The 288,358-nt window shown below is 43.4% G+C and overlaps 1 protein-coding gene across 1 annotated transcript; it reads right to left on the bottom strand.

Moving 5' to 3' along the window:
* Positions 1-70,047: 70,047 nt before the first annotated feature.
* On the bottom strand, positions 70,048-234,174 carry SPRED1 (sprouty related EVH1 domain containing 1). Its single transcript, XM_060261095.1, has 6 exons — positions 233,360-234,174; positions 126,410-126,584; positions 109,245-109,413; positions 108,439-108,488; positions 84,835-84,993; positions 70,048-72,573 (listed from the first exon to the last, which is right to left on the bottom strand). Exons 1-6 carry the CDS (start codon positions 233,389-233,391, stop codon positions 71,914-71,916), a joined length of 1,245 nt encoding a protein of 414 aa, XP_060117078.1. The 5' UTR covers positions 233,392-234,174; the 3' UTR covers positions 70,048-71,913.
* Positions 234,175-288,358: the final 54,184 nt, after the last annotated feature.

Genomic DNA, 288,358 nt, shown 5'->3' with positions numbered 1-288,358 from the left:
TTGAAGTAACAACGACAACAGGTGAGGGTAATGAAGGCCCCTGTGCCCCCTCCATTCAATGGTAACCCACTGGCTGAGTCCCAGCTGAGAGCCAACTGAAGTTCTCTGAGCCTGATGAGCAGCTCAAAGCACATAACAGTGTCCACAGATGAGAACACGGCTCCTCTGGCCAGGAACAACAGCATCTAAAAGGAAAAACAGTTAAACTAGCAACAAGAACCACAAACTCCAAGCTAACCCCCCCCCCATGAAGATAGGGACTGAGCAGGGGGCGAACACAGGCTTTATAAGCTGCTGAATGCCAACGGCCCAGATGCTGAATGACCGAGAAAGGACAGCCATTGACATGACAAAACAAAATTCCCTCCCTAGGACCACGTACTGCCGAATAGGCAGCCAGAGTAGAAACTGGACACAACTCCAGCTCAGAACATGCGCCCAGCTCCAAAATGGTTCCCTTGTGACGCTGGTCAGTCTTGGAGCGTCGAACGGTGATGACCGCCTTACTCTCAACTAACCACAGATCCTGTAGTAACAAAGCACTACCAGAAACATCATTTCTGGAGCGTGCCACTAGCTCACTGACTCTAAGGGCCCCAAAGAAGGCAACCAAGGAAGTGGCATGAAACAGTGTGGACTCAAAATAGGATGCACACACTGTGCCCCAAACCCCCTTCAAGCCCCTAAGAATCAAAGGGGAAATAGGGTTCAGACAATGCGATACCCTACCTCTGACCTAAAGTGCTCAAATTGCTACACGACACGTTCATAAGGCTTCCTGGTGCTGGGCACAATGGCTAGGCCTATCACTCTGCTGGCCTCGGCTCTCCAATCACCCATAGCTCCTGGGGCATTTGTGCTGGTTCTCGATTGGCTTCTGGGGCCAGCTGATGAAACCTCTCCATCTATTTACAAGAGAGAGCGTCAGCCACCCTGGGAACATGCTTGGCTAAAAACAGTATGTTAAGTCGCAGGCAATGCAGAGTGAAGGCCCGCACTAATTTCATAACCCTTTGTGACTTGGATTTAAGGGAATTAATGACATGTACCACAGCCATGTTATCACACCAAAAATGAATAGTGTGATTGGCCATATAATTCCCCCACAGCCAAACAGCTACCAGGATGGGAAAGAACTCAAGAAATGTAAGATCTCTGTTCACTCCCACCTGGCCCAACAAATCTGGCCACACATCCGTGCACCAATGTCCGCGGAAATAGACCCCAAAACCTAAGGAACAGGCAGCATCAGACATGACCTGAAGCTCTGCTTCAAGCTTCATGTATTCCCTCCAAAAGGAAATCCCATTGAAGGACTCCAAAAACTCTTGCCATATCAATAGGTCTGCCCTCATGCTGCTTGTAACCCATGTTCTATGCTGTGGAAGTCATAGACCAGCCATCGCATTACAAAGCCTGCGCAAGAAGGCGTCTCCAGGAGCCACAACTTTGCAAGCAAAGTTGAGATGCCCTATGAGCTGTTGAAGCTCAATTAAAGTAACCTTCCGCTTAAGAAGGAATGAATCAACCCTCTACCTCAAATTCTGTGACTTTCTCAACAGGTATTCTGGACAATTGTGCCAGAGTGTCCTGCTCGATCCCCCAAAAAGTAAGTCTTGTGGCTGGACCCTCCGATTTTTCCTGTGCCAGTGGAAAACCCAGCTCCACCGCCAGCTCAAGAAAGCCAGACATTAACTTTGCACAGTGCCCAGTCCCTTCAGCACCCACAAAGAGGTAGTCGTCCAAATAATGAACCACTTCCTGTAAACCCACTTTCTCACAAACAGCCCATTCAAGGAATGTGCTGAAGCTCAAAAGCTGCACATGAGACAGAGCAACCCATAGGCAGAGCTCTATCCATGTAGAATTGCCCCTCAAAGGAAAAACCCAGGAGCTCAAAGTCAGCCAGATGGACAGGGAGAAGGCGAAAGACAGACAATATCACATTTAGCCATCTCCGCCCCCTTACCACAGCATCATACAACACTAACGGCCTGATCAAAGCTGGTGTACCTAATAGAGCATAAATGCTCAGGAATGCCATCATTTACTGATGCACCCCTGGGATAGGAGAGATGGTGAATCAAAGGAAATTCACCAGCCGCCTTCTTTGGAACCACTCTCGAGGGGGAAACCCGAAGGTTAGGCATTGGAGGAGTAGAAAACGGGCCCAAAATCCTACCCTCCGCCAACTCTTTGGCAATCTTATCCCTAACTACTTGCTCCATACCCTTAACAGAACTAAGGTTCCCCGACTGAAATGCAACCTGGGGACCCTGAAAAGGAATCCTAAAACCAAACATAAAACCCTTTAATAGATAAACCCTATCAACACGGTGCGGATATTGGGCAAGCCACCGCTCAAGAGGTCCCACCTTTATTGGACTGGGCCCCTTTTCCAGCTTGGTAATTGCCTCCAAAACCCTGCTTCTTTTGGCCCTTACGTGGCCAGGCTCTGGAGCAGCTGCTAAAGGAGTGAGAGCCACCACACAAGGGGCATTCCTGCTTGTACTGGCAAGCCTTCCTGCTACACACTCCTTGGGAGCCAAACTCCAAACTCCAAGCAAAGCAAGCGGGGTTGAACTGCCTGCCCTGCAGAACTGTGGAAAGAAGAGGAAGAAGTCACAGATGCCCTGGCCACCAAATGACTGCTATCAGAGCAGTCGCCCAAATTTGGTTGAGCAGGGGACATGACTTGGAGCCAAAGCTGCTGGTGGATATGATCCCAATGAAGGGAAGGGTATAGAGCAGCCCTCATCCTGAACTACTGGTTATATTGAAGCCAGGCAGGCCCATTAAACATCGTATACCCCTTATAAATAATATCCATATACTGTATAAGTGAAGCACCCCTCCAAGTCTGAGCCCGTGCTATCACCCCAGCATATATGAAAAACCCAGGCAGCCTATTGGCCCAAGTCCTGTCAACTTTCCGTTTCTTCAATTTTTCTTTCTCCTTATCATGCAAATCCTCTTTGTCTTTCTTCTCCAGCTCCCAGAACAGGAGGGAGAAGACATCCACATATTCCCCTTTTAGAATCTTATCTTTTGTTGCTGGCAGCAAATGGTTTCCTAAAGGCAGTGCTAAGTCCCCGAAAGGTAAGGCGGTGAAAGGGACAATCCCATAAGAAGCACTCAAAGGGGAAGGAAAGCTCCATCCCCCCATCATGGAACCCGACATGCCTTGCTGTCCAACTATTGGCCACGGCCCATAGGGGCCAAACTGCCCAGATGGCCAAGCCCAAGCTTGCTGTGCACTCGTGAAAAGGGGTGGAGGAGATACCTTGAGCCCCTGTAGCAATGCCGGGAACAGCTGGAGCAGCAGGGCGCCATGGACCCCACGGCCAAGCCTGCCCAGTGTATGACTGTGGTGTGCCTCCGGTCTTACCCATAGATCCAATCGGTACCAGCGCCAATCCTGCTCCAGAATCCACAGGAAATGGAGCTAAACCCCCTTGTGTGCCACCAGAACTGCCAGCTCCTCCCGCGATGTTTCCAGCAGGCCTGCCCTCGAGAATAGACAACCTGGTTAAAATACCTGCTTGAAATGCAGCCTTAGAATTTTCCCCCAAGCCTAAGTCTAAACCCTGTGAGGGAGGAATTCCGGAAGCCTCCTCCAGAGCCCTAAGCCTTTGCAAAATAGCATTTACCACCTCATCACCCTCCTCATCCGAAGATGATAAAGGGGGAGCTGGCCTCTTAGGCGGAGCCTTAGAAGCCTTAGGTGTGGGGTGTTTTCCCTTGGACTTCCCTGTCCCTTTTTTCCCAGGCATTTTAACAATACTGGCTTGCGCAACTAAGAGCAAAAAACTGCCAAAAATTCCACTAAAATAGCCGCTCTTGCACAGCACCTAAAATGGCTGCTGCCTTCTTCAGCAAAAAAGCCCCTAGGGACAATAGCAAAGCTGCAGCCAAAATGGCCCCTACTCCACAGCTCCCAAAATGGCTGCCCTCTGATTCAAAAAGACAGCCACAAAGGGGACATAAAAATGGCTGCTGCAACACTATAGCTAAATTACCCCCCCCCTCCAAAAAAAAGTTTTTTGTTAGCGACCTTTCACATCACCCATTACGTGATCCAATACCAACAAGGGGAAAAGTGGCTTCCACAATACTGCCCCCACACCCAACCCCCTGAGGAGTTTGTACTCCACGCTAGCAAAAAGCCTAATTCAAGAAACACCTTTTTAAAAAGGGGGGGGGAGAAAGGGAGGGAGGGTTAAACCGGCCATATAATGGAGATACGCCAATCCAATCCATGTCCTCACGTTCACCAGAGACCTAACAGCAGCCCCTATCCTCAGCAACACACTGCAAGTAAAATCAAGCTCACAGGCTTTATCAGCGACCTTTTTCATTTTCATTTTATTTGATTTATATCCTGCCCTACCTCACCGAGGCGGGCTCAGGGTGGCTTACAACACAGAAGTTCTAACAATAGAATTTAAGAATTAAAATACATAATTAAAACAACTAAAATATCAATCGATCAATGTCAGTGTGCTATCTTACAATCTTCCTTCAGAATATTTCGATGCCGGTCAGTTATAAGCCAACCGGAAGAGGACTGTCTTACAGGCCCTGAGGAACTGTCCAAAGTCCCGCAGGGCCCTGACCTCTTCCGGTAACTGGTTCCACCAGCAAGGGGCTGAGATTGAGAAGGCCCTATCCCTAGTTGACTTCAGCCGGGCCTCCTTTGGCCCGGGGATTACAAGCAGATTTCGAGAGCCGGATCGCAGCACTCTCTGGGGAGCATATGGGAAGAGACGGTCCCTAAGGTAGGCAGGTCCTAGGCCATATAGGGCTTTAAAGGTAATAACCAGCACCTTGTACCAAACTCGGTATATTATTGGCAGCCAGTGCAGTCCCCGGAGCCCCGGCTGAATGTGCTCCTGTCTAGGGAGCTCTAATAACAGCTGAGCGGCGGCGTTCTGCACTAGCTGCAACTTCCGGGTTTGGCACAGGGGCAGCCCCATGTAGAGGGCATTACAGTAATCCAACCTTGAGATGACCATTGCATGGATCACTGTTGCCAGATCGTCCTGCTCCAGGAAAGAAGCCAACTGCCTTGCCTGCCTAAGATGAAAGAATGCGGACTTTGCAGTGGCTGCTATTTGGGCCTCCATAGTTAAGGCAGTCCCCAATAGTACCCCCAAGCTCTTGACCCTGTGCGCCACTGTCAGTGTCACACCGTCAAAAACTGGGAGGGGAATTTCCCTTCCCGGACCACGGCGACCCAAGCAAAGGACCTCCGTCTTCGCTGGATTTAGTTTCAACCTACTCAGCCTGAGCCATCTAGCCACAGCTAGTAATGTTAGGTCCAGGTTTTCTGGGACACAGTCAGGCCGGCCATCCATGAGTAGATAGAGCTGGATGTCATCAGCATACTGGTGACAACCCAGCTCATACCTCCCAGCAATCTGGCCAAGGGGGCACATGTAGATATTAAACGACATCGGGGAAAGAACTGCCCCCCGAGGCACCCTGCAATCAAGCGTGTGCCTCCGGGATAATTCACCCCCAATCGCCACCCCTTGTCCCCGACCATCAAGGAAAGAGGAGAGCCATTGTAGGGCCAACCCCTGAATCCCCGCGTCGGCGAGACGGCAAGTCAGCAGTCGATGGTCGACCGTATCGAATGCTGCCGATAGGTCTAACAACATCAGTACTGCCAAGCCGCCTCGATCCAGATGCCACTGGAGATCATCCATCAGAGCGACCAGCACTGTCTCCATCCCATGACCCAGGCGAAAGCCGGACTGATGGGGATCGAGAACGGAAGCATCCTCCAGAAAACTCTGCAACTGCAACGCCACTGCCCTCTGAATGAGTTTACCCAAAAAGGGTAAATTCAAGACCGGCCGATAGTGTGCCAATTCGGCCGGGTCTAATGTTGATTTTTTCAGTAGAGGGCGGATCACCACCTCTTTAAGAGGTGCTGGAAAATGCCCTTCCATCAGGTATCTATGTATGCTATCCCGCACAGGATATCTAAGCTCCCTCTGGCATGTTTTAATAAGCCAGGAGGGGCAGGGGTCCAGATTACAAGTTGTAGGGCATGCAGACAAAAGGATCCTGTCAACTTCCTCCAGGCTGAGAGCATTGAAACCATCCAGAACACACTCCGAAGACAGGCATGGAGCCTCAGGTTCACATACTGTCTCCAATATGGTGGGGAAGTTGCGGCGGAGTGACGGAGGGGTTGGCGATCTGGCTGGTGTAGCGACCGCCTAACGCACCAGCTGGCGCCTTACTGTCCCTGCTGGAGGCCGCAGCAAGCTGGGCATTGGAACATCCAAGGCTTCTGATCCTGGGTGACTTCAATGTCCATGCCACAAATATAATTGTTCAATTTAGCTAATTCGTAAGCCAATAATCTTATTTAAATAACCAGCAATTATCATTCTACGATCCAAACGTAAAAAAATTGGTGATTAAAATCAGCTAGAGTTGAAGGGATTAAAAGGGGGTGTAAACAACTTAGTAAAGTGCTGCTATTTTTTTTTTAAGTGTCGGTGTCTATAAGGTTCTTATTCCTATTCCTTTGTGTGCCAATGTCCGTAAAGTGCAGAAGTTCTTATACTTGGGGCAGTAGCCGTAAAGTGCAGAGTTTTTTGTTCCAGGAGCATGATCATATCCAGGGGTGCAATATCTTCCGGCCTCCCCACACCGCTCGCCACTGGGTTTTTCGGCCAGACCTGATCTCCACTGAAAAGCCTGAATGCCAGGAAGCCAAAGGAAACTGACATGAAGCAGGAGCGAGCTAAAAGCGCTCCTGCCCTGCCTTATCAGCAACTCGATCAGCCCCCGATCTTTCTTAAAACATCCGAAAGCCGGAAGAAAAGGGGAACAGACAAGACCACAGCCAGCAAGCAAAAATGCTCCTGCCCAGCCACCTAATCTTCGCTTAAGGAACGCCTAAAAAAACAACTGAAACTGATAAGATCTAAGCAGGAGCAAGCTAAAAGCTCTCCTGCCTAGACCGATTGCCAGACAGAGACTGGCACAAGCAGGGAGGGCACTGCTGCTGCTGAAGCCAGCCCCGCCCCCAAGCACAAGCTCATTGGGCTGTCAATCTTCCTTTCTTCCCCCAAGGGTGGCAAATGTGTCCCTCTGTCCTTACAGCGAGGCTGCAGGTGGTTGGGACGAATAACCTTCAAATTTTATAATTTTTTACAGAGATAACTGTTGTGTGAGTCATTTTCAACACAGGGACATGCTCACTTCTTTCCATGCTGAGGTTAGAAAAGAAAATATGAAAGTGTACAACAGAATCCTAAACTATGTAGCATTCTTCTCAACCTGATGACTACAATGAATTTAGAAACGTTTAATTCTGTTTAGGATTGTTCTGCATGGTATGTTAGAGAACATTGTCTCTGCAGGCAGTGGTATGTTAGAGTACATTGTCTCTGCAGGCTGCTTTTCAATGTCTCTGTTGTTCGATTGTGTGGCAGATTAAGATGTTACAGGAAACTGTCAAAAGGTTAGATCAAAAGGTTAATGGGTAGGTATCTCCTCACTATTCTGCTTGTTTGGTGTAGAAGAAGAAGAAGAAGAAGATATTGGATTTATATCCCGCCCTCCATTCCAAGAGTCTCAGAGCGGCTCACAATCTCCTTTACCTTCCTCCCCCGCAACAGACACCCTGTGAGGTGGGTGGGGCTTGAGAGGGCTCTCACAGCAGCTGCCCTTTCAAGGACAACCTCTGCCAGAGCTATGGCTGACCCAAGGCCATGCTAGCAGGTGCAAGTGGAGGAGTGGGGAATCAAACCCGGTTCTCCCAGATAAGAGTCCGCACACTTAACCACTACACCAAACTGGCTCTGTAGCGGTTAAGCGTACAGACTCCATTTTGGGAGAACCAAGTTTGATTCCCCCCTCCCATATGTGTGCGTATATGTATGTATGTATATGTGTGTGTATGTATATATATACACACACACATATATTGGCCACTGTGTGACACAGAGTGTTGGACTGGATGGGCCATTGACCTGATCCAACATGGCTTCTCTTATGTTCTCCACAACACCTGCTGAGTGACCTTGGGTCAGTCACAGTTTTTGAAAGAGTTGCTCTTTTAAGAGCAGTTCTCAAAAAAACTCTTTCAGCCTCACCTACTTCACAGGGTATCTGTTGTGGGGAGAGGAAAGGAAAGGAGATTGTAAGCCACTCTGAGTGAATCCAGTCTCCTCCTCCTCCTTTCAGGTGGGTAGCTGTGTTGGTCTGAAGCAGCAGAACAAAGTTTGTGTCCAGAGGCATCTTTAAGACCAACAAAATTTTATTCCAAGTATAACCCACTGGACTCAAACTTTGTTATCCTGCTTTGTGTTTACAACCTCTAGAATGTAGGTCTGGGCAACAGAAGGTGGTCTTTCCACATGACAAAGTAATTGCTTAAGTGGATGGAGTATTTCTCATCCTCTTTATTCCACATTTTACAAGACTTTGAAAATACATTTTATTTGTTGCTGTGAAAGTTGATTAAAAATGACTATTTAATCTGAAAAAACATCTAGGGAAAATATGGAGTCAGCTCAATATAGGATTAGCACTAAAGACTGATGGCATGTTTCTGTCTATAGAAAAAAAAAATGGTCAGGTGCCACTGGGCTCCAACTTTGTTCTACTACTTCAGAGCAACAGAGCTACCCACCTGAATTTATGTTAAATGTTTAGTAGGAAATCAGTAGCCACTGGAGGGCGTCATAGCTTTAGTACCAAAGGAAAGAAAGGGAACTATGTCAGGCACTTTAATTTTTTTTATTAATGTAACAGAGGTTTTTAAATTATTTCTGTGGACTGATTTAAATTCAATGCAATAGCAAAAAGATGTTTTGGAAAACACACTGTATTTTATCAGTGGTTTAAATGTATTTAAATTTAATCTGCTGTTAAACCAGGTTAGATGAACAGAGAGGCTTTCACTATATGTAACAGGGAGAAACCTCTGCCATCCTAAACTCTGATGCCAATGTATCTTTGAGTCATGCCAGTGTGGGGCTTAGTTTCTATTTTGGCAGTTTGAAGACTGGCTTTAGGACCACATGTTTTTAGATGTTTTAAACACAATGGTTTGCAGCAAGGCTTTAATTCACTGAAGTTAATTTTTGACCCTCTTGACTTTAAAAGAAGTCAGTATTATTATGTTTTATTTTGTAAACTGCCTCAGGCAGGTTCCCTGGAAAGACAGCATAGAAATTTCCCAAACAAATAAATGTGAAAGGTTTTTTGCTTTGAAGAACATTTTCCTATAATATTCAGAGTACCAGACTTTAAATGAGGTCATGAAGAATCCTGGTAAAAGAAAGGTTCAGAGGACTTACTTTGAAACCCTTTTTAAAAGAAACTTTGACTTATTTTTAATGGCATTATAATAACTGAATGTATGATATGCAATATTGGAAGTGGGCTGCCAACTGGCCTGGAGAAAAATATTATGTCTCTTTAATAAAGAGTCACAGTGCAAAGTTAAGCAGAGTTACACTCTTCTAAGTACATTGAAATTAATGGATTTAGAATGGTGTATCTCTGGTTACAGTTGCTCTGTTAATTTGTGGGAAGCTGAAGCTTTTCTTTATCATATTACCTAGTAAAAGGGACAGAACATTTTCCTCCAGGTTGGCAACCCTAACCACAAGGTCATTCAGGTAAAAATTAATAGGTAACAACATCGTTGTATAGCATTCATATATACACTTGGAAGTGCCATTTTTTTGTGTTTATGCATATTTTTACAGTAGGTTTCCATGGCTGAAATCCTAAGAACACTTTCCTAGGAGTAAACCACATTGCATAAAGTGGGACTTCAGAGCAGGCCTGTTCAGGATTGGTCTCTGTGTGAATGTATTTTTTTTTACATTGGGACTTACTTCTGAATAAGCATGGATAGGTTGGGGCTCTCCTCTTGTATTAAAATTAATAGAATCTAAAATACTTCTCATTGGCTGAATTATGCTTTTAAAGACCACTATCTCAGGCCACTGAATTTACCTTTTTTCACCCCTAACTACTTGTGGGAAAAACAAGTAACACTGCTACAGTAATGCTGAAACACTAGCCTCCTCTGTAGTTCTCATCCTGGGAGGAAAGCTGTTCTTACTCCCTCCAAACCTATATTTCTCATTTGTTTTTTAAAAATAAATGGTCCATATGGCATGAATCATTTCAGTGAAGCATCCAGCAGATCACAATACGATTTACATCTACAGAGAGAGAGAGAGAGAGAGAGTTTTAGATATTATATATAGAGTTTTTCTTTACACTCAAACATTAGTGCAAATGTTGTGTAGAAAAGTACACCTAGCGGCTGATTCTTCTTAAGGGTTAACTATGTGCTCATGCGTCATGGAACTTAAGACACATTTTTGTTTGTTTAAAAAAATGTTGGGAGGATATAGTTTTGAGTGATTCTAGTTCTTCCCCTAGCCTTAAATGTATAAGCTAGGCTACTTCACCAAACTCTTTCAAACAAGGTTGCTCCTTTCCAGGGGTGGAATCCTAGCAGGAGCTCCTTTGCATATTAGGCCACACACCCTTAATGTGGCCAATCCTCCAAGCTTACAAAAAAGAGCCTTGTAAGCTCTTGGAAGATTGGCTACATTAGGGGATGTGGCCTAATATGCAAAGGAGCTCCAGCTAGAATTCCACCTCTGCTTCTTTCCCCGAAAAAGACATGTTCATTGTTCAAGTATGTGTACTTTTAATCCACTGTCTGTCACTGACAAACTACAACATTTTCTGACTGATAACATGTACATAATCTCTACAAATTAGGTTTCCCAGTCCCCAGTTCCCAGCTCTACAAGTCCCACCCCCACAGCCCCCACTTATCTCTAGATCTCCTGCAGGTTTAGAAACCTGCAAACAGGTCCCCTTTCAAAATGCCTGTGTGTGTGTGTGTGCCTTTAAAGTTGAGCAGGAAGCAGGAAGTACTTCATGGGGAAGGGTCAATGGCAGAAGCTCTTCAAAGCACAGCCCCACCACTTGTTTTGCTTTCATTTTAGAGCAAGTAAATGGTGGGTATGAGTTTGTGTGTGTGTGTGAGAGAGAGAGCAGCGTAGCTAGGGCTGCCAATCCCCAGGTGGGGGCAGGGGATCCCCCGGTTTAGAGCCCCCCCCCTTCAGGGTCATCAGAAAGTGGAGGGAGGGGAGGGAAATGTCTGCTGGGAACTCTTATTATTCCGTTTGGAGTATTATTCCCATAGGAAATAATGAATTGATCCGCGGGTATCTGGGGCTCGGGGGGGGGGGGCTGTGTTTTGAGGTAGAGGCACCAAATTTTCAGTATAGCATCCAGTGCCTCTCCCCAAAATACTCCCAAGTTTCAAAAAGATTTGACCAGGGGTCCAAATAAAGGTGCCCCTATCCTTCATTATTTCCTATGGAAGGAAGGAATTTTAAAAGGTGTGCTGTCCCTTTAAATGTGATCGCCAGAACTCCCTTGTGTCAAGCTCGACTGATTCTGATCAATAACTGATGGGTTCCTGGCCTGCCACAAGCAGGCCTGGATAAGACCCCAGTGAACCAAATGCTGCTAGTTTATTATCCTTTCCTGGCCCCTCTTTGTTTTATGACTGTTAATTACTGAGAGCAAAGCAATCGGCACCTTCCCATGAATCCTCTTGCGGGAGGAAGCGCCATCTGGGTGATACAAGGCCAATGCCTGATAATGCCCTGGGAATGTATGTAGTTTTGATACTTATGTGTGAATTCTCCCCTGCTTCCCCTCCCCGTAGGAACCCCTTTGAAGTGTATCTTAAAACGTATGTATCAATGTATTGGTTTCATTCTTCTCAAACCAAGGCTTGAGCCAAAGTAACAGTCTATCAATAAACGTAGTCTTTGTAGCAACTTCGACTCATCATTGAATTCGTCTGCTTGACACCTTGGAGTTCAATTATGTTTGTCACACCCTTGCTCCTGGCTCCACCCCCAAAGTCTCCTGGCTTCACCCCCAAAGTCCCCAGATATTTCTTGAATTGGACTTGGCAATCCTACTACAAATCCTAGCTGGGGAACTGGGGCCATTGTCAGCTGGTCTGGTAGCATCCCTGCTCCCCCTTTTTTAATTTGGCAGGGCAACATAGAGAGATGAAGGTTTTCAAATATTGAAATGTGGCCTCCAGAGTGGTGGGGAAAGAGGAATGATGCTCAGCCATAAGGCCTCTGCTATACTATTTGTTTACATTTGTAATATACTTAATTGAAGCTCAGATTCAAAGCTTCAAGCAAGAGAAGAAATCTGTGAACAATTACTAACAAATGCATTTGTTATAATTAATATTACAGAAAGATAAACAAGTAATTCATAAACAATTACATCAAGATTCAATAAATATGAAAAGTATTTCTTCACAATTGCGTCAGAGCTATAAATTGATTAGAACAGAAAAAAAGTGCTAGAAAGAATGCAAAAGTCCTTTTTCAGCATATTCCAAATGGAGTAGACGTTCTAAACAGCCCTCTACATGGATAGCAGCATATTCTACATGTTTCAATGTGATGACATCTTCATCCAGGAGGGAAAGGTTTGAACAGTCAATAGGCTCTCAAATATTTTTCTTTACAGGGTATCTAGCACAATGTCTTGTAAGTGGAGAAAAATCTCTCCAAGAGAAGAGGCTCCATTTGTATTATATGGAACACCAGTATAAATATATCCTGTTTAGCTATGAATATCTTCTGAAGAGTTTTCAAATTGTGACTTGGGAAGTGCTTGCTTGCTATTTAATCAAACATTCAGTCTGATCACACCAAGTCAACTTGCTGGCATAACAGATGGAAACTTCTAAAAAATTTATTCTGCTATGCTGTGCACTTTGCAGCAAATTATAAAGTATGCTGATGAGTCAAGCCTCACTGGAAAGGAGATTCCTAATATCACTGCCTTACTGTCAAGAAGACACAAGTATTTCCCCAGTGAAATCTCCTTTAATTTCTATCTGTGATACTAAAGTGTTCTACCTTCAAGGAATCATTTCCATATCAGTTTGACTACCAAGAAACATAAGAACATAAGAAAAGCCATGTTGGATCAGGCCAATGGCCTATCCAGTCCAACACTCTGTGTCACACAGTGGCCAAAAAAATTATATTTATACACACACACACACACACACACACTGTGGCTAATAGCCACTGATGGACCTCTGTTCCATATTTTTATCTAACCCCCTCTTGAAGCTGTCTATGCTTGTAGCCACCACCACCACCTCCTGTGGCAGCAAATTCCACATGTTAATCACCCTTTGGGTGAAGAAGTACTTCCTTTTATCCATTCTAACCCAACTGCTCAGCAATTTCATGGAATGCCTACGAGTTCTTGTATTGTGAGAAAGGGAGAAAAGTACTTCTTTCTCTACTTTCTCCATCCCATGCATTATCTTGTGGGTTAAACAATTTTATTTGGTAATATATGGTAATCATATCCAATACTAATAAAATATTAATAAACACTTACTACCTTCCCCATACATTACACTTTCCCCACTTCCCCTACCCCCAAATCTTGACTTCCACCGGTGCCAATTACCTAAAATTCTAATATCAAAAGGTATCTTTAACTTTAAAAGAATCTTAATTAAAAAAAGAAATATAAATATATACTTTGCTGAGAAATAAACAAACACTTTTCTTATACTATATAAAGTCCCACCCAGTTATTATAGTTCATCTTCTTTCTTCTCCTAAAAATCTAGGTGGTATTCTCAAAAATCTACCAATGTCCTTTTACTTTCCATTCTTTTTCTATATATCTTCTGAATTTATCCCAATCCCTTTTAAATCCCTCTAAATCAAAGTCTTTCAAGATTCTTGTAAGTTTATCCATTTCACTCCATGACATGACTTTTACAATCCAATCCCATTTTTCTTTTATTTTATCTTGCTTCCATAACTGCGCATATAATGTCCTAGCAGCTGAAAGCAAGTACCAAATTACAGTTCTATCTTCTTTTGGAAATTTCTCCATTTGTAATCCCAATAGGAAAGTCTCTGGAGTTCTCTTAAATTCATATCCCAAAGTTTTAGAGATTTCTTGTTGGATCATTTGCCACATATGGTAGAAAGAACCTTCATGCTTTTTTGCATTTCCAACATCTATCTGGCATCTTATTGTTCATTTTTGCTAACTTTTTAGGAGTCATATACCACCTATACATCATTTTATAACAGTTTTCTTTAATATGATAACATGTCGAAATTTTCATATTCTTCCACAAGTACTCCCATGTTTCCATCTGTATTTCTTTATTAACATTAATTGCCCATTTTATCATTTGAGATTTTACTACTTCATCTTCAGTAGACAATTTCAGTAATAGTTTATATAATTTTGAAATCAACTTTTCATTATCTCCAAGCAGAACATTTTCTAATTCAGTTTGCACTTTCCTTATTCCTTCATTTTTAATATCGTTTTCCATCAAGCTCTTTATTTGTTGCATTTGGAACCAGTCATACTTATTATTCAATTCTTCGGTTGTTTTCAACTCTATCTTGCCACCCTGTATTTTTAATAATTGATTATATGACAACCATCTTGCTTCCCCCATCTCCACCGATATTTTAATTACTTCTGCTGGCACTATCCACAACGGTTTCCTTTCATCTCCATAATTTCTGTATTTCATCCACGTATTCAACAAATTACTTCTTATATAGTGATGAGAGAAAAAAACATCATTTTTTTCCCATAATACATATAAGCGTGCCAACCAAATTTATTTCCATGACCTTCCAATGCTAAAAGTTTTCTATTCAACAAAGTCACCCATTCTTTTATCCATACTAAACATACTGCTTCGTGGTATAGCTTTAAATTTGGTAGCTGAAATCCTCCTCTTTCTTTTGCATCTGTTAAAACTTTCATTTTAATTCTTGGTTTCTTTCCTGCCCATACAAACTCTGAAATTTTTCTTTGCCATTTGTTGAATTGTTTACTGTTTTTCACTATCGGAATAGTTTGGAACAAATACATGATTCTTGGTAAGATATTCATTTTTATTGCAGCTGTTCTTCCAAGCAATGACAAGTTAAGTTTATTCCATTTTACCATATCTTCATTCATTTTATGCCACAGCTTTTCATAATTATTTTTGTATAGATCAATATTTTTCATTGCAATCTCAACACCCAGATTCTTTACTTTAGCGGTAACTTTGCATCCTGTCAACTCCTGCAGTTCTTTTTGTTTATTCCCTTGCATAATTTGTCTTTTGGGAAGAAATCCTGCTTGTTCCTCCTTAATAAAGTTCATCAAGTATTGTTTAAGTCATCGTTCTAAGATTCTTGTATATATTTTATAGTCATTATTTAACAATGAGATTGGTCTGTAGTTTTTTACATTCGTGACATCTCTATCCTCTTTTGGAATCAGCGAAATTACTGCTTCCTTCCATGTATTTGGTATTTTCCCGTGCAGTCGTATAATATTCATCAGTTTTTGAAGCTTTGGTGTTAACTTCTCTTTAAGGGTTTTAAATTTTTTTGCTGTATATCCATCTGGACCAGGTGCTTTTCCCATTTTCATTGAATTAATTGCCGCTTCAATTTCTATTTTTTCTATTGGTTCATTCAAAACTTTTTTCCATATTTTCTGTTAAGGAAGCTATTTTGGATATATTTCCATCTTCTCTTTGTTTATCTTAAAGCCTTTAAACAATTTGGCATAATATTTAAAAAATTCTCTTTTGATTCCACAATCTCTTTACCACCAACTATTTTGTTAATAATTTTGTTTTCTCTCTTTTTTTTCATTTGCCTAACCAAATATTTTCCAGGTTTATTTGCCCCTTCAAAAGATTTCTGCTGCAATCTTTTCAGATTCCAGTCCAATTCTTTATTTAACAAATGCCTCATTTGTGTTTGAAGTATTTCCCTCATAATTTTCTTTTTCCCAGGTCTCTTCCTCAGTTCCCCCTCTTTCTTCTTTATTTCATTCTGAATGTCCAACAATAGTTTTTCCTTTACTCTTTTATCTTTATCTTTATTGTTTATCCCTCTCATTACTGCTTTATATGTATCCCAAACCGTTTGAAATTCAATAACCTCCTTATCATTTATTTGGAAGAAAGCTTTAGTTTCTTTCTCTAGAGATGCCACTATTTCTTTATTTTGTAGTAAATCTTCATTTAACCTCCATCTTCTCACCTTTTTGGTTGATTTAGTTGACCACAATAATGGATTATGATCTGCTCCTACTTTAGGTAAGATCTCTATTTTCTTTGTAATAAGACCTAAGTCTTTTGTACCCCACAGCCTGTCAATTCTTGAAAAGGTATTATGTCTTGCTGAAAAAAAGGTATAGTCCCGCACTTCAGGGTTGAACTTCCTCCATATATCTTCCAGATTTTCTTGTTTAACTAGTTCAAAAAAAAGGACTTTGGCAATTTCCCTTCTTTATTATTCTCCCCCCCCCCCCAGATCTATCCAATGCATTCTTAATTGTTCCATTAAAGTCCCCCATTATCATAATTTGTTCATATGTCACATTATCCAATTGTTGTATAATGTCTTTTAAAAAATTATCTTTTGCTCCATTTGGTGCGTACAGTCTCAATAGCAACATTTCCCCCCCCCCATTTACTGTTATTTCCACCGCTACATATCTCTCATCATTGTCATTAAAAATCAATTTTGGGTTCAATTCTTGTTTGATATAAAAAATCACTCCTCTTTTCTTCTGCTCAGCCAGTGAAAAAAATCCAAGCCCCAATTGTTTATTCCATAAAAATTTATAATACTTTTGTTTAATGTGTACTTCTTGAAAACAAATTATATTACAATTTTGCTTTTTAATCCAATGAAACGTTGCCTTTCTTTTTTGTGGTGAATTTAGTCCATTTACATTCCAAGATAACAATCTGTGATCCATCATGGTTCAAATTCTTTATGTTCTTCATAAAAACTATGCAGTTCTTGTGCATTTGTGATTGTGATCCTTTTCCCTTGAAGTTCAAAATTCAAACCTTCTGGTAGTATCCACCTATACCTTATTTTATTGTCTCGTAATTTTGCTGTCAGTTTCTTGTATTTCCTTCTGTCAGTTAACACTTGTCTTGGCAGCTCCTTCATGATTCTTACTCTGCTGCCTTCAACTGTCTCTGTTTTCTTAAAATTTTTATTCATGATCTTTCCCACCATTTCTTTTGTCATGAATTTTATAACCACATCTCTTGGTTAATTATTCTTTTTGGCATAGAATGAATTAACTCTGTACATATAGTTATACATATTTCTAGTACCTTCTAGATCTTCCTCCAGGAATTCCACAATAATTTTCATTATATATTCCTTTAAGTCAGTTTGTTCATCTTCAGGTACTCCTCTCAGACAAATCTGAGTTTCCATCAGTTTGCAGTCATATATTACCACTTTTTCTTGTATTTTCTTCAAGGTGGAATCATGTGCTTTCACTCTCCCCTCCACTTCTTGCACTTTCTTAGATGTTACCACAGTTTCATTTCTGAGATCCTCTATATCTTTTTTCAAATCTTCAATATCCTTTCTAATTTCCTTTTTGGAGGCAGTTATTAGCTCTTTCATCCCTTTCATCATCCTTGCTTCCATTGCATCCAGTTGCGCCTGCATCTTCTCCAGTGAAGTAGCCCTAGTACGTATTGGCTTATGGTCTGATATGTAAAAATGCTAAAAAAATTGGCCTCACCAAATTAAAATCCAACTATAGGGTTATAAAGAATAAATTTTGCTTTTTTCAATAAGCCTAAAATCTCTGGAGGCTTCCAAAGTAATTTTAACAATAATGTCCAATAGTATTTACCTTACAATGTTCAAATTCACCAGTTCCACCAGTTTTTGATGTCTCAAGTTTTTTTAAATAACTTTTAAATTTTTGACCTTCTTGTAATGGCCGCTGAAGTTTTTCTATGATTTCTCAGTCCTAGAGTAGGCTTGCTGACTCCCAGTTTTCCCTTATTCACTGAGTACTTCCAGCTTTACTTGCCACCGAATCCTGTTCTCGCTGGTAGAAAGATCTCATGATGCTTGTAACGTACTTCCTGCTTTTCTTGCCACCAACTCCCGAGCTTTCTAAGGACCCTTTGATGAAGAACTTTATCAAAAGCTTTCTGGAAGTCAAGGTAAACAACATCTATTGGGTTTCCTTTGTCCACATGTTTTTTACCCCCTGAAAGAACTGTAATAGGTTAGTGAGGCAAGATCTTCCCTTACAGAACCCATGCTGAGTCTTCCTCAATAACCCATGTTCATCAATGTGCCTACTCATTCTGTCCTTGATAGTGGTTTCTACCAACTTTCCCGGTATTGAAGTCAGACTGACTGGCCTGTAATTTCCCGGATCTCCTCTGGAACCCTTTTTTAAAGATGGGGGTGACATTTGCTATCTTCCAGTCCTCAGGAACAGAGGCAGATTTCAATGAAAGATTACAGATTTTGTCAGAAGATCCACAAGTTCAATTTTGAGTTATTTCAGAACTCTTGGATGTATGCCATCTGGACCTGGTGACTTATTAGTTTTTAGTTCGTCTATCAGTTGTAGGACCTCCTCTCTTGTCACCTCAATCTGACTCAGGTCTTTCAACACCCCTTCCAAAATTAGTGGTTCTGGAGCGGGCAAACACTTCTCGTCTTCCACAGTGAAGACGGAGGCAAAAAATGCATTCAGCTTCTCAGCCATTTCCCTATCCTCCTTCAGTAATCCTTTTACCCCTTGGTCATCCAAGGGCCCCACTGCCTCCATGGCTGGTTTCCTGCTTCTAATATATTTGCAGAATTTTTTTATTGTTGGTCTTTATGTTTTTTGCAATATGCTCCTCATAGTCCCTTTTTGCCTGCCTGATCACAGTCTTGCATTTGATTTGCCACAGCCTGTGTTCCCTTTTATTAATCTCACTTGGACTAGCTTTCCACCGCTTAAAGGAATCCTTCTTACCTTTCACAGCTTCCATTACTTTGTTTGTTAACCATGCAGGCCTTTTCTTATACCTGTTTGTGCCTTTCCTAACTTGTGGTATATATTTTATCTGAGCTTCTAGGATTGTAGTTTTAAATAGCCTCCAAGCTTCCCCAAGGGTTTTGACTGTATTTACCTTTCCTTTCAGTTTCCTCTTCACATGCCTTCTCATCTCAGAGAATTTACCCCTTTTAAAGTTAAACCTGGTTGTGCTGGTCTTTTGGGTTGTGCTGGTCTCCATTTACCTAGACATCTGCCACAGAACCTCATGTGCATTTCAGAAGATTTTAGAGATGAAGATATATTCTCTAAGGAACATATTTGACTAGCGTGGACAACTGGCGAAACCTGTTCAGCTTCACCATTGCACTGCTCAAACCAACAGACTGGACTTGAACATGCACCATAGGCCCCTGAGGCTACATTTTATAGGAGAAACTTGGTTCTGGTGGGTGAAGTTACTCATTAAGGAAATTGGTCCACTGATATTGGTCTTGTTTTACTGGAACCTAAAATAAGCCTCCAAGAATCAACAGGATTCACTGGAACACAGTTTGAAATCACTGATAAATAAAAAATATAAACATCTCTCTGCTCTAAGATCACATTTATGGAAATGTAGTTACACTTAAGCAAACTTCAGGTAACAACACTGGGAAATACTTATTTTAGTGCTAGTTCACACTTGACGTTTTGCTTTCCCTGGAGGCAACACAAGCCAGATGTTGTCCTCAGATGGACTGATGGAATATGGGAACTGGGAGAGCGGGGATAAAGTCAACAGCAATTTTTCAAGATTTTTTTTTCTGGCCACCATGGTAACAGGAATTGCTGCTGGCTGTACCTACGACTGCCTGGTCTCTGTATTTATAAAACGTTTATAGGCCACCTTTCAATCTAAAAAAAGATCTCTAAGGTGGTTTATGTAAAAACAAGATATAAAATAATATATTTTTAAAAACACAGACAAAGTGATGGGTACAAGAGCTAACAAATAATAAAGCAGCAGAAAAAATAAAATAAAAATGCACACAAATCCTACCAACCCTGTCAACTCAAAAACCCTATAGTTCTGAAAGTGCAGAGCAAAGAGCCCATTTGAGGTCCCTTTCATTTAGCCATCTGCACACAGGCCTCAGAAAGGATATTGCATGAACCAGCCCTTAGTGAAGGTGGAGGAAAGGGACTGTGACGCCTCTCACTTACTGAAAATCTAACTCTTCATGGTGACTGTTGTGTTACTCAGTGTGTAACATTACAGTTTCTAATGCACCTGCCCAATGAGTATGGTATTACTCACTGAGCTTCTGACTAGCTGGAGATCCAGAAAAAGATACTTAATTAAGGCTTTTAAAGCTTACAGGATGCAAACATTATGTAAGCAGATATCTTTGAGAAAACCGTGAGCAGCCCTTTGCTTATGGTCAAAATGCAGGGTGAATTACAATCAGGAATGCAATATTAAATGATAGATTGACCCCATTAATTGATTATACTGTAGATAAATGAAAATATATGTGGATAAATGAAAAAATAGAACCCAACTCATGAAAGAACACTCTGTTAAATGGCTTGTTGTTGAGGGACCATAGACTGGAAGGACTTCTGCTCTGGTTTTTGCCACTGGCCTGCAGTCCAAAGGCCAGTAGACTAATGCCAGGAGCTGCAATGTCCCCCAGAAAAAGATTCCTTCTGCCCTTTGCTCTACATTCTGGAGTTTGTTTCGAACAGGCATGCCCTGACTGTCCTCCAGCACCACATTGACTGGTTTCCCAGGCAATGCAAAACCTTGGAATTTTGTACCCCTAGTTTCCCCACCTCTCAGCCTGACTACTGGGAGGCAGCACCTCCTTCTAGAACAGCAGTGTATCCAAGGAAGGCCAGTCTGGCCCCAGGCAATGGCCAGAGGAAGAATAGATGCAGGGAGCTTGCATCCCCAGCTCCCTGCCCAAAAGACCCTTATCTGCACACAACTGCATGTAGCAGAGGAGAAAGGAGTTCTGCCTCAAATAGCAGCCACAGGTCCAAGGATGATGGGCAGGGTTTTTGTTTTGTTTTGTTGCAGGGGGTGGATGGTATTGTATTAAATCCATCATTGTTTGTAAGCTTCCTTGAGGATAATTTGGTTGAAAGGCATGGGATAAATAATAAACCCAGGACTGCTTCCAAGCCAGGTTTTTTTTATTTCCATGTCTCCTCTTGGAGTTTTTAGTGCAGCTAAAAAGTGAGTACCATGATGCGTCTTCCAGCACTCCTCCCACCAGGAGATGGAAGATCATCCAGATTCCCCTGCAATATCCTGGAGTTTCAGGCTACACACTCCTGTTTCCTGGTTGGAGTGCTCCAGGCAGCAGCACCGCAACTCTTTTCACTTCCTTTTTAGAAGCGTCTGCCAGAGGTAACAGAGCATGAAAAACAGTCCTTTGCTCTGCCAGAAAGCCTGAGAGTTTTGCTAATATTGTATGATCATTTTTATTAATTTGTGAGGATATTTATTGCATTGTTTATTGAAGGTCCTTGATGTCTGATCACATTTTCTAAAATTTTGCAATTTGCCTTGAGCCTGAGTAAGACGGCAGACCATCAATGAAGTGAATATATAAAATAAAATATTTCTTGTAGAGAAAGTGGCTCAACCTTATTGCTGGGCCTCTGGGGCAACCCCCTGTTCATTATTTGGGCTAATAGTAGTCATATAGCATTTCATCATATAAAGCAGTTCACATACATCACCTCAATAATATCCAGGCCTCATTTTGGGCAGGAGCTCACAGGAGCAGAGCTTCAGAACCTCTAAATTTTATTGTGCTCTTTCTTTCTTACCAACACCCTCCCCCAAAATAATTGCTTCTGGGTTCCATTGTTTGAACCCCCTGTGAGAATTTTGCTGAACTCTAAGATTTGACAAACTTTCTAATATTTCCCCCTACAAAAAATAGAAAAATAACCAAAACATATAAAATAGATGAAAATCTTCATCATGCTACTGTGGTCACATAGGAGAAAGTAATTTTAAAAGTATGATGGGAGTAAGATTTATGACAATTATAATTCAAGAAGCATTTAAGGTAGATGCTGAGCTGATATAATTTAGTACATCTTCCGGTGATGTCAGGGATGTGTGGCATATGTAAATGAGTTGTGCTAATGAGCTCCAACACCTCTTTTTCTATGAAATGACCCCTGATAACATCTACAATGGTGCTGTATTTATTAATTTACAAAATGTATACCCCACTTTTCTGTCTTCATCAGGGTCACCAATGTGGCTAACAGATTAAAAATATGCATAATAAAAACACATCTTAAAAACTATGAAAACTAAACAAAAACAAATAATTAAACAGTTATAAAAACTAAAATGAATATATAAAAACAACAGTTAAAACACAGGGTAGGAAGGAGGGATCTCTGAGGTAATGCCAGATGAAGCAAAAAAAAAAAAGTCTTCACTCACTAGCAGAAGACAGCAACAGAAAGGGGGGCATGTGAGTCTCTCTGGGGAGAGAGTACCAGAGTTTGAGTGCCATAACCAAGAAGGCCATCTCCCAAGTTGCCATCTACATAATCTTAGCAAGCAGGAGTACCTGAAGTCACTATGGTAATGTTACTGATGTCAAGGAATTGAGGATGAGAGATAGGGCTAGAAATGAGATGTGAACTGGGACTTTATATATGACAGTGACTACATCAAACCAGCTCCCAACAGACTACTGTCAACACACAGCAACATCTGTTCTTTGGGCTTTTTGTTTTGTTGATTCCAAAATGAACACAAAACAGTTGCATTCCATTTCCTTTGATGGAAGATGGGACAGGAAGAAAAAATGAGTCACGTTCTGGAACCAAAGTAGGATCCATAAATTCTAACTCTTGGCCCTAGAAGGTTTCTAGGGGGTCTCTGGGATAGTCTCTTGCAAAAAAAAAAAAAATCCTGATAAAATATAGAAAATGCAGTCAGATCTAGATGTCAATTGTAACAAAGATCCTCCAGAAGAAATGCCAAATACACCACCTGGTCTCTTCATGGACCACTTTGTTCCAGTTTCCATGATGGATGTTTGCAAGATGCTGGGATCTGTGAAGACCACTACTTGGGTCCCAGATCCTTGCTCAACCTGGCTACTAAAATCACATAAAGACCGTATTAATGAGTTCTTAAATCAATCACTAACTTAGGGCATTCTCCTGTGGCTTCTCAAAAACAAGTTTTCACTTACCTGTAAGCTGTTGACTAGTCCAGGGGTGGCCAACGGTAGCTCTCCAGATGTTTTTTGCTTACAACTTCCATCAGCCCCAGTCAGCATGGCCAATGGCTGTTGTAGCATGCTTGCTTATCTAGTTGCTATAGTAATGGACCAGTTTGGCCTTGGAGGTGAGAAGCTTTGGGAGATGTCTTGTGCCTTGTAGTGTCAACGTCCATGGGAACCATTGGACCTAGGGAGTAAGGATACTATGAGCCCATGTTTTTTGATAGTACCTCTGCCTATTGAGTAATTCCTGGCAATGGCTCTCTAGCAGAAAGTTATCTCTTGTATCTGACTTTAATAAATCCTTACCATATTCATATTCATATGAGCAATGATTTGTGGGGTCAATAACTGGCAGAACCTTACAGCAAGCTGACTTACTGCAGGAGGTGAGTGTGACTGGTCAGCAAAATATTGACTGAAGCATTGTCTTCCCCACTTCTGCAATCTACATCCATGGAGTAGAATTTGATGAACGTTTAAGCGTCAGCCATGTTCCCACTTTGTGGATGTCTTCCAGCAACATATTGGAGAGAAAGGCTGTCAATGAGGCTTGGGTCAGTGTAGTGTGTCATGGCACATTTGTCTTCTCCACCTGGAAAGTGTTTGAGCCAAAGAGCAAAGCCCTTCTAACATCAAGAGTATGTAGAGTAGGGGTGTAAAACATATGGCCCATAGGCCACATCCAGCCCATGCAGTGCTCCAATGAGATCCACAAGCAATTGGCTGTCTGCTGCTTCCTATTTCCTGTTCTGCCTTCCTGTTTCCAGCATCAGAGCTGGAACAAAGTGGTCCATGAAGAGACCAGGTGGTGTATTTGGCTCCTCTGGGGAGGTAGGGGGAAGCAAAGAACCAGAGCCAGAGAGAGAGAGAGCTTTAAAGAAGACCAACAACGTTTAATTCCAAGTACTAGGAATAAGGCCCGTTGTGGAGAAAAATAAAATGGACTGTAAAAAGAGTCTCTGGGAGAGTGCCCCCCACCCTTGCTGTCTTCCCATCCACCCACCTAAGTCAAGGCATTCACTCCACCTTGGTTTCTTCCCACCCATCATCTTCCCACCCCCACCCCCCCATCCTAATACCCCCTCCAACCACCTCTTCCTCTCAACTACCTTTGCACCCTTGGCACATCACTACCCCTCCCCCTCAGCCATGACATTCAGTCTTCCACACCCTTGCTGTCTTCCCACACACCCACAACCCTTGGCATTCACTCACTCCGCATCCTGCTTTACATTTACATTGTAACAATATAGCTACCTCCAGCCTTCTTTTGGAAATTGTTCCTGAATGGTTTTGTTTCAGCAGCTTCTTTAGAAACTTCAGAAGTGACTGTATTACATTGTAAATCTTATCTATGGAGTTGTTTGGGATGGTTCCTTCTGTTTGTTACTGCTAATGTTCCATGTATGTTATGACTTGCTTAATCTATAGCTAACAAGAGAATTGCGTATATAAATGCCTGAAGTGTTTGAGTTTGATATAGATTTCTTGGTACAATTTTTTCCTACATGGAGGCTTTGCCTGGTTTTTCATTCACCTGGAGATTGGCAACAATGGTTCCCCTGGAGGAAATTGTCAGTTTGGAGCCTGTGGCATTGTACCTGTCTGAGGTCCCACTCCTCCTCAAACTCTACCCTCTCCAGGCTCTAGCCCTCAAATCTCCAGGAATTTCCCAGCCTGGAGTTGCAACTCCTTCTCAGCCAACCATTCGGGGGCAAGGCTGAGGGGAGGAGGGAGTGACAGGAAAGACAGGAAAGGTGGGACAGCCATGCCCTCTGAGGAAATGCTCCCAGTGGTGGCTGGCCTTGTTGCTTAATTATATTATAGCCATGGAGATTGACAAGGGTCACGAAAGGACATTGAAGCTCAGGGATAAATGAATGGAACTTCTGCTGTATTTGTACGCTGGAAGCTAAACCATCTGTTTTACTTTGAATTGCAAAGTGCACATTTGTTATCATTTTGAGGACAGTCACTGTGATATTGATGCCCCCTATCTGTGCAGCACTAGACAGGCAATGTACACAGGAGGGGTTATTGGGTTCCTTGTCAGCCTGCAATGCTTGGCAGATGGACTGAGGTTGGCTCGATTGGTTTCAGATTGGGTAGGACTGCCATATGAATTCTTTTGGAAAAGAAGATATCCATATAAGGTGTTATAAAAAGTCTCTAGGCAGACATGATGTCCTATCTACATATAATAATGGTAGGAAGATTTCTGTTCAGCGCATGTAAAATCTGCAGCCAAATATATAATGTTAGCATCATCTGTTTACAACGTGCATTTAAAAATCATTTCACCAGGTAACTTGATAATATAGTCTGTGCTTGATACCAACCTAACATGCTCTTCACTCTCTTTTTCTCAAATATACACACATTTTTACACGCACAAAGTCACATACACATAATAGAGGTGTGACTCACATATACATCATGTGGTGTGTGGGTGTGGAAGAGGAATTAATTTGATGGCTCTCTCTGCCAGATGATTCATTGATGTTACTTCTTCAATAAACTCGGCATTCATCCATAGCCCAGGCTGCGAGGAAGAGGGAAGAACTGAGATAGAAGATGAAATGGTACAGAGCATTTTTAGAAAATGTATTTAGCTCAAGTTAACCCAAGTCAAAAAAACATTTTGCTTTCCCTCCTATCTTCTCTTTCAGTTATTAATGCCAAAATGTGGGTGGTTCTTTAAACAATGAAATCATGTGGTATCACCTAGCAACTTCAGGTTCATAAATAGCAAAAAACAAACAAAAAAAAAACAAAAAAAACCCCTTTCTTGATCAAAGGGAGGGATTTGGGAGTTTGGGAAGAGAGATCTCAGTCTTAGCTCATTTTACATGTGTGAGATTAATTCTAAAATCTAACATCTTCACTTCAAAAGGTAAGAAGGTGAAATATGAAAGAAAATTAACATCTAGCACCCTGGTTGTTGTTGTTTTTTTAAATCTATAGTTCAGGGGTGGCCAACGGTAGCTCTCCAGATGTTTTTTGCCTACAACGCCTATCAGCCCCAGCAGGCCATGCTGGCTGGGGCTGATGGGAGTTGTAGGCAAAAAACATCTGGAGAGCTACTGTTGGCCATCCCTGCTATAGTTACATTTCTAACATCTTCATATTCCATATAGATCTTTTTTTTAAAAAAAAACCCCTAAATATTATCCATGAATAATTTTTGCATCTTTTTTGCATTTTGTAAATATAAAGGTCATTCTAGGGGGAGAAACCCAGGTTTTTTTTTCATAAGGTGCTTTTTGGGATTGCAGTTGTCCTGTTAATACTGTCAATCTGTTTGTGTAGGAGTGTTTCTACTTCAGGGACATGCAGATTGTGAGATACAGTCAGTGTTTCAATTCTTTAGAAGATAGACATTGGGGGGGGGGGACCCTCAGCTTTCCTGTCTTGCCACTTTTAAAAAAGCTCCTCAGAGCCCTCTGTTTTTTGGGGGAAAGTGGTAGTGGGGAGGGGTGAGGCAAGGAAAATTGTACCAATATTGGCAAGGCTTTAAAAAATGCACAGGTTCTAATATGCACCATGTAGTGCAGTCCTTTAAAACCTTTGCACCAAACCTGCTTCCCAACCACATGGTGTCCAAAGACACTTTTGTCTGTGCTCTTTCCATAAGTATTATATCAAATCAGGTTTGGGAAATATTGCAGCAAAGTGGAGGAAAACACAGTCAAGAAAAATAGAGGAGGATGTCATGTGTGGGTGCTTCTGAAAATAGTGTTGCAGTAAGGAAGCCAAGGCAGAGAGAAACATCCTTGTGGGAAAAGCCTAAGGTGACAGCAAAGGTTTGGTAAAACACAGGAAGTGGATGATTAGGGGATGACATTGTATGGATGCATAACACCCCCCCTGCCTCCAGCCTTGCACCAGTCTAGATACCAGACCAGAGGGAAACTTCTATGTGGAAGCAGTGATAGTTATCATTTGCTATATTTACCCCGGGTCTATAACTGCCTTTTTGAAATGGGGTTACTGGAACTGTGCAGAATATTCTGAATGTGTGTGTGCAATAAAGACATTATGATGCTCATCATTTTATTTTCAATTTAATGACCCCGGAGACCTTTTGTAGACGATGGAATGCAATTCTTCACCAGGGGCTCTTCAAAGCAGAAAAGGAATCCCACTGGGACTGATCATCTGCCAAAGTAAACCCCCTCAAAATTCTTCAAGCATGTCTTGGACAGTTCCCTTTCTGGAAAGTGTAGGCAGCAGGCGTTGGAATCGCCTTTTATGCCCTTTTGGAAGAACCGGGTCAGCTCTCCATTTTTCCAACCCCGGAAGTCCTCATCATCATTTTATTTTCAATCCATTTCCTAACAATTCCTATCATAGAATTTACCTTTTCTACCATTGGTGCACATTGGGTTGAAGTTTTCATTCTGCTGTCTACCACAAGCTCAAGTTTCCTTCCCGGTTACTCACTGCCAGTCAGACCCATCAGTATATTGTGAAGCTGGGATTTTTTGACCTTGCCTTCTAAACCTGCCTGCAGAGGCATCAGCAGTTGCTACTGAAGGCTCAAGATACCCATATAAGGTGGCCAGAAAATGTTTCCATATTCATGTTTTAATTATAACAAAAATATCTCTGTGCCTTACTTTTGCAGATTGATAATACTGGAGAAATTACATTACAACTTTGTATAATGTTTGTGTAGTAGTTTAAGTTTCCTTGGAATCCCTCTTTAAAGGACAAAATCTCATATGACCTTCTTTCTTTGCTTTCCCAATTGTGTACATTAATGAGCTCTGTCAGCTAAACTACATTTGTTCTACAAGAAAGTCTTCCAAGGAAATAAATATAAATGAAGAAATGTATTAGTGCTAAAACAGCAGTATTCTGATGTTGGTTTTCATTGCCTCCAGTTCTGGTATTCCAAGAAGGTCTCCTTTCCAAGTACTAGTATTGTGTTCAGTTTTTGGCACCACAATTTAAGAAGGACATAGACAAGCTGGAATGCATAAAGAGGAAGGCAACAAAGATGGTGAGGGGTCTGGAGCTCAAATCCTATGTGGAAAAGCTGAAGGAGATAGGTATGTTTAGCGTGGAGAGGAGACAACTGATATGATCACCATCTTCAGGTACTTGAAAGGATGTCAGGATAGTGTGGAATTGTTTTCTGTTGCTCTAGAAGGGTGGACCAGAACCAGTGGGTTGAAATTAAATCAGAAGAGTTTTCGACTAAACATTAGGAAGAACTTCCTGACAGAATTGTTCCCCAGTAGAACAGGCTTCCTTGGGAAGTGGTGGCTCTTCTTTGGCGGTTTTTAAACAGAGGCTAGATGGCTGTTTGATAGCAATGCTGATTTTGTGATGCTGAGCAATGTCTGATAGTTGTCTGATAGCAATGCAGATTCCTGCATTGTGCAGGGGGTTGGACTAGATGTCTCTAGAGATCCCTTCCAATTCTATCATTCTAGCCAGAGTTGACCCTGCTTAGCTTCTGAGATCTGACGAGATTGGGCTTGCCTGGGCTATCTAGGTCAAGGCTTGGTTCTCATTGCATTTTGAGCATCCCCATAACAGATGCGGGTAGCTTCAAGGGAAAATCTCTACAGGAACCCTGAAGCTTCAACAGCTTCCTGGCAGGCAGAAATTCAATAATAACCATTTTTTCCCCGGCAAGAAAATCTGAAGACGTATTTGAGCAAAATTATGGGAACTTTGCACAACTGATTCCTCTCTTGTGATGCTCTATCAATTTTATCTGCCAACAGGAGCAGCATCCTTGTGGTAAGTAAATACTTCATAAGGTGAAACAGGACCATCATGAAGTGAGTTTGTCTGCCTTTCCCAGCTTATTGATGTGGCCTGCAAGAGAGGAAACTTGCTAAATGACGACTGACTTCCAGATTATAAACAGGATGGGTACTACTGAAAGAGAGCATGGGCCGTCAGGAGACAGACTTGCCGTGGCATGCTAATTCCCATAAATAATATAATGCTTAGACTAATTCTTTATTTTCTGGTCAGGAACTATTGTCCACAACAAATTCCTTCTTTTTAAAAAAAGATCTTTCATTCTGAGCTTTCAAATAAGTTTAGTCAGAAGAGCAGTCTGGTCATTTTTCTCTGATACAACCTTCTGCCAACATGTTAGCAATCGGGGGAATGAATATGATTATAAGCACAGGGTCTTCATTAGTTATAACTAATGTTTATTAATCAAAACAACTCTCCCCCAAAGAATAGACAAACCATTCATTTATGGTTATGGGCAAGGGGGATAGGTTTCAAAAAAGGGTAGAAGTCTGACAATATTGTGCAACTTGAGAATTTTCCTCTCTGCCAAACTAAATGGACCTCCAGGGGCTGCATTCTTGTTGGATTCCAACAGGCTTTTGATCATAGTAACTGACATTTCCTTTTGGAACATTAAGAATGAACTACATTCCCCCCCCCCCTTTTTTTTGGATGATGCACTGTGATGCAGCATGTGCTAAAATAAATTCTCAATGGGTATGAATCAAGTGGCTTTTTATTTAGCGAGAAATATGCATCAGAATTTCCTCCTAACCTTTACTGTTTCCTGGAACCAAAAACTGCAATTAATTCTTTTGCTTCAGATAGAACACCCACATGTTCCCATCCAGAGACGATGCCTGCATAAACGGAAGTTTGCTTCTGAATCTGGGTGACCAAGTTCATACTTGGGTGTTGTTGGGAAAATCAAAAGGCCATCAGCCACATGTGAGAAGGATCTTTCTGCTGGATTGTTGTATGAGTGAAGTGTGTGTAGGATTGCCAGATTCCAAGACAACAGGAAGCTAATATAGACTACTGTAATGCATTATATATAGAATTGTCTTTCCAAGTCCTTCAGAAACTTCAGCTGGTCTAAAATAACATGGGACTCACCACAGAGAGCATATTTCTCCTGTACACATTGATCTGAGCACCTGAGCAAAGTTTTAATGATAGGACATTTTGGAGGTCATTGATTCATAGATTCACCATAAGTCTGAAATGATTATATGGCACATAAAATAGGCATGCACTTAACTGTAACTGTTGTTCATTGCCATCTTCAACAACAACAACAATTTTTATTTGTATCCCGCCCTCCCCGCCGGAGCAGGCTCAGGGCGGCTAACAGCATTATTTCATACATTGGTCATACAATATCAATAAAACTACATTGACAGTTTAATTAAAATTCTAATTAAAAATTTAAAATTAATAAAATTAATAAAATATACTGGTGCTATGATTACGTTTACGTTTATGATGGCGAGTTCTTTAGCAGTTTCCCTCTTAATCAGTGAAGGCCAACCGGAAGAGGGTAGGCTTGCAGGCCCTGCGGAACTGTTCAAGGTCCCGCAGGGCCCGCATTTCCTCTGGAAGTTGGTTCCATAGGCGTGGTGCTCGGTTGCGGGTGCTTTGCAACTTCACCTCTTTCAGCCCGGGAATGTTCAGCAGGTTTTTCCCAGCTGACCTCAGTGCTCTCTGGGGTTCATACGGGGAGAGATGGTCCCTAAGGTAGGCAGGTCCTCGACCAGTTCAGACATAAATTGGGGACTGTGCTTATATAGGCTGGCCACTGATGTTTCCAGCTTAAAAGTCTATAAGTGGGTGGTTCGTCTCTGTACCAACTGAGCATTTGTGGGTTTTCCTGCCAAAACCATCACATGACCAGGATGGACCGCCCCCCCCCCCCCAGTCCCTCAGTTCCACCAAAGCTGCCGTGAGCATAGAAAAAAACCAATGTAAATAAGCATAAAGAGAGCTCACAGTGGGGCAGAAGGAAGGGAATGTGTGTCTGCACTGAAGATGTCAATAAACAACAGTTACAGGTAAGTGCAACGCTGTTTTCATTGTCCATTTGCAAGTAGTTCCATATTGGGCCTACTCTCGTGATTTACCTGTGGAGGCAGAGTGAGGACTACTTCACCAACACTGGCATCTCTCTTTTCTTGCAGGTCAGTGGCATAGTGGTGGATGAACATATCCTCAGAAGCCCTGGTAGCTGCTTTGGACAAGTTCAGCAAGGGGACATGGCAATGGAAGGCAGTGGAAAAACCCTGCGATCTGGTGGAATGAACCCAAATACTATCCTGGCAGGGAACATTAGCCCCTTTATAACAGAGACAGATAACAGAGAGGACCCATTGCGAAAGACACTGGGAAGAGGCTGCCTGACCCTTTCTGCCTGACCCCAGTAGTAAATAAAAAGCCTATTTGTATAGAGCTATCCATCTAATTGAGCAACATAGGTTTAAAATGTTTATGCTTACAATGACCCAAAGTCAGAAATGTTAGAATTGTTAGGAATGAAAATGTAATTATATGTAGGCCAGACCAAAACAAAAGTATATAAGTAATTTGTACATAACAAAGCAAGATCTGTTCAACAACTTTATAGATAGAAAAATATTATTAGTTACAACTTATTAAACAATACTGATGATTATAAATGGTTTTTCTCTGATTTTATGCTTTTGTCAATCAAAATATGACTGCTTATGTATAAATGAAACTCTGTGGTATTTCTTTCTTATCTTACCTTTTTAAATGTTTGTATACATGGAGAGTCAGCTTGCAAAGCAGAGAGTTCACTAACGCATCATATAGAGGTCACAAAGAACAAGAAGCCAAAGGCTCAAATGGAGGTTCATAAAGTGCTTCAGTACCAAAAATAAGGCCCATTGTGGAACCCCCGGGTGTGGGAGGGAACATATTAGAAAGCTCTTTCTAAAAAAAAACAATTTGCTGGAAAAAACTGATTGGGCCTGAATGTCCTCGTAAAAGGCAGAAATTGCTGCCAAATGTACCTTGACAAGACACAGTAAGACCTGACTAGGCTAAGGAAAACAAATAGTCAAAAATAGGTTCCAAAGCACACATAAAGAAACAGTCAGCTTTATTAAATATCCAGGTTTCAAAACAATTCCATTTGTGAAAACAAGAAAGTCTGGTTGAGGGTTTACAAGCCTGCAATAAAACCTGAATAAAAGATTCAGAAAAGGGGTATTTCAAAGTTCTAATTTCCATGCCATCAAACGAAGGCTAGGTATTGTGATGCAGCCAGGACTCCAATACCAAGAGGTCCAGCTCTGGAGGAAGGTGTATGAACCTGCCCCATGACTGTCTCAGTAGCTCTGGAAACCACATTTGTCTGGGCCACTAAGTGGTGACTATTGCGTTGGTATGGTCTGATTTCATCTTCCCCAGAATCCTGCAGAGTAGAGGGATGGGAGGGAAGGTGTAAAACAGAGATGAATTGGAAAGCATCTCCCAGTGAATTTGGCTGTTGACCTTCCCAGGAACAGAAATCGTGGGCCTTCGTGGAAACCATTGTGGCAAAGAGGTCTATAGAGGGCACATCAAGAGGCAGAAGATTGGGTGAAGATATTTGTCCAGAAGGGGCCCATCATAAGTGTCTAGAAAACACTTGCTCAGTGCATCTGCTTAGGTGTTTTCTGCATCTGCTATATGATGATCACAGAGGTCCACCTGATAATGATTGGCAATATCCCACAAGTCCAATGCTTCTCAGCAGAGCTTCAGTAAATCAGTACATCCCTACTTGTTCATGTAAAACATTGTAGATGAATTGCCTGTCTGTGTCATAACCCAATTTCCTTTCACTATATCTGAAGAGGCAGTTAGGGCCAATTTAACTGCATGGAGTTCAAGCAGATTAAAATGCCACAACTTTTGAGAAGGAGACCATAGGCCTTGAACCTCAAAACTTGCCTAAGAAGTCAAAGTGACGGCCCTCATGGTCATTGGGGAAAGGGTGCTGAATGGGGCAACAGGCAGTTTGCATGCCCTCAATGATTACAGAAGAGGGTATCAGATGGATAAGTGTGAAGTAGCATCAGGCTTTACACAGTACAAATGTTCCAGTTTCCTTGGAGTGGCTTGCATGAAGTTGGGTTATTCCAAATGAGAATAGTAAGTTCATCTAAGCCTTCTAAAATTGGGAAGGTAATGGTTATTGGTGAATCCACATAGAGACATACCAGAATTTTGTCTTTAGGATTAGAATCTGAAACAGCCACATTAAGCTCCAGGATTCCTGCCATTCTAATCAACTGCTCACTGTAAAGCCTAGAGTCCTCACTGGGTGCCCACAGTATCCTCAGGAGATGGTTCAGACAGAGTGGAACCCAGGACCATACTAGGACCTGATGTCAGTTATGTAGATGTGTGCTGACTCATGCTGGATGGGCCGGGAGTTGTGAGGGAAAGGGCTCATTCCCATACAGCAGCCTTTAAATGAGAAGCCCTGGCTGCTCAAGCCTTGGAGGTCAACTTTTGACATATGAACATTATGGCTCTCACCTAGAAAGATGAGGCAGAATTTATGTTGCTTGTGAATGGTTCCTCATCTTCTTGGAGAGGAGAGACAAGTGGAGTGCCTCAAGGTTCTGTCCTGGAACCTGTTTTGTTCAAGATCTTTATAAATGATTTAGATGAAGGAATAGAGGGAATGCTTATTAAATTTGCAGAAGATACCAAATTGGGAGGGGTTGCAAATACAGTAGAAGACAGAAACAGGATACAGAATGATCTTGACAGACTGGAAAACTGGAGTAAAACCAATAAAATGAATTTTAACAGGGATAAATATAAAGTTCTGCATTTAGGTAGGAAAAATCCAATGCATGGCTATAGGATAGGGGAGACTTGTCTTAGTAGTAGTATGTGTGAAAAAGATCTAGGGGTCTTTGTGGGCCATATGCTGAACATGAGTCAACAGTGTGATGTGGTGGCTAAAAAGGCAAATGGAATTTTGGCTGTATCAACAGAAGTATAGTATCCAGATCACATGAAGTGATGGTATCGCTTTACTCTGCTCCGGTAAGATCCTACCTAGCTTAAAAAACCTCCAAGGAAGGATCCTCAGTTTTGGGCACCACATTTTAAGAAGGATATAGACAAGCTGGAACGGGTGCAGAGGAGGGTGGTGAAGATGGTGAGGGGTCTGGAGTCCGTCCTATGAGGAAAGGTTGAAGGAGCTGGGGATATTTAGCCTGGAGAGGAGGTGGCTGAGAGATGATATGATCACCATCTTCAAGTACGTGAAGGGCTGTCATCTAGAGGATGGTGTGGAATTGTTTTCTGTGACCCCAGAAGGTAGGTCCAGAACCAGTGGGTTGAAATTAAATCAAAAGAGTTTCCGGCTCAACATTAGGAAGAACTTCCTGTCCGTTAGAGTGATTCCTCAGTGGAACAGGCTTCCTTGGGAGGTGGTGGGCTCTCCTTCCTTGGAGGTTTTTAAACAGAGGCTAGATGGTCATCTGACAACAATGAAGATCCTGTGAATTTAGGGGGAGGTATTTGTGAGTTTCCTGCATAGTGCAGGGGGTTGGACTAGATGACCCTGGAGGTCCCTTTCAACTCTATGATTCTGATTTTATGCTAGACTCTGTGGGTTATCTTGAGCCCACGATGGGTACATATTTTGAACAGGGCTTTAGAAGTCATTTTAAAGAAGTTTAGCACTCTTTTAAGTCAAAATGGTCAGAAAAAACCAAGATGAAGAAACCTTTTGTGATGAACCAAGCTGGAGTACGACCAGTCTCACAGTGGCAAAAAAGAAACTGAGGGAATGGGGGTGGTCCATCCCAGTCATGTGACAGTTTTGGTGGGAAAACCCACACATTCTCTGTTGGTACAGGGATGAGCTGTCCAGTTGTAGATTTTTAAACTGTAAAAATTCAGTCCCTGTGGCTGGCCTGTGCAAGCGCAGTCCCCAATGCGGGGTTGCACTTGAAGACAGACTATGAACACACACACTTCCTCAAATGCATAAGACTGGAATTAACCTTTAAATCCCTAATAGGTTTGATATCCAGATATCTACAGGACTGCTGTTCAGTTGAGAGTCCCTTCTTCACATGCCCCTTTGGAAATGAAGGCACTGGATCCACAGGCTTAGATCCTATGCAGCACGAGCAGAGTCATGCAAGAGGAAGGCCAGTTCTCTACTTCCTTCTTCCCACTGCAGCCTTTTGAGCCTCCTTGAAACTGTGCTTCTGAGGGTCAGTGGACCACAGGGAATAGTGTGTGGGCAAAGAGAGTGGCTGCAGTTTAAAAGAAATAATCAAAACAATTTCCATGCTAACTACCCCATGTCATTGGCATGTGTGGACATCACATCACATGATAAACATTGTTTGTTAATGGAAAAGACAGACATCACTATGGAGAGACAATTTTTTAAATACCTCCTAAGACAGGTGCAACATCTAAAGCTTGAATCATATACATAAGTGCATGGTAGCTAATTCGAAGATCAGGATTCCACACTCTATTAATAACTTCTGGAATCATGAGACACATCAGTCCATCAGATGATGTGGTTTCATTCATATGAAAGAACTAAATGTGCATACAGTTTTTGAGTGCTTGCTTCTCATGGAAATGATCTGCCTTCTCTATCTTCCTACAGAAAACCCTGTCTACTAAGCCAAATGTGGATAACTGATGTCTCAGTAGCTGCTCATTGCTGGGGAAGAGACACCGGGTTATTAAAACAGAAATCCAGTGGCACCTTAAAGACTAACAAAATATATATATGTACCACAGCTGAAGCCAAGGATTTCAATGCCAGTTCTGCAGCTGAGCATTTTAGAACCTACCAGTCTAACAGCACAATCCTATGATTGTCTAATTAGAAGTATGTTCCAGTATGTTAAATAAGGCTTACTTCCAGGTTACAGGGAATAGGGCTGCAAATGAATGCCACCACATTTAAGTTCTCATTTTACCTTACAAGGCAGAAGAATTTCCCCATTTGCAACTATTTACTAGAATTTACTAGAAATGAAAGGCGGGAAGTTATACTTCACAGCTGTTACTTGAATGATTTGGGACATACAGTTTTGGGCACTGCAGATCACAGAAGCTGCTGTAGCAGACACAGATTATCTGTGGTTGAAAGAGTGCCCTCAGATGGTCACTGCACTGTTGCACTCTGAAAATACACCAGCCATATTTCCACGCCCGCCTTCATGAAAGCATACTTGTATCTTTCAATGAAAACACACCTGAACTTTCTTAAGATTTGAACAATTATCCAGGCAGTGAAAATAAGCTTGGTGACTATGTATACTTTATCCCCTTACAAAACAGCAACTGGACACATGGTTTATTACTTAGGACTGCCAAAAATCTGATGTGGGGGGGGGGATGTCTTGTACCTTGCCTTGAAAACCTCACCAGGGATCACTATACATCATCAGCAACTGGATACCCCTGACTCAATCCAGCATATATTGCTTGATTGTCCTTTATACCATAACCTCCGTAAAGATTTATTTGGCAAGCTTTCTTTTTCTCCAGATTTGTCTATTCTGCCACCCTGTTATTATTTATTGAGTGATACTGAGGGGGTGGTTAGTGAGGCTGTGGCAAAATTTCTGGCTGACATCCTTAAATTTAATTCTGACCATGTTTGAATGCATCTGTAAGCTCGGTTTTATTTTGATTTTATCTCCAATGTTTAAATTTTTATATTCTGTGTATTTTTATCTGAATCTATTATGCCATTAAAGGTTTGGTATGGGGTAACTGGATGGCAAAAAAGAGAGGGTGGAGGTTTCTGTTAAAGGAACAGGGCATTTTTTCCCTCCAGCTTGTTGGCAACCTTACCATCTCTAACAAAGAAAGTGAAACAGAAGTGCATTCTTCTTGAAAGGGATAAAATAGGTCACCTAATGGGCACTTTGCTTGATCAACTTTTCTGAAATATATTTATGCAGCACAAAGAACATGGTGTTTTTCAGGGTTAACACAGAACATCTCCTCCCTCCCCCTCCACACGTCTACAGGAATGCTCAAGCCAGAGAAGAGAAAGAAACAGCATGATCGCTGGGTGCAAAGTAATGAGAAGGGAGCTTCCACACATGCACTGGGGCTTCAGAGAAGCCTCTCCTCCTTAAAGGTAAGGGACTCTGTGTGTGTGTGTGTGTGTGCATGTGTGCAAAGTGTCATCAAGTTGCAGCTGACTTATGGTGACCCCACCCAGGAGCTTTCAAGGAAAGTGAGAAGCAGAGGTGGTCTGCCATTGCCTTCCTCTGCAGAGTCTTCCTTGGTGGTCTCCCATCCAAGTATCAATCCTGCTTAGCTTCTGAAATCTGACAAGATTTGGCTATACCATGCTGCTTTCTCTCCCATGGAAGGTTTAGAGGGGTATCCAATACAGCACTAGGAGCTGGAGCCAGAAGATGAAATTGCCAGTCCTGGCATGCAAACAGAAGTGCTTGTATGTACCTCAGGCAACACACAGCGGCCAGCCCTTGAGACAAAAGCATTTTATCCATTCTTCTTAGTGCACTATAGTTTGCATTGTATTGAAATAGCATGCCCATGGAGGAGCCCTGTTTGGCCATCTGTGCATTTCAGCATTTAGTTGTTGCTCTCACTGCTGCTTTCCAGAAACAAGGTTTGTGGGCCCCCCTCAATGTCTCTTTTAGTTAAACGTCCCTGGCTCAAGTTTTGAATGGCCCAAATTTTATGCACACACAATGTCTTTCTTGGTGGGAGCCACATGTGGCTCTTTCACACATATTGTGTGACTCTTGAAGCCCCCACTGCTCTATTGGGTGGCATTTATCTCTTTAAATTACTTCTCCAAACTAAGCCAGCTCGCAGCTTGGAGAATGCATTTTAAGTTAATGTTGTTTTCCTTCCACCTCTCCCTGCCTCCCTTCCTCTCAAACATCTGACGTTCCTGTCTTATGTCTCTCAAACATCTGATGTTTCTGTCTTGCAGCTCTCAAACATCTGACATTTATTTTATATGGCTATATATATATATAAGCAGAAGATCCCAGGTTCAATCCCCAGCATCGCCAACTAAAAAGGGTCCAGGCTAATAGGCGTGAAAAACCTTAGCTTGAGACCCTGGAGAGCCACTGCCAGTCTGAGTAGAAAATACTGACTTTCAGTTCTGATTCAGTATAAGGCAGCTTCATATGTTCATATATATAGGCGGCGGGGGGAGAGAATGCCTATGGCAGGGGTGTCAAACTCATTTGTTATGAGGGCTGGATCTGACATAAATGACACCTTGTTGGGCTGGGGTTATGTGTGTCATAAAATGTTATACGAGCTAGCAGAGATATAAACTTTATAAAGGATACAGACAAACACAAAGATTTTATTTTTATTAAAATAAAACATGCTTAAAACGTTAGCACTCAAAGGGGCTTTCTTTGTATCTCTCCCATGCGGCTGGAGAAGTGGGCAAAGGAAGCTCTGACTCTTTCCTTTCTTCCCCAGGGGACCAGGAGGTGGAGGAGCCTCAGTCAATAAAAGGAAGAGAAGCTGGGATCAGTAGCTCTGCTGTGCGATTGAGAGAGCTTGGCAAAGCAAGCTATTCCTCCCCCCTTCCTCCCCAAGTGAGGAGCCCCAGCCAATGGAGAAAACAGAGGCTTTGCTCTGTAGCTCCTATGCAATTCAGCAAGCCAGGCAAAGCAAGCTGTGATTCAGAAGGAAGCAAGAGAGGGGGAGAAGGAAGCAGATGACTGCCAGTTGCTCGCGGGCCTGATAGAAGCCCTTCCAGGGGCCTAATTTGGCCCCCAGGCCACATGTTTGACACCCCTGGCCTATGGCATAGTCCTCTATCTGTGGTGTGGGGACTGTGGGCTCCAGCAAATAGGTGAAACATCAAGGACATTAGTATATCACATCACACCTTGTGAGGGATGCATACACAGAGGCTGTATATCATGGCAGGAAAAATACTAGAAGCTCAAAACTGAGACAAAAATAATTTCCATCAGGACTGAGAAAAAATTAAGTCAAAAAACTAGGACTCCATAATCACGAATAGGCAATTAAATTTTTTTAAAAGGACATCAAATTTGTTCTAGCTACCTGAATAGTTGTTCATGCCTGCGTTATTACAGCAAACATCACACCGAGGTTATGTATTTGGTTTCACGTTATGGCTGTTTCCAAGGAGGCTGTTTTGGGTGTACAGATTTTACAAAGACATTATTTTCAGCTGGAACAAGGCTCAGACATGGTTTTACCTCTATCCATTCCCAAATTACATACCAACCTACATGCCATATAAATACAGTGCATATTTACTGGCATTCTACAAATAGCTATGCATAGACACCTACGATGCTCACCCACAGGGCTGGCCATTCTGGGTATGGATAATATCATAGCTAACTGTCTGTTTTTCTGCTCCTGGAATGGGAAGTGTCGTCTCAAATCTTGCAAATGGAATGGGAGACTTCAAAAATAATCAAGAGTTTTGGACAGACCTCCAGTTTATCTCAACAATGTTAACATAAAATGAGATTTTAGATAATAATTTTTTCCCTGCTTTAGGGAATTTACACTGTTTAATGGCAATTGTCCTAGCACAAGCCATAGAGAAAAAAGCCTTTGGGGATAATTTTCCAGTCTAGAGATTTTGACATGTGATGAGCATGTCAGTTTCCTTGAAAATGGCACCCAGAATGCATTTCTTCATCAACTACATGCTTTGGAATTAAACAGGAGTCCCACAGCATCTTAAAGACTCATAGAATTTATTCCATCATAAGCATTTATGAATCAGTGCTCACTTTATCAGATACATGATATTATTTATACTCAAAACTAAGTGCAAAAGATAGTCAGGAATTCAGAAATGCTGCAGAGAGAGACTACAATGAAATGACTGGCCTCTCTTTGTATCACCTCCCCACTCCCAGCCTTCTGTTGCTTGTAACTTTCCATAGAAATAACTGCTATGGATGTACACTTCATGCATCTGATGAAGTGAGCTATGACTCATGACAACTTATGATGGAACACATGTTGTTATTTTATATTACTACTGGACTTCTGTTTAGCTTTTCTGGAACAGACTAACACATCTACCCCTCTGGAATTCTTAGTACATGCTCCAAAGAATTACAATAGTTTCTAAACTGCATACTGCACACACACACACAGAGAGAGAACACAAGCATGCAGTGTTTTCACAAGTAGTAGAAGAGTTGATTTTTAAACCCCACTTTTCACTACCTGAAGGAGTCTCAGAGCAGCTTACAATCACCGCTTCCTCTCTCCACAACAGTCATCCTGTGAGGTAGGTGGGGTTGAGACAGTTCTGAGAGAGCTGTGACTGACCCAAGGTCACCCAGCTGGCTTCAAGTGGAGGAGTGAGGAATCAAATTCAGTTCTCCAGATTAAAATTTGCCACTCTTAACCACTACACCACACTGGCTCTTAGTATTCAGATACAGGGTAAATCCTGGGGAAAAGCCGACAGAAAATGAAATGTCTCTGGTCTGAGATGACTCATCTCTAAGAGATGAAGGGGTAGCTGTTACTGTTCTAGAGGGAAGTGCATTAGGACTGGCCACTGAAAGGCTGACAAACAATACTGACAGCCTAACATGGTCTAGAGGCCACAAGAGGAAGGTTGCAGGTCTAACCAGTTTGGGAAATTATAGGAGTTTATAAGCCCCATCTGGGTAATTGTAGGTGTTTATATGCAAATGCTAGAAGTGTCTGAGGTAAAATGGGGGAGCTGGAATATTTAGAGTCACAGGAGAACATAGACATTGTGGGAGTTTCAGAAACTTGATGGGATGAGGATAATCAGTGGGATACAGTGATTCCTGTATATATTGGAAGCATAGGGAGGGAAGGTCAGAGGTGGAGTGGCTCTGTATGTCAGAGAGGGTATACAATCCAGTAAAACTGAGAACTGAAGATAAATAGATTTACTTACAGAAATGCTATGGGTGGAAATAGTGGGTTCCAAAGAATGCTTAACTCTGGGAGTTTGTTATTGCCTACCAGATCAAAAGTTGGAGAATGATTTGAAGACTGCAAAAGAATTAAGGAAAGCAGCTGGATGAAATAACTGTGTCGTAACAGAATAAAGTTGGAGTCCAGTAGCACCTTTACACCTTACAGCAAGCGCCAGGATCGCTCCCTCCGCCCTCCGAACCCAGCGCTTGCTTTAAGCATCAGAGCCGAAGCCAGGCAGACAGGCATGGAGGAAGCACGCTTCCCCCTCCACAGCCGGCGCTTGCGAAGCGCTGGGTTTGCGGAGGGGGCAGCGTGGAGTGATCCCAGCACTTGCTGGAAGAAGCTGGAGCCAGGCAGGCAGGCGCGGGGAAAGCGCCGAGATCAGAGGTGGAGGCAATGGAACGCCCCCCCCCCCCGGAGGAAGGTACCTTCGCTCCATAAGACGCACACACTTCCCCCCCACTTTTTTTTGGGGGGGAAGTGCGTCTTATGGTCCGAAAAATACGGTATGTAAGTAGGGAGTTGCCCCCAAGGGCCAGCACAACCACATTTAACTTTAGAAGGAATAACTTCTATCATGTGAGGGGGCTTATGAAGAAGAAACTGAAAGGAAAGGTAAGGAAGGTCATAAGAACATAAGAGAAGCCATGTTGGTTCAGACCAACGGCCCATCCAGTCCAACACTCTGTGTCACACAGTGGCAAAAAATTTTATATATACACACACTGTGGCTAATAGCCACTGATTGACCTCTGCTCCATATTTTTATCTAAACCCCTCTTGAAGGTGGCTATACTTGTGGCCGCCACCACCTCCTGTGGCAGTGAATTCCACATGTTAATCACCCTTTGGGTGAAGAAGTACTTCCTTTTATCTGCTGCTCAGCAATTTCATCGAATGCCCACGAGTTCTTGTATTGAGAGAAAGGGAGAAAAGTACTTCTTTCTCTACTTTCTCCATCCCATGCATTATCTTGTAAACCTCTATCATGTCACCCCGCAGTCGACGTTTCTCCAAGCTAGAGAGCCCCAAGCGTTTTAACCTTTCTTCATAGGGAAAGTGCTCCATCCCTTTAATCATTCTAGTTGCCCTTTTCTGGACTTTCTCCAATGCTATAATATCCTTTTCGAGGTGCGGCGACCAAAACTGCACACAGTACTCCAAATGAGACCGCACCATTGATTTATACAGGGGCATTATGATACTGGCTGATTTGTTTTCAATTCCCTTCCTAATAATTCCCAGCATGGCGTTGGCCTTTTTTATTGCAAACGCACACTGTCTTGACATTTTCAGTGAGTTATCTACCACGACCCCAAGATCTCTCTCTTGGTCAGTCTCTGCCAGTTCACACCCCATCAACTTGTATTTGTAGCTGGGATTCTTGGCCCCAATGTGCATTACTTTGCACTTGGCCACATTGAACTGCATCTGCCACGTTGACGCCCACTCACAGCCCACTCACGCCTCAACAGATCCCTTTGGAGTTCCTCACAATCCTCTCTGGTTCTCACCACCCTGAACAATTTAGTGTCATCTGCAAACTTGGCCACTTCACTGCTCACTCCCAACTCTAAATCATTTATGAACAAGTTAAAGAGCATGGGACCCAGTACCGAGCCCTGCGGTACCCCACTGCTTACCGTCCTCCACTGCGAAGACTGCGCATTTATACTCACTCTCTGCTTCCTATTACTCACCAGTTTTTGATCCACAAGAGGACCTGTCCTTTTACTCCATGACTCTCAAGCTTTCTAAGGAGCCTTTGATGAGGAACTTTATCAAAAGCTTTCTGGAAGTCAAGGTAAACAACATCTATCGGGTCTCCTTTGTCCACATGTTTGTTCACCCCCTCAAAGAAATGTAACAGGTTAGTGAGGCAAGATCTTCCCTTGCAGAAGCCATGCTGAGTCTTCCTCAATAACCCATGTCCATCAATGTGCCTACTCATTCTGTCCTTGATAATGGTTTCTACCAACTTTCCCGGTATTGAAGTCAGGCTGACTGGCCTGTAATTTCCCGGATCTCCTCTGGAATCCTTTTTAAAGATGGGGGTGAAATTTGCTATCTTCAAGTCCTCAGGAACAGAGGCAGATTTCAATGAAAGATTACAGATTTTTGTTAGAAGATCCACAAGTTCAACTTTGAGTTATTTCAGAACTCTCAGATGTATGCCATCCGGACCTAGTGACTTATTAGTTTTTAATTTGTCTATCAGTTGTAGGACCTCCTCTTTTGACACCTCAATCTGACTCAGGTCTTTCAACACCCCTTCCAAAATTAGTGGTTCTGGGGCGGGCAAAAAGTTCTCATCTTCCACAGTGAAGACGGAGGCAAAAAATTCATTTAGCTTCTCATCCATTTCCCTATTCTCCTTCAGTAATCCTTTTACCCCATGGTCATCCAAGGGCCCCACTGCCTCCCTGGCTGGTTTTCTACTTCTAATATATTTGAAGAAATTTTTATTGTTGGTCTTTATGTTTTTTGCAATATGCTCCTCATAGTCCCTTTTTGCCTGCCTGATCACAGTCTTGCATTTGATTTGCCACAGCCTGTGTTCCCTTTTACTAATCTCACTTGGACTGGTTTTCCACCGCTTAAAGGAGTCCTTCTTACCTATTACAGCTTCCATTACTTTGTTTGTTAACCATGCAGGCCTTTTCTTATGCCTGTTTGTGCCTTTCCTAACTTGTGGTATGTATTTTATCTGAGCTTCTAGGATTATAGTTTTAAATAGTGTCCAAGCTTCCCCAAGGGTTTTGACCGTATGTACCTTTCCTTTCAGTTTCCTTCTCAAATGCCTCCTCATCTCAGTGTATTTACCCCTTTTAAAGTTAAACGTGGTTGTGGCGGTCTTTTTGGACAACTCCCTATTTATACAAACGGTGACATCAATAACATTATGGTCACTGCTCCCAAGCGGTGCAATCACTTTTACATCTCTCAGCAAGTCTTGGGCATTACTTAGGACCAAATCCAGGATCACCCCACCCCTGGTAGGTTCTGAGACCATCTGCTCCATAGCACAATCATTGAGAGCATCAAGAAACTCAATCTCTTTCTCTCAACCAGAAAACATATTGACCCAATCAATCTGCGGGTAGTTAAAATCACCTATTACGACACAGTTTTTACATTTAGCTGCTATCTTTAAGCCTTCCATCATATTATAATCGTCCTCTCTCTTTAGATTTGGTGGGCGATAACAAACTCCCATAGTTAAATTTCCTTTTGGGCCCTCTATTTCAACCCAAAGCATTTCTAGAAGGGAATCTAATTCTCTGACCTCAGTCTTACTGGACCGTATACCCTCTCTGACATACAGAGCCACCCCACCTCCAACCCTTCCCTCCCTATCCTTCTGATATAACTTATATCCATGAATCACCGTGTCCCACTGATTCTCCTCATTCCACCAAGTTTCTGAAATTCCCACAATGTCTATGCTTTCTCCCAACACTAAACATTCCAACTCACCAATTTTACTTTGAACACTTCTTGCATTTGCATACAAACATCTATAATTTCCCATGCAACTAGGCTCGCCACCTTCCTCCTGCCGCCTCGAGACTCTGGCAGACAGTCCATACTGTTTGTCACCATCTCAGTGGACAACTCTGGTCCATTACCCGGTAGAAAAATAGCAGCCAACCCTTCATCTCTTTGAGACGAGTCCTCCCGAACCAGAGACATTTCATCTCCTGTCGGCTTTCCCCCAAGATTTAGTTTAAAAACTGCTCTGCCACTTTTTTGATTTTAAGCGCCAGCAGCCTGGTTCCATATGGGGACAAGTGGAGACCGTCTCTTTTGTACAGCTCCCGCTTGTTCCAGAAAGCATCCCAGTGCCTAACAAACTTAAACCCTTCCTCCTTACACCATCGTCTCATCCACACATTGAGACTTCTAATTTGTGCCTTTCTCTCCTGCCCTGCATGTGGAACAGGTAACACTTCTGAGAAGGCTACCTTGGAGGTCCTGGCCTTAAGTCTCCCGCCTAGCAGCCTAAATTTTTCCTCCAGGACCTCAAGACTGCATTTCCCCACATCGTTGGTGCCAACATGCACCACAGGCTCCTCCCCAGCACTGTCTATCATCCTATCTACTACACGTGTAATGTCCGCTACCTTCGCACCAGGCAGGCAAGTCACCATACGGTCAGTACGCGGTTTCGCCACTCAGCTGTCTACTTGCCTAAGGATCAAATCACCAACTACCAACCCCCCCCTCTCCCCCTGCTCAGGGATGGTTCCTTGGCGCGAAAGGATTCCCGCTCACCAACCGAAGAAGAGGTCCGTTCTGAGGGCGCATTCCCCTTATCCTCAGCACGGTGCCCTGTTCCCTCTCGGCCCTCACGCTCTCTGGCAGCAACGGGGCTGCTATGTTCATAGCGGGGCTCATCTAATATGCCTCCGAGAGCCTTCCCCAAGTGCCTAACTGACCGTCTCTGCTTCTCCAGGGCAGTCACCTCGTCCTCAAGGGTACAAACTCGTTCCCTGAGGACCAGGAGCTCCTTGCATCGAGCATACACCCAAGACTTCTCTCCTTTGGGCAGATAGTCATACATGTGACACTCAGTGCAAAACACTGGAAAGCCCCCAACCCCCTGCTGGCATTCTATCTTCATGATATATATATATATATATATATATATATATATATATATATATATATATATATATATATATATATATATATATATATATATATATATATATATATAAATATACAGTCCTCTTTAAATGCTGTTTGTTTAAGTGGCTCCCCTTCTGGAGGGTCAACTTACCTTACCTTACCTTACCTTATTGGGAGAACAAGGAAATCAGGGATCTGGGTTCCTGCTCCTTAGGGAGCCCCCAGGCGAAGAGCCACAGGCTCGCGCCTTTGGCAAGGTGCAGCTTAAAATGCAAAGAGGGTGGAGCAGAGGCACTCCTTAGCAATCAGCAGCAATCACTCTCAATCTCTTTCTCCTTTAGCCCACTCAACCAAACAAAGACCAAACAAACAGCAGTTCCCCAGCTATCACAACTCAGAATTTTAGGCAGCCCCACAAACCTCAGAATGAAGTCCTTCAAAACTCAGAAATTCTCAGCAATTTCTCCAGCTGTCTCAGCTATCAGAGCTGCTCTGCTCCTCTCAGACCTCTGTGAGATGTGCTCAGCCTTTGGCAAGGCACAGCTTAAAATGCAAAGAGGGTGGAGCAGAGGCACTCCTCAGCAATCAGCAGCAATCACTCTCAATCTCTTTCTCCTTTAGCCCACTCAACCAAACAAAGAGCAAACAAAGACCAAACAAACAGCAGTTCCCCAGCTATCACAACTCAGAATTGTAGGCAGCCCCACAAACCTCAGAATGAAGTCCTTCAAAACTCAGAAATTCTCAGCAATTTCTCCAGCTGTCTCAGCTATCAAATCAAATCAAATCAAATTTTATTCTTATATCCCGCCCTCCCCCACCAGAAGGCGGGCTCAGGGCGGCTCACAGACATGTTTTTTAAGAAGGGTCGGCGCTTGTTTCCCGCCTTTCGCCGCCGATAGGAGCCTCAAAGCGGGTCACAACCACCTCCCCCTCCTCTCCCCACAACAAGCACCCTGTGAGGTAGGTGGGGCTGAGAGAACGTGACTGGCCCGTGGTCACCCAGCAGGTTTCGTGGAGTAGGACACGGGGATTCGAACCCAGTTGATCACGCCAGATCCGAAACCGCCGCTTTTCCCCACTACGCCACGCCAGCTCTATCAGAGCTGCTCTGCTCCTCTCAGACCTCTGTGAGGGTCGAATCCCTCTGGAAACCTTGGAGACTATTTAAAACTATAATACTGTAAGCTCAGATACAATGTATACCACAGGTTAGGAAAGGCACATATAGGTACAGAAAAAGGTCTGCAGGTTAACAACAAAATAATGGAATCATTAAAAGGTAAGAAAGATTCCTTTCAGCGGTGGAAGGCTAGTCCAAGTGAGGCTTTGGTAAATAAAATGTAAGTCAGTGATCTGACAAGCAAAAAGGAACAATAAGGAACATATTGCAAAAAAAAAAAACCCATAAAGCCCAACAAGAAAAAATTCTTCAAATATATTAGAAGCAGAAAACCAACAAAGGAGGCAGTGGGGCCCTTGGATGATTATGGGTAAAAGGATTACTAAAGAATGATATGGAAATGGCAGAGAAGCTGAATGCAATTTTTGCCTCTCTTCCCTGTGGAAGGTAGGAACTGCTTGCCCTCTCCAGAACCACTGATTTGAGGAAAGATGTTGAAAGATCTGAGTTAGTTTGGGGTGATGAGAGAGGAGGTCCTACAACTGATGGACAAATTAAAAACTGACAAATCATCAGGCCCAGGTGGCATACATCCAGGAGTTCCAAAGGAAATGTGAACTTGTGGATCTCCTGGCAAAAATATGCCTAATCACTAAAATTGCCTCTGTTCCCAAAGACTGGAATGTAGCTAAGGTAACCCCCATTTTAAAAAAAGGTTCCAAAGGAGATCCAGGACATTACAGTCTGGTCAGTCTCAGTGGCGCAGAGTGTTAAAGCTGCAGTACTGCAGTCCTAAGCTCTGCTCATGACCTGAGTTTGATCCCTGGCGGTAGCCGGGTTTTCAGGTAGCCGGCCCGAGGTTGAGTCAGCCTTCCATCCTTCTGAGGTTGGTAAAATGAGTACCCAGCTTGCTGGGGAGAAAGTGTAGATGACTGGGGAAAGCAATGGCAAACCACCCCATAAAAAGTTTGCTGTGAAAACGCTGTGAAAGCGTCAACCCAGAGTCAGAAACAACTGGTGCTTGCACAGTGGACCTTTCCTTTCCCAGTCTAACATTCATAGAATTAGAAGACACATTGATGAACAGAAGCTATTAAGGAAAGATCAGCATGGATTCTGTAAGGGAAGATCTTGGCTCTCTAACCTTTTAGAGTTCTTTGAGGGAGTGAACAAACATGTGGACAAGGGTGACCCAATAGATGTTTTTTACCTAGGCTTCCAGACAACTTTTGCTAAAGTTCCTCATCAAAGGCTCCTAAGAAAACTCAGCAGTTATGGGATAAGAGGACAAACCCTCTTGTGGATTAAAAACTGGTTAATTAACAGGAAACAGAGTGAGTATAAATGAACTGTTTTCACAATGGAGGGTGATAAGCAATGGGGTACCACAGGGCTCACTACTAGGTCCAGTGCTTTTTAACTAGTTTATTAATGATTTAGAGGTGGGACTATGCAGTGAAGTGGCTAAGTTTGCAGATGATACTAAGTTGTTCAGGGCAGTGAGAACTAGGGAGGACTGTGAGGAATTCCAGAAGGATCTATTGAGGCTGGGCAACTGGGCATCAACATGGCAAATGAGGTTCAATGTGGACAAGTAATACACTTTGGAGCCAAAGATCCTAACTATAAATGTAAGCTGATGGAGTCCAAACTGACAGTAGAAGAAGAAGAAGATATTGGATTTATATCCCGCCCTCCACTCCGAAGAGTCTCAGAGCGGCTCACAATCTCCTTTACCTTCCTCCCCCACAACAGACACCCTGCGAGGTGGGTGGGGCTGGAGAGGGCTCTCACAGCAGCTGCCCTTTCAAGGACAACCTCTGCCAGAGCTATGGCTGACCCAAGGCCATTTCAGCAGGTGCAAGTGGAGGAGTGGGGAATCAAACCCGGTTCTCCCAGATAAGAGTCCGCACACTTAACCACTACACCAAACTGACCAGGAGAGAGTCATGGTAGATAACTCAAAGAATATGTAGTGTACGACTATATGAAAAAAGGCAATGCTATGCTGGGGATCACTAGCCGCCCTGAGCCTGCTTCGGCGGGGGAGGGCGGGATACAAATAAAATTTTACATTACATTAGGAAGGGGATGAAAATAAATCAACCAGTATCTTAATGAAAAAAGGTAACGGTAGTTCCCTGTGCAAGCAACAGTCGTTTCTGACTCTGGGGTGACGTCACATCATGACGTTTTCATGGCAGACTTTTTACGGGGTGGTTTGCCATTGCCTTCCCCAGTCATCTACACTTCCCCCCCCCAGCAAGCTGAGTACTCATTTTACTGACCTCGGAAAGATGGAATGCTGAGTCAACCTTGAGTCAGCTACCTGAACCCAGCTTCCACCAGGATTGAACTCAGGTTGTAAGCAGAGAGCTTGGACTGCAGTACTGCAGCTTAATGCCCCTGTATAAAACAATGGTGTGGCCTTGTTTGAAATACTGTGTACAGTGCTAGTCACTGAACCTCAAAAAGGATATTATAGCATTGGAAAAGTTGCAGAAAAGGGCAACTAATTAATTACGGGGATGGAACATCTTCCCTATGAAGAAAGGTTAAAGAGGTTAGGGATCTTTAGCTTGGAGAAACAATGACTGAGGGGTGACATGATAGAGGCTTACAAAAGTATGCATGTGATAATGAAGGTAATGAAGTAATTTTCTTCCTTTCTCATAATACAAGAATTTGTAGGCACTCAATGAAATTAACCAGCACTAGATTTAGAACAGATAAAAGGAAGTACTTCTCCACCCAAAGAGTAATTAGCACATGGCATAGGAGGTCATGGCAGCTACAAGCATAGACAGCTTCAAGTGGGGATAAACATATGAAGCTGAGGTCCATCAGTGGCTATTAGTCACAAGGTATAGATGGGGCAGTGATGATGCTCCATATTCTTGGTGCTAGGGAGCAACAATGGGAGGGCTTCAGAAGTGGATCTCCTGATGGTACCTGGGTTTTGGCCACTGTGTAACACAGAGTGTTGGACTGCATGGGCCATTGGCCTGATCCAACATGGCTTCTATTGTGTTCTTAGGATTCACTCCTGTCAGAGTAATCCCCTGGCTCAAAAACATAATGCTTGAGTAAATCCATCATGACATTGCCTCAAGCATCTCCACTGGAGATGTATTGGCAAGCCTTCAGACTGGGACTCATCCAGGATTCAGCAGGGGTTGAAGCCTGGGGCTCATTTTGAATTCCAGGACTTAGGCCTGTCCTATATGTGATGTTATTAAAAAGAGCAGTGGCTCTAAACACATGCTAAATACTCACCACTGAGTAAGCTCTGCCAGAATTTGAGAACTGGGGGAGGTTGGCTTTCCATACATGCCTGAGACAGACATCCCCCATTCAAGCCACCTTTTTTGGCAAGCCTTCAAGCATGGGTAGGTAAAGAATGCAAGAGGTTGATTCTGTTTAATTTCTAAGAAAAGATTGTGCAACATTCAGGTTGTGTTGAATTTTTTTTTAATAATCACTTTATAACTGAGCTTGCATATACACACACAATTCATGGTTTCAATAAAAATGTTTGGTGCCAATGCCATAGCAGTTTCCATAATGCTGAAGCTGCTGCCTCCACTTTTGGGTATTTTAATAAATGACTTCTGTATCGAAGGGTTGCCAACTCTGGTTTGGGAAATCCCTGGAAACTTGTGGGGAATTACCTGGGGAAAGACAAGTTTGAGGAGAGGGAGAGGACTGAGTGGGACTGTACTGTCACAGAACCCATCCTCTGAGTTGCCATTTCCTCCAAGGAGGTTTTATCTCTGTAGTCGGGAAGTCAGTTGTAATTCTGGGAGAAGTTCAGGCCCACCTTGAGGTTGGTAACTGTATGGGCACGATTGATTATATTGATCTGCATTTCACTGCCATGAGGCAGCAAACTACTTCCACAAACTACATTTTGTAGTTCTGTTGGTTACTCATTTTCCTAGTAATCCATCAACTTGGCTTCCAGCTTAGTCATTTTAGTGAATACTAATTCATGCATATCATGTAGATCCAGCCATTTTGCTGAATCTTGTGTTGCATTTCAGGTGCTGTGCTTAAGTCCTAAACAGGGTCATTTTGTAGAAAAACAGGTGGCAGAGCTCATTAGCATATGCCACCCCCCCAGTCAAAAGCAACCTGATGCAAGAAAGGAGAGCCCTGGGCGAATAAAACCTGCTTGGGCTGGCTAGAGATCCAGCCAGCCCAAGCAGGCCTGGCTCTCCTGGGCTTCCTCTCCCCCCCAGTCAAAAGGCCAGCAAGCCACCCGCTGCCCAAAATCGCATAAGAAGTGAAGAAACGGTGGTGCGGGCTTCTCCAGGGGCTAATGATGGCTGCTGGGGGAGTGGCAAAGTTTCCGGTGGCTGGCTGCCTGCCTGCTCTCCTAATCTAGGGATTGTTATGCAGCTGCACCTACTATTCAATTGACAAGGTAGGTGAGGAGGAAGAAGGGGAACCCTCAGAAAGGTTCAAGCTGCGCTCCTGTGAGCTCTTGCTGAATCTGAGGCCTGCCTAAACCTGTATCATTTGTATCTGTGAAGGAAAATAAAAGCAAAAATGAGGGAAGGCATTTCCACAGCACTTTGCAACCATAATATTCAGGAACCCATTTCACTTGTGCTTTGTTAAACTGGCTGCTGGAGACCAAGAGAACAAAAGGAAAGTAGATCAATAAGAGTAGCCAATAGCCCATCTAGCATCCTTTCTCCATAAATGGACAGTAATGTGTTAGTATGTAAAATAAATCAGTAAACACAGACAACTTTAAATGTTTTAATGTTCAAATGTTTGTTGCCTTGCGGACCCTATTTGGGGTGAAGGGTAGCATAAAAATGTTTTCAATAAATAAATGCTATGGGGAAGCCCATAGAGGAAATGCCATTTCCTGTTGACTGCCCTCCATGCTAGCATGTGACAACCAGAGGCATTTTGCAATCGTGAAAGTTTTACTCTTTAAGGGAACTGCAGGATGGGAGCTACAATACAGGCCACAGACTAGGTCCCAGAATAAACTGCAGAGCAAGCAAATTTATGCATTGGAGAGCTTACAATTTACTGCAGAGTACCTGCCTTCCATTATTACCCATAAGAATGCTGGCAAAACAGACATTGCAGCTACTTAGTTTTGTCAACATGTCTATCAAACCAGACATGGAGCCTTTTTGTAATCCCTAACTCATGCTCTGTTCATATGAGATTGTAAAATTCTAGTCCAGGGGAAGCTAAACTTGCTTAATGTAAGAGCCGCATAGAATAAACACTAGATGTCTGAGAGCCACAAGATGTGAATGTCAGATGTCTGAGAGCTGCAAGACAGGAAGGAAGAGAGGACAGCAAATAGATAAGAACATAAGAACATAAGAGAAGCCATGTTGGATCAGGCCAACGGCCCATTCAGTCCAACATTCTGTGTCACACAGTGGCAAAAATTTTTATATATACACACACTGTGGCTAATAGCCACTGATGGACCTGTGCTCCATATTTTTATCTAAACCCCTCTTGAAGGTGGCTATACTTGTGGCCGCCACCACCTCGTGTGGCAGTGAATTCCACATGTTAATCACCCTTTGGGTGAAGAAGTACTTCCTTTTATCCGTTTTAACCTGTCTGCTCAGCAATTTCATCGAATGCCCATGAGTTCTTGTATTGTGAGAAAGGGAGAAAAGTACTTCTTTCTCTACTTTCTCCATCCCATGCATTATCTTGTAAACCTCTATCATGTCACCCAGCAGTCGACGTTTCTCCAAGCTAAAGAGCCCCAAGCGTTTCAACCTTTCTTCATAGGGAAAGTGCTCCAGCCCTTTAATCATTCTAGTTGCCCTTTTCTGGACTTTCTCCAATGCTATAATATCCTTTTCGAGGTGCGGCGACCAGAACTGCACACAGTACGCCAAATGAGACCGCACCATCGATTTATACAGGGGCATTATGATACTGGCTGATTTGTTTTCAATTCCCTTCCTAATAATTCCCAGCATGGCGTTGGCCTTTTTTATTGCAAACGCACACTGTCTTGACATTTTCAGTGAGTTATCTACCACGACCCCAAGATCTCTCTCTCAATCAGTCTCTGTCAGTTCACACCCCATCAACTTGTATTTGTAGCTGGGATTCTTGGCCCCAATGTGCATTACTTTGCACTTGGCCACATTGAACCGCATCTGCCACGTTGACGCCCACTCACCCAGCCTCAACAGATCCCTTTGGAGTTCCTCACAATCCTCTCTGGTTCTCACCACCCTGAACAATTTAGTGTCATCCGCAAACTTGGCCACTTCACTGCTCACTCCCAACTCTAAATCATTTATGAACAAGTTAAAGAGCATGGGACTCAGTACTGAGCCCTGCGGCACCCCACTGCTTACCGTCCTCCACTGCGAAGACTGCCCATTTATACTCACTCTGTTTCCTATTACTTAGCCAGTTTTTGATCCACAAGAGGACCTGTCCTTTTAGATGGGGCAGGAGAGGTAGAAAGAAAGCAACTTTAACTTTAAATGCAGTCTCCAAGCTGCAAGCTGGCTTGGCTTGGACAAGTGATTTAAAGAGACAAATGCCTTCTCCAAGCTGGCCAATGGGGCAATGGGGGCTTCAAGAGCCACACAATATGTATGAAAGAGCTAAATGTGGCTCCCAAGCCACAGTTTGGCCACCCCTGTTCTAGTCCTTTTCTGGTGTATTGTCCCTTTCAGACATAGTGGTGATCGATCATGCATATTGGGATAGTCACATGTAGAGTGTTCACCCACTATGTACAGTGGAAAGTAATGCCTGAAAATCCCCACTGGATTAATGCTGATATATCACTTATAGGGTTGTCAGGTCTGGGGACTTTGGGGGTGGAGCAAAGGAGTGACAAGCACGACTGAACTCCAAAGGAAGTTCTGGCCATCACACTTACAGGGACTGCATGCCTTTTAAATGCCTTCCCTCCATTTGGAAACAATGAAGGATAAGGGCACTTTCCTTTGGGGCTCAGAATCAGACCCCCTGGGCCAATCTTTTTGAAACTTGGTGAGTATTTTGAAGAGAGGCATAGGGTGCTGAAAATTTGGTGCCTCTACCTCAAAAAACAGATACCCATTATACCCTAAGGGAATCAGTCAGACATTCCCTCCCCCTCCCCCACTTTCTGATAATCCTGAAGCAGGGGGAGGCCTCCAAACTGGGGGATCCCCTGCTCCCACCTGGGGATTGGCAACCCTAGTAGAGCTTGTCATCCAATTCCCCCTAAATGGTGTTGACACAGATTGCTAGTTTCAAAGCAGCAGGTAGGTTTCATTTGCAGGCCTGAAGTTTCTCTAAAATAGCCAGTCCTGCAGGAGAAGGAAAGGAGAAGAATAAAGCTTGCTGCTTTAAGAACAGTCTTGGAATAATTGACAACACATGGTTGTGGAATCATTGTGGAAAGGGAAGACTGGGCCCAGCACAGCAGATGAGTCATCTCATCTCACAGCCTTAGGCAGGACATTTCTGCAGCTGGCGCTGGAACTGGAATCTCAACATTTTGCATTCTCATACATTTCCCAGTATCCGCAGGGCAAAACCTATCGCTAATGCAGTTAATTGATCTGAAAAGCTAAAAGTACACAAGAGTAGAGATCGATACTCCCCCCCTTAAAAAACAAACAAAAAGCATGCACAAAACACTAAAGAGAAGCATACCCAGAGCTGTTTTCAAAGCTCAGCAGTTCAAAGCTTAAAATACATTTTAAAGCATGAATTTACTGAGGGCCTGGCATTTAATTGTCAACACAGGACTAGACACTATTAATTTTGGAGACTTTTTCAGTATGTACTTTATAATCTTTGCACATTCATGCTCACAAGACAGTAAAGGGCAGTGTTCCCTCTATGCTGAGTTAGTGTGAGCTGGCTCACAGTTTTTTAGCCTCCAATCCACACATTTTTGGCTTAGTTCAGGAAGGATGCCCCTAGAGTGAACTAATTTATGTAGCAGCCAGATTGCTTCCTCACAAGTCTCCACAGCTTAAAGGGAGCATGGGTCAAGGGACACCAAAGCTTGTGCTAGAATTTTTTGAGGGCCATCCAAGCTCATAGCCAGGATTTTTCATTTGGTGGGGCCCAACGCCAGGATTCTTGTTTAGTGGGGAACATTTTTTTTGTGTGTGTGGGTCCTAAATATTACGCTTAAGTGTGTAATTCAGTTCTGTTGCTTCAGAACAACATTTATTTGAACTAGCTTCTAAGGTCTGACACAGCAAGGCAGGTTGAATGTGGCTGCCTTTTAGTGAACAGTAACATCATTAACATGTTAAAAATTTGGAAACATAGAAACTATGGGCAGGGTAGAATGCTCACACAGTAGTAAGACCTACAGAATGTCTTGGATCTAAAATTAAAGTTAAAACCAACACTTCCATTAGTAAATGAATAAATGCCCCACTTCCCTGTCATTCTCAATCTTAAAACACATTGAGAGAAAACTGAGGGGGGGAGGGGGAAGTAAAACAAAACAGAAAACAACAACAAAACAGAATAAAACACGAGTTGAATGAGGAAGAAAAGTAACAGTCGTGGCTATACCAGTCACACTAACATTACAATTTGCATTAAACAACCCCTTTGCTCAGGGCCATAGCCAGAACATTTTTGATGGAGGGGCCCTACAGAGGGAGGGGGGGGTTATTTATTTATTATTTATTACTTTATAAATTTATTATTTTTTATTTCTATCCTGCCCTCTCCACAAGCGGACCCAGGGCAGCTAACAATCAACCAAAACATAATTTAAGGTTACAATTCCAAAACAGTAAAATTAACAATTAAAATACATTTCATGGTGCTACTCAAAATTTCAGTATAGGCGGGATCATAACTTTCTTTCTTCTGACAGTGATCCTATGGTGATCATAATTCCTCATAAGTGATGTTGCTCAGCAGTGTAGTGTGGCAGTCCTCTCCCATTTAGGCATTAAAGGCCTGTCGATAATACAATTTTACAGGCCCTGTGGAATTGGGAAAGATCCCACAGGGCCCTTATGGCCTCTGGGAGGGTGTTCCATATCATTGGTGCTGCCACTGAGGCCCTAGCCCATGTAGAGCATAGTCTGTTATCTATCCTTTGGTCCAGGGATAGATAACAGACCATATAGGGCTTTAAAGATCAATACCAGCACCTTGAAACAGACTCAGAATGCAATAGGTAGCCAGTGCAGCTCTTTCAACACCAATTGAATGTGCTCCCATCGTGGAAGTCCTATTAGCAACCGTTCTGCAGTGTTCTGCACTAGCTGTAGTTTCCAAGTCAGGGTCAAGGGCAGCCCCATGTAGAGAGCATTACAGTGGTCTATTCTTGAGGTGACCGTAGCATGGATCACCATTGCTAAGTTGTCATGTTCCAGAAAAGGGGCCACTGCCACACCTGCTGGAGATGAAAAAAGACGGATTTGGTAGTGGCTGCTATCTGGGCTTCCATAGTCAAACAGGACTCCAGGAGCACTCCCACTCTCTTGACCTTAGGGGTCGGTATCAGTGGCACCCTGTCAAGAGCTGGCAAAGGGATCTCTCTTTCTGGGCCATGGTGACTCAGATAGAGAACCTCTGTCTTCATTGGATTCAACTTCAGTCGACTCAGTCTGAGCCAAGATGCCACGGATTATAGTGCCAGGTCCAGGTTGTCTGAGGTGCAGTTGAACTGGCCACCCATTGATAGATAGAGCTGGGTGTAATCTGCATATTGATGGCATCCCAGCCCATTGTTGTTGTTCAGTCGCAGTCGAGTCTGACTCTTTGCAACCCCATGGACAAAGTCACGCCAGGCCATCCTGTCTACCCCCATCCTCCAAAATCTGCTCAAATTCGTGTTTGTTACATCAGTAATGCTGTCCCACCATCTCATCTTTTGCCATTCACTTCTTCTTTTGCCTTCTGTCTTTCCCAGCATCAGGATCTTCTCCAGTGAGTGCTCCCTTCTCTATTTTAAAAAGTTTTATTGATTTAAACTACAAAAAAGAGGCATTGCAGAGGATACATAAAAAGAGGGAAAAAGAGGGAAAAGGGACCTTTACAGAGTGGGAAAAACAGAAACAGAAACCAGTACAAATATATCAATTATAATTCCACCTCCCAATAAATGCTCAAATCTTTCTACCTACAAGTATAAAAATCTCCTTAAATATTACCTTCCTTTCTTCTTTTACTAGAATAAAAAAAAGAATAATTATTTTAATAAACTAATGAAGCAATGTAAATCTAAACAGTTCTTCTTAAACACAAATTAAATATAACCAATTAATAAAAAATATTTTTTCTTTCAAGACTGACTCAACGTCAAATTTATCTAATTTAACTTACGCCTATAATAAACACAAATTACAGTTGTTGATTTAGCAAAATCCTTATTAAAAGAAGCACATGAAAATCATTTCTTTGTTCATAGCAAATTACATGAGATACATCAAATACAACTGAATGCTTTGTCTATCTCCGTCTAAAACATTTCTCCTGCTAACATATTAAAAGCAGGTCTGCCAAATTACCAAGTCTACCAAATTCTACAGCAGTTCTGCTATCTGCCTTTTCACCCTTGATCCTATTCTTACCTCATTAGAAGCAGTCTCACTAAATAGGCAAACTGTCAATTCATCTACTATATAAAGAATTATGTTAACTACACTCATTAATATCACTTCTTCAAGGTCTCTCTTATTCTTTTAAAGTTTAATATCTGTTCATTATTAATGGTTACATGTTTGCTTATTCACCAGGGGGGGGGGGGGGGAAGAACCCAGATTCCAGAGCCCTTCTTCCCAAGGATTAAAAACTTTTAAGTTCCTTTGATTTCTGCACCCAAATTGTATCCGAGGCAGCCCATTTATCCACAGTTTATCTTTTGGTATCACCTTTAACTTCTTAGTCAGAGTTCCTTGTTCTGCCATTCACCAAAGCAGAAGCAAAAAATCCAAAATCCTTTTTCCGGATGGCCTTCCAAATCCAAATTTGTTGATTGAAGTGCAGCTTTTCTCTTCTCAACATGGCCTGCCCCCTCAACCACAAGGGGAAGAATTCATTGCCATTTTTCCTTCTCCACTTGATTTTACTGTAGTTTAACTTCCAGGGTAGTTTTGAAAGTGCGTCAGAAGAAACCATCTTATTTTTTCTTTGTTTGTTTTGCATAGTAACAGTTTCCCCTTCTACTTTCACTGCCATCAATTCACTCTCTTTAGTACTGGACTTTTGTAGATTTACCATTTCATTAGCTGTCGGATCTTCTTCCTTCAAATCATTAGCTGTCAGCATAAAATAATCTCTAAGAAGCTGCGTAAATGAGATAAAATCTTCCTTCAAAGATCTGAGATTTGCACAAATATCTTTTCCATGTGCCATTTCATTAAACAGTTCCATATCAAAACGCAGTCTTTTAAATCAGATTATATATTCAAAACTCAGTCTCTTAGGTCAGCTTGTACTTTCGCTTCTCTCCTGTTAGTCCTCGTTCTGCAACAGTTTCAACTGAAGTTTTAGAAGGCATTCTTTCAGTTACAGTCAGGTAATAGAGACAGAGCTCTTTTCTGTATATCTCCTTTGTGTTCAGATCGTATTGCAAATTCTTGATAATCTCTTTGATATATATCCAATTAAAGTCCGGGTCAATTTTAATAATTATATTCAATCCAGTTTAAATAGTTAAGACTGCTCATAGCGTTTTGAGGCCTTTTGAGCTGATCTTTGAGCTAGTCTTTTGTCGTTATGCAGAGTGACCCATCAAGGGGTAGAGTTAGAAAAAACGCCAACTTGTTAAGTAGAGTTGTTGCTTTAGAAGTGAAAAAATGTTGCTTTAAAGATGTACCGGAGAAAGTGAAAGCATAAAAGCAGTTGGGAGTTCTTCTTTTTCTGCTGATATGCAGCTTTCATGGCTGCGGAGCTTCAGGACACACGACAAGCACAGAGGGCAGTTGCTGCTGACCCTCCCCCCGTGAAGTTCCCATGCTGAAGAAAAAGCCCTCCAGGCTTTTCCTATGGGGGCATCACTTCTATGACACCCCTCCAACGGCCAGACTCAGAGTTGCCGCAGGGAGAAGATCTGCAGGCAACTCTGAAGCCAAGATGACAGATCTCAGAAGTCCCCAGGACAGCGTGAGGGCTCATTTGGTGGCCAAAGTATTTGAGCTTCAGCTTCAGCATCTGACCTTCCAGGGAACAGTCTGGGTTGATTTCCCTTAGGACTGACTGACTGGATCTTTTGCAGTCCAACGGACTCTCAAGATTCTTCTCCAGCACCACATCTCAAAAGCATCTATTCTTCTGCACTCAGCCTTCCTTATGGTCCAGCTCTCACAGCCATACATTACTACTGGGAATACCATCGCTTTGACTATTTGGACTTTTGTTGGCAGGGTGATGTCTCTACTTTTTATTATACTGCCCAGGTTCGCCATAGCTGTCCTCCCACGGAGCAAGCATCTTTTAATTTCATGGCTACAGTCACCATCTGCAGTGATCTTGGATCCCAGAAATGTGAAGTCTGTCCTTACTTCCAGGTCTTCCCCTTCTATTTGCCACGGTGTGATGGGGCCGGATGCCATGATCTTAGTTTTTTTGATATTGAGTTTCAAGCCTACCTTTGTGCTCTCCGCTTTCACCCTCAACAAGAGGTTCTTTAGGTCCTCCTCACTTTCTGCCATTAGAGTGGTATCATCTGCATATCTGAGGTTGTTGATGTTTTTCCTGGCAATCTTAATTCCGGCTTCTGCTTCATCCAGGCCAGCATTCTGCATGATGTCCTCTACATATAAATTAAATAAGCAGGGTGACAATATACATCCTTGTCGAACTCCTTTTCCTATTCTAAACCAATCAGTTGTTCAGCCCATATCTCCTGACAATCTGTTCAAGGGGGCGCATATAGATGTTTATTTTATTTATTATTTATCTATTTGCATTTGTATCCTGCCCACCCTGTGAACAGGCTCATGGTGGCTAACAGCATATTAACATCATAAAATACAATAATCTATTATAAAACAATATAAAACACTAAGCAATTATTAAAACCATAATATATAAAATTAACTTCCTTGGTGCTATATCTGCTGATATGTAATGTATAAGATCTCGCTCAATTCCGCAGGGCCTGTAAGACAGTCCTCTTCCGGCTGGCTTACAACTAACCGGCACTTGAAACTTGAAACTGAGTGTAGTTTTTATAATGATTGCTGTATGTTTTTAATGTTTTAACTATGTAAATTGTGTGAAATGTTTAAACTTTTAACTATGTAAACTGTGTGAAATGTTTAAATTTTTATATTCCTATGTTAGATTTTATATTCTGTAAGCCGCCCTGAGCCACCTGGTGGGAAGGGCAGGATACAAATTACAAATAAACTAAACTAAAAAAAAAGATAAATAGATAGATGGGCGGTGTCCCATAGTAGTTTGTGGTTTCTTGTTGTTTCTAGATATGTTGATGGCTTAGGTCGATGTCTCACAAAAGTGCAATGGTAGTAATATAAATATACCCAGCTTCTAGGTGGTTGGCAGCACTCTCCCCTTAGTTCTTAAAAGCATGTTGAAACAATGTTATTTTACAGGTCTTATGGAACTGGATGAGATCTTGTTAGGCCCTGATGTCATTTGGGAGGTTATTCCATAATGTTGGTGCTGCCACCAAGAAGGCCCTGGCCTTGGTTGAACTTTGTTTAACCTTTTTTGGCCCTGGAATTGACAAAAGATTTAGGGCCCCTGAATGCAGTGCTCTCTGGCGTATATGCAGGGAAAGGCAGTCCCACAGGTAGGCAGGTCCCAAGCCATACAGGGCTTTAAAGGTTGAATTGGATCCGGTATGTTACAGGCAGCCGGTGTAGCATTTTCAGCACAGGTTGAGTGTGCTCAGGTATAGACAGCCCCATTAACAACCTGGCTACAGCATTCTGCACCAGCTGCAGCTTCCGGATCTGAGACAAGGGCAGCCTCATGTAGAGGGTGTTACAGTAGTCAGTTCTTGAGGTGACCATTGCATGGATCACTGTCACTAAGTCATGGCGCTTGAGGAAGAGGGCCAGCTGCCTTACCTGCCGAAGATGGAAAAAGGCAGATTTGACAGCGGCTGTTATCTTGGCCTCCATAGATAAGGAGGGTTCCAGTAGCACTCCCAGGCTTTTGATCTTTGGTGCCGGTACTAATGGTGCCCCATCAAAAGCTGGCAAAGGGATCTCCCTTCCCAGGCTACAACGACTCAGGTAAAGGACCTCCATCTTCGTTGGATTTAACTTCAATCAACTCAGCCTGAGCCACTGTGCCATGGCTTGTAATGCCAGGTCCAGACTTTCCAGGGCAGAGCCAGCCTGACCACCCATCAATAGATAGAGCTGGGTGTCATCTGCATATTGATGACATCCCAGCCCATGCCTCTGGACAATCAGGGTAAGCGGGTGCATATAGATGTTAAACAACATCGTGGAAAGCACCGCCCCTTGAGGCATACCACATATAAGTGGGTGTCTCTGGGACAATGTCTCCCCAATTGCCATCCCTGGGTGTCTCTGGGACAATGTCTCCCCAATTGCCTTGGAGAAAAGAAGTAAGCCTTTGCAGTAGACAGTAGCTGATGGTCAACCATATCAAATATGGCTGACAGATCTAATAATAACAGCACTGCTGAGCTGCCCCAATTCAGATGTCATAAGAGGTTATCAATGAGGGTGACCAGAATGGTCTCCATCCCGTGACCTGGTTGAAAGCCGGATTGGAACGGATCCAGTGAAGAAGTGTCATCCAGGAATCCTTGTAGCTGAGTCACCACTGCCCGCTGTATAACTTTACCCAAAAAGGGTCGGTTCAACACCGGCCAATAGTTTGCCAATACAGCCAGGTCTGCAGATGGTTTTTTCAAGAGGGGACAAACCACAGCCTCTTTAAGAGGTGTGGGAAAGATCCCTTCTTAAAAGGATCTGTTGACAATGTTCTGTAGCGGTTCACATAGCATTGTCTGGCTAGCTTTTACAAACTAAGACAAGCACGGATCCAACCCACAGTTGGTAGGGCACACAATAAAAAGGATCCTGTCAACTTCCTCCAGGCTGAGTGGAGTGAAGGAATCCAAAAATGGACCAGAAGACGTGCTCGGTGCCTGGAGTTCACTCACGGTATTGAATGTGGTGGGGAGGTCATGTTGGAGTGATGAGACCTTATCGGCGAAAAAGCTTGAAAAAGCCTCACAACTGATTTCCAATTCCCTAACATTTGGTTTACCTTATGGTAAGGTTGTTAGTGACCAAGTTATACTAAATAATTGTGCTGGGCACAAGGTCGCAGACGCAATCTGGGCTCCAAAGTAAGCCTTCTTTGTGGCTTGGACTGCCACCTCATAGGTCTCAATAAATGACCTATAAGATGTTCTAGTTGCTTCGTCATGAGTATGTCACCACTGTCTCTCTAGTCGTCTTAATTGCCATTTCATCAATTGCAACTCTGGGATATACCATGGTGCAGATCTAAGAGGACGTCCGGAAGCAATCTTGTCAATGGCTGTGGAAAGTCGGTTATGCCAGATCTCTTTACGCTCATCCAATGAGTCACCAGAGGGCCAGGGATCCTGCAAAGCCATCTGAAACCACATAGGGTCCATCTGGCTTCGTGGGCAAGCCAAAACTTGCTCACCACCTAAACAGGGTAGAGGTGAGACATCCACACAGGCCTTCGGGGCATAGTGGTCAGACCATGGTACTGCATCAGCAGAAATCTGATCCACTGTAACTCCCATCTCAAAGATCAAATCTAGCATGTGCCCGACCTGGTGTGTGGGAGTTGTTACATATTGGGAGAGTCCTAGTGTTGCCATGGAAGACATCACCTGAGTGTCCTCGGCACAGAGCAGCCTGGCTCCTCCCGCCCCCCCCCTTGCTATGGGCCTGCCTTTGCTATTAAATTCTTTCCCTCCCCCAGCTGTTCTTATCTTCCTTTCCTTGGCAATTGAGATAAAGGATGAAAGTAAATGAGACAGGGGAACAGAACCTAATTGAGAGTAAGATAAACAAAGTCTGACTGAAGTTGCACCTTTAAGACCAAAAGTGAAGTCCACTTAGCCCATTTCCACTCAATTGCACCTAAAAAAGGGCTGGGGAGAAAGGGAGGTGGATTTTTATCCCAGAGAAAAGGTGAAGAAAAAGAGATCAAGCAGCTGAGTGCAATAAATCACGTCTCTCCCATGCGTCTTTTGCAAGCTCATCAGGAAATGACAAGAAAGGCTGGGTTGCAATTTACACAGGGCAGACCCTGTGGACTCCCTCCCCCCCTTTTTTTATACTCTGAGGAATCACCCTAGAAAGCATGTTTGATAGCTGAAAAGTGCATTAGCTGTTAAACCCTGAACCAGGGATCCCTCCACTAGCTGTTAAACCAGGAAACCCTTCACTAGCTGTTAAACCCTGAACCAGGGATCTCCAGCTGCCTGTCCCTGGAGGCGATGACTGGCACCTCAGCAGCTGATTGAAGGGGCCATAGAGGGGGAACAGTGGTTTGATTGGAGAGGTCTGAAAACCTCTGGAAACTGTCTAGCCATCCACTGGATCAGGCCATTGCTGGGAATGAACTTGAGACTTTCATTGGTAAAACAAAACCCTGACCATCTCAGTCAATGGTAATTTTGATACTTTCTCTGGAAGTTTTAATATTCCACTTTTGATATGGAAACAGACTCTGATTTTCTCTCAGAAATGTCGGTGGGCCTACACTTCTTGCCTAGAACTACATCCCCATCATGATGAGAGTCAATTTGGTGTAGTGGTTAAGTGCACAAACTCTAATCTGGGAGACCTGGGTTTTATTCTGCATTCCTCCACAAGCAGCTGCTGGAGTGACATTGGGTCAGCCACAGTCCTCACAGAACTGTTCCCTCAAGAGCAGTTCTCTCAGCCCCACCTCACAGGGGGGTCAACTGTGGGGAGAGGAAAGGAAAGGAGATTGCAAACTGCTCCGAGACTCCGAGTGAAGGGTGGGGTATAAAAAAAGCCAATCTCTTCTTCTTTCTCTTATGCTGGACCCTAACTGCTGGAGTGACCTTGGGTCAGTCATAACTTTGTCAGAGGCTGTTCTGGAAAGAGCAGTTTCTGTCAGAGCTCTCAGCTCCACCTACCTCACAGGATGTCTGTTGTGGGGAGAGGAGACTGTGAGCCGCTTTGAAGCTCTGAATGAAGGGTGGGGGTATAAATCCAATCTCCTCTCTCTCTTTTCTCTTCATTGTAAGCTAATCACAATCTTCTTTATTTCTATCCTTAGCTCTAGCATTGTCTACCATCAACAAGACATGATGCTTCCCCCCACCAATCACTGAAGGATACCTTTCACTTAGCACTTTCAAAGACCAGCCCTATGCATTTTCATGGGACTTACTTCCAAGATGGAAGACTTTGAAGGAACACTAGTTAATATGTGCTTCTGTTTAAAATCAAGAATGCTTTCTTACTGGTGCTGTGGGCATGCTGTCAAGCCGAGAGCAGGAGGTTTGATGATATTTCAGCTGTGTCCCCCTCCCCCCGCCGCTATTTAGACAGAACGTTTGTTTTGCTGTGGTAGACTGAACAGCCCTCTGAGATGCATTCCACTTTGCTAGACACCACTCTGCAAGAGGAGATGGCCTAGAAGCTCAGAGGATGGTTTAGTATCCAACAGTGCAATCCCAAACAGAGTTACACACTTCTAGGTCTACTGAAGTCAGTAGACTTAGAAAAGTGTAACTCTGCCTAAGATTGCATGAGCTAAGTTTTGAATTCAGTTGAGAATAGATTGCCAAGTGTAATGTGAGGAAAAAATGAATTTAGATTTGCAATTGATGTTATAGTTCTATCATTCCTTTTTGGGAAGTGTGGTCACTTTTAGCAGCAAGTTTTGGCTTCTTTCCTTTTTGCTGTATTTTTGGAAATTAGGAAATCTAGTCTGCAGCAAATATATATTTGTTTGTGTAGCTATCTGCCATGGTAGTTTAGCCTTTCTAGTTTCACTTGTGCCCTTAATCCCTTTTCTGAGAGTCACATTTCAACCTATAGTTTTCAGTCTTTTTGTGTATGTGTGTTTAAATCCACTATTTTCCTTAGTTCAGTTCAGATATACTGAATACACTTCTGAAATGGCATATGCTAAAGTTATCTCTTTTTGCTGGAATATCCTTTTGTTCATTTAAGTATTAACAGAAAACTGAAAACCTGACTGTCATTGCTGACAAACCATGGTTTCAGTGACTTTGGTAAGATTGCTTTAGTTCAAACCCATGCCAGTCTGAGACAAAGAGGAATCTTTTCAAGTGCTCCTGCCCTGTATTTCTCATATTCCTTCCCCACTTCCTATTTTTATACTATGACTCATATGCAGAAAAAAACTCCCATCCACTCTCAGTTCCTGTTCCTCTTTTAAATATTTTTAAAGCTTCTTGGTTTTAACAATGACAATTACCTAACAATTCCCTGTGATTATTTAGAATCTGATACATCTGAACATTAGTTCCTCTTGTTGAATGTGAACATTTTTTTTCCTGATCAGAAAGAATGGGGAGGAGGTCATTAAAGATGAAATTTACAGTGGTTAATGGTCCAGTTTTCTTTCCTGCTGGCCATTATATGCATATGAATAATCAGAAAGGAGACTGCTGAAGAATGTGGCTATCAATTAAATGGAAATATCACTATTTGGTTAAGAAGTATTCAATAAGAAGAGGGAAAAATGAACTCTTGTCTCCTTTGTCCAAGACACATGCTGTGGGAGTAAAGTTTTTCAGAGGTGCCTCCATCAGAAATGCTGGTGATTAACATAATGTGCAGCAACACTTTTCTCTCTCTGATAATAATGCAAATGGCAGCCAGAGGCTGCAAACGAACCACACAGAGGTGGCTGAGACACTAGCAGGAACATGGTTGCACTTCTACATCAGGGTAATATTAATCCAGTCCAGCATTGTTTCCAATAGCAGCCAGCTGTCTATGGATGCTTGTAAGGAAATCAGGAAAGTAAGACCTGTCCACTAGGTATTCTAGTAATCTGGCACTTTAGAGTCACACTACCTCTGAACAGGGAGGTTCCGTTTAGATATAGCAAATTCCATGCTAATTGAACCAAGTCTCCAGCATAGAAATCTTACACAATCTCCCTGGTCTCTTTGATCCTTAAACTGAAGAAGGGAAAAGGATTTCAGTATACAAGTATGGAATTTCAGTATACAAGTATGGAATTTCTGACATTCAGACAGCAATGTTACTAGCTGCACTAATATGAGCAAAACCCAACATCTCACTCAGGGCCACTTCGTATTTTATATTTAATACATTTTGCTTGGTTTCCTCAGCAACACACTCAGAAACAGCAATCTGGGGAAACTCCCATCCTCCCCATTGTTGTGCAAATTGCAAAGAAAAGCAGCCACTACAAGGGATGTGCCGTTCTTGACTATTGAGATGAGCTCATTTTGCACTTTAGCATCTATATCAGAATACAACATGTATATTGAGAAGCTGCCAAAGATGTAGTCGCTATGCATGTGTCCAAGAACGTGGGAGGGCACCAGTGGAGAAACTTTGTCCAGTAAAGGTCTACAGTCCATCTTTTGATGATCTCTAATGAGATGATTGTGCTTCTGGCATTATTCCAATTGTGGAAATAAAGAGTATGAGAGATACATGAATTCTGAATCCACAATTAAGGATATAGTAGTTTTTTTGCCAGATGGATCCCTCCTCATGCTTTGACTATCACAAGCATAAGCCCTCTGGGCACTGAGGGTGCATTTGCAGTGTTATATTACTAGAACAAGCACTTGTTGCTAGAAGATGGAGAAGTAGGATTTCAACAGCTCAGATCTGACTGAGGATTTGTATGTATGGAAAAGGAAGCAGGGTCACTGTTTTCCTACTACTACTTCAGCTGCAACAGAAAAGGAGAGGTGAAGTAGTTGTGATTTGCTGGTGGAAATTCCTTCCATCTGCAAGAAAATGCTGGTGGATTCAAGGCAAGTTAATACTGCTTCTGCTTTCCAAATACCTCTTCCAAATTTCCAAAATCAACAGTGTGCACCCCTGAAGTATGGGTAGGGTTACCACAATAAATGTAACTCTACAAGATTTTTTCAGTGATGGCTCAGAGGTTACATGCCTTCCCTCTTAGCAGCCTAAAGACAGTTTCATTCCAGATAAATTTTTGGGGATTAACAGAGTATTGACAGGTCTAGACTTTGAAGTGGGTTGCTCCCCTCCCCCATTTCTGTTGATGGGTGGCTTGTTGCTTTAACAGGTTTATTACTGTTGTTACGTAGATACATACAAATATTGTAATTCTGATGTAACCAATTTTGGTTGATTATACATCATTTTAAATAAACAATTTACACAGTTCTAAAATGACAGAACGTTCCTCATCCTATTAACATTTGAAAAAAAAAGTAGGAAATCATGACAAGGTATACTTTAATTTCATGATAGTTTTAATCAGGTAATTGCAGGAAAACATTGAAACTTAAAACTTTTTATGATATTATCCAGTATGACAACTTACAAGGGTATGATAACAGTTAAACTTGTATGCATATTTACATTATGTACTCAAGGTAACCAGCTATATTCTTATAACATAAAAGAAATACATCTATTTTATGGAATTAAAACTAAAACCTACATCATTTAGTAGAAAGATATAGCATTTAAGATTTTAATGGAAATAATATACAAGTGAGGCACTTTTTGAGGTCAATAGGGCAGAAAGCAAATGGCACAAAGCAAAAAAGAGGCAGTGTTCACAAACAAAAGAGAAAAAAACCCCCTATGTACAGGTTATACTGCGACGCCCAATAAAGCTTTTCCACTATGTGTATTTGAGTTCTCAAAGCTAACCACAACTATTGCAATTAAAAAGCTTTCAGGGGAAGAAAAATGCCATTGAATGTTACTTAATCAGTGCACCAAAAAGCATATGGAAGTTTTAACCACGAGGCTGCTGACCATAATAGTACTAAATAGACTAGCGAACTTTCTTGCTTTATTCTTCTCCCAGAAAAGCATATGCACTACTGGGATATTCCATAAAGTCCTAGGATATTGAAAGTGTAATGCAAACTGTGCATTATTTACATAGGAGTTTAAGATTCTCCTCCACTGTACACAATATTACCCAAAGAAGAGACTGTAGGAAGAAAAACAGGAATGTCACATTCCAGTGTGCAAAGCATGTTATGTGCATTTTGTAATAGCTTAGCTTGGATGATAGAACAGGAGTGAAGCCTGTGGAGAACATAGGCTCTGCACTCAGAACAGCAGTTCTCAAACTTTTTGAACTTTTAAATTCACTTTATTTTCCTAGATCCCACAAGAATCTGTATACAGTATTGGGATATTAATCCAAAGCTGCATTTTGAAATACAACAGGATCGGTCTGAACTTTTTAAAATCCATGCACAAGGAACCACTTTAAGAACAGAACAGCAGCTATGTCTGAGACTCTTTCTAAATCATTTTGCTGTGATGAGGCAGTGAGGGTGCAGATCACTGAAGGGCACCTCAGGCCGTGGAAGGGGGGAGAAAAGGTGCAATCTGCCTCCAGGTGCTCCCCATACCTAAGAAATCCCACCAAACAGTTTGAGAATTACTATTCTAGATATTTCTGAATAAAATGGATGCATGCTTATTTTTGTCACAAAAAATGCAGAAGTCTTAGAAAGCTAACTTTGTTCAAGGCGGGGAATCTGATACACTTCAAGTATTAGCCATGGCCACTTTTTGTATTTTTTTAAAAGGCAAAGTACATCAGAAAGACAAAGAGAGCTTTTTTTTCAACTTCTAATTATATTGATTTTAGACTGAAGTGTTCTGATTTCAGCAATTAATTCTAAATACTTCTCATGTTATAGTCTTGCACTTCCAACACAACTACTTTTAACTTAATGGTATATGGACAAAACAAATGTAAATGACAAAGGATTTCTATCCCACTCCTGTTCTGAAGCTACATTTTTAATCTAAAACCAGAAAGAAACTTGTTGGCTATACACTAGACAAACATACATTTTAGAATGCAATTAATTCTTAAGTTACATGAAAGAAGTAATTATTTCTAAATCATGTTTGTCCAGTAGGTGGTATCCAAGTGTTTTAGCTGTTTCACCTCACATCAAACACCCCCCCCCCCTCCCCAGTAATAGCAGCTTTCACCAGACTGGGAAGCAAACATCCTCTTTTTATCTTTATGCCTCCCATTACTATATCCCTTGAAAGAAATCTGAATTTACATGCCGAGCAGTAAACCTTGGTCTGCTGAACTTCCTTCTTTCCTTTCTAAAAGAGGATGAAAGACAAAATATGCACAAAGACTACAGTCCCATTTAGAGACAAACACATGAACCCCCAATGAAATCAATGAGGTTAAGCACACAGCTCTGCCCAACGTCAGGAATAGGAATCAGTGGAGTGAGGAATGAAGATCCAGTAATTGGCTCCAGGGATGAAAGACAACAGGTTGATGGTACAACTAATATTTTGTATGCAGAAAGCCCTAGGCTCAACCTCTGGGATCTCTATAAAAAAAGAATCTCATGATAGTGCTTGGAGAACCACTGCTAGTCAAATACTGGCTGAACTGGCAGCTTTATCCAATAGAACATATCTTATTTGATGTGATTTGCCCACACAAGGTCAAACTGGATGGTAGTACATCCATGGTGATGTGGTACTATTTTACAGCTAGATTTTGAACATGGTGTGTGTGGGGATGAGGAGGGAGACAGCCCCTTACCCTCCATAGTTTGCAGCAGAATTGGACCCCTGCTGTGATCTGAAAGGTTAAAAATGACAGACTAGGGGATGCAGTATTGTCTATTTTGGCCCTTATTTAAGAAGTTCCCCTGAAAGCAGAGATTAAACCAGCAATCTTGGCCTATATCACACAACCCGTGTGATTAGATACTAAACCAATGCATTTTTTTTCAAATTATGTATATCAATCTGTATCTTTTGTTTTAACAAATCAGGAATAATATTTTCACAAATAAAGTATAGTAAATATTTAGCAGCAAAGTGGTTAAAATACAGACTGAAAATATTAATGCACATATTCAGTAAAATATTAAAGCATAAAATATTTCATATGAAATACACTACAGAAACCATGAGTAGCACTATGCTGGTTAGTGCTTGTAGGAAACTGTTAGACTTGCCTCTTTCCAAAGTACATACACACACACAGACATACATAGGTACATACATACACTTAGTATAATTCTACAGGACTTTTCTGTACAGCCAGCAATTTCTTTTCTGGGGTTGATATCATGCTTATTCTGAATTAAGAATAAAACATTTTAATAACTGTTATTGACAAGATACAATTCTTACACTACCAACAAATGGAAGTTATTTCCCTCTGTTTTTTTAAAAAAGTTAACAGTCTGTCTAGGTAGCCAAGTTTAGCTGAATATATGAAGCATGAAAATCAAGTGGGGTAGCAGCTTTCAGATATATAAAATGTAAAAAGAAACTGCTTAAGACTGCTGCTACAAGTGTCATAATTGCTGATTTAGGTTATAATCCATTCAGGTTTTTTAAAGTACAAAACTAGAAAGAAGCTCTTAACTTCTATAGTTATCAATATATTTGTCTTCTTTTCAATGTGAAATAATACTTCAAGGTGATCTATGTACACAATTTTGTCAGTTCAAGCTGTCATATAAATATAAATGCTTTTCTTTAAAAAAGTATTTTACAGATAGTGTTATATACAGCTGTTCAGTGTTTGATCTGGGCTTGAGAAAAGGAAGTATAGGTGAAATTCTATGAGCCAACATATTCAGAAGGAAAAAACCAGTACACACATAACTTTTCTAAAAATGCATAGAAATAAAAGGTAGTGTGAGATTAACTATATAATAGTTTTCATAACAAGAACATATTAAGGGCATTTTCTTATCCCCCCCCCCCCATTACCTTCTAGAATGAATGACTGCTTCACTGCTTTAGAGTTTTATTAATTAAAAACTTTATGTTCAACTATGCTGCTATACCATTTGACAGATGACATTTAAGAATTCCCCAAGATGGCAAAACATAGCCAACAGTTAAGTTAAAAAGTTAAACATACAATATTGATATGCTATAACAATTTAGCCACAACGTAAAACCCCTTTCATTCACAAGATATGCACTCAGTTTTCCCTTCAGTATGTCCTGCAGAATATTTTTTGCTAGGCAAAACCTAATGAGACTAAGATTAATGAAAATACTTTTGCTGCCATTATAGTTGGATGAAAAAAATGGCAGCACGTTTATCAGAATATCAAATATGATCTCTATAATTACCATGTGATTTTTTTTTCCTTCCCAAAATATTTGTCACCAGCCGTAGAAGAAAATTTGCTGGTTTAAAAGGGGAAGAATCCTTTTGCCATTACACAGAAGCATTCATATATATAAAAATAAAATGTTATGTTCTCATAACAGCATTAGACAATTATACCTGTGCTTAACAAAACGTTGGTCACTCAAGACTATATTAATTAATTTTTCAAGGCTTTCTGAATACCAGAATGTATAGAGAAAACTCAATACAAGGATGTAGTTGAAGGGGAAACAAGACTGAAAAAACTGATTTGTCTATCTTGAATAGAAATGTTTCTAACTTAAGTAGTTAAAATATTGAGGAATACTATAATGGAATGTGACTAGAAATACAGCCCATAACTGCTTTGCAATTGGAAAGGGGAAAAAAGGATTTAATAATTCGTACCATATATTTAGTTAAATATAAACATTTGTTATTTGTACATAAAGTTGCTTCAAAAACTATTTATAAGCAATTTAGTTGCACTTAAAATCAATTTTTAGTTTCTTGCAGTCACCATATTAACTTTCCTTAGTTTTAAATCAGCTGTCACTAGTGCAGGTTTAGTTGAACTTTCTGTCAAATAGATTATTTCAAAAAGCCCCACCCCAATCATCTAAACCACAAAATGTACACATTGCAGAAGTTGATCCCTTTAGTACTGACTGCAGTTCATACTTAGTTCAGCTACCAATCATAAGAAAAAGGTGTTCTTTTTGCAAGAACTCCCTCACATCTTGGACCATGCACTTAAAATCAAACCATCAGGCATGGCCAACATTCTTAAGTTGCAACAAGTTCTGCTGCTTCTTCCACAGCAGACCCCTCATCCATGATAGGTTTTCCCTTCTGCTTGTCACATGCTTCCATGAGTTAGACATATCCTGAAAATAAAGACTGGTCAGCCCAATATGGCTTCAGGCTGGTTCATCCCGCAGCTTTATGCTTTCCTCCACAACATCCACAGACCTCGCCACAGTGGTGGCATGCTCTCAGGGGGAGATAGCAGCACATACATGGTGCAATGAATGACAAGGCGACAAGGGCAAGCCATCGTAAGCAGAACTTGTCGTCACTCGTGTCACATGAACAAGGGTCAGAGAAATCCCCTTCAGAGTCTGACATGCAGTGATAGAGCATGCTCTCGGCACAAAGCATGCAACTAACTTGGTATATGCATCTCTTAATGGGATCTGGAGCATCCTGACATTTGCCTCGACCATTTTCTTCATGATTAAACCTTTCCTGGCAGTATACGCAGCGGGAACGCTCACCATCCTCTTTCCTCCTTTTTGATTTTTTTAATTTGAAAGAAGAAGGTTGAGTTTTAAGTACCACAGAACTCTTAGAGTCTTTGAGTGAATTCAACTTAGTCCCATCCCCAGATGGGTACAAATAGTCTGATTTTTTATGGTCTGTTTTAGGGCACTGCAGTGAGGAGTCTGCATCCTCCCTGTCCAAATCATTTTTCCACATGTCAGGGTGCCTATAGTCTGCATAGCGGCGTATTAAAATATCACGAGGGTTTATTCGAACAATTTCCTCTTCATCTTGAAAACTGACATTCCTGATTGGCTTCAGGGGCACCTGAAAAGGGAAGAAGAAATAGAGACACTTTGCATTGTGTGAAGGAGCAACAGAAATCTCTACACAAGTTGATGATGGTTTAGTACTTCATTACAATCAACCTATCAAACAGCAGCACTTCACTCTTTTATTACTGACAAAGTTGTTTTACAAAATGTATTGATATCTGTTAACAAACAGCTCGCACCAAGGTATTTGCAATGCTGACAAGTCCCTGCCTGAGACTCACAGTTTAAATCAGACAAGACACGGTTCAGCCCTTCCCAGCCAAGCCGGCATCGCCGGCGTTCAGGCTGGGGGCCGTCTTTGCCCCCGCGGAAGAAGGGAGCATCGGACTGATAGCCTCGGCACATCCGGGGCTAGGTCTGGGCATGGCGTCAGGGCTATATAAGCCCTGGCCCCGCCCGGACCTCGTGCTGTCTTCTTGGCTCTCTGCCCGCCCACCCTCCCTTGGCAGTACAGGTTTCAACCGGTCGCCTTGTTGGGGGCCAGGTAGGAATTTTTTCATCTTCACATAATTGGCCCATGTGGAGTTGTTTTTCGCCTACCTTGTACTGCCTTATAGCTTCAGGTTAATTATGTAGTTTGTAAGTTGGTCGCTGGCTGGGGATGTTTTGGCCACAGTGTTTGCAGGGGAGCACCTATGGCCTAGCACCGTTGGTGCGTGTGGTCTGTATGAACCGCAGATGGGCTACACAGCTCAGTGCGGGGAATGCAGATCACGGTGAGCCTCACCTGGGCAGATCTTTCCATGGGGGATCGATGCTAGCCCAGGTGGAGAAGGGCTGGGGGCCTGGCCGCTCAGTTACAACCCGAATACAGCGGGTTTGTGCTGGGGGCAGGGTTGCTCGCCCTTTGGACAAGGCGGGGTCCGTGGGTGACCCCAGGGGCTTGTCTGGTTAGGTCTTATCCCTGCCGAGTTTATAGGTTAATTGAGTTTAATAAAGCGGCCCAATTTAAACCCAATATCTTGTGTCTGTCTCTTCTTTCGACTGTGGGGGCAAATGCAAATCATGAGGATTAGAATGGAAAGTCAAATGGAAATAAAATGAAAAGCCCTGAATCTGAAGGAGAAAATATATCAGCTAAAGAAAGAACAGAAAATTAAACATTCTGAGTTTTTTAAAAATTACACAATCAGCAATATAAGTATTGTCTCCTCCCATACTTCCCACCCCAATTCACTTCTGGGCTTTGGTGTGTTTTATGTTTTTTTTTAAAATGGCTTTACTTTGTTTTATATTAATAATTTATGATAATTTTATTTGTAAGGTGCCTTGAGCAGGATTCTCCTAAATGAAATAGATTATAAAATAAATAAGTATTGGATAGGTGGGAATTCTAATAACTGAGTGGTACAAGCAGAAAAAGGATTCACAAGGCAGTCTTTGTACAAACAGAAGATACAATGGGAGTCTCCATTTTTTGATTTGCCGTTTGAGCCACAGCCTGTTTTGGGGGGGGGAGGGTACTGTGCTTTAGCAGTTTTGTTCTTACTTGACCGGGGAACTGCTGCTTTGTCCCATGGCATTTACGCTATGGGCAGGGCCAGCACATGGGTGTAGGCCAGGTAGGCGGCCGCTTGGGGCACCACCTGGCCGCAGGGGTGGAGGGCGGAGGCAGATGCCCCCTCCCCATCCCCACTGATGGAGTGGCTGGGAAGCAGCCACCCGCATGTTTCTTGCTCCGTTCCGAACCTAAGGTGACATCATTGGGCCACGCGCGCAAAGTGCACGCAAGAAGAAACCCGGGGGTGGGGGAACAAGCCTTAGCCTAGGGGCGCCAAAACCCCTAGCGCCAGGCCTGGCTATGCGGTCCTGCAAGGGTCTGTCTTGTCTCCCATTAATCTACATGAAAGGAGATTTGGAGTAAAGTGGCTCCAACATGAGGATGGCACTTAGCTCTATTTCTCCTTAATAGCTGAGTAAGGTGGTTACTCAAATACTTTGTCCACCAAATGCGAAGGGAGCACTCCCTGGAGAAGATCCTGATGTTGGGAAAGACAGAAGGCAAAAGAAGAAAGGGACTGCAAAAGATGAGATTGCTGGACAGCATTACTGATGTAACTAGCACAAATTTGAGTAGACTTCGGACGATGGTGGAAGACAGGAGGGCCTGGTGTGAACTGGTCCATGGGGTCACAAAGAGTCGGACTTGACTGTGCAACTAAAGAACAACAAGGTGGTTTTGCAAAAGTTCTCAACAAATGCCTGAAGATGATAATGGATGAAAGCCACTAAACTGAATCTTAATCCAAATGAGGCTGAGGCGCTGCTGGTCAATGACAATGTTGTGTGAGAACTGAAGTTACTCTGTCCTGGAGGGGGCTGCAATGCCCCTGAAGGAACAAGATTTAAAGCTTCAGGATACTTCAGGATACATCTCTTCTGTACCATGTAGCATCTTTTATCATCTGTGGCTGATATGTCAGCTATGGCCACCTCTCACAAAAGTGTGACTGCATCCATAATAAATTTTACTGTAATGCGCTTGTATGTGGGACTGGTTTTGAAAACAGTCTGGAAACTTCAGTTTGTTCAAAATGTAGGAGCGATGCTATAGTCAGGATGGAAGACAGCAATCGTATCACCACAGTGCTAAAAATATCTATACTGGCTGCCCATTTGTTTCTGGGGCACAATCAGAATGTTTGTTCTTATCTTTTAAATCCTAAATGGCTTGGGGACAGGATGTTCTTTTCAGGATACTCAAAAGACGGTCTCCTTTTACATTATTCAGGACAATGTAAGATCTATACCACAAGCTCTCTGTGCTCTTGCCTTTGGAGATGAAGCGAGTGGCAACTAGAGACATGGCTTTTTCAGTAGTTGCACCTCACTTATGGAATGTCCTTCCCTCTTGAGGCTTGCCTAACACCCACTTGGCTTTTCTTTTAGGTGCCAGGCCAAAATATATCTGTCCACCCAGACTTTTGTCCACCCAGGGACTGATCTTTTAAGCACTATTTTAAAGTCTGGAAATGTGTTATTTTAAGCTTTCAGTGGCCTGTTTTTTGGTTTATGCTTTTAATGCTGGATTTTAATTAATATCTTTTACTGTTTTTTATTTTTTTTAAACTTTGGGCAGGGTTTCTGGAGAGGAGGAATACATCACTTTCTTAATAAATAAACAATAAACATTTAAATATATATATATATATATATATATATATATATATATATATATATATATATATATATATATATATATATATATATATGTGGAGCAGGAAATCAGCCAGAGAAGCATTGCTAAAGGAAGATGGGGAGACGGCAGAAAAGCTCAATGGCTTTTTTTGCTTCTGTGTTCACTGTGGGAAATGCTGGGCATGCACCCATGCCACAACTCCTATTTTCAGGAAGGGAGTCTGAAGAACTGAGGGAAATTGAGGTGATTAGAGATGAAGTTTTAGACCTACTGGGGAAATTAAAAACTGGTAAGTCTCCAGGTCCTGATGGCATAAGGAACTCAGATGTTAGAGAGTTGATCTACTTAACCTGTATATGTAACCTATAATTAAATCCAGCTGCTGTACCAGAAGACTGGAGAGTAGCAAATGTGACACCAGGGATCCAGAGCGGGACCAGGAAACTACAGGCCAATTCAGCATAACATCTGACCCAAGCAAATTAGTAGAAACGATAGTGAAAGATAGAAGGACAAACCTGCTGAGGGAAAATTGGAATGGCTTCTGCAAAGGGAAGTCCTGCCTCACCAACCTTTTGGAGTTGCTTGAGAAAGTGAATAAGCATGTAGACAATGGTGATGTGGTAGACATTATATATTTGGACTTTCAAAATGCTTTTTACAAGGTACCTCATCAAAGACTCCTGGGTAAACTTGGCAGTGATGGGATAAGAGGACAGGTTCTCTTATTCATTAAAAACCAGTAAAATGGCAGGAACAAAGAGTAGGAATAAATGGACAGTTCTCCAATGGAGGGAAGTAGTGGGGTGTCATAAGGATTAGTATTGGGGCTAGTACTATTTAATTTATTTATAAATGATCTGGAACTAGGGGAGAGTAATGTAGTGACTAAGTTTGCATATGATACATGGTGAAAATCAAGGCTGACTCTGACGAGTTCCAAGAAGAACTCCACAAACTGACTGAGGGAGTGTAAAAAGGTAAAGGTAGTCCCTTAGGCAAGCACCAGTCATTTCCGACTCTGGGGTGACATCGCATCATGATGTTTTCATGGCAGACTTTTTACAGGGTGGTTTGCCATTGCCTTCCCCAGACATCTACACTCCCCCCCCCCAGCAGGCTGGGTACTCATTTTACCGACCTTGGAAGAATGGAAGGCTGAGTCAACCTTGAGCTGGCTAACTGAACCCAGCTTCTGCTGGGATCGAACTCAGGTCGTGAACAGAGCTTTGGACTGCAGTACTGCAGCTTACCACTTTGCGCCACAAAACTAAATGTGACTGAGTGGGTGACAGTGTTGCAAATGAAGTTCAATGTTGTTAAGTGTAAGAGGATGCACACTAGAACAAAAAAGAATTCCCAACTTCAAGTATAGGTTAATGGGACCTGAAGTTGCTGAGACACACAGAGGAAAAGATCTTGGGGTCATAGTGGATAGCTCAATGAAAGTGTCAACACAATGTGCTGCAGTGGTAAAAAAGGGCAAACTCTATGTTAGGGATTATTAGGAAAAGGGTTGAAAATAAAATGACTAATATTGTAATGCCCTTGTATAGATCTATGGTACAGCTTCATTTGGAATACTGAGTTCAGTTCTGGTCACTGTATCTCCAGAAGGACATTGCAGAGCTGGAAAAAGCACAGTGTGGAGCAAGGTGAGCAGGAGGTTGGAGTGCCTTCTCTATGAGGAAAAACTGAAGAGTCTGCAACTTTTCAGTTTAGAAAAGAGACAACTATGGGGAGACATGATAGAGGTTTATAAAATTTTTTATTTATTTATTTATTTAAGATTTGTATCCCGCCCTTCCCACAAGTGGCTCAGGGCGGCTTCCAATAGTAGATCCAACAAAATTACAATAGTTAAACATATAAAGGGATCCGTATTTAAAACAGATAAAACAGATAAAACAGATAAAACCTTAATTATTAATGCACATTAATAAATATGCATGGGGTGGAGAGAAATATAATTAATAAAATTATGCATGGGGTGGAGAGAAATTTTTCTACCTGTCCCAAAACTCTATAACATGAGGGCATCCAGTGAAGCTGATGTGCAGTAGGTTCAGAATGGACAAAAGGAAACAGAAGAAAAGGAAGGAGGAGAAAAAAGAGGAGGAGATTGGATTTATAATTAAAACCACATAAATTTATACCAATAAATTAGTTAAAATTCATGAAATTCAGATAGCGCTCTATAGATTTTCTGAGTTCCTGGACTTCCTGGACTACCAGGGCATCCTGCGGGGGTGGGAGGAGAAGAGAACTTACAAAGTGTCTGGGGGCAGGAGAAAGAGATGCCAGCCAAATAATAAACCACAATTCTCAGGATGCAGCCCAATCTTAATAAGGTTAACAGCAACAATTTGGATATGCACACATAATAGGAATATTGAGAGCATAAATGATTTCTTGTTTTTGATTTACTATGTCTGCTTTAACATCTCAAGTGGGGTTCATAAAATGGAAAAAAAATCAGTGAGCTCTGGAAGCCACTTCCAAGTATGCAGATCTCAGATATAGACAAGAGTCCCTTTAAATTATACAAAAACAGGGAAGGAAAATAGAGTCAGTGTGCTTCTAAAATCCCTACAAATAACCAGACTGCCATTGTAAATGTGAGCTTAAACTCACACTGCAGGCTATCCTCCCTGACAGCTACAATCCTCCTCCTAACTTGTGCTCTCTATACTGCCACCTGCTGAAGTGACAATGGATAGTGCTTCTGCAGTGCTGGCGCCCTCACCTGCAGAATGCCCCTCCCACTTTCCTGGCACCTCTTTTAGGCACCATGCCACAACATTTTTTAACTTCTATTTTTAACTAAGATAACTTTATTTTTTTTTACAATTGGCTTCTAAGCTTCAGAAATGTCTTATGATGATTGTTATACGCTGCTGAATGTTTTCTGCTATTTTTATGCACTGCCCACATTTTTTAATAGTTTGTTAATTTTAATCATTTTTATGTGGTTTTATGATTTTTTTAAAATCAAATTTTGGCTTTGAGAGCCACCTAAAGCAAATCTCTGGAGAGGTGGCACATACATTTTCTAAATAAAAAACAAAGATAGAATATTTCAAAAAGATGCATAAACAAAAGCTACTTCTATAAGTCAGGCCTGAATTATTTCAGTATGCTTTATAAAAGAGCAATACTGTCACTGAAATACCTGATGAACAAATTCATTTGCACTGAACTTGGTGGGATGGAACTCATAGCCAATTACCAAAGAAGGTGTTCAGTTCACTGGCAACTAAATGTAAATCCACAAAACCAAGGCAGAAACAATTTTTCCATAGCCTTCTAAAGCATTAGCTGGTGATGACAGAAACATCTTTCACTACTAATGAAAATAAGTTCGCTATAAAGTTTTAGTTTATGAGCAAAGATTAAAAAGCAAGCAATCCTTTCCCATCCCTGCCAAGGGCAAAAACAAGACACTCCATTATAAGGCAGAGCAAACTTCTGCTGTAATGTTTGAGATTCATGATGACTTACTTGGCTCTAAGTAATAAAAGCTGTAATCGGGTCACCTTTGTCAATTACCAAAATTATATAAACTGCAGGAGCACATTAAATAGGGAAATTATGAAATATTTAAGAAGGATGAAGATATTGGATTTATATCCCGCCCTCCACTCCGAAGAGTCTCAGAGCGGCTCACAATCTCCTTTACCTTTCTCCCCCACAACAGACACCCTGTGAGGTGGGTGGGGCTTGAGAGGGCTCTCACAGCAGCTGCCCTTTCAAGGACAACCTCTGCCAGAGCTATGGCTGACCCAAGGCCATGCCAGCAGGTGCAAGTGGAGGAGTGGGGAATCAAACCCGGTTCTCCCAGATAAGAGTCCGTACACTTAACCACTACACCAAACTGACTCTCTTTTAAGTAAGAAGACACTGTCAAATAAAACAGCTATATAAACCTAAAGTTTTTGTAATAAAATGCTCTGAAATTTGGTGTAACTTGGTTTAATCCAAAGTTTTTCAATCCAGGAAAGAAGAATGCTGGGAAAGAGAGCTACAACTCTCCATAATTAAACCTGGGATGTGTTATTGTCTTTTCCTGTCCATGAGTGTACACTGGGGGTGGCAAAAGGTATGCACAGTCTATTGTTCCATCATGTGGTATATGTACATATGAAAATGGTAGCAGACATGGCAGTGGAAAATGCCATCAAGTTGCAGCTGACTTACGATAACCCCATAGTTTTCAAGGCAAGAGACTAACAGAGGTGGTTTGCTATTGCCTGCCACTGTGTAACAACCCTGAACTTCCTTCAAGCAATAACCAGAGCTGACTCTGCTTAGCTTCTGAGATCTGATGAGATCAGGTTATCCTGGGCTATTAAGGTCAGTGAAGTAGTACACAAGTGGTTTACGTGCCTAAATTTATATACCAGTGTACACTAGGTATTTCCCTACATCACAGGTGAGCTACCTCAGGATAACCAGGAGGACTGTGTACCACTTAAAAGCACATCAGCGATCCTCCAGATTTATGACAGTATACAGTACATTTAAAATTCTAAAATATTTTGAATTTTAGGGAAGGGCAACTCACTGCTTACATGCCTGTTCCCCAAACATGCAAAATACAATCCACCTATTATATACACACAGAGAGAGATTTGCATTTACTTTAATTTATATTTTAGCTGCTTTTGGGCGCAAGCACACTGTTCAGTGTTGTTTCCCGTAAAATCCAATGATATAAAATCACGAGCCCACTGGTTTTGGCTTGGCTTATTAGCCAAGTGTAATTTGTGGTTATTTATTTATCTATCTAGCCATCTAGCTAGGGAGAATGCTCTGTGATGAGCAGAAGACCCCAAAAAGGAGAGGTATGCTGCCGGCACTGCAATATATTTTGAGTTATCCAGTGCCAAAATTTGGCACTTCACTAATCACCATTCAATGTCAAATACTCTCTGTTTGATGATGGCTTTTGCCTGACCTAGTCCTGTATTGAGGAGAGACTGTGGGGAGAAACCTAAGGTCATCAGCTTGTGACGAACCACAGTTAACCAAGAAGGTCAAAAGCAATCTGAAGGATTAAGGATGATAGCCCTTGGAGACAATAATTTAATTTGCGCCAAAAATTAATAGAGGAGAGGCTTACCCTGGCCTCTATTTTGATCAGGTAGGCTTCCCAATCCCCAGGTCCCAGCGGGGGTTCCCCATTTTGACAGGCTTCTTCCCGCCCCCAGCCAGCTGGCCAGTGGGGGAAGCCCCGTCCCCACAGTCATCCTGTAGATTTAGAGCTCCTGCAGGTTTAGAAACCTGCAAACAGTTTTTTTAAAATGTGTGCCTTGAAGGCTGAGCAGGGAGCAGATTTAGAGCTCCTGCAGGTTTAGAAACCTGCAAACAGTTTTTTTAAAATGTGTGCCTTGAAGGCTGAGCAGGGAGCAGGAAGCAGGAAACAGGAAGGGCTTCATGGGAAAGGATCAGTAACAGTTTCCTCAGAGAACGGCCCCTCCCTTTCTTTTGCTTTCGTTTTCAGAGCGAGTAAAGTTCTGCAGGAACAAGACCCAGTAAATATTTGTGTGTGTGAGAGAGGGAGGGGGCAGGGGATTCCCTGGTTTGGAGGGGAGGGAAATGTATACTGGGCACTCTATTATTCCCTATGAAGAATGATTCCCATAGGGAATAATGGGGAATTGATCAGCGGGTGTTGGGGGCTCTGGGGGGGGCTACTTTTTGAGGTAGAGGCACCAAATTTTTAGTATAGCATCTAGTGCCTCTCCCCAAAATACCCCCCAAGATTCAAAATGATTGGACCAGGGGGTCCAATTCTATGAGCCCCAAAATATGGTGCCCCTATCCTTCATTTTTTCCTATTGAAGAAAGGCATTGGAAAAGGTGTGCTGCCCTTTAAATGTGATGGCCAGAACTCCCTTGGAGTTCAATTATGCTTGTCACATCCTTGTTCCTGGCTCCACCCCCCAAAGTCCCCAGATATTTCTTGAATTGGACTAGGCAACCCTATGATCAGGTCATATTCCAAATGCAAACTTGCATTGGATACACCTCTAGGGAGACAAAGAATCCCCCTTATAAACTTTGATTGAACTCTTTTCAAAGGCTCCTGTGGCAGTTATTCAGTAGCAGCTATTATACTGCTATGCCCACCACACCATGTCAGAATTAAAAATGTGCCCACAGTCTCAGAAAGGTGGGGGAACCTGACCTAGAAAACAGTAGAACAGCGGTCACCAAGAACACCATAATGTACACCGAGTGGGATAAAAGAGACACTAACTGTTTTGGAATAATCTTCTTGAATGGCCTGAAACACTTTCTTTCTTGGCTCATTACAAATGTATTGGCTTAACTTTTACTTCAAGCAGGATTGACGAGTAATTCACCTTGCATATTTGGAAAATGCTATCCACTTTAAGCATTTTTTTTCTTTATCACCTTCTCCATTACTCTCTTGCTAATAAAATTTCAAGGTAAAAAACCCTTCAAGGTTGAAATGCAAGATATCTTAGTAATAATTATATAAAATGATATTAATCCATGTTGTAGGAGGGGAAATAGCTGTAAATTTGGGAATGTCAGATACCAGATTAAGCACAGCTGTCAGATCTAACACAGTTAATTGTCTCCTCAAAATTAAGTCTTTAAAATAAAAGATATATCAAAAATATGCAGTGGCAAAGGGGAAATGAATGTATTCTTCTATGGTAAAGCACAAAAAAAGCATATGAGTTATTTATTCATCTGCTATCTTTGCTCCCCTATAACACCTGGATTTCCCACAGTTGCCTAACTAATGTACATATGGCTTCCAGTCACAAATCAGAAGGCGGCTGTCCAAAGCATGTGTTTTTGCTAACTCAGTTCCAGAAAGTACTACTGCAATAACAGAGTCAAAATTCTTACATATTTAGTGAAAGAAAGACACACAACAGCTTTGCACATTCAACTAAGAGCCTGCCTTCTGAGCAGCAAAAACGTTACTTTATGTAGAGTGATCAGATGCTAAACTGTATACTTCTGACTTTCTTTATAAATTTAATCCCCTCTGCTAAGAAATAGTTAATGATGAGAGCCACAGTTTTGCTGAACTGCATTATGGGGACCAGTTTGAAACTGCCCATACAAGCACTGGTATACTAATTATTTTGGAGCCCAGAGAATGCATTGTTCAATTGGCATATAACCATGAACAATCCTGTGTGATCAGCTGAGAGCTACTGAAGTAAGTCAGAGCACCACTGCAAAATGGTATGCAGCTGCTGAACTATGCAAATCCGAGCTATGCTTGGGATTTGTTAAGATTTGGTTGTCTGAGTTGACACATGGGTGAAAAAGTGACACCACGTCACATGCAATAATGTGGACCTGGTTTCATTTTGGTGAAGTGTATCAGTGAAATTCTGTATTCATAATCCAACACATTTGATCAAATATTTCATAATGATTTGGACAGTACACATCAATAACGTGTTTAATTCAATGTGTATTTTCATAAGATCGTTATTAAACAGCCAGAAGAACAGTTCCTGGGGGGTTCCCTGAAATACATTAAAGGGTCTCAACACAAGCTACTAAAAAAAAGACTAAAAAAACTGAAGCCAAATATTTGTAGAATAGATGACATTGCTAGATTAAATATACTATTATATATGGTCTATGTAGCACAAACACACACAGAGACAAACATATATGAATCCCCACTTCTTTTGTACTGCCAAAGCAATTATGCACTGCCCATATTCAATATTCTTCAACCACAGTATTGGCATAGACTAGCCAGTATCATCTGTAAAGTAACCTACGCCAGTTTTTAATGCACAACGGAAATCTGGTTTGCTCCCAGCTGCTGGTATAATAATTACTGTCCTATGGTTGCTAAGAGATATTCTGACTTTTTTCCAAGACTATTAAAACATTTCTGTGTGCACAAGCAAATTTATTTATTTATCAGAATTATATCCCGCCCTCCCTCAACAGGCTCAGGGCGGCTAACAACAGTTTAAAAACATTAGCAGTTTACGAACATATTAAAATTAGATCTATAAAAACATTTCCATATATATATCAGTGAGCTCTCTGCTCCCACAAGTCCACTGCTCATGCCAAAGAACTCAGAAGAGTTTCTCACACTGCTTCTAAATACATAACATCTGCCATCTCAGATAGCATGAGATATCCTTTCCCAAGTCTGGTGTGAGAGCAGAGTTTTTTCATGTTGTGTTAAGAATCACAAAAGCAGCCCCATGGTGCAGAGTGGTAAAGCTGCAGTACTGCAGTCCTAAGCTCTGCTCATGGCCCGAGTTCGATCCTGGTGGAAGCTGGGTTCAGGTAGCCGGCTCCAGGTTGACTCAGCCTTCCATCTTTCCGAGGTCAGTAAAATGAGTACCCAGCTTGCTGGAGGGGGGGGGGGGAAGTGAAGATGACTGGGGAAGGCTATGGCAAACGACCTCATAAAACGTCTGCCATGAAAACATCATGATATAACGTCACCTTTTTTTAAGCATCACAAACACATTTATGAAGGTTCCATAAAATACTGCTTGATTGTCAAATACTGACTTAGAAGCCGTTGGCAGAGCTGCTGTGAAGTCTTGGTATATTTATAAATATTCTAACTTCTCAGGAGGAAAACTGAGCATAACTGCTATGAAGTGAAGGATTGTTTGGCTGGTAAAAACTCATACAATGTTTAACCCAAGAAGAAATAGGCTGAACATAGAGTCAGAGGTTTTGGGTTGTTTAATACTGGTAATTATAAATGGGAAGTAAGAGGGTATGTGGAAAAGGAATCCTAGGAAGAGGGACACCAAAGCTGACAAATGGCTTTAACTTCCTGGGGGAATGGTAAGCAGGAAAGGATAATGAAAAGAGAGGTAGTGAGTTCAATTAGGTGCAAGCCAGTTAAAAAAGCTAAGCGAGGACAAATTCATGCAGGACTTGTTCACAAGAGAATCATAATATTAGAGTAGAGGAAAAGGAGATGGGGATTTGGGAAGCAGGGAAATACAAGGTAAGAAGGTCAATGAGATTTTTATATATTGAAACAAGAAGTCAATTTTCTATCAAATAGATTTCTTACTTTGGAACACACAGTAAAAGATCTGCTTTTGAAGTTGGAAGATTTATTACCTGGTTTTGCTGGCTGTGGAAGTAGGATGTTCTTGAGTTCAAATCTTCAAAGGTTGAGGGTCTTATACATGAACTTTTGTAAGGATCATTGCTTGCTACAGGTTCATGCTGAAAAAGATGATCTTTCAACAGCAAACTAGATGTGTTTTCTGGAATTGCCTGGAAACAATAAGAAATATTTTTCTTTTTGCTATACTTCTGATGGATTCCTATTTAAAGACACGTATTAAAATCAAAATAACACACATGGTAAAAATATTTAAGTACAGACAAATGTCACAGAATATTTATTATAACAACGATGTAGCATCAAAAATAGAGTTTTTGGTTGATACATAAAGGCTTTAGGACAGCAGTTTTAAAGAAATCTACTTAACATATAGATCAGGGGTGGCCAAACTTGCTTAACATAAGAGTCACAGAGAATAAATGTCAGATGTTTGAGAGCCACAAGACATGAACATCAGATGTTTGAGAGCCGCAAGAATGGAAGGAAAGAAGATGAGAGAGGTGGAAAGAAAACAACTTTAACTTTAAAATACATTTTCCAAGCCAATTGACAGGGCAGTGGGGACATCAAGAGCCACATAATATGTGTAAAAGAGCCACATGTGGCTCCCAAGCTGCAGTTTGGTCACCCCTGATATAGATCATAAAGATACAAATATATCCTAGTTGAGAATCAACACTGACATCAAGCTAGCTCTATAATTTCCATGATTATACGGTGTGGATATGACCACACAAAATCTGTCTTTTCCTAGTTGGCTATTTATACACCTAGGGAGCAGTGATGTGCAGAGGATTGCATATGATCCCATTTTCAAAAGTAACAAGCGACAAACCAGTACTAAAACAATCTTAAAATTGGTCACCAATCTTACAATCTTGACCACCAACCAACAGTAGCAACTGCTCCCGGCAGATCCCTAAAATAGTGTAACTGCACATGAGCAGGGCAATTACAATTCAATTTTAGTTTCTTCAATGACCAGCACAAATAAAAAAGTTAAGTTAAAATGACTTATGAAGTATTCAAATGTCAGTGAAGATGACAATATAAACCATTTAAAATAACATTTTGCCTCAATACATAAAATATCTGCGAATTTTACAAGCAGCTGAAAAGAACCTTGCCTATGAACCTGCTGACACCTATCAGAAACTTCCCAGTATGCTCAGAATCAGAAAGATAGGAAAGACCTAGAAGTCTACAAAGTAGGGGGATAATAAACTTAACACGTATCTCCCAGTAAAATCAACATGAGAGCAGAACATGTCCAACAGTTTCAACAGTACCAGAGTCACAAGGACAGACCTTCTCAGGCATGGGGATCTTTCTGTATCCCCCCTCCAAAACCGTGGAGGGGAGTACATGCCATCTAGCTAGGGAGAATGCTCTGTGATGAGCAGAAGACCCAAAAAATGAGAGGTATGCTGCCGGCACTGGAATATATCTTGAGTTATCCAGTGCCAAAATTTGGTACTTCAATAAGATTTCATCACCGTTCAGTGTCAAACACTCTCTGTTTGATGATGGCTTTTGCCTGATCTAGTCCTGTGTTGAGGAGAGACTGTGGGGAGAAAAGACAGGTTGCTTACCTGTAAATGTAGATCTTCGAGTGGTCATCTGAGCATTCACACCCATGGGGATAGAGCACCTGCGCCGATCCCCGAATTGGTATCTGAAAAGCCCGGGATTTTTCCGCGCTCGGCGCCAATGGGCATGCGCAGGCGTCCCAGTATACATGCCCACCGGCGCCAGCGCGGGGATCCCGCCAGTTCCTTCCTGACCACGGGAAGCCCCACTGGAGGGAGACCGTCAGCAGTGGGGAAGGAGGACGGGTAGTGTGAATGCACAGATGTCCACTCGAAGATCTACAGTTACAGGTAAGCAACCTGTCTATCTTCTTCATGGTTTCTGTGCTTCACACCCATGGGAGACTAGCAAGCAAGACATACCTGGAGGCAGGAAGACGGTCAACCGGAAGAAACAGCTTTCAACACTGCAGTTCCCAACCGAGTCCTCTGCTGAGCATGCATGTCCAGCGCATAGTGCTTCATGAAGGCATGCGGAGAAGACCAGGTGGCAGCCTTGCAGACATCAGAAAGGGACATGCCTCTCAGGAACGCCACCAACGTGGCCATCGCTCTTGTGGAGTGTCCACGAACAGGCCCAGGTAACGGCTTCTTCGCCAACAAATAACAGAGTTTAATAGTCTCAGTGAGCCATTTTGAGAGCCTCTGAGAGGAAATCCTGGAACCTGTCTTGGGAGCAGCATACGAAACAAAAAGCTGCTTGTCCTTACGAAAAACCTTTGAACGTTTCAAATAAAACAGCAAAGCATGCTTAACGTCCAGAGCATGCAACCTACGTTCCTCATCCGAGGAAGGGTTAGGGTAAAAAGTGGGCAACCAAACTTCTAAATTGAGGTGGAACTCAGAGACCAAACTAATGTCCGGAGCCAGGGAAACCCCAGCCTCTCGAAAAACAAGATAAGGATAATCACACCGCATCACTGTGAGCTCCCCAACACAACATGCTGATGTGATGGCAACCAAAAATCCAGTCTTCCATGACAAGAGCTGCAAAGAGCACGTGGCCATCGGCTCGAAGGGGCGACGAGTTAGTTTGTTCAGCACTAAAGTCAAGTCCCACAACTGTGGTGGCGAACTTGATGGTGGGTGCAGCCTAAACAACCCCTTCAAAAAAATTTTGGACTGAGGGTGTGTGAAAACGGAGTACCCCTCCACCGGATCATGGAAGGCAGATATTGCCGCCAATTAACTTTGACGGAGAAGAAAACCAGGCCCGCATCCACTAGGGCCAACAAAAAATCAAAAATTGCCGACAACCCCACCCTGCTAGGTGAGACTGACAGGTCAACCAAAAACTTAGTAAATCTCCGCCACTTCCTGTCATAGGAAGCGCAGGTGGACGGTTTCCTGCTATTCATAGGGACCTGCTAGACCCTGTCAGAGAACCCTACTGGTCAATGAACCACGCTGTCAGCTTCAGATGGGGCACGTTGTGATGGAATACATGCCCGCCCTGAGCTGACAGGAGGTCCGGTTCTGCCAGGAAAAGGGAGAAGACCCCCCTCGACAGTTGGAGCAGGATCGAGAACCAGTTCTGGCGAGGCCACCAGGGAGTCACCAGGATGCAGCATGGTCTCTCCCTTGCTATTTTGTTGACCACCTTCGTCAACAACGGCAGAGGCGGGAACATGTAGATGAGCCGACCCTCCCAAGGAAGCAGGAGCCCGTCTCCCAGAGAGGCTGGATCAGCTCCCCCTCTGGAATAGAACATGGGGCATTTCTTGTTCTTGGCCGTGGCGAAGACATCCAGCTGCAGGTACCCCCAAAGCTGGAATACAGGCTTCAGAAAATGCCACTGCAGTTCCCACTCATGTGGGGAAGCCCCACCCCTGCTGAGGGAGTCTGCTTGAATGTTGAGGACCCCCGGAAGATGTGCCGCCTTCACGAAGATGTCCTACTGGAGACACTCCAACCAGAGATCCATCACCAGTGCGCAGAGCCGACAAGACACTGTCCCTCCCTGCCTGTTGATGTAGCACAGGGCAGTGGTATTGTCCGTAAGCAGCGCTACAGTCTTCCCCGCCACTAAGGGATGGAAAGAGCGTAGTGCAAAGTGAACCGCCAGCAGTTCCAGGTAGTTTATGTGGAACTGAGTCAGTTTTGGCGGCCACTGGCCCCCCACACACAGGCCTTCCATGTGGGCCCCCCAGCCCCACAAGGAAGCATCTGTGGTGATAGTCACAGTAGGAGTTGGCAGATGGAAGGGAGCTCCCTGGCAGATGTTGTTCCCACCACTGTAGCGTCTGAAGAGTCCCGGATGGGATGGTGAACCTCTTTCGAGGTGAGTCTCTGAGTGGACGAAACTGGCGAAGAAACCACAACTGTAGGCCTCTCATTCTCAGTTTTGCGAAAAGTAGCACGCTTGTCATCACCGCCATCAGCCCCAGCATCCACTGAAGCTGCTGTGCTGTGCCCCACTTTCGCCTCTGAAGCAGTTGTACCAGACCGACAATGTCCTTTGCCCTCTGCGAAGGCAGGTATGCACGATACTGGTTTGTATCCAGCAAAGCCCCTATGAACTGCACTGTCCTTGACGGAGTAAGGTGAGATTTCTCCAAATTGACCTGCAACCCCAAGGTGTCAAGAAGATGTAGAGTGATGGCAATGTGCGTTGACAAACTTTCCCTTGACTTCGCCACAAGGAGCCAGTCGTCGATGTATGGAAAGACGACAACTCCCTGGAGATGGAGATGGGCAGCCGCAACGCTCATCATCTTCGTAAACACCCGAGGTGCAGTGGACAGGCCGAACGGAAGGGCTTTGAACTGGAAGAGCTGGGAACCCACTGCAAACCTGAGGAAACGCCTGAACACCGGATGGATGCTGACATGGAAATAGGCATCTTTGAGATCCAGGGTCGCCATCCAGCCCCCTTGGTTGATGAGGGGCAGGATTGTTTGCAGCGTGGACATTCTGAACTTCTGGTACAGAATGAATTTGTTCAGATTCCGAAGATCCATAATTGGTCCCTCTTGGGGACCAGGAAGTAGCGAGAGTAAAAACCTCCTGTCCTGGCCTCCATCGGAACTCTCTCTATGGCTTGTTTCTGTAGGAGGTTGTTCACCTCCACCAGCAGAGGTGGGGAAGAGGGAGTGGTGATCACCACGGATTGGTTCGGAATCTGCGCAAACTCTACTTTGCAGCCCTCTTGTATAACAGACAAGGCCCACCTGTCTGAAGAGATCAACTCCCAGGCAGGTAGGAAAGGGTGGAGGCGGATAGATGTTGTAGTAGGGGTGATGACGCGTGCCATGAGAAAGTCAAAGGCCTTGCTTTTGAGGGCAAGCACCCTTGGATTTGCCGGTGGTCTGAGAACTGCAGCAGTTCCTGTTGTTGCCTGGGTGCGATGGTCTGTCAGGCTGAGTGGAACGAGGTCACCATTGTTGTTCAGGCAAAATTTTTTGGAAAGGCTTCTTGGCCCACGGTTTGTGCCACTGCTTCTCCTTAGGAGCCCTGGAGGTGGCCTGCACACCCAGGTTCCTAGAGGTCTTCAGGCTCTTGTCTATCTCCTGCAGTGCATTGTCTGTGGTGGTGCTAAACAGGCCATCCCCCTCAAAGGGCAAGTCCTCGACAAAAGCCCTAGTGTCCTGCTGCAGGGCTGTTGATTGTAGCCAGGAGTGCCGACGAATGCACACAGCGGACATGATTGCCTTTGCCGACACGTCCACCATGTGCTTTGCTGCAGCCAATTGCTGCTTGGTCACAGCAAAGCCTTCTTTCTGCAGCTTCCTGGCAGCAGCCTTTTTGTCCTCGCTCAGGGAAGAGAGGAGAGGGGTGAGTTGTTCCCATACGGAGAACTGGTATCTAGCCATGCAAGCCGCATAGTTAGATACCTTTACTCCTAGGGCCCCTGCAGAGTAAACCTTTCTTCCCATATTGTCCAACTTCTTTCCCTCCTTGTCGGGTGGGGATGAGTGGACCTTTCGTGCCTTGGAGGAAGAAGAGACGACCACTGAGTTCAGTTTCGGATGGGTGAAAAGGAACTCAGCCCCCGTCTCCTGGACCCTGTACATATGGTCCAGCCTTCTGGATGACACTGGAGTCGAAGATGGTTTCTTCCAGGGCTCCTTCACTGCCTGCAGAATCACTTTGGTGACCGGCAAAGCGGTTGCTGTGGATGTGTCCCTTTGCATAATGTCAAAGACATTATCATCCACGACGGGTTGTGGTTGCGTCACAGGCAGGGAGAGGGAGGTTGCCATCCTCTTCACTAGGTCGCCATAGGACTTCAGATCCTCCGATGGCGAAATCAGGAGATCTTCGGTTGTCTGGGACCTTGGTGAAGGCTCCAAAGCACCTTCCTGGGTGTTGGCACGCTCTCAGAGTCTGATGAAGAAGACTCCCGGTGCTCAGAAAGGATCAGCATCGATTCCCAGATCGGTGAGTGGATCGACGTCGATTGTCACCGACGAGTCTCAGCCGCTGATGTAGTGCGCCTCTCCGGAGGGATCGATGCCGATGGTCTTCGGGAATGGTGTGACAGCCTTGACATGCAGGACGCCTCGGACTGTTGATCCCATTCCGCAAATCCCTCAGTGGATACCACTGATAAGGAGGGTACAGATATGGATAGGAGGGCGGCCATTGATGCTGCTCCCACGATGGTAGTGGTGGGAAACGGCGTGGTGCCATGGAGGGCTCTAGCTCCCATCTGCCTCTGGATTCCATCGGGGGAGACGGATCCATCGGCGCCGAAGCCTTCACTTCTGAGATCGACCTGCTCCTACTGCGACGCCGCGACCCAGATGACGAGGATCGCTGGGTGAGGTCGATCTCCTGCTCGGACATCGAGAGACGGTGTTGTTGAGTACTGCCTCTCAATGCCAGGATCTTCCTCGGCGGGGCAATCGGTGCCGAAACGTTGCGTGATGGCGATGGAGTGCGAGGCCTCTTTCGCTTCTCCTTGGCCTTCTTCGGGGCGGATGCTCGGGTCCCCGAGTCATCCCGACGCTTCTTAGTGGGCGTTTCCACTGATCCGTCATGGGATCATTTTGTGGAGGAGCCTCGCTCGATCGGCATTTCGGTCATGACCGGGGTCGGGGTGTCTGCCATGGTCGATGCCGACGTGCCCGATGCCGATTTTTGAGGGCGGAGTGCCGATTCGGTTAGAGCCGCCAAAATCCGCACCGCCCGGTTCTTCTTCATTTGCTTGGAGAAGCAGAGGCAATGTGGGCAGGACTCCACACGGTGCGCTTCACCCAAGCAGAGAAGACACAGAGAATGGCTGTCTGGGGGGGAAACTTCTTCCCACAGGAACGGCAGCGTTTGAAAAAACCCCAGCGAATTTCCATAGACTCCAGTCGCTAAAAACCTGCTTAGAGTCTTCTGAGGGGAAAAAAACTTTGGGGGAAAACAAATGGGGGGGGAGGCCCCAGAGGGCAGTCCGACACACACACACACAAACTTTTTTTTTAATATCTAACTAACTAACTATGCTAAGAAAAACAACAAACGGGCTATTTACAATGATAAAGGCAAACAACCAATATCTCACCGACCGGGGACACGAAAGGCAAACCTCTCCGCCCAGTGGTCAGAAAGGAACTGGCGGGATCCCTGCGCTGGCGCTGGTGAGCATGAGTACTGGGACGCCTGCGCATGCCCATTGGCGCCGAGCATGGGAAAATCCCGGGCTTTTCAGATACCGATTCGGGGATCGGCGCAGGCGCTCTATCCTTATGGGTGTGAAGCACAGAGACCACGAAGAAGATCCTAAGGTCATCAGCTTGTGATGAACCAATTAACCAAGAAGGTCAAAAGCAATCCCGAAGAATTAAGGATGATAGACCTTGGGGACAATAATTTAATTTGCGCCAAAAATTAATAGAGGAGAGGCTTACCCTGGCCTCTATTTTGATCAGGTCATATTCCAAATGCAAGCTTGCATTGGATACACCTCTAGGGTGACAAAGAATCCCCCTTATAAACTTTGATTGAACTCTTTTCAAAGGCTCCTATGGCAGTTATTCAGTAGCAGCTATTATACTGCTATGCCCACCACACCATGTCAGAATTAAAAATGTGCCCACAGTCTCAGAAAGGTGGGGAACCCTGACCTAGAAAACAGTAGAACAGCGGTCACCAAGAACACCATAATGTACACCGAGTGGGATAAAAGAGACACTAGCTGTTTTGGAATAATCTTCTTGAATGGCCTGAAACACTTTCTTTCTTGGCTCATTACAAATGTATTGGCTTAACTTTTACTTCAAGCAGGATTGACGAGTAATTTACCTTGCATATTTGGAAAATGCTATCCACTTTAAGCATTTTTTTCTTTATCACTTTCTCCATTACTCTCTTGCTAATAAAATTTCAAGGTAAAAAACCCTTCAAGGTTGAAATGCAAGATATCTTAGTAATAATTATATAAAATGATGTTAATCCATGTTGTAGGAGGGGAAATAGCTGTAAATTTGGGAATGTCAGATACCAGATTAAGCACAGCTGTCAGATCTAACACAGTTAATTGTCTCCTCAAAATTAAGTCTTTAAAATAAAAGAGATATCAAAAATATGCAGTGGCAAAGGGGAAATGAATGTATTCTTCTATGGTAGAGCACAAAAAAAGCATATGAGTTATTTATTCATCTGCTATCTTTGCTCCCCTATAACACCTGGATTTCCCACAGTTGCCTAACTAATGTACATATGGCTTCCAGTCACAAATCAGAAGGCGGCTGTCCAAAGCATGTGTTTTTGCTAACTCAGTTCCAGAAAGTACTACTGCAATAACAGAGTCAAAATTCTTACATATTTAGTGAAAGAAAGACACACAACAGCTTTGCACATTCAACTAAGAGCCTGCCTTCTGAGCAGCAAAAACGTTACTTTATGTAGAGTGATCAGATGCTAAACTGTATACTTCTGACTTTCTTTATAAATTTAATCCCCTCTGCTAAGAAATAGTTAATGATGAGAGCCACAGTTTTGCTGAACTGCATTATGGGGACCAGTTTGAAACTGCCCATACAAGCACTGGTATACTAATTATTTTGGAGCCCAGAGAATGCATTGTTCAATTGGCATATAACCATGAACAATCCTGTGTGTTCAGCTGAGAGCTACTGAAGTAAGTCAGAGCACCACTGCAAAATGGTATGCAGCTGCTGAACTATGCAAATCCGAGCTATGCTTGGGATTTGTTAAGATTTGGTTGTCTGAGTTGACACATGGGTGAAAAAGTGACACCACGTCACATGCAATAATGTGGACCTGGTTTCATTTTGGTGAAGTGTATCAGTGAAATTCTGTATTCATAATCCAACACATTTGATCAAATATTTCATAATGATTTGGACAGCACACATCAATAACATGTTTAATTCAATGTGTATTTTCATAAGATCGTTATTAAACAGCCTGAAGAACAGTTCCTTGGGGGGGGGGGACCCTGAAATACATTAAAGGGTCTCAACACAAGCTACTAAAAAAAAGACTAAAAAAACTGAAGCCAAATATTTGTAGAATAGATGACATTGCTAGATTAAATATACACAGACACACACAGAGACAAACATATATGAATCCCCACTTCTTTTGTACTGCCAAAGCAATTATGCACTGCCCACATTCAATATCCTTCAACCACAGTACTGGCATAGACTAGCCAGTATCATCTGTAAAGTAACCTACGCCAGTTTTTAATGCACAACGGAAATCTGGTTTGCTCCCAGCTGCTGGTATAATAATTACTGTCCTATGGTTGCTAAGAGATATTCTGACTTTTTTCCAAGACTATTAAAACATTTCTGTGTGCACAAGCAAAAGGATGCTGGGTAAAAGCAATAAAATGACTCCAGCTGTAGCAGTCCAGAACTCAAAGCCAGATGACAGCTGTAGAGAAAATGAAAACCAGACCAAGATTCTCTCTTCTTCAAAAGCTCTTCTCACTTTTCCCAGTTTTACCAGGATGAGGCTGGCGGGAGTCTGCCGTATGAATCTGCAAGCATTGTTAAAACCATCTTCTCTCGTTAAGTTTGTGATCTGACGGAAGGGTAAGGAGACTGCTCTCTCATGTCACACAGGACCCTACATATTTTTCTGCCCTTTTGCTTGTTAGTATCTTTCACTAGTTTGTTTTTTTCTTCCGCTCAATTTATGCATAAAGACTCCAAAACAATCTTTTTGTTTTAGTGATTTTTGCAGAACAGAGCAATTACTTTCAAATCTGACAGCTGTTTCCCACAATTAGTAGTACACTTTCTGCCCTACATCCCAAATGCCTTTAGAGGCAGTCCAGAATCTACAGAGTATTTTCCAGCCATTTAAGGCAGAACAACATTAATGAATGCAAACAGCTAAAACAAAACAAGCAAAGAGTACCTTCTTAAGGCGGGGGTGGGGGGGAGACAAGGGGCTGCAACCCTGCAGCTGGTTTACCCCCTATGAATTTAATTCAACCAGACTTCTTACAAACTTGGATGACTTCATCCTCATGCAAAATTTATCTCTTAACCTGAACAGGAGTGACAGAGTACTGTCTTCAGACTAAAGATCAGAATCTACTCACAATAAAATATTTGCACAGACATTTTTATACCGATAAAGTATTTATATGGTGCTTTTAGACTATTGTGGCATGATATTTTTACAGGTCAGTTTATGAGTAAACCATCTCCCATCTAGGATTTAATGCTGGATAGGAAGACTTTGCATTACAAAGGTCTTGGTGGGTGAAAAAGGCAAGGCAGTTGTCTTTCCTTTGCCTGGTACAGCATCAACCTTGACTTGATGGGCAGACAGGGCATGACAGACCCCTTCCTTTTCCCTCCCTCAGAGGCAAAAACTTCCCTCTGTCTTTCTTTTCCCCACTGTGACTCAACTGCCCATGTAATATGTCGTCTTCTTTAGCTAAGAAGTCTGGCTGTCCCACTCTTTTGATAATTACAAAACTTTATTTGTCATAGAGGGGAAAGGTCAGGTGAATTCAGGGATTGAAATTTTCTGAGGTAAAACCAGTCTTTGCACAGACCTAGTTTTTACGTACAGGCTAATGAGAATTTCTCAGAAGGATGGTACACCCTTTTATCTTTCATAAAATATAACTCAAATGCTTTCCCTTGAAACACTAGTTTTTGACTGACTCTCTAGGTCTCTACAGGCAGTTTTTATTCATACCTGGCCAGTGCTCTTTATTCACACCAGACCAGTGCTATTTCCCCTGTTCAACTGGGTGAGGAATTTTCTTTTCTCCCTAGAAAATCTTTCCCTTTCCCTTAATCTGAATGGGAGTCTTTGCTACTTCCCAAACCTCTTAGCCACTTTACCCCAGTTCTCCAGTCTGTGCCAAACTGCTCTCAGCTAAGGCTGAAATCAGACTCGGTTAGTCAAGACAGAATTCTGACTCTCTCCAGTCAAGGCACAAAATCTGACAGACTCTCCTCAGCATCTAGGTCTCTCAAGACGTGTCTGCTCAGCTGATTCTGCCCAATCAGATTGTTCAGAGCAGCCTGTCACTCAAGGCTCTCTGGCTCTACAGATTTAACCCTTCACATGCCTTTACTCTGTTTATACAGTACTTTGGGGCTTTTTTAAAAATGCAGTTTGTCACACAGGGATTTTCATGGTCCCCAACTTTTACTATGATTTTATAAATGCCATTGTGGACATAGGTTAATAATACCAGTTTTACATTTTCCGTGTTGCTTTGGGCAAGAGGTATAGTGATAGTGACAGTACGTATCATGATAGTGATGCCATTAACATTGTATCCTGCAGTTTTTGCTCTGTGATGGGCTTGATTTTCATTATCAAGATGAGTTTCTTGAACAAGAGCTAAATCTATTTTATTGGCCATTGGCCAGATCTGAGACAAGTCCTTGCTTATACCTTCAATATTCATTTGGCAGATTTGGATGTAGTGTCCTATATAGAAAGATCAAAAACAGAGAGCTGCCTATCCATAAAGACATGGCTGACACGGGCCTATTCAGACTAAGATCCCTATACCCAGCAATAAGATCTGCACAAATCCCGCAATCACAAAATTTCATTCTAGGGAATGAATGATTATGAACATGGATGCAATCAGTTCCACCTTATATCCATAACCTGATAAACACCCAACCAGAGGCTCATGAGATTTCACTTGCCACATAAACTATGGAAGACAGTTAACAGAATATGAACAGGCTTTGGCAGTTGTGCAGACCTGTTGTTTAAATGGGGCAAAATACCAGCCCACTAAACTCTTTTTCATGTCACAGGAATGTGAGCATCGTCCTTTCCAAGGAGATGTGATAAAACTCTTTGAACTCTCCCCAGCTGAGATGGAGTGTATTGAAAATCTAGACATTACAATTTAGGGGTATTGTCCAATTAGTCTGTATGCCTATTGTATCAACTTGGTTGCATATTTTATATTATTATATACTTCCTGTTCGTTCGAGAGCTACTGTTTGCTGATGATGCTGCACTCGTCTCCCACTCGGTATCAGCTCTGCAGCATATGATGTTCTGCTTTGCAGAGGCTGCCAAGCTATTCGGCCTAGAAGTTAGTCTGAAGAAGACAGAAGTTCTCCACCAGCCTGCACCCCAGGAAGATTATCACCCTTCCTGCATCACTGTGGTTGAATCAGTACCGAAGACAGTCCAGCAGTTCAGCTACCTGGGGTGCATCATCTCCTCAGATGCCAAGATCGACAAGGAGATTGACAACAGGCTGGCAAAGGCAAATCGTGCATTTGGCCGACTGCACAAAAGAGTGTGGAGCAACAAGCATCTGAAAAAAGGCACAAAGATCAATGTTTACAAAGCGGTTGTGATGACAACCCTCATCTACGGCTCCGAATCGTGGGTTTTATACCGTCATCACCTGCGACTCCTTGAGCGCTTTCATCAGCGCTGCCTTCGCACCATCCTCAACATCCACTGGAGTGACTTTGTGACCAACACTGAAGTCCTCAAGAGGGCGGAGGTTACAAGCATTGAAGCACTGCTGTTGAAGACGCAGCTGCGCTGGGCAGGGCATATTTCTAGGATGGAAAACCACCGCCTTCCCAAGATTGCTCTGTATGGCGAACTTTCCACCGGCCATCGAAATAGAGGGGCACCAAAGAAGAGGTACAAGGACTCCTTGAAGAAATCCCTTGGCACCTGTCACATCAACCATCACCAGTGGTCTGACCTCGCGTCAGATCGCAAAGCATGGAGGCACACCATCCACCAGGCTGTCTCTTCCTTTGAGAACGCACGCATAGCTGGTCTTGAGGACAAAAGGAGATTGAGGAAGAATCGCACTGCTACAGCACCAACCCCAAATCAGACTTTTCCCTGCAGCCACTGTGGCCGGATCTGCCTGTCCCGCATTGGTCTTGTCAGCCACCAGCGAGCCTGCAGCAGACGTGGACTACTGCACCCTTCTTAAATCTTCGTTCGCGAAGTCAAGCTGAGATTGAGACTTCCTGTGTATAACTCTGCCATATGATAACTAAATCCCATGGTCCACTGGGAATCTGTAGCACTCACCAATGACTGCAGCCTAGATCCATGGCATTTATACTCTGGGGTCCCACAAGGATCTGTCTTATCCCCCATATGGGTTTTTTTTTTAAAAAAACCCAACGTGCATATGAAACTACCAGAAGGGATCATCAGGATACTTGGACAAAGGCACTGCTTATAAACAGATGACACCAAGCTCTAGTTCTCCCTAACAGTTGAGTGGGTTGGGTCAGATCTGTGGAAATTCTCAATAAATGCCTTGAGAAGGTTATGGGATGGATATGGGGCAATGAACTGAAGCTCATTCCAGACAAGACTAAACAGTATCCTGGAATGGGTTAGTAACAGTAGAATTGGGAGGGAGGGCAACATTCCCTAAAGGTACATATCCTGGCATCCCAAATTCTCTCTCCCACAACACACTGCTAGATCACAGGAAAAGAGAGGCTAAAATCATGAACTATATTGCTCACCCAGTCCCAAATCTCATCAATCAACACTATAGAGGGATTATATCAATGAGGTTCAGGACTTAAGTGAACAAGAAGCAATTTATCTCATCTTGGAATTCGGCAGTGTCACCACATAATTTGTACATTGTTGAGAGAATTTTCAGTCTTTTATGCCTCTGTGTATCACTCTGTTCTGGCATGACAAAGCAGCAAAGAGGCGCCATCTACCTTGGAATGTACTGTTATAGAGCATAAATCCGTCTTAACAGTGCCCATCTCTTCTGTCCTAAAACTATGAAATAAAAGGTATGACTCAATTTTATGAATAAAAACTAGACACTTGTGGGAATTGCATCATTCTTATCCTTCAATTCCAGGTACTGACTATTCGCTACAAAGCCTTTCATGGCCTAGGGACCCTTAAGTCTAAAGGACTGCCTTCTCTCAATATGCCTCACTGTGACAGCTGTGCTCATCTAAACCATCCACAAATGGTTAAGATCAGCAGCTTCCTATACCCAAACATTCTGTGTTTTGGGAGCAGTCTTCCAGTTTGCAGAATCTGAGGAGGTCAGGAAGACTCCCATACTTCTTTCATTTCACAGAATGTATAAAATGTGTAAAAGGGAATTCTTAAGGTGGGCCTTTTTAACAAGGTAATACAGCTGTACTAAAATGGTTTGCTAATTTCTGTAAGCTATTTAGAATATTTCTAGGTCTCCTCTTCAGAGTACTGCTTCAGGAAGTTTACAATTAATAATTTGTATTTCTTATATGTCCTGTCTTATACTGTTGTTATTGCACTGTTTTATATTTTGACATGAATTATTGGTATCAAACATGGGCAAGAAAAGAATCAGGGATTTCAAACACAGACTATAATTTGTAAACACTGTTATGAAAACGCTGCCAAACTGCCTTGACTTTATTATCGGATAAAGAGATTAAAAGCTCCTAATTAATCCTCCTACTTTTAGTAGAAAAAAAAATACTTGATCAGTTTGGTTAAGCTACATCTTTAAAAGTGCTTTCTGCACAAAGTCCTAAAGACAGAATTGCCTTTGCTCAGAGAATTGACATACTTTTTACAAATCACCAAACTTTTGTGTTTTTAATGGCACAAACTTTGTAGTGGCAAAAACAGGTCTTACAGATCTTTCCACAATTAAGTCAGCACAAGTAGCACCTCTGTGGTTTCTGGTGTGCTTCAGGTGTTACATAAAAAACAGGAGGTTTTTAGAAAATGATCAGTCAGTATTGGGGGAGGGGGGCAAGTCTTCAGCTATAGTGGAAGACCTCAGTTTGCTCCCCCCCACACACCCTGCCATCATTCAACAAGCCAGCAGGGAGAAATGGGTGTGTAATTCTTTGGTGTTGCGCCGATGCTCTATGATTCACCCCAAACTCTACGATTTAACCAGTTTTGTGACAGCAGTGAAACCGCACATTGGAGTAATGCTAAAAATCTTGTCTCTGATCCCCAAATTCTTCCAAGTTTCCAGCAATGGCTGGCAACCCTAGTGAAGATGCAGGTAAGGATAAGATGATGAAACAAAATAGTCATTCTGTGGTGACATACCTCTTTAGCTGGAATCATGCGGGTATATTCTACTTTACAATTACTTTACCACTGAAAGTAAAAAAAAAGGACCTTCTGTGCAATGCCTTTCCTGATGGTACAACAGAAGAGTCCTGCAAGTGGAGTCTAATTTTTAAAATGATAAATTACTGTAAACATTTATTTTCTGCCAGGCTTCTTGGGACTTTTGATCACACTGAGGCTCAATGGAGGCAGCCATACCAAAATAAAATACACGTCAGAAGCTTATCTCAACATGGTCCTGAAATCAGTAGCATTTTTGCTCTCAACATTTCCAGGTAAACGTCTTTGAATTTCATACCTCTAATACATGAAAATCTTACTCTGATTTTCAGTCCAACCCAATATGTAGCCATTAGCTTTAATTTTATTTATGTAACATATTTAAACCCTGCTTTATCTAATCAGATTCAACAAAACTGCAAAATGACCCTTGGCACTTACTGTGAGGGGTCCTTCTCCTAGGAGGACAGGAGGACATCTTAGGGGTGTTTCCCACCGTCCAATCAGGGAGGCAGGAATAAAAAAATCTTCCTCTTCCTGTGGCTGTGGAAACCACCCCTCTCTTAGTTCGGGTGACTCCGAGCAGCAGTACGAAGATAATTGCATCTAGGAAACAAAACTTCTAACATAAAAAACTAACAGTCTGTCGGTGACTACAGCGTCAAGCCTGGTAAACCAACAAGAAAAGGCAAACCCTAAAAAACAGAAACGAAGAACAAGCCAACAGGCAACAGACAGTAGTATGAGAAGACTTCGGTTGAAGGTTGGTAGACGAGATAGAGAAATAAGTTGCCCAAGGTAGGGCGATAGACGGGAGGGCAAGATGTCCCCCTGTCCTCCTAGGAGAAGGACCCCTCACGGTAAGTGCCAAGGATCGTTCTCCCTAGGAGGCGGAGGACATCTTGGGTGCTCCCAGAGCAGTAAGTTATTTAGGGTGGGGTCGCGCTACTCAGGCAGAACATGCTGTAGGACTTGTCTACCAAAGGCCACATCTGCTGATGCGTATGAATTCAGTTTGTAGTGCCGAATGAAGGTGGAGACTGATGACCACGTAGCTGCCTTGTACACCTCCTCGACAGAGGCGTTCTTGTTGAAGGCTGCATTAGTGGCTGCACTTCTGGTCGAGTGTGCCGTGATCCCTGGTGGAACCTTGAGATGTAGTGCCTTGTACGCCTCTGTTATACACTGCTTGATGACATAACAAATGGCAGACTTGGACATCTTCTGACACATTCTGGGTGCTGTCACGATGATGAACATGGAATCTGACTTACGCAGAGGTTCTGTTCTAATCAGGTAGATTTTGATCGCCCTGTGCATGTCCAGGGTATGCCACGTGCGTTCCTTAGGATGCTTGGGATCTGGGCAAAAGGATGGCAAGTTGATTTCTTGACTTTGGTGGAACCTAGATGATACCTTAGGCTGGAAGATAGGGTCTGGATAGAGAACAACTTTGTCCTTGTGGAACACGCATAGCTCCTTCTTAGCCGACAGGGCTCCGATTTCGGAGACCCTTCTGGCTGATGTTATTGCCACCAGGAATATCGTCTTCATGCGCATCATCTTTAAGGGCACGGCCACGAGTGGCTCGAAAGGCAGACCTGTTAAAGCTGAAAGCACCAGGTTCAGCCTCCAAGTCGGAAAATGATGAGTTTGTGGTGGAGAACTCAAGGAAGCCCCTCTAAGAAACCGATGGATGTGCGGGTGTGACGACAGATTTACGCCGTCCACCTGTTGAAGTACTGAAGACAGTGCTGCGACCTGACGTCTGAGGGTAGCTGGCTTCAGGCTGGACTGAAGACCGTCCTGAAGAAATTGAAGAACCCTGGGGACTGTAGGACGTAATGGATCCACACTCTTCCTCCGGCACCACCTGTGGAAGGCTTTCCAAGACATGTTATAGATCCATGTGGTGGATTCTTTTCTGGACGCTAGGATAGTACTAGCCACCTCGCTAGTATACCCTAGGTCTAGCAGTGATCTCCTCTCAACCTCCACGCCGTCAATCTCAGCCATGCTGGATGAGGGTGCCACACCGGCCCCTGCAACAGCATGTCTGGCCAGGTTGGTAGACAAAGTGGTTCCTCCACAGACATCTGTTGGATTGATGAGAACCAGGGACGTCGAGGCCACCAGGGTGCAACCAGGATGATCTCGGCCCCCAGCATCCTGATCTTTCTGAGTAATCTCGGGATGACCGGAATTGGAGGAAAGGCATACAGAAGGTCTTGCGGCCACGGAGATGTTAGTGCGTCTGTGGCCTCCGCCTGACTGTGGTAGTACCTTGTGAAGAATCGAGGGAGTTGGTGGTTTTGATGAGATGTGAATAGGTCCAACGCTGGTGTTCCAAAATGATCCACTATCTTCAGAAACAGAGACCTGTTGAGAGACCACTCTCCCGCCTGGATGTTCTCCCGACTAAGCCAATCCGCCTTGACATTGCACGCCCCCTTGATATGTTCCGCTCTTATTGACTTCAGGTGATGCTCTGCCCATTCGAACAGCTTCCCGGCCTCCCTGTGGAGGGAGCTGGACCTGGACCCCCCTTGATTGTTTAGGTAGGCTTTTGCTGCTATGTTGTCCGTTCGTACCAGGACATGTTGCCCCGATACTTGGTCCTGGAAGTGAACCAGAGCTAGACGAATTGCTCGAAGCTCCAAGAGGTTGATCGGGAGGTTCGACTCCTTGGTCGTCCACTGACCCTGCGTGGGAATCTCGTTGAGGGTTGCCCCCCCCAACCCGAGAGGCTGGCATCCAAAAACAGCTGCAACTCTCCCTCCGCAAAGAAGATTCTTCCCTGATGCAGGTTGTCGGTCTTGGTCCACCACATAAGACTCTCCTTTACCACCATGGGCAACGTCAGTGATATGGAGCATCTCTCCATGATTTGGAGTTGATAGGGACGTAGGAACATCTGCAATTGCCTGGTGTGATGACGACCCCACTGTAACGCTTCGAGGTTTGAAATCAGAAGGCCCATGAGTCTTGCCAGCGTCTGAAGCGTCGACCCCTGAATCACCTGTTGTACTAGCGTCACAGTCTTTAAAATCTTGTCTTCTGGGAGAAAGATGGATCTCAAGTTCGTGTCGATTATCATGCCCAGGTGCTCCAGTCTCTGAGTCGGTTGCAGGTGACTCTTGGCAAGATTGATTATGAAGCCGTGTTGTTGGAGACAGCTGACCGTACTCTGAACGTCCTGCTCTGCATTCCTCCTCGACTATGATCTTATCAATAGGTCGTCGAGATACGGGTGAACGTGTATACCCCTCTGCCTGAGGTGAGTTTTTACGGAAATTCTGCTTGGATTGACCCCAGGATGGTTTTCTAAACTCTTGCTTTGGCTTGGAGACGCTGGTGGAGGCCTGAAAGGAATTAGAACCAAACCCTCATCTGTCTGGACGTCTCAGAAACTTGGGCATGGCCTTCTTCTCGTCCCGCGTCTCCACTAGGATCTTTTCCAGGGTGTCCCCAAACAGCTTCTCTCCTTGAAAAGGGTAGCCTGAAATGATCGACTTTAAATGGATGTCAGCCAGCCAGGCCCTAAGCCATAGACCCCTTCTTGCTACAGTGTTGGATGCCATCGCTCTGGCGGAGAAGGTAAGAGCATCCAGGGAAGCGTCCGCCGAGAATTCGGCCGCCTGCAGGAGTCTGCTGGTGCCCTCCAGGATCCTTTTATCTGCATCCGGTAAAAGTTGTGTTAGACGCCTTATCCACACTATCGCTGCCCTAGAGGCTATAGAGTTAGTGGCAGCGGCCTTGATGGCAAGGGCCGTAGCTTCATGGCTCCTCTTCAAGGCCAGGTCAATCTTTCTGTCCCAGTTGTCCCGGACCGACCCTTGGCCGTCTTCCGCTAGCAATCCATGGGCCTGCAAAGCTGCCACCGGTGCATCCACAAAGGGTACCTGAAGCATGTCATTAGCAAAGGCGGGAAGCTCATACAACTTTTTAATGGAGTTGGGAACCTGTCTGTTGGCACTTGGTTTAGCCCATTCTGATCTTGGCTGGCGCTCGAAGAATTCTGGGAAAAGAAAAGCCCTGTCAGAGGATCTGTACCTTGGGAAGAACTCTGAGTTTTCCTTGGGTTTATTCTTGGGGTTAGTCAAGGGATTGGAAGCCTCCTGTTCCTCAGGAGACACTTGGAGGTCCAGGGCAGCCAGTACCTTGGACAGGAGAGGTTGAAACTCTTCTGCCTTGAAGAAACGTGAGGAGGGTTCTGGCACAGACGTAACCTCTATCTCCTCATCCGATAGGAATTCGCCCTCCTCCCGTTCTCCTTCATCTGACTCCTCCGACTGATCCCCATACTGAGATCTCTCACCTTCCAGGAAATCACTGACTAAATAGCCCTTTGTGGCCCTAGGGTAGTGGCCCTGATCCCTAGGTCTCTTGGGTAATGGTGACCTGGAGGAGGAGCAGGGGCTAGAGGGCCTTGGTCTTTTATGGGTGGCTGCTTTAACTGCAGCACCCACAGTCTGTCTTATTGAATCCAAAAATTCAGCAAATAAACAAGATCCCATTATGGGTACGTTACCCAAGCCCGCCGGGGGGCTGGCAGGTCTGTGCAGCTTCCTGCTGTGGTTGAACTTCGTAGGAATCGAAGTCTCCCGCCTGGAGGTTGGCATCCACGAGTCCCCGCCTCTGGAAGCTGCCAGGCTGCTGGTCGCTGTCTTTTTGTGCCTTTTTGCGCTTTTCAAAATGGCCGTTGGGGCCGGGACAGCGCTCTGAGGAGAAAGCCATCTCCGCTGCCAAAGACAACCAGCACCGCCTGCGCTCATTCCTCGGCGTTCTGCCCCTACAGGGCACGTTGCCAGCAGCCGAGGCAAGCCCCGTGGTCATGCCGGCTCCGGAAGGCGGCCTTTCGGCTCCGCGCGGCGCACTGGGGGCCGAGTCGTCCTTTAGGAAGGCGTCCTTCACTCTGCGCGCCATCTAGCTGCTCTTCACGCCACAGCTTGTAAACACAGCCCGGGACCGCCGGCGCGCCGCTCCTCTTCGGTGTAGAGGGAAACAGAGGAGGAGGGAAGAATTAGAAAGGAAATTGGAGCAGCAGAGAGGTTAGAAGGGATTAGGATTCAAGCTGAGGGAAAGGACAGCTAAGGTAAAAGGAAAGAGGGAATTTTTTTTTCTTTTTGTTATAGAAAGCAAACAGAGGGATAGGAACCTATCCCAAGCTCTCCCTGTCGAGGCAGGAAAGGAACTGAGAGAGGGGTGGTTCCCACAGCCACAGGAAGAGGAAGATTTTTTGATACCTGCCTCCCTGTTTGGACGGTGGGAAACACCCCTAAGATGTCCTCCGCCTCCTAGGGAGAAGCTGCAAAGACACAAACATAAGTGTCCATCAACAAGTTAAAACTAACACACAGTTAAAAGAGAAAACAGTTTAGCCTCTATCAAATGCTCTCTTGAACTGTCTTAAACATGCTTTCCTGAGAAAGGCAAATGAAGACACCTGCCACACCCACTCTGGTAAGCCATCCCAAAGGAATGGACTTACCACAAAGAAATCTTTGTCAGCTGCCAAACAGTCTATCCTAGCTGTAGGTACCACCAGGAGAAGGCTGACGAGCGGGGGAGTGGCTTTGACCAATATCTGGTCAGGAGCCTTTGCCTAATGCTCTCCCAGTTGGCTCCAAAGTTATATCTTTTTTTATCCCTTTAAACTATATTTTTGAACTTTTGAAAGATGCCTCCGAAAGGGGTGAAAAAGATCAAGCAGTAGAAAAAAAGCTTTCAGCCTTTAACTAATTTCTTGGAACTGCCTTCCACCTCCCACGCAAGGTTGGAGAGATATGAGGAACCAGCTGCAGAAAGTCCTCTCACGGTGAATTTATTGTCTCAGGCAATGTCTAAGTTAAGACAAGAAATATGAGAGGACGTAACTTCTATGCTTCAACCAATGTGTCAGCGTCTGGATGAATTAGAGAATTCTTGTAAACAAGCAACCCAGACAGCACAAGAAGCGTTAAAAAAAGCTCAAGAGACAACATCAGATGCATGGACGAGGGAATGGGTTTTAACAGTGGACTTTCGTAGTCGGGAGCTGTGCCTAAAATTTAGAGGTTTTAAATCTGATGTGGAAGCTGAAATGGACTTAGATATATTCATGGCAAATTGGCTTGCTGAAGTAACCCACCTGGAGGTCGAAGTTCTTCCACTCATTCAAAAAGCATATCTTATTGGCAAGGTATGTGAAGACAATTTGTCTTATACCAGAGATATTGTGGTGCAGTTTAAGGATTATCGAATGAGGCAAAGAGTCTTTGCAGAGTCTAGGGAGAGAGGAGGCTTGGACTACCAGGGGTTAAATATTCAGGTCTTTCCGGATCTCCCTCCTGAATTTTTAAGAATCAGAAGAGACTTTAAGGACACAACTGCCAAATTGTGGGACTTAAAAATTAAATATAAATGGTTACAATCAGGCAAACTATGTGTCCAAAAAGGCTCCACTTCATTTACAGCATATGACGCAGCCTCGGGTGAGATATTACTATCCAAGTTAACTCCCTCCTCTCCTACATCAAGAGTTAATAAGAGAAAGGAATGCTCTCCTCTCGTCCCTTCAAGGACAACCCGTGCTTGTACTGAGGAAGTTCATGTCAATCTGGAAGAAAATATGGACTCTATTTAAAAGAAATTGAAGCAACAAGAAAAGGGAAAAGCTGAAGAAACTTATAATTTATATTTATTGATTTTTCTTTTAGAATTAAGGGCTGGGTGGGGACAGCTGGTGAGAGCACGTGGGTAATATCCCTCCTTGTTTAATTCAGTCCAGGTGAAGAAGAAAGAGTTTCTCCAGGGACTGAGATATATAGTTAGAATTTATTCTTTATGGATTTTTTTTTTAAGTAGAAGGAATAATCAAGATATAGAAGAAGGAAAATAAGAAGTTATATTGAATGCTTGTGGTACTAAATTTTAAAAATCTGTTAGGGAAATTAGCATTGTTAAGCTAATTATTCCTCTGCTATAAAAAAATAGAATATATATATATATATATATATATATATATATATATATATATATATATATATAGTGGTGTGGAATGGTAACACATGAGATATCTTTAAGTTGTGTTGTTTTTGATTTGTTATTATGGTACACCTACCTGTTGGAACAGGTAGTAATTGTAATGAGTCTATAATAAAATTTGAGTTGTGAAAAAAAAGGCTGACGAGCACAACTGAGGCACAACAGTGTCCCAGGAAATATGAGAACCCTAGCCCATGACATTTTTATCCTCTCTAGAGTCTTATTCAACTAATCGCCATACTGATACATACCACTGCATCTTTGATAAATGCTTGACAGAGGCCTGTCCTTCATCTAAAATATGTCAGCTGCCATTACGCAGAGTCAATCACAATTCACATATCACATGCTGACACCCTTTTACCCACAAGCAGTTTATCTTTCTGGATCTCGTGGTCCTTCTTCTAATTTCATTTGGCAATGGTGAAGGAATCTGTACATGCTCAAGGGCACTATACCTCTCAAGTCTTTCCCAAATTTCAAGGGTCTGGCTTTGAAAGCAGGTTCTGGAGTTAAGTCCCAACTGAATTGTTCCCTCAAGGACTAGAAAGTACCCATTTATAGTTATGTTAGTTAGACCTACAATGTGGTACAGAAATTAGAGTGTCAAAATACGATTTGGAAGACCCAGGTTCGAATCTCCACTCTGCCATTGAAGCTTGCTGGGTGACCATGGGCCAATCACACTTACTCAGCCTAGCCTGCCTCACAGGGTTGTTGTGAGGACAAAATGGAGGAGTGGAGAAAAATATAAACTGCATTGGGTCCCCACTGGAGAGAAAAGCAGTATAAATGAAGTAAGTAAATAAGTAGATAAACCTAGCACTGGAGCATTCTGTTTTCCAAACATCATTCTATAAGCACATCTGTTGTTTGTACATTACTGTGCTGGATTCAAAGGTGCCCTCCATCAACACAAGGGGAATACCTTTTTGCATTGGAAGAAGGCATCACCATTAACAGAATGGATTCAGCACCTTGTCTACAGAAGCCCCTCCCTTAACCCGTTACATTTATAGAGGTATCTGTCTAGAGATACTTAAGTTACTGCTTATACCTCACATGTGCTGGGACTCAGCCTTGATGTTGAAAAACAAGTTCCAGGATGAAATGAAACTCTGCATTCAGCTCATATTCATAGTATTTGTGTGTGAGAGAGATACTAGAAATCTACTACAATGAATTCTGGGAATGAACTGAAGACAAGTTTCCTTTTATCACTCAATCCCCATGACATTCATGCTAAAGTTCATTAGTACAGCTAGGAAAAACAGCAAAAATTTCACCCTTAAAATAGACAAGTTAATAGCTCTGAGAATCAAGCAAGTACACAGAAGTCATCTCATACAAACTTGTATCACAAAGCAAACCTACCCACTTATTAGATTCCAAAAGGTTTGCAGCTCAAAAATGCAAATATTCAGAATTCCTATCATGTCTTTCAATGTAATTAATGCAATGGAAGTCTAAAGCACTTACTGGAAAACCATCTGCAGGCACTTCGATTTCATCATGTGATGTCAGACAACCTGAGATGAGAATGAGGCAAAAATAAAATCTAGTAACTGTCAGGAGTTTCAGGACTGATTACAGTATCCTAATAATAATAATTAATGTTCCACAGTTGTGCTTAACAGGATCTTAACTGTAAGTACTTATAGATGATGAACAAACCCTAACAATGTCCTATTAGTATAATACTACCATCTTCATTGTAATTTGATAGTGTCTTTTTAATGATATTCTAATACTATATTCATACTGTGCTATAATATGGATTTTTCATTTTAGCTGCTTATGTTGACCCAATTTTAAAAAGACAAATATAGATAAATCTAGAGTCTTTCATCTGAATATTCTCCATCAGAACTCTGATACTTTCCATCAGACCTCTGGTGTAACCTCTGTCTGGTTATTGCAATACTGAACATTTATGGAGTATCTGATACAACATATAGTTATGTTACACAAAATGGGCATGATCCATATTTTCAGACTGAAACATTTTTCATACCCTTAATTAATGCTGCTGATACCGTTGAGCATGATAGCATGGTGCTGGCATAACTACAGATGTCTCTTTCTTTCACTCATGGTTTAAAGTTGGACATGCCTTACAATTTTGGAGCAAGGAAAACAGTATCAAAAACTAGAGGGGGAGGAGCAAGAACCCAGGCAACAAGAACAGAAAATGGATCACCCTTTAAAAAGTCCTAGATAGCTTTATTAACCCTATTATAGCTGATAACTTTTTTAAAAAAAGATTCAGCAACCAACATCCATACCTTGAGAGATATCCTCTACAGCCCTCCGAATGCCTCTATCAAATGCTCTTGCATCAGCAGGACTCTGAAATGTGAGGCCAAATTTTTTGTCATCAATCTTCCAGTGGTGAAAAGTTGGTGTAACCTTATTGTAAATAAGGTCCTTCTTCAGCGTACATTCCAAAACCACCTGGGGAGGGGAAAGGTGATTTCAGAGTAAAGTACAGCAGATAGCCTGAATTTATGCATATACAACTAGTTTTAGAAAATACGTTACAACTGCTAAAACTAGCATGTTATGCTCCAGTTTATAAAAAGTACATGTTAGAATGAATTCAATAGTTTTTAAGGAACCACCATAATCTCAAGCAAAAATTTTAGTTCACAGAGGCTAAATGCAAACAATGGCACTCAAGCGCCTTTTTAAAAAAATACAGAAGTGGCAGAAATTTGTAGCAGAGAACCAGCATGGGATGTGTATGCTTAACACAACATCTGCTCCTTCCTCACTTTAGACTGTCCTCTCTCCAGATGATTCCCCCGCCCAAGGATCCAAATATGTGTCTGCACGATCGTCCTTCATTTGTCTAGAAATGTGTGGGAAGCATCTTGGATCCACAATCAAAGAAGGACTAGGATGTGGCTTTCAACTGCAAATTCAGCAGTCATCTTGCCCCTCCCTCCAGTTAACCTCCCCCACCACCCCAATTCCTAACCACTCTCTTCTTCCCAGCTCCTCTCTTTGCCATAGTTCAGAACAGGGGTTATTTTGTAGAAAAATAGGTGGTGGAGCTCATTAGCATATGCTGCCACTCCACTAGCCAAAAGCAACCCCGATGCAAGAAAGGAGTACCCCAGGCGAGCGACACCTGCTTGGGCTGGCTAGAGATCCAGCCAGCCCAAGCAGGCCTCACTCACCTGGGGCTCTCCTTGGCTGCCCCCCCCCCACAGTCAAAAGGCCAGCAAGTCACCTGCCTCCCAAAATCACATAAGAAGTGTAAAAAGGGTGGTGTGGGCTTCTCCAGGGGTTAATGAGGGCTGCTGGAGGTGTGGCAAAGCTCCTGGTGGCTGGCTGGCTGCCCGCTCTTCTAATCCAGGGATTGTTATGCAGCTGCATCTACTATTCAAAGGACAAGGTAGGTAGGTGGGGAGGAGGAAGGGGGCCGTCAGAAAGGTTCAGGAGCTGTGCTCCTGTGAGCTCCTGCTGAATTCAAGGCCTGGTTCAGAATGACTTAGAAAAAAATGTTTTGGAAGAAGAATAATGCCAAGCAAATAAAAACTTTTAGAGTACATGATTTCTTTTAAATGTAGCATTCAAGTTCCTTTGGGTCTGAAAGCCCCTACAAACACAGGTTTTCCTGTGCCTCCTTTTGGTTTCACTTGTTTTGTTGTGGTTAAGCTGGAATGTTAGACAACGAGATGTACAAGTCTCCACAGAATAAGCATCTCATTATTAAGCCTAAAAGCAAAATAAATAATACTTAAAGTCTTCTTCATATGAGGATCTAAAATACTGAAGGCTTGAATGTATGCATAATACTGCATATGAAAGGAACTCTCCTCCTATGTTTACATAGTTTAAAAGAGCAGCAGACCTGTCCAGGTTAGAGTGGAAGGTAATTGTTCCAAGTAGACTGGCTGGAGCCAGATCTCGGAAGGGAAGTATAATAAAGGAGGAAGCGTGCAATTATGTCAAGGGTGCTTTGTGAAGAAAAGGGAGGGGGGAACCCTTTACATTCCAACAGAGATCTAAACAAGCTGGGTAAACAAGTCCAGAAATAGTCTGTCACTCCAAAGTGAAATCCATATCCTGGATGCAATCACTTTTCAAGATACCTGACAGGCTCTTTGTCAGGAATACATCAAGTAAACATTCTCATTCATGAGGCAATACCCAGCCTTTCGCCGCAAAGTATATTCAACTAATATAAGGCGATTAAAGGACTTGACTATGTATCATAACTATAGCTCTGTTCCACACTGGACAAATAAATCCTGTGTTTGAATTGCAATTTATTTCCTTCCTTGGTCTAATCCAAATTACTTAATTCAGTCCATAGACTGGATAAAATTCACTTCCAGCTTTAAGTTTAATGCTTTGAGCTACCCTGATTGCAAAGGAGTAGCTGCAAGAGGCAGTCCCAGACTTGTTTACAAGACTGAAAAAGCAAGTAAAAGCACGCACAAACACATTAATTTAAAACTCATTTGAAAGAGGTTGGTTTTGAAGTTAAGTCATACAATCAGCAGTGGGACACAGCAGAAGAGGTGGTCTTGTAGGTACATGGATCCAAAGTCAGTAGTGAAAGTAATAGCTAGAACCCTGAGTTGAGCCTGATTGGTAATGATTCTTTGAAGAGTGGAAGTAATACACAAATTCTGTTCAGCACCCAGCAGTAGCCCAAGTTGTCTTTAAGGGCAGACTAATGTGGAGTGCACTACAGTAGTCTAGCCATTCCCTGTTTTACTGTCCTGATTTTATCATTGAACGGAATAGGTTTCTGGATCGTATTTTGTCTTCTCTTTTTGGTATGTCAAATCAGGAGAAGCTAGTCTTCTTGCTGTCTGACAGAGATAGACACATTACCCTCCAAGTTGCAAGATTTATGACTGGTATTATGGAAAAGAAAACGAAGACTGTACCTCGTTAATTGTTCATTTTGGGTAGTTTTTTTCCCTTTTTCTCTGATGTTTTAAATTTTATATCTGGTTTTTAAAATTGGGTTTTAATGTATCTTATTGTATTAAGGCATGAGGTATTCTGTTTTTTTCCCTTGTACCTCTGTTTTATTGTTGAATTTGGTTTGATGCTATGGCAGTATGTGCTAATGCAATAAATTGATTGACAGTAGTCTAGACTTGAGTTAACTATAGTATGGGATAGGACAGAATACAATGAATAATCATGTGACAAGTTCAGAATGAAATGATTTTTAGGACCAAGATGAGTATCTGCTCTGTTTAAAATGTCCAGTTCTGCATCAAAGAAACTTAAGGGACCACAATGTTCATTTGAAGTGTATCTTCATAATCTGTGCAGTATATTTTGACTGATGAATTTGAACAACTTTAAGGAAGAGACTGGAGCTCTTTCAGCCATGGCTGGAAACAGAGGGAAGAACAGATATGTTGTAGGAAGATGAGGCAACTATGGCTCTGAAGAAAAGATTACACGGGATGAGGGACTGAAGCCAAAGGCTAAATGTTCCAGGGGGAATTTTTTTTCACTGTGCTAACAGCGCCAACGTTGTCCCACTTTGGAGGTCTGATGCAGACAGACTTCCCATGTAATGTAATGAAGCTAAGCTAGGCTGGCTGAAACTGCCCCAAGGCCAAACTTGACATAATGGCATCCTTGTGGCTACTACCATTTAAATGTCATTTTAAAAACGGCACAAGGGTCCTATTCCTGATCAGGCCTGCAGCACGGGTGATTGAGGCCCTCTTGTCTCCCCACATCATGTAACTTTTCAAGTGCTGAAATAGCCACAACCCTGCTGTGACTGTTTCAGCACCTTAAAAAGTTGGTGGGGAGGGGGAGGGGAAGAGCACCATGCTGCAGGCCCTATCAGGATTGGACCCCCAATGGCATTTTAAAAAAAGTGATTTTAAAATGGCAGCAGTGTTTTTGTGGTGGCCACAAGCATGTTGTTGCAGCTGATTTGGACCTTAGCGATTGTCCCTTTATTCAACAGAAAGCCAAGACAGCATCAGTCAGCTCTTATTGCAAAAGAAGCCAGACAGAGAATCTCCATATAGAGCACACACGGATAAACTAATTACCATATCCTAATTTCTCCTGAAATTTCTTTCTCCCATAAGTAGCCAAATACAGCACATCAAATGCTAAAAAAGAAGAAGGCAGCAATTTGAGACATCTTGCATTTGAAATTATAAAATGTGCACAGTCATGAGCTTGGATCCGGACTACTATTTTCACTGGCACAAGGGTTTTTATGCATGAGGTGGCATTTTCCTGGCTCCTCTATCCCATGGAATCCCAACATTACCCCTGAAATCCTGTTGCTGGGGACCCAGTGCCCTGGGACTAGGGGGGGGGGGCTTCAGGATCTCACAGGAGAGGGGAATGTATGCTTCACATGTAGAAGTATTTGCACCAGCAAAAACACTAGTCAGGATTAAACTGATAAACTATATATGTATTCAGAATTTTCTCAAATGCATATTTTACACAAATCACAAATGTCATAGTTCCTGCTTACTTACAGCCCCTTTTAAAAAATGTTTGTTAACTATGCTCTATTCTTATTCAAGTTCAGCAGCTATTATGGATCACTTAAACATTATTAAAAAATATTTGAATGGCATAGCTAAGACATGCTTTATCCATTAATTCCACCTAACATGCTTATATTTAAGACATCTGGTTCATTTTCTAATCTGATAAAAAGCTGTTTTGATCCCTTCCACCCCCCATTTTGCAAGGAACTTTCCACCAGCTCTTCAAATAATGAAAATTATGGGACTCTCTCAAGGTGCTTTCCTACACCCTTTATCACTGTATCACTTGGTATTCTACGGAAAGGAAAACTGGATGAGTTTCAAGAGAGAGAACCATGCCATCCTTGTTGTAGGGTTGCTTATGGTGTCAACAATGCATATACAAGACTGATTACTAAAGTTCCCACTGCAGGTCCACCCAGTCTGTGAATCATGACTTCTTAGGGCAGTGTAGGCAGAGCTAGAACAGGTGATAGAATCCAGATGGAAAACTCCCAATGAGTGGTTTCCGGTAGTTTCAAAAGATGGAAATGAAAGAGATGACAAATATCACATATCTATTACTGTCTGCCTCTGGATCTTTTTCCCCCTTTGCTGTTGGCTTCGTACCTTTTAATACTACTTACAGATCTGGTCCATGTATGCAGCAGAAGAACATGGTAAAATCCTGAGACAGTATGAGTGTACCATTTCAGGCTGCAAGTGAAGAATACTAATTTTCTTCTACATAAAACAATTTCCTGAAAACCAGAAATTAGCATAACAAAATGTAAGTTTCTAGTATAGCCCTCTTCCTGTTTTCTACTTGCAGGGAGCTTTCTCATGTAGGGGATGTTACAAATGTGACTCAGCACTGCAGCCTGAAATGACACAGTCTACTGCCACCACATCATTCTACTCCCTATGTAGGTCTGATCTTGGTTTCCACTAGCATCGAGTCCCAAGCTGCCATATTCCTTTTGATATTGTACATGCATGAACACGTGAAATAATACATAAAACAGCATCTGCATTTCTGGCAGCAAGTTATTAACAGTGGGCCTAAGGGGCAGCAGGCCTATTAGACAAACTGAGTTAACTATTAGTCTGGAAAGTAGTTCAAAGGTAACTTCTTATATAATATTCCCAATTACTGCAGATGGGAAGAGCTAGTGATATGTATTCCAAAGAGCTGACATTTTTAAAAAAAAAAAAAAATACCCAAAATGCAGTACTAGATATCACACATACAAGAATACCAATGGGTGGGGACGTCAGGATGATATAGCAATATGTGTCTCCAATGTCACTACTGAAAAATAAGAGGGTAAGGTGTTATTTATGAGGGAACATGTACTCAGCTCCCATTCTGTGTTTTTACTTTCCTTTAGCTCATTTAGATACAAGCTGCATCAGCTGGAGAGCATGCACAATGCTTCCTTCCAATGCTTGCAGAAAACAGAGAACTCCTACACACCTGAGACAGAAGTTAACCTTGCCTTAGTAGAGGTAACAAGAAAATAATCCAAGGTCTTTCTAGCTTTTTTTCTTTGTCCAGCAGCAGCTTCTCTTCCCTGTCCTTTCCTCTCTAAATTGTTCAAGTTAAAGAAACTGCTGCCCCAATGAGGGAGGGCGGGTGGGAGAAAGAAGTCGGCCCCCTCCCAGCCAGACTGGCAACGCCAGTTATAGGCTGGGGGCCGCTTTTGCTCTCCCAGAAGGAGGGAAGGCTGGCTTCATCATCCCAGGCATCCGGGAAACTGGGAGATGGGTGTGGTGTCGGGGCTATAAAGCCCTGGCCCCACCTTAGAATGCACAGTTCTTTGCGGCTCTTGGTGAGGAGAGACGTGTTGGAAGTTGTCAGAGTGTGGCCGAGTCGGCGAAGAGTGCCCAGCGGCGGGCAGGCGCTGTGCAAGCGGTAGACCTTGGGCAGCGGAGCAGCTGGTCGGGGCTGTCAAGGCACAGCACGTGGGACGTTTGTTGCAAGCAGCGGTAGCAGGGAGCAGCCCGCAATTTAGGTCGGCTTTAGGCATAGCATGGGGAAGCGGGGCTGACACTTGGGGGTGGCGAGAAGTCTGAGGCAGGGGTCCGTTTGTTCGGCCAGTAAGGGCAGTTTGGGGAGTGCTGGGTTCCTTCTCACTCTCCTCCATCTACCCCCTCTTCCCCCCCCTTTATAAGGAGGTGTAAGGGCAGGAGCTGTGGGTGCCACCCCCCCCTCCGCTGCTTCTCTGTAAGGGGGTTACAGTGGTAGGAGTGCAAGATTAACCTCTGGGGGGCCGGTTACAGAGGGCGGAACATAATTGGGGTCAGGGCCCCTCCAAAGGGAAACAGCCTGCCAGAAAGCGTGCCCAGCAACCTAGTTCCCCGGGTGACTTGGGCGAGGAGGCCCAGCTAACGCAGGCCATTATTGGTCAATTGGATGCTCTGGAGCAGCAGAGGGGTGCAGCAGGGGCTCCCACACGAGAGGGGCACCACTGGGCAACGTCGGTCATTCAGGCTAACTTTTGAAAAAGAGGTTCTGGCTCACCTTTCTGCGTTACAGGGCGGGACTGTTGGTGCGGACATGTGGCAGGAACCGGACCAGGAGGATGACACGGATACTGGAGATGTATCCGGCGGGGAGCTCGTGACCCACGGAACAGTGGGGGAAGTAGTGCAGCCAGCTCCGGCTGTGGCAGTGGCTGTCAACCCCTCAAGGGTAGTGGGTAAGTCCCCATTGCAACCCCAGTTGCTGACCTGGCCTTGGGGTCACGTCCAGTCGATGGTGTCCCATAGTACAGCAGGTTTGGCAGTGCCACCACCAGGGCAGTCAGGGCCTTTTGGGTAACAGGGGCAGGCTGGACCTTCATGGGCTTGGGGTTCACCTTATGCATTGCCACAATGCCAGAGTTTTGTTGGGTCTGCCGCACAGCCCCCTTCACAAGCAGTTGCCATGGCATCGTTGCAAGGCGCCTCTGCTTCTCAGGCAATGCCGGGCATGCTGCCATGGGGGGGGGGGACAACAGTTGCTGCAGCAAGGACCGTGGCTGGGTTATCATTGGGGTATTTGGAATTATCCCCCAAATCCTTATGGGTCCATCCCCTTCCAAGTCCTTCCATATGGCGACACTGCATTGCCCTTGGGGGATCACCTGGCAGTGGTTCCCCGGGATAAGATTTTGAGGGGTGAATATGTGGATGTTTTCAGCCTCCTCTTTAGAGAGCTTGAAAAGAAGGATAAGGAGGACCTAGATGATAAGGAGAAGCTGAAACGGAGAAAGGTGGACAGGACCTGGTCCAATTGGCTGCCAGGTTTCTTGATCTATGCTGGGGTAATAGCAAGGGCACCGCCATTCCGGGCTGTGACACTGTTTCAATATTGTGACATAGTACACCACGCATATAGGGATTTTGTCGGTGCAGCGTGGTTGCAATATGATGAGGCCTTTAGGATGAGGGCCGTGGTCAACCCAGGGCTCCTTTTGGATCAGATCAATCAACAGCTCTGGCTGCAGCTGATGTCCCTGGCGAAGCCCAATACGGGTGATAGGCAGTGGGCACCTTGTGCACAAACAACAGAATAGCGTAGGTGCCTGCAGTGCGGCAGGCTAGTCGGTTCAATCCTGGCTGCTGTCAAGCATGGTGAAATTCCATTGATAATTGATTGTTTTAGGGTCCTTCATAACACTGGTCTGTGAAGTATCATGGAGGACCAAGCTTTGTTAGTTTTGTTATTCTTTCCCTTCCCCCTTCTTGCTTTATTGCTTGCAAAGTAGAAGTAGTGAGAAACGAAACTAACTTCAGAAGAAGTAATCAGCACCTTCCCATACATTCCTGGTAGAGAGTGCGACACATCTGGGGAAAGCAAGGATGGAGTCCTGATAACGCTATGAGAATGTAGTCATTTATGATAGTTTATGCATGAGAGCTACCCCTCACCCCCACCCTTTGGAATCCTTTTTGAAGTAAGCCTTAAAAGTATTGTATCAATGTATTTGCAGCATCACTCTCAAGAATCTGTTACACTGAAAGTATCGGTTTATCAATAAACGTAGTTTTGTATCAACTTCGACTCGTCATTGAAACCGCATACTTGACATTTTGAGAGTGATCCTATAATAAGTTTAACCGCCCTGGCAACTTTATAACCGAATGGCTGAAAAGATTCCAGTGAGCAGTGAACTTCCAGAACCTGAGGAAGGGGCGAGAGCACCAACACTGCCGTGGCAAATGCTGGATGCCCGGAGAGTCGCTGGAAAGGGCTCCCCTCTCCACATTCAACAACTCTCGGTCACCCTGCGCCAGTGGCAACCGCGTACCTCCACCATCACGATGGACGAGGCCCCGGTGCGCAGAGATGCCATCCTAACCAGGCACATGCATCAGGTGAAGATGGCCAACGAAGAGGGTGAGGTGGCCGAGCCTGGAGAGGAGAGGAGTGCAACAGTGACTGGCGCGGAAGCCGACCCACCTCTAGCCGAGGTGGAAGTGGTTGGGACCCACGAGATAATGGGCCCGAGGGAGGATGAAGATGAGATTGCTCAAGAATTCCGATCAATGGTACAAAAGGAAGTCGAAGAGGTCACCAAGGGGTTGCGGGATGAGATGCAAGCGATGACCACCATGATGGCCAGAGAGTTCAACAGGCAAGTCGACCGGATTCTGAGGACGACTGACCTGAGAAGAGCCCCGCAACTGCCTGCGGCTAGACCCTTGGCAACACCGCCACGGGCGCAGCCGGAGGCACACCCAGCCGCTGGGGATGGGGCCGAGGAAGGGAGTTGGAAGCCACCTTTGACAGAGATCCTAAGGAGGTGGAGTATTTCACGATCCAGGCTAATAGCTACATGCATTATTGGGGGGACACCTTCCCTGATGAATTTAGCCGTGTGGACTATCTGGGATCAAAGCTGAAGGAAGCCGCTAAAAGATGGTACATGAGTCTGTACGAGGCCATGAGCCCAGAACTGGACGATGTGGCCACTTTTCTACAAGCCCTACTGGCCCAGTATGAGGACTCCCTGCAGGAGACCCGCGTGTTGGCAGCTCTAAGTTGATCTGTGAGTATGCGGCCGAGTTCCACACCAACGCGGCCAAAGTGAGGGGGTGGAGTGAGCTGATGAAGACTGAGCATTTCACTTGTGGGCTGAACGCTAGTGTTCTGGATTGAGCCCTGCAGCAAGCGAGACCAACCAACCTGGTGGGTTGGATACAGCTGGTGGGGGAAGTGGAAACCAACATGAAGAGAGTGGCCATGCAACGGCAGCAACAGAGTGGCAAGTTGGGCCATGACCCGAAACCAGGGGTGAAGATGGAGGCGAAGAAAACCCAGGTGGGGGGAGGAGCCGGGAAGCCCCCACAAACCTGCAAATGCTTTCGGTGTGGGGACCTGAACCACCTGGCCAGCAGCTGCCCGAACCCCCCTAGACCACCATTCAGCACCTCCAAGACAAGCACTCCGATGCCAAAGAAGCAGACCGGCCGCCCTAAGGATGCGGCGAAGAGCAGCGCAGCCGCAAACTCAATGCCTGATGAGGACACCATCATCATCGATGAGCTGAGTGAGATGTCCTGGGAGGACGAGCCAGCGGGAAACAAGGATGACCTGCTCTAAACGGTGCCAGTCAGCAGGTCACCGATGAACCAGCACCACTCAGGGTGAGAGTAACGGGGTCACTATATTTTGTGCTAGTAATGCTGCTAAACAGCAGACTCGAGAGGTTCGTGCAGGTAAAAGCTTTGATTGACTCGGGGTGCACGAGAGACATAATCACCCCTAAGCTGGTGGATGCACTGGGGCTTCCCACGACGGCTTTGCCACATCCCATCCAGTTTGAGCAGATGGATGGGTCAGTAATGAGGGGGGAGCTATGCGTATTAGAGACTCAATTAGTACCGGTGGGTATTAAAGATCACTGGGACCAGGAGGCTTTTGTAATAGCCCCATCATCCTCTTACGATGTGGTTTTGGGAGTAGGGTGGCTAGCCAAGCACGAGCCAGACATTTGATGGGGAGACCAGACAATAGAATTCAATGATACGAGGTGTCGAGCCCATCATTGGAATAAGGAGTGGGGCCCCAGTCCGCCGCCCCGAAAAGGTCTGCTTGACAATGGAGGAAGTCCAGACGATCCCTAAGGCTTTTCGAGACTTAAGGGGGGTGTTCAGTGAACAGGGAGCCGATGAACTTCCGCCCCATAGGGACACGGACTGTGCCACTGAACTGATCCCGGGGCAGACCCTGCCTAAGGCCAAGCTGTACTCGATGGGGTGGGCTGAGAAGGTGGAACTGAGGAAGTTCCTAGATAAGAACTTGAAGCGAGGCTTTATCCGACCCGCCACAGCCCCCCATGCAGCCCCCATCCTCTTTAGGAAAAATAAGGGCGGCTCGCTCAGACTTTGTACTGATTTTTGGGGGATTAACGGGATTTCCACCTCCAATGCTTATCCAATACCCCTCATCAAGGACTTACTCAGTACTGTGTCGGGGAAGATCTTTACTAAGATGGACTTGAGGGATGCGTAGTTCAAGGTGCGCATCAAAGAGGGGGATGAATGGAAAACGGCGTTCAATCCACCAATGGGACAATTTGAGTATCTAGTGATGCCATTTGGGTTACAAGGAGCGCCGGGAGTGTTCATGAACTTTATCAATGAAGTGCTGAGAGAATATTTGTTTAAGGTGGTGGTGGTGTACCTGGATGACATATTTATTTATTCACAAGATCTCCAATCACATGTGAAACTGGTGAGGGAGGTCCTCAGTACACTGTTGAAGCATAAGTTGTATGCTAAGTTGTCAAAATGTGAGTTCCACAAGACCGAACTCAACTATGGTTTCAGAGTATCAGGGCAGGGGTTGGCTATGGACCCAAGTAAGGTTCAAGCGGTATTAGATTGGGCTCCCTCAAGGACACGTAGCCAGCTCCAATTGTTCCTTGGGTTCACAAATTTTTACCGAACCTTCATACCGGGGTTCGCCCAAATAATGTTGCCACTCACTGAGTTACTGAAAACAAAGGGGAAGGCCCCAGACTCCAAAAAACTGGGAGTGAAGCTAAATTGGATGCCGAAACGTCAGGAGGCATTCAATAGGCTCAAAAGGCTGTTCACAAGTGAGCCAGTCTTAAGCCACCCCAATGAATTGAAGCCTTTCATTGTGCAATGTGACGCTTCAGACGTCGCTGTCGGAGCCATCCTCATGCAAAAAGATGATGAGGGAAGGCTAAAGCCCTGCGCCTATATTTCTAATAAGTTTTCCCAGGAGCAGAGGAATTGGTTGGTGTGGGATAACAAGGCTTTTGCCGTGACTTATGCCTTAAAAACATGGAGGTCATGGCTGGAAGGCGCCAAACTGCCATTTGAAATTTGGACTGATCACAAAAATCTGGAGGCGCTCACCTGTCGTCGTAAAATCAATGAAAAGCAAATTAGGTGTGCGGGGTTCTTTTCCAAATTCGATTTCGTACTGAGGCACATCCCGGGGACAAAAAATTTCTTGGCAGACTCCCTTTCACGCCTCCCTCAGCACAATAGCCGAAAGGAGGAGGTAGTGGACTCCTTGATCTCCCCTTCTCAAGTAGCCGCCATGGTAACCACCCGTTCCAAAACAAGGTGGAATCTGCAAACGGAGAAGTGGGGGGGAGAACGCCTGGCCACAGAGATCGAAAAGGAAGGGGAAGACCGACCGGGTGAAGTGCAAAAGGGGGAGGATGGGTTCTGGTATAAAGATGGCAAGCTTTATGTTCCTAAGAGCCTCCACTCAGAGGTCCTGCAATCCTGCCATTCCAACAAGCTAGCTGGGCACTTTGGGTTTGTGAAGACACTTCATCTGATTAATAGGCAGTTCTGGTGGTCCTCTATGAAAAAGGACGTTTCTGAATTCGTGGCCTCCTGCCCTATTTGCTTAATGGCTAAGAAAAGGGGAGGAAAGCCCCACGAGCTATTAAAACCTTTAGAAACAGTCACACCTCCTCGGTCTGTAGTGTCAATGGATTTCATAGTCGAACTACCAGCCTTGCAAGGAAAGACTGTAATTCTAGTAGTAGTGGACACCTTTTCCAGACTGGCGCACTTCATTCCTTGTGCGCAACTGCCAATCGCTACGAGACTAGCTTATTTGTTTTTCCACCATATTGTGAAACTCCACTGATAAGATCATTAGTGACAGAGGCCCACAGTTCATTGCCAACTTCGGATGGGAGTTTTGCAAACTGATGGGTATAGAACAAGGGTTGAGCTCAGCTTACCATCCACAGACGGACGGACAGACAGAATGGATGAACGCGCTTTTAGAACAGTACTTACGGTGTTATGTGAACCACCAACAGTCTAATTGGGTGGACCTCTTGTCGTTTGCCGAGTATGGTTACAACAACAGTGTGCATAGCTCAACCAAGGCTTCCCCGTTACAGATTGTAAATGGGTATGAAGGCAAGCCTGTTCCATTGTTGCCGAACCCGAGACCCCACCTCTTTCGAGCAATGGTGAGGCAAATTAGAGAGCAGTTGGAAAGGGATCCAAGAGAACTTGGAACTGGCCAAGGAAGCTTATAAAAAACAGTATGATAAATCCCATGTGCCCATTTGGGATTTCTGAGTGGGGGATTCTGTGTTTGTGTCAACAAAAAACCTTCCACTGAACCAGCCTTCAAAGAAGCTGGCTTATAGATTTTTGGGTCCTTTTAAGATCAAGAGGGTAATCAATAAAGTGACAGTAGAATTGGAGTTGCCCAAGATGTTTAGTAAAATACACCCTGTCTTTCACTGAAGTCTTTTGCGAAGAGACCCGGGTGATACTCCTTGGCACCCTCGACCGTCAGCTCCACACCCTATCCAGATAGGGAATCAGAGTAATCATGAAGTGCAAGAAATTTTAGATACTAAAATAAAATGTGGAGTGTTGTATTATTTGATTAAATGGATGTGGCGGGCGCCACCGGATTTGGAGTATATTTTAGGGGCATTGGTGCGCGGAGCAATGGCCCACAGTGTGGTTGGACAGTGGGTTATATCGTGACCTCACCTTTTTGGAGTTTTTTCCTATTGCAGTAGCCGTTTGGCTTTGGGGGGAGCAGCTGGCCAACCATACAGTCCACTTCTGGTGTGATAACATGGCTGTTGTACATGTTATCAACTCCTTGTCAGCTAAATCACCGGTGGTGATGAACTTGGTGCCGTCATTTACATTGCCATGCCTCCGGTTGAACATTCTATTTCATGCAAGGCATGTTCTGGGAATGTGCAATAGGGCGGTGGACGCTCTTATCTCGTCAACAGATCGAGCGTTTTTGCCAGCTTGCTCCGGAAGCGGACCTGCGGCCAGCGCGAATGCCACTGGAACTTTGGCAGCTTGGGAGGCGGAAGCCGAAAGGGAAATCCGACTAGCATTGGCACCAAGTACTTGAAAAGCCTATGAAAGGGCAGATTTGCAGTTTCGGGTTTTTAGGAGCGCTGCTGGGCTCCCAGACAGCTGGCTGGTCCCAGTGGCACACATTATACAATTTTGCATCCATTAGAAGGACAGAGGATTAGGGCTTAAGTCAATTAAGGGTCAATTGGCTGCACTGGCCTTTATTAGTAAAGCGCAGGGCCTTTCTGAGGGCACTGGCAATTTCAGAGTTAGGAAGATGCTGCAGGGCTGGGCAAGAGAACGGGGCCGAGGGCAGATGCCCGACAGCCCATATCCCCTTCAGTGCTGAAGGGGCTTTATAGGGCCTGGCCTGAGGTATGTTTGTCTTCCTTTGAGGCCTCTCTTTTTCATGCGGCCTCTTTGGTTGCTTTTTTCGGCGCACTTTGGATCAGTGAGTTTGTGGTGCAGTCGAAAACGGACAATTCTGACTGGGCACTGCGCGCCAGTGATGTTAAATTTGTGTGGGGGGGGGCAGGTTAGGCTGACAGTACGGTGGTCAAAAACAGACCAGCATCAGAGGGACTCTGGTCATTACGATCGGCCAATGTGCATCGGCAGGGTTGTGCCCAGTCAAGGCCCTGGAGCGGTATGTACTGCTCAGGGGAGACGGCGATGGCCCCTTGTTTCATCATAGCAAGGCCCCCCCTTACAAAATATCAATTTTGGGCTGTGGCAAGTAAGGCACTGGAGGAGCTGGGATTAGGGGGTGTCAAATTTGGAACACATTCGTTTCGAATTGGAGCCGCATCCACGGCGACAGCAATGGGTTGCACCCCCCCTGCTATACAGCGGATGGGTTGGTGGTGGTCAGCATCCTATAGGTCACATATGCGCCCGTTCGTCTTTCAGTGAGTGCATGGGGGGCATGTGAGCAGTTGGGTTGCCCATTGGCATGTATTTTCTGGGTTGTGACTTTTTTCTCTTTTTCAGGTGCTGTGGCTCGTAGGGCACAATATGGTGTTCTGGGCGGCCCACCAGGCCAGGAGATCACCAGTTGGCACCCAGCTGGGTCTCAGCGAGTGGGCGACAGTTGAGTGGTTAGGTCTCCGTGGCCTGCGCTGGCCGGGGATCATGCTGCTGTTGTTCTGTGGGAGGAGGGCGCCCCCTCCGCACATCCTGGTCATCCACCTGGGTGGTAATGACCTTGGATTTATGAAGGGGAAGGCCCTTTCCTTGCAGGCGCAGGAGGATTTGCAAGCCATTAAGCGGAGATGGCCAGGGGTCTTTTTGGTATGGTCGGCAATGTTGCCACGTAGGATCTGGTGGTCCGCCCTGTATCCCAGGGGGATAGAACGCACCAGACGTAAGGCCAACTGGGCCTTGCAAAAGGCCATGGAAGGGGGCTTGGGCATATTCCTTCCCGGCCATACGGGTCGAGAATGCCGACCTGTATAGGTTGGATGGGGTTCATTTATCTGAACTGGGCAACCGGGCCTTTTTGGACGAGCTAAGAAGGGGGTTGCGGTTGGCTCTGGGCCGCCCGGTGGGCGCTAATGCCTAAGCAGAGGCTTGGCATTGGTGGTGGCAGGATGAGGTATTGGCTACAGTCTTTTCAGGGGAGCACCTATGGCTCTGCACCAGTTGGTGCAGGTGGTCTGTATGAACTGTAGATGGGCTTCACGGCTCAATGCTGGGAGTGCAGATCACGACAAAGCCTCACCGGGGCAGATCTTTCCAGAGGGATGGATGCCGGCCTAGGTGGAGGTGGAGTTTGGGCCTGGCTGCTCAGCACCAGCCAGATGATATTGGACTCGTGCTGGGGAAAGGGTGGCTCGCCCTTCCAGGACAAGGAGGGGTCCTGGGTTTGACCCCAGGCCTTGTCCTGTTAGGCCCTTGCCATTCTAGTTCGTTCAAGTTATGTTTCAATAAATTGGCCCGGTTTTATCCAACACATTGTGACAGCCTCTTCATTCCGACAGGGGGGGTAAGAAGAAGAATGCTTCTTTTTGACATGGACATACTCAATGGTGCTATGCAGGGTGACTAAGACATGGCTATTGGGTGTTCTATTTATTATGTGCATGGAAGCAGGTGAGGACTGCAAGCACCTGTGGAGGACTACAGAATTGGAAGGAAAGGGTTTGAATTAACCTCCAATGCAAAACAAAAGACACAAAAATGTTTCTTTTATAGGAAATTGTATCCATTGGGACTCCTGGTAGCATCTTACAATATGCACTTACAAAAATCATATTTAAATAATCACCATTTTTTCTGCCTGTTATAAGCTGCTATTTCACTGCTGCTACATTAAGGTTTGTTACATGTACAGAGACGAAAAGGGAACAGGCTGCTTCATGTCACAGGACAGGGCTTCTGGAGTTTCACTGGGGAAAATACACCTAACAATGTTTACCACTAATGAAAAATCATCACCCCCATATCTTTATAAAGATAACATCATTTAGAAGTTTGCTCTACTGGGCAACAAACACAGAAAACACATTCACATGATAGCTCTATAAAATATAAAAATGCTTCTTAAAGACATAATCCAATTTAGCTTCCATGGGAAAGAAGTTATTTTGGTGATCAATTATGCCATTTGCTATGTGGCTGGGGGACCTTTTAAAAGTTATATTCTTTGGGAGCTGTTTTTCTGCATGGGGCTTCTGTGAAACTAATGCCAGCAGGGGTTGATTTTTCCATGGGAAATACCCACTTAATCAGCCTCTGCCCATGCGGTTAGGTCATTTACTCAAGCCATGTGGGAGACATTCATGGAAAAATGGCTGCCATGCAGTAAGGATAATATTTAAAATGCTCCTGGGTTGCCAGTGATTCTGTTGGTAGTTGTATCCAATTGCATAAGAAGCAAGAAAGGCTGAAGAACAGTAATTGGAATCACATTTATGAACAATTCCACACCAAAGCAATAATTGGCACAATTGTGTTGAATTCCTGGAACTACCCATTTCATCTTTCATTCTGGCACAAAATCTTTTTCCACAAAGCATTAATCTCATAGGCATGTTCTATTTCCCATTATGCAGCTTTAAACCTGGAGATTATACTTAAATTTCCCCAAATTATTGGAAGCTTAATTTGAAGTAGTCTAGCCTTGAAAATCTAATCTGGCATAACAATATTGTAGTTTAATATTAACGTTAGCAGTGTTGTATTCCAATTCTTATTGAAAGTGCTACACAATTATTGGGAGGTTCTGCAAGATGCTTGGATGCCTCTTAAATCTCTGAAATGGAACATATATTTTTAAATTAACTGAAATATTCACTATTGCCACAGTTATTTGCTTCTTTTAAGAATACTGGCAAACAACATGAAGCTACATCATAAATGGGTCTTTTTTGCCAAGACAATCAGAATATGTGTGTGTGTGTGTTTGTTCCCAAATGCTAATTCATTTAACAAAACATTTTTTAAAAGACATGATTCAGTATACTCCCATCATAAACTTGTTTATAAGATTAACAGAGAAATTGTAAACAGCCATACCCTTCTAAATCCAGTGAAATTAATGGATGTAGAAGGGTGTTAATTCTGTTTAGGACAGCAGTGCAGTTCTCAGGAATATAGATTTCCACTTTAGATTTCCAAAAGTATAGTAGGTTTTTTACCGTTTTATCCCTGAGGCGCTCCCCGTGTACAAGAAAATCAGTACAGCCATTTTCTTCCTGGTGGGTGACTTTGAAAACGGTGACACAGCTTAGTCCACCCCCTCCAAGTGGTAACCATCCACCACTTGAATCATCACGGGTCATCACCACGGCTCGCACACGGGCATAACTATTACTGAAACAGAGAAGGGGGGGGGGGGAGAAATTAATTTTTCCCAAACTGAACTGAGCCACAGTGCTATCACTTGCATTATTCAGTCTCTTTAACCAATTTAGCTAAATGCATGATCCTCAATAATGTTTGATTTACATTCTTCAATTCTTCCAACAATTACAGTTGGATTCTATCTGGCATATCCAAATGAACTGATTATACAAAAGCCTTGACTGGCTTCAAAACAACCTGACAAATTCTATATGTTCACAGTAAGCCAAAACCCAACTAACAGACCACAGGGAATGGGTTTTCTAGAGACCCCATATATATATGGCACTTATTCTAAACGAGCTGCTGAGGTAAAGCCAGACAATTTATTGACTGAAAGTCAGAACACTGTGACAAATTTGGTCTGCCTAGATTGGGCTGCAACTGTCTCACATTAAAATGTGTGGCAAGGCAGTATTGCTCAGTTCTGGTAACCACGGCAACAGCAGTGGCTGAAATGGTCTTGTTTGCATTCAACTGTACACTGTCTAATCTGGTGTGAATGGGTCCCGATTGGAGCCCATTACCCTACTACGCAAAAACATGAACTAAGTAGATGACCATAATGTTTTCTTATTTGTTTCTCAAAAGCAGGCACTTAATCTTCCCAGTAAGCGTATTGTTACCTTCACTGTTATTTTGAGAAATAATTATGGAGTTCCATGTCCAGAAAAATAACTGCTGAAAGTACCACTAATTAAAGAAATTTTCATCGATTAATTGCATGAGCCTTAATCAATTATATATTCACAAATTTTGCACAGGAATGAAATAGCAGTCTGAAGGAGAAAAGCATTGTGTTAAGCATTCTGTTAAGATGGGCTTTTTGCACAGACATGAGTAATTGTCTGCAGGCACCACTTAGAAGACACATTTGTTAAGGTGTAAGAGAAGGAATGCCTCTTCTCCCAATGCACTTGCCACCTACAAATTGTTTTTTTTAAATCCCCCAACTAACAAAGACTTATTCTAACATTTTAAAGGATTTTTAATTAATTAAGCATCAAATCATTGACTAAATATCATAGGAAATACCTGAGGCCACTTTCAGTATAGATGTCACATACATTCAACATTAGGTATGGGCTTTAGGGTTTCAGGGATTACCAGGAAAAAGACTGTTAGTGGTCTCTCCAACACTACCCTTACTACTCAGCAGCAATTCTGATGAGTCAAGAGCATCTTAGCACCAAGCCAGCATGGTAATGGTTCGAGTGTCAGGCTAAGATTTGGGATATCCAGATTTGAATTTCCATTCTGATATGAAAGTAGGGTTATTGTGAGGATAAAATGGAGGAAAGGAGAACAATACAAGTCAATTTGAGATTCCATTAGGGAAAAGGTATGCATGGTAGAAATAAAGTCATTCGCTTAAAAAAAAACCTATCAGGAAACTGTTTGCTTGCTAGTTGTGAGAAGCCTCTCTCAAGTACCAATCCTGTGCATTACAGCCAGTGCATTTGTGCATGCTACAAGCAGACAGCAGGAGAACTGGAAATGCACACAAAGCTAACTCACATGAGCAAGTCAGCTGAGCCAAACACCACAGGGTAACTCCAAAAGCATGCCATTTTCCTAGCTCCACAACGATTTGTGCATTTTTATTACATACCACTGCAAAAGAATCTTCACTATTCACTACCCATCACTGAAACTGTGGTATCTAATTTCCAAGACAATCTTGCTACTGCTGGAAGGTAAGATCTAGAATCAGGTTCAGAACGTTCCAGACAGAATGTCATCCCTGATCCATGTCTATTGTTATCAGGAAATTTTTCCAGGCAAAAATAAATATTCAATGTATAAAACCATTACACTCTCATTTATTCCTCATGCCAGACTACAAGCTGGAAAACAGTCAAGTTGAGGTCATAGTACAAGACATTGTGGGATAAAGCATTGATGAAGCAGTTAACTTTTCATTTACATATTTGAAAGCTCATTTACAATTTGATATGTTCACTGAAAAATGGTCCACATTTTTGTTAACTGAAATCCTGATATTCGACCTATTTCAAACATAAAATCTTTTTGGACAGATACTGTCACTAGTTAGCTGGAAATGGCAGATGCTTTAATGGGTTTTTTTTTTTGTTTCAACTTTAGATTATGGCTAAATGCTTTTGTACAATTTACTTAGCTATATTTTAATTTATAATATTTTTCTTATGTATCCAACTATCATGGCTATGTTTGTTAATTTTTACCTTGTCACCTGGCAGGCTCCTAACAAGAATACTTTATTTATTTATTTTTACAAAGCGGAACTCTTTACTTACTTTACTTATTTGATTTATATCCTGCCCTCCCTGCCGAGGCAGGCTCAGGGTGGCTCACAGCATAAAACCACAACAAAGAATTAAAATCCATACAATATTATAAAATTTCACATTCAATAATTAAAACAGTCAAAAAATGATTTGGTGCTAGCCTCTTTGATGTTGTATAATTTCAATGGAAACAGTATTTCTTCAATTTCCCTACAGTACAGACTCAGCATCAGTCAAAAGCCAACCAGAAGAGAGTGGTCTTGCAGGCCCTGCGGAACTGGGCAAGGTCCTGCAAGGCTCTTACTTCCTCTGGCAGTTGGTTCCACCAGTAGGGGGCTGCTATCGAGAAGGCTCTCTCTAGTGGTCTTTAGTTTGGCCTCCCTCAGCCCAGGGATTGCTAATAGATTTTGAAATCCAGATCTAAGTACCCTCTGGGGAACGTGTGGGGAGAGATGGTCCCTAAGGTAGGCAGGTCCTAGGCCATATAGGTGATAACCAGCACCTTGTAGTGAATCCGGTATACTATTGGCAGCCAGAGCAGTTCCCACAGTTTTGGCTGTATGTGCTCCCACCTGGAAAGCCCCAATAGCGGCCTGGCCGCCGTGTTCTGCACTAGCTGCAATTTCTGGATTCAAGACGGGGCAGTCCCAAGTAGAGGGCATTACAGTAGTCCAATCTCAAGGTGACCGTTGCATGGATCACTGCTGCCAGGTCATCGCACTCAAGAAAGGGGATCAGCGGCCTCACCTGTCTAAGATGGAAAAATGCGGATTTAGCAATGGCTGCTATCTGGGCCTCCATTGTCAAGGCAGGCTCTATCAGCACCCCCAAGCTTCTGATCTTGTGTGCCATTGTCAGTGGTGCACCGTCAAATGCTGGTAAGGGGATTTCCCTGCCCAGACCATCGTGACTCAGGCAAAGGACCTCTGTCTTCGTTGGATTCCGCTTCAATCAACTCAGCCTAAGATATCCTGCAATGACTTGCAACACCAGGTCCAGATTTTCTGGGACACAGCCAGGCCGGCTGTCCATCAGCAGATAGAGCTAGGTGTCATCAGCATACTGATGGCAGCCCAAACTGTACCTCTGGGCAATCTGAGCAAGGGGGCGCATGTAGATGTTGAACAACATTGGGGAGAGCACCGCCCCCTGAGGCACCCCACAATTAAGTGTGTGCCTCCAGAACGACTCTCCCCCAATCGCTACCCTTTGTCCCTGACCATCTAGGGAAGAGGAAAGCCATTGCAAGGCCAACCCCTGAATCCCTGCGTCAGCAAGGTGGCGGGTCAGCAACTGATTGTCGACCGTATCGAACGCAGACGATAGGTCTAACAGCATCAGTACCACCAAGCTGCCTCGGTCCAGATGCCGCTGGAGGTCATCCACCAGGGCGACCAGTACTGTCTCCATCCCATGGCCAGGGCGGAAGTCAGACTGGTGGGGATCTAGGACAGAAGCGTCATCCAGAAAACTCTGTAGCTCAAGTGCTACTGCCCTCTCAATAATTTTACCCAAAAAGGGTAAATTCGAGACCGGCTGTTAGTGTGTCAATTCGACCAGGTCTAATGTAGGTTTTTTCAAGGGAGGGTGGACCACAGCCTCTTTAATAGGCATTGGGAAAAGCCCTTCAGAGAGGGATCTATTTACGATATCCTGTATAGGATATCTAAGCTCCCTCTGGCAAGCTTTAATTAGCCAGGAAGGGCAAGGGTCCAGGTGGAGAGGTGGGCACACAGTGGAGAGGATTCTGCCAACTTCCTCCAGGCTGAGTGTTTCAAAGCAACCTAAAGCTGGTCCAGAAGACAGGCACGGGGCCTCGAGTTCATGTACTGTTTCCAATGTGGTGGGGAGGTCGTGGCGGAGCAACAAGATCTTATCTGCAAAAATATGTAATATGTATAGTTTTAGGATGTAGAATGAAAATAAAAAGATCGACTTTCATTTTAAAAGCAGGACAGTTATATGGACCTGGAAATAAAAAGGCTGGGAGGAAACCTGGTGGAAGTTTGGGAAAGGCAGAAATGAAAAACCACAGAGGAAGGCAGAAGGGAGAGCAGGAGGACCACACAGCAAAATAAAGGGGGAAATAAAAAGTAGATGGGGGAGATCTGAAAGGACACACTTGCACATTACCAAAATAGTTCCGGCTGTTTGTTTCTATACAGCATAAACTAACCTAGGTTCCATTTTATTTCATCAGAGGCAAAAGAGGAACAGCTGATAGTAGGCAGTTAATCATTTTTTTAAAAGGGACAGTCATCTGTACTACAAACATGGGAAAGATGTCATGTTCAGTCTTTATACTCCTTCTTTAAAAACTGGTTGACGTAATTAGTCATATCTTAGAGTGCTGGACTAGAATATGGGAAAGCCAGATTCACATCCTAACTCTGCCATAAACTGTCTCAGTGACTGTGGGCCAGTTACATTCTAAGCCCAATGTACCTTAATGGGTTGTTATGAGGAAAAAATGAAGGGGAAATTATGTACATGCCACTGAGCTCCTTGGAGAAATGGCAGGATAAGAATGTACTAAGTATAAACTTCTGATCTGCCATCCACCAGAGATGATCACAATGACATCACTAATGGAGATACCAGCAAGGCTGAAACATTCACTTCCAGGTTTTTAATTGTATTTCTGGTTATAAGTACTAATTTTTAATTAAAGCCTCCCAAACCACCACCCCTGATATTAGGATGGCTGAGTTGGTCAGAGAGAGAGTTAAGAAGGCAGAAATCAGGGGGAAGAGTTTGCTAGAGGCTAATTTTAGTTTTTTGCCATCAAATTACCAACTGCAGAATTGGAGTTTGTTTTTAGATTGTATATTGTTTTATTATGTGTATTTGATTTTAATCTTGCATTACTGATTGTCGTTACCCTCCCAGAGCCCATTTGTGAGTGGGCAGGCTATAAACTGAAAATAATAAACAAATAATTGCCTCAGAAATGGCATTAAGAAGCCCAGGTCACACAGATACTTCAGTTTATATGAAGTAGTAGACTGTAGTACTTGAAAGCTTATCCTGGAATAAAGTTTTGTTATTAAGGTAAAGGTAAGGTAAAACTTTATTTGTATCCCGCCCTCCCTGCCTAGGCAGGCTCAGGGCGGCTAACAACATCTTATACTTATACAATAATAAGTGTAAAAACTTTAAATTTAACAATAAAACTTAAATTTAACATCATAAAAACCCGTTAATGTATTTAAAAGTTCATAATTTAGTTTAATCTGGCAGCAATGATGACATTCTGATGCTAATTTCTGCCAGTGTGATTAATTCGGTGTTCCATGTTGACATAGGTCCTTGGACAGGACCATGTTGGCGGATCTTTAATTAACAGCATCCAGGAGTCGATGTATGCTTGTTTAAAGAGGGCAGTCTTGCAGGCCCTGCGGAACTGATCAAGGTTCTGCAGGGCCCGCACCTCCTCAGGAAGCTGATTCCATAGGGCGGGGGCCGCAATTGAAAAGGCCCATGCTCGGGTAGTCTGAAGCTTGATCTCTTTCGGCCCAGGGATAGTCATTTTATTTTTTCCAACTGACCTCAGTGCCCTCTGGGGTTCATATGGGGAAAGACGGTTCCTCAGGTAGGCCGGTCCTTGGCCATATAGGGCTTTAAAGGTGATAACCAACACTTTGTACTGGACCCGGTAGGTGATTGGCAGCCAGTGCAGTCCGCGCAGCCCCGGCCGTATGTGCTCCCATCTCTGAAGTCCCAACAGCAACCTGGCTGCTGCGTTCTGCACCAGCTGCAACCTCCGGGTTCGGCACAGAGGTAGCCCCAAGTAGAGGGCATTACAGTAGTCCAATCTTGAGGTGACCATTGCATGGATCACTGTTGTGAGGTCGCGACGCTCTAGGAGAAGAGCCAACTGCCTTGCCCGCCTCAGGTGGAAGAATGCTGACTTGGCAGTGACTGCTATCTGGGCCTCCATTGATAAAGAAGGCTCCAGTAAAACACCCAGGCTCTTTACTTGGCGTGCTGATTTCAATGGCGCGCCATCAAAGGCCGGGAGAGCTATTTCCCTTCCCAGAGCGCCGCGTCCCACGCAAAGGACCTCTGTCTTCGCTGGGTTCAGCTTCAGCCCACTCAGCCTGAGCCACGTCGCTACAGCCTGTAAAGCCTGGTCCAAATTCCCTGGGGTGGAGTCGGGCCGGCCGTCCATTAGTAGGTAGAGCTGGGTGTCATCTGCATATTGATGGCAACCCAGCCCAAACCTCCGGGCAATCTGGGCAAGGGGGCGCATATAGACGTTGAACAACATTGGGGAAAGAACTGCTCCCTGAGGCACCCCACAATCTAGTGTGTGTCTCCGGGACCGCCCATCCCCAATAGCCACCCTTTGTCCCCGACCTGAGAGGAAGGAGGAAAGCCGTTGTAGGGCCAACCCCCCAACCCCAATGTCGGCGAGGCGGCGCGTCAGCAGCTGATGGTCGACTGTATCAAAAGCCGCCGACAGGTCTAGTAACATCAGTACCGCGACGCCGCCTCGATCCAGTTGCCGCCGGAGGTCATCCACCAGGGCGACCAGCACCGTCTCCGAGTGCTCCAGGACTCCTATTTATTTTTCTAACCACCCTTCTGAAATTCTCAGGACTGCTTCACAAATGCATGGATATAGGAAAAGTAGTGTGTGGGATGATGTGACACTACATGTGTGTTCTGAGGTTCATGCTTGATGGCCAGTTACCAGCATTAGATACTGCAATCATTAAGTGCATATCTAGAGATAACTAGTATTAGCTGTTTTTTCTTCCCTTTCAAAATGACTGGGATATTTTCAAAGTTAAAAGCTTCTAGTTCTTGAAAAACCTAAAGTGTCTCCTTGATTTTTATTAATTTGAACTACATGCTTCATTTTGTATACCCTTCTAATACCACCACACACCGAAGAGGAACTCAACAATCCACAACAGCAGAAACATGAATCTTTGAGCAAATGAAACACTAAAGGCTTCTTCTCTAATTAAATCCTGCTAATTAAATTCATCATTGTGTAGAATTAGCTTACACTTTAAGTAGGCACTTTCTTTAAGGAACAGTAAAAGAACTGTAGTCAGTATCTTTAAATATTTGGGCTGTCAAGAGAGTAAGGAGAAAAGGAGGAACAGACTAATTCAATGGCTTGGTAGAGCTTTAGAGAAAATTCAAATTTGTACCAAGAGACTTCAAACACCATGTGTTCTTGGCAAGTTTCCCTTTGCCTTACTTTTCTATGAAGAGAATGGTTTCTCTTCTTCTAGGTTTGCCACTCTACCAGACTATACAAAATCACTAAAGCATCTCCATGAACCTGCAATTCAGAATCCAATACAAAGTGGGTTCTATATTGTGCAAGGTTCGAAGAATGTGGATCTCTCTATTCTGAAGTTATATTCTATATGCACTAAGAAAAAAAGTATTAACTAAACAGTTTCCTAAATATCTTTTACAATACAACAGTAACATGGAATTTATTAAAACCTGAAGCGTTACATTACAATACACATTCATTAACTGGGTAGTCTGGGAGGATATTACATGTATGAATAATTTTAAATAAACCTACAAAGGAAAAAATAGCAGGAACAATAGCCAATGTTACAATGTACCTCACCTCTTAGAGCAATTAAAATAATGCAATTGTTTTTAAAAAAATGTTTCACTTTTCAGTTTTTGTTGACAATTACTTCAATACAGCGAATTATATTAAATTTTAACTGACAGGAATAATAAAACAGCATACGTATTGGGATACTGAAAGTACAGTTCAATCCAGGATGAATAAACACATGGTATGTACTTAAACTGACATCATCTGAGCATAGATTAATCAACACAAATAGCAGTTCAATTTCCAGGACACAAGAACAACTTCAGCTGAAGTGGTCTATGGGGGTAAAAGCTTAGAAAACACTTTGCAGTCTTCTATAAAAAAATATTTTCACAAACAATGCTACTTGGGTGAATAAAATGGAGACAGTTTGTTTCCATGGACAAATGTACAGAAGAATCCAGTTGTGAGTAGCTGAGCTGATCTTAATTTAATTATTATTAAGCTATCCAAGGATGATCAGTAATTCAGAAAATAAATTCAAGTGGGTAGCACTTTCTAGCCTTCCCAACCCAAATGAATCAATGAACCACAAATAGTTCGAGAAGTTTTTAAAAATGATACAAAATGAACCAAATCCAACAAACCAACAAACCATAAAGCAAAACGAACCACTATTTTCACGTTCCATTCCCATTCCTAATCCTTTCACATATAAGAAGTTCATTCAGATATAAATTAACAAATACTTCTTCAAACTGATCTGCTGAACCAGCCCAGCTGGATTTACTGGGTCATACTAGTATGCGTCTTACTACCAGGGGTTGGGACCAGACAATGTCAGTGCATTCTTAATCAAAATCATTACTAATGGGCTTAGAAAGGAATAATTCCAAAACACTATATTTCCCCATTTACATTAAGTTTCGCAGGGCCTGCAAGACAGAACTCTTCTGCCAGGCTTTTAATTGATCTAACGGGCGTCCTCTGAAATCTTTGCTTCCCCCAGCACTTTACTACCTATGTGCCTAAGTTGTGCCAAGTAGCTAACTGTACCAATTGTTTGAACTGTGGTCTCAGGCTGTGCCAATTGTCTGAACTATGGTCCTTTGTTTTAATCTTTATGTTTTATATTTATGAGATAGTTTAATTTCGTTGATATGCTTTATTTATTGTTATTGTAATGTTCTCAGTGTTGTAATCCGCCTTGAGCCTGCTTTGTGGAATAGGGTGGGATATAAATCACAAAATAAATTAAGGAAAAATTCTAGTTTAAGGAATTAATCTTTCTCCATTATCGTCTCTAATGCAAGACTGAACTATGCTCACCAATGTGTAGAATATTGTCTTATTTTCTTTTCCCCAGAAAATTCAGAAATATTTATGACATCAAAGAATTACATTAACTTCATAATGCTAATAAGAGTCAATGCAGCCAATGGATAGAGATTATTGCTCAGAGTGGTCTTCCAAGTGTGTTCAAGAAACTCAAGACTTATTAAAAGAGTTCCTCAGTGAGAAGAACATTATAGGCAAACAAGACTTTTGAAAGACAGCTTAGCAGCCCTACTGATCTGCTCTTATAATGACCAGTCAAAGCATAATTTGGATGCATTTCACGATACCCACTTAATTCACATAGGTTGGCAGAGAAGCTCAACAAGCCTGTCTAGTGCTCAAGATGAACAGAGTGTGGACCACAGCATATTATTTAAAATAATCTGCAATTTACATAGATTTCTTTGTAGGAATGGGCACAAACTGGGAAAATGTGGTTCAGTTCAGGGCTTGTGGCATGTACGGTTTGCAAACCGCAGACTGTCACAAACTTTATGCTAGATGAACTGGTTCAGTTCAAGGCACAGTAGAACATCCATCCCCTGGTGTGCTAGAAACACCAAACTCGCAGGGGATCTCCATCTGCCTCTCCTCTACCAGCCCTCCAAGTTCAGAGATGATTGAATTTACAGAGTTCGAGTTATTGCCCCCCCCCCCAAAAGATGCTCTCAGAAAAGTTCCTTCTGGGGAAATGACAGGTGCAGGTTAAGGAGCATACAGAATGATCTGTGTAACCCCAAGACACTAAACTTGCAAACCTCCAACTGACCCTCCTTTACTTGCCCGCCAAGTTTAGTGAGGGCTGGATTTACAGAGTCTGAGTTATGGCCCCCCAAAGAAGGTGCTCCATCCTCCACTGAGTCCAATGGAGGGGGGAAAACAGCAAAAAAGGCAAGGACAATAGAAGCCCAGCAAAACAAAATCAAAGTCCCAGAGAATCTCTGCAGTAGAAACTAAAGTTGGGAGGCATTTTTGCAAGCCCAGCAGAAACAGTGCCATTGTGGCACTGCAAACCCAACAGGACTAAGGTCAAGTTAGGAAAAGTGCTTTGGGGGAAATGTCAGGCACAGGTTCAAAAGTGTATAGAATGGACACCCTGCAAGCTACACATACACAGGTAACCTAATCCTGTTGCCTGCTGCTCTACAATCTCTCCAAGTTGGGAGTAGATTACATTTCTGGGGTCCCATTTACAGATCCCCCAAAAGGTCTCCCCAGTGTCCTCTCTGCTAAAAACAGCTGCAGTTATAGGAGTCTATGGAACAGCTCAGGAATTAGCCAGTGACACCAAACTCACAGGGAAACTTCACCTGGGCAGACCCCCCCCCCATCCCAACAGACGCTGGAAGCAAGGCAATCATCCTCCTCTATGCTTGCAGCCCCCCCAAGTCTCCAAAGACAGACAGAAAGAGCGAAAAACAGAAAGGCAGATGTAACAACAAGAAACTTCTCACAGGGCATTCCCAAAGTTCTCCCACAACAGCCCCAGCAGACCGGAGGAAATCAGAGTTTTCCCTTTAAAATGATTAGGGATGCAAACTGTCATGTATAACAAAGAAAGACTGTACCAACCAAGTTTCTTGCCCAACCAAGTGTTTATGGGTGTTGCCACTGAAGGCAAGAGTGGCAGCTAGCAGGAGGCAAAAGAGGCCCACTCTGTCTCAGCTGTGAGAAGCAGAGGGGAGCAGGAGCCCCTTCCCAAAAAGCTTCCCTGCACTTGGGCTGTTGTGGGTGGGACATCAAGGTGAGCCACCATTTAAGAGATGAAAAGGGTTACGTGGAGGGCTGAGGAAGCAGTCATTTGCCTTGTTATCAGCAAGATGATTGTTGTCGATGGCCAACCCTTCTCCCTCATGGAGGATGTAGACTTTCATAATCTGCAGTGGCCATGGTTAAAGCTCAGGACTCCAGAGCACAAGGCAGAACTGTGCACTTCACGGCAGACCTCTGGAGCAGCCAGCAGGACTGTCAGGGCATGGCCCAGGTCCCAGGAGGAGACAATCCTGCCACCTGGCTATGAAGTGGTTCTGTTTCATGCGCAGGGGATGGATGCAGATCACTCAACACAAAACACTGCCATGTGATACAGAAAGCCTGAGGGAGTGGGTGTGTGGTAGCAACATTGTCTGTGACTATATGGTCATGGATGCTGGCACCAGCATGCTGGCAGAGGTGAAATGTTTGCACCTCAGGGGCATTGTCTGCTTTGTGCACACCCTTCAGCTGGTGGTGAAAGTTGCTTTGGGGTTGAGAATCACTGTCAAGGACACCTGAGACACTGCCCCCCTCAAGGTGGTTCTTGCCGAACCCTGCTGGTGTCTGGCCACCCACTTCCATGTCAGCATCAAGTCTGTCCATCTGCTGTACAAGAGGTGGGCGCTGGGGATGAGGAACTCCAACTATGCCATGATTTTGTATTTGGTGAAGCAGAAGAGTGCTGTGCAGGATGCCATCTCTTCCATTACTATCTTGTACAGGGAAAAGGAGCTCAGTATGACTTGCTGACCCTCTCCCAAATAGTGTGTGTCTTCAAGCCCTTCCGGGACAACACCAACATGCTGTGTGCCCATATGGTCAACCTGGGACAAGTCAACCCCATGATTCGAGGGTTGGTCTGAGTGCTGGCCTCCATACTGCTGCTGGCTGTTCTTCCATGACCCAGGGCCTTGGCAGAGAGCAGGGCTTCTTTTGTAGAAAAAGCCCAGCAGGAACTCATTTGCTTATTAGGCCACACACCCTGATGCCAAGCCAGCCAGAACCACATTCCTGTGCATTCCTGCTAAAAAAAAAAGCCCTGGCAGAGAAGTTGCAGGTGGTCATCACTAAAAGATCCTCTCTGTACAGACCGTGATCCCAGGATAAAAGGCAGAATTGCTCTCCTGAATGTGATAGAAGTGTGAGGTCTGCAAGAATTGTAGTGGCTACTAGCAAACGGAGGTGGCCAGAGGGAACAGTGGGTAGAAGAGGTTAGGGAGGAGACGTTGCAGCCCAGCACTTCTGCCTCAAAGAGCCCAACCAGGGAGAAGCCCCTTAACTGGTTGTCAGTAATGAACTGGGAGTTCAGCAGCGGTGGGGATGCCAGGCATGCAACGGAGAAGGATTTGGCAGTACCTTGCCAATTCTCCTTAGCTTCCCAATGCGGATCCCCCGGATCAAACAAAGCTATCATCTGGCCAAACCTCTCTTGCATAACCCTGAGCTCTGAGTCCACCTAACACTCAAACATCAGCAGAGGAAAGGAGTTCACCATCAGGCAAGTATAAAATGTGGGTCCTCACTCTGCCAAGGCACTCAGTAGCTAAGCCCCACTGCTCAATATGGCAGAGAGACAGGGTGGCTCAGAGCCCTGTGCCCATCTAACAACCAAACCTCAGGAGGGAAAGAAGTTCATGACCAGGAGGGTATAAACTTGGGATTCTCACTCAGCCAAGGCACCCAAGTAGCTAAACTCTACTGCTCAGTGTAAGCAGGGAGACAAGGTGGCTCAGAGCCCTGAGTCTACCTAGCATCCAAACCCCAGCAGGGATAGAAATTTACAATCAGGAGGGTATAAAACATGGGTCCTTGTTCAGCCAAGGCACTCGATAATTAAGCCCCTCGGCTTGGCATGAGCTGAGATGGGCCAGAGCCCTGAGTCCACCTAACACCCAAAGCCCAGCATGAAAGAAGAAGTCACAATCATGATGGAACAAATGAATGTACTCTGCTAAGTTGACTTTTAACAAGTTCTATGCAACTGCAAACAGGCAACAGGCAAAAGCTTCTAAATCATAGTCTCTTAACATTCTTGTTAATTTGTCCATTTCACCCCATGTCATAACTTTTACAACCCAATCCCATTTCTCGTTCCCGTTGTCTCCAAGCAGAACTTTTCCCATTTCTGTTTGCTCTTTTCTTATTCCTTCAGTTTTAATGTCATTTAATGTCAGTTTTAAAGCTCTTTATTTATTGCATTTGAAACCAATCCTATTATTCAACTCTTCAGCAGTTTTCAATTCTATTTTGCCACTTTGTATTTTTAATAGTTGATTATATGACACCCACTTTTCTTCACCCCTCAGCTGTTATTTTTATCACTTCGGCTGGCACTATCCATAACGGTTTTCTCTCATCTCCATATTTCTTATATTTCATCCATGTATTTAGCAAGCTATTTCTTATATAATGGTGAGAGAAAAAGCCGTCTATCTTTTCCCCCCCATAATACATATAAGCGTGCCAGCCAAATTTATTTCCATGACTTTCCAACGCTAACAACATTATCCATTCTTTTATCCATACTAAGCAAACTGCTTCATGATTAAATTTTAAGTCTGGTAATTGAAATCCGCCTCTCTTTTTTGCTTCTGTTAAAATTTTCATTTTAATTCTTGGTTTCTTCCCCACCCACACAAACTCTGAAATTTTTCTTTGCCATCTATTAAATTGTTTACTGTCTTTCACAATCGGAATAGTTTGAAACAAATACATTATTCTTGGTAGAATAGTCATTTTAATTGTGGCTATTCTATCCAACAGTGACAAATTAAGTTTATTCCACTTTAACATATCTTCTGTTTCAAACAATTTTATTAGTAACATATGGCAAAAAATTTCAATTTCTTACATCAATAATAACCTTTTTTATCTACCCTATATATCACTTTCTACCCACACCTCCCCCCGTTACTTGACCCCCGCTGGTGTTATATACTTAAAATCTTAATATTAAAGGTAGCCTTAATTAATAAGAACAAAAATTAATATCCTACTCCCTCTTATACTAAGTCATTATCAAAAATTGTCCAATGTCCTTTTATTCCCCCCCCCCTTTTTCTACGTATCTTCTGAACTTTTCCCACTCCATCTTAAATACTTCTAAATCATAGCCTCTTAAGGTTCTTGTTAACTCCATGTCATAACTTTTACAATCCAATCCCATTTCTCTGGTATTTTTTCTTGCTTCCACAACTGTGCATACAATGTCCTAGCAGCTGAGAGCAAGTACCAGATTAAAGTTCTATCTTCTTTTGGAAATTTTTCCATTTGTAATCCCAACAGAAAAGTCTCTGCAACTTTGTTAAATTCGTATCCCAAGATCTTAGAAATCTCTTGTTGGGGGGGAGTGGCTTTGACCAATATCCGGTCAGGAGCCTTTGCCTAACGCTATCCCAGCTGTCTCCAAAGTTATATCTTTTTTTACCCCTTTAAACTATATTTTTTGAACTTTTAAAAGATGCCTCCAAAAGGGGGGAAAAAGACCAAGCGGAATTTCTTGGAACTGCCTTCCAACTCCCACGCAAGGTTGGAGAGATATGAGGAACCAGCTGAAAAAAGTCCTCTCATGGTGAATTTATTGTCTCAAGCTATGTCTAAGTTAAGACAAGAAATACGAGAGGACATAACTTCTATGCTTCAACCAATGTGTCAGCGTCTGGATGAATTAGAGAATTCTTGTAAACAAGCAACCCAGACAGCACAAGAAGCGTTAAAAAAAAGCTCAAGAGACAACATCAGATGCATGGATGAGGGAACGAGTTTTAACAGTGGACTTTTGTAGCCAAGAGCTGTGCTTAAAATTTAGAGGTTTTAAATCAGATGTGGAAGCTGAAATGGACTTATATATATTCATGGCAAATTGGCTTGCTGAAGTAACCCACCTGGAGGTCAAAATTCTCCCACTCATTCAAAAAGCGTATCGTGTTGGCAAGGTATGTGAAGACAATTCGTCTTATACCAGAGATATTGTGGTGCAGTTTAAGGATTATCGAATGAGGCAAAGAGTCTTTGCAGAGTCTAGGGAGAGAGGAGGCTTGGACTACCAGGGGTTAAATATTCAGGTCTTTCCGGATCTCCCTCCTGAATTTTTAAGAATCAGAAGAGACCTTAAGGACACAACTGCCAAATTGCGGGACTTAAAAATTAAATATAAATGGCTACAATCAGGCAAACTATGTGTCCAAAAAGGCTCCACTTTGTTTACAGCATATGATGCAGCCTCGGGTGAGATACTACTCTCTAAATTAACTCCCTCCTCTCCTACATCAAGAGTTAATAAGAGAAAGGAATGCTCTCCTCTCGTCCCTTCAAGGACAACCCGTGCATGTACTGAGGAAGTTCATATCAATCCGGAAGAAAATATGGACTCTATTTAAAAGAAACTGAAGCAACAAGAAAAGGGAAACGCTGAAGAAACTTATAATTTATATTTATTGATTTTTCTTTCAGAATTAAGGGTTGGGTGGGGACAGCTGGTGAGAGCACGTGGGTAATATCCCTCCTTGTTTAATTCAGTCCAGGTGAAGAAGAAAGAGTTTCTTCTTGACCTTAAATTTTAAGGTCTCCAGGGACTGAGATATATAGTTAGAATTTATTCTTTATGGATTTCTTTTTTTGAGAGTAGAAGGAATAATCAAGATATAGAAGAAGAAGGAAAATAAGAAGTTATATTGAATGCTTGTGGTATTAAGTTTTAAAAATCTGTTAGGGAAATTAGCATTGTTAAGCTTAATTATTCCTCTGCTATAAAAAATAGAAAATATAAATAGACATATATATATATATATATATATATATATATATATATATATATATATATATATATATATATATATATATATATATATATATAAGTGGTGTGGAATGGTAACACATGAGATATCTTTAAGTTGTGTTGTTTTTGATTTGTTATTATGGTACACCTACCTGTTGGAATAGGTAGTAATTGTAATGAGTCTATAATAAAAAATTTGCGTTATAAAAAAAATCTCTTGTTGAATCATCTGCCAATACTTTTTCGCTCTTTCACAAGTCCACCACATATGGTAGAAAGAACCTTCATGTTTTTTACATTTCCAACATTTATCTGGCATCTTATTGTTCATTCTTTGCCAACTTTTTAGGAATCATATACCATCTGTACATCATCTTAAAACAATTTTCTTTAATACTCTGACATGTTGAGAGTTTCATAGAGTTCTTCCACAAATATTCCCATGTGTCCATCTGTATTTCTTTATTTACATTAATTGCCCACTTAATCATTTGAGATTTCACTACTAGGGATGTGCATTCGGTTCGGCCGAGCCGCATATACAGCCGAATCAACACTGATTCGGCTGTATTCGGAATTGGCCGCAGCCGAATGCCATTGCCGCCCATTATGCGGCTCCCGAATACGGCTCGCCGTATGCTTCCGAACAGCTATTCGGAAGTATACGGTACGGCTGTCGAAAAGGCTGTCAATAGAAAAGGCGGGAAGTAGCTTCTGCAGCCTCAATGGAGCTGCTTGCTTACTTCTTTCCCGCCTTTAGTGGCCTCTTCCTGCCTCTCCTATACCTCCCTGGGATCAGGGAGGGGGGGAGGGGGAAGAGGAGCCCCAGCAGCCAATCCAAAGCATGCATTTGCAAAATGCATTGCAAATGCATGCTTTGCAGGGCTGTTGTGTAGCTGATCGCCCAGCCATCAGCTACATTGTTATTTTGATCTTTTGCTTACTTGGGTATCCAAGTAAGCAATGTTGTCTGGCCAATCAGAGAGCAGTGCTATTTTTTGAAATTGCTCTCTGTAGGGCCAGAGAACCTTTTTAAGGAGTCTTCCTGCTGGACTCCTCCATTGCTGTGTTGGTGTATGTGGGTCGGTGTGAGAGAGATTGTGCTGCTGCTGGTGGCTGGCCCTTGGCTTCAGCTCCTGCCTGCTGCTCTCTCACTGCCTTACCAGAGACCTCCCTGGACTCAGAGAAGACAAGGTAAGACAGTTTTGGGGTTCTTGTTTTAGTTTTTGTTGGTAAAAGGACTAGAGTCCCTTTATTTGTCCAGATTTGGGTGGGTGAGTACTGGGTGGGTAGGCTAGCCTATTTGGGGTTGGGGTTAGGTTCTGCTGGGGGTGGGGGGTTTTGCTAATTTGCCCATATCTTAATTTAGTGAGAGGACTTTTTAAAGTGCAGTGTCCTTTTACTTCTCCTGATTTGGGTGGCTTGGATTTCTTGGGGTTAGGGTGAAGGGTTTTTTTTTTTTTGGGGGGGGGGGGAGTTCCTGTATTATTAAAAGTTGAGTTTTTTACTGTTTCATTGTTTGATTTGTTGCTGCTGTGTTGTGTTGCTGCTGTGTTACTTTTATCTTCAGGTTATTGGGGGGGGGGGTGCTGTTTGGCCTAATTTTCATTGTTTAAAAGGCCACTTTTGTCCCCCTTTTCTGGTTCTGGTTTTAGGGGTGGGGGTGGTGTTGTTGACTGATTTGGCCTGAGTTTTCTTATTGGTGAAAGGCCACTTTTTAAAATCTTGAGTTGCTTTGCTTGGCCTTTTTTTTCCTGTTGTCACTTTCTTGGTTTGGGGTTGGGGGGGGCTGGGGGGGTGTTGTTGACTGATTTGGCTTAATTTTTCTTATTGGTGAAAGGCCACTTTTTAAAATCTTGAGTTGCTTTGCTTGGCCTCTTGTGATTCTGCTGGTTTTGTTTTGGTTTTTTTTTTAATTACCTCTGGTTGGTGTGGGGGTTGGTGAGGGTGTGTGTGGGCTGGGTCACTTTCTTGTTGTTATAGAGTGATTTTTGGAATCTGAGTGTGCTCTCGGTTTGGCTAGGGCCACTAAATAGGCTGCCCCACTAATAAGGGTGTTTTTAGGGATTGTGTTTTTTTGAAATTTAAAACAAAATTAATCCAGTTTAGGGCTTTATCTCCTTTCACAATTCAAGTAGGCCAGATAGGGGTGCTTTAAAAAGTTTTTAGGTTTCTCATTAAAGGCAGCGTGACTACTAGGCGACGTCAGGCTCCCTTTTAAAGAGACTAGGGTTGCAGCAGCGGTGCATCTGGCTTTCAGCCACTGAAAGCTGGTGCATCCTTAGATTTCCACAGGGTAAACCACAGCTTCTCTCACGTTATAGGGGACACCTGATTTCTAGTTTGCAAGGAAATCAGGTTTGTCCCAGGATCTAGTTAGGAGAAGTTTAACTAGGAGGATATAACAAGGATTGCCTTCATCTCAAGGTAGCCTTTTAAAAACTGCAGCCAGGTAGAGGCAGGATCACCTAGTTTCCTAAACTTTACCAGAGTACTACTACCCCAACCCAAAGAAGGACAGGTTAGGGACCAAAAAAACAAATAAACAAGCATCTGTAGATTGTGTGTTCTGTGGCAGGGAAGCTGGCACCTGGGTGAGAGACCCGGAACCAGCAGGCTTTTTGTGGTTGGCCAGCTCTCCCCGTGTTGTTTGGGGCAGGGCTGGAGAGCTGGCATCTGTAGATTGTGTGTTCTGTGGCAGGGAAGCTGGCACCTGGGTGAGAGACCCGGAACCAGCAGGCTTTTTGTGGTTGGCCAGCTCTCCCCGTTTTGTTTGGGGCAGGGCTGGAGAGCTGGCATCTGTAGATTGTGTGTTCTGTGGCAGGGAAGCTGGCACCTGGGTGAGAGACCCGGAACCAGCAGGCTTTTTGTGGTTGGCCAGTTCTCCCCTTGTTGTTTGGGGCAGGGCTGGAGAGCTGGCATCTGGGTTTGCTGCAGCCAGGTCTGCAGAGCAGACCTTGAGCAGATTGTGTTTTGTGTGGCAGTGACGTTGGCAACTGGGTTTATATTGGTGCCAGGCCTGCAGGGTTCATAGATTAGATAGAGGGATGTAGTGCATTTGGGGCCTATAGAGATTCTCCGGTGTGAAGTTAGGTTTGGCTTTGGGTGCCCCAGGAATTGGACCCCCTGGCCCAATTTTTTTTTGGCCTTGTGGGTTTTGTGTGGGACAGTGCCCTGAAGCTGCACAGCAGTTTGGGGGGCTCTCCTCAAAACCTCCTGCTCCCCAGAGCCACTTTTCCCACGACAATTGCAGTGAGGAAGTGGCTCTAATTGTTTTTTTCTCACCATTGGGAGCAGTGTTCCTTTTGGGGTGCCCACAGATGGGTGCTGTCTTTTGGGGCCAGGGGGGTTGCATGCTGGGGAGTCCCCTGAAGCTGCCCTGCAGTTTTGGGGCCTCTCCCTCAAACCCCCCTCTGGCCAGAGCCACTTTCCCCACAGCAATTGTAGTGGAGGAAGTGGCTAATTGGGCTTTCCCCATCATTGTTGGCAATGGGTCTTTTGGGGAGCCCAAAGACAGGGACCCCCTGGCCCAATCTTTTTGGGACTTGGGGGGTTGGAGGGGAGAGTCCCCTGCAGGTCCCCTGCAAATTTGGGGGCTCTCCCTCAAACTCCCTCCCCTCCAGGCGGCTTCAATTATACCCTATGTTGCCATTGATTTCAATGGCCCATAGGGTATAATGATGGAATAGGGGCACCCTCTTTGGATGCCCCTGGAATGGGATCCCCTGGCCCAATCTTTTTGGGACTTGGGGGTGTTGGAGGGGAGAGTCCCCTGCAGGTCCCCTGCAAATTTGGGGGCTCTCCCTCAACCACCCCCCTCCAGGCAGCTTCAAATATACCCTATTTGCCATTGATTTCAATGGCCCATAGGGTATAATAGGGCCGTTTATTCGGAAATAGCCGCGCATTACCGTATATGCGGCTATTCCGAATACGGTATTCAGTAGTACACGGGGAATCCGAATTTTTTTCCCCCGTGTACTTCTGAATCCGTGTAATTCCGAATTTTTTTTTTGCACATCCCTATTCACTACTTCATCTTCCGCAGACCATTTTAAAAGTAACTAATAGATTTTCAAAATTAATTTTTCATTATCTCCAAGCAGGACTTTTTCCATTTCTGTTTGTTCTCATCTTATTCCTTCAGTTTTAACATTGCTTTCCACCAAACTTTTTATTTGTTGCATTTGAAACCAATCATATTTATTATTCAACTCTTCAGCAGTTTTCAATTCTATTTTACCGCTTTGTATTTTTAGTAATTGATTATATGACAGCCCTTTATCATCTCCTGTCTCAGCTGTTATTCTTATTACTTCCGCTGGCACTATCCATAGTGGTTTTCTCTCATCGCTATATTTCTTGTACTTCATCCAAATATTTATAGATTATTTTTTATATAATGGTGAGAAAAAAAACCATCCAACTTTTTCTTTCCATAGTACATATAAGCGTGGCAGCCGAATTTATTTCCATGACCTTCCAACGTTAAAAGTTTTTTATTCAACAGCATCATCCAATCTTTTATCCACGCTAGACAAACTGCTTCATGATATAATCTTATATCAGGTAGTTGAAATCCTCCTCTTTCTTTAGCATCTGTTAAAACTTTCATTTAAATCCTTGGTTTTTTCCTGGCCCATACAAATTCTGAAAACTTTCTTTGCCATTTATTACATTGTTTACTCTTTCACAATCGGAATAGTTTGAAACAAATACATTATTCTTGGCAAAATGTTCATCTTAATTGCAGCTATTCTACCAAGCAATGACAAATTAAGCTTGTTCCATTTTATCATATCTTCTTCCATTTTATGCCATAAGTTTTCATAATTGTTTTTAAACAGATCAATATTCTTCATTGTTATTTCCATGCCCAAATATTTACTTTAGGGGTAACTTCACATCCCGTTAATCTCTGCAATTCCTTTTACTTACTTGCATATTTTTACACTTTTTTTTTTACTTTTCTTTATTAACATAAAGTCCCGCCAATTCTCCAAAATCTTGTATTTTGGCTAACAACAAAATAGGATTTTCATTTATAAACATTATATCATCTTCAAATGCTCTATATTTATAGGAAAATCCATTAATTCTCGTTCCTTCAATTTCTTCATCATCTTGTATTTGCAGCAATAAGATTTCAAGAGTCATTATAAACAACAAGGGTGAAAGCGGACAACCTTGCCTTGTACCTTTGCTGATTGTCATTTCTTCTGTAAGATCTGCATTTATACATAACCTTGCACATTGTTCAGTATAAATTGCTTTTATATTCTTATAAAGTTTCCCCCCAACTTTATTTTCTCCATTACTGCAAACATAAAGTTCCAATTCAAATTATCAAAAGCCTTCTCTGTGTCCGCAAAGAATAATGCAACTTTCTTCTCTGGATGTCTTTCATAGTAGTCTACAATATTTACAACAGTTCTAATATTGTCTCTTATTTGCCTTTTAGGGAGAAAACCTGCTTGGTCTTCCTTTATAAAGTTTATTAGATATTCTTTAAGCTGTTCTGCTAAGATTCTTGTGTATATCTTATAATTATTATTTAATAATGAGATTAGTCTATAGTTCTTTACATTAGTGACATCTCTATCTTCCTTAGGAATCAACAAAATTACTGCTTCCTTCCGTGTATTTGGTATTTTCCCATTTATTCTTATCACATTCATTAATTTTTGAAGTTTTGGTATTAATTCTTCTTTAAACGTTTTAAAATTTTTTGCCATAAATCCATCTGGTCCAGGTGCCTTTCCGATTTTCATTGCATTAATCGCTACTTCAATTTCTATTTTTTCAATTGGATCATTCAAAACTTTTTTCCATATAATCAGTTAAGGGTGCTATTTTAATCTTCTGCAAATATGCTTCCATCTTTTCCTTCTTTACTTTAACACCTTTAAATAGTTTAGCATAATACTTAAAAAATTCTCTCTTTATTCCTTCTTGATCTACCATCTCTCTTCCATCAGCCACAATTTTATTAATAATTTTACTTTCTCTCTTTTTCTTCAATTGCCAGGCCAAATATTTTCCAGGTTTATTCGCTCCCTCGAAAGATTTCTGTTTTAATTTCTTCAAATTCCATTCCAATTCTTTATTTAACAGATGTCTCATTTGTGCTTGCATTATTGTAATCGCCCTTATAATTTTCATTTTCCCTGGAATTTTCCTTAATTCACCTTCTTTTTTCTTAATTTCATTTTGAATGTCCAACATCTGTTTATCTTTTGCTCTCTTGTCTTTATTATTCAATGTTATTAGTAATCCTCTCATTACTGCCTTGTAGGCATCCCATACCAGCTGAAATTCTGTATCTTCTCTGTCATTTACTTGGAAGTACGCTTTGGTTTCATTTTCTAGAGATGTCACTATTTCTTTATTTTGTAGTAAATCTTCATTTAATCTCCATCTTCTTGACTTTTCCGACAGTTTTGTAATCCACATTATTGGGTTATGATCAGCTCCTATTTTAGGTAATATCTCTATTTTCTTTGTTATAAGTCCCAAATCTTTAGTACCCCACAACATGTCAATTCTAGAGAAAGAGCTATGTCTAGCTGAAAAGAAGGTATAGTCCCATACTTCAGCATTAAACTTCTTCCATATATCTTCCAAATTCTTCTGTTTAACCAATTCAAAAAAAGACTTTGGCAATTTTCCTGCTTTATCATTTTTATTTTTATTTTCTCTTTCCATAGCTTCTCATAATTATTTTTGAACAAATCAATATTCTTCATTGTTATCTCCACACCCAAATATTTTACCTTGGAGGTAACTTCACAGCCTGTTACTCTCTGCAATTCTTGTTGCTTATTTATTTGCATATTTTTACATAGAAGTTTTGCTTTTTCTTTATTAATACAAAGTCCTGCCAACTCCCCATTTTCTTGTATTTTGGCTAACAACAAAGGTGTGACTTGTATGGGGTTTTCATTTATAAACATTATATCATCTGCAAATACTCTGTATTTGTAAATAAATCCTTTTACTTTTAATCCTTCTATTTCTTTATCTTCTTGGATTTGCATTAGTAAGATTTCAAGAGTCATTATAAACAACAGTGGGGAAAGTGGACAGCCTTGTCTTGTACCTTTGCTAATTATCCTGTCTTCTGTAAGATTTGCATTTATACATAGCCTTGCACGTTGTTCAATATATATTGCTTTTATCGTCCTTATAAAGTTTTCCCCCAACTCCATTTTCTCCATTACTGCAAACATAAAGTCCCAATTTAAATTATCAAATGCTTTCTCTGCATCCGCAAAGAATAATGCTACTTCCTTTTCTGGATGTCTTTTATAATATTTTACAATATTTACAACAGTTCTAATATTGTCTCTTATTTGCATTTTGGGGAGAAATCCCGCTTGATCTTCCTTTATAAAATTTGTCAAATGTTGTTTAAGCCATTCTGCCAAGATTCTTATGTATATTTTATAGTCATTATTTAATAATGAGATTGGTCTATAAGTTTTTACATTCGTGACATCTCTATGTTCCTTTGGAATCAACGAAATAATAGCTTCCTTCCACACATTTGGTATTTTCCCTTTTATTCTTATATTCATCAATTTCTGAAGTTTCTGTATTAACTCCTCTTTGAAGGTTTTAAAAAATTTAGCTGTATATCCATCAGGCCCAGGTGCTTTTCCATTTTCCATTGCATTAATTGCTGCTTCAATTTCTATTTTTTCAATTGGATCGTTCAAAACTTTCTCCATATTTTCTGTTAAGGGTGCTATTTTAATCTTTTGTAAATACTCTTCCATCTTTTCTTTCTTTATTTTAACACCCTTAAATAATTTGGCATAATACTTAAAGAATTCTCTTTTTATTACTTCTTGATCTACCACCTTTTTTCCCTCTACCACAATTTTATTAATAATTTTATTTTCTCTCTTTTTCTTCAGTTGCCAGGCCAAATATTTTCCAGGTTTATTTGCTCCCTCCAAAGATTTCTGCTGCAATCTTTTCAGATTCCATTCTAGTTTTTTATTTAACAACTGTCTCATTTGTGTTTGCAATATTGTAATTGCCCTTATAATTTTCTTTTTCCCTGGCCTTTTTCTCATTTCCCCTTCTTTTTTTCTTTATTTCACTTTGAATGTCCAGCATCTGTTTTTCTTTGGCCCTCTTGTCTTTATTATTCAATGTAATCAGTATTCCTTTCATTACTGCTTTATAAGCATCCCACACCGTCTGAAATTCTATATCTTCTTTATCGTTTATTTGGAAGAAAGCTTTAGTTTCATTTTCTAGAGATGTCACTATTTCTTTATTCTGTAGTAAATCTTCATTCAATCTCCATCTTCTCGACTTTTTAGACAATTTTGTAATCCACATTATTGGGTTATGATCAGCCCCTATTTTAGGTAAAATCTCTATTTTTTTTGTTATAAGGCCTAAACCTTTAGTACCCCACAACATGTCAATTCCGGAAAAAAAATTATGTCTTGCTGAAAAAAAAGGTATACTCCCGCAGTTCAGGATTAAATTTCCTCCATATATCCTCCAAATTTTCTTGTTTGACCAATTCAAAAAAAGACTTTGGCAATTTTCCTTCCTTATTTTTTTTTTACCCCCAGACCTATCCAGTGTGTTCTTAATTGTTCCATTAAAGTCCCCCATTATCAAAACTTTGTCATGTCAGTTCATCAAATTGTTGTATAATGTCTTTAAAAAAAAGCATCCTTTGCACCATTTGGTGTATACAATCCCAATAACAACTTTTTTTTGCATTTAATATTATTTCTACCACTACAAATCTTCCATCTTTATCTTTAAACACTAATTTTGGCTCCAATTAATGTTTAGCATAGAAAACCACTCCCCTTTTCTTCTCTTTAGTCAATGAATAAAATTCTAGTCCCAGTTGTTTATTCCATAAAAATTTGTAATCCTTTTGTTTGATATGCACTTCTTGTAAACAAACTATATTAAAATTTTGCTTTTTAATCCAATGAAACGTTGCCTTTCTTTTTTGTGGTGAATTTAGTCCATTTACACTCCAAGATAATAATTTGTAATCCATTATGGTGCAAATTCTTTATGTTCTTCATAAAACCTACACAGTTCCTGTGTGCTTGTAATTATAATCCTTTTTCCTTGCAGCTCAAAGCTCAGACCTTCAGGTATTATCCATCTATACCTCATTTCATTGTCACGTAGTTTTTCTGTCAATTTTTTGTATGCTTTTCTGTCATTTATCACTTGTCTTGGCAATTCTTTCATGATTCTTACTCTGCTGCCTCCCACTATGTCTTTTCAAAATTTTTATTCAAGAGCTTTCCCACCATTTCTTTTGTCATATATCTTATAACCACATCTCTTGGTAGATTATTTTTCTTGGCATATAGTGAGTTCACTCTATACATATAGTCATACATGCTTCTAGTTCCTTCAGGATCTTCCTCCAAAAATTCTGCAATTATTCTTATTATATATCCTTTCAAATCAGTCTCTTCATCCTCAGGTACTTCTCTCAGACGTATCTGGGTTTCCATCAATTTGCAGTCATGAATTGCCACCTTTTCTTGCATTTTTAGCAAGGTGGAATCATGTACTTTCACCCTCTATTCCACCTCTTGCACTTTCTTTGCTGTTACCACAGTCTCATTTCTGAGATCTTCTATATCTTTCCTTAGCTCTTCAATGTCTTTTCTAATTTCTTTTTTAGAAGTAGTTATGTCTCTCACCCCTTTCATCATCCTGGCTTCCATTGCTTCTAATTGCTCTTGCATTTTCTCCTTTGAGGCAGTCCTTGCATGGGTTAACTTATGCTCTGACATGTAAAAAAACACTGAAAATTTTGACCTCTCCAAATTAAATTTAAACTATCAGGTTTGATAGATTAAGGCTTGCCCTTTTCAATAAGCCTAATTTCGCCATCCTCAGAGCCTCCTGGGCTCAGATATTAATTTTTAAAGTTTTTATTTCTTCCAAAATGGCGGTTGCGACTTTCTGCTTCCCTTTAAAAAAAATTCCTTCAAGTGGCTTCTAAAATAATTATCAGCGATAACGTCCAATAGTATTTACCTTATAATTGTCATCTGTTAGCTTCACAATTTTTTTATGTCCTGAACACTTTAAAAACTTTGTTTAAATTTTGACCTCCTAGCAATGGCTGCCGATGTTTTTTTATGATATTATAGTCCTAGGGTAGGCTAGCTGCTTCAATGATTTTCCTCTTCCATGCGACACTTCCTGCTTTTCTTGACACCAAATCCCGTTTTCACTGGTAAAAAAATCTCGCGATGTTTGACGTATTTCCTGTATTGACTGTGAGAGCTGCAAATCTGTGACGATGGGGCTTTTTCACCAAAATCGTAGACAAAACAATAAATTCCTTTCCACTTTTTAGTACTGTCCTTTAAATTTACAAAGTTCAAATTTCGCCCTTTCTCCCCTTCTTCTTCCAAGCTTTCTGAATCTCTATTTCCCACCTTATGATTTTATTTTGTTTAACTTTAAATAATCCCGGAATGAAGTTAGTAAACAGTACCTTTTTCTGCACTTATCCAGATCCAACACTGGTCTTGTATAGCTTTAGATGTTTAGCAGTCTCAAAGAAGGTTAGGATCCTGTCGAGCTTATGTCAAATAAATGACTCTGGAAACTTCTGCAGATGATGAATATGCAACTCGTCTCCGGAGACCCCTCAAAGGAGCCCCCCCCCCCAGGACTCCTCAGAGTTTCCTATGCATATCTTAGACTGATCTCTGAGTGAGAAAAGTAGGCAGTAGGCATTAAATTGCTCTCCACTACCCCAAACAGAAGCCCCAGCAGTGCCCGTTAAGCTTTAAAGGGCTCCTATTGGTGTTTCCAGTGCTGGAGAATTTTGCCCCCTGTTGCTTTTGAGTTTTGTAAACAGTTTAATTGACAAAACAGTCTGCTGGAAATGTATCCATTCACAAACTGCCATGAGCCACTATGAACAGCACCATTTGGGGAACAGGTGCCCTTCCACGAACAATTTCACAAACCAGCCAAAATTCATGAGAACGTTACGTCATGAGCTGGTTTACGCCCAGTCTTGTTTTAGATCACATGTGCACTGATTCCCCAACTGTACAAAAGGAATATCAGTGACCTAACTCACATGGCTGTTTCAAGGGCCAAATCAATACAAAATGCACGGCTGGACTGAGTGCTGAATTGCATGCATAAGAATACAGAACACAACTCTCAGTAGTCCACACATCTGTTATCTTTTCTCCTTTTTAACTATTTTTTTCCGAGAAGACAGACAAGACATTCTTAGTTTTAAAAAATAAATAAAAACAAAGTAACAGATATGAAATAGCATGAATAAAGAAACATGATTTGAAGTTCAGGTTCAAATAGCCACACATTCTTCTATGCCAGAACACCAATTTAGTGTGATTCATTTTTGAACTTTTGAAATCAGCCTTTTTAAAAAGTTCTAATTCTGTTTTTCCAATCCACAATGCTTAACAAGAAGGACATGCTCCCAGTCTCTCCCTGGCAGAATGCTACAAACCAACATCAAAGCAAGTGGGACAGGTTTAAGTACAATATGTTCTACTAGCAGTGACCTAACAATACTTGCCAAAAGGAAATTCTAACCTCTGACCAGAAAATGACAATCCCCTCAAAAAGATAAACAAGACTACTTCTATTTAAGCAAACAAGACATTTATTTAAGGAAGAGGAAAGATGTATTCACTGGCAGCTTTGCAACAAGGAAAAAAAAGGCCGTCTAAAAACCTACCTCTTTGGACAAAGTAGGTTTGTGTTAGCTGTTGTTGGTGGCTTCTTATTGTATGGCTCCAAGTTCAACATTAAGTGCTTTAAAAAAATAATAAACCTTGAGAAAACAATTCCCAATCACATTCTAGGGCATGTCAGTAAATCCTAGTTTGATTAAACCAGGGTTTGTGTAGCAGTATATGATCAGTCTAACAGATGTAAGCAGGGCTTTTTTTTTTGTAGTAGGAAAGCATAGGAGAGTTCTGGCAGGCCTGGTGCCAGGAGGTGTGGCCTAATATGCAAACAAGTTCCTGCTGGGCCTTTTCTTTAAAAAAAGCCCTGGATGTTATCAGCACCTTCCAATATAAGACAAAGTCTGATTAAACAATATTATTTTACACTCTACTGCTTATTTTATGCTGCTTTATCATCTGGCAGGTTTTTATTGGCCTCCTTTTATGAGCTTTTTGGTAGTTTTATTGTGTTGTTGTAGGCTGTCTCAAGCAGGTGTTGTATAAGTGACATATATGTTTCTAAATGAATAAATAAGTGAATGGCTATAATCCTTGGCTTCAAAGAACAGGACAGTATCCAACCAACCACTGGAGAAGCTTGCTGACACTTTATGCAGACCCCTTAGAATCCAATTCAAGGCATGTTTATGTAGGGGTGTGCATTCGGTTCGACCGAACCGTATAGACCACCGAATCACCCCTGATTCGGAAGTATACAGCACCGTATACTTCCGAATCCATTTTCAGCCCATTAAACGGGAGCCGTATATGGCTCCCCGTATACTTCCGTATCAATATTTGAAAGTATACAGAAGTCAATGGAAAAGGCGGGAAAGGAGCTTCTGTAGCCTCAGGGGAGCTGCTTGCTTCCTTTCCCGCCTTTGGAAGCCTTTTCCCACCTCTCCCATAGCCTCCCTGGGATCAGGGAGGGAGGGGGGAGGGGGAGAGGAGCCCGAGCAGCCAATCCAAAGTATGCATTTGCAAAATGCATTGCAAATGCATGCTTTGCAGGGCTGTTGTGTAGCTGATGGCTGGGCTAATTCCTCAGCCATCAGCAACATTGTTGTTCTTTTGTTTACTTGGGTATCCAAGTAAACAGTGTTCTCTGGCCAATCACAGAGCAGTGCTATTTTTTGAAACTGCTCTGTTTAGAGCCAGAGAACCTTTTTAAGGAGTCTGCCTGGCTGGACTCCATTCCATTGCTGTGTGTGAGAGAGAGACTGTGCTAAGCTGGCCCTTGGCTTCAGCTGCTGCTGCTCTTTCTCAGCCTTGCCTGACCTGCCAGTGCCTGGAGAAGAGAAGACGTCAAAGGTAAGACAGTCTTGGGGTTCTTGTTTTTATTTTAGTTGGTAAAAGGACTTTTAAAGACTCACAGTCCCTTTACTTATCCAGATTTGGGTGGGTGAGTACTGGGTAGCTAATTTGGGGTTAGGGGGTTCTGCTGGGGGTGGGGGATTTGCCAATTTGCCCATATCTTAATGAGAGGACTTTTAAAAGTGCAGTGACCTTTTATTTTTCTTGATTTGGGTGGCTTGGATTTCTTGGGGTTAGGGAAAAGGTTTTTTTGGGGGGAGGGGTTGGTAAAGTTCCTGTATTGTTAAAAGTTAAGTTTTTTACTGTTTTAAAAGGATTCTGTGTTTGATTTGTTGCTGCTGTGTTGTGCTGCTGCTGTTCCTTTTTTCTTCTGGTTCTGGTTCTTGGGGGAGTGGGGTTGTTTGGCCTAATTTTCATTGTTTAAAAGGCCACTTTTTAGCAGTTGAGTTTGTGTTGGCCTTCTGTTTGGATCTATTCTCTATTGGACCTATTCTCTCTTTGGATCTAGTCCCTAGAAGAGACTGTTAAAGCCATGAAGCAACTGAAAAGTGGCAAGGCAGCGGGAGTTGATGGAATCCCACCAGAGATCTGGAAGCATGGGGGCACAGTACTACATAGCACACTTCACAAAGTACTTGTCACCTGCTGGGAACAAGGCAAACTACCACAGGACTTTCGCGATGCAATCATCATCACTCTACACAAGAACAAAGGAGAAAAGTCAGACTGCTCCAACTACCGGGGGATAACCCTGCTCTCCATCGCAGGCAAAATCCTTGCCAGAATACTCCTGAACAGACTGGTACCCACCATTGCAGAAGAACTCCCAGAGAGCCAGTGCGGCTTCAGAGCTAACAGGAGCACCACCGACATGGTATTTGTTCTCAGGCAGCTCCAAGAGAAATGCAGGGAACAGAACAAGGGTCTATATGTGACTTTTGTCGACCTTACCAAAGCTTTCGATACCGTTAGCAGGAAAGGCCTGTGGCAAATCTTGGAACGTTTAGCATGTCCCCCAAGGTTCCTCAGCATGATCATCCAGCTACATGAAGACCAGCGAGGCCAAGTCAGACACTGCAACGACCTCTCGGAGCCCTTCCCAATAGGCACAGGTGTAAAGCAAGGCTGCGTTCTCACGCCAACTCTCTTTACGATCTTCTTTAGCATGATGCTTCAAAGAGCCGCAGTAGATCTAGATGATGACGATGGTGTCTACATCCGCTATCGCACCGATGGCAGCCTGTTCAACCTGAGGCGACTAAAGGCTCACTCCAAGACAATGGAAAAACTCATCCGAGAGCTACTATTTGCTGATGATGCTGCACTCGTCTCCCACTCGGGATCAGCTCTGCAGCATATGACGTCCTGCTTTGCAGAGGCTGCCAAGCTATTCGGCCTAGAAGTTAGTCTGAAGAAGACAGAAGTTCTCCACCAGCCTGCACCCCTGGAAGATTGTCACCCTCCCTGCATCACTGTGGGTGAATCAGTTTTGAAGACAGTCCAGCAGTTCAGCTACCTGGGGTGCATCATCTCCTCAGATGCCAAGATCGACAAGGAGATCGACAACAGGCTGGCAAAGGCAAACCGTGCATTTGGCCGACTGCACAAAAGAGTGTGGAGCAACAAGCATCTGAAAAAAGGCACAAAGATCAATGTTTACAAAGTGGTTGTGATGACAACCCTCATCTACGGCTCCGAATCGTGGGTTTTATACCGTCATCACCTGCAACTCCTTGAGCGCTTTCATCAGCGCTGCCTTCGCACCATCCTCAACATCCACTGGAGTGACTTTGTGACCAACAGTGAAGTCCTCAAGAAGGCGGAGGTTACAAGCATCAAAGCACTGCTGTTGAAGACGCAGCTGCGCTGGGCAGGGCATGTTTCTTGGATGGAAAACCACCGCCTTCCCAAGATTGCTCTCTATGGCGAACTTTCCACTGGCCATCGAAATAGAGGGGCACCAAAGAAGAGGTACAAGGACTCCTTGAAGAAATCCCTTGGCACCTGTCGCATCAACCATCACCAGTGGTCTGACCTAGCCTCAGATCGCAAAGCATGGAGGCACATCATCCACCAGGCTGTCTCTTCCTTTGAGAACGCACACATAGCTGGTCTTGAGGACAAAAGGAGATTGAGGAAGAATCGCACTGCTACAGCACCAACCCCAAATCAGACTTTTCCCTGCAGCCACTGTGGCCGGATCTGCCTGTCCCGCATTGGTCTTGTTAGCCACCAGCGAGCCTGCAGCAGACGTGGACTACTGCACCCTTCTTAAATCTTCGTTCGCGAAGTCAAGCCGAGAGAGAAAGAGATTCTCTATTGCTGCAGATTTTGCATCCTCCTGACCTGTTGTCCCTATTCCTGGTTCTGGTTTTAGGGGAAGGGGGGTGTTGTTGACTGATTTGGCCTGAGGTTTCTTATTGGTGAAAAGGCCACTTTTTTAACAGTCCCCCCCCACCTGTGCGTGGGGCCACTCCACAGTCACCTTCTAGCACTCCGACCTCTGGCCGGAGTGTGATGAAGAAGAAGGCCCGCCTTGGGCCCTTCATCGAGGCTGCTGCAGGGGTCTGCTGCTCGGGCAGTCTCTCCTCCAGCTGATGTCGCTTGGCCTCAGCAGCTGGAGGAGGTGCAGCAAGTGCAGCCTTCCTTGGAGATGAGCTTTGGGGACAGTTTTCTGTCCAAAATGATCACCCCAAGGAAGGTGCAGAGTGTCGTGCAATAGCTGGAAGAGAAGCTGGTTGTGGAGGACCAGCCCCCATCTTTGGTTTCTTTAGGCACCAGCAGTCCTTCAGGGGATGACCAGGAGTGGAGGCTGCATGGGGTGGAGTTTCTTGGCCTTCTCCTGTTGTCCCTTTTCCTGGTTCTGGTTGGGGGGGGGGGCTTAAAAGTTAAGTTTCTTTCTGTCACATTTTGGTTTTTTAAAGTTACCTCTGGTTGGTGTGAGAGGGTTGGTGTGAGGGGTGGGGTTTTTATAGAGTTGTTTTTGGAGTCTGAGGCTGCTTTCGGTTTGCCTAGGGCCACTAAAAAGGCTGCCCCACTAATAAGGGTGTTTTTAGGGATTGTGTTTTTTGAACTTAAAAAAAAAATCCAGTTTAGGGCTTTATCTTCTTTCAAAATTCAACTAGGCCAGATAGGGGCAATTTAAAAAGATTTTAGGTTTCTCATAAAAGGCAGCGTGATTACCAAGCCACATCAGGCTCCGTTTTTAAAAGACTAGGGTTGCAGTGCATCTTGCTTTCAGTCACTGAAAGCTGGTGCATACTTAGATTTCCATAGGGTAAATCACAGCTTCTTTCAAATTATAGGGGACACCTGATTTCTAGTTTGCAAGGAAATCCGGTTTGTCCCAGGATCTAGTTAGGAGAAATTTCACTAGGAGGATATAACAAGGATTGCCTTCATCTAAAGGTAGCCTTTTAAAAACTGTAGCCAGGTAGAGGCAGGATCACCTAGTCTTTTAAACTTTACCAAATCACTACTACCCCAACCCAAAAAAGGATAGATTAGGGACCAAAGAAAAAAACAAACAAGTTTTGGTGGGAGGGTTTTTAAAAAGAAGTCAGGGCACTTGTTGGTTCAGGGCACTTGTTGGTTCAGGGTACAGTGCAGTGAGTTAGGTTTGTAAAAAAAAACCCCACTCTCAGTTCAGGTTATGTGAGACTGGCCAAGGGTGACATGAGTGAAAGGCAGCAGAAGAGCGGCCCTGGGGGCAAGGTGAAGGAGAAGACTAGAGGGGTGGAGGGAAGGGGGAGGACCAAGGTGTCCCCCCCCACCTGTGCGTACGGCCACTCCACAGCCGCCTTCCTGCACTCCGACCTCTGGCAGGAGTGTGATGAAAAAGAAGGCCCGCCTTGGGCCCTTCATTGAGGCTGCTGCCGGGGCACCCCCAGCAGAGGTGCTGGCACTGAGCAGGGGTCTGCTGCTTGGGCAGTCTCTCCTCCAGCTGATGTCGCTCGGCCTCAGCAGCCGGAGGAGGGGCAGCAAGAGCAGCCCTCCTTGGAGATGAGCTTTGGGAACAGCTTTCTGTCCAAAACGATCACCCCAAGGAGAGTGCAGAGTGTCGTGCAGGAGCTGGAGGAGAAGCTGGTTGAGGAGGTCCAGCCCCCTTCTTTGGTTCCTTCGGGCACCAGCAGTCCTTCAGGGGATGGCCAGGAGGGGAGGCAGCATGGAGTGGCAGGGGAAGAAATGGAGACACACAAGGTGCCTCCATCTCCGCCCACTTCCCCCTGGCAGCCAGCCCCTCCTGCCACCTTGAGACACAATGTGTCTGCCCCAAGCCCTTCACAGGAGGTGGCTCCGTACACCAAAGCTGCCAGTCAGCTTGGGCATCCGTACACCTCCGAATTCTGGAAGCATTTCCGACTTATAGAGGATCCACGCTATGCGTAGTGCCAGCTGTGCAGGGCCCGGATCAGTCGTGGGTGGGACCCTGCCCACCTGACTCCGGGGGGGATCTGGAACCACCTGCAGAAGCACCACCCGGCGGTGCTTCTTAAGGGGGAGAAGCAGGCTGGTGCTGGGGTGCCCAAGTGGCCAACATCACCCAGCCAGGAGGTCCATCCCATATCGACTACCTCTAGAGCTCTCCAGGAGCATTCCGTGGGAGTACAGGAACGCCAGCCATCTCTGCCTGAGATGTTTGGTAGGGGTGGCACCTGTGTGCCAAGAGGGGGATCAGGTACGGCAGGAAGGTGATCGCCTGGAACCTTGCCAGGTCGATCGCCCATGGGCTTCCATTTTCAGTGGTTGAGAATCCTGGGGTGCTAGGGTTGCTCGAGTACCTGGCGCCCTGGTATAAAGTTCCTGCTAGAACCACCATTTGCAGGACCATTGTGCCAGCTGTTTTCAGGGCGACCAGATCTGTGCTGAAAAAGCATTTGTCCTGTGCTGCCAGGGGACTGTGCATTTCACCTCAGATATCTGGAGCTCCCAACATGTGTTCGAGGGGTATCTCTCCCTTACTGCGCATTGGTGGCAACCCAGTGAGGTGAAGGTGGGGGTGGCTATAGCAGCAGGCAGGGTCAGGGCCACCAGGCTGGCTATCACTGGGCCTTGCTGCACCCCAAAGCAGTTGACGCGCCGCACATGGTGAACACTCTCAGAGCCATCCTCTCACAGCAGTTAGAGGGCTGGGTAGTCAGCGGGGACGTCGCCACAGGCTTCGTGGTGACTGATGGTGGCTCCAACATCAAATCAGCTGTCCAGCGTCAGGGCCTACAACGCCTTCCTTGCGTGGCTCACCTTCTCCACCTCATGGTTAAGGACACATTGGGCCAGACGAAAAGCCAGGATTGTTGGTATCTAGCCGCGACCCATGAGTACCGACTTCTGCTCCATTTCTCAAACTGTGGAGGTTCTTGGGCCCTTCAAGACCCACACAGAAATGCTCTCATCTGACACGGCGAGTATCGCACTGGTCGTCCCCATGGTCCACATGGCCCATGAAGATCTGGCCTCATTTTTAGTGCCAGCTCAAGGCCGTGCAGACGTTCTTCCAGCGGTGCGCGCCCTGGTTGTTAGGCTGCAGGAAGGGTTTGTGGCCCACTTTCAGACTTTCACCCAGGATAAGGTCTACATGATGGCAACCATGTTAGACCCGCACCTTAAGGGCACAGTCGCCGAGCGGGCCAACGAGCTCGATTGCTGGCAAGACGAGCTCTCCCAGAAGGTCGAGCGTTCCGGAGTCAGGGTGGGCCCAGTGCCAGTTGTTGAGGAGGAAAGGGGTGGAAGCAGCTCATCTGCCACTTCCACTGCTGTTGTTCATCCCTAACCTTCCCAGCTAGGCAGTGTTTTCCACCAGACTCACGCCACGAAGCGTCCTGAGATGACACTCATCGGGTGGGTCGTTGGCCCCTCTATGAGCAGTAGGGCACCGAGAGCGAAGATGGGTGCTGCGATGGTGAGGGACTATCTTTTGGAGCCCCTCAAGCCGCAGGGAATGTCTCCTTTGGACTACTGGGTCACAAAGGAGGAGGTCTGGCCGGCCCTCTCCTCCGTGGCCAAGGCGTTCCTCTCATGCCCACCAACGAGCGAATTTGTCTTTTCGCATATGGGCGACATTGTCTGCCCACATCACAATCACCTGCAACCCTGGACAACTGAGCAGTTGGTCTTCCTGAAGGTCAACTTGCCTCTGTTCGGCTCCCCGAACGTAGACTTTGAGAGTGAATGAAGTGAGCACCTACTTGTGCCTGCATCCTCTCTTGGCCCGCGCTTGGAAGGTGGTTGTAAAACGCTCCTCCACTAAAAATAGACTAGAGTCCAAAGACAGCCCAAAAACTCACTCACAAATGGATTGGCAGTGCATCCCACCCCTCCACCCCTCATCGCTCCCCAAACCAAAAGTGAATGCTGGTTTAAAATCTGCAAAGCAATCCAAATTTCCCCAGTCCCCCATCCACACATGCCTAATAATACTGAAAGAGCCATTGCAGCCCCCAACTATAACCGACAGCACCCACAGGGCCAGCCAGGATAACCCAGTTTTTTTTTTCAGGGGCAGGAGGAGGAAAGAGGGAGTTGCCAGTGATGATGACAGGCAGCCAGCAGCCATACCAATGCTGAGGTCCCTTTAAAGGGACAGTGATGCTGGTGTGCTGCTGCTGAGCTGAGAGAGAAGGAATGGTTGCCTTCCTCTCACACAATCTGAGGCCCTCCCAGTGATCTTCCTCATTTGGGGTGCAATTCTGGCTCGCCTCTTTGTGGTGCACCCTGGGTAATGCAAAAGAACCTGGAATAGCCAACCATCCATCACTCAAGGTAAGTCTAAATACTTCTTGCTTTGCGTCAGATACAGAATGATGTGGAGTTAGGTGTGGTCCACCACTTCTCTTGTTTGAGAGTTGTGTTGTTTGGGGCAGAGCTTGAGAGCTGGCATCTGTAAATTGTGTGTTCTGTGGCAGGGAAGCTGGCACCTGGGTGAGAGACCCGGAACCAGCAGGCTTGTTGTGCTTGGCCATGTTGCTCTCCCCATGTTGTTTGGGGCAGGGCTGGAGAGCTGGCATCTGGGTTTGCTGCAGCCAGGTCTGCAGAGCAGACCTTGAACAGATTGTGTTTTGTGTGGTAGTGACGTTGGCAACTGGGTTTATATTGGTTCCAGGCCTGCAGGGTTCATAGAGTAGATAGAGGGATATAGTGCATTTGGGTCCTATAGAATTTCTCTGGTGTGAAGTTAGGTTTGGCTTTGGGTGCCCCAGGAATTGGACTCCCTGGTCCAATTTTTTTTGGCCTTGTGGGTTTTGTGTGGGACAGTGCCATGAAGCTGCACAGGAGTTATGGGGGCTCTCCTCAAAACCTCCTGCTCCCCAGAGCAACTTTTCCCACGACAATTACAGTGAGGAAGTGGCTCTAATTGTTTTTTTCTCACCATTGGGAGCAGTGTTCCTTTTGGGGTGCCCACAGATGGGTGCAGTCTTTTTGGGCCAGGGGGGGTTTCATGCTGGGGAGTCCCCTGAAGCTGCCCTGCAGTTTTGGGGCCTCTCCCTCAAATTCCCCTCTGGCCAGAGCCACTTTCCCCACAGCAATTATAGTGGAGGAAGTGGCTAATTGGGCTTTCACCATCATTGTTGGCAATGGGTCTTTTGGGGAGCCCAAAGACAGGGACCCCCTGGCCCAATCTTTTTGGGACTTGGGTGTTTTATAGGGGAGAGTTCCCTGCAATTTTTGGGGCTCTCCCTCAAACCCCCTGCCCCCCCCCAGTAGCCTCTACTCTAATTATGCCCTATGTTGCCATTGATTTCAATGGCCCATAGGGTATAATGGTGGGATAGGGGCACCCTCTTTAGGTGCCCCTGGAATGGGACCCCCTGGCCCAATCTTTTTGGGACTTGGGGGGTTCATAGGGGAGAGTCCCCTGCAAATTTGGGGGCTCTCCCTCAAACCCCCTCTCCTCCAGGTGGCTTCCAATATACCCTATTTTGCCATTGATTTCAATGGCCATAGGGTATAATGGGGCCGTATATTCGGAAATAGCCACGCATCTACCATATATGCGGCTGTTCCAAGTATGGTAATTGGAAATACACGATATTTCATATTTTTTGGCCCCCGTGTATTTCCAAATCCGTGTAATTCCGTATTTTTTTTTAACACCCCTATGTTTACGTTGAGTTAAATGCAATTCAATGAGACTTACTCCTAAGTAAGGAGTGCAATCTTATTTTCCTTTCTGCAATTATTTTACTTATTAAAACAAATTCTACCCCACCCATCCCAACCTGCCAGAAACCTTGGGTGGTTCACAAATATAATTAAAAGCAATTCATCACTATATTAAAAACAGCAATTGTACTGACAGATCAGCAGCATAAAAACTAGACACAACATAAAATAAAATGACCCAGTAACCCAAGCCCCCTCAAACAGAGCAGTTTTAAACTGACAGCGGGACATGGACACAGAAAGTGCAAGGAGCCTTCTCTCGGAAGGATATTCCCACAAACCCTATTTTCAGTTTGAGCATGTATGTAACTGAAGTACCTGAAACAACTGCTTAAAATAATGTCCTAACTTCCTATTTCTCTTTCTGTCAGTGAACTCTACTGTCTTGAATTTTAAAAAGTCTTATTACTATCATAAAGTTATATTGTTGTTCTAAGGACCACTTCCCTGAGCTATATGAAGTGGCTCCTGTTCCAATATGCCTGCAGTCTGAACTTGCTGCTGCTATGGTACCAAACCTACTCCTAGACATTATGGCAAATGTAGATTAAACGTGCTGCCATGCTTGCTCACTACTCTCATTCTTCCCACCTCTCCACCACGCTCATGGAACTCAATTCAAAATCTCTCGTTTTGATAAAGCTCTGTGGCATCTGAAATATGGGTTTCTTAACAAACTGCAGTTTGCTTCCACCTCACAAACTGGAATGCCAAATGGGGATAAACTGAAGTTTGGAATTCTGGCTTGTGGGAATCATGGCCAATGAAGGTTTGGTGAAACCAGCAACTTTTGAATCAAATGCTGTGTACAGAGGAGAACTGGAAGAGTAAGGGGAGAATGCTAGAAATTTGTTCCTCATATATATATGCAGCCCATGTGTCCTTGGTCTAGTAGAAAAACAGCTGGCAGACATGCCAGGTTCTGGCATCTTCTCTGCTAATATGACCACCCAAGTACAAATAGTCTGCCATAAGCAAGACCAGAAGAAGTAAGCTAAACTACTTAGAGATGAGTTTCTGGGTTTCCTTTTACTTTTTAGCATAAGCTTTCTTAATTGTTATGCCTAATTAAAATATCCCTTTAAAATATTGACGGTTCTGACTAGTAATTCTGGAACAGCTGGCCTCCCAACATTGCCCAGTCATTTGCTACTGTGCAATCCGTATAATTACCCCACTTGTGCCTCAGGTTTTTGATTTGCCTAAGTAAAGAAATAAGAGATCAGTAGTAAGATTAGAACCTCAGAGACTGATTTAAGATTCAGTTTTCCCTTAATTCTTGGCCCATATACAGTTAAATGGACACATGCAGATCTTAATGCAAACTGAAGAAAATGAAAACTTTGTCTTTATCAGGGCTGTGGTTGTGGCACAGCAGTAGAACATTCAATCCCTGACACTTCCAATGAGGACAATCCTCTTATTCAATATAAAACAACTTCATGTGTTCAACTTGTGATCAACCTACTCCTCTTGTGGAACATGGTATAGTATTTTTTTCTCTTAAAAATGGATATCCCTGATCTTATTTCTACCAGCTGCAATGACTCAACTTACCAATTCATGCCTACTGAATCCGCCCTTACTAGTGAAGAACTTGCACACGTGCAATTTGTATAAAAACAAAACAAATGAAAAGTCAGTCAGAACACAACACAAAAAAATATCTTCCCAAGCCAACAGCCCAGCACAGCCCAAAAACTTTAGACAGGCAGGCAAAGTAACTTTTCTAGCCAATTCACCTAGCTGAGGATAAGTACGGGAATGCAGCCTTAGGCAGATTTAACTGAAGTTAAAAAGAGCTGACATTTTAAAAAATGTAGTTAAACTCCACCCAGCATGGAAGGAAATGTGTACTTTCTAAAAATACAATATTCAGAAAGTGAAGTTATGTGCTTCTCTCAGACCCAGATGTGTGGAGAACTCCTTTCCCTCTGCTTTTGGCAGCAGGAAATTCAGCTTTTTTGGTTCCAGAGGGGAAGAATTCCCCCATTTCCCTTTCAGTCTGGAAACTTCCATAGGTCTCATGATCCACAATGTGATCTAAAAAACTTAGAAGCCACTAACAACTGGGTCTATCACCTGATCAGAGAACTTCCCTCTTTTTCTACAGTACTGCTGTCTTTCTGTACCTCTGTTTCATTTTCCTTTTGGGGGAGAGGGCCCAAATCTCCTCATCACTTCCAAGGAGAATGGGCCTTCACAGTTAGTACCAATGTGCCGTTCTTTCTTGAAAGGATGAGGAGACCCAGATGAGTGGGGATGTAACAAAGCATGCTGTCACCAGGGTGAGTAAAAGGCATTAACACCCTTAATTTTGCACTATCTGCTGCAGGACTTGATGGCCAAGCACTGTATCTGAAGATGTCCATTCGAGTACCTTGTAGGGCATAGGAAGGTGTCACACTTCTCCCTTGGTTCTTGGAGTTGCCCTGGTGCCGTAGTTGCCTCGGGGTCCCTTTGGGCTCCTCTCCCCTGCGGCCTGAAGTCTCAGAATGGGAGGTTGGGTTCCTGCACCCTCAAGACACTCCTCCCTGGCTCAGCAATTGAGGTCCCCTTCCCTTCTCTCTCTCTGATGGACAACCTCATCCTCATTGCCAGCCAGTATTCTTCCACAACCTCCTGGGCTGGCCTCCTTTTATTTCCTCTTTAGGTCCCCAGCCATTCCCGTGCCTCTCCTCCTCCCAGCCCCACCTCCGTTTTTAAACTCAGATGCCCAGGCATGTGCGCCTGGGTGACCTTCCCCACTTCCAGGCTGCTGGGCGACATTGTGACTGTTCCTGCGTCTTGCTGTGGTGGCATCACCCACAGTGGAAGTGTGTGGCTCTCACTTTTCCCTGGGGCCACCCATGCCCAGTGGTGGCTCACTGCTTTTCTCCTTCCAGTCAACCACCAGGGGGCTCTGCAGCTTATTTTGCAAGCGGCCGCAGGCCCAGCCCACACCTTGGCTGGGGGTCTTTGTGGGAGGGGCTCCTCCTCTGATGCCATTCCTGGGGGCCAGGATCCTCCTAGATAACCCCCGGGGTGGTGGGTTGCTGGGCTGGAGCTGGAGTCGGCAGCTGGTGTGGTGTGGAGAGGGCAGCTTCACCCAGGGCAGGGAGTCCACTGCAGCCCGACTGGCCTGGCCAGGACAGAAGGAAGAATGACTAGGTCAGTTAGCTGCCCTACATACTACTGCCATGGAAGCACTGGCTTCCAGGGCTGTGGAAGTGGCTTGTCCTCCTAAAAAAATCAGGCTGAAATACCCTCCAGGAGAGGGAACTTGGCTGCCTGGTAGGTTAACAGGATGCATTGCTTCAGCCACCTACTCAATGTAGTCTGGTTACCCTTTTTCCTTTAATGCATCTATCACTGTCCCAAAGTGAGTTAATACTAGTGTGGGTGACAAGTGTTTCTCTCAAAGCTGATCACAAACCATGTAGCCAAAGAAGAATTATTGTTCTTTGGAAGTCCTCAGCTTCCTTTTCTGTGGACAGCAAACTCAGCTGAAGGTTGTTAAAGTAAAGATGAAGGTCACTCTGAAGAGCTGCCACTAATGATACCATCAATTTGGAGAAGGATCTGGGAACCAATGACATATCAAAACAGTATTGCCTGAAATTGGAAATGCCATTCCCAAACTGCGAATCTTAAAAACTTCCAATGTAGGTCAACCTGGAATGTGAAGATATGTCTTGGTGAGTTCTATCAAAGGTAAGTAACACCCCTGCTTAGGGGTTTTATAATATATTTGAGAATCCCCATCAAGAAGTGATGGAACTTCATTGACTGGTTTAGCAACTGGAGGCCCTGAATGAGCTGCCATTTCCTGTTCCTCTTCAGAACCTTGGAAAAGACTGAGTAAAGACACTGATTTAGGTAATCGATTATACAATCCCTAGTTCCTGAAGATGTCAGAGATTGAAGAAAGATAGGTTGCTTACCTGTAACTGTAGATCTTCGAGTGGTCATCTGTGCATTCACACTCATGGGATAGTGCGCCTGCGCCGATCCCTGAATCGGTACCTGAAAAGCCCAGGATTTTTCCACGCTCGGCACCAATGGACATGCGCAAGTGTCCCATTGTGCATGCTCACCGGTGCCAGCGCGGGGATCCCGCCAGTTCCTTCCTGACCGCTGGAAGCCCTTACTGGAGGGAGACCGTCAGCAGTGGGGAAGGAGGGCGGGGAGTGTGAATGCACATATGACCACTCGAAGATCTACTGTTACAGGTAAGCAACCTGTCTATCTTCTTCGTGGTCTCTGTGCTTCACACTCATGGGAGATTAGCAAGCAAGACATACCTGGAGGCGGGAAGATGGTCAACCGGAAGAAACAGCTTGCAGCACTGCAGTTCCCAAACAAGTCCTCTGTTGAGCATGCACGTCCAGCGCATAGTGCTTCATAAAGGCAAGCGGGGAGGACCAGGTGACAGCCTTGCAAACATCTGTCAGGGACACGCCTTTCAGGAACACCACCGATGCCACCATCGCTCTTGTAGAGTGACCTCAAATAGGCCCAGGTAACAGCCTCTTAGCCAACAAATAACATAATTTAATAGTCTCAGTGAGCCACTTTGACAGTCTCTGAGATGAAATCCTGGAACCTAACTTAGGGACAGCATATGAAACAAAAAGCTGCTTGTCCTTGCGAAAACTTTTAAAACGACTTAAATAAAACAATAAAGTGCACTTTACATCTAAAGCATGCAACCTACATTCCTCATCCAAGGAAGGCGTAGGATGAAAAGTGGGCAGCCAAACTTCTAGGTTGAGGTGGAACCGAGAAACCACCTTGGGGAGAAAAGAAATATCAGGGGCTAATGAAACACAAGCTTCCTGAAAAACAAGATACGGGTAGTCACAGCGCATCGCCGTGAGCTCTCCTGCACAACGTGCTGATGTGATGGCTACCAAAAACGCAGTCTTCCATGAAAGAAGCTGAAACGAACACGTGGCCATCGGTTCAAAGGGACGACGAGTCAGTCTGTCCATCACCAGAGTCAAATCCCACAACTGCGGGGGCAATCTAGATGGGGGATGAAGCCTAAGCAGACCCTTCAGGAACCTCTTAGAATGAGGGTGAGCAAAAACAGAATGTCCCTCCACTGGTTTATGGAACGCAGATATTGCTGCCAAATAAACCTTAATGGAGGAAAAAACAAGGCCAGCATCCACCAGGGATAGTAAAAACTCAAAAATTACTGACAATCCCACCCTTTGGGGAGGAACTGAAGGATCAACTAGGAACTGAAGGAACCTCCGCCACATCCTATCATAGGAGGTTTAGGTGGAAAGCTTCCTGCTATTCAGGAAGACGTGCTGGACTCTACTAGAGAACCCACAGTGTCGATGAGCCACGCTGTCAGCTTCAGGTGGGGCACGTTGTGATGGAGAACATGACCTCCCTGAGCTGACAGAAGATCCGGTTCTGCCGGGAACTGGTAGAAGACCCCCCTCGCCAACTGAAGCAGGATTGGGAACCAGTTCTGGCGAGGCCACCAGGGCATCACCAGGATGTAGCATGGCCTCTCCCTCGCGATTTTGTTGACCACCTTCGTCAACAATGGCAGAGGCGGAAACAGATAGAGGAAACGACCTTCCCATGGAAGTAGCAGACCGTCTCCCAACGACTCTGGATCCGCACCCCCTCTGGAACAAAACAGAGGACACTTCCTGTTCTCGGCTGTGGCAAAGACATCCACCTGAGGTACCCCCAAAGCTGGAAAACAGGTTGGAGGAAGCGCCACTGCAGTTACCACTCGTGCGGGGAAGCCACGTCCCTGCTGAGAGAGTCTGCCTGCAGGCTGAGGACCCCAGGGAGATGTGCAACCTTCATGAAGATGTCATAGTCCAGGCACTCTGACCACAGATCCAAAGCCAGGGCACAGAGCCATCGAGAAACTGTCCCCCCCCCCCCGCCTGTTGATGTAGCACAGGGCAGTGGTATTGTCCGTCAGCAACGCAACAACCTTCCCCGTCACCAAGAGATGGAAAGAACGGAGAGCAAAGTGAACTGCCAGCAGTTCTAAATAATTTATGTGGCAGTGAGTCAATTTCATAGGCCAAGGGCCCCCCACACACAGACCGTCCATGTGGGCCCGCCAACCCCACAAAGATGCATCTGTTGTGATAGTCACAGAGGGAGCAGGAAGATGAAATGGAGCTCCCTTACAGATGTTGCGCCGCGACTTCCACCATTGCAGAGTTGGAAGGGTCACTGGTGGAATGGTAAACCTCTTCCGAGGTGATTCTCTCAATGGTCGAAACTGCCGGAGAAACCAAAGTTGGAGGCCTCTCATCCTCAGCCTTGCAAAAAGTAGCATACTTGTCGTCGCCGCCATCAGCCCCAACATCCGCTGCAGCTGCTGCGCCGTGCTCCACTTTTGGCTTTGTAGAAGCTGCACAAGGTTGATAATGTCCACCGCTCTCTGCTGAGGCAGGAACGCATGATGCAGGTTGCTATCCAGCAAAGCCCCTATGAACTGAACTGTCCTTGATGGAGTAAGGTGCGATTTCTCCAGATTGACCTGCAGATCCAAGGTGTCGAGAAGACAAAGATTGATGGCAATGTGGGATGACAAACTCTCCTTCGACTCCTCCACGAGGAGCCAGTCGTCGATGTATGGAATAACGACTATCCCTTGAAGCCGGAGATGAGCAGCCACAACGTTCATCATCTTTGTGAACACCCGAGGTGCAGCGGACAGGCCGAACGGAAGGGCTTTGAACTGGAAGTGCTGAGAACCTACTGCAAACCGAAGGAAACGTCTGAACGCAGGACGGATGCTGATGTGGAAGTAAGCATCGTTGAGGTCCAGAGTTGCCATCCAATCCCCTTGGTTGATGAGGGATAGGATTGTTTGCAGAGTGGACATTCTGAACTTCTGGTACAGAATAAAGTTGTTGAGATTCCAAAGGTCCATGATTGGTCTCAAACCCCCGTCCCGTTTGGGAACCAGGAAGTAACGAGAGTAGAAACTTCCCGTCCTGGCTTCCATCGGGACCCGTTCTATGGCTTGTTTCTGTAGGAGGTTACTCACCTCCGCCAGCAGAGGTGGGGAACGGGGAGTGGTGATTACCACGGACTGCTTCGGAATTTGAACAAACTCTATTTTATAGCCCTCCTCTATGATGGACAGCACCCACCTGTCTGTAGAGATCAACTCCCAGGCAGGCAGGAAACGGCGGAGGTGGATAGACACAGAGCAAGTGGGGACGATGACGCGTGCTACGAGAAAGTCAAAGGCCCTGCTTTTGAGGACGAGTGCCCCTGGGCTTGCTAGTGGTCTGGGAGCCATAACGGTTCCTGTTATTCCCCGAATATGGGGACCTGCTGTCCGGTTGGGCAGAGCGAGGCCTCCATTGTTGCTCAGGTGAGAACTTCTGGTAAGTCTTTTTGGCCCAAGGTTTGTGCCACTGTTTTGCTTTGGGAGCTCTAGAGGTGGCCTGAACGCCCAAGTTCCTCAAAGTCTTTATACTTTTATCGATCTCCTGCAATGCGCTATCTGTAGTGGTGCTGACGAGGCCGTCTCCCTCAAAGGGCAAGTCCTCCACAAAAGCTCTAGTATCCTGTTGAAGAGCTGTTGACCTGAGCCAAGAATGACGATGGAGGCACACGGCTGATGTGAATGTCTTTGCAGACACATCCACCATATGCTTTGCTGCAGCCAACTGTTGCTTGGCCACAGCAAAGCCTTCTTTTTGTAGCTTCCTTGCAGCAGCTTTCTTATCTTCACTCAGGGAAGAGAGGAGGGGGGTAAGCTGTTCCCATACCGAGTTTTGGTACCTAGCCATGCATGCAGCATAGTTAGATACCTTTACTCCCAAAGCCCCTGCGGAGTAAACCTTTCTTCCCATGTTGTCCAGTTTCTTCCCCTCCTTGTCAGGTGGAGAAGAATGGACCTTGCGCGCCTTGGAGGAGGATGAGACGACCACGGAGTTCGGCTTCAGGTGAGCGAAGAGGAACTCGGCACCCGCCTCTTGGACCCCAAACATATGATCTAGCCTCCTTGATGACACCGGCATCGATGATGGCTTCTTCCAGGGCTCCTTAATTGCCTGAAGAATCACTTTGGTAACAGGCAGGGTGACGGCAGTAGATGTATCCCGCTGCATAATGTCAAAAACATTATCATCCACAATGGGTTGTGGCTGCGTCACAGGAAGAGAGAGAGAGGTTGCCATCCTCTTCACCAGCTCGCCATATGACTTCAGATCTTCCGATGGTGAGATGGGAAGATCCTCAGCTGTATGGGACACTGGGGAAGGTTCCAAGGCTCTTTCTTGATTGTCAGTACCGCTTTCAGAGTCTGACGAGGAAGATTCTCTGTAGATCGAATGCTCGGAGAGTATCGGTGTCGATTCCCGGATGGGTGAGCTGGTCGATGCCGATGTACACCGATGGGCCTCTGCCGTTGGCGCAGTACGTCTCGCTGGCGGGATCGATGCCGAAGGCTTTCTGGAGTGATGAGAGAGCCTCAACATGTAGGATGCCTCCGATTGCTGATCCCACTCTGCAAACTCCTTCGGTGGAAACCACTGATACGATGGATAAGGGTACGGATAGGTGGGCGGCCACTGACGCTGCTCCCACAGTGGTAATGGTGGGAAACGACGCACAGCCATGGAAGGCTCCAGGTCTCTTCTGTTTCTAGACTCCATTGGGGTCAACAGTTCTATCGGCGCCGATGCCTCTATTTCGGAGACCAAATCACTCCCACTACGTCGCCTCGACCTGGAAGAGGAGTGTTGAGTGAGGTCGACCTCGTGTTCGGACGTCGAAAGACGGGGTTGAAGAGCGCTGCCTCTCGATGCCGACAGGCTGCGAGATGGGGACGCCAGGATCTTCCTTGGCGGAGCAGAAGTCATTGGTGCCGAAGCATCGTGTGAGGGTGAAGGAGAGCGGGATGACCTCCTCCCTTCTCCTTGGACTTCACCTTCTTCGGTATGGATGCTCGGGTCCCCGAGTCATCCCGACGCTTCTTGGCGGGCACGTCCACTGATCCTTCATGGGATCGTTTTGTGGAGGAGCCACGCTCGATAGGCATCTCGGCCAAGACCGGCGCCACATCGGCCTACGTGACCGTCGGGGCCGCAGTGTCTGCCATCGTCGGTACTGACGTGCCCGATGCCGTTTTTTGAGGTCGAAGTGCTGACTCAGTCAAAGCAGCCGAAAGCCGTGCTGCTCGATTCTTCCGAGTTTGCTTGGAGAAGCTGAGGCAATGCGAGCACGACTCTACACGATGCGCTTCACCCAAGCAGAGAAGACACAGGGAATGGCCGTCTCGGGGGGCGATCTTCTTCCCACAAGAGCGGCACCTCTTGAAAAACTCCCAACTTCTTTCCATAGACGCCCAACACAAAAAAAACCCACTCAGAGTCCTCTGAGAGGAAAAATTTGGGGGGGGGGGAATGGAGGGAAAGCCCCGAGGGGCAAGTCCAACAACAACACTTTTTTTTAACTAACTGTCTAATAACTATCTATCTACACTAAGAAAAACAACAAACAGGCTATATACAACAATAAAGGTAATCCACCAACTACCTCACTGACCGGGGACACGAAAGGGAATCCTCTCCGCGCAACGGTCAGAAAGGAACTGGCAGGATCCCTGCGCTGGTGCCAGTGAGCATGCGCAATGGGACGCCTGCGCATGCCCATTGGCGCCAAGCGCGGAAAAATCTCGGGCTTTTCAGGTACCGATTCGGGGATCAGCGCAGGCGCACTATCCCATGAGTGTGAAGCACAGAGACCACTCGAAGATCTTGTTGAAACTTCATCTGACTGGAAAGTAGAGGAGGAGGTGAGGTGAACTCTACTTGAAGACTCAAGAAACTGTCCAGATGACCCACTGATCCTGACAGACTGTACACACTAAATGTTGAATTCTTACTATTGGCTTCCCACCACCTTGGAAGAAGTGTCAGATCTAACTGGGGCATCTGGCTTTAACTGGGCATAGCTTGAATGAGAAGTAGAAGATGAAGGCTGAAACCTGTAGGAAGGTCTGTAGCAATTCCAGGAAAATCTCATGTATGCTGGTGTTTATAGAAAATCCAAATGCCCTTTAGCCATGCCGGAAGAGCCTGAATGTCTGGACCCTCTCTTGGAAATCCTATGGTCTGAGAATGAGCTGACCTTCTTCTATTTAGTATCAATCATAATACCCTTGGTCCCTGAATTAAACCCTTGAAGGGATAAGATGCCACTAAGGCCTTGGTTGAACTGGCCCTAACCTCCTTGTTACTCTCAGTCAGGATCTCCTTCCTCCTGATGTGGAAGATTCGCAAAGGAATAGATAGTTCAGGAACTTTACACCAGGGGCAAGCAAAATATTTTGGTGGCAAAAGGCCTCTTGGGCTTGGGAAGAGGTGGGGGTGAACCTCATCACTGATCTGACCTTCCTCCTTTTCGGATAGATCAGGGTCACTATCAGAGAGAATAGGCTAATTATCCAGATGTGCTGAATGGCCTACTTTGAGTAACATGTAAAGATCTACTCACAAGGAATGTGAGATGGTCAGGGCTCTGTTTCTCGAGTTCCACTACATCCTTGCTCAACCCTTCTTCAGGAGAGAAAGGTGTGGCCACATTCTGATGAGAAGAAAGCATACCACTACTCTAGAACTCACCACCCACTGTTCCCTTTGAGCTGTGCTAGGGGGTAGTGGCAAACAAAATTTTAGCAGGCAGATCAGAGATTTCTGCTCTTAGCTAGCAAGGCATTTTCTCCTCCATTGGAAACAATGGCAAATGGGGGCACCTCCTTCTGGGACCTATAGAATTAGACCCCTTGGTCCAATCTTTTTGAAATGTGGGGAGATTTTTGAGGAGAGGAGCCAGCAGCTATGCTGAAAAGCTAGTGCCTCAACCTCAAAGCACACACACCCGGAGCCACAGATACCCCTAGATCAATACTCCATTATAGCTATGGGGCCCATTGACTATAATGGTCTCCCATAGGCTACAATGGAGCTGGGGAAAAGTGATTTTTTTTTTTTGCACATCACAGGGAAAAGTGGGATATAAATATTTGAATACATAAGTAATTTGGGCAGGTTGATAACATCTAAGCAACTTCCTGTTTGTTGGGTTAGGCAGGGTTCTGACAATTACTGCTCCTCTGTTATACTTGACCTGTAATGCTGCTTGTCATATTTCATTAAACCCCACCCACCAGTAGACTGCAAGAGTTTTTTCCACCCTTAAGTGTTGGATATTTTCTAATGCTTGGCACAGGGCTATGATCCAAGGTCAGGTCTACCAATATAGTGAAAAGGGGTGGACAAACTGTCAAAACTGTTCTTCGGAGTACAGGTCTACCAATATTGTGGAAAGGAGTGGGTGAAATTTCATGTAATTCTGTTTTCTCTTATAATGTTTAAATTATTGTTAACATATAGTTTAAATATAATTTAAAATAAATTATTCTGAGATTTTTACAAGGCTATGGAAATAATCTTCCAAAACAATTAATTCATGTCATAGTCAAATATAGATTCGCTCACAACTTTAATGCTCCTAGCTTTTTTTTTTTTGCTCATGAGGTAGAATTTCTGCTCACAACACAACACTGTGGAGCTTAGAGGAAACACTGCTCGCCACCATCTAATTTCTTGCCCACAGAAGAGGAGGAGAAAGAGGAGAATGGAATTATTAGCACTTGCATAAAGAAAAGAAGAAAGGGGGGACAAGGGGTGGAGAAAAAGAAGCATGGATGTATTCAAATGAGAATTGTTACTAATTTTTTTTGCCTTGAATCACAAATACTTTTTTAGAGAAGTAGGAGAGAAGATCTCCTAGTGTGTATCTGCTTTAGAAATTGTCAGTGCAATGTTAGGTAGGGGCAGAAAATAAAGCTGGTTATATTGGTGGGGGGTGGAGTTCAATTAAATGGAGCTGATTGGACTTGCACACATTTTATATGCAAAATAAAAAAGTTATTTTAAGGTAATCAGGTCCCCACAGTTTAAAACCTACTTTTCTATCTTTATGCCTGTTTAAAGAACCCAAGTTATTATTTGCGTGAACTTCCCACACACCAGGAAATACACACCAAACTAAACAGTTGGATGCAAACACTCAAATATAAATAGGACAGACAATATCATAATGTTTACAGAAACAGTTCTAGACATGGCAATGACTATATTATGTACTGTAGGTTAAAAGTGCCTGAAATACAGAGAGCCTATCGTTTTTTGTTTAAAACTATATAATTGGGTTTTATAGTATTCTTGATACGATCTTCATCCACTTTTCAGCCATTTCTTAGATTTCTAATCTGGGAATGAACATCTATTGCTGGGAACCACAAACCAGTACTTCAGGAGTGGGTGGGACAGAAGCCTCCTTCTCACCTTCATGATTCATCTACCAAGGGCTGGATCCATGACTGCCACTCTTCCCTCCCACTTTTTTTAAACTGAAGAACAATCCTAAACCATGAGAAAGAATCTTAAAAAATACCAGTAATGTAATACCTGATGTCAGAGCCAGTCAAAATGCCTTAAGAGAATGGTATAAATCACTTTGGGTAAGGAAGGTGGGGTATAAATGAAGTAACTACAAATAAAATCAAAACCTAAATTGCTAACATAGTGTAGGCTAAGATTATGAGCTCACTTTCATATCTGTCCAATCCAGTGACATAAAGAAAAAATGGTCCAAAATGGAAATTTATCCATTTCGTGAAAAATTTTCCATTCCAAAGAATTAATACTCATCTTGCTACAGCATCTTGATTTCCCTACTATGAAACTGACAACATAAAACATTTAAAAACTTCAGACACCTTTCTTTTAGATTAATCATCATTTAAAGCAATAGGGTGTGAGAACTTAGATATGGAAAAGGAGAGCAAGAACTGACAGGATAAAAAAGACTTTTGTTTCAGACTTCATCATTAAATAAAGAGACAGGAGGAACTATACTGCTTAGAATCTGGACAGATAAAAGTTATGGAGAAATATTTTCCAAACACCCCATTCACTTCTCTGACACAGGATATATTAAAACCACTCAATATAAATAGTTGAGTGATTTAAAAAATAATAGTACAGCAATTATAATCCCAACAACCAAGTACAGAAACTAGCTCAAATATTTATGTCTGTTACGAGCTCCTCATTTATGGTGACCCTATGAATTAACAACCTTGCTCAGGTCTTGCAAACTGAAGCCCATGGCTTCCTTTATTGAGTCAATTCATCTCATGTTGGGTCTTCCTCTTTTCCTGCCACTCAATTAGAGAACTTAATTCACTTTGCTAGTTTAAACACTGGAGTCTGAAGGATTAAGAAACTGTCTCTATTTGATTTCCAGCCATAAACCACTAGACCAGGGGTGACCAACGGTAGCTCTCCAGATGTTTTTTGCCTACAACTCCCATCAGCCTCAGCCATTGGCCATGTTGGCTGGGGCTGATGGGAGTTGTAGGCAAAAAACATCTGGAGAGCTACTGCTGGCCACCCCTGCACTAGACTTATGTCCCACCAATTCACCATTATGCACAGGCTGATACACACTGAAACATTTTTCTGTATTTCCATTCAGCATCACACACCATGGCACTCCAGCATCGGTCACAAAATATGCACTTGATACAACAATTCAAAGTTCATACTTGTCCCTTTTAAATGACATGACAGCAATAAAAACCTACACTAGGGCCTTGATCATCCTGTGTAATCCATTGCAGAATACATAAAGCAGCAATATTCAACAGTGTTGATGATTTGTCCCTGATTAATCTCTAACAAACTCAAGCAAGGTATTTATTAGCATTTAGCGTAACCACTGCCCAGCCTGTTTCATTTCTGAAAGAGAAAATGGAGGTTCAATCATACAAATAAATATACAGACTGCCTCAAGTTAATCCAAACTCCAATGAACATCCAGTTAATTTAGTATTTCAACTGGACTTCTGCAATGATCTATGTAACAAGCAACCTGAATCTTTAATTTCAATATACTGCTAATACTGTCTTTAGAAAGCTTTATACATACAAAATCTTATGTAATCTTATGATGTTAAAAATTTATTTTTCTGCTAAGACACACAACTAAATCTAAAGAAAACAATTTAAAACCACCACCATAAATTAACTTACAATTTTACTTTTCTCAGTACTTTCAACTTTATAAACAACTAGGAACTATCAATTTAAGTCCAACAAGTGCCTTCTTTGGCTCATATTGTGCTCCACACATCCGTCTGAGAATATATGACAACTTATGACAAACAATATTTAAAAGTATATAGCATCTGCTATAAACTGCTTTAGAAACATACACACAACTTCTCCCCACAAGAAAGTGAATTAATTTTTCCTGCTTATTGCTATACAGTTCACAAGACACTTGATCACAAGGTGCTGAATGAACATGTTCACCTGGTTTCCTGACACAGTATTGTATATAAAAGGCCCTAATTTTTGACTGGAAATTAAATGTACTGAATTGTACTGTAGTGTGTCATACCAATAACTGCGCTGAACACACATGCCACTGAATATACATTGTTTTGCTTCTAAGACAAAACTCATACAACTCTCAAGGATTCTGTCCAAAACTCTCTTCATACCACTTTACTCTATTGGATCCTTTGGTAAACTACAACTTGTATTTGTAGCTAGGACTCTTGGCCCCAATGTGCATTACTTTGCACTTGGCCACATTGAACCGCATCTGCCACCCACCCAGCCTCAACAGATCCCTTTGGAGTGCCTCACAATCCTCTCTGGTTCTCACCACCCTGAACAATTTAGTGTCATCTGCAAACTTGGCCACTTCACTGCTCACTCCCAACCCCAAATCATTTATGTACAAGTTAAAGAGCATGGGACCCAGTACTGAGCCCTGCGGCACCCCACTGCTTACCGTCCTCCACTGTGAAGACTGCCCATTTATACTCACTCTCTGTTTCCTATTAATTAGCCAGTTTTTGATCCACAAGAGGACCTGTCCTTTTACTCCATGACTCTCGAGCTTATTAAGGAGCCTTTGATGAGGAACTTTATCAAAAGCTTTCTGGAAGTCAAGGTGAACAACATCTATTGGGTCCCCTTTGTCCACGTTTGTTTACCCCCTCAAAGAACTGTAACAGGTTAGCGAGGCAAGATCTTCCCTTACAGAACCCATGCTGAGCATTCCTCAATAACTTGTGTTCATCAATGTGCCTACTCATTCTGTCCTTGATAATGCTTTCTACCAACTTTCCCGGTATTGAAGTCAGACTGACTGACCTGTAATTTCCCGGATCTCCTCTGGAACCCTTTTTAAAGATGGGGGTGACATTTGCTACCTTCCAGTCCTCAGGAATGGAGGCAGATTTCAATGAACGATTACATATTTTTGTCAGGAGATCCACAAGTTCAACTTTGAGTTCTTTCAGAACTCTTGGATGTATGCCATCCGGACCTGATGATTTACTAGTTTTTAATTTGTCAATCAGTTGTAGGACCTCCTCTCTTGTCACCTCAATTTGACTCAGGTCTTTCAACACCCCTTCCAAAATTAGTGGTTCTGGAGCAGGCAAACACTTCTCGTCTTCCACAGTGAAGACGGAGGCAAAACATGCATTCAGCTTCTCAGCCATTTTCCTATCCTCCTTCAGTAATCCTTTTACCCCTTGGTCATCCAAGGGCCCCACTGCCTCCATGGCTGGTTTCCTGCTTCTAATATATTTGAAGAAATTTTTATTGTTGGTCTTTTATGTTTTTTGCAATATGCTCCTCATAGTCCCTTTTTGCCTGCCTGATCACAGTCTTGCATTTGATTTGCCACAGCCTGTGTTCCCTTTTATTAATCTCACTTGGACTAGCTTTCCACCACTTAAAGGAGTCTTTCTTACCTTTTACAGCTTCCATTACTTTTTTTGTTAACCATGCAGGCCTTCTCTTATACCTCTTTGTTCCTTTCCTAACTTGTGGTATATATTTTATTTGAGCTTCTAGGATTGTAGTTTTAAATAGCCTCCCAAGGGTACCTTTCCTTTCAGTTTCCTCTTCACATGCCTCCTCATCTCAGAGAATTTACCCCTTTTAAAGTTTAATGTGGTTGTGCTGTTCTTTTGGGGCAACTCCCTATTTATACAAATGGTGAAATCAATAACGTTATGGTCACTGCTGCCAAGTGGTGCAATCACTTTTGCATCTCTCACCAAGTCTTGGCCATTACTTAGGACCAAATCCAGGATCACCTCACCCCTGGTAGGTTCTGTGACCATCGACTCCATAGCACAGTCATTGAGAGCAACTAGAAACTCAATCTCTTTCTTTCGACCTGAATGCATATTGACTCAATCAATCTGCGGGTAGTTAACATCACCTATTACGACACAGTTTTTACATTTAGCCGCTATCTTTAATCCTTCCATCATATTATAATCACCCTCTTTTGATTTGGTGGGCGATAACAAACTCCCATAGTTAAATTTCCTTTTGGACCCTCTATTTCGACCCAAAGCATTTCTAGAAGGGAAATGTAGATGTCTGCATTCACATTTCTATCACCAGAATTCATTATATACAGCAGTGAAAGCTGAGACAGCACCAGGGAGAGCCTATTACATTTTAAAAACAAAACTGAACAAAACAAAACGTTGCTTACTGTTTAGAATTTTTTTTAAAAATTAAACATTGCTGCCATTTAAAATTCTACCTCTTTCTACCTCAAATGCTACTTCAAAAGCTGTTGGAAGAAACTGGCAGAGGGAATTGTTCCTACATTGAATATTCTGAAAACTGTCCCTGGAGGTTCAACAGCAGTCATCCCATGAAAGCCGTTGTGATGAAATGGTTAGATTGATGCAATTGTCAGATTGATCTGGGAGCCCTGGGTTCAGATCACTACTGTGTTGCAGCAACTCATTGGGTGATCTTGGGCCAATCACACACACACACACAAAGAGAGAGCAGGAGGGCAGGCAGAGGAGCAGGATTCAGTTCTGCTGCTCCTGCCTCCCACCCTGTGAGCCAGATGGGCAGCTGAGAGGAGCAGGAGTGGCAATGCAGGCAGGTGGGTGAGCGGCTGGCCTGGCAGGCAAGTAGAGGAAAAGGAGGGGACCCCATGGGTCTTGGGGCTCCCAGCTAGTAATATTTCCAATAATCATTTTTTAAAATAACCTACTTGTACCAATGGAACTACGACTGGATTCTGATGACAGTGCATATGCGACAGTGTAATCTTAGAGAACAGCCCATTGGTACTCATCATGAATGGTCCTTCTCCTCAAAGATCAGGAGAATATCTGATTGAGTTATTCCAATATTCCTCTATGGAGGCAGGAAATACTTTTTTTCTCTGTCCTTTCGGCGCCTTTGGAATAACCTGCCCCTTTCAGTTTTGGGACTCCAAATAGCAGTAGAAGTCATGCTAACTTCAGCAATAACTAAAAAACAAAAATTGTTAACAGAGACATCAATAGAACTGTAACTACAATGGGTATTAAAAATGCAGCCACACCAGGGAACAGGCAAGTAGGGAAGAAGAGAAAGATACCAGATTGAGAAGAGAAGATTATTTAGGGAGTGGCAAGATGTCCTCCTGACCTCTTGAGGAGAAGGACCCTTCACGGTGAATATCAGTGGGCCATTCTCTCACACAGGCAGAGGACATCTGATTAAGGGACACTGCTCTTGAAGGTTCCGGACAGGTGGGTCATCATCATCTTCAGCTGTGGTTACGATGTAACAACAACAGCAAGCCTTTATTGGCATAAAACAGATTTAGCAGTAAAATAGCAATATAAATAATATAAAATCCTAGATTATAGAGTACATAGGGAGCTAATATACATAAAATAAGTAAAATATATATGAGTCGAGTTTAGCCAAATTAAATAATTAAAACAAATAAAATGCGGTCATTCCAGAACCATTCTCTGTCGTATTTCCATGGTTACGATGTGTTAATGTCACGGCTGGGGCTGGGTCAGGCAAAGTCCAAAGGAAGGCCGAGGTCTGTAGCCGGTAGGCAAGAGGGTCCGAGGCGCCAAATCCGAATCACCGTCCAGGTAACGCAGGTCAGAGGTTCAGAAGCCGAAGTCAGGGAGTCCAGAAGTCAAGAGCCGAAGTCAGGGAGTCCAAAAGCCAAAGTCAAAGCCGGAGTGGATGCTAGAACATCAGGTAGATGACTAGTTGCTTCCACAAAGCCTCCTCCCAAAGCCCACAGCTATATAGCCCTCTGCTGGCTGTTGCCCATTTGGGCTAATTGCTGGCTCAGAGAGGCAGCCAGGATCCTGCTACAACTCAAGCATCCTTGCCCTTAGAAGGGCCAGAATCCTTTCAAAACTCAGGGCTCAGGGAGCGTCTTGCTTGTGAGTGTGCCGCCCTCCTCCGATCCCTGAGGTCCTGACGAAGGTGGTCACGCACACGAGCCACCCGAGAGGGTGAGGCAGGGGGGCTGGGATCTTCTCCAGCAGGAGGCAGGGGCGCTGGTGCAGGTGGCAGGGGCACAGTTTCCTCTGCAGGCTCCGCTCCTTCTGCAGAGTCCCCAGCACCCATGACAGTTAAGAACATAAGAGAAGCTATGTTGGATCAGGCCAATGGCCCATCCAGTCCAATACTCTGTGTCACACAGTGGCCAAAAAAAATTATATATATAAATACACACACACACACACTGTGGCTAATAGCCACTGATGGACCTCTGCTCCATATTTTTATCTAACCCCTTCTTGAAGCTGTCTATGCTTGTAACCGCCACCACCTCCTGTGGCAGTGAATTCCACATGTTAATCTCCCTTTGGGTGAAGAAGTATTTCCTTTTATCCATTTTAACCTGTCTGCTCAGCAATTTCATCGAATGCCCACGAGTTCTTGTATTGTGAGAAAGGGAGAAAAGTACTTCTTCCTCTACTTTCTCCATCCCATGCATTATCTTGTAAACCTCTATCATGTCACCCTGCAGTCGACGTTTCTCCAAGCTAAAGAGCCCCAAGCGTTTTAACCTTTCTTAAAAGGGAAAGTGTTCCAACCCTTTAATCATTCTAGTTGTCCTTTTCTGGACTTTTTCCAATGCTATAATATCCTTTTTGAGGTGCGGTGACCAGAATTGCACACAGTATTCCAAATGAGACCGCACCATCGATTTATACAGGGGCATTATGATACTGGCTGATTTGTTTTCAATTCCCTTCCTAATAATTCCCAGCATGGCGTTGGCCTTTTTTATTGCAATCGCACACTGTCTTGACATTTTCAGTGAGTTATCTACCACGACCCCAAGATCTCTCTCTTGGTCAGTCTCTGCCAGTTCACACCCCATCAACTTGTATTTGTGCATTACTTTGCACTTGGCCACACTGAACCTCATCTGCCACGTTGACGCCCACTCACCCAGCCTCAACAGATCCCTTTGGAGTTCCTCACAATCCTCTCTGATTCTCACCACCCTGAACAATTTAGTGTCATCTGCAAACTTGGCCACTTCACTGCTCATTCCCAACTCCAAATCATTTATGAACAAATTAAAGAGCATGGGACCCAGTACTGAGCCCTGCGGCACCCCACTGCTTACCGTCCTCCACTGCGAAGACTGCCCATTTATACTCACTCTTTGATTCGTATTAATTAGCCAGTTTTTGATCCACAAGAGGACTTGTCGTTTTACCCCATGACTCTTGAGCTTACTTAGGAGCCTTTGATGAGGAACTTTATCAAAAGCTTTCTGGAAGTCAAGGTAAACAAAATCTATAGGGTCTCCTTTGTCCATATGTTTGTTCACCCTCTCAAAAAACTGTAACAGGTTAGTGAGGCAAGATCTTCCCTTCCAGAAGATTGCAGAACTCTTCTTCCAAAGGCAGCGTCCGCTGATGCTATAGTACACATTTTGTAATGTCTGATTAGCACTGAAATTGTCAATCATGTAGCTGCTCTGCATCCACTGAGCCCTGATTGATGAATGCCGCATTGGTCAAAGTGCTGCATAGGGAATGTGCCGGGATGTCCCTGGGAACCAGGAACCCTGAAGTTTGTATGCTTCTGTGATGCATGCCTTCAATACTGAACTGATTGAGTTTTGAGACTTTTTGTCCCCCATTCTTGGAGGGAAAATATTGATGAACATGCAATCTGATTTGCGGATGTTCTGGGATCTGGCTAAATAGATTTTTAAGGCCTAACATCCAACGTGTGCCAAATGAACTTCTTAGCATGCTTTGGCTGTGGACAGAATGCTGGCAAGATCTCTTGAGAACGATGAAATTTTGAGGCTGCTTTAGGAAGAAAACTAGGATCCATCCTGAGCACCGCCTTGTCTTTATGAAAGATTCAGAGGCCAGCTTTGATGGATAGGGTGCCAAGCTCCAATACTTGATGCACACATGTTATGGCAACTAGAAAAAAACCATCACGTGGAGCCATTTGAGACCCACTTCGAGTAGTGGTGCAAATGGTTTGGTAAAAGCTGTCGGAACTGAGTTGAGTCTCTATGTAGGGAAGCGGTGTATTTGTGGAGGTGCCTTGGTTGCTGTCCCTTATAGAAACAGCTGAACATGTGGGTGTTTGGACAGCTTATACCCCCCTCCTGTAGGGGGTAAGACAGTAGTCAAAGCAGCAATTCATCACCTAAGAGTGGAAGCCTTGAGATTTGACTAAAGGCTGTCTTGGAGGAAAGCAAGAACTGAAGCCACTGGTGAAACCAAGCGATCTACCTTCTTCCATCTGAACCACCTTACAAATGCTTTCCAGGTGGTATTGTAGATGCATACAGTAGACTGCCATCTGGACACTAGGATAGTGTCCATCACCTCCAAAGAATATCCTAATTGTTGTAAGATATTCTGCTCAACCACCAAGCAGCCAAGCATAGCCACTCTAGGTTCAGGTCCTACACTGGGCCCTGGCAGAGCATGTCCGGAGAAACCTGAAGGGTCATCAGGTCCTGTAACATCGAGAACCAGGGACGATGTGGCCAAAAGGGAGCCACTAGGATAACTTGTGCCTGAAGTTCCTTCACCCTCCAAAGAATCCTGGACAGGAGGGGTAAAGGAAGGAAGGCGTAGAGTAGCCCCAGAGGCCACAGTGACATCAAGGCATTGGTCTGTTCTGTTTCCAGGTGCAGATATCTTGAGAAGCACAGTAGTTGACGATTGTTGGTGATGCAAAGAGGTCTACTAGAGGATGACCTAGACACTGGCAAATGAGCTGAAATAGTATCAGCTGTAGGGACCATTGCTCATTGCAGATTGCACCATGTCTGCTCCCAGGTGCCCAATGAACTGAGTCAGCTGAACTGCACTCTTGGAGAAATTCACCAAGAATCCATGGTCTTGTAGACACTGGATGGTGGACTGTGTGTCCAGTAAGTATTTTGTTTTGCTGCTGGATCAGATCAAAAGATCACGTAGATAGGAATGCACATGGATCCCCTGACATCGTAGATGCACCACTGGATTGATGAGAAGTTTGGAAAACACTGGGAGTCATGGAAGGACAAATGGCATCACTCTGTACTGAAAGTGAAGATCTTCTATTGCAAATCTTAGGAAATGTCTGTGTGCTATACGGATTGGCACATCTTCCAGGTCTATAGAGGTGAGAAATTCCATGGGTTGAAGAGAGTCCATTATGAACCTTAATATTTCCATCCAGAAATGGTGAAGTTTGATTTTTTGTTTAGAAACTTGAGATCCAGAATGGCTCTCCAGTCTCTGTTCTTCTTGGGCACCGTGAATAGAATGAAGTAGACTCCTTGTCCACATTCTTGAGGAGGAACCAACTTGATCGCTTGAATGTCCAAGAGGTGTTGCAGTGCCTTAGATGTGATCAGCTTTTTGTTGAGGTTCTTGGCTGAGGGGGATGTGAGGAATCTGTTAGGGCAGGGGTGGTCAACGGTATCTCTCCAGATTTTTTTCCCTACAACTCCCATCAGCCCCAGCCAGCAAGGCTAGTGGCTGGGGCTGATGGGAGTTGTAGGCAAAAAACATCTGGAGAGTTACCATTGGCCACCCCTGTGTAGGGGGTAGGGAATAGGGGTGTGCATTCGGTTCAGCCGAACCGAATCAACAGCCGAATCACCCCTGATTCGGCTGTATACGGAATCGGATACAGCTGAATCCAATTGGGGCCCATTATGCAGGATATAGATATTCGGAAGTATACGGAAATCCATGGAAAAGGCGGGAAAGGGGCTTCTGCAGCCTCAGAGGAGCTGCTTGCCTCCTTTCCCGCCTTTGGTAGCCTTTCCCCGCCTCTCCTATAGCCTCCCTGGGATCAAGGAGGGGGTGGAGGGGGAAAAGGAGCTCCAGCAGCCAATCCAAAGCATGCATTTGCAAAATGCATTGCAAATGCATGCTTTGCAGGGCTGTTGTGTAGCTGATCCCCCAGCCATCAGCAACATTGTTGTTCTTTTAATCTTTTGCTTTCTGTACAAGTAAGCACTGTTGTCTGGCCAATTACAGAGCATTGCTATTTTTTGAAACTGCTCTCTGTAGGGTCAGAGAACCTTTTTAAGGAGTCTGCCTGGCTGGACTCCTCCATTGCTGCTGTGTTGGTGTGAGAGAGAGATTGTGCTGTGCTGGCCCTTGGCCTCAGCTGCTGCTGCTCTCTCTCATCCTTACCAGACTTGCCTGGAGTAGAGAAGATGTCTAAGGTAAGACAGTCTTGGGGTTCTTGTTTTTATTTTAGTTGGTAAAGGAACTTTTTAAGACTCAGAGTCCCTTTACTTATCCAGATTTGGGTGGTAGGTAGCTTATTTGGGGTTAGGGAATTCTGCTGGGGGAGGGGGCCTGGGGTGGGGTGGGGTTTCCAATTTGCCCATATCTTACTTTAGTGAGAGGACTTTTAAAAGTGCAGTGTCCTTTTACTTTTCCTGATTTGGGTGGCTTGGATTTCTTGGGGTTAGGGTGAAGGTTTTTTTATGGGGGTAGGGGTTGGTAAAGTTCCTGTATTGTTAAAAGTTAAGTTTTTTACTGTTTTAAAAGGATTCTGTGTTTGATTTGTTGCTACTGTGTTGTGCTGCTGTTGTTCCTTTTCTCTTCTGGTTCTGGTTCTTGGAGGGGGGGGGGTGCTGTTTGGCCTAATTTTCATTGTTTAAAAGGCCACTTTTTAGCAGTTGAGTTTGTGTTGGCCTTCTGTTTGGATCTGTTCTCTATTGCTGCAGGTTTTGCATCCTCCTGTCCTTTTGTCCCCTTTTCCTGGTTCTGGTTTTGGGGGAGAGGGGTGTTGTTGACTGATTTGGCCTGAGGTTTCTTATTGATAAAAAGGCCACTTTTTTAACAGTTCCCCCCCCCCCATCTGTGCGTGGGGCCACTCCACAGCCGCCTTCTAGCACTCCGACCTCTGGCCGGAGTGTGATGAAGAAGAAGGCCCGCCTTGGGCCCTTCATCGAGGTTGCTGCAGGGGTCTGCTGCTCGGGCAGTCTCTCCTCCAGCTGATGTCGCTTGGCCTCAGCAGCTGGAGGAGGAGCAGCAAGAGCAGCCTTCCTTGGAGATGAGCTTTGGGGACAGTTTTCTGTCCAAAATGATCACCCCAAGGAAGGTGCAGAGTGTCGTGCAGGAGCTGGAGGAGAAGCTGGTTGAGGAGGACCAGCCGCCATCTCCGGTTTCTTCAGGCACCAGCAGTCCTTCAGGGGATGACCAGGAGTGGAGGCCGCATGGGGTGGAGGGGAAAGAGATGGAGACACACGAGGTGCCTCCATCTCCACCCACATCCCCCCATCGGCCAGCCCCTCCTGCTACCCCAAGACGCGATGTGTCTGCCCTGAGCACCTCAAAGGAGGTGGCTCCGGACACCCAAGCTGCCAGTCAGTTTGGGCATCCGTTCACCTCTGAAGTCTGTAAGCATTTCCAACTTATGGAGAATGCACGCTATGCGCAGTGCCAGCTGTGCAGGGCCTGGATCAATCGTGAGCAGGACCCTGCCCACCTGACTCTGGGGGGATGCAGAATCACCTGTGGAAGCACCACCCAGGGGTACTTCTTAAGGGGGAGAAGCAGGCTCGTGCTGTGGTGCCCAAGCTGCCAACACCACCCAGCCAGAAGGTCTGTCCCATTGCGACTACCTCCACTCTCCAGGAGCATTCCGTGGGAGTACAGGGACGCCATGCTTCTCTGCCTGAGATGTTTGGTGGGGGAGACACCTGTGTGCTAAGAGGGGGAATCAGATATGGCAGGAGGGTGATCGCCTGGAACCTTGCCAGGTCGATTGCCCATGGGCTTCCATTTTCAGTGATCGAGAATCCTTGGGTGCTAGGGTTGCTCGAGTACCTGGCACCCCGGTACAACATTCCTGCGAGACCCTGAAGCAGTCGACGCGTTGCACACGGTGAACACTATCAGAGCCATTCTCTCATGGCAGTTAGAGGGCTGGGTAGTAAGCGGGGACGTCACCACGGGTTTCGTGGTGACTGATGGTGGCTCCAACATCAAGGCGGCTGTCCAGCGTCAGGGCCTACAACGCCTTCATTGCGTGGCCCACCTTCTCCACCTCGTAATTAAGGACACATTGGGCCAGACGAAAAGCCAGGATCGTCAGTATCTAGCCGTGACCCATGAGTACCGATGAGCTCTCCCAGAAAGTCGAGCGTTCCGGAGTCAGGGTGGGCCCAGTGCCGGTTGTTGAGGAGGAGAGGAGTGGAAGCGGCTCATCTGCCACTTCCACTGCTGTTGTTCATCCCCAACTTTCCCAGCTAGGCCATGTTTCCCACCAGACTCACGCCACGAAGTGTCCTGAGATGACACTCATCGGGCTGGTCGTTGGCCCCTCTAGGAGCGGTAGGGCACTGAGAGCAAAGACGGGTGCTGCGATGGTGAGGGACGATCTTTTGGAGCCCCTCGAGCCACAGGAAATGTCTCCTTTGGACTACTGGGTTACGAAGGAGGAGGTCTGGCCGGCCCTCTCTTCCATGGCCAAGGCGTTCCTCTCATGCCCACCGACGAGCGAACTCATCTTTTTGCATATGGGCGACATTGTCTGCCCACATCACAATCGCTTGCAACCCTGGACAGTTGAGCAGTTGGTCTTCCTGAAGTTCAACTTGCCTGTTCGGCTCCCCGAATGTAGACTTTGAGAGTGAATGAAGTGAGCACCTACATGTGCCTGCATCCTCTCTTGGCCCACGCTTGGAAGGTGGTTGTAAAACGCTCCTCCACTAAAAATAGACTAGAGTCCAAAGACAGCCCAAAAACTCACTCACAAATGGATTGGCAGTGCATACCTCCCCCCCTCACCCCTCATCCCTCCCCAAACCAAAAGTGAATGCTGGTTTAAAATCTGCAAAGCAATCCAAATTTCCCCAGTCCCCCATCCACACATGCCTAATAATACTGAAAGGGCCATTGCAGCCTCCAGCTGTAACTGACAGCACCCACAGGCCTAGCCAGGATAACCCAGTTTTTTTTTTTTCAGGGGCAGGAGGAGGAAAGAGGGAGGTGCCAGTGATGATGACAGGCAGCCAGCAGCCATACCAATGCTGAGGTCCCTTTAATGGGACAGTGATGCTGGTGTGTTGCTGCTGAGCTGAGAGAGAAGGAATGGTTCCCTTCCTCTCACACAATCTGAGGCCCTCCCGGTGATCTTCCTCATTTGGGGTGCAACTCTGGCTCGCCTCCTCGTGGTGCACCCTGGGTAACGCAAAAGAACCTGGACCAGCCAAACATCCATCACTCAAGGTAAGTCTAAATGCTTCTTGCTTTGTGTCAGATACAGAATGATGTGGAGCTGAGTGCGGTCCACCGCTTCTCTTGTGTTGTTTGGGGCAGGGCTGGAGAGCTCGCATCTGTAGATGGTATGTTCTGTGGCAGGGAAGCTGGCACCTGGGTGAGGGACCCAGAGCCAGCATGCTTGTTGTGCTTGGCCAGCTCTCCCCGTGTTCTTTGGGGCAGGGCTGGAGAGCTGGCATCTGTAGATTGTGTGTTCTGTGGCAGGGAAGCTGGCACCTGGGTGAGAGACCCAGAGCCAGCATACTTGTTGTGTTTGGCCAGCTCTCCCCGCGTTCTTTGGGGCAGGGCTGGAGAGCTGGCATCTGGGTTTGCTGCAGAGCAGACCTTGAGCAGATTGTGTTTTGTGTGGCAGGGTTCATAGAGTACATAGATGTATATAGTGCATTTGGGTCCTATAGAGATTCTCTGGTGTGAAGTTAGGTTTGGCTTCGGGTGCCCCAAGAATTGGACCCCCTGGCTCAATCTTTTTGGGACTTGGGGGGTTTGTAGGGGAGAGTCCACTGCAGATCCCCTGCAAATTTGGGGGCTTTCCCTCAACCCCCCCCCTCCAGGCGGCTTCAAATATACCCTTTTTGCCATTGATTTCAATGGCCCTTAGGGTATATGGGGCCTTATATTCGGAAATAGCCGCACATCTACCATATATGCGGCTATTCCAACTACGGAATTCAGAAATATACAGGATTCCGTATCCCCCCCCCCATATATTTCCGAATCCATGTACTACCGAATATTTTTTTTTTGCACATCCCTAATAGGGAACTGAACTTGATGGTATATCCCTGCGATATGAATTCAAGTGCCCATGAGTCTGCCTGAGAAGCCTGCCATGTCGAGAGTAAATGAAGTAGTCATGCTTCCACAGGCAGAGACCGACAGGTTTGTTTTGGCCTTGCATCACAGTTATATCTATCAAACTTGTTGAAGGTGGTCTCATTGAATTTTGATCCAAAGGAGTTTCTTTTAAAGGAGGTTTTGGCAGTTTCCCAAGGAGTGGTGAGAAAGGAATGCAATCCCTGTCTTTCAGGATGGCAAATGGATCTAGGCATAGCTTTCTTTCTCTCTCTCGCCTCCATGAGTATTTGAAAGACTGAAAGATTTTAGAGAAAATGTTAGAGAAAGACCAAATAAAGAGCTAAGCCTATTCTCTTGCTGCTATTTCCTATAGAGGCAGGAACGGAACTGAAAGGGACGGGTTATCCCAAAGGCACCAAAAGGAAGGAAGAAAAAGGTATTTCCTTCCTCCCTAGAGGAACACTGAAATAACCTAATCAGATGTCCTTTGCCTCTGAAGGGGAAGGTAAATGAACCCAATATAGAAGGAGGTATGGATTCTATATAGGACAGTAAGTAATTTTCCTTCTCACTGGTACAAGGAATCTGGTCACTGGAATTTTTCTTAGGAATTCTTCTGTTGAGTGATATCATAATAACTGAACCAACTACACCAACACTGGTGTAAATTTTTGGCATTTTCTCCATCCCAATAAAACACAATTACCTTTTAAAAAAAAACCTGTGGAATTTATATTGCTGTTGCCTAGTAATTACATCACATTTTCTCCTATAACCTGGAAGCGGCAATGTTGTTTGCCTGATGAGTTGAAACACCATGGTGTGGGGATGGGAGGGGGTTTTCCTGCTGGTCAGAATAGAAACAAACTTGTTATTATACATTTCTGCTCACTTGCAGTTAGATGTGCCAGCTAGGGGTACGTGCTCAGTATATACCTTAGTGGTATATTTCAGTTATTTATTCAGCAGAATAAAGTCCAGAGATCTGTACTTAGCTACCGATATAGCTGAGACTAAATAAAAAAACTGATATTATTTGGCTTTTACTTGGGTGTGGTACAGCTATGCCAAAATAGCCCCCGTGAGGCAGCACAACACCACACCAGCTAATCCTTTCCTGCAGCTTTGAGTTGCAATAGGATCAGCTGGGGTGGCAGGAGCTGACAGCTCTACACAACCTTGGCTGGGCTGGTTGGTACCTCTTGCAGCTTGGTTTAAACCAAGATGCAAGAGGAACAAGCTCAGGATTGGCCAGGGCAGCAGCAGCTCAGAGCTTGCACCACCCTAGCTGATCCTCTTCCAGCTAGGAAGTGTGCAGTGGAGAAAGACCTCACCAGATCCAAGACCAACTTCTTCTGTGGGGTGGTTTAAACCACCCTGCAGAACTCTGAGCTGAGTCTGTGTGCTGTGTTGAGAGAGAGACCTCCCTGTACACATCAGATCCTGAAGCCAGCTTCTCCTGTCCTGCAGCTTAAACAAAGGTGCAGGAGAAACCTAACACACTTAAAGAGACAGTCTCTTTAAATGAGTTTGGCAAGCCAAACCACAAGTAAACCTGGTAGGGTGAGCCTTCTGGGTTCACTCACCATGCAGCTTGCAAAAGGCATTTAAAGGGACCATCCCCCTTTAAATGCCCTACTGAATTAATTCGGCAATCCCAATTATTTCCTGAATTTGGACAGAACCAAGCTTGGAATACTATGGTTTCCTAGTAACAGCCACTGAGGAAATATGGAGGACCAGTGGGATGGGCCAACAGGACAGTAGGTGAGTCATCACCAGTACAGTTTGGCTTTTATATCAATAGAATATTTCTATGCTCTCTCTTCAGAGTCCTGCTTGACATCACAGTATTAGAAATAAGCCATTCAACAAAGTCTTCATAAAACAGATGTGGGCCATTTAAAAATTGGTAGAATAGGGCCCATAAATAAAGGTCTGAGCCAAAAAGATGTGTTTTCACCTTGTGCCTAAAAGAAAGTGAAGCAGATACTAGGCAAGCCTCAAGGGGAAGTCAAGGTGCCACCAAAGCAAAAGCTCTGTCTCCAGTCGCCACTCGCCACCTGCCCCACCTCTGAAGGGACAGAGAGTAGGGCTTGAGAGGGACAGATCTTAACTGGTGGGTTGGATAGTTTGGGTAAATTTCTACATGCATATTTACATAGCTCACTACTATTTTTTTTAAATGTGGATCAGAGGTGAGCAACAAACAATTGCTGAGCCAAACACAGCACCTGAGTATGAGAACTTATCTCACTAACTGTTGCTCATGATAGGCTATAATAGGATATAAGATCATTCCCCACAAGGCTTCTATATACTTACATATCAAAACTGCACCTTTCCCCATTTGCTCTTAGATTACAACACAGCCTAAATGTTAAATTTTAAACAAGTAGAACTCAAAAGGAACAATAAAGCTCTCTAATTTTTAAAATATGTATTAAAAATGAACAGGCAAAAAAACTGTTGTGAAAATTTGACCAGAATATTGCATTTTTGCTTACTGACAGTTAAGCTAGCAACAATTCTACATACTGTAGACATGTATTTTGGTGAACAAAGGTTAGCTTGCTAGGAATGGTGTCTCTGCAATGAAATGCATAGAAGTGCCAACTTCCATTCATATAAAACAAGTACAATAGGCTTGTGTCATGCAATAGACAGAGGACTGGGCTAGGAATTGGGCCATCCAGGTTTAAAGCCCGATTTTGCCATTAAGCTCACTGAGTGGTCTTTGTCAACTCACTCTCTTCAGGGCTGTTGAAAGGAGAAGAGAGTAAAGCACTTTGTTCAACAGTAATAACTGAACACTGTTTTATTACTAGGGCTTTCACATGAGTGAATACCTGGTATACATGCCTGGTATAAACCACAAACGGTAAAAAACAACCAGTCCTGCACCAATTTTTCACTACACACTGACTGAATCTTAGCCTCTCACTAATAGCGCCCTCACATTAGAGGGCACCTACACATTAGAAAGTGTTTTTCACATGAGAACTACATCCCTCAACCCACTCCTACAATTACATTAGGAGCTTCAAGGAGTAAACAGCCATAAAATTTACGAAACTAGGTGGTCAAGTTCAGGATATGTACATTTCCACACACTTAGCTAATGGCAGCTTTAACAGGACGCAATAGATTTTTTTTTAATCCACTAGGAGAAATTACTGACTGCATTCTGTATTAGCAACCCACGCAAGCTGACTAATGGAGTTATATTTGTCTCATATGATAGATAGTTGCCGAGGCTATCTAATGACTGCAAAATGAAGCATGAATATCAGGAACTGAGAAGGTGAATAGAAAAGATGTTCTGTTCTTCAGCCATAGAATCCACACACACACATCTTTGTGGAGATGTGTGTGTGGATTCTGTTGTTGCTTGAGATGCAAAGCAGTACTCAAGGCTAAACCTGCTCTGACACCTGTAATTGAAAAGGGAATTTCTGAGCAGAATAAAGACTAATCTAAAAAACAAACTGTAAGTTTTAAGAAAAAATGGTTCTTACGATTCTATTTAAGTAAAAGCTGTCTAAATATAAAAGGTTATTTAAAATTAAATCATTTAAAACTTAATGGCTTTATTTTGTCATATAACATGTAGTTCTTGTCACTATTGCTGTGATCTAACCTGTAGGCACGTTTTCCGCATTAAATTTTCCTCTTGCACCAAGACCCAAGCTTAAAAAACCCACTCACAAGTAGAGATGTGATGTCTTGGGAGTGGGGACAAGGAGAAGAGCAATTTGTAGGCAAACCTTGAATTTTTCCAAAGAAAAAATGGAAATGCTAGAAAGCAATAAAAATGCCTATGAAATAGATGTTCTTTTAGAATGAATGAAACACTAAGGTCAGGCTTTATTCACTCAAAATGTATATATTTCATACATGTATGAAAGTTTTTTATTTAAGACAATCTACATCATTAGAGGATTTTACAAGAATTGTTGCATTATTATTTTTCGTTACATTGCACTCCAGTACACAATTACCAGTAGACATATTTATATTTAGGTATTACATTCAATGGACATTTCATAGAAAAAGAGGTGCTGAAGCTCATTAGCACAACTCATTTGCATATGCCACACACACCCCTGACATTACCAGAAGATGTACTAAACTATATCAGCTTGGCGTCTACCTTAAAATGCATCTTTAATTATAACTGTCATAATAAAATTTATAATTTTATTAATTATGAAAATTATGTCATAATAAAACATCTTAGTTTTTAAATTACTTTTTCCTATATGGTCACAGGGGCATGATGAAGATTTCAGTCTGTCTGCTTTATATGTTTTGGTTATTTTCCCATTTTTTGTGGGGGGAAATATTAGAAAGGTTGTCATATCTTAGAGTTCAGCAAAATTCTCACAGTGGAGCACAGAAGCAAGTATTTGGGGGGGGGGGGGTAAGAAAGAGCACATTAAAATGTAAAGGTTCTGGAGCTCCTGCCCAAACTGAGGCCTGATTACATGTATATTAGGCTAGGCTTCTCCTTTTTCAGAGATGGGCAGGACAGGATGTTTCAGCCTGCTTCTGCCTAATTGAAGTGAAAAGTCGACTTGCTAATTGCTGCATTGTGCAGAAAAATGTAGAACAAAAATCTTAGAAGAACTATTCTAACCAAATTGCTCAAACTGTTCTGCTGATGCTAACAGCAAGTCCCACAACGGAATTGCACCTGTGCAAGAACAGAACCTACCCGCTTGGCTTTTAAAATATTAATAATGCAACCCTGAGAACACTTCCCCCGCTGAACAGCCCACTTTCTCCACTGAACAGACCTGAACAGCATTCAGACTTGACAACTTTACTACTATTTAAAATACCTCTACTCCCCAGAGGTAGATGAGCACTATCCAAGCAACTGCCATTCTAGACCCATTGCTGGAATTACATCAAGAAGTAAAACAGCACTTGTGCTAATCTGGCATGGCCATCTGAGTAGTAAGAACACTGAGAATAACACTTTGGAGCGCGAAGAATAAAATGATAGAGGTTTTATAAGTTTTATATTATGTTAGGAATGAATGAGCCTATAATAAGAGCCAAAGTAATTATGTAGCAGCCTTAATAAAGTTGGTATATTTTATTCTTTACCCATATTGTCAGTCAAAGCTGGCTTCCAGAAGCATTTATAGAGCACTGTAAAATCCAAATTAAATAATAATTTTAAATTGTAATACAATGCAGCCTGGAACCACAATTCTTCGTAAGAACTGCGTCCGATAAAATGTAAGATCTGCATCCAATAAAATGGAAGACAGCCTGCTTGCTACTTCACCTCAGCAATGGCAGCTGGAAGCTAGACAGATGCCTTCTCAACAAGAACTGGATCCTGGCACAATGGAAGAAGCCTGGTTGCTAGCTCCCTTCCCTCTGACGCTCTCTATTCTGCTCTGTGCCTGTGTACAATCCAGCCGTTGTAGAGAACTAAATGTGGTCACAAGAGAAGTGTTGAATGGAGAATGGCTTGGCAAAGGACTACTCCCAAGAACAGCCAAACTGAGGGGTGGGCAGGGATGTACAAATCTGTTAGCCATCTGAGCTATCATTTTGCCTGTCTTTCCAGATTAATAGGAAGGCTGTGAAGCAAAAAGAGAAAAATCAGAAGATCCATTCTAAAACCTCTCTAAAACTTGATGGGAAGTTACAGAATCCACTGCCTCTGCAATCATATCCTATACCAAATACAGTTTAATGGTCTATGGCAGTGATGGTGAACTTATGGCAAGGGTGCCAGAGGCGGCACTCGGAGCCCTCTCTGTGGGCATGTGTGCTCCCTCGTCCTCCCTGCACATGAGGCTTTGATGCGGACAGCGTGCCTTCTAACTCTTTGAAGCCTCACTTCCGGCTTCCAAGAGTTAAAAGGTGCACCGGTAGGGTCCAGCTTTGGCACAGCGAGGCTCGGCACACCTCTGAGGAGAGGGGGCCACGGAGTACGGCTGCATTGCAGCTCCGGGGAAGGAGGAAAGGTGGGGGGAAGCTGTGGGGAGGGCACAGGGGGAGCCAAGCCTCATGTGTGAGGGGAGCCAAGCCTTGTGCGTGGGGAAGCAGGGAGCGCGCATGCCCACAGAGAGGGTTCTGAGTGGCTTGGTTTGGAGAGGGATTTAAAGAAACAAATGCCTTCCCCAAGCTGGCTCCTGAGTCACGGTTTGGCCACCCCTGCTCCAGGTGGTAGCTGTTGCTGGCTTTTACAACTGATCTCCAGGCTTGGACAAAATATCTGCTTTGGAAGGTGGACCCTGTGGCATTATACCCTTCTGAGCATGGGTGCAGAACTGGGTTGCCAACCTCCCAGTGGTGGCTGGAAACCTCCTGGGATTACAACGAATCTCCAGGCAATAAGAGATCAGTTTTCCTGGAGAAGATGGCTGCTTTGGAAGGTGGACTCTGGAGTCATATCTCACTGAGGCTCCTCCTCTCCCCAAACTCAGGCTCCTTCCCCCAAATCTCCAGGTATTTCCCAACCCAAACCTGGCAACCCTAACTGGGCCTCCTTCAGAGAGACAACAGGGTGCTCCAACCTTTTTGAGCTTGTGGGCACCTTTGGGATTCTGACGTGGGGGGGTGCAACCATAATGCAGCCCCCAAGCACAACACAGAGAGGAAAATTCCTTGTAGGTGTTCCTACAGTTTTAGGGAGGGGGTTAGATGGGACCCATTAGGGCAGGGGTGGCCAAACTTGCTTAACTTAAGAGCCACATAGAATAAATGTCAGATGTGTGAGAGCCACCAGATGTGAACGTCTGAGAGAAGGAAGGAAGGAAGGAAGGAAGGAAGGAAGGAAGGAAGGAAGGAAGGAAGGAAGGAAGGAAGGAAGGAAGGAAGGAAGGAAGGAAGGAAGGAAGGAAGGAAGGAAGGAAGGAAAATAGGTGGGGAGGGAGAGAGGTGGAAAGAAAGCAACTTGAACTTTAAATACATTCTCCAAGCCACTGGCTGGCTTGGCTTGAAGAAGTGGTTTAAAGAGACAAATGCATTCTCTGGCGGCGGCTTCAAGAGCCACACAATGTGTGTGAAAGAGCCACATATGGCTACCAAGCCACAATTTGGCCACCCCTGCAATAAAGAGATGGGTATAAGGCAGCTTCACGTTTCATGTGGCCAAGACCTGGTTCCATTACATATTTTAAAACTGTTGTAGCATAGTCTAATCTGAAGGGAAGAAGAAAGCATGGGTGTGTGGGGATGGGGGGGGGGGGAGAGATCAGAACCTTGAATCAAGCATGTGTGTGTTTGTTTTTGAAAGGATGTGGGTTTATTACAGGAAATGTTGGATCCCACTAATCTGGTTAAAACAGTGGCCGGGATCGCCTCTGGTTTAGGAGTGAAAAGGGAGGAACTACAGACTTCCTTGCTTTCAAATATGATGCTTCTGATAGGAATATCTGAGCACAGCTCTTTCAGGCTACAGGGACCATAACACAAATTGTTGATAAGCTGTTTTTGAACTGTTGCACTGCTGTTCTGGTTTCTCAGAGCATCCCTGACAAATGTTTGTCCAGTTGCTGCTTAAAGACGGCCAGCGAGGGGGTTGATTGCACTGTTGAACAACTCTTACTGTTAAAAGGTTTTTCCTATGCCAGTCCTCTGCTGCCAGCAGGAACAGCTCCCTGCTCTCCTCTAAGTGACAGCCCTTCTAATACTTCAAAAGAGCAATCATGTCTCCCCCCTCAACCTCCTCTTCTCCAGACTGAATATTCCCAAGTCCCTTAGCCTTTCCTCATTGGGCTTGCTCTCCATGGTTACTTGGAAGTAATCTACAGTGAGCACTGTGGCACCTACTCTCTACACATGCACAGATTGCAGTTTTAGTTTAAAGAAAGATATTGGATTTATATCCCGCCCTTCACTCTGAATCTCAGGGTCTCAGAGCAGCTCACAATCTTCTTTATCTTCTTCCCCCACAACAGACATCCTGTGAGGTAGTGGGGCTGAGAGAAGCTCTCCCAGAAGCTGCCCTTTCAAGGACAGCTCTGTGATAGCTATGGCTGACCCAAGGCAATTCCAGCAGCTGAAAGTGGAGGAGTGGGGAATCAAACCCAGTTCTCCCAGATAAGAGTCCACGCACTTAACCTCTACACCAAACTCCTTTCTCACATCAGACTTTCTAATTAATTCAGACTATCCCTGAAGTTTCCAAAGGCAGCCATGCTGGTCCATAGTAGAACAACTAGATTCGAGCCCAGGAGCACCTTAGAGACCAACAAGATTTGGGAGAGGGGGCACAAGCTTTCTAGCATTAGAGCTCCCTCGATTAGATAAAAGGAGCTTTGACTCTCAAAAATCTTGTTCTCTAAGGTGCTGCTGGACTCAGATAGTGGACTCCTTTCATCAACTTTTTATTAACTAACATCATTTATCCCCTGCCTTCCTCCCCCAAAAGGACACTGAAGTGGTTTGACACACTCTTCCCTTCTCTTTTATCTTCACAACAAACCTATGAGGCAGGTTAACTCAGAGTATATTATTGGTCCAAGGTTTCCCAGCAAGCTGCCAGGGCAGAGTGGGCATATGAATCGGGACCTCCCAGATCTGATTTGGCCACGCTAACCATCAGCTCCTACTAAACACACTATATTTTAATGTATTCTTTTTTCCTAATGGCAAACTAGAATGATGTTTATAATGTATGTTACATGTTCAAAAGTAAATTAAGTGGACAGGAACACCTCTGAGGAAAGCATGTTCTCAGTTTAAGCCAGACCTGCAAGCAACAGAGCAATGAACAGCCTCCATTTATTGCCTTATGACACTCTCACCATCATTCTCCCATTCTGACATGTTACTATTTTGTTGGTTTCCTAACCAGACCAAATGTTCTTGCAGTTTGTTAATTTCACTAAAAGTTGTTTTTTCTAAACTAAAATCTCAGTATTCAGATTAAATTGCTGTGTTGGCACTAGGTGATAAATAAGTGGGTTTTGGGTTGAAGTTTGGGCACTCATATGGACATATGAAGCTGCCTTATACTGAATCAGAATCAAAGTCAGTATTGTTTACTCAGACTGGCAGCGGCTCTCCAGAGTCTCAAGCTGAGGTTTTTCACACCTATTTGCCTGTACTCTTTTTTGGAGATGCCAGGATTGAACCTGGGACCTTCTGCTTACCAAGCAGATGCTCTACCACTGAGCCACCATCCCTCTCCACTCGGTCTCTAAATGGTTCACCATTACTGGTCTATGGCATGGGTGGCCAAACTGCAGCTCCGGAGCCACATGTGGCTCTTTCCGCACATATTGTGTGACTCTTCAAGCCCCAACCACACTGTTGGCTGGCTTGGAGAAAACATTTGTCTCTAAATTACTTCTCCAAGCCAAGTCAGCTGGCAGCTTGGAGAATGTATTTAAAATTAGAGTTGCTTTCTTTCCACCTCTCCCTCTCCCCCCATCTATTTGCCTTCCTTCCTTCCTTCCTTCCTTCCTTCCTTCCTTCCTTCCTTCCTTCCTTCCGGCTCTCAAAGATTAGAAATTCATGTCCTGTGGCTCTCAAACATTCTGTGTGGTTCTATCATTAAGCAAGTTTGGCCACCCCTGGTCTATGGCATCTTGGAATTAGCTGGGGTGGGCAACATGCTTAATTCCAAAGATACCCCCACTATTAAATGTTACTTCCATTTTGAATTAAAAAGAGCAAAAAGCTCTTCTCTGCTTGCATGAGTAATCAGTCTTTTTCAAGGCCTGGAAAATATGTAACTCAAAACCTTAAAAAATAATCCTCCCCTCCCCTTTCAACCAAATAACATAAACCTCAGACCCTGCCTTCTGGCAACAGTTCCCACAAATGCAGCCACTTTTATATGTCCCCCAGTAATGCACAGACAAAATACGCTCTCTCTTCACTTAAGACCATCTCAACTGATATAGACCTGATATTATTTCATCTTTGCCATGTATGTACAAGACATCTGAAGATACAAAGTACCTGAAGAAGTGAGCAGTGACTCATGAAAGTTCATATCCTGCCACATGTTTTGTTAGTCTTTAAGATGCTACTGGACTCTTTTTTAATCTTCTGTGAAAAGGTATTAAATGCAAATGACAAATATAAAAAGAAATGTTAGTTTAAGCTAACATAATGTTTTTTGTTTCCACACAGTGATGATTTGACCAAAAAGGAAACTAAAACCTTTTCTTCTAGTAGTAAGTTTCAAAGTATTAAGAGCGCATTGGTCTACTATTTTTAAAAGAAATTCACAACATTTATCATAATAAGTCTGGATGCCTATTCTAATTGCTAAAACTTTTTAATTCTGCCAGGCCTTTGGGATGGATATAAAGACGCCCCCTCTTGAGTCTGTGTTTTGCATAACTGTTTTAAGTAACTTTAAGTAACTGTTTCCTAGTCATTTTATTGCTGTAATGGTTATTTTGTGAGCTTTTTGAGAGCTTCTAGAAAGCTAGAAGGCAGGAGAAGGGCACTAGAATAAATACTTCAACTCCACTTACATAATGCAATATTTCAACTGCTGTCTAACTGATAGTTTCTTAATTTGATAAAGTTTAAGAAATGAAGAATTCAAATACATTATGTTAGTGGGTGTGAGGTATATTTTTGTTAATTACTTTTATCCTGCCTTTTAGTCTGTGTACACACACATTAAAGTCCTCTTTAAACCTCTTCCTCTTAGCCCACCTCCTTTCCCACTCAGTCTCTATTAAGGTAACTGTATCCAGTAGTCAGAAGCTTGCACCCTTGTGTTCTTCCCATTGAAATATCTTATTAAGATTGTGAGCCATACATAGGAAAGCTTAAGCCCTGTTGAGTATTTATAGGCTTACAACCACATTTGCACACATGCTCTCCCCCACAGGGAATTGAATGCTCACCCAGCATGAGAAACACAATTCATTAACAAGAAGTGCGATTGCATGCAATGCTTCCCCCTCAACTTTTTTTTTTTTCAAAACCAGAACAGCTGCAGGCTTGAGCAGATCACTGGGGGAGGGGTGAAAAAGGCTGGTCAACCCTTTCCTCTTCAATTGTTCTCCCCCCCCCTCAAAATTGCTCTTCCAGTTGCTTTTCTGCTTGCAGGGGAAACGATACACATAGCATTATCTTTCTCCCCACTGGAAAGAAAAGCAGCTTTATGGAACAGAATTTTGAAAAGGAAAACAGACAGCAGGAAAAAGTTCAAGTTGCCTCTCAGCTCCATGTTGCCTTCTAAATTTTTTTAAGTCATTAGAGACATACGTAATATTGCATTTTCATGTGTTTTAGGTTCAGGTTGCAATGATATTTAACAAGAAACAAGTTCTCTGAATTCAGTGAAATATTCTTCTGAGAAATATACTTGTAAGAAGAGCATTAATATTGATGCACTGCTCATTCCTAAGTATTCAAAGTTAAAGTATTTGCAAAATTAAGAAAATAACCACTAGTAGTTCCAGGTCCAACAGCCATTCTTATATCTATCCTTGGCTGAAATATTTTGATCAGGTGGCACACTGTATCTTCTCTATCAACTAACCAGATGCTAGCTCTGCATAGTCTAGTGAATTGTCAAAGTGTGGTGTGGGGGGGGAGAGATATGAACCTTTGCAGCAAACCATAAGGGTGGGGCCTTGATGTTCATGAATAGGAGAAGCCTTTGCCAAGTCTTCTATCATGAATGCTAAATCGGGAGACAAACAGGAAATAAGATTAAACCAAACACACAAGTCTTGGTTTGTTCCATAGGAGTGAGAATACAACACAAAGAACTATCATATCTTGATTTCAAAATGGTTACAGGACACTCAGCAGATGTACCCTTAAAAGCGGCTTTCTTGTCTCATGGTAGGGTACCTAAGGCACCCAGTTCTCACCATTTCTAAAAAAATCAATTAAAAAAATTCGTTACATTCTTCAGAACCCCATTTGCCACTGAGAGATACTAACAAGCAAGCTTATTACTGTATATGAAAATACTGGGAATTCTGATTGGAAAATGGGTTTACATATATTAGCTATTTGTACAATATCAAGAATTAGTATCTCAATAGATTCTGCCCTATGGCACAGAGCGGCAAGCTGCAGTACTGTAGTCCAAGTTCTGCTCATGACCTGAGTTCAATCTTGGTGGAAGCTGGGTTCAGGTGGCCGACTCAAGGTTGACTCAGCCTTCCATTCTTTCAAGGCTGGTAAAATAGTACCCAGCTTGCTGGGGGTAAAGTGTAGATGACTGGGAAAGGCAATGGCAAACCTCTCCATAAAAAGTCTGCCAAGAAAATGTTGTGATGTGACATGACCACACGAGTTGGTAATGACTCGGTGCTTGCACAGGGGACTACCTATACCTTTACCTTTTTTTAGATTCTGAAAGCCTTACCACATTACTCATCTATATTTCATTGAGGTCACATGAAACCATAGAATTTCTGAATGGTTACAGAATAAAGGTTTTATTTGTTTACATATTCTATTGTGCTTGTCTTTTTAGTAGGCTTACAATACCATTCTCTCCACCTTCTCCATTCTATATTCCCAGCAACCCAGTGAGGTAGTTTAGCCTGAAAGTCAATGACTGTCCCAAGTCACTCTAAAAGCTTCCATGGCAGAGTAGGGATTCAGATCTGAGTCATCCAGATCCAGTTCTCTAATAACTACTCCGTGCTGGGTCTCTTGACTGTATAATTCATGGCTGTTGAACAAATGTCACTTGGTTCTCAGTCATCTTAATGTCTGTCACATGATACAGCCACTTGACAAAAATCACTGGCAGTCTCGAAGGAAATATCCAGATCAGAGAAACACTGGCTTACATAGTGCAATGTGGTTCTAGGCCCAAGTGGGACACATCGACACCAAACAGCAGAGTTTACAGAATGTACATTTAACAAGTCAGATAACTTATTTTTTAGTCTTATTCATCAGCGCAGAAATTCATAGGTATACATCTTTACACTAAAGCAACATGATGCTCCTGCCATCCAACAAAAGGCTTCATCTTATACTACTCTGGTAGTCTAGGATATGAAAAAACCTTACTGTGGAGAAGTGCTGGTCATGAAGAAAGGGGAGGAGGGGGAAGGATCCAAGAATCCTAATTCTCATGTGATTCTTCCTTCATATGCCACTTCATTTTGCTAGTGTGCCCTTGGATGCACATAACCAAACCACTATGGCCTCCCCATATCTCACTGCTTCAGCAGGGAGAGCAGGATATAAATTAAAAGTTATTATTATATTATTATTACATGGGCACACAGCGTTCAAATGTTACAATGGGTAAGTTCTACAGGTGTGCAGCAGATCTTGCTTTTTTGTAAGACAGTTATTCCATGCATTTCTAGGTTCTTGTGTTTACCCAGCTTACTCCACAGTGTTCTGTTGCTGCCACAGACCCCCTTCCCCAGCCCTTTGGTCCTAAAGTAAGAGCTGCTAGCCTCTGTACAGGATGACATGAGACATCCCTTATACGATGCTAAGAATACAGAAAACTACATTTATGAAATAAAATTTTAAACATGAAATATCTGACACTATCCTATATAGTAATAATGAATTTTTAGCAAGCAAGAAAAAAGAGCAACCATTTGAACAGCAATACATAGTGAGCTTTGCTTACCAATTTAAAGACAGGCATTTTGAAGTATGTGTGCAATTAAAAAGTTTACATTAATGTTTTTCTCCCTTCTATGCAAGCAATTCAGAATCATGATGCAACAATTTTAAAATGAAATTATTGGCAAATATATTTACTCTTATTTTGTTCTTAATTTATTCTCTGTCTCTCCCACTTTCTATTTTTCTCCACAGAGAATAGTGAATTTTCTAAGAAAATTAACTGTTAACTTGATGCCACAATGCCTAAGCCATTTTTAGCAACTAGGGGTGTGTGGTTGGTATATACAGAGCCGAATAAGTACCTGAAAAATAAAAATTTGATATCTGTATTTGGCTACTGAAATAGCCACACTTGAATACATGCTAATATTTTTCAGCTTTTATTAGGCATAGCTAAATACCTTCAGTATGCTTGCTGAGTTGGGCTGCAGTGGCGCCGCAATTCAACAAGTGAACTGAAGGCATTTAAATTTTAAACTGGTATTCAGGAATACCAATATTTGCGGGGTCCAATAGACCTGAATTGGTAAAAAATAAATAAATTATTTTGCATACCCCTATTAGCAACTCTGTGTAGACTCAAATTGAGTAAACTTATTCTGAAGACTAAAATGGATTCACATAGTAAATCTAAAATTCCCTGACATTCAGTAACAAGCACAAGATTTCATGCTTTTCAGATAAGTCTTGTGAAACAGGCCCACTCTGGCCCACACAGGCCCTGTTCCACCCTGCCTTCCAAGATTTTCCCAACATCTGGAGAGACTTTTATTTGTCTCTTGGGTAACCATGGCCACCACCTGACTTTTATAAGACATTTATTTAGAGATTTTTACCCTGCTCTACCCTCACATGCAAGGTCAGAGTGGCTCACATTGACCTGTAGAACAATAAATTAATTCATAAAAGCATTAAAACAATAATATAACTTTAGATTAAAATTTATATTAATCATGTAAATATCAACTAGCAGCTTGGTAATTAATTTCCATTCCAGTATGCTATACTTATGAAATGAGGGGCAATGGATCATTTGGTGAAATAAGTCTGCTGCTCCTAGCACCAATGATCTAAATCACACTGTGGAATATGTGAGCCACTTAAGGAAGGAGAGGCCAATGTTATTTGACATCCGTTTCCTCAACCAAAGGCCTGGCAGAACTGCTCCACTTTACAGACCCTGATGGAGGCAAGACAAGGGACTACACCAAGAGGTGCTGGTCTAGAGAGCACAAGGCACTTTGAGGCATTTACAGGGAGCGGCAGTCCTGAAGGTGTGCTGGTCCCTGGCTATATATGGGGTCTTAAAAGTTACCACCATAACCTTAAACCTGATTCAGTACTCAACCAGCAACCAATGCAGCTGGCACAGCACCGGCTGAATGTGCACCTGACAGACAACCCAGTCAGCAGATGCACCTTGCCACATTTTGTACCAGCTGACGCTTCCAGATCAGGCTTAAGGGTAGGCCCATATACAGCAAACTGCAGTAGTCAAGCCTGAAAGTGACCATTCCATGTATTACTTGCCAAGTCACAGGGGGAAAGATAAGGGACCAGTTGACTGACTAGCTGAAGATGATAAAAGGCTGACGAGGCAACATTAGTGACCACAGAAAGGGAGGCATCCAGAATCATCCCCAAATCTCTCACCATAATCGACCATGTCGAACACTGGACTCCCAACTTTCCTTCCAAGATTTGACGCCTACCCAATGCATGGTTTTCCCAAGAACAAGTCATGTCAGACTAACCAGATCTCTTTTGTTGAGAAAGTGACTACCCTGCTGGATCAGGAGAATCCTGTACACATAGTTTATCTTGATTTCAGTAAGGCTTTTGATAAGGTTCCACATACTATTCTTGTTGACAAGTTGGTAAAATGTGGTTTGGCTCCCGTTACTGTTAGGTGGATCTGTACCTGGTTGGCAGATCACATCCAAAAAGTGCTTGTGAATGGTTTGTCATCCTCTTGGTGAGGAGTGACAAGTGGAATGCCTCAAGGATCTGTCCTGGGACCTGTTTTGTTCAACATCTTTATCAGTGATTTGGATGAAGGAATAGAGGGAATGCTTATTAAATTTGCAGATGATACTAAATTGGGAGGGGTTGCAAATACAGTATAAGACAGAAACAGAAACAAGACACAGCTTTCGATGGGGCCCTACTGATACCAGCGCCCAAAGTCAGAAGCTTGGGGGTGCTACTGGAGGCCCAGATAGCAACCACTGCAAAATCCACCTTTTTCCACCGTAGGAGGGCACAACAGTTGGTCCTCTTCCTGGAGCACAGCGACCTAGCAACTGTAATCAATGCAACGGTCACCTCGAGACTAGACTACTGTAATGCCCTCTACATGCAGCTGCCCTTATCTCGGATCCAGAAACTGCAGTTGGTGCAGAACGCAGCAGCCAGGCTGTTATTGGGTCTCTCTATACAGAAGCACATACAGCCAAGGCTGCGGGAACTGCACTGGCTGCCAATAGTATTCCAGATTCGCTACAAGGTGCTGGTTATTACCTTTAAAACCCTATATGGCTGAGGACCTGTCTACCTTAGAGACTGTCTCTCCCCACATGTTCCCCAGAGGCTACTTAGATCTGGATCGCAGAATTTACTGTCAATCCCCGGGCTGAGGAAGGCGAGACTGAAGGCTACCAGAGAAAAAGCCTTCTCAATTGCTGTCCCCCACTGGTGGAACCAACTCCCAGAAGATGTAAGAGCCTTGTGGGACCTTGCCCAGTTCTGCAAGGTCTGTAAACCAGCTCTATTTTGATTTGCCTTTAGTTAAACTATAGTATAAGTAGATGCCCAACATCGCTGAATGTAATGGTACCAACACTAGCACCAAAAATTGTTTTAAACTATTTTAAACTGTTTTAAGTTGTTCATTGGTAATTATTGTTAATTTTAATTGTTTGCTTACTGTTTTATTGTTTGGGTTTGATTGTTGTTAGCTGCCCTGAGCCTGCTTCGGCGGGGAGGGTGGGATATAAATATGAGGAATAAATAAATAAATAAATTATCTTGACAGGCTGGAAAATTGGGCTAAAACCAATAAAATGATAAATGTAAAGTTCTGCATTTAGGTAGGAAAAATCCAATGCATGGCTATAAGATGGGGGAGATTTGTCTTAGCAGTAGTATGTGCGAAAAGGATGTAGGAGTCTTAGTGGATCATATGATGAACATGAGTCAACAGTGTGATGCGGTGGCTAAAAAGGCAAATGCAATTTTGGGCTGTATCAACAGAAGTATAGTGTTTAGATCACGTGATGTGATGGCTTTACTCTGCTCTGGTAGAGTATTGTGTTCAGGTTTGGGCACCACATTTTAAGAAGGATATAGACAAGCTGGAACGGGTCCAAAGGAGGGCAACAAAGATGGTGAGGTGTCTGGAGACCAAGTCCTAAAAGGAAAGGTTGAAGGAGCTGGGCATGCTTAGCCTGGAGAGGAGGCGGTTGAGAAGTGATATGATCACCATCTTCAAGTACTTGAAGGGCTGTTGTATAGAGGATGGGGTAGAATTATTTTCTGTGGTCCCAGAAGGTAGGACCAGAACCAATAGGGTGAAATTAAATCAGAAGAGTTTCCAGCTCAACATTAGGAAGAACTTCCTGATCATTACAGCAGTTCCTCAATAGAACAGGCTTCCTTGGGAGGTTGTGGTCTCTCCTTCCTTGGAGGTTTTTAAAGAGAGGCTGGATGGCCATCTGATAGCAATGAAGATCCTGTGAATTTAGGGGGAGGTATTTGTGAGTTTCCTGAATTGTGCAGGGGGTTGGACTAGATGACCCTGGAGGTCTCTTCCAACTCTATGATTCTATGCCTGGTCACCATGGGAGCCATTTACTGCCTTGTGTACCCATGGAGGAATAGTCACTTGTCAGCTGCCTGCCTTCCCAAGCACTCCTTTTAAAACAGCGTGTCCAAGATGGTACAAAGAATCACTACCAACATCCAAAGTTATAATGTAGTTATAAAAAAGAAAGTGTTCAGAAGCATACTTTTAACACAGCACCACACTGAGCAAGGGATTTAAAAGAACGGGGGGAAGACACAATTCCTGTCCCTCTCCCTATGCATGCCCTATAAGATGTCAAAATATAGGACAGACTCCTTAGCTTAGGAAGTTACAGATCTCAACAGAGTATCCAGGACAGCGCTTGGTTAATGGATAATATGAAATCACCGGAAACAATGTAACTTTCACAAAACAGTGTACAAATATATTTAGTGCAAACAATTGAACAAAAAGAACAGAACATTGAGTATACAGTATAAACAATGTCTCCACAAAGTCTTTCCACAGCCTGAAAGTGGCTTCTTCTAATAGACACAAGGGTGGGCAAAATCCTTTGAACTCAGCGTTCAACTCCAAATGGCACTGAGAAAATAAGGAGGAACTGCTTATTGCAGGACTCCTCGCGATTTCGACAGAATATACTTCATGAGCCTCCTTCTCTCGACGTTATGCAGAGCCTTAACTAAATGTTCTTTACGCATGGATTAACGCATGCTCTTCTACAGATGCTGCCGGCTCTCCCAGGTCAGAGAAGCTTTTCCTGAAGTCTCCAGAATTTCCTTCCTGAAGTCTCTCTTCAAATCTGTTCCCTTCCATCTTATTGTATGGACCTATTAGCATTTGTATGAAGGTGGACTGAAGTAAGTCTGGAAAGCAAATTAACTGGCTTCTCTCCTTCCTGCTTGTTCTCTGCCCAGGGGGTGGGGAATGGGGAATCAGAGTGAAGGTTTTGATAATTTAAAACCTCCAAAGAAAAAACACATTTCTTCACTTAAGGTTCTGTAAAATTTCCCAGCTTCCTTTCAGAAGATCTGTGCAATCTAATTGTAAAAGAGGACCATCTCAGGAATGTGATATAAACTTGAAACTTCCAGATAATCTGTAGTTTAGCCACGAACAGTAAACATAATTTGGTTCTCATGTTAAACATAAACCAAGTCATATTTGTAAGACCTATTGCATGTTGTGCTTATGTTTGAAAATCATGTTGGAAAAATACGTGACATTTAGATCATCATGATTTTGTATCTCAAAAGTTTTTTTTTATTGTAGCAGCACTGTATCTGATTTCCACTGGTTATTTAGCAGCAACTGCAAAGTACTGTATTTTTATTTATTTATAAAGAACGACAATTTTAATATACAACACAGCACAGCAGAAATAGAATGTAATGAAAATATACATCTGCACAAGCATAGTCATTAATGTTGAGTGTATAGCGGGAAGTTTAAGACCTGCTACCTTGGAATGCCTGCCTAATCAGGAAAGTTTAGAGATTTTCTTTAATTTCAGTGAAGAGAGACAGTGAAATTTCTTTAATTTCAGTGAAGATGCAGATTGTCTCAATCTTGCTTACATGTTCCTTTGACAGTCCCCTTTCTACACTAAACACTTGCCCCAAATTTAAAAGTGAAACCAAAGTCTGAGACTAGTTCCAAACTAACCATAGTAAAATTGCTAACAATGGCTATTGCTGGAGTGTTTAAAGTGTGAACTCTAACAAAAGAAAAGGAGGAAGAACATGTGAGCCAAGGAAGAAGCAGCATACAAGCTTAAAGGGTGCTCCCAATATTTTAACCACAATTCCCAGGACACTTAATAGACTCAACATAGGTAGATCAGAGAGGGAGGGAATGCAGAGCCCAGCTATGAAGGGGTTTAAAGGTCAAAAATCAGACCTTGAATTGGCCACAGAAACAAAAACAATATTGCAACCTGGAAGCAATCCTAACCAGCTCTGTTCAGAATCCTACTCAGGCCTATAAAATGATGCTTATGCCCAGGGAAGTCTTACAATTGCATTTTAAGAATACTCTATTAACCAAGGTATGGGTGATGATGGCCAGATTCTTCATGCCTACAAGCATCTGCTGGTAGAGTTGTTCAGTCACCACCTTTTAATCAATCAATAACAGTGAGTTCAAGTTTACATCTAGGTTTTATAGCCTAACTTATCAGGGTAACTACAATGCTATCCCTATCAACATCAAATACTTCAAAAGTGTTAAAACCCTCTACAGTTATCATCTCCATCTTGCCTGGCTTCAGCTTGTTTCCCTGAGTGACTTAACCACTGTTTCCAGAAACCAATTGTGAACTACAAGAGGGCTCCCCAATTGCTAGAATTACTAATAACCCAAAGCCAGGAGCCACAGGCATAATTACAGCAAACCAAATTACTACCAACTGTTACACCCAGCAGCTGCATATAAATGTTAAACCACAATGGTCCTATGAGGGAAAATACAGGGCTACAGTTACTGGGATATTTTACTTTTGTTGGAGTTTAATTTCATGGTTTCACATGGAAGTGGTAATTGTTCATTACATCAAGCTGTACTCTTTAAACCCTCCCCTCCCCCCGCTACAGGGCCCACACTCAGGACTGGCATAAATATATGAGCCTCAAGTAGTTAATGTGCTTTTGGGGGAGGTTAACTGTGATTTGGCTTTCTATATGAATTGGAAGATTTCTTTCTGCACTACAATATTATGTATTAACTTGTCTGGGCAACTACAACGCCATCCCTATCAAGATTAAATGCTTCAAAAGTGTTAAGAACCTCTACATTGCCTTCCCCAGTCATCTACACTTTACCCCCAGCAAGCTGGGTACTCATTTTACCAACCTTGGAAGGATGGAAGGCCGAGGCAACCTTGAGCTGGTTACCTGAACCCAGCTTCTGCTGGGATTTTATTTATTTATTTATTTTATTTATTCCGTAACTTATATCCCGCCCTTCCCACAAGTGGCTCAGGGCGGCTTACAACAAATAATAAAACAATAAAAACGGAACAAATTAATACATTTAAATTCAAACCTTTAAAACCTAAAAACCTTAAAATTTTACATTTTACATTAAAACTGTGCAGTATAATCACAAAGATCTAAGATCTAGAAAGCTACATTTGTCTAGTCAGGCGTAGGCTAACCGGAAGAGGGTCGTCTTACAGGCCCTGCGGAACTGAGTAAGATCCCGCAGGGCCCTCACCTCTTCCGGTAGCTGGTTCCACCACATAGGGGCCGTTGTGGAAAAGGCCCTGTCCCTAGTTATTTTGAGGCGCACTTCCTTGGGCCCGGGGATGGTGAGAAGATTTTGAGTCCCAGACCTCAGTACTCTCTGGGGGACGTGTGGGGAGAGACGGTCCCTCAGGTAGGCAGGTCCCAGGCCATATAGGGCTTTAAAGGTAATGACCAGCACCTTGTACCGGACTCGGTATATTATTGGAAGCCAGTGCAGAGCCCGAAGACCCGGCCGAATGTGCCCCCATCTTGGGAGGCCCAATAACAGCCGGGCCGCGGCATTCTGCACCAGCTGCAGTTTCCGGGTCCGGCACAGGGGTAGCCCCATGTAGAGGGCATTGCAGTAATCCAACCTCGAGGTGACCGTAGCATGGATCACTGTTGCTAGGTCGTCGGGATCCAGGAAGGGGGCCAACTGCCTTGCCCGTCTAAGATGAAAAAACGCGGACTTGGCAGTGGTCGCTATCTGGGCCTCCATATTTAGGGACGGCTCCAGCAGCACCCCCAGGCTTTTGACCCTGTCCGCCAGCCTCAGCGGGACACCGCCAAAAGCTGGCAGGGGGATTTCCCCCCCCGGCCCCCGACGGCCCAAACAAAGGACCTCTGTCTTCGCAGGATTCAATGTCAGTCCACTCAGTCTGAGCCACTCAGCCACGGCCTGTAATGCCCGATCTAAGTTATCTGGAGCGCAGACCGGTCGGCCGTCCATAAGCAGATAGAGCTGGGTGTCATCAGCATACTGGTGGCACCCCAGCCCATACCTTCGGGCAATCTGGGCAAGAGGTCGCATATAGATGTTAAATAACATCGGGGAGAGAACCGCTCCCTGGGGCACCCCACAGTCGAGTGAGCGCCTCCGGGATAGTTCCCCCCCAATCGCGACCCTTTGTCCCCGACCTTCAAGGAAAGAGGAAAGCCACTGCAAGGCCAACCCCTGAATCCCTGCGTCGGCGAGGCGGCAAGTCAGCAACCGATGGTCGACCGTATCGAACGCCGCCGATAGGTCCAACAGCATCAGCACTGCCGAGCCACCCCGATCCAGATGCCGTTGAAGGTCATCTACTAGGGCGACCAACACCGTCTCCGTCCCATGACCTGGGCGGAAGCCGGACTGAAGTGGGTCAAGGATGGAAGCGTCCTCCATCCTTGACCTCAGGTTGAACTCAGGTTGTGAGCAGAGCTTGGACTGCAATACTGCAGCTTACCACTCTGTGCCACAGGGCTCTTTCTACCTTTTATGAATTGGAAGATTTCTTTCTGCACTAAAATATTATGTATTAATCATTAATATACTGAAATATCTGATGGTGAATTCACACATGAACATAAAATGGATTGTTGAAATTATTTTTCTGTTCTTTAAACTGTCCTAACTCTATTCTTCCATCATCTCTATAGCTTCTATTGTAACCTGAGAAAATTGCTATCTTTTGTGGAAGCAGTTTGTTAGCCTTAGCAATAGGGAGCACACATTTTGCTGTAAATAAACAGCAAATCAAACTATTTTTAAAGACTTTTATTCTGTTTAATGAGTATAAAAGCACTGAAAATTATCAGGCACTGTACATAAATTGTCCATTATGCAGAGTTTAAATGTATGTTAATGTGATCTAAAATTCAGGCTTGCAGAAGAAGAAAGAGGCAGCTGGGTGGGTGAGTGAAGTGTGTTAAGACTGGATAGTAGCTGTACCCTCGGGCATGAAGTTGACTGGGTGGTTCCAAGAGAGGCTTAGTGTGAGAGTTAGTGCTGAACAGTGTTCGTGTGGAGGAAGGAGTCTGAGTGAGGTGCTATATAGTGTGAGAGAAATTTGCTTTCTTTGTGGAAGCTACTAGCTTGGGTGGCTGGCAATTTCAGAAGTTAATCTGTGGGGAAACTATTAACCTAGCAAGTGTGGCAAGTTGGGCAGCTAAGCTTTGCGGAAGTTATTAGTCTAAGTGGCAAATGAGAAAATAAACCTGCATGGCTAGGTATTTTTAAGGAATCATTTTGCTTATGTACTTATCTGAAACCATTACACTTATTAACCATACAGAAACCTTTACATAGTTTTACTTATGAACTCTATTCATATTTAAGAAAAACTTTTATTTAGAGTAAAAGATCCTCTTTTCCTCAAAGCCATGCCTACATGTTGACCATTTTGTCATTTTACTATATACAACAAAGCCATCCTCTGTTCTTTTGGTCTGATTAAGATTTCTGGGGTGAGAGCTTTTGGTGGCAACAAAAATAAGGAGGCAGCATAACAGAGAGGTGCCCTTACAGAGGTTACACATAAAGAGGTCACAAAAAGATCAGAAGCATTACAATCACCTTATGTGATATCTATTCCTAGTTGGGGACTTGTAAGGACTTATGAGGGGAAACCTTATTCTCCCCTTTTCCATGGCCACTGACCCTGAACTATGCCCATTCAGCCTGTTCACATCTGACTTTTCCAGCATTGCGCCCCTGCATTTTCCCCTACCCTCTATTTGCTCCATTTGGTCTTTCTATACCAAATATAATTACTCTTTTTTAAAAGAAAAAAATACTCCTTAATACTTCATCAACAATACTTAAACAGTGCAGTCTCTTGTAACTACTTAAGGATCGGCAAAATGAAACTGAAGTCACATGCTGCATACTGAATCAAAGTGAAATCTCTGGGCTGCTGTGGGGATTTACTAAGAGGAAGAGGGAAAATTAGTAGGCAGCAGCAAAACTCTCCAAAATCCAGTGCTAGTATTTGATTAATATAGCCTCAAGGGATATACCACATAACCAGTAATTACAGATGATGTTCTGTAATTCTTTTCAGTGTTGGACACCTAAATATCACAGGTTTCTAGAACAGTGACATTTGCACAAGACTGAGAAACAGACAAAATGAAACACTTTCTTTATTCAGTGAACAATTAAAACTGTGAGGAATTCACTGCAAGTGGATGTAGTGATGATCAAAAGTACAAAGTTAAGAGTCCAGTGGCACCTTTAAGACCAACAATGTTTTATTCAAGATATGAGCTTTTTTGTGCACGTATACCTCCTCAAATACACTGCAATGGAAGTTAATAGTGTGTGTGTGTATAACGTGTGTGTATATTATATATTATTGAGCCCGCCTAGCGGGATAGGGCGGGGTATAAATCACAAAAACCTGTGATATTTAGGTGTCCAATATATATGCAACAATTAATTGTGCTTTTAGAACTGATTGTTAGCTGATTAATATAGTGGTTAGGGAGTGACTAGGATTTATAAATTAATTAACTATTGGATTTAATTATATGAGCAGGAATATATAGATGGAGGCTGGGAGGGTGATTATCAACTAGTTAGGAGGTATAGTATTATTTAGACAATACAGGGTGTAGGCTATGTCTTTCTGAATTGATCTGAGGTTGTTGGTGGAGATCATTGGGGGATGACCAGCTTGGGGATCCCAGTACTCCTGGGGAGGGGAAGATATGATGGTGGGAACAGACATAGTAATAAAAGAAGGTGGCGGAGATATGGAGAAGCTCAGCCTCCTTCTAGTCTGTGTCCCATCCCAATGGTAACGGGTAGTGGGGCCAGGTTGAACTACTCGCCTCCGTCATTGGTGCTATGTAATGCCAGGTCCATAAATAATAACACCTCAGTCCTTCATGACTTCCTGCTTGAGCAGGATATGGACTTGGCTTGTGTGACTGCGACCCGAGAGCGTGACAGGGAGACAGTGACTCTCACCCAGGTCGCGCCCCCCCCCCAGGTTTCTCAGTCTTTCACCAATCATGGACTAATGGGTGAGGGGGAGGGGTGGCTCTATTCATACGGGGGGCTTACTCCTTTCGGGCACTCCCATCGCCAACGATTGCTAGCATTGAATGTGTCAGCCTGACATGGGGTGGTGGGGAGGGATTGGTGGTTTGGCTGGTGTACTGTCCGCCTAACGCACCGGCCAGCACCTTACCCTCCCTGATGGAGGCTGTGGCAGGCTGGGCATTGGAACACCCAAGGCTCTTGATCCTGGGTGATTTCAATGTCCATGCCAATGACCCGACCTCTGTTCAGGCGACGGACCTAGTGTCATCCATGGTGACACTGGGACTCTCCCAAGTTGTTACAACATCTGATCTTCTGGGTTACATCATCTTGACTTCAGGGGTGTCCACAGATCGTCCTCCTGTGGCACCTTTGAATCAGGCGGTTGGAGGGGCATCACAGACACGGCGCCTCCATAGGAAGACCCTGGAGGGGTTTTTCTTTGGCATGGGACTTTTGCAGGAAGCTAGGGGTACAGCGGCAGCTGCTCCTGTGTTTCTTGCATGTCCCGAGGCTCTGCCGCCATGATAGCTGGCGTAGCAGGAAAAGATGAACACCCAACTGTTTTCTTTCGCTTCTTTCAGTAAGCTTTTGATGTATCGCCTTTCTACTTCTAGCGTGGCAATTCTACTTCACAAGTAAGTGAGCTTTCAATACCACTGGCTAATGGGTCATTTTACATAACAACGAACGGCTAGCTCAAAGGAAGGGATAGAGGCTGATAACACGCCTACTTCCCCTGCGAATGAGGCCTCGAAAAGTCAAAGAGCAAAGTCAAAAGTAATTACTTGAACTGGATTGAATACAAATACTTAAATCAACCTGGATTATAACTGGATATATGTTAAAGAGACTATCATTTGGCTGCAATATGATCTGAACATAAATGAGATATATTCTAGAGAGATCCGTCTCTGTCATTTGACTGCAACTGAAATGATAACATTTGAAATCTCAGCTGGAGCTGGTTTGGAATGACGATTTAACAGGATCTTTAAGCTACTTTTCAACTTGGATTAAGAGACTGAGTTTGCTGACAGAGAAAAATGGCACTGCCAAGCAAAATGTCTTATAAAAAAGATATATTATGGAATATTACTTCTCTACAACAGGATCTTGGCTCATTAATGCAGCTGATTAGAAAGCAAATGGGAGCTTTTATGTTGAAAGCTAGCAAACTTTCAAATCTACACGAGCTGAGTGCTAAAGAGATTCTGGTGACGTCTGTGGAATTAAAATGGGAAAGTGATCTGTTCCGAAACGAACAAAAGAAAACCAAAATGGATCCTTATGGCACAGTTACAAAACAAGACTGGAAATCAAGATTGAGTGAAGTTATTCTGAGAGGAAGAAATGGTGCAGAATTCTTCTTCCCATTATCGAGAGGGCACGCCACATTGAGAAGAGAGAAGGTGCATCTCGGCCAGCAAATTAAGATGTGGAAATCTTTCAGGAAGAAGGACTCTTGAACTTTTCCCCTCTTTGTGGATAGTTGGATATGGAATTCTCAATAAGAACTGACATGCGATTTTAAAAGGCAAAGTGTGATGTCTGGGTCACACTAAATTGGTTTTCTCTGGCGTAATATGGATATAGAAACTAAAGGAATCCAAAAGTTTTTAAATTTTGGAAAGGATTCCTGAGTTTTGGTTTTCCTTATGGGTAAACAAATATGGTATTATTAATAATGAACTGATAGGTGTTTTTAAAAGACCAAGGGAGATCCTAAGGAAGGAAGAGTGTTGTTAAAATTTTAGTTAAATATACAGCTAATTTGGAACAATATTAAAGAGTGCAGACAACACATTTATTTTTACATAGCAGATTTATTCTTAGTATGTTTATTTGGTGAAATTGCTCATATGATATAAGAGTTGGATTAATTGTTAAAAAGGCAGATAGCACAACTATTTTTATCTGGTATTTGTTTTTAATATGCTCCTTTGGAGAAACTGTTTATACTGAGATAGACAAATTATTATGTTGTATCTTTTTAATTTGTTAAGGATAAAGACATGATCTCTATGTGCTTATTTTAATAAGGATATTGTTAAACCAACAAATTAGTCTGTGCTTTTAACATGGTTAAGCGAAATTAGGTGGGACGGTGGCTCAGTGGTAGAGCATCTGCTTGGTAAGCAGAAGATCCCAGGTTCAATCCCCGGCATCTCCAACTGAAAAGGGTCCAGGCAAGTAGGTGTGAAAAACTTCAGCTTGAGACCCTGGAGAGCCGCTGCCAGTCTGAGTAGACAATACTGACTTTGATGGACCAAGGGTCTGATTCAGTATAAGGCAGCTTCATATGTTCATGTAGACAGCTTTGTGTTGAGATGGCTTTGAATTTTTTATCTACTTATTTGTAGATGCGGAAGCAGTGCCATGATCGGACCACTATGCCCTAAAGGCCCGTGTGGATGTCCCACCTCAAACCTGTTTAGGCGGCGAGCATATTTTAGCTCACCCGCAGCTTTCTTTGTGGCCAAGATTGTGTCTGCGACATCACGCCTGACACAATTATTTAGGGTAATTCGGTTGCTTACAGCACTGCCACAAGGCAGGTCAAATTGTAGAGAATTGGATATTGGCTGTGAGGCTTTTGCGAATTCTTTCACAGACAAGATCTTGTCGCTCCGTCATGACCTTTCCGCTACAGTTGAAACAGTATGTGAACTCAAGACTTCATGTCTGTCTTCCAGACCAGCTTTGGATCATTTTAAAATGCTCAGTTTGGAGGAATTTGACAGAATACTCTCCACTGTACACCCAACAACATGTGATCTGGACCCGTGCCCTTTTTGGCTGATTAAAGCGTGCCAGGTAGAGCTCCCATATCCTATACAGGATATCATAAATAGATCTCTTCTGGAAGGGCTTTTTCCAATGTCTCTTAAAGAGGAAGAGGTCCACCCTCTCCTGAGAAAGTCCACCCTAGACCTGGCCAAATTGGAACACTACCGACTGGTCTCGAATTTACCCTTTGGGGGGGAAATTATTGAGAGGGCAGTAGTGCTACAGTTACAAAGTTTTCTGGAGGATGCTTCTGTCCTAGACTCCCACCAGTCTGGCCATGAGACGGCACAGGTCATGGGACAGAGACAGTTCTAGTCGCCCCAGTGGATGACCTCCAGTGGCATCTGGATCGAGGCAGCTCGGCAGTACTGATGCTGTTAGATCTGTCGGCTGCATTTGATATGGTTGACCATCAGTTGCTAGCCCACCACCTTGCCGACGCAGGGATTCTGGGGCTAGCCTTACAGCGGCTTTCCTCTTTCCTATGCAGTCAGGGACAATTGGGGGAGAGTCATCCCAGACATACTCGCTTAATTGCGGTGTGCCCCAGGGGGCGATTCTATCCCCAATGTTGCTTAACATCTACATGCGACCCCTTGTCCGGAGGTATGGAATGGGTTGCCATCAGTATGCTGATGACACCCAGCTCTATCTACTGATGGATGGCCAACCTGATGATGTCCCAGAAAACCGAGATCAGGTGTTGAAAGCCATAGCTGGTTGGCTTAAGCTGAGCTGACTGAAGCTGAATCCAACAAAGACAAAGGTCCTTTGCCTGAGTTGTGGCGGCCTGGGCAGGGAAATTCCCCTAACTTTTGACGGGGTGCCACTGACAATGGCATCCAGGGTCAGAAGCTTGGGGGTGCTATTGGAGGCCTCCCTGACGATGGAGGCCCAGATAGCAGCAACTGCAAAATCCGCCTTTTTTCAACTTAGGCGAGTGAAACGGTTCCTTTCCTTGACCGTGGCGACCTGGCAATTGTGATTCATGCAACGGTCACCTTGAGATTTGACCACTGTAATGCCCTCTACTTGGGGCTGCCTTTGTCACAAACCCAGAAACTTCAGCTAGTGCAGAACACGGCTGCTAGGCTGCTATTGGGGTGGCCCAAGTGGGAGCACATACAGCCAGCGCTGCAGGAACTGTACTGGCTACCAATAGTGTACTGGATTCGTTACAAAGTGCTGGTTATTACCTTTAAAGCCCTATATTGCCGAGGACCTGTTTACCTGAGGGACTGTCTGTCCCCACACATTCCCCAGAGAATGCTGAGATCTGGATCTCAACATCTCCTAGTGATCCCCAAGCTGAAGGAGGCGAGACTGGTGACCACCAGGGATCGGGCTTTTTCAGTGGCAGCCCCCTCCTGGTGGAATCAATTGCCGGAAGAGGTTAGGGCCTTACAGGACCTCACTTAATTCCACAAGGTCTGTAAGACCGTTCTCTTCTGACAAGCCTTTAGTGGACCGTAGGAGAATTCTGGAACAACTGTCGTCCTAAGAATGAGTAACATATAATTTGTTAGCACCAACTGTATATACTTTTTAATTTATATTGTTTAATGGTTTTATTGATTTTACTGATTTTATGATTGAGATCATAGTACACTATGATCTGTTGTAAGCTGCCCTGAGCTCATCTCGGCAGGGTATAAATCAAATTTAACGTAAACAGATGCATGCGCCACTACATAGGTGAACAGCAAACTAGCATAAAATTTAATGAAATGCTCCGACATATGTAAAGGTATCTGAGGAAGTGTACGTGCACACAAAAGCTCATACCTTAAATAAAACTTTGTTGTTGCCACTGGACTCAACTTTGTTCTACTGCTTCAGACCAATATGGCTGCCCACATGTATCTATGACCATGAGTACAGACAGCTTATAAAATGCATTAAACAGATTCATAGCGGATAGGTCTATTGGTGGCTACTAGCCATGGTAAAGGGAGCCTCAAAATACAGAGGTAACAAACTTCTGGATACCAATGCTAGGAGGCAGCATCAGGGGACAGCCTTGGCATAGATACCTTGTTTGTTGACCCTCTGGGATAACTGGTTGGTCATTGTGTGAAACAGGATGCTGGACTAGTTGGACCACTGCTGGACTAAATGGACCCCACACCATGGGGTGTGTGGCAGCATTTTTATTTCTCCACAGTGAAATCTATCTTTTAAATATATTAAGCTTAATTTGTGGAAAAGCAAATGTGAGGTTTTTACCAGTGTGCTGCCACATACATAAGTTTTATACAGTGAAACATTTGGGGACAAAGATGGAAGATTCAAGTTGGCTTCAGTTAAAAACCAGGATGTTTTGGCCTGCTACCTATAGAGTATGGAAGGTTTCCCCAAAAGTCCTACACAGAGAATGATCTGATTTAGTATGTTTATTCTGACTTGTATTTAGTAAGTATATTCCCATGGATATAGCTCCATGATCCTACTGATGAGGGGGAAAGTTGTTTGCCCGAGAGGAAGCAGTAGGAGGTGTCTGCAGAGGGATAAAAAGTATTTCTGAGAAGCGTGTCTGGTGGACAGAACACAATACCCTGAAGAGAACGCTCAAGAGATCTATATCAGAAGCAGGAGATTCAGCCAGACTGCAAGAAAGATAGTGACATTTGACATGCCTCAGAGAGTAAAGGCTATTGCCACTGTGATTCCATCTATAAACTGTGATGCCTACATTTCAATTTTGTGCATGCATGGCTGGGTCCAGACCAGCACTTTAAACCAAAACCGGGACCATTCCCAGACGGATCAAAAAATCAAGTTCAAACAAGCACATCTGCCTCTTGTCCTGCTCCCATATGCACCATGTCCTTAGGAGTCTAAGACAGCTCAAAAAGGTTGCACTTCCAAAGTGGTAGAAAATTTTTCCACTGCAAGCTATCTGCCTTTCAGGCATCTGGATGCCAGAGCATGCAAGTGAAGCAGACTGGAACTTGCTGGGCTGACCCAAGTCACTTTTGGCTTAAAAAAAATACATTGCTTCCAAGCACATAGGCACATATGCAGATGACCACTGAAATGAATGAAGAAAAAAGAACCCCAAACCGAGCTGAGGGGATGGTGTGCTACAGCTGTCTGACCATGCCAAAGTGTCTCCTGCATGGGATACAGGCGCTTTGCAGGGGAGCGTGTGGATGGGCTTCTGCCACTCCATTTTGTGCCGGCCCAATTTGGGATGCCTCCTATGTGCCCCAAGCTGCCAGTCTGGACCCAACCAATAAGTTCCACCTTAACTCTTCCCCTATGAATAAATGTTATTTATATTTTGAGTTCTTTTCGTGACAGGTAAAAGGTGATTACGGGATCTGGGGAGCTGCTCTGAAATTGTATTTTCCTTTGTCTTGTTAACTGGTAATTTCCCATATTTAGGAGAAACCACCAGAGGGCTGGAGGCACCACTTTCTCTTTTTAACACCACCCCCTCTCATTAACCAGCCCAGGTCCCATACTCTCTTCCCTCAACTGGGGTTGGTGGGAGAAAACTTGTGTTAAATAAACAACAATTTTTAAAGTACGCTGTGTTAATTTTATGTGCCAACAGTAATAAACAGTTGAAATATTAGGAAGAAAAAAAATCAAATGTGGTCTAAATGTTATATTCAAACACATATAAAGTCTTGTGACAATTATTTTTATTGGAGTAATAATTTGTAAAAAGACAATACAACATGTACTTCATTTACATTATTTAAATTTTAAAACAATCCCAAAGGCCTTTAAAACTGCAGATACTGATTTTAGCAGTAAAAATCATGTATCTGAAGAAGGGTGTATGCGCATTAAATCTTACTCCCAGTTGGCCTTAGAGGTGCCACTTAGAGCTGCCTATTGCTTCAGACTAGCATGGCTGCCCACCTGATTTAAGTATATTCAAAAAACTATGTATGATATGCCATGCTTGTCCATTTCAACAGACTAACTCTTTTCCCAGGATGTCACAGGGCTACATCAGTTTCACTGTTAGCCTCCATAACACCTGCATTACTTTTTAATTTCTTATCAAACCAGTAAAGATAATATCCTTTTCACCAACTGAGGACAGCTGTATTCATGTTAGTAGTACCTTAGAATCTCGCTATTCTGCTGCAGACTCACACAGCTACTGTCTGAAATCTTGGAACATACATTAAATCAGCGGGGGGTGGGGAGGATCCATCTTTGGAGAGCACATGCAATAATTTTAATAAAAATAAAACACAGACAGTTCACAATTCTCCCCATACTAAGAAGCATTTATGAAACACCTGATCTTTTAAAATATAATGGCCGAAGTAGCTGAATGTACTTGCAACGAAGTGAAGAAAAAGTAAGCTGCCAAAAGTTAATATGGTTAGCAAATAATGAGCCACATTATACAATGTAGCAAAGAAAAATAGTCACGTTGCAACATATCCAATCTTGATTGTTTAAAACTGTGAAGTCTCCAACCAAGCAATATCAATTAGCAGACCAGAAGACTTCATAAAGAACATAAATCTTCCTCTGCCTAAATATTTTTCATGGTAAGCATCTTTAAGGGCATTTTGTTTTTCAATGCCCAAGGCAAATCCTTAACAGAACTTATTTTTGTAAAGCCTCCCTTACCTGACATTGGCATGCAGAAATTTTCACATTACCATAGCAACGTACCATGAGTAATAAAGGTATGTGTACATAGTTTTGAAAAGGATGTTTAAAGCTTAAGATACTAAGGTAAAATTTTGTATACTTTACAGTTTAACCAACTCAAGAGAAAAAAGCTTCCCAATTTAATTGATTCAGGGCAAAAAACTGTTTAAAACAGTAATATCATAAATAAAGTTATTAATAGGCTTAGAATGGGACAACTCTACATAGGATTGCACTGTTATTTTTTTCCCTCTAAAGGAAGTTCAGTTGCAGGAACAGCATATGCCAGACTATTGTTATATAGTAGTTAAAGGTCTCTATTTCAGTATTACACTTTTTGAGCTCATCTTATTTTCTACTGAATGCATAGTGCTCAAAAAATCTTAAATCTGTATGCATTTACTAACAGCATCTGCTTTGCTTAAACACTGAAGTCAAATATTAATGCCTTAATAATACAACAAAACTGAGTATCATTCAGCTATATAAGCACTTTAAATACAGGCAATTTACCTGGGCCAAACAAGTCCTTAATTTGGGTGGAATTAAGTCTGACTGTTTTCAAGGCAGTCAGTGCATTCAACATTTTAATATTTTTGCATATCAGATCTTCAGTAGAAGGAATGGGAGATGTAAGAATTTTTTCTATTGGTAGCATGTTAAATCAACAAGAAGTAGTGTTGGGTTTATTGACAAGCTAAATAAACTATTTTTAGAGCCTCAGATTATAAAGGGATTTTAAATACAAAGAAATTACAAAAATTATGAAAGTACCATGGGGGACATGATAGAGCCTTTTAAACATGACATAAGTCTAGGGGCTCAACATGGCATTGGCAACAATTTTAAGATTACAGTATATAAATCATGAGTCATGCCAGTTTAAATACCTGCAACCCAACTATACAAGCTGCACATACTTTAAAAGGATAAAGACCAATACTCTTGTGAGATACATAATACTAATTCAGATCATAAAGTCCCCTTTTCCATATTGTGCGTGTATGTGGAAGGGGGATACAGAACATGGGGTGCTGCCAGATGTACCATTAGTGGCAACACAGCTCCGTCTCGCTGACGGATTAAATGTGTTCATTCAGACATCCACATCTGGCAATCGAGCGTCATTCAGGGTCATCCCGGCTTGCTACGCCTCAATGGCGCATTAATTTGACAGCACAGAAAGTCCGGTCCTTTTTTCAAAAAAGCTGCACAAGATCGGCTTTTTCCTGTTTGGACAGCTCACGCGCGATACTGCCTCTCACCTTTTTTTTAAAAAAAAAAAGCCCCAGCAGACATGCACATTGCCAGATCATCCAGGAATCTGAGGTGACGCTTCTGCTTCTCCAATCAACACAGGATCGGGGGGGGGGGGGAACGTTATCCCACTATTTAGAACAGGAAAAAAATCTCTTTTTTTCAATGTGGAGCATTTCTGGAAACTTCCCCCCCTCTGAAGTAACGTTTGATTTCCCACCTCCAAACAGTTGGGCGCATGTTCAATGGACCCCCCCTCCCAGAAATCACCACCTGATCACGCATACTCCAAGAAAAGAACGTGATAGTATTGGATGTCTGAACACTCAACAACAGAATGAGTCGCATTCTTGGATGCTCGTCTGAATGGCCCTGCATCGAATCAATATTCAGCTGTTCAAATTTGAGCGCTACACACACGCTTTTAATGTGATGTGTGACCGCACCCATGATGTAGGAAAAAACTACCCAACACAAATGTATCACCACCCTATAATACAAACCTGCAGAACACTGGCTTCCATTGTGCCTACAAATATATCTGGGGGGTGGGGGGGGAAGATTTGTGCAAGAAGTCCAGCATTCTGTGGGAACCCTAAAATCCATGACAGATCAGACAAAAGTCCCATCAAGTCCAGAATTCAGTTCACACACTGACCAATCATCTGCTAACTAGCTGATTGTAAGAAGCCCACAAACAGGAAGACTGCAGCAGCATTATCCTGCCTGCAACCCTGTATTATATTGGGCCAGTTATATAAGTTGATGTGACAAATACTTCCTATTGACTTCTTATGCCGTGCCAGAAGTCGACACGTAAACTATTTTTCATGTAAGTTTTAATTCTGAAAAATCAATGCCTTCCTGCCCTTATGTCATATCAGTTTGAACAAACTTGCTCCCTCCTCTTTGAGGCAATACTAACAATAACCTACACAGGTACATATTACTGTGTGTTTTGCATAAATTGTGCTTAGAGGATAGTTTGTATTACTTTTTCCTCTATCAGAAGAGAAACTCACTACAACAAGTCTTCCAAACTTGGGGTTACCATGTAGCATAAAGAGTTTCTACTGAAACCAGAGGAAATGCAGTCATGACACCATTTCTCAGGGATAAATGTGACAGATTCAATCATGAAGCTTTTAATAAGTACATCAAGTCACATTTTCCTGCCATTTCCTGAGGGACAGACACATTAACCACCACAGTCTCCTCCTTCTCGGTCCACAAGTTCCTCATTTTAACACCTCCCTATTGATGATAGTTCCTTACCATCTCCTGGTCATCACACCAAAGTGTTGTATATACTTTCCTCCGATAATATTATCTAGACACTAGCTTTTTAAAAATCTCATGTTCTTGGAGTGTCATTTGCATTAGGCACTATGTTTTGTATTCTGCTGGGTTAACGGGGCCAAACCAATTACTAGATCCCTTGTCAAATAGGCAATATAACATTATGAAATAGTGATCAGATTTTAAGGAGTGTAATGAGGCAGTCTTCTACATATTATTCAACCATGGTCTTGCTGAGGTGCAGGAAACACTGCTTTAAAATGGACGAACTATGCTCTTTGTAGAGCCTGAGTTACCAGGTTTGATTCCCCACTCCTCCACATGAAGCCAGCTGCTCTTAGTCACAGCTCTGAGCTCTCTCAGGCCACCAACACGTCTAACTCACCACACTAGTGGTGCATAACACTAAAGAATTAGAACTCTGGCTGTAAGACAATCCTTGGATCTCCTGGCTATATAACCCACACTGCCATACAGTTATTATTATTGCAAAAATACCTACATTAAAAAAAATATAACTAGGGTTTGTTAGAAAGAGGGAAAATAGGACTTTACTGAAGCGGAATGTTCTATGCTTCTTGGCTCAGGTCCTGGTTTCCTTCTACGTACATCCCCATTCATCCACTGTTGTCTTTTTTTCATGAACTTAAACTACTCTTTATTCATTAAAAATTGCAAATATTCTAGAGTGGGACTCCCAAAAGCAAAGTATTCTGCATACTAAACAGTCCAACTGCATTTAAACTGCAAAATCAATTTTTAAACTTTTTTCAGCAGGACTGCCTTCATAATCTAAAAAAGTAACAGGAAGTCAGCTATTATTCCGTTAAATGTCTGGTTAAGAACGCAAATTTTAATACCAGGGCAACCAAACAGTGAGGATTATATTATCTTATTCATAGTATTTTGGAAATTTTTCTACAATAATCATAGGGAGTTTTTTTTGTTGCTAAAGTGTAACCCTTTAATGATTTTTTTTTAAAGTGGAATCACTGTGAGAAGGTAAAAAATGTAGTTTCCAACATACAGACACTATATTTTAAATCCCATAAAGAGGGAGAGGAGACAATGGAGCATCAATTCTTTCTATTCACTATGGCAAGCTAAGAGCCCCACTGAAAGACTTCTACAGGAATCCCTACCATTAAAGCTTGCTACTTGGAATGCATCCAGTCGATCAACATTATTCTTGCAGCAATATTTGCAAAGATTCCTCTTAATGGATCATAAGGTTTTCAACAGTCTGCTTTGTTCAAACTAACCCCAAAACATTTGGAAGTTTTCCTACTTTTAATGTTAACACATGGTCAACATCTGTCTAACACATGACTTTCATGGTAACCTCAAAAATGCATTTTATTTCCTACATTTATATCCTGCCCATGTTCTAAGAATCACCAAACAGTCTATGTAAAGTTTCCCACAATTTTATCCCAACAAACTCATGGCAATAATAAGAAGAGATTGGCTTTATACCCCATCCTTCACTCAGAGCGACTTACAATCTCCTTTCCCTTCCCCTCCCCACACAACAGACACTGTGTGAGATAGATGGAACTTAGAGAGCTCTTTCGAGAACTGCTCTTGAGAGAAGACTGACCCAAGGTCGCACCAGCTAGCTTCATGTGGAAGAGTGGGTAATCAAACCCAGTTCTCCTAGACCTGAGTCCATGCTCTTAAACCACCACACCAAACTGGTTATCTGCTAAGATGCCCTGCAGATAAGATCGAATGAAGGATAATGACCAGTCCAGTCAGTAGAAGAACTTGGGTGGCTTAATGAGAAATTAAACTCAAGCCTACATGATTTAAGTATAATACTCTACCTTGCATTTGGCATTTTAGGGTATGCTCAAAATTGTACTTCTAAGTCTCAAGTTTAAAAATACTAAGTTCATAAGAATTTCAGGGATTGGAAAGTTAAATATAAAAAAATCTTACTGGTTTCTTCACAACAGTCACTATAGTATTTAGGAAAGCAGCTATAGATGAGTAGATGTAGACTTTCCAGCAAGTTTTCATATACTGCATCTGTATTTACTTAAAAATGTTGCACCCCAGTTTATAGCTCCAAAGTTGTTTTCTTAAGAGACATATTAAATACCCACAATTGACTATGCAGGCTTTCACAAAGACTTAGGGCTACTGCAGTAAACTGAAAGATGGCTACATCTGCAAGAAAATATGTGGACCAAATATTTTTTTTTAAACCTGATAGAGGTATAGAGAGAGTACTATCTACCAGCAAAGACAATGTGCCACCTGCTACAAACAACTACCATAGATTTAATATCCCCATTTTTTCTCTATGAGGACCCAAAATTACAAGGTTATTTGTCCCTCCATTTTATCCTTTAAACAACAATCATTAAGGTATGTTAGCCTGAATACAGGTGACTAGCCCAAGGTCACCCAGCAAGTTTCCAGGCATAGTGGGGCTACAAACTTGGGTTTTCCATGTCTAAGATGCTAACCTCTACACCAGGGGTCCCCAACCCCCAGTCCGCGGACTGGTACCGGTCTGCGGACTGTTGGCAACTGGACCATACAAGAGCTGATCTTCCCCTCTGTTTGCAAAGGAAAGCTGGAGCTGCCTGAGCAGGGTCAGGGGACCGCTATGTCACTTGCTTAGCATGCTCCTCACAAGCAGCATGCTATACAAGCTCTGGCCCTGGCTCCACTCAGGCTTCCTGCATCACAGGAAGCTTGAGAGGAATAAAGGGAGCTGTGATACTTGCGTAGCTTCCCCTGTTGCAGGAAACTGGAGAGTTAAGATCTGTTCCCCTTCCTCTCCCATCTCAGTTTGCAAAGGTATGCTGGAGCCCAATGGCCCTTAACATCTGTTTCCCTTCCTCTCCCATCCCCCCCACCCCCGCATCTCTGTTTGCAAGCGAAAGTTGGAGCACTCTCTTTCTGTGAGAGTTCACCCAGCACATTTTGTTTTATAGCCTGGGGAGTTTGAATTTAAACCTCCCAAATTGTATGCTCATACTGACCACTATACCTGGCTGTCTCTCTATTATTGTACTACATCTTAGGAGCTGTAGCTATTTTTCTGGGGAAGACTGTAAGTTTTGCAAACACACACTCAGTTTAGTTTTGTAGACTTCCCCACTCCAGGCAGAACCGGGGCATCAGCAACAAAGTATTAGAAGACTGTTAATGCTTTAAGTACATTTGTATTTAAAGTTAAAAAGTAAAAAAAAAAAGGTATATGTGTGGGGGAGAGAGTATTTGTGATTTTCCTAGAAATAAAGTGCACAATTGTATCATCCCGAAACCATCACTCCCCCACCCCAGTCCATGAAAAATCATCTTCCACAAAACCAGTCCCTGGTGTCAAAAAGGCTGGAGACCACTGCTCTATACCATGCTGGTTTTCAAAGTTGTAAAGATCATACTTACATTCATTTTACCTGTAAAATGTTGCCAAACTTGTGCCTGATAATGCACGAATGCAGCCCTTCTCCATTTGTTACAGAACTCCTTCCTCCCAGGCTGCTTTTCAGGCATTTTTTAAAAAAATCTGAAACTCTAAAAATCTCTTGCACAGAAGCATTATAAGTAGCACCGCCAGCACAACAGTGACAATAAAAGAGTCTGAAAATGTAATCCTGTGCTTGATTCACACTATTTGGTTATAACAGAACAAAGTGGATTTCAAGGCAGTTCAGGACAACCATTGAGAAGGATCCAGTACACATGAGAACCCACTGTGGCATCCATGCAGGATGGAATTTGAAGCACTGCACAACAAAAAGAGCACATGCCTTTTACAAGACCAGATCATCCTTTTCTTAAAAAAAAAAACCAGGTTTCAGATACGGCTTCCATGTTTAAAAATAAATTTCTTATGCAGCAGCATCAAAATGGGCAGGTCACTGAGTATTCAAATTCTTTCAGCACTGAAACCCTCATGCATTTTCCAAGTTACATAAGATGTACAATGGCATGTGGTCATTCCTACACAGCACAAACAAAGAACACTGGATAGTTTTCTTTTATTCAGAACTTCAGTTTGCCAAAATCTGAAAATTCACACATGCCCTGAACACTCCTCTATGTAAATTTCATTAATTTCAGATAACTGGGATAACACATTCTTAGAGACACGGCAACTGACCTTATAGTATTCCTTTTCAATCAAAGTAAGTGATCTTGCCTCACAGAAATCTTCACTTGCTCTTACCAGTCACCTCAAAGCTTATTTTTCATTGTTTTCTACTCTTTACGTTTTATGTTGTTTGTCAGATACCATTTCCCTTCTTGTTTTCTCCTAATGAGTTCTTCTGTTTGCAATTCCACATTTGTAATTCACTAGGTGAATCTCACTGTACACTATTGTGCTTATCACCCTGCATTAGTCACAGTAAAGTGGTTGCAATCATCAGGGCCAGATCAAGGGAGGCAGAGGGGGTGCTTGCCCCAGGCACTAAATTGGGTATGGAGTCCATTCTATTCTATGGGCCCATAACAGAGTGTCATTTTTCACCCCCCCCCCCCAAAAAAAACACACATGTAGATCTGGTCCTGACAATCATGTGTGTTTTACAGTGCAAATCTTAATGCAGAGTTACTCCAGTCTAGAGCTCATGGAAATCAGTAGGTGTTAACAGAAAAAGATTCTGCATGAACTCAATCATTTAAATGTGCTTAGACTTAACTATCTATAGGACTGCACTATGTGTCTCCTTTAACTACCTGACTTTCCACAAACAAAAAACAGAACGTAAATTCATAAAATTAAAAGAGTTTCAATTTTTTAAAACCCTGTATGTTGGCTGTTATGCATACAGACTGGCAAATGCTTTTATCTATAATTGATGCAAATGAAGCACCAGTATGCTTCATCTGACTCTACATAGCACATGCAATTTACATACATGGCATTAAAAGATGCACACATAGAAAAGAATAATAGAATCATAGAGTTGGAAGGGATTTCTATGGTCATCTAGTCCAACCCCCTGCACAATGCAGGAAACTCACAAACACCTCCCCTTGATCATATGAGAATCAATTATTCTAAACATATCAAATGAGAATCAATTATTCTACATGGTAGGGTTTATTCATGCATTTCATCTTAAACAGAGGATAAATGAAGACATTTGTGCAGATTTAATAAGGACATATTCCTATATAGCATCATCATCAATGAGTATTTATAGCACCACAGATTGGATTTTTCATCAAATGTACACTAAGTAACATTTTCATTTTTGTTACAACAATTAGTGGGAACATGCACTTAATAAGAAATATTGAGCAGTCAACAAATTCAAAATTAACTGTTCATTCTGCAGTGCTAAATTTATCTCTGTCCAAATATTAGGGCATGGCCCAGAAAGTAGCCCTGTGAGCAAACCACCAATATGTCTGAAGGCATCCTGCCATTAGACCCAGCGCAGACCTCAGGCTCCCACATTCCCTCTCCCATTTCTCTTAGGACAGACAGACAACATCATCTCTCTCTGCCTCTTGGTAACAGATCCTTCTAGCATGTTCCATAATGCAACCATAGGAAACAACCCTACATTAAAAGTAAAGGCAACATATCTTGGTTCACTAGCTGTCCACTATTCATAGTAAGGAGAGGAGCAAAGAACCCACCAGTCTCTCACCAATTAATTAGAATACGAAGGGCTAAGTAAAGTCTGAACAGGCTTAAAGTGTGAAAAAAGAGAAAAGATTTCACTTTCTCCCTAGTAATAAAACATTTTTAGAAATAATATCTGAGCTAAAATTATATTTAATATAAATGGAAATATAAGTGCTTTAACTTTATTTAAAGCAGCTCTATCTTTAGGTGGAATCTTATGTTCCCTGGAAACAGCGCAAGTCATAGGAGATCCAGGAAAAAACATCCTGCACACCAACATAAATTGCGGGTAGTCTCAGAGTTGAAGATGGTTTCTTAAACTCATTTGGATCTTGCACATAGTAAGGTTCTTTAGAGCTCAACAAGACATGGAAAGTCGGAATAACTGCCATTACTTCAATTAAACTAGAACCTAAAATAGTTACTTAGCAATAAAGGAGCCTTACAAAATGGTTCAAGTTAAGCTTAGAAGCAATAAAATCCAAAATCAATCTACATCAGGCAGATACACATTATAATAAATTTTAATTACTGGATTATCCACCTAAATAAATAAAACTGCAAAAAGTAGTTTGACCCCCTCAATCAAACAATTGTATGTACAATTGTCCAAACCTGGGGATATTAAAGAGGAGGAGGCAGGAGAAACATGCCAGGAGCACATCGAAGAAAACTGCAAATGTCTAATTATATGCATCTTAATATAATGCAGAACATTTAAAAAGCTATATCTGTTTTAATAGACTAAAAGGATAACACAGTCCATTGGTTTTCTGTTGTGCAAAGAAATTGTTTTAAAAACAGCAAAAATTGAGCTGCGTAAATGCATTAAAAAAACCCTACTTGTCTACCTTTCCAAAGAGGAAAACTAGAAAAAATATTGAAAATAAACTGTGACTTTTAAATGATTACACATGCAAAAGAAAAAGTAATACATGTCTCCCATTTAGACTGTGTCCAGTCAATAACTTCAGCTGCCAAGTGACAAATTTGGTGACAAATCGAATCCAGCATAGAATGCAAAGAGATGCACAAACTATTCATAATGACTGATGGCCACATTTCAGCAAAATGCTACATTTTAATCACAGATGGTACTAATAGCAATTGTATATTTCTTGCTATATTCACTTCATAAAAATTATCTAAGTAATTCCACACAGAATAGAGAATATTTCTTCATTATCAGACTGATAACATGCTTGAAGAGGGAATAGAAACTGCTACTAGAATATAGAAAGGTTTTCTAATGTTTTTTTAATTAAAAGGACCCATGTATGATGGTGGTTTAAAACATGAAAAAATCAAAAGATAATAATTTGAATACACAGGAACATCTTACATATTGTAACTAGATGTTGTAACTTTTTAAGATTACTGACAGTTGACAAATTTGCAGAAAGTTCATTAATGCCTAGTTCATTTATGTCCAAAAAGCATTACTTCTCCCACAATATTTATAAGCAGGAGGCCCAACAACATAGATTTTCAAAAACAAAGCACACTAACCAGAAAGCAAATTTAGTCTGCTTTTGCAACTAATTGACAGAATATTTTCATACTGACTGATTCAACAACATTAAATTATAGGAAAACTGGTCCCTCTCCTTAAAAAAATACATTACTTATGTTATGAATATTTTCTTGACTGAAAGACAAAAGTGACAAGCAAAAAGCTGCAAAACTGCACAACAGCGCAAAATGTCTATACCTTTTCAAACCGTAGGGTAACCCATTCCAATAACCCCTTTATTGCTTTACCAAGATATGTTTTATAAATACTGGGCTCTAATGTGCCCAATTACAAAAATGAAACTAGCAACTGAGAAATTTTATATTTAACTAATGTGTCTCAATCTTCATTCAAGAAGCACTACTGTTCATACATTGGCCAGCAAGATGGTGTTTCTTCATGTATCCTGACACAAGCCTGTCTTTCTTCGAAGAACCAGTCTAATCTGAAAGTTGCTTCATGTAGACACAGTGTATTGCACTGTGAATGGCCAGCCAGGTATTTTATGAATGGAGTAGATCACGTGCTTCCAGCACTTCCCCAGCCGATATTTCCCACATAACAGTGTAAACAAGCTCGGAACAGCGTTTTTCGGTACAATAATCTAGAAAAACCAAGCCCTTGAACCTTCTGTACTCTCCAGTCCATTGAACAAAATTCCTTCTCCTGGCAAGGCAGGTCCGCCCGAATGTCAAATGCAGTGAAGGTTTAATTATTTTTTTATGAATGAAGACTGTGGTATGCAAATTAGAGCGATTCACAAAAAAGAAAATATGGCGGCTGTTTCTTTCTCAGTTCCATGGGTACTGCAGCAGTTCACCTACCAACTAGCTCAGTGTATCACTTTGTACTTTTTATACTGCCTTTCAGATTTATCCGTTACATTATGTGATCCTGGCTTAGGAAGGAAGATTTTCTTGTAAATGAAGCTTGATTTTTTAAAAATGCATTTAAAGGAATTAAGGTTTTATTTGAAGGAAGAGATACAAGTGACAAGTGTCCCCTTCCCCACCCAACCAGGATTTGGTCTTTAACATGCAAGTTAATTCACCGGAGACCATTAAAAATAATGGTTGTATGCTAATTCCACCTTAATACTGCTTTCTTAGTATGAGTTAGTCACAACTATAGCAAACTATGTCCGAGCAAGTGACTAATTTGCAACTCATTCTGCAGAAAAGAATAACCTCTGACAGGGCAGGATGCAAGTGTCACTGGAAACAATATTTTTCATTTAGAAGAAATCACAGATTTTCTCAAGACTAGTACACTTCAAAAATATCACATATGTGATATCACAATAGTCCAGGAGGACTCCATTTTCACAGTTATTTTGAAGACTGTAGATGTAAAAATGTACGGCCCCCTGTGGATTTCATCCAAGCTAAGCACATTAAAATACTAAAATCTTCTCTTCACTCCCTGCACCACTTTAGAAGAAATCTTAACAAATCATTAAAAAATTAAGCTTTGGGGGAAGGTTTAACACAGTATTTACACTGACTCATCCAATTAAAATTCAGGAGCAGTTTCCTATAGGATGAAGCTCCCCTACGCTATTTTTATATGAAACATACAAATGAAAAGATTTTATGATTTCTTCAGAATGTAGCATATTAAAGGAACCAAGGATAGGGCACGTTGGGGTTTTTCAACGCCCGAAGACACTGCTGAACAACTCGCTCCCCCCCACCCCCATGTTGGACCTGCAGTGTCCATTCACACTCCCTCGTCCAAACTGATATTCATGAAAGAGAATGCCTTCTGCATGTTCACCTATGTAGCAAGAGACTAAACACAGATGCAGGTAAGCGAAAGATCCGAGAGACCAAAAGCAGGGCAATTAACGGGAGGGGGGGGGGAGGTGACCAAAGGCAAAGGAACGCAAGTCTGTCCAGCCCCACACACCCGAGAGGGAAAGCGAACTTACTCGTTGTTAGAATTCGCCGTCTCTTCGCTCATTTTTTCCTCACCGTGATCCGAGATGGAGATGGAGTAGCACCGACGCAGCCAGGGCGCAGCAGGAGCTCACCAGAAACCTCACCATTGTTAAACCCCAGATCTGCCCCCACTCCACACCCTTCCGCCAGAACGGCCTTGATCCTCGGGGTGCCCCAAAAGAAGCAGTTTTCCTCTCCCCCCTCCCCCGGCACGAAGAGATCTTGTTGATCCAAGAGTTAAACTGATTCTTTCTTGGTGGCGCCGGCAATAATCGCAGCAGCACCCCCGGTCTTCTCTTTGGCTGCTGGCGATTAGGAGAGCCTTTCAGCTGCAGCCCAGCTCCGCGGTAGTGTCCTTGTGCTGCAGCTGCACCAAGAGCCCCACATCTCTCGCTGCAGCAGCAACAGCTCACAGTGGCCTTCACCTCCTCTCCTTTCCCTTCCCCCCCTCCCCTCAGCAAGTTCTCCCCCTTTCCACGCTCCGGGGCAGGAAGGAAAAGAACAGCAACAGAAATTCCTCCAGACACCAGCAGTCCACAAATGCGAAAGGGGGGGGGGGGCGCGCAAAGGAAACAAAAACCAAAAAAAAAAAAAAAAATGCTCGCCCGCCCCCAGAAGCAAGCAGCAGCCGCACGGAGAGGAGGGGGAACTAATTCAGCTGCAGGCGGAGAGGAAGAGGGAGGAGGGAAGGTGAAAAAGAGAAGGAGGAAGGGGGAGCTTTCAAGCAGCCCGGAGGTTAGAAGGGGGAGGGTGGATGCGTCACAGCTAGTGGCGGAGGAAAAACAAGCCAAGAGGACAAGTAGGCAGAAGTTGACCCCCCTCCCCTTCTCCAGAGACGGCGAGTTCAGTAACAGCACCCCATCCCCGCCAGGCGCAGCCACAACCCGCAGCGCCTCTCCCTATCGACTCCCCAGTGCAGGAAAATTGGGCGGAAGTGTTGACTTCAAGCTCCTTCCGCCGCTAACTCTCCGAGGAAAAAGGAAGGAAAGGAGACCCGGGCGGCGATGCCAGATTAGCAGTTTGGATCCTTGTCCCAAACCTTCAAGTTTCTATACTGAACTCTCGTGTGCGGGCGGGGGGAACCTCCCTCCCCGCCCCCCTCTCACACAGCCGCACTCTTAAGCCGCTTCACTTCAAGGAAGAACCTCGGAGGAACACGGCAGCTTCGTTCCTGGCCCGGATTTTCTTTCCCTACTGAGTTTAGAAGCATATTTACATGTGAACTAGCTCAGGGGGCTAAACGGCTGTCTGCCGTTCCCACCCCCCACCCCATCTCAGGGATTCCCTTTCGTTTGCAGTGTAAACCATCTTCAGTTATGGCACCAACAGTTATAGTACAGAGAAAACTATTGCCCCCTCGCCGCCATCCAGCACACTTTCTTCTCCCCCTGGTGCTATTGCGAGAGGTTCTTTGGCCGTACAAGGAGGTGCAACAGCCATAATATTTGGAGCCAAAGTTACAGGAACTCTGAATTGTATTGCCTCGCGGGAATGCAACGAGTTACATGCTTTAAGGAGGCCTTTAATTTTTCTAAAGGGTACCAGGATTCTCACGTCTGGCAACAGGCAACCGAAGGGGGGTGGGGGCGGACTTATCTCTCCTCACTTTCCCCCAAAGCCTGAATTCCCGCCATGGAAACTCGTTCTGTGAAAATAGTTCCCAGCCTTCTCCGCACTCTTGCTGATTCCCAGAGAGTTGAGAGAGCCATACACGCGCACCACGACCGCGGAGGGATATTGTGGATTGCTCTGCAAGCTCTCACACGCTCGCGCACATGCAAGCCTCCCTCCTTTTTGTGTGTGTGAGACAGAGATTGAGAGTTTCAAGAGAGTGGTTGCTTCCCAGTGGTGTACGGCTGCTTTCCCAAGGGAGACGGGCTGCTTCTGTCTGGGCTGCTTAAACATGTACCTTGTTCTTCCTCAGGCTTGCAAAGTTTTCTCTTTTTGCTGCTGCTCCCCCCTCCTCCCCCAAGGGATGGCTTGGATCTTTTAAGTGCCCTGGGGGCATGAGGCATGCAAGTCTGCTGCCTACGCACTCTGCCTTGTAGAACCTCACATCCTGGAATCCACAGGCGGGCAGTTTAAAAGAGGGCGGACCCCTTTAATGTATACAGCCCGAAGTTAACACGATGGTAGCAATCTGAAGAATGCTTTGGTCCTGGTAGAATCAACGTTGAATTTCTGATGGATAAACTAACTCTAGTCGTGGATCAGGCATTCATTCATAATTTTCCGGCAGTTTGTTCAATTCAGCATATTTGTCAGTCGCTTCCCTCCACCTGCAGTTATTAAGCGTTCTTTTCTCAGTTATAGGGATGCCTTTGAATGCTGATAATAGACAGTGCCTTGGGTAATGCAAATTGTTTTAAAAAGTTTGTGGTGAGATCTGAAATACTTCACAGAAGCGCTGTCTTTAAAAAAAACCTCACCGGTCTACTGGAACTCAGACATGGCAACGGGGGTGGGAGTGGGATTCAGTGCCAGTATTTAGCGTTTTAAATCTCCAGGTGGGGCCTGGAGATCTAGAATTACAACTGATCTTCAGACTACAGAGATGAGTTCTTCTGAAGCAAATGGCAGCTTTGGAGGGTGAATTCTATGGCATTATACCTCACTGAGGTCTTTCCATCAGCTCTCCTGTCCCCAAACTCTGTCCTCAAATCTCCAGGAATTTCCCAAACTGGATTTGGCAACCCCACTGTTGGTTGCTCTGAGATCCAGTGCATATTTACTCAGAAGCATGCCCAGCTTTATTCAACTGGGCTTACTCCTAGTTAAGTATATAGAATTGCAGCCTTAGTTTTCTCCAGGGATCTCAACAGCAGCAGGACTTCTAACATGGTGGCAAGAAAGAGATTGACAGTTGATTTCTTAAGATGCTGTGAATATTTCCCTCATGTTGCAGTACACTACAGTCCTAAATTCTACTTCCATTCAGGAGTAGGTCCTAATGAATTCAATGGGAGGTAATCCCTTTTAGGATAGGATTGCATCTCAAATTCTGCTTTCTTTAGGAAATACAAAGCATGCCCCCAGTTGGTCACATTTATAAACCTAATTCAAAGCTCATTTGGAATTCTTTTTATTGTTTTATCTTTGTGATGTCACTTGATAGCCATCATTAGTATTTATATCAATCATTACACATTTTCTTACATTTGGGGGTCCTGAAATTTTGTCATTAGGAATTTGTGAGACTCTCCTCTGACATTTCCTTTGATGTTTTCACTATCTACAGAGAATGCCACCATTTGTTTGCAGGGGCTTTCAGGTATGAAAAGGGAAACCTGCACACACCAGCATAGTTTGCCAACTTTGCTGCCACATACACCCAGACAACACAATCACTGGCCCTAACTGCATTAACGACACTGTCTCAGGCTCATTCACTTGTTCATCTTCCAACATTATATATGCCATTAAATGCCAACAATGCCCTTCAGTTCTCTACATAGGGCAAACAGGACAAACCCTCCGCCAAAGGATAAATAGACACATATCTGACATCAGGAATTACAGGACTGAGAAACCTGTGGGGGGACACTTTAACCTTCCAAAGCATTCAATGGGTGACCTCAAAGTAGCTGTTTTACTGCAAAGGAACTTCAAGAACAGAATGGAGAGAGAAATTGCAGAATTACAAATTATTATGAAACTTGGAACAAACACCTCCCCAGGACTGAACAGGAATATTGTTTTTTTTATCTCATTACAGATGCTAAACTCACTCTCACTGAGTATAGTTATACATCCACAGTATTCCAATGTGTTTCTCTTTTAGAATAGTGTATCAGAATAATTTTTTGTATTGACATACTCAAAATAGGGATATTGTCTGTTTATCTCATTACATATACTTTACCCATTTTCACTATATTTTATTGTATTCTTTTTTTTCCTATAGCAAACTAGATTGATGTTTACATGTTAAAAAGTAAATTAGGTGGACAAGAACCTCATTATCCAAAGTATTTCTCTTTTAGCTATATTGACACACTCAAACAGGGATATTGGTTGTTTATCCCATTACATATCTTGAACCCATCTCCCATTATATTTTAATGTATTTTCCTCCTAATGACAAACTATATGTATGTTGCATGTTAAAAGGTAAATTAGTTGGATGGGAAAACTTCTGAGATAGAAATTCCTTCCTTTTGGCCCAGGTTTATAACAATAGTGTCATTAACAAACACTCTTACATTTTGACATACTACTGTTTTGTTGCTTTCGCATGCTCATGCTACTCAGATCAAAGGTTTGCTCAATTTGTTAATTTTACTGTTCTGTCATTGGATCTTATATTTGTACCATTTTTACATTCTAAACCACTGCCTACCAGATAATTTTACTATTCTGTCCTTGGATGTTAAATCTTTACCATTTTACATTCTGAGCCATTGCCTACCAGCTATGTGTGGCTCTGCTCACTATGCCGGATTCCTCGTCTGATGAAGTGTGCTTAGAGCACACGAAAGCTTACGTTCTGAATAAAACTGTTGGTCTTAAAGGTGCTATTGACTCCTATTTTGTTCTATTACTTCAGACCAACACGGCTGCCTACTTGGATTTATCTGCACCCCCATGTTACACAGAGATCACCCAGCTTCATTCATTTTGATGGATTTAAGCATGCCTAACTTCAGAAGATCTGAATGTGCATCTATGAACTGTATGCGATGTGGTTGAAGCATGTGACAGAGAAATATTAAATTTGAAAGGAAGGAGGAGGAATTAAATAACACCTCCCTAATCCTGTTTGGGATTTCAGAATGTAAATTCATATATATGATAGAAAACTTTGATGGAGGCGCAATGGTCTAACTTGACCAAAAAATAGAGACACATCTCTTTAAAACTGTCATTAAATTAGCATAGTTTTGTTTCCCCACTTTAACTCAAGCAATATACACAAAAACCACTGCATAAGTAACAAAATACTGAAGTATAATTAAATGGAATAACAATGCACAATATAATATAACGTAAGAATCACAGTGATAAGTAATATGCAAATATATATGACAATATAGAATGATTTAACAAGACAAATCCAAGAAGTCCATCACAAAAGAATCAAGAAGATCCTTGTAATATCATTGGCAGTGGCAAGCAACTAGTTTTCTGCTTGTTTCAAACACTGCGTTTTCATCAGAGCCAAGACATGCAGAATACATTTGAATCTGGAACCAGTGCCTCCAAAGGGCTGTAGCTTTCACAAAGTTAAATGTCTTGTTTGTATGTTTTTTATTTTGTTTTAACTGATTATATATATATATATATATATATATATATATATAGAGAGAGAGAGAGAGAGAGAGAGAGAGAGAGAGAGAGTTTGTTTTAACTTATATATATACACATGCTTGCGTGCCAGCGCACACACACACATTTTCAAAGTGGTTTTACAGAGTACCTATCAACAAGGCTTCACTTGTCTGATGAATGATATATGGACATGAGGAGAGAATGACAAAGCCCAATGTCATATGCCTTTATATATGGGATCAGAATTTCCTGTCCATGGTGGTGTGCCATTGGAATGCTGGAACTGTGGAACGGAAGGAGGTGAGAACCAGGTCTTTGAAGCTGCCCATGGACTATAGTGGGAATGTGTTGCTAACTTCTGCCCTGTAATGTTATACTGTCTGCAGAATAAACCCAGAGTGACTGTAGGATTCTTCCTATGCACTCCACCAACACAACTGAATTATTATTACACTTGCATAATTTCTTTCCACCAGCCTTGCATAGTATTCTGATGACATAAGGAGGCATAGGGAGATCCTTTAAGGTTAGGATTGTTCTTTTATTCTGCAAATTTTGTTGTAAGGGTCTTTTCATTTTGCCTTGAAAATAATTATGTGTAGCTATGACACTAATAAAACTTGGTGCATCAAAAAGTGACTTACCATTATTATGTCCTCCATTATTTGAATTCCTATTTTGTTTAAATATGGAATTCCTAAATTTGCCTAATGGCTGTATCAGTAATTTCTTAAACTCCAGATATGAGACAAATCTAAAGAAATAAAATTTGCAGAAATTGTAAAGGCATGAGGGAAAACCCTCTTTTTTGGGGGGGAAGGGACAGAAAAATGTTGATTGAAAATGAAATATGTAGATTTAAACTGCTATAACAACAGAACTGAAGGAGCTCCATGGCTCAGAGTGGTAAGCTGCAGTACTGCAGTCCAAGCTCTGATCATGACCTGAGTTAGGTCCCATGGAAACTGAGTTCAGGTAGCCGGCTCAAGGTTGACTCAGCCTTCCGCCCTTCCAAAGTCAGTAAAATGAGTATCCAGCTTGCTGGGGGTAAAGTGTAGATGACTGGGGAAGGCAATGGCAAACCACCCCGTAAAAGTCTGCCAAGAAAATGTCCTGATGTGATGTCACCCAATAGGTTGGTAACAACATGGTGCTTGCACAGGAGACTACCTTTACCTTTTCTTTTTAACAACATAATATGACTAATTTAAAGGTTAGCATATAAAGTATTGTTTGTCATATATATGTAATTAAACAATATAGGCGCCTTATTGTGTAATCTTTAAAAGAGTTACATTTTTCTAAGTCAATTAAAAATTTACCCAGCACTAGAGAAACTGAGAGCTGCAAATTGCTGCACTGCATTTCATTTTGGTGCATATATCTTAGTTTTCCCCATATCTGTATTTGGAGTTAAATTTTATATAGGTAAAAACCTTGAATTGCTTAATGGTGCATTATCACCACAGACATTAATTATATGGATCCAATTAGTCACATTTAAACAACAAATAAATGCTTCAGAATATGTTATATATTTCTATGTCATAAACTGAAATTACCTAAAGTTGTTTGGTCCAGGATGCCTTAGGCTACCTGATCTCAAGAGATCTCAGAAACCAAGCAAGGTCAGCCTTGTTTAGTACTTGGATGAGAGATCTTGTTTAGTACTTGGATGAGAGTCCGGAGTCATCATGCAGAGGAAAGCAATGGAAAACCACCTCTGTTCATCTCTTATCTCTTGGAAACCCAAAGCTGTGATTTGCTGGCACTTTCCACATGTAGTGCTACAAACTGTCTTTCATAAAACTCTTCCAAGTTAACCTTGTATGAAAAAGCTTTTAATGTGTACCAAAAGTTTAAATATATCCCAGAAGTTCTTCTCAGTCCTCTCAAAAATCTTTAGCACTTTTTTTTTTTTGGGGGGGGGGGGGATTCTCCCTTCCCCAGAATTGTGTTATTTTTTTTGCTGGGGCTAGACATACATTCCTTTCTTGGTGTTTCAGTTTCTGAGTTTGCATATTTATTTTATTCACATGTAGGTAGATCAATAATTCTCAAACAAATTTTTAAGAAGTTTGTATTTTCTGTACATTGCCTACAAGACCATATGATTCTATAGGGCCACAATTCAAAATGCTCTGACTCAAGGTTCTAGTCAGTCACTCCAATTGGTCTACCTTTACCTTTTCTTTTTAACAACATAAAATGACTAATTTAAAGGTTAGCATATAAAGTATTGTTTCTTGCAGACAGCAAGAAACTTCTTTGTTTATTAACCTCTAGATAGCAGTCAGCTGACCTTGGGAAGGAGTTTGGAATAACTTTCAGGGCTGCTCATAGAAAAGTAGGAAAGAGTTGATGTCATACAAAACCTGAACTTCTGCTTTTCAACTGAAAACTGCATTGTGTATGGCTATTATTGTGTATGGATGCAGAATGGCACCTCTCTCTCTGATGCAATCTCTTGTATTGGAAAACAGCAAAAAACAGTTCCGTTTTGTAACCGAAATAACTATGATGACTGCATTAGGACTATACCTCCTTGGTGCTACTAAATTAGTTAGGGTTTGTATGATTTACCAACCAATCACTGTGTTTTCTGACTATTGCTCTGAAGTTATATGGAAGCTAGGTGACTGTAGATGACAGTAACTATCAGCTCCTGCCTTTGAAAGTGGGGAAAGCTGATTTCATCCCCTTCTCCAGAGACAAAATCTCTGGCCCCATTCTTGAAAAACTGAGAGAGTTTCATGTCCTGTTAACAGAATACACATTCTGTACTTACAAAAGACTCAAACCTCTACAGTACCCTCATGTTCCCTCAGGGGTCACTGGACCCAAGTTTGAGAAATGTTGATATAGATAATTTTTTTCAAAGCTGAAAGCAATATATAATGCAATAGAAACATTAAAAATTAATTGCAAACAAGCACTAGAGAACTCTGAAAAGAAAAAAAAGATTAAACCCACAAATTAAATAATTACAAAACCAAGCAGCAGTTATATTTTTAAAATGTCATAAGGCAAACTAAACAAAACACAAATGCTTTCAATTAACTTGGCAAACTAGTGATAACTTGATCCCCCCCTCCCCAAAAAAATACTGGAAAATTAAACTTGTCTTGCTTGCCATAGCCATTTGATCTTGAGTCAGGCACTTCACATGATCACATTAAAGATTTGTTAGCAACTTAAAATTCACTGTGTTGTAAATGGTTTTCCATCTGCACAGCTGGCAGCATTCTGTACAGCTGCTAGCCAGGTAGTTGCCATTGGTTCATGTTTACAGTTTATCTCTATAAAAGATTTATATCTGCACTCTCCAAAATCTGGCCAAGGTAGTTAACAGGATAAAATAAAACAAGAGAAATGCAATTTAAAAATAAAAAATAGCAATCAAAACAACTTTGCAAGAGAACACAAACGAAAACAGCAGCAACAAAATCTGTTTAAAACAACAACCAGTAAAACCAGCCATATAAAATAAGCATAAACGTGCCTGCAGATACCTCTGCTCTTTTTAATTTCATCTGGAACTAGTGCCCATGAGCCAGTTAGGAGGCCTGCAGTGTGTATGTCTTTAAATAAAATATGCTGTGTCATTCAGGGCCCTTTTATCCCACTTCCACCAGTTACCTCTGCTGTTATTTCATCCAGAACTCATGCAGTGGCACAAGCCATTGGAGACAGCCAAGGGTCTTGTGGCCTTTGGGTCATAGCCTGCAGCCATATCAACTGATGAAGACTGAGCCCCAGACATAACTGATGTGGCAGTGAATGAACAAACAATGCAGGTATAACATCTGCTGAGCATAGCAGGGGGAACTAATCTAGCAGATTAGTATGTTGGGCTGTGGTTTATGGTTGAAGGAGGGTGAGGGTGCACTAAAATAAAAGTGAGGCGATCTGGAAATTTGGGCTAGGTCATAACCAATATGTAGATGACATACAATTCTGTTTTGCACTTCCCGTGAATACCAGATAAGATGTGGAAATCCTGAACTAGTTCCTGGAGGCAGTTTTGGGACTGATTAGCCAATAGACTGAGCCTTAATCCCAAAAATATGGAGGTGCTACTGCTGGCCAACAGTACTGGTTTGGAATCTGAGGTATCTCCTGTTCTGGATGGAGTTCTGCTCCCCTAAAAAAGCAGGTTGGCTGTCTGGGGGTATTGATGGACTTAGGCCTTATGTTGAATAAACATGTGGCAGTGTTGGCCATCTTCTGCCATTTTTGACTGATGAACCAGCTGTGACCTTTCCTGAATAAAAAAGACCTTGTCATTGTGGTACATGTCCTTGTAACATTTAAATTAGATTATAGCAATGTGCTTTATGAGAGATGCTCTTGAAGAATACTTGGAACCTGTAGCTGATACAGAATGCTACCGCTAGAATGCTATCTGGAATGAGTTATATGGTCCATATCACTCCAGTCTTTTAATATCTGCACTGGTTTCCAGGCCCAATTCAAGGTACTACTGATATTAATCTTTAAAGTTTTATACAGCCTGGGACCTACATACTTATGGACTGCCTACTCCCATATGAACCTACCTAATCACAACAATCATTTTCAGGAGACTTGTTTTGGGTGCCCCCCCCCATCTGAGGCTAGATGGGTAGCAACCCAAGAAACAACCTTTTTGGTTGTGCCATCAAAATTATGGAATTCCCTTTCCAGGAAGATTTGTCTATCTTGATCATTGTCTTTTACCAGTGGGTGAGCACTTTTCTGTTTTGTCTGATGGTGGGTTTTTTTTGGTGTTTTGTCCTTGTTTGCCTTTAATTATAAGTGTGTGAGTGTGCATGCTATTTTTTAAAGCTGATTTTTAATTATCTCTTTTTAATTTTTTGCTGCCTTGAGGGCCCTATGTGGGCAGAAAGATGGCACACAAATGTTTTAAATAAATATAAATAAATAAATAATACCAAACAGCATAAAACAAGGGAAAATAAAAGGGAGTTAAATTCAATTAAAAGCCTGTGTGAGCAAAAACATTTTGGCCTAAAAGCAAGTAAAGTAGGCATGAGAGGGAGTGTATTCCATGACTACTGTCTTGCTTGTGTTATGTATGCCTCTGGGTTGTCATGGGATGGCCATTGTGACTGGCAGGGTTTGCTTGTAGGGGGCTTGGAGGATGGGCACTCATAATCAGCTGGGGAGTGATCAAGATTCCATGCTTGCCATCATACCAATAGGAGGCTGAGTTTGTCAAGTCATTTCAAAGTAGCTTTTTTCAAGAATGTACTACACTTGCTTCATGCTCCTGTGAGGAACTAGTTTCTTCTCCCTTCACCACTTATGGAGTTGCTCCCTCCCACACTCTCCTCTGTTGACCTCAGAGTGTGAATGACCACTGCTTTAAAAGTCTTGCCCCGACATACACAGCTGCCCTTGAGCTTCCAGCCCCCACAGTGTGGCCCTCCAGGTTTCTCTTAACCTCAAAGGTATGCCCTCTTCTCCAAAAGCAGCATATACTGCCAACCAGCCTCACACAATGTTATAGGTGTCCAGACACATCTTCCCCACAAGTGGAGTTACTGCAAAGCTTTCCTCTATCTGGTCCTTCACCTATCTTTGCCTGGCCATGAGACTTGTGTCAGGGCTTGCCCTGCCAGTGCACCACAGTCATGCTACATTTCAAGTACATAATGTGGTGCTTTTGCACATACATGATTGGAGACATTTGTCAGTTGGTAGGATTCAGCATGTTGGCACATACCCAGAATTTAATGGATTCAGCTACAGTTCCCAGACAGGGGCAGTGAAGAACATGCAAAGCATTTTTGATCTAGCTGAGAACTCGATTAACACTAACACACTTGACAGGGAGGTCAAAATGTTTTATATCCATAATGCAAACAGCAGATCTTAAATCTGTGCCATTTTACATTCTGAGCCTAGTAGTTATGTGTGGCTCAGCTCACTGTGCTGGATTCCTCATCTGATGAAGTGTGCTTAGAGCACACAAAAGCTTACATAACGTTCTGAATAAAACTAAGTTGGTCTTAAAGGTGCTATTGACTCCTATTTTGTTCTACCGAAATATTAAGACTTTGCTTAATTAATCCCTTTTGGAGGACACACATTTGTGATATTGCCCTGTTAAGAGGGGAACTATTCCAAATTGTTTTCACTTTTATTTGGGCTGCAATCAGGCCCATAGCGCCCCATGGGATCCAGAAGGCCCAGCTTCCTTGTGGATTTTATGGGCCCCCTCCCCAAGCCTTGGCAAGGGCAGCTAGAATCCTTTCGGGATAGGGAGGGAGGGAGGACGGCAGCCAGGACATGTCTCCCCCCAGCCAGCATGTATAAGTGCACATTCCCTGCTTCTCCCAGTTGGGGAAGGGCACAGGAAAGCAGGGAAATAGGGAGGGAGCGCAGAGATACAATCAGCCTTCTTTTGAACTTCAGAACTGGAAATTGATCACTGCAGGCTGAGCTCCAGGAAAGGTAGAAGTGGAATCGGAGCTTACATGCAATTTAAATCACACTGGAGGAGGGAGGGAGAGGGGTGGCCCATGGTCTATTTAGCTTCTTGCTCTCACCCCCATGGCCCCTGCTCCTAAGGCCTCCCTGTGACCCCCTCTCCCTGTGACTCTTAGCTACAGGGCTGGCTGCAATCTTGATCACTGTTAAACAGCTAAAAATCTAATGTCTTCAAAGGGATTCACAGAGTGAGTTACGCCAGTCTAAACCCATTGATCTCAATAGATTTAAATCTGAATAGGATTGCACTGTTCAGTGGCTAGCTATGAACATGGTTACAACCTGAGTATTCTGCATCTTTCTTTTTTATAAACAGTCTTTTTTCCCCCTGTTGAAAGGAATGGTCATTGCCTAGATCCCACTAATACGGATTTATCTGAATTGAGCTGCTTATATTAGTATTTCAGGCAATGAGAGAAACAAATACTGTGATGTAGTGGCCAACAATGTTTAATAAAACCATTTTAAAAACCTTTATAAATTATCTTTTTATAGTTCACTAGAAATACCCATTCACATAACAATGTTATAACAGAGATCCAGTCTCACATTCCAATATTACAAGAAAGGTCCAATGAGCATCCGGATATAGGCTCATTTTGTCAATGGACTTCCTCAGGAGTAATCCTTCCTATATTTCTTCCAGGGTTAGCAGCCTCTTGTAACAACCCAATGTTAATGCTCTTCTGCAACAACTTCTATCTCAAGTACTCTCATCCACTCATTGACGCTTAGGTGCATACTGTATATTTATATTAGGAATTTAAGCCAGTCCAAACTTCTTCTTTTAACCAGATGCACAAGCCTTCTGGAGTTTGCTGGTCAATAGGTCTCTGCAGGCCTCAGATTCAGCAGGAGCTCACAGGAGCACAGCTCCTGAACCTTTATGAGTGTTCCCCCTCTTCTTCCCCATATACCTTGTCCATTGAATAGTAGTTGCAGCTGTATAACAACCCCTGGATTAGGAGTGTGGGCAGCCAGCCACCACAGGCTTTGCCACACCCTCAGCAGCTCTCATTACCCCCTGGAGAAGCCCACACTACCCCTTCGCCACTTCTTATGTGGTTTTGAGTGGCAGGTGGCTTGCTGGCCTTTTGACGGGGGGGCAGGGAGGAGAGTCCCAAGTGAGTGATGCCTGCTTGGGCTGGCTGGATCTCTAGCCAGCCCAAGCAGGCCTTGCTCAGCTGGGGCTCACCTTTCTTGCACTGGGTTGCTTTTGGCTTGGAGGGGTGGCATAAGCTAATGAGTTATGCTAATGAGCTCTACTACCTATTTTTCTACAAAACGATCCCTGGCTCTCTGCAATATTTTATTAGAAGCAAGCTGTTCTTTTAGATGGCCAAATGCTCTTATACTCTCTATATTTGTTTGTTTGTTTGTTTGTTTATAATTTCGAGCAAGCCATTCTTTTGACAGCAAATTAGCTCAAAGCCACTTAAGTGTATGATTTTAAGCAGGCTAGTCCTGTGCCTCTTCTATAACTAAATGCAAAAACCTCTTAGAGTCTACTGGCAAATGCTCTATGCAAAAGATTGAAACACTACCTCTACTTTAAAGACCACGAGCATGGTCACAACCTGAGAATTCTGCAACTTTCTTTTTTAAAAACAGGTTTTTTTCCCCCGGGTGAAAGGAATGGTCATTGCCTAGATCCCACTAATACGGATTTATCTGAATTGAGCTGCTTATATTAGTGTTTCAGCAATATCTGATCTTGTTAGCTTGTAAACAAGATTTCACATACAAATATGTTCTGTGTTAAGAGTATTGTGTACTTAACATCACAGTTGTTACACCAAATATTAGACATTTTTCAAAAACAGAAATGCATTTTTTATATTATTGACCTTGCACTCTAGTTTTCACAAAAGAATTCTATCAACCATAATTTAAAATAAAAGTGATATAAAGAGTAAGAATAAACACAACAGTAGCGATGTGAAGCCCTGTTTCTGTTTGTAAAGTGCTGTCAAGTCACAGCTAACTTATGGAGAGTGACCCTGTGGGGTTTTCATAGCAAGAGACCACAGAGGTGGTTTGCCATTGCCCTCCTCTGCATAGCAACCCTGGAATTCCTTTGTGGTCTCCCAATCAAATATTAACAAGGGTCGGGGGTGGAATTCTAGCAGGAGCTCCTTTGTATATTAGGCCACACACCCCTGATGTAGCCAATCCTCCAAGAGCTTACAAGGCTCTTTTTTGTAAGCTCTTGCAGGATTGGCTACATCGGGGTGTGTGGTCTAATATGCAAAGGAGCTCCTACTAGAACTTCACCCCTGACCAGGGTTGACTCTTCTTAGCTTCTGAAATCTGACAAGATCAGGCTAGCCTGCACCAACCAGATCATGCTAAACCCTAGGGGTGTTAAACCATGGACTCTGACATTGGGACCCAGGTGGGTATCTGTATCTAGCTTATGCTCATTTTTCTTAGTATTCCAATCACAGCTATCCAATGCCCCACTTCAATCTGCATTTTAAAACTCTTTGTATATAGGAAAGGAACAAGGAATTGCAGTTCAATGTAATGTTGAGAAGAAGATTCTACTTCATTGCCTGCAGAGTACATCAGCTGCATACTATTTTACTCAATTCCAATGCTATTGCCCTTTCAGAGATGGGAAGTATTTGTCATTCTTTAACAGTGCAGTATGAAATGTAGTCCTGAGAATTAAAAGCGAAGCATATATCTGGGAAGTGGAAGATGTAGGCAATTACTTATTCTTTGCGCCCATCAAGGGTTCCAGATACGCATTACATTGGTAGACAGAGCAGAATATTGCTCCCAACTTGCTTAGGAATTAGTGCAAGGCATGATCTCAGGAGCAGCTGCAGGTTTTATGGTCAAAGGGTGCCCGTGATCCCCTCTGCCACAGCACCTTTCTCCTCACAGTCTTTCTCATTGATTGCAGCACCTTTTTCTCAGCCCTTCAGTTGTGGCTATCTTGGAAGATGTAAAGCATGATTTTACTACTCACAATTTTGTAAAGTTGAAATGGTGCTACAGAAAGTAGTTAAGGCTCTCCTTCTTTAGGCTTCCCAGCTGGAACTACCAGATCACTTCAGAATAGGGATACCAGCTTCCTGTTGGGGCTGGGGAAATCTCCTACCCCAGCTCTTGTTGCCTGCCAGAACGCAGTGGGGTGGCAGGAGGGATTTCCTGGGCAAAAGAGGGGCAGCATTATTTGATGTCATCATGCCAGGTGATGCTCTAGTATGAGGACCTTAATTAGGTGGAATGCTGGCAGAAAAATGTTTCAAATCAAATAAAGAGTATTTGATCAAAACTTTATGGTTCAATCACAAAACTTGAGCATCGCCTCTGACATGATTATATCATATACAGATCATGCTGGAAGTGATGTCATTATACCTGGGATCAATGTTCCCTCTAAGCTGCAGAGTCATGTGAGCAAAAATTCTACTTTGTGAGCTACTGGCATTTAAATTTTGAGCTACTGCATAAATTAGTGTGCTCTGGGGTCATCCTTCCTGAGCTAAGACAAAGGAGGCTAAAACTGGAGGCTAAAAGTCTGTGAGCTAGCTCACGCTAACTCAGCTTAGAGGGAACACTGCCCAGAATGCTTATTGGCTTCAGAAGTACCTGCCTCCCAAATCATCGTGCCAGAGACATCTCACAGCAATGTTCTGGTTTTTGGGCAAGCTCTACAGTTCTGAAGCAAAAAACCCTATAGAGTTCTGCCCAAAAACCAGAGCACCACTGGCGTGATGATGTCACTTCTGGGTAATATTTCATTGGAGACATCACATGTGATTTCCCACACACTCCCCAAATCCCTCCACCACAACAAAGAGGGGACCTGGCAACCCTATGTAGAGAACATCTAGCGATGTCTAAACATTGATCACACTTACTGAAATAGCTACTTTTATATGCACAGTTAAACCAAACTTCCCAGTTAATTAACCTGACAAAAACAAAGCGAAGTGGAAAAAAACCCTTCTCCCCAATTTCATCTGTAGCTGCAATTTTCAAATGTATCAGTTCTTTGTCCTTCTCTAGTGTATAGATTGCAACTGTCACTGAGTCATACAGCTTGCTTTAGGCCTACAGCCAATGCGATTACAACAACAACTTGTGAACCATTAAAAAAAAGTAGTTTTTAGGTCCACTAGAGGCATGAGCTGTGCACCAGGCTGACAGTGTTAAATAAATGTTTAACAATGTCAAATAAAAAGAAGGCAGTGAGACTGCTGGCTGTTCAGAGCTGTCGCAAAATAATGGGTCCTTGAAGCAGGTTTATAGCAAGCTGAATACACTAACATAGAACGAAGGCACTAGGACAGAAACTCTCACCAAGAGCAAGCCTCACAGCAAATGTTACCTGCAGAAATGGCCAGCCATTTTAAATGCATTTTCAGACCTGCTTATTGTAAATAAAATAAATGTAAGCCACTTGGCAAGCCTGACGCAAGGCTCAAGCTTTTTATGTTTTACTGTTTAAAGAATTTAATCTGGTTGTTTAGAATATATATCTTGAGCCAGAAGGAACTCATTTGCATATTAGGCCACACCCCTGATGTCACCAGAAGTTATGTAATCTGTTCTGTAGGTTACTTTCCACACATTGACACAGAACAGTACAATGCCATCAGCTGCATTTCATGGATGTGTCCTCTCACACAGCCCGATGAGAAACCTTGTTTCCACCACCCCCCTCCCCACAGCCAGAGAGAGAGAGCCATGTGTGGTTGTGTGGGCAGCACAAGGCCCGCCTTCTCCTGGGAAGGGGCGCTCATGGGCATCTCCGTGTCTCTTGCTTTCTTCGCAAGCTCTTTGGAGACTGGAGGCAGCAGGAGATAGAGCATGCTGTCTGGGAGCATGTGGCTGCTTAGTGTCTTCTCTCTGCTGGAGACCTTTTTTTTGCGCTAGAGCCCTGGCCAAGCCAGCCAGAACTGTGTTCCTCCTAAAAAAAAGCCCTGAAGAACTGAATAAGGTGTGTTCACTCCTTTTTTGAGAAGCAGGGTATCTAAAATAAGATTTGGAAATGGGCAGTTCTGTGCTATAGTTTGTACTAAGCCATAAACAAATCCCAGCTTTATATGTATTTTACTAGTTATCATTTCCATATGACTTTTCAGTGCAGTGTGATTTGAAACCCTTATCCACAACACTGTGAAGCGGGCTTTGCTCCCATGTTTTGGGGTGGAGAGCACAAACACAGCAGTTTGCCAAGGCCCTCTGATGAGTTTATACCTAAACAGTAGGACTTTAAATGTATTTGCAGCTTATCAAATGCTTGGTTTAGGTGGTGTTGGAAAGACATCAAAGGATACCTTACAATTTAATAAATAAAAGTTATTGTAAATGTCATTTTCAGTGTATTCAGTTTCTTTTATTAGTCTCAAAAAATCAAGTGTATCCTTAACCTGCAGTCTGACTGATTAAGTAAAGCTTTTGTTGATTATTAATTGTAATAATTAAACCTTGCAATTCTTCTTCACAGGAACTCAAATTGTGAATGCTTAGGTTGAATTCCTGTACTCCCAATGATTGCCATGCAAGACTTCCAAGTTCACTAAAGCTGCAGCCTGATCTGTATTTAGTTTGGAAAAGAGGCCTCGTTGGATGGAATAGGTTCAATTTTTCAATTAACATGTTTAGGACTGGGCTACATGGTTTGTGTTTGTACAATTGCCATTTTGCTGACTGATTCAGTGCACAGAATTCCCCTTTCGTGGGACCTGACCCCCTCAACTCCTATTAAAATAGTTATGTTGAAATGTTATTTTCCTGGTTAAATGGCACAGTTAAGGTGTAAGTGTTCTGTAGGATTAAGAGAATTCTCCTTTTCTCCTAAACTGTTTACCACTGTGGTGATTCATTTAAATAGCCTATTCTTATTTCAGAACTATGGGCCAGTCAAAAAACATACTGCTGCTTTTGTGATCTGGGATACTGACAGAGTGTTTCCAGTTATTCACTCTAAAAAGGAAATTTAGACAAGTCTAACACAGACCATGTGGTTGGAAAGGTGCTCTGTTTTTGGTGGAATTATTCCATTGCTAAGTCGTTCGTCTCTTAAATGTCTGCAAGACATTTTAAAATGCTATACACTAGTCTCAGACTTTATACCTGGCTGTTAAATCTAGTGGGCAAGCATACAATTACATAGCCAATGTAGAAATACTATAATGGCAAATTACTAGAATCCATATCAAGATAGTTATGCTGCCAAAGGGTTTAAAACAGGGGTGTCAAACATGCGGCCTGGGGACCAAATCAGGCCACTGAGCAACTGGCTCTTGTCTGCTTCCTTCTTCCTCTCTCTTGCTTCCTTCTGCATCTCAACTTGCTTTGCAAGGCTTGCTCAGTTGCACAAGAGGTACAGAGCAAAACCTCAATTTTCTGTATTGGTTGAGGCTCCTCCCCCTCCTGGCTCCCTGGCCAGTGCTTCCTTTGCCCAGTGCCCTGGATCCCATGGGAGAAATACAAAGAAAGCACCTTTAAGACCAACAAGAGCTAATGTTTCAAACAGGGCTTTTTTTGTAGAGAAAGCCCAGCAGGAACTCATTTGCATATTAGGCCACAGCCCCTGACATCACCATTGTTTCACACAGGGCTTTTTTGTAGAAAAAGCCAGCAGGAACTCATTTGTATATTAGGCCACACCCCCTGATGCCAAGCCAGCCAAAACTGTGATCCTGCTCACAAAAAGCCCTGGTTTTAAGCATATTTTATTGTAAGTTTTTTTAAAAAATCTTCAGTCATGTTTGTCTGTGGCCTTTACAAAATTTATATCTCTGCTATCTAATCTTAAATAGGTACACGCATGGGCCGGTCCAACATGGCCCAGCCCGGCCCATTTATGTAAGTCCAGCCCTTATAACAAATGAGTTTGACACCCCTGGTTAAAAAGGCTTTTACCACAGCTGTTTACTGATTTTTAAGTCCTTCCAAACTACATAGTATCATTAAGGGGAGCCCTTTGCCACTGAGGCTTGGAAGAAAATTTGGGGACATCAGAGTAAAAAAAAAAAGGAGATGGGTGGGCAGGAGAATGTGGTAAGAGACCCATTAAATGGGACTTATACTTGCCTTTCTGATCAGGGTTCTAATGGAGAGGCCTCAGCCAGATATTGTGCCATATAGCCCACTCTCCAAAACAACAATTTTCTTCAGGGGGACAGATCTGTGTCATCTGGAGTTCAGTTGTAATTCTAGGAGATCTCCAGGTAGGACCTGGCAACCTTAGGCCTTGCAGCAGCCTCTGGGCGACTTGATAGCACCTGACTTGCACCTCCAGGTGGGGACGGGAAATCATCCAAAATTACAACTACTTTCCAGATGACGGAGATCAGTTCCCCTGGAGAAAATGGTTGCTTTGAAAGGTGGACTGTATGGCATTATACCCTGTCGAAATTGCTTCGCCTCCCAAGGCTCCACTTCGTAATCTCCAGGAATTTCCTAAACTGGAGCAGGCAACCTGAAGAGGGAACTGATCTCTGTAACTGGGAGATAGGCTTGCCAATCCCCAGGTCCCAGTGGGGTTCTCCTGCTTTCTTAGGCTCCTTCCTGCCCCAGTCAGCTGGCCAGCATGGGGAAGCTTCGCCTCCCACAGCTATCATGTGCCTTTCCCCTTCAGAACACTAGGAGAAAACGTGCAAAGGCTTCCTTTTTGGATGGTGTGTCTGTGTCTTTAAGGCAGAATGGCAGCGGGGTGAGCAGGAGGAATAACGTGGCTGCTCCCAGTAGCTGTGAAAGCAGTCCAGACCGTCCATTTGTTGTACAAGCTTTTCAGAGGTTGTTTGCATAGTGTAAAGTACTGGGGTTGGCGCAGTAAGAGACCAGAGTCGGAGAGTGATTTCAGCAAGCTTTACTTCAGGAACACACACACAGACTGAGCTCTATTCAAACTTCCCGCTCTTTTATACAATTCTTGCCCCCTTCTGATTGGTCCTTAACTATCTACATGGATTGGCTATTTACAGGGCCCTAAGGGCCTATCAGGGTACAGTATGAGCCTAGATGTTGATTGGCTACTTATGTTTCAATCCTTCCCCTGATTGGGCACGCTTAGGCCTTCTCTGGAACCCTGGTGTGGAGTACAAGCTTTGGCTTGTTCAGCTTCCCTCCAAAAGTAACAGTTCCCTCCAAAAGTAACAGTTCTCCCATTTAAGCCTAGGACACAACACATAGTAAAAGATAAACCTGAACCTTTGGTTTCACTTTGTTATTGGAAGCTCAGCAACTCGGGAGTAAATTGCCCCGGTGAGACCACACGAGTGTGGGATTGCAAACTTTTATTTTTGCCTCTGCGTGTGTGTGTGAGAGAGATAATTTGCAGCTGCATGGGTGAGGAAATGAAGACAGTATTCAGAGGAACTGCACTGCTGTGTTTTTATTTATTTATTTTAGGGAAGGTCTCCTGGCTCCACCCCCAAAGTCCCCAGATATTATCTGAGTTAGACTTGGCAAGCCTACTGGGAGATCTGTTGCGATTCCAGAAGATTTGCAGGTCCCACCTGGAGGATGGCACCACTAGAAGGAGAGAGGGAAGCAGGAAAAGGGGAGAAGCTATAGAGGCTTCAGGGAAAGGAAGAGGAAATACTGGGAAAAGGGAAACGTTCTTGTGGGTTCTCACTGGTATATTCTAATAGTGAAGTTAGCCAAATCTGAGGATACCTGAATCCAGTGACTAGAGCTGTAAATGGGCAAGACAGATCTTTATACAAACCTGAGTAACCCCAAGTTTCCAGAAAAATATAAAATCTAAACAAAACAGAACAAAATAAAATATATATATATATATTTAAAAAAAATTTTTTTAGTCATTTCAGATTTATCATAATAAAATAAAATAATTGCCTGGAAATATATTTTAAGACCATCAGGAATTTGATTTCAAGCAAAGGTCTTCCTGGATTGTAGCATTCTGCTGCTGACCAGTTCATACCCTGCAATATTTTCCCAATTTAAAATAGAGGTACAGAGTAGTAAAGCTGCAGTACTGTAGTCCAAGCTCTCTGCTCATGACCTGAGTTCAATCCCGGTGAAAGCTGGGTTCAGGTAGCTGGCTCAAGGCTGACTCAGCCTTCCATCCTTCTGAGGTCGGTAAAATGAGTACCCAGCTTGCTGGGGGTAAAGTTAAGATGACTGGGGAAGGCAATGGAAAACCACTCCATAAAAACCACCCCATGAAAACGTCGTGATGCGATGTCATCCCATAGTCAGAAACAACTGGTGCTTGCACAGGGGACTAACTTTACCTTTACATATGTAATATCCCCATTCATAAGAAGACCTGAGAACCTGAACTCATCACTACTTGAATATGCATCTCTTAATGACGGCTTGCACATGCCGTTTGATGCTTTAGTTATTAAATGTTAAAACATATATATGTGCTGGCCTAGAATCATAGAGTTGGAAGGGACCTCCAGGGTCATCTAGTCCAACCCCCGCCTATGTTTGTTCATTTAAAATATCCTACTTTTCTCTGAAGGCTGGTTTTATATATCAGATTATATATCAGTCCATCCAGATTAAAGTACCGCACAATAAAACAGGAGAGATAAGGAACAAGCCCTGAAAACCCACCATAATGTCCAACATACCACTAGACCATCCTGGATGTTAAAACAATTTTTATTGGTAACATATGGTAATAAATCTATATCTATATCTTACAACTTTAAAAAAATTATCTACCCCATATATTACTTTCCACCCACCCCTCCCCCCGTTACTTGACCCCTGCCAGTGTTATTTACTTAAAATTAACTATAAAACAAAAATTTATATTCTTCTTTTTAAAACTTAATCATTATCAAAAATTGTCCAGTGTCCTTTTATTTTCCACTCTTTTTCTACATATCTTCTAAACTTTTTCCACTCTGTCTTAAAAGCTTCTAAATCATAGTCTCTTAATATTCTTGTTAATTTGTCCATTTCACTCCATGTCATAACTTTAACAATCCAATCCCATTTCTCTGGTATTTTTTCTTGCTTCCACAACTGCGCATACAATGTCCTAGCAGCTGAAAGCAAGTACCAGATTAAAGTTCTATCTTCTTTTAGAAATTTTTCCATTTGTAATCCCAATAAGAAAGTCTCTGCAACTGTCATTACTTCATATCCCAATATCTTAGAAATTTCTTGTTGAATCATTTGCCAATACTGTTTTGCTCTTTCACAAGTCCACCACATATGGTAGAAAGAACCTTCATGCTTTTTACAGTTCCAACATCTGTCTGGCATCTTGTCATTCATCTTTGCTAATTTTTTAGGAGTCATATACCATCTATACATCATCTTAAATCAATTTTCTTTAATACTTTGACATGTTGAGAGTTTCATAGTTCTTCCACAGATATTCCCAAGATTCCATCTTTATTTCTTTATTTACATTAATTGCCCATTTGATCATTTGAGATTTCACTACTTCATCTTCTGTAGACCATTGTAGAAGTAATTTATATACTTTTGAAATTAATTTATCATTGTCTCCAAGCAGAACTTTTTCCATTTCTGTTTGCTCTTTCCTTATTCCTTCAGTTTTATTATCATTCTCCAACAAGCTCTTTATTTGTTGCATTTGAAACCAATCATATTTATGATTCAACTCTTCAGCATTTTTCAGTTCTATTTTTCCACTTTATTTTTAATAATTGATTATATGGCAGCCACTTTTCTTCACCTATCTCAGCTGTTATTTTTATTACTTCAGCTGGCACTATCCATAACGGTCTTCTCTCATCTCCATATTTATCACTAAACCATCCTGAACACTAACAAATAAATACTGTCAAAACACTGTCAATTATTCTGCTTTGCACAATTTTATGAGCGGCAGTAAATTGGAAACCTTCCCACATTTGCTCTAGCAAACTTCAAAAGAGCCAGAACAGCTACAGAAAAGGACAATCTGGGTTGAACCAGCTATTAAAAGGAACTCCTGGGGGGAGAGGTATTTCTGAGTTTCTTACATTGTGCAGGGGTTGGACTAGATGATCCTGGAGATATCATCAAATGCTATGATTCTATGATTTCTGTAGCTTTAACAAATGGATTCCTTCAATGGCCATTGCTAGGCAATGAAAGCAGTCCAAGGCTTGGTTTCTGTGAGTAAAAGGCAGGGGAAGGGGACAGGGTTCTTTCAGTGGGTGTTTTGGCCTTTGAGGGAGGACTTGTTGGGGCCAGGCCTGACAGCAACCACTAGGTGACTTGATATCACCTGACTTTAAGGTTGCCAGCCTCCAGGTGGGGCCTGGAGATCTCCCGCTTTTATAACTGATCTCCAGCTGGCAGAGATCAGCTCCCCTGGAGGAAATGGTTGCTGTGAAGCTTAGACTCTATGGCATTGTACCATGCTGAGGCCCCTCTCCTCTCCAAAGCCTTCCCTCTTCCAAATCCAACCTCAAAGTCTCCAGGTATTTTTCAACACAGACCTGGCAATTCTACCTGACTTGCATGACAGGCCTGGCAGTTTGGTACTCTTCAACAGCAGCCATCCTATGAAAGCCAGTGTGGTGTAGCAGTTAAAACTTTAGAGGAGAGTCTGGGAAACTCAAGTTTGAATCCCCATCTGGCTGTGGAAACTCACTGGATGATTTGAGGCCAATCACATACTTTTAGCTGAACTTATCTCACAGAGTTGATGTGTGGATGATGAAGAAGAGTTGGTTTTATACCCTGTCCTTCACTACTGAAAGAGTCTCAGAGTGGCTTACTATCACTTTCCCTTCCTCTAGCCACAACAGACACCCTGTGAGGTCAGTGGGGCTGAGAGAGTTCTGAGAGAATGGTGACTGACCCAAGCTCACCAGCTGCCTTTATGTGGAGGGCTGGGTAATCAAACCTGGTTCTCCAGATTACAGTCCACTGCTGTTAACCACTGCACCAAATTGCCTCTCTAAGAGGAGAGGAGAAAAATGTGAGCTGCTGTGGTCCCCACTGTGGATACAAAGATGGGGTAAAAATGAATATAGCTAAAGATAAGAGGCAGATAAGAGATAGGTTGGTGAATGGCTGAGAAGGAGAGAATGAGAGGAAAAGAGAGAAGATAGAGAGAGAGGTTGACAGGAGGAGGGAAAGAGGAAATAGTATAGGGATGGAGATGCAGGGGAAAGTGAGGTGCCCCCTACAAGTAATTGAGGGTTCCCTGCCATGCAAATGGCTTGGCCCAGTGGCTGACGCCTTACAACAGGGTCATAGTTTTTCTAGGCAGAAGCTGCTGGGTGGGGAGAGACATAAAGCTGAAGACATAGAAGTAGATAAAGGTAGGTTGACTATTGAGTGGGAAGGAGAGAAGGAAGCAGGAAAAAGGGGAGAGGCTGTGGTGGCTTTCAGAGAAGTTAAGGAGAAAACAGTGGTGGGGAGATGGTATGCCTCCCACAAGTCCTTGTGGTTCCCACTTGGTCACTCTAATTATAGAATTAAGAAAACACAAAGGTAAATCATTGATGGAAGCCACCTGTGCCACCTACCTTCCATTAGTTTCTAGGATTACAGAGTGTTCAGATGCTTCATACATATAAATGGAAAATCATTTTGTTTGTTTAGCTATTGTGCCTTGGTAAACAATAATTTATTAATTCAAGAGTGATCTTCTGGTTTGTTTGCAGAAATCAATGCAACACACAAAAATTCAACCTGAGACATTTCATTGTATTTAAGTTAGAAAATTCCTATTCATTTTAAGTTGATGGATTGGATTCAATGATCTGTCAACAGAAGGTGCTGTTGGCCTCAGGTTTCCCACTTTTCCTTCCCAATAGCAATCCCCTCCAGCTTTCTTGGGAAAGCTAATTTCTAAGGTCACAGGATTTACATGGAATACTATCCACATGTGTTGGTGGTCTACAGTGGAGGGAGGAAGGGTGAAATCACTCTTTCCACATCTTCTGTCAGTGATGAAAGAGGTCACAAGTTGGATATTCTGGAATTAAACCAAAACAAAAAAGTAATTTGTTTTTCTTTATCAATACACCCATAGTCTATCATGTATTACTTTTGCGCTGTGTTTGACTGGTGTGTAGCAAGTTTAATTATTCAAAGCAGAAGTGTTGAGAAGTCACAAACTGATGCCAATGCAGCTTGGCTATGGAAGAATTGAAAGATTAGCCTTTATTTGGTCAGTTTTTTTTTTAAAAAAAGCTTTCAGATACCACAATGTTTTCAGAGTTAAAATATTCAAAGTGAAATAATTTATCCAGGCCAGCATCTGGTTTCTGGTTTATTGTTCTCTCAGGATGAAGAAACCTTGAACAGACTATGATGGCACACAACTTCTGTTCATATCTGTATGTTTGTACCCTGCCTATCAAAGGGCTCTGGCTGCTGTGGGACCATTAATCAATCTAGCTCAGACTCATCTACTGTAACTGACAGCAGCCCTCAATGGTCTCCCACAGAGACTCTTTCCCAACAACAGATATCTAAGATCTTTATAGTGGACATATTCTGGCACCTACTGCATGCAATCGATGTGCTCTGCTACTGAGCCATAGCCCCTATAAGGAATTTTAAGTAATGAAATGACAGGCAGAGGGACATCAAGGACACTGAGCATAATTTTGGGATTTAGAATTTTGTACCTTTTTGTATCAATGGATTAAGAGAATATGTAAACAAGCAATTCCAGACAAAGTTGAAGCGCGTAAATGTAGAGCCTGAAAATATTATGGCATCAATAATCGACTTTTTTGAATGTCTGTCTGCTGCTTTTCACCTGATTGTGCATGGGGTATACACTGATCCCCATTCCCCTGTTTCCTGTGTATCTAGTGAAAAGTAGATTCACAGGGCCTCTTTTTCCAGTGCAGGACTTGAAAGCCATTACATTTGCCTATATTTTCCCACAGCTCTTCACCCATATGTGAATGCATAGCATTGTATGAAATATAATGAATTCGAGCCCTATTTTCTTTGGGTCTAAACCATGAAGCCTTGAGTGCTTGCCCTGAAAGGTGAGGTATCAGGTTTTCATATGCGTAATAAATTTAACACAGAAAAGCTGAAGGATATTAATAGTGGCCACATTATAATAAGGAGCTCTTCTAGAACCTCTAACTTCTCAGTATACTGCTGAGTTGACTAAAGAGGATGTCTTGTAGTTTTTGATAAAGACTAATATTTCAGCATCTTGATTAATGTTGTTGTTCTATGAAACAGTAGTTGTTTCGACTACTTCCAAACTACCAAAAACAGGCAGGAAAAATCAGCTCACCTAAATCCTTCATGCTTAATGCAGAATTATGGAGTCCATTAAGTATAAATGATCTATTTGGAAAGGCAGGATTCCAGCAAAGCTTCTAATTTTTCCACGATGACTGATGGATTTGGAGCACTCTTCAAGGTTGGCTGCCTAGATGCTAAGTGTTTAGTGTGAGCCAGCCTACCCACCTTGCATGAACTTAATAATTATCTGTATTCAGACAGCATCTTCTGAAATGTCTTGAGCAGCACATGTTTAACTAAAGTAGGGTTTCAGAAATGTCAGGCTTGGGGACAAAGAAAAACATGGATTTTGTCTCCAGAAAGGAATGAGATAAAAAGAGGGTTTTTTAAAATAATAATAATAATAATAATAATAATTTCAAGTTATGTCAAATGATCTTCACATTTCAGCACTGACTTATTTTGCTGTGAGGCCTTCAGAACAAGGTAGTCCTAGGCCTGGTGGGTTGCACGGAAGGAACAAAACTGAAATGGAAAAATAGTAGAAAGAACTGTGGAAGGTTGTGATTGCGCTTTAGGGTATGCTCAGTCTACACTCCCTGTTTATGTTTCTTTCAATTTGGGCTTTTGCTAGTTTCCTATTTACGAGGTTTGCTAACCTCCAGGTGGTGGCTGTCCTGGGATTACAACTGATCTCCAGATTGCTTTGGAAGGTGAATTATGTGGCATTATACTCCACTGAAGTCCCTCCCATTCCCACATCCTGCCCTCCTCAGGTTCCACTCCTGAAATCTCCAGGGATTTCCCAACCTGGAGCTGGCAACCTTGCATTTACATGCAGTCTTCTCCCAGCTTTATGGGCTTCTCTTAAAACTGATTTACAGAAAGATATGTATCCTGTTGTGTTGTGCAACTTTTTAAAATTGTAAAAGGTGCCCTAGAACTGGGACTGCAATAGGACCTAAATCAGGCTAAAGTGCGAACTACTCCAATTATTCACAATATGCCCCCCTACAAAGAGACTATACAAATACCTCCATGCAGTATGAACATATGTGTGTTTAATGGAGAATGTCTCACATTTTCAATAGACTTCTCTTGCAAGTAAGTGTGCAAGTATTTTGTTGATTGAGAATGATTGCTGAGCCTTGACCTGGATAGCCCAGGTAAACCCAATCTCATCAGATTTCAGAAGCTAAGCACGGCCAACCCTGGCAAGTACTTGGATAGGAGACCTTCAAGGAAAACCAGGGCCAGGATGCAGAGGCAGACAATAGAAGCCACTTTGCTGAATGTCCAAGCCCCCCAGTAGGCTCCCTCCAATTTCCCTTGCAGCTTCCGAATCTTTAAAAAAAAAAACACCCCACCACAGAGCAGGAAGGGATCTGCGGATCAAAATGTGCCCACATAGCAACTGGTGGGGAATTGATTGCTTGATCCGAGGAAGGCAGGAGCCCAGGGGCAGAGAGATTGCTAGTGAGGAATCGGTCTCAGTGTCAGCAAATGTGGAGATTCAGCCTGTGATTGTTCTTGTCATGGAAATAGGCCTGTGTCCCGCATCAGAGCTCCCGCCCTGCATCCTGGACCTCCCAGACCCAGCTTCTGAAGGGCTCACATCAGGGGACTGGGTCTCGCCTGGAGGCATCAGCCGGCCTGCAGCACCTTCCACGCCCTGGGAACACCCACTTGATTCCTTGTGTGTAAAGCAGCTGAGGCAGCCAGCTCACCACACCTGTCAGTTTCCATGAAATTGGGGGAAGGCAAGGGCGGGGCGAGGGATTTAGGGGGATATGCAGCCGGACACCGGGGAGGAAGAGCCTGTGCCCTATCCAGAGCAATAACTCAGAGAGAAGGGTGGCTAAGACACGAAACATGATAGAGAGGGGCCAGAGGGGCCTGTAACCTCCCTCCTACCCGCATTCTGAGGCATACCGCAACCCCGCTGTGCAAAGACCCACCCTGGAGCCTGCGCTGTCACCTCCTCCTCCAGCAGAACCCCTGAAGCGTGACAGCCTGTTTATGTGAGTTTTCATATGAAGGAGGAGGAGACTGGAATGATACATCACCCTTCACTCAGAGTCTCAGAGCAGTTTGCAATCTTTTTTCTCTTCCCCTCTCCAGAACAGACTCCCTGTGAGTTAGATGGGGCCGAAAGAGCCCTTTCGAGAACTGCTCCTGAGAGAACAGCCCCGAGAGAACTTGTGACTAACACAAGGGCACACCAGCAGCTGCATGTGGAGGAGTAGGGAATCAAACCCAATTCTCCGAGATTAGAGTTCATGCTTTTAAGCACTACACCAAACTGGCTCTGAATTAGGAATATAAAAAGTTAAACGATTAAGTGTTTAAAGAATAAGCATTTGTTTACTGTTTATATATTGCAGGTAAATGTTCAGACATTTTCTCAGGCTAGAAAAACAGGCAAAGGGATATCAGGATTGTCCGTACATATGGAATGTGCATTCTTCAGTGCTGGTCTTACTGCTAATCATCTGCACAGATGAGAGGATTTATATGAGTAGCAGAGCTGATAACATGTAAGAATACATGTGTGAGGTAGATAAATTGTGAGGTTGTTCATATTTAAATGAAAAAAGAATACATAGTTTAAACCAGGGTGCTTTTTTGTAGAAAAAGCCCAGCAGGAACTCATCTGCATAATAGGCCACACCCCCTGGCACAAAGCCAGCTGGATCTACGTTCCTGTGCATTCCTGGTTTTTTTTTTTTTAAAAAAGCCCTGGTTTAAACAGTAGATTAATTTTACATCTCTAATGTAATTTGGTCATCCTTGAAGACCCTGCTTTGACTGCTCCAGCCATCTGAGGCTAGAAAGGTGGCATTCCGAGAAAGGACACTTGGAACCCCCTCCTCAAGCAGGCATATGTCTGTTCAGTTCTCAGTGATCATATCCAGAAAACATTGTTTTTAAGACTCACAAAAATGTGGACGTGTTTCACCTCTGATATGCATTTGTTGGCCTGCCTGCATACTTCTTTCACTTTTTAGGTCTAGAGCTTGTTAGCATATAGTTTAAACTAGGTTCCAGTTACATGTATCCAGGGCTTTTTTGTAGCAGGAACTCCTTTGTATATTAGGCTATATTGTAGCCAATCCTCCAAGTGCTTACAGGGCTAAATCCAATATAAGCATCAATATACTTTAATGTTAGAAGTTAGTTAAGGTACTTCCCAGATGAAAATACTTTCTCATGGCTACTGCTAGTTTATTTTAGTGTGAGTTGTATAGTGCACCCATGATATTCTGTCTCTTGATAATGATACAAGAGAGGATAAGTTTTGCTAACATAGAAGAAAACCTTTTAAATAAAAGTGTAGGAGGCATGGCATTACAGTTCTGCCGCATGAAAAGGGTGTAAGGTTTATAACAGGGATTCAAAATGACTTTGGTCAGAAGAAGAGCAATGACTGATAATCCATGGGATAAGATGAACTTCCAGTGCTACAACAAAGCACTCAATCTATCTGTTCTCTGGGACAAGAATTACTATATACAAATAGTTTGGGCAGACAATTTGAGTGCTGCTAGACAGTAGCCCTTTCTGCACTGGGTTTTCCCCTGCACTTAGAGCTGTTCTGCCTCATGGTATATTTTTCGTTCTGCATTGAGTCCCGACTCCCGCTTTAGAGTTATATTGTTAATTCTGCATTTCCTACGGGGCTTGCTGTGCATTTCCACCAGTTTATTTTTAAATTATGTATTGCTCAGCTCTCAATTTGATTTCACCCTGTGATACCCCCAGCTTTTCTGAATGCTATTTAACCCTGGACTTTCCCCACTTCCATTCTGGATTACTTGGAATGCAGAAATGTTTCTTTGGATTTCCTCTTCCTGCCCCTTTTCTGGCCCCCTTGGAGGTCACTCCTCCACCCACCCCCTTCTGCATCCTCCCATGGGAGTCCTTTGTTGTGGTTGCAACTGATGGGAAGCATGTGCTTTGAATGGGGCTTATTCTTAAGAGCTTCCCCATAGACTTTCATGTTTGCAAGCACTGGGACAAAAGCCAAAAGGCTCTCTGCATTCTGTAAAATAGCCAAGGCTCTGAGCTCACCTCTGTTGGGTCCACACAGTGCAGGGAAGCAATCAGCAGTGGGGTTGGGCTTAAATCTTTCTTTCTTTTTTCTTTCTTTAATTCACTTTTTTTGGGAATTGCAAGTACTGCATCCAAAATAAAGGTGAATAGAATTGCCTGCACAGAAACTGCAGGGTAAATATGCATGCAGAAAAGGTCAGTGTTTCCACCATAATGGAAATGTTGGTTGTGGTAAAATTGACTTGGTAAGTTTTCTCCTCTTGGAACCAATGGTGTCTGGCAAGGCCCTAAGTTTAGGCCCCCTACTTTAACGCTGTGGACTCTCAGGTGAAACATGCCATCTTCAATGAGTTTGATTATGAGAATGAGGTGAAAAGGAGTAATCAAAATAAGCCTTCAGTGAAGATGTATGTCATTTAGGCATTCTGGAGTAGCTGAAGAAATACATAGCATATCTTCTTTTAATAAGAATAAGAATTTAATGTTATGCACTTAATCTGAGTTTGTCAGATTATCACTCTGGTTTTAATAAAGATATTTCCAATCAGTAGCATGTAAATAAGAAGCCAACAAAGCTCTAGACCCTGCCAGTCATGGCTAGCTTGGAGTCCTGGAGTTTGCGAGAGTCTATGCTGTTCTAGTTTTCTGCCCAGTGTTTCCAGCAGGAAGAGAAGGAAAATAAGCCAATCAGAACATCTGTTCCATATGTGGTTGGGACATTCAATTTCCATCCTGCATCAGCCTTTACCAGACAAAGTCCAGTTGCATGCCTGCTGAACATGCTGTATGTCAGCTCTACTGGTCTTTCCAGAACAGTGTTGCCCCTTTTGTGGCTGACAAAAGAAAGCGGCAGTTTCCCTGCCTTGGTTTCCATTCCTGAGATACCCAGTGATTGTACCCCAAGATAATTTTTTGCTAAGGAGATATATTTTCAAGGTCTCAGCAGAGACTCAACAAAGGAGAATGAACAGCACCTGGGAAGGGGCACAGTCTGAAGAGGACATGAGGGTAGAAAGCCCTAAAAGAATACCAGAAAGAGACAGATGAGGCTGAAGGTGAGGAGAGAATCTCAGACCTGTGTCAGCTTCTGGACAGCTGAGCTTGTTGGCCCTTAGCAAGTCCTTACCCCTAGATGATTCAGGCAAGAACCCTGGTGACATCTGGTTCTAGGAGGAGAACTGAGATGTTCACTAAAATAAGTGAAATGGCTATCCAATGTCCACCTGTTTGCTGGGATGGAGGCTCAAAGACAATGTTCCTTTGCCCCTGGGAAATGTCACACACACCATAGTTGGAAGAAAGGCTACTATTGCATCATTTGCATTAGCCACACTAACTGAAATACTTCCTGACAACGTCTTGTATCCCTTATGAACACGATGTGCAAATTCTCATATGAAGTAAAAGCATCCTGTACAGAGAAGAGTGTTACTGTGCTTATGACTGCACTGTAAAACTTCCTTTACTATTAAATGTTGTATTTGATATAATGTCATGTGAAGAAATTGGCGAGATGTAACGTACTCGAAGCGGAGACGAGAGTAGGGCAACATAGTTTATTAGGAGCACGTTGCAAGAGGGAGAGCACGCGGGCCGGGCCCCGCTTATATACAATTCCCGGTACAGCCTACTAGGTCGGTCAGGCCAATCCTGACCTGTTGAACTACCCGCCGCAGCTGTTGATTGGCGGGTGATTCCACGCCCTGCGCTGGAGGCTTCTGGGACGGCCCAGTAGCCTCTGCGCGGGCGCAAGTTGTTTACTGATACACTACACCCCTCCCCCCCTAGTTAAGGAACATAGTCCTTGAGATACGCGGGAGGTCGGCGCTCCCGGGTGGACCGTCTAGGGAGGTCTGGTGGGGGAGGCGCTGCTTCCGCGGTTGGTGCTTCGGCGGCCCGTGGTGTGGCCGGAGGCGGCGGGGCCGGCTCAGCGGGTCTTTCGGGCTCGGACCGTTCTGGTGTTCCCTGCGTCGGCGTGATGGGCGTTGGGGCCTCGTCCTCAGGTCGGCTCTCGGTTGGCCCCTCCCCGGACCACGCCTCTTCTGTGTCCGCCGGCTCCTCCGGTAGCGTGCGGCGGCGCAACTGGTCTATGTGCCGCTGTAATACCTGGCCCCCCTCGGTTGATATGTCATAGTGGCGGGACCCCATCACCCGTAGCACTCGGCCCACCACCCACTCAGGCCCCCTTGCGTAGTTCCGGGCGTAGACTGGGTCGCCCGCAAAGAACCCCCTGACTGCGTCCCGAACCTCGGGGCTCCCGCGGGTGTCTGACGCCCGGTCGGGGTGTAGCCTGTCCAGTCGGGTTGTCAGCTTGCGTCCCATTAGGAGCTCTGCCGGGCTCACCCCTGTGACTGGGTTGGGGGTGACCCTATTGTCGAAAAGGAATGCCGCTAATCGGTGGTCCCAGTCTCCCTGTACAATTCGGCCCAGGGCTTCTTTCGTGGTGCGGACCATCCGCTCCGCCTGGCCGTTGGTGGCTGGGTGGAAGGGGGCAGATCTTATGTGCCTAATCAGGTATCTATGGAGGAACGCCTGGAAGTCTGCAGACGTGAACGCGGTCCCGTTGTCTGAGACTATGGTGTCCGGGATCCCGTGTGTGCATAAGACCCTGCGCAGTGCTCGGATTGCGGCGGCGGATGAGGTGGACCCTACGGGGATGACCTCCAACCACTTGGTGTAGGCGTCCACTATTATCATGAAGATCTGCCCCTGGAATGGCCCCGCGAAATCGAGGTGGAGTCTCGACCATGGTTTCCGGGTTGACTCCCACCTGGTGGCGGGGGCGCTGGGAGGCTCGGGCCGCGACTCTTGACACGTTTGGCACCGTCGGACCCAGCCCTCTATCTCCCCGTCCATCCCCGGCCACCAGACGTAGCTTCTGGCCAAGGCCTTCATTCGGACTATGCCAGGGTGGGTCTCATGTAAAGATTCTAGGACACGCTTTTGCAGCGGGGGCGGAATCACCACTCTACTTCCCCATAACAGGCACCCCTTGTGGGCTGCTAGTTCCTCCCTCCTGGTCTTATACGGCTTGAATTCTTCCCCCATGTTCCCCTCCGGCCAGCCCCTCACCACCCAGTCGAGCACCCGTGCTAGTGTCTTGTGTTTCTGGGTGGCCTTGGCGACCTCCGCTGCGTGTAGGGGCGGCTCCGGGAGGCTCTCCATTAGCATGACCTGGTGTGCGGGGGCGGGGTCTGGACCCGTTTCCGGAAGCGGCAAGCGGCTGAGTGCGTCCGCGTGACCCATAGCCTTGCCGGCCCTGTGTACCAGTGTGTAAGTGTAGGAGTTGAGGAATTGGTTCCACCTCAACACGCGCTGCGACAGTATTTGGGGGGTTTGACGGTCGGGGGCCAGCAGACCTAAGAGGGGCTTGTGGTCCGTAGCTATGGTGAACCTCCGCCCATACAGGTATTCATGGAACTTGCGGACCCCTGCCACGATTGCCAGAGCCTCCTTGTCTATTTGCGCGTAGTTGCGCTCGGCTGGTGTCAGTGTGCGGGAGTAGTATGCGACCGGTACCTCCCTCCCGTCATGTAGTTGGTGCCCCAGGACTGCTCCCACCCCGTATGGCGACGCATCGCATGCCAGGATGACGGGGAGGCCCTCGTCAAAATGGTGGAGCACCGCATTAGACACCAACACATCCTTGACTGCCTGAAACGCGGCTGCTTGGCGTTTGCCCCAAACCCAAGGGGCTTTTTTGTCCAGCAGGCGGTGCAGGGGCTCTGCTAGGGCCGCCTTGTGGGGGAGAAATGAATGGTAAAAGTTAAGCACCCCCAAGAAGCTTTGTAGCTCCGCTTTGCAGGTGGGGGCTGGCGCTTTCACAATGGCTCGGGTCTTCTCTTCCGTTGGGTGGATTCCCGCTGCGCCTACGGCGAACCCCAGGAACTCCACCCGTGGGACCCCCAACAGGCATTTCTCCCTCTTGACTTTGAGCCCCGCTGCCTGGAACCGGCGGAGTACCTCTCTTAGGCGGTTGCCGAATTCTTCGGGGTCCGGGGCGGCGACTAGCACGTCATCAAAAAACGGCTGGACTCCCGGGATCCCTTTCAGGAGAACGTCCATTATACTCTGGAAGATCCCGGGAGCGACGCTAACCCCGAATTGGAGCCTCCTCACCCTGAAGGCCCCCCTGTGTGTCACTATCGTTTGGGCTTCCGCCGTCTTAGCATCTACCGGGAGCTGTTGGTAGGCCTGTGCCAGGTCCAGCTTCCCGAAGATCTTGGACCCCGCTAGGGCAGCCAGAACGTGGCTTACCACCGGCACTGGGTAGGGGTTATCCTGCAGTGCCTTGTTTATCGTGCATTTATAGTCTGCACAGATCCGCACCTCCCCGTTTGGCTTGATGGGGGTTACGATGGGGGTCTCCCAGGTGGCGTAGTCCACAGGCTTCAGGACTCCCTGGGCTGTGAGGCGGTCTAGTTCGGCCTCTATTTTTGGCTTTAAAGCGAACGGGACCCTCCTCGCCTTGAGCCGAATCGGCCGGACCGTGGGGTCTAGCAGTAGGGAGATGGCCGGCCGTTTGTAGCTCCCTAGAGAACCATCGAACACGTCAGGGAACTCTTGGCATATCTCCCCGAACCCCCTGGGTGTTAGGGTTTGCCCCACCCCTTCCACCCGGATCCCCAAGGGTTTGAACCACGCCAGTCCCAGCAGGGTGGCAAGCTGGCGCTTTACCACCAGGATGTCCAGCGGGCTGTAGAAGGACCCCCGCTCGACTTGCACCCGCGCCCACCCCGCGATTTGCACCGGATTCTTCTGAAAGTCCCGGAGTATGAAGTTCGCCGGCCTTAGTTGCAGCCGCTGGGGGGGACACAGCTTCCTCAGGGTTTCCTCTGCTATAATGGAGATGGAGGAACCAGAGTCCACTTCCATTTGGCAGGGGTTCCCTTCGATGAGGACCGCCATTTTGATTTTATCGGGGGTGGAGAGGGGCAAGTTCAGTACCTGCAGGGACGTGGAGTCCGTGGAATGGAACTCCGCCGACTCGTGATGCGTGGTCGGCCTCCGGCGGTTGGGCTTGGCTCGGCAAGCCCTCGCAATGTGGCCCGTTTTTCCGCAGCTCCGGCAGTCCCAGGTCCGGTACCGGCAGTCCCGCCTGTCGTGGGGGTCGCCGCAGCTGGCGCACTTGGTGGCCGGGACCCTCTCCGTCGCTGGGGGTCGTTCGGCCGCTCGGGGGCGTTGGGCGGCTCTGCTGGGTGGCCCGGCTGGGCGGCGCAGCTGGTGGGCTTCTTCCTCCTCTGGGCAGTCGTGGTCCAGCTCCTCGTGGTGGGCAGCTTCTGTCCGGGCTTTGGGGAAGGTCCTGGAGGTCCTCTCGAACGCCACCGCCTCGCTGAAGGCGCTCTGGAGGGTGAGCTCTTCCTTGGCGAAGAGCTTCTGCTGGAGCCTCTCGTCGCGGAGGCCCCACGTGAATCGGTCGGCCAGGGTGTCTTCCAGCTGGGGGAAGTTGCAGTTCCCGGCGATCTTGCGGAGGGCCGCCAGGTAGTCGGCGGCCGATTCCCCCACTGCCTGGTCCCTTCTGTGGAACAGGAACCGACGGGCCACCCGCGAAGCCTGTGGCGAGAAATGGCCGGTGAGGAGTCCGATGATCTCCGCGTAGGACTTCTCCGTGAGGCGGACGGGAGCCGAGAGACCCTTGGCGATCTCGAACGTGGCTGGCCCGCAGACGCTCAGGAGAACGTCCCTCTTCGTGCCGGCGTCGGTGACCTTGTTGGCCCTGAGGTAGAACTCGACCCGCTCCGCGTAGGACTCCCAGCCCTCGGGATTGGCGGGGTCGAATGTCTCGATGTAGCCGGTGGTTCCGTTTTGTGTGGCCATGGCGGCGGCGGTCAGGACTCGTGGTTGCCCTAGATCTCCGTGGTAGCCGCTGAGGCTAAGATCCCATCCTCGTCGCCAGTGTAACGTACTCGAAGCGGAGACGAGAGTAGGGCAACATAGTTTATTAGGAGCACGTTGCAAGAGGGAGAGCACGCGGGCCGGGCCCCGCTTATATACAATTCCCGGTACAGCCTACTAGGTCGGTCAGGCCAATCCTGACCTGTTGAACTACCCGCCGCAGCTGTTGATTGGCGGGTGATTCCGCGCCCTGCGCTGGAGGCTTCTGGGACGGCCCAGTAGCCTCTGCGCGGGCGCAAGTTGTTTACTGATACACTACACAAGATAAATCTTTAACTATATTTATTGGATATCCTTCCTGTAGAAAATGCTTAGGAAAGTCTGGGAGGAGCAAACAAAAAAGATTTGCACTTCTGGAGAAGTTTCTGTTTGAAACCAGCACATCTGTCCACCATCTGGTAAAACTGAAAATGCCTGAGCAGGGTCACTATAAGAGGAGGATAAAGCCTACCTGGCCAAGAACATTAAGACCACATTTATATGTTTTTGAGGTAAATGTCAATTGTTGATTAATGAATTATTAAGAAAATATGGAGAAATATCTAGGAAAATCTAAAGCCTTGGAAATATGGCACAAATTCTGTATGGCTATACTGGAAGCCTATTGTCTATAATATAATCCCCCCCTTGCAATGTGAGTCTAAAGTTGTTACTGTATCCACTTTATCAACCATTTTGTCATGACTTAGATACCACATTTGGGGCATTTCAATCTCAGGATGCCATTGGAGTGCAGTTTGGTCCTAGGTGTAAGAATAACTTTAAGTTAGTGAGGCCTGTGAAGCAGACAAGCTGCTCAGAAGTGAGTGGTCCACTGTTGCCTTTTATGGCTGCTGGTGTTGAGCTAGTCTGGGAGGGTTGAATGGGTCCAGGAGGTAATAAACGTCTCTCAGCAAGAGACTGTAGTTCTGACTATCTTGAAAGAGGTGGTTGTGCATCTCATCCTGAAGAAGGCATTTCTGGCTCCCACTGACTTGAACAGTTACTGCCTGATGGCCAACATTTAATTTTTGGGCAAGATGATTGGGTGGGTGGTGGCCATGTAGCTTTAGATGTTCTTGGAGGAGATGGATTATCTAGACCTGGGGTGTCAAACTCATTTATTTTGAGGGCCAGATCTCACATAAATGGGACCATGTTTGGTAGGGCCATGTGTGTACCTATTTAAGATTAGGTAGCAGAGATATAAACTTTATAAAGGGCACAGATAACATCTACATGATACTGCTGGGAGAGATCATCAGGAGATTTGGTGCCACCAGTATGTGCATGACACTCAGCTTTATCTTCCCTAAATAGAAAGGTCTGTGGAAATCCTGAACAAGTGCCTAGGATAGTAATGGGATAGATGAGGGCCAATAAACTGGACCTTAATCCAGAAAAGACTAAGGTATAATAACATAAAAGAAGCCATGCTAGATCAGGCCAATGGCCCACCCAGTCCAACACTCTGTCACACAGTAGCCAAAAAAGCTCAAGTGCCATCCACTGGTGGGGCCAGGACTAGGCTTCCTAATCCCTAGGTCCCAGCGGGGGATCCCCGGTTTTACAGGCTTCTCCCCGCCCTCAGCCAGCTGGCCGGCGGGGAAAGCCCTGCCCCCCACAATCACCATGTAGTTTTAGAGCTCCTGCAGGTCCGTTTTTAAAATATGTGCCTTTAAGGCTGAGCAGGAAGCAGGAAACAGGAAGGGCTTCGGAGAACGGCTCCTCCCTTTGTTTTGCTTTCGTTTTCAGATCAAGTAAAGTTCTACAGGAACAAGACCCAGTAAGTATTTGTGTGTGTGAGAGAGGGAGGGGGCAGGGGATTTCCTGGTTTGAAGGCCCTTCCCCCACTTTAGAAAGCATGGGGAGGGAAACGTATACTGGGCACTCTATTATTCCCTATGGAGAACAATTCCCATAGGGAATAATGGGGAATTGATCCACGGGTATTGGGGGCTCTGGGGGTGCTATGTTTTGAGGTAGAGGCACCAAAATTTTCGTATAGCATCTAGTGCCTCTCCCCAAAATACCCCCCAAGTTTCAAAACGATTGGACCAGGGGGTCCAACTCTATGAGCCCCCCCAAATGGTGCCCCTATCCTTCATTATTTCCTATGGAAGAAAGGCATTTAAAAAGGTGGCCAGAACTCCCTTGGAGTTCAATTATGCTTGTCACACCCTTGTTCCTGGCTCCACCCCCAATGTCTCATGGCTCCACCCCCAAAGTCCCCAGATATTTCTTGAATTGGACTTGGCAACCCTAGCCAGGATACTAGAAGCCCTTCCACTGTGCCCCCCCAAGCACCAAGAATACAGAGCATCCCTGCCCCAGACATAGAGTTCCAACAATAAGCTGTGGCTAATAGTCACTGATGGACCTCTGTTCCATATGTCTATCCAATCCCCTCTTGAAGCTGTCTATACTTGTAGCCACCACCACCTCCTGTGGCAGTGAATTCCATGTGTTAATCACCCTTTGGGTGAAGAAGTACTTCCTTTTATCAGTTCTTACCTGACTGCTCAGTAGTTTCATTGAATGTCCATTAGTTCTTTATTGTGAGAAAGGGAGAAAAGTACTTCTTTCTCTACTTTCTCTATCCCCTGCATAATCTTGTAAACCTCTATCATGTCACCCCTCAGTCGACATTCCTCCAAGCTATAGAACCCCAAGCGTTTTAACCTTTCTTCATAGGGAAATTGTACACAATATTCCAAATGAGGTCGCACCATCGATTTATACAGGGGCATAAGAATATAAGAGAAGCCATGTTGGATCAGGCCAACGGCCCAGGTACTGTTTGGTAGAGACAGGTAAACACATTCATATGGAATAGCAAGAAACCAGGAGTCAGATTTAAAGTTCTACAGAATAAAACAAAGGTGACCTAGAAGTCCCTAATATTAAGTTGTACTATCAAGCAGCTTGCCTGCTTTGGATTTCCAACAGGATCAAAATGAAAAACTGATAAAATTGGAAGAAGCAGATTTGTTGGATGTCTTACATAAATATCTCTGGGTCAGAACAACCAGGAAAACACCTTTAAAAACCATAGTACTGGCCATGTTATCAGAGATAGCCTACTAAAAAAACTGGTGGTCACTTAATACAAGAATAAGTCCTCCAATATCACCTCTAATGTCACCATTAGATGCTTATATCATAACAAAACTGAGAAGAAAAAACAATGACTTCATAACATATCAAGATATGATGGATAAAAATGGGTTTACCAAATCCTGGCAAGTAATTAACAAAAAAGGGGAAAAGATACAATGGTTAACATATCTCCATCTTTCATTGATACTTCAATAAGATAAACATGGAAATGGAGGTACAGTAAGGACTTTGACTCAATTAAAAAAAATAATATGAACAAAAAAAGGAATATCTTCTAGAACATATTTATAAACTCTGCAATATGATACCAAAACAGAACAAGTTAAGAAATTGTGAAATGGTTACAAAACTTTGAGAAAGAGATTCCATTTCAATTAGGTTTGCCAATCCCCAGGTCCCAGCGGGGGTTCTTCTGCTTTCCCAGGCTACTTCCCACCCCCAGTCAGCTGGCCAGTGGGGGGAAGCCCCGCCCCCAGAGGGCCATGTGCGTTTCCAGCTCCGGAGGCTTCAGTCTCCGATTGAAAGGCTTCCTCTTGGGATGGGGTGTCTGTGTTACTTTGAAGAAGTTGTCAGCAACTCATGAGTAGAGAGGCCAATCCCTCCTTCAGTCATCAGAAATGGGGGGAGGGGGGAGAGGGAGGGAAACGTCTGCTGAGCACTTCATTATTCCCTACGTGGAGATCGATTCTCATAGGGTATAATGGGGAATTAATCTGGAGGTTTCAGGGGCTCTGGGGAAGCTCTTTTTTGAGGTAGAGGCACCAAATTTTCAGTATAGTGCCTCTCCCCAAAGTACCACCCAAGTTTCAAAACGATTGGACCAGGGGATCCAATTCTATGAGCCCCTAAAGAAGGTGCCCCTATTCTTCATTATTTCCCATGGAGGGAAGACATTTAAAAAGGTGTGCTGTCCCTTTAAATGTGATGGCCAGAACTCCCTTGGAGCTCAATTATGCTTGTCACACCCTTGTTCCTGGCTCCGCCCCAATGTCTCCTGGATCCACCCCCAAAGTCTTCTGGCTCCACCCCCAAAGTCCCCAGATATTTCTTGAATTGGATTTAGCAACCCTAATTTCAACAGTGGGAAGAGCTATGGACAAAAGATATAAAATTCACAGTGAATCAAGTACAAAATGTTCTTCTGCTGGTATATTATGCCCAAAGACTGAGATGATGGATAAAAACTATAAAGGGCTATGTTGGACACTCATATCAATGTCTTATTATTATTATTTTCTTCTTTTATAGTAATATATGTTTATCTTGATTGGCTGTATTTTGATACAGAAATTACAGAATTATTGCCATAATTTTAATTCTACATAGATCCTGACCTCTCTCCATGGAAAGATATATCTTTTATAATTAGTCAGTGGGTTTTGATACATCTATATAGTTTTATGTCCTTCTATGATATTTTATTATATGTATGTAAGTATTTGTGCTTGTATTTCCTTGTTTCCATAAGTTTTTAGATGCATATTCATGTTTATTTGTATACTTCAAAATTAATAAAAAATATTAAAGGGAAAATAATATTGTACAATATTTAATATAAAATGTTATGGGTATAATCTGTAAATCCTTTCTTTACTTCACACTGTACTATGATCTGCCTTCCTTTTCAGATGTCATATCATCATATTTTGCTAACTTTTTCTCTAGTCTTGTATTCAGGCCCTCCAGTTTTGAAGGTTACATTTCAGCTCATGGAGTCATTCCACAAATACCAGTCTTTTATTCTGAAGGTAAAACATTCAATAGATGTTCTTGCTGACCTTGCTGAACTTGAGACAGAATATTATATTTTTTTTAAATTATGAATGTATTTTCCTTATTTAATGCCAGCAAACAGTTTATTAATATCTACTTCAATTTGACTGAGGAGTGCATATTGGTTCCTAATAATTATTAATGGTTTAAAAACTTGTTTGACGATTTTAAACATCTTCTATAATTATGGTATCTCCTTGATACTATTGACAGGGGTTTTGGATAGGAAGCATCTTTTTTTAATCTGAGTTTCCTTGAAGAAATTACCTCATGAATACTTTTTTGAAAATTTCCCCTGCATTTATATTCAAACATTCTTCCAAGGGACTCAGAGCAATAGTTTAGTTTTCTAGACATCTTGGAAATTGACTATTCTCAGTTATAGTAACTAATACAATACTGTTCAGTTTGTTTCACAGCTGAGCAGAGATTTTCTGAATTTTCTATATCTACATTCAACACACTGAGCATTACCTCACACTATGTATGGTACAGGTGTTTATTACACAGAAAAACACAAGAACAATGTCAAAATCTGGATAGCCTAGAAAGACTAACATACTGTTTGGTACTTTTGACAATAAAATTCAGTGATAAACTGTTCTTCCTTGCCTTGGCAAAGACACATTTTGTAGATCCCACATGAGACTATAATATACACAGTCAAGTAAACCTACATATGCAACTGATTACATCAAAGACATGGTAGGGATAAACAGAAAAGATCAAATGTTGAAACCATGTGATGCCACAAGGAAAAGTATGGTTTGGTTTAAAGCAATATGATATAATTAGTAATGTACTTGCTTTTGTATACCTAATATAGAAGCTGAAGCTTGAAGTACACTGGAGTTAAGATATTTGTCTTTCTCAGTTTCCTGTTCCTGTTGGTATTGCCAGACTATTACATTATGTATCAAGCAACATTCAGCAGAACTCTCTTCCTCTTACCCATTTAAAGAAACATCAATCCAGATGTCTCCCCTTCCTCTGCAAACACATTTTGTGGCTGTAATGTGTATAGGTGTTATCTCCTTGAATGAGAAGTCTCTCTTTGTCTTAACCTGCGACCTGCCCTTTACCCTCTCCTCTTTCTTGTCTGAGCCATTAGATTTCAGTGGCACGACTTACCATGTAAACAGTTTTCTGTCCTAAAAGCTCATCCGCAGTCATTTTCATGTAATTTTACCACATTATCTCTATATAGATCAAAGATTCAGGAGTGCACATTGTAGAAATTTCTTTGCTTGCAAAAGTATTAGAAACTATTTCTATGAATATGGAAATTATTGCAAATTAAACCTCTGTATTGCTGATATTTTCTCCCTACAGCTACAAAGTTCACATACTGTGTGGAGAAAAAATGTTAGCAAAAATGACTGGAGACATTTTCTTTCCAAGGTGGGTCTCAAGGCAAGTTTGAGAAGATAATGAAGTTCTCAAGAATTGTTTTTCTTTGAAGCACGTAGCATAGTGAGGTCTTGTATTTACTCCATCTCTCTAGCAGCCTTTCTCTTTATGGTTACGGTCATGCTGTTTGTAAGATAATGTTTTCATTAAACATTGAGATATCAGAATGAAGCTTGGTACACACATTCAGGGAACAGTTCTTTCTGAAGTCCAACCTCAGCTCAGCCTCCCCTCCCATTGTCAAAGGGGACAGGAATGATATAAAAGTTAATGCAATGCCGACTCTGCTTTTCAGTTGCTGGAATGACAGTGGGGGGAGTCATGAGGAATTGCGGAGGACATTTAATCCCTCCCTTACTATTTTGTCCTTTCCCTCTCTGAAAGCTCCCATAGTCTCTTCCCTTTCCTGCTTCCTTCTCTCCATCCCACCACCAGCCAACCTATCTTAATCTGACCCCTTGTCTTTTCCTTCCCTCCCCCTGATGCATCCCCCTGGAAAAAATGTGGCTGAGTTGCCCATTTCTGGCTGCCCAGATGCCCTAGTTGTGCAGTGCCAGCTCCTGAGCCAGGCCCACTGGCATGGTGGGAAACCCACAAGGACATGCAGGGAGCACCCTACTTTCCCTAAATGCCTCTGTCCACATGATTTTCACTCTCCCTCCTCCTCACAACCTTTCTGTGCTTCCCCTCTCCTTTCCACTCACCCATCCAACAACCTACCATTTATTTGCTTCCTATTTTTAGCTATATTGATATTTATTTACTTCATTTATACCCTGTCTTTGTTCGCAATGGGAACCCAAAGCGCCTTACAGAATTCTCTTCCATGTTATCCTCACAGACAACTCTAGGAGGTAAGTTAGGCTGAGAAACTATGACATCCAAAGTCACCCAGTCTGAGGATTTAAGCATGTACAGATTTGAGCTTGTTAAAACTTAAATATATTGATGATGTTGAAACCCTAACATCACCCACACTTATTTTCAAGAGTGCTAGGAATAATTGGGGCTTCACAAACACAATTATTTCCTAGTATATAAAGCTTGCTCATTATTCTTTTATCAGTTTATGTGAAATTGTATTTATGATCTTAAGAGTTTACAAAGCAATTCTTGGGCACTTCTGTTTAGTAATGTCCAATTTATTCAGTATTTTTGCAGCCCACTTATATTATATATATATTTTATTTATTTAAAATATTTATATATTTATATAATAAATTCAGTAAAAACACACAAACACACATAATAACATAATCCAGGAGGAAGTCAGTAACAAATACTGGGGGAAAGGCAAACATAACATTTTGTGTAGCTGTTGCTGAGAGAGGAGAGCCTGTTTGCCTGGGGGTGGTTGCTGGCCCCACCCTCTACTGTTGCTCTGGCTGTTGAGCCAGAGGTGGGTGGGGGCTTGAGCCTTTAAATTGCAAGGCTCTTCTTTGCCAGAGGTGTGAGCCAAAGAGCAGGAGCCGAAGGGCTCTTGGCCTGTGGCTCTTAGCCTGAGGGTTCTGTTGGAAGGTGGGTAGTCCCTCATGAGTAGTCTCAAGTGGCAGTTGGTAGTGGAATTAACAGGGAAGTCAAGATAAAGAGCATTTTGAAATGGATTGCAGCAGCATGGCTGGTGAGGGAGCTGAGGCAATGACATGTAGAGACTATGGGATGTTTGTATTTCTACCTGAGAGTAGCAGCAATTACACTTGCAGCTAGTATAAGTTAGTAGCCCTATTGGAGGAGAAGATAAAGGGACTGGAGACATGATTGTCCACACTGCAGTGTATAAAGGAAGGTGAGGATTTTCTTGACAGAACCCATGATGAGCTCTTGAAAGAACAAGAGGAGGAAAAGGAAGTGGTATCTCAGTAATTGGAAGAGAACCCAACACAGGAGGAGGGTTCGTGGAAAAATGTAACCTGAAGGAGCAGGAAAATCAGATGTTCTGAGCCTCTGCTGCTCAGCAATAGATAGATAGATAGATAGATAGATAGATAGATAGATAGATAGATAGATAGATAGATAGATAGATAGATAATTTTATTTGTATCCCGCCCTCCCCGCTGGAGCAGGCTCAGGGCGGCTAACAGCATCATTTAAATTCCAACTATACAAAGAAAAGCAAAGAAAACAAATTACATTTAAACATTAAAATTCTGATTAAGTTTAAAATTAATTAATTAAATTAGTAAAAGTGCTAATGCTATTTGTTCTTTTATGATGGCGGTTATCATTAGCAATTTCTTTCTTCGTCAGCGAAAGCCAGTCGAAAGAGGAAGGTCTTGCAGGCCCTGTGGAATTGTTCAAGATCCCGCAGGGCCTGCATTTCCTCTGGAAGTTGGTTCCATAGGCTCGGGGCTACAGAGGAGAAGGCCCGGTTACGGGTGCATTGCAGCTTCACCTCTCTCGGTCCGGGAGTAGTCAACAAGTTTTTTCCGGCTGACCTCAGTGCTCTCTGGGGTTCATATGGGGAGAGACGGTCCCTAAGGTAGACAGGTCCTCGACCATATAGGGCTTTAAAGGTAATGACCAGCACTTTGTAGCGAACCCGGTATATAACTGGCAGCCAGTGCAGCTCGCGTAGTCCAGGCTGTATGTGCTCCCATTTAGGAAGCCCCAGCAACAGTCTAGCCGCTGCATTCTGCACCAGCTGCAGCTTCCGGGTTCGGTACAGAGGCAGCCCCATGTAGAGGGCATTGCAGTAATCCAATCTCAAGGTGACCGTTGCGTGAAGTACCATTGCCAGATCTTGGCGCTCTAGGAAGGGAGCCAACTGCCTTGCCCGCCTTAGATGGAAAAATGCTGACTTGGCAGTGGCTGCAATCTGGGCCTCCATTGATAGTGAAGGCTCCAGTAAAACTCCCAGACTCCTAACCCGGTGCGCCGCTTTCAGCGGCGCCCCGTCGAAGACCAGAAGAGGTATTTCCCCTTCCCGAGCGCCCCGACCCAGACAAAGGACTTCTGTCTTCGCTGGATTCAGTTTCAGCCCGCTCCTCCTCAACCAAGTTGCCATATCCTGCAAGGCCTGGTCTACATTCTCAGGGACGCAGTCAGGCCGGCCGTCCATCAGCAGATAGAGTTGGGTGTCATCTGCATATTGATGGCACCCAAGTCCATATCTCCTGGCAATCTGGGCAAGAGGGCACATATAGATATTGAATAACATTGGTGAGAGAACTGCCCCCTGGGGCACCCCACAATCCAGTGTGCGCCTCTGGGACCGCTCGCCCCCAATTGCCACCCTTTGTCCCCGATCCTCGAGGAAGGAGGAGAGCCATTGTAAGGCAGACCCCCTCACCCCTATATCGGTGAGGTGGCGGGTCAGTAGCCGATGGTCGACCGTGTCGAACGCGGCCAACAGATCTAACAGCATCAGCACCGCCACACCGCCCCGGTCCAGGTGCCGTTGGAGATCATCTACCAGGGCGACCAGTACTGTCTCCGTCCCATAACCTGGGCGAAAGCCAGACTGGCAAGGGTCTAGGATGGAAGCGTCATCCAGAAAGCTCTGCAACTGCGACGCCACTGCCCTCTCTATTATTTTACCTAAAAACGGTAAATTAGAGACCGGCCGGTAGTTTGCCAATAGGTTCCAGGATCTCCCCACAGTAACTGATTCTGAACCATTGGGACAAGGGCTACTTCCCCAGCCTCCGCAAAGCTTGAAGAAAGTTTCTCAGGATCCTGTAGATAAGAAGCCTGGAGCTTCCACTCCTCAATATAGGAAGAAGTGGGTGGTGGTAACTGCAAACTCCTTGCTCAGAGGGGTGGAGCCCAAAGTGTGCCGACTGGACTTGTCATCCAGAGAGGTCCGCTGTCTGCCAGGTGCACACATCCAGGATGTGACAGAAAGATTTGGAAGACTTATCAGACCCATGGATTATCATCCTTGCTTGCTGATCCACATGGGAACAAATGATACTGCCTGTCACAGCCCTGAATGTAGAAAGGACTATGTGGCTCTGAGTCAGAAGGTGAAGGAGCTGGGAGCATAGGTTGTGTTCTCGTCAATTCTTCCTGTTGAAGGCCATGGCTTGGTACAAGAAAGAAGAATACTTCAAATAAATGACTGGTTAAGTCAATGGTGTCAACAGGAAAGATTTGGATTTCTGGACCATGGCTTACGCTTTCAAGATGGTGGTCTTCTATCAGGAGAGGGTTTGCACCTTACAACGGTAGGAAAAAGGGTGTTTGGTAACAGCCTTGCTAACCTAATAAGGAGGGCTTTAAACTAAATTGTATGGGTGAGCTAGACATTAATTCAAAGTCTCATATGATGCCAGAAACTGGGGATAAGAACACTAAAAATTTGCAGAGAGTGATGCATACACTAGGTAATATTAACTTGCAGGTATGTATGGAAACTAAACCTTCAGGATGCATAAAACATGGATTCTGATGTCTCTACACTAATGCACAGAGTATGGGAAACAAACAGGAGGAACTGGTAGTCCTAATACAGGAAGGAGACTATGACATAATAAGCCTTATTGAAACTTGGTGGGATGACACTCACAACTGGAATATTAGGATTCAGGGATACAACTTATTTAAAAGGGACAGACAAATGAGAAAGGGTGGAGGCATAGCAGTATATGTGAAGGAGGTATATGCTTGTGAGGAAATATGTGAATCTGAGCATGGCAGCTCAGTTGAGAGTCTCTGGGTAAAAATAAAAGGAGTAAGAAATAACAGCGATATTATGGTGGGGGTCTGCTGTAGACCACCAAGGAAAGCAGAGGATTTGGATGAGATACTCCTACAACAGATTGCAAAGTTCTCCAAGAGAAGGGACCCAGTGATCATGGGAGATTTCAATTACCCGGACATCTGTTGGAAGTCCAACTCTGCTAAAAATGAACGGTCAAATAAATTCCTGCCTTGTCTTGCGACAACTTCCTTTTCCAAAAAGTGAAGAAAGAAACAAGGGGAACTGCTATCTTGGACTTGATTCTCACGAACAAGGAAGAATTGATTGAAAAAGTGGAAATAGTGGGCACCCTGGGGAGTAGTGACCATGTGATTTTGGAATTTATAGTCTTAGGGAAGGGAAAAGGTATATTTAGTCAGACTTATAAGTTGGACTTCAGAAAGGCAAACTTTGATAAACTTAGAACTATGCTGGGTAAAATCCCATGGTCAGAAATACTTAGGAAGAAGGGGGTTCAAGAAGGGTGGGAGTTTCTTAAAAGTGAAATATTGAAAGCACAATAACAGACAATTCCTATGAGAAGAAAAAAATGGAAGAAGCCAAGGTGGCTCAATAAACAGTTCTCTAAAGACTTGAGAAATAAAAAAGGAATTGGAAGGAGGGCCTTATAACCAAGGATGAATATGAACAAATCGCCAGTGCTTATAGAGAAAAAGTTAGGAAAGCTAAAGCTCAGTATGAGCTTAGGCTGGCCAAAGGTGCTAAAAACAACAAAAAATGGTTCTTTTCTTATGTTCAGAGTAAGAAAAAGAGCAAGAACATGGTAGGACCATTGTGAGGGCAGGAAAGTGAAATTATAACAGGTAATGAAGAGAGGGTGGAACTGCTCAATTCCTATTTTTCCTCAGTCTTCTCTTCTGAGGGAAACCGTGCTCAGCATGGCAACACCAGAACATATAATGAGGGTATGGAGTTCCAACCTAGGATCAGCGTAGTAGTACTACATAAACACCTAGTTTCACTAAATGAAACTAAGTCCTCAGGGCCAGATGAACTGCATCCAAGGGTTCTAAAAGAGCTTGTGGATATAATTTCTGAGCCTCTGGCTATTATTTTTGAGAATTCTTGGAGAACAGAAGAGGTGCCAAAAGACTGGAGGCCGGCAAATATTGTCCCCATCTTCAAGAAGCGGAAAAAGAAGGATCTGGGTAACTACTGACCTGTCAGCTTGACATCTATACCTGGAAAAGTTTTAGAATAAATCATCAAACAGTCAGTCCTGGAACATTTAGAAAGGATGGCTGTGATTACTAAGAGCTAGCATGGCTTTCTCAAGAACAAGTCATGTCAGACTAACCTGATCTCTTTTTTTTTGAGAAAGTGACTACCTTGCTGGATCAGGGGAATGCTGTAGGCATCATTTTCTTTATTTAAGTAAAGTTTTTGATAAGGTTCCACATACTATCCTTGTTGACAAGTTGGTAAAATGTGGTTTGGATCCTGTTACCATTAGGTGGACCTGTAACTGGTTGACAGATTGCACTCAAAGAGTGCTTGTGAATGGTTCCTCATCCTCTTGTAGAGGAGTGACAAGTGGAGTGCCTCAGGGATCTGTCCTGGGGCCTGTTTTGTTCAACATCTTTATCAATAATTTGGACGAAGTAATAGAGGGAATGCTTATTAAATTTGCAGATGATACTAAATTGGGAGGGGTTGCAAATACAGTAGAAGACAGAAACAGGATACAGGATGACCTTGACAGGCTGGAAAACTGGGCTAAAACCAATAAAATGAATTTTAACAGGGAGAAATGTAAAGTTCTGCATTTAGGTAGGAAAAATCCAATGCATGGCTATAGGATGGGGGAGAGTTGTCTTAGCAGTAGTATGTGCAAAAAGGATCTTGGGGTCTTAGTGGATCATACACTGAACATGAGTCAACAGTGTGATGTGGTGGCTAAAAAAGCAAATGGTATCAAAAGCCACCAAGAGGTATTATGGTATGCATCTCCCCTTATAGCCATTGCTATGTCTTTGTAGTATCTCTCTCTGACTGATTTTGCACTCATCCTTATGCCGCTCTCACATCTGTCTTCTCAGCACAACATCCTCCTGATTTCCCACTGTTTGCGCTGGGGCTGCAGCAAACGTGGTTTTTGTGCAGCAAACAGAAACCACTAAAACCCAGTTTCTGTTTGCTGCATGAAAACTGCGATGTTTGCTGCAGCCCTGATGCAAATAGTGGGAAATCGTGAGGATGCCACACTGAGAAAACGGATGTGAGAGCGGCGTAAGGTGACTGCAAAATTGGCCTCTCTCTCTTTTGCCAAAAGAGCACAACCCACAAAGTAGTTTATATGGCAGCACACATCACTGGTTGCCAGTACTGACTCTGTAGTGAGAATAAACTGAATGGGTGCAATGGCCATATTCTAGTATACTCTAAATCTTCTAGCCACCTGAAAAAACCCCCATGTAAATATCACTCAGTTTGTCACTGCCAAGATTTCTTTGTAAAACACAATGCTTCCCTGTATCAGAGAAGTAAATAAACATCAGCATGGATTTTTAAGTTTTGAAAATATGATTCCTACAAGTTAGCACAGGGGATGTATATTTAAATGCTGGTTTCATTTAGTTTTAATTTATGTCAACAAAGGTACTGACTGACTGACACAGGAGATGAAAAAAGGTACAAAGGGGAGAGAACTCCACTAAGGATTCCTTAAACAATTTACACCCAGAATTTATGTACTCGCTTAGCCCATGGTTTGTGGCACCTGAGCCTTGTAGTAGAGTCACTCTCTTTGGCTGTATTGTTCCTTCCTTACATCCTCTCTCCTCCTATGAGCATCTCCCAAATTTTCAGCCTCCTTCTCCATTCTCTTTTCTCACTCTCGCCTGCATCCTATCACAATTCCTGCCATATTCCCTTCTCCTGACCAGTTATTGCTCCCCTCTGCCTTTCTAGCCATGCCTCCCTATCCAGCGTCTGTCCACTCTAGAAATGGATTGGGCTCCTTCCAGAGTTGACCTAGGACCTGTTGCTGATATGGTGAGGCTGCTTTCTGCACCCACATGCTTGCTTCTGCCAAACAGCCAATGAGAGTGTATGGTTTGGCCAGCGCTGCTAAGCTGCTGGGTTATTTCCAAGGCTACCTTCAATGCTGCATAAGTCTGCAGAGCTGCCAGAAGGTTCAGGGTAACAACAAATTTGGGTATTCACTGAGCAAAGAAATTACACTGAACAATAGACCCTCAACTAAGTACTCATAACAGATGTCTCTATACTGCCCAATAAAGTGCAGTTATAATCTGTATTGTTATTTTATAATATAAAAAATGGTCCATGGGCAAAGACCAAATGTGGAACATTAAAGATTGTAAGTATGCCCCATGGCACAGAGTGGTAAACTGCAGTACTGCATTCCAAAGCTCTGCTCACGACCTGAGTTGGATCCTGGTGGAGCTGGGTTCAGGTAGCCGGCTCAAGTTTGACTCAGCTTTCCATCCTTCTGAGGTCAATAAAATGAGTACCCAGCTTGTTGGGGGGGAAATGTAGATGACTGGAGAAGGCAATAGCAAACCACCCCGTAAAAAGTCTGCTGTGAAAACGTGATGAGACATCACTCCAGAGTCAGAAACGACTGGTGCTTGCACAGGGGACCTTTTCCTTATATACAGTGCTCCAAACTATGGGAGTCTCTTCCCTTTAAAACCCCAATATTCAGATATGCAAACTTAATTAAAGTCTCTAAGTCATGGAAGTCAGTTCCCATACATGATTCAACAATGATTCTCAGATGCACAGTAACAAATCAAATGCAATGTATGCTTACTGATACTTGCTCACAAAGGCAGAAAATATTTCAGTAGCTGACAGTGCTGCAATGTGGTTTTTCTTTCTTATGCCAAAGGTTGCCAAATGTCTCAAAGCAGATCAAGGGGTCAGCAATGAAGTTTAAATGCACAATGGCAATATATATTTGTTAATACTTGCTCTCAGGCAGGAGATATTACAGTAGTTGACAGCAATGCTCCTGCTAAGCTGTGGAGTCTTGTGAGCGATAATTCTACTTTGTGAGCTACTGGCATTAGTTGTGAACTACTGTATAATTAATTTGATCTGGAGCCATTTTTCCTAAGACAACAAGACTACCTCTGCAGATCTTAAAGCATGGAGGTGATCCAAGCTAAAAAAATTGTGAAGCAACTCACACTAATTCAGCTTAGAGGGAACACTGGCTGGCAGTGCTGTAGTGCGGATTTTCTTCCTTGTGTCAAGCCATCAAACAAATATATCAAAGCAAATCGAAACAGATGCTTGCTAATACTTGCTCTCAGAGTTAGACAATATGCCACAAATCTGTGGGCTGGATCTCATGAGTAGCTGTGAAATTGTTTATTATGTGATCCACTGACTGCTTCATCAACAATACATTGAATTTTATGGTCTCATATTGCTGCCATGCAAGATGGTGTAGTGTCCCAGCAAAGTGGTTCTGTGCTTCTATGCTGCTGAGCTACCATTACTGGAAGCGGCATAACATCATTTTACAGAACAGATATCCAATGGCAATATTAAAATGGCATGTAGAGGTATGACTGGAAAGAGTTCACATATTTTCCTTGTTTAGACCATTTCTTTGCCACCCCTCCAGAGAACCTGCTTGAGGCTGTGTACAAGTAAAACATAATAAAATATATCAGAAAAATTATTAACTAAAACCACAGCATCAAAAGCCCATCAAAGAGCATAAAAACAGCTTTAAGAGAATCTAATAAAACAGTTCTCAGGCTAGAAGAGACTGTAAGAATGATTTTAAAAGATCAAGTCCTTAATTAAAAGCCTGGGTTAAAAAAAAAAAAGCATTTTGACCTGGCATTTGCAGCAGGTTAGGTGCCAAGCAAGTCTCAAGGGAAAGGGCATTCCACAAGTGAGGCCACTGAAAAATTCCTTTACCTGGTTGCCACCTGCCTCACCTCTGGAGACAGGGACACAGAGGAAGATCTTCACTGGTAGACTGGACAATATGGGAGAAGGCAGTTTTTCAAGTACTCTTAAATGGTAAGAAACAGCACTTTAATTTTTGCCCAGAAACAGCAAGGCTACCTCTGCAGATCTTAAAGGATGGAGGTGATCCAAGCTTTGTATCTCACCCCTGACAGCCTGCCCACAGCATTTGGGACCACACAGAGCACATGACAGTAATCAGTCAACCATTCAATCATTTATTATCGTTCTACACTATCAGAGTAAAAAATACATTAACAGCATGGCTACAGGAACCCAGGGCCAGATTAAACCCTGTGGAGGCCCCTAGGCAGTCAAAATCTTGGGGGGGCCCTTGCAAATTATCTCAGAGTCTGAGTGCCTGCCCCGCTGCCCATGGCCCCTGCTGCAGCCTGCAGGAACCTTCTCAAAAGCCCCTTTGACAAAGCTGTGGAGAAGGGGCAGAGAGAGGCAAACTTGGCGATGATCAGCCACACCAGACAAGTTGACATTTTAATATTTTGCACATATTAATTTGGAATTATTTTACAGTCCATTTTATAATATTAGGGTTTGTAGAGTCTTTCGGGATCAAGTGCCATGTTCTACTGGAGAAAGTTTTCCTTCCAGACGTTTCATTCTCAGCTGCGGAGAACATCCTCAGTGGCGTTGCAGCCGGAGCAGGCATTCAGACCTTCTTGGCTGCTGTGCACAAGACTCTACAAACCCTAATGATGTTACCAGCCGTGAAAACCTGAAATCTTTCATTTTATAATATGCAATGTTTTTTCTTTGTTTGTAGGCCTGGCCCTTTCAAGAGAGGCTAAGGACAAATAAAAATGTGGAGCCGGGCTTGATCCTTGGAGATAGTCACAGCAGAGCCAAACTGAAATTGCATCCCTTGCTGAGCTGCCTGAAGAAGGATTCACTCTGAAGGCAGACGAAAGCAGCAGTCCAGTTGCAGCCACACCAGTTTGGGAACTGCAATCACACCTGCGTTGGACTTCAGGAAGTCCTACAAACAAAGAAAAAACATTGTATATTGTAAAATGGACTGTAAAATAATTCCAAATTAATATGTGAAAAATACTGTGGTTTAAAACAATATATGGATTAGTTAAAGCTCTCATGGAGTGTTCTAAGTTATATACCTTACTCATACCTATGAGCTCTCTGGTTTCACACACCAGGCAAGTTGGGCAAAGAGCAGCTCAGTTGCTGGCTGCACATGCAGGCTGGGAAGGCTGCAAGCAGGGGGGAAACCAGGGGGAGAAGCTGGCCTATGGGACCCTAAAGGCATGGGGGCCCATAGGCCAGTACCTACGTGGCCTAATTGTTAATCCGGCCCTGCAGGAGGGACGGTGGCTCAGTGGTAGAGCATCTGCTTGGGAAGCAGAAAGTCCTAGGCTTAATCCCTGGCATCTCCAAAAAAGAGTCCAGGCAAATAGATGTGAAAAACCTCAGCTTGAGACCCTGGAGAGCCGCTGCCAGTCTGAGAAGACAATACTGACTTTGATGGATCAAAGGTCTGATTCAGTATAAGGCAGCTTCATATGTTCAATGGCATACCTAGCCTACTTGGTGCCTTCTTCTTTTCTTTTTTTGCCATCACATCACATCTGATTTATGAAAGCCCCATAAGATTTTAAAGGCAAGAGACATCATTTAGAGGTGATTTTCCCTTGCCTGTCTCCATGTTGGCCTTGCTTAGCTTTTGAGATCAATGGTCAGAAAAGAAACATAGACAGTGAAAAATGTATATATAATATATATTTTGTATATATAATCATGACAGGAAAAAAAAAACTTAATTCCAACACACTATTCCATCATGACAGCCAGCATCGTATAGTGGTTAAAGTGTTGGACTAGGATCTGGGAAATCCAGGTTTGAATCTGTACTTGTGCCATGGAAGCTTGCTAGGTGACCAAGCATGCTGGCTTGGGTGTACAATCTGTTAGGCAAGTTTGCTTCAGTCTTGGAGAAAGAGAAGTCTAGTTGATCCTGGAGTGCTTTTTGCTATGCTTAGACTTCCCTTTGCTCCCACTGCCTGCAGCCAGAACTGCATTTTAAAAAAGAAAAACATTGGGCTTGAAGCAGCAGAAATTAGCTTCAAGGGCCCCCTTTAAGGCCCTCAAGCTGCAGTCAGGGCCGACCACCTCCCTGCCCCCCTTGGTATGCCACTGACAAGAACATATATACATGACAGTAATAGAGCCTAGATGTGGTCAGAGCATAGATCTTCATGGCCAGAACACACTAACTGAGGAAAGGCCATAGCTGGTGTATCAGCTGAAGTGGATAGCAGGTGGTACATGCCACACAGGAGACCTGAGCCTTGATCCATAGGCCAGGGCCCAGCAGCACCCCCAAGCTATGAACCTGGTCTGATTATTCAGGGACAGTGCAAGCCCCTTCAGGACAGGCTGTCCTCAGTCCTAGAGCAGCTTTAACCAGCAGCAATTTTCTTGTCTGGATTGAGCTTTAGTTTACTTTACTTATTCATGTCATTACCTTCTCCATCCACTTGTTCAAGACTTCCAAAGATAAGTATCAAAACAGGAAGCACCAGTGAGTTTCTCTTCCTGTTTTGTCCTTCTTTTGCATATGTTGTCCTTTGGCAGTCCTGGTTTCCACATGCAGTAATGAGAAGGGTTGCTTGAAGGCATTATTGAAATTACAGCCAGACACATTGGTCCAATCCTGTCTATTTGCTACTGGAGTATCCAAATACTACACTTTCAAAGCAGTTTACAGTGTGAAAAAGCAATGAACCAAACTCTTAAAACCTCTAAAAACTATCACAAAATGTATAGTCAACAGCAGTTAAATGAATAATGAAACTGAAATGGCATCAAATGTGAAAAGAGGCAAAATCCCTCCTAAAGAAGGTTTTTGCAAGCTTTCTGAAAGCTGGAGTAGAAATTGGCCATGCAAACTTTCCAAGGAAGGAAACTCTAAAGTTGGAATGCTTCACCATCTGAGCAATCTGATATTTGGTAAAAACCACATTTGCAGCAAGACAGTACAAAATTTGCTAAGTGCAAAATCATAAAGCATCAGATGGTTACACTGATGCAAGCTCTTTTGTACCAGCGTTGATATGCCTATAAACAGAATAAGCGTGCCATGATTTTTGGAATCTGCCACTCTCTTAAGAGTGAGTAATAAAAACACTCAGCGTTTATAGAACACATTTGAACTGCTTGTAGCTCTATA

The sequence above is a fragment of the Heteronotia binoei genome, chromosome 21, assembly GCF_032191835.1.
Source record: "Heteronotia binoei isolate CCM8104 ecotype False Entrance Well chromosome 21, APGP_CSIRO_Hbin_v1, whole genome shotgun sequence".
In the NCBI taxonomy this organism is placed as follows: Eukaryota; Metazoa; Chordata; class Lepidosauria; order Squamata; family Gekkonidae; genus Heteronotia; species Heteronotia binoei.
This window is presented reverse-complemented; position numbering and strand designations above follow the sequence as displayed.

Bases quoted from the DNA above. Each gene is read 5' to 3' on its own strand.
- SPRED1 (XM_060261095.1), bottom strand. From the start codon at position 233,391: ATGAGCGAAGAGACGGCGAATTCTAACAACGA. The intron at 109,414-126,409 runs GTAAAAAACCTA...TCCCCTCCCCAG, and splicing joins AGCGCCTCAGGGATAAAACG to GTGGTTTTGGAATGTACGCT. The intron at 108,489-109,244 runs GTATGGATGTTG...TTCTCATCTCAG, and splicing joins TGTAGAGGATATCTCTCAAG to GTTGTCTGACATCACATGAT.